Below are 219935 nucleotides of genomic sequence, written 5' to 3'. Positions count from 1 at the left end.
GTGCAGCATGGCCATCGGAAAAATCTCCAGATATGGCTTGAAAGAGCAGAATTTACCCCAGGTTTTGTGAACTAACCCAAAACTTGGAAACTTGTGACTATCGACCTGTTCAAAACAGTGAAAATAGGTCAAAAACAGCTGAAAGAGGGTAGATTTAGATTAGCTATAAGGAAGAGGTTCTTCCTTGTGAGGATGCTGAGGCACTGGCACAGTGTGACCAGGGAAGCTGTGGCTGCCCCATCCCTGGCAGTGCTCAAGACCAGGTTGGACACAGGGGCTTGGAGCAAGCTGCTCTAGTGGAAAGTGTCCCTCCTGCCCGTGGCAGGGATTGGAACTGGATGAGCTTTAAGGTCCCTTCCAACCCAAACCAGTCTGGGGTTATATTGAAGGGGGCTTCCACATGGCAAAAGGAGACTTGTCTAGCTTCCAAATCAGACAAAAAGAGACACCTATACACACAGCATACAGGGAAGCAGTGGGATTTCTTGCCACAAGATGTAGTACAAAACAGTACATTTCCATGCTTTCAAAGGGCAAGTAAACAAGTTCTTGGAAGCAAAAATCCTTCTAGGTATCCTAAGTACCAAACCACACTGTGCCTGGGTTTCAGTCCCACAGACAGGGATGTGGCAGCTCGGTGCTGAAGTGACACCTGCGGAAGTGTTTCTAGGAACAGGAATCTGCTTTCTGTGGTACCCGCTCCTACTTGCACTTGGACCTTTGCAAATCAGGCTTTGGGTTCACTCCCACTGAAAAAGGGAATTTGTGTTGTCTTTAGGCTTTAAGCCTGAATTTGTCCTGAGGGAACAGTAGCAGAAAAAACAACCATTTATTTTTAATAGACACCAGTGCTGTTACTTAGGTTTGGTGAGCTTAAAGGATTGAGAGGTGAATGAGATCATCAAGGAAGTCATTTCTTTCTTTGCTTCTTCTTTTCCTTCATTTAAGAAGAGAAAAAGATCCCACACAGGAACACAAGACCCATGCTATGGGTTGGGAAAGCTTCCCCTCAGCCCTGCAGACCTCATTCATCTTCTCTGCTGTCCCTTCCCCAAGGCACAAACTTCCCTCTTCAAGGGGACAGGCACCTTTTGTGCACCCTCATCACAACATGAAGCAGGTGATGGCAGAGCCGCCTGCAATCCCCACATTCCTCTCTTCCCAAAGGATGGAGAAGCCCGTCTCTCAGCACAGGAGACGTCAGGATTTATCTACAGTGACAGCCCCCCGGTCATGCAGCAGCAGGGAGTGGGGCCCCCCATCTTGGACACCTCGGGGTCACCACAGGCCAGCCACAGCACCTCCACTTGGCTGTGACCTTGCGGGAGCCCTTGCAAATCACATCTGGAATGTGTTTCGGCTTCAAGAGCAATAAACGCAAACACTGAACACAACAGGGTCGAGGCAACATTGTTTGAAAGGAAAGGTAATGCTTTGACCCTGCTTTGGCCCATGACATGCCTGGTTATTCCACCAAGAAGTGCGGAAGTGGGGCTGGGGATGGGTAAAGGATAATAAGCTATTTTGCCATAAAATAAAACAATTCATTTCAAGCTCCAGTGGCACCCCAGAATGGGAAATGGGAGAGGGGCTTTTTACAAGGGCCTGTAGGGACAGGACAAGGGGGAATGGCTTTAACCTGCCAGAGGGGAGACTGAGATTAGATGTAAGGAAGAAGTTCTTCCCTGTGAGGGTGCTGAGGCGCTGGCACAGGGTGCCCAGAGAAGCTGTGGCTGCCCCATCCCTGGCACTGTTCAAGGCCAGGGTGGACACAGGGGCTTGGAACAAGCTGCTCTAGTGGAAGGTGTCCCTGCCCGTGGCAGGGGGTTGGAACTGGCTGAGCTTTAAGGTGATTCTGTGTGACTTGACAGAGGTTACAGGGAGAACACAGTGCACCACAAGCAAACAGCTCCACGTTTTCACTGCAGCAGTTTCAGACAGCCTCTCACTGGCTTTTCCTGCCTGATCTTTGAGTTTAAAATGCATAAAAAGGAGCCTGAGCACCCTCTCACTGAATAACTGGCTTACAGAAAGCTGCTGCTTTTTCTCCGAAAGGACTGAGGAAGAGGGGCCTTCAATATCTTCTTTGTGCAATTTGATTTTGCAGCTTCCAGCCCAAGATAGCATTTCCTGACCTGTGAGGATATGCTGCCCTCTTCCAGCCTTGGACACTGCAGCTCAGCAGTGCCATTGAGACACATCTCCATACATCTGCAGGATTAACAGAAAGAATCAGTAATCCTCCACTTCCACAGGTTTAGTTTCTCTTAGCGGTTAGGTAACGGGTTAGACAGAATCCATTAAAAGCATTAGGGACTAGGATTGTGTTCGAGCAGGCTCTTCCTGCAGTCCTGCATCCAGCTCTGGGGCAACAACACAAGGATGTGAGGCTGTTGAAGTGAGTCCAGACAAGGCCACAGAGACGCTGTGAGGGCTGGAGCAGCTCTGCTCTGGAGCCAGGCTGAGAGAGCTGGGCTGGGTCAGCCTGGAAAAGAGAAGGCTCCTGAAGGGGAGACCTTAGAGCAGCTCCAGTGCCTGAAGGGGCTACAGGAAACCTGGAGAGGGGCCTGGGACAAGGGCCTGTAGGGACAGGCCAAGGGGAATGGCTTTAAACTGCCAGAGGGGAGACTGAGATGAGCTCTTAGGCAGAAGCTCTTCCCTGTGAGGGTGCTGAGGCACTGGCACAGGGTGCCCAGAGAAGCTGTGGCTGCCCCATCCCTGGCAGTGTTCAAGGCCAGGTTGGACACAGGGGCTTGGAGCAAGCTGCTCTAGTGGAAGGTGTCCCTGCCCGTGGCAGGGGTTGGGACTGGATGAGCTTTGAGGTCTCTTTGAATACAAATCAGTCTGGGATTATATGGCTCTTGACCTCACATCCCACATCTGCCCTCTCTCCCGCCCAGTTTGGAATGCTGAGCCCCTTCACCACCACACAATAGTCCCCAGCACCTCTCCTTATCTGTCCCATCATTCGCATCTAAAGGATCCTGGAAAGAGCAGTATCTTTTATTAAAATACCATCACCTCAGAGCCTCCACCAGGAATTTGAATGTTTTGGGATGGACAACAGAGATGAGTGAGCAGGAGAGAGCACCAGGAGCCTGCTGTATGCATCTATGAGCTGCAAGCCTGTTTCACCCCTTTGCACAAGGGGGATGGATGAGGACTTTACAGCCCCAGTGTGACTCCAGGTTGTCTCACCTGCTGCTCTCACAGGTGCATTTGTGCCGGGACATCCCCTCCAGCAATTCCTGCTCTTATCAGCTGCTGAGGATTAGAGGGACCTTGGAACAGAAACTTCAAGGAAAAAGGGGGAATTACATTTCAAAGAAAGTGCCTTGAAAGAAACCTTTGAAGGACCCTATTCAAAGGTTCCTGACTTGATACAACCATTTTAAAAAGACATAAATTCCTGTTTGGATTTGGGATTGGCTCTCACCCCAGCAGGACAGAAAAGCTGCTTTCTTTGTAGGAACACAGTCCCAGCACAACACAGGAGATGAGATCCACCTGATAACATCTTCTATTACTTTCAACCTAAAAAATCCAAAGGTAATATATTAAAGTAAGACCTACTCTCACATATGCATGAGGAACTTCTGTGAAGAGACACGAACTCGCTCCCTGAAGCTTTTAGGTAGTCTAAAGAGAGCTGAATGTTTGCAGGGCTGTATATCAGGTATCCCAGTGAAAAACCACGGTCAACATTTACATCTCTTACTGCTGGAACATATCCACCCCAGGATTAAGCCATGGTCGTCACTTCCCAGCCAGCACAGCAGCTAAATCAGATGGCCATGCTGAACTGAAGCCCAAACAAGACCAAACCTTGGGCACAGCTTATCTCTTTGGTGGGTCCAGTCCTTACTTATCCCCACTAAGCACACTTCTGGCAGTAGCATCACTACATGAGAGTCACCAGGCCTGACAGAACCAAGGTGCCTTTGGTGCTGGTGAATTGTTATGAATGGGTCACATCAGCTCACAAGCACAAAAATACTCTGTCTGTCTAATTTCCTGATGTGCTGTTTCCTGGTGGGGTTCTTCTGATGTTTGGAATATTATTTCTCTTGGAAGAGAAACGTTTTATTTCTAGATGTACCAAGGAAATAGCTGATCTTATCTACTCTATTCTAGGTGACATCTTGAGTGATGCACAATTACGCAAGCCTTGGTTCAGCACAGCCCTTAGCCCCTGTGTGGCACAAAGTGTGTTTAATGGGATTCAGCAGGATGTATTTTTAAGGATATACTCAACCCATTTGCTGACACGGGGTCAGGGCTCTTACCACTGCCCCTCTCAGCCCCTTCTTCCTCTTTTGCATCATGACTCCAGTATCTGAACCTGCATGGGGAGACCTTCCTTCTCCCTTCACACTTTCCCCAGCAGCAACCCCTCATCCTGGCTGTGACCTCTGCTTGTTCCTGCAGTTCCTGTAGGCAAACACAGGAGTGCCCTAAGGATGCTGGGCAGTGACCTCATGGGGAGCAGAGGTCTGCACATAGAAGAGTCCGAGGTCCCTGCTCCAACCTTCAGAGCCAAGATAGCTGCACAAGGATGCTCAGTGCTTGAATGCTGGTAGCAAACTCCCCTTCAGGTGCTGGGCCGTGTTGGCAGCACCAAGGAGGAGCAGATGGTGAGAGGTTCAGGCTCTCCCCTGCAGTATCAGCATCTCTCGCAGGGCTGCACTAGAGAACCAGGCAGAAAGCCAGGAAATCTTGAGTTATGCTCTTGATGCTGCCATTAATTTCTTCTATGGCCTTGGGCAACTTGTATCACCTGCCAGTTTGGGATTTTCCTCAGATAAAGTAGGGAAAATAGTTAACATTGTAGATTTATAGAGCTTAAAGCTCTACAAAGAAGAGTCTGGTCTGGCTTCTCTATATCAAAAAAAGCTTTAATTTCACTCAGTTGTGCCTGAATCGAGGCCAATTGCTTATGTCTGACCAATACATATCTCTCCATCTCATACAGAAGAACAACTTTTTTTCATCTAAGACATCAAGAGATGGCGCAAAGCCAGCACTTCCCTTGGTATTTTCCCCCCTGTGATTAATTCCCATCCCTACTGAGCATTCAAGTTTCATTTCCCATTCGAATTTGGGGGGATTCTTCTTTCAGCCACTACTTCTAACAGGGTTTTTTTTTCCCTGCCAAATGAAAGTGTTTGCAGGATTCTGTATTTCTCCCCACGGCTTATCCACACTCGTTGGTGGGCTAAGGGTAATAATGGCAAAGATGATTAAAATCTGCCCAGTGCTTTGAAATACTAAGCTCATCTCTAAGGCCAATTACCCTGCTCAGTGTCAGAGGTACCACCAACGAGTACTTGACTTCAGCCTTTCAGGCGGCTCGCAGCTGCCAGAGAAAACCAAGAGTGGAAAAGTACTATCCCTTCACAAAACCAGATGTTGCAGCTCCTATTTGTCTTCTGCCAAGACAAAGGAGATGCACTAAATTGATCTTTTGTAAAGGATTTTGTTTTGCTTCCAAGATTAATATCACAACAAACTGGGAGGCAGCACCATTCCTCAGGGTGCAATGTTATATTGCAGAACTGAGCCTAAATACCCATGCTGAGTATAATTTAGTTAGCCTGAAACTATGTCTGCAGAGGGGGAGATAAACTTTTTCCATCCAGTAGCATGTTATCTAAATAACTGCTCTATCTCAGAATACAAAGGCTGCCAGGCAATAGCTTCTAGGCTTGATGCTGCTCCCCATGGAATGCCAGTTGTGGTCCTCAGAGCCCTTGCTGGTGGCCTTCATGGAGCTGCTTGGTCACATGGAAAGAAAGAAGGACTAAAGGGATGGGAATAGCGACCTGGGCCATCCTGTGAGACATTAGGAGGGCTCTGACTGGAGCCAGAAAACCTCATCTCCCCTTGTGCAACTGTGTAAAGGACATCCAGCCAGGGCTCCAGCTTATGGGGCAAGTGACTTCTTAGCGCCTTTGTCAGCAAGGATGCTCTCTTTATCCACAGACCAGAAACACTGCAGTTGATATGCTGGCTTTCACCCAGGAGGCATGATGTCTGCCTGTCACCGTAATGACAGGCACCGTGGCATCCTCCTGCAGTACTTTTTGCCCCTTACACAAAGTGACAACCCCTTTCCCAATCACACTGGTCCCAGACGTGTTCTTCCTTTGCTGATGTGGACCATTACGTGTCTTCACCAGCCACTGCTGTGTTTCTCCTCAGCAGTACTTGCACACTTCAGCAAAAGGACTAAAGATCCCTCTTTTACAACCTGCTCAGGATGAACCCCCTGGATAATTTAAACACACTGATTCAGAGCTCCTTTAAACAACAAATTGCTCCTGATTTTTTTACACAGCATATCTAATTAACAGATTGACACAAGCACAATCATCATGATGATGCTCTCTTTCCACACTTCTTCATCCACCTCAATAGCTGCAAATAAATCCCATGTACTTGTTTCACCAACCCCCAGATTTGTGTTATGGCAATCTGTGACCAAAGTCTACACGCACCCCCCAGGGTATAATAGATCAACACAAATGACTGGACAAAACTGGGCTTTTAGGATTTTTTTTCTCTGCACTGTGGGAAACCTTTTACAAGGGTGGAAAACACGTGTAATGTACTACCTCAAGACAACAGCAATTCTCACCGGTGCGTGGAAGTGCTCCTGAAGCAAGCCGACCCCTTTTCTGCTAGGGCTAGTCCACCCAAGGAAGTTTTGCAAGCCTCATTATGTCAGCTCAGAGCGTGAAAAGACAAACACATCATCCCTACAAGAGAGAGAGCTACGCTAACAGAAAGCCCTGGTGTGGATGCTGCAGTATATCTAATTTCGTTTGGGTAGCTCTGATAAACTGCACCAGCAAAAGAAACCTTTTGGCTCGAGTAACTGTTTCCAGCGTAGGTTGCTGGTCCAGTGCTATCTGTGTGTCAGCACATTCCTCCTGCTGGAGAGGAGAGACTAGCGCTGAATTCTCTGAAGTCTTTACCTGGGATAGAGGAAGGCTAAAGAAGGATCAGAGCATTCAATATCTAAAAGGACACCGAGACACAGTGTGGTGAGGGGGGAAGCATTGGCAGAGGCTGGCCCGTCACCCAGCGCATTCCTGACTGACGCGCGTCCTCTGAGCTGCAAAGTGAGTTTCTTGCTGGAGACGATCCCCATCCTCTGTGATGACATGCAGTCACTCCTGGGCTCCTGGGCACATCGGTGGCAAGCTTCTGCTTTGTGTGGGGGCTTAGAATTGGACTTCAAGGGCTTTGGTCCTGCCTGTTGTGGGCAGAACGGGCTGTAAGATGGCTCCCCAAGGTCATAGCTACACAAGGCTCTGGGAATGTGAGGGCAGAAAGTGTTTCTTCTAACCTACACTCAAATATGGGTTGAGGATGAAAGGAGGATGGATCAAGGAGGGGCTGGTCTGTGCTCCCAAGGAACAAGTCATAGGACAACGGCCTCAAGCTGTGCCAGGGGAGGTTTAGACTGGGTGTTAGGAACAATTCCTTCCCCAAAGGGTGCTCAGGCATTGGAACAGGGTGCCCAGGGCAGTGCTGGAGTCACCGTCCCTGCAAGTGTTCACACACTGTGTAGATGAGGCCCTCAGTGCCATGGGTTAGTGGTGGCCTTGGTAGTCGTGAGGTGAGGGTTGGACTTGATGATCTTAAAGGTCTTTTCCAGCCTGGTTGATTCTATGGTTCTATTTGGAGACTGCAGACAAGGTGCACTGGACATGCCGAGTACGTGCAATTCATCTTTGCCTCCCGCTGCTACTGAGATTAATGTTTGCCTAATGTGAGCCTGATGTCTGTTCACAGGCTGGCTTCCACTACAATAATCATGTGGCTGATACAACACAGCCAGAGTCACCTTACAGGGAAGGCTGCTCTGAATGAACCCCATGCCAGCTATACACCACCACTCGCTGCAAATGGGCACCTGATGGGGCAAGATGAATTCCTCTCCCCTGCCCTCTTCTGCAGCCTTGTGTAAATAACCTGTAAGTACCCTCAGCTAGGACAGTTTGAGACCCTTTCCATCCTTTCTGGTCTGACTATTTAGCTCCTCTCCAACATATGAACTCTGCCCAAGGAGGTTGTGAATGCTCCATCTCTGGCAGTGTTCAAGGCGAGGTTGGACGAAGCCTTGGGTGAGATGGTTTAGTGTGAGGTGTCCCTGCCCATCCATGGCAGGGGGGTTAGAACTGAATGATCTTAAGGTCCTTTCCAACCCTAACTATTCCATGATTCTATGATATTATAATGGGGGATTCCAGAGCTCTGTTTAACAGGGCTTCAAGGCTGTGGCCAGGGCCCCTTCCTTTGCATCCTCTGGAGCAGCAAGTCCCACCTTTTCCTTCTTGCAGAGCTGCATTGGCTCATTGCCCTCACTAATCCTGGAGGGGGGGGGGGGTGTTGTTTGTTGGGCTTTTCTTCCTTAATCAAGCCACAGAAACTAGCTTGCATGAGGCTTTGTGTTTCAGCCCAGCGAATTCCACCAGCAAGGTGTAAAAGTCATTAAGGCGCCAGGCTTCAGCTTTCTGATGCTGCAATCAATGGGCTGTCCCCAGGCAGCCACCTGCACAATGAAAGCACAGCGAGCACGGGGAGGAGAGGGGGAAATCTAAACCCCATGGCTTTTAGAAAGCCACATCATTTCTCGCTCCGGCTCCCCGGGGGCCAACAGATAAACAGCACTGCCCCAAGGAATTTCCTTCCTCCGAAGGTGGGAACTGCCCGGGAGCAGCCTCGGCCTCCCATCCTCCGATGACATCAGCTTCCTCGGGTGGGGGGAGAGGGCACTTCAAAGGAGGATGAGGGGAAAAAGCCCTCCTGTGAGAAGGGAGAAGGTTCTGCAGGCTGTATGGCAGAGCCCCCTTGTCAGGGCTCACCCCAGCACGCCCCAGGGAGACAATGCAAACGGGAAGGAAAGCGCTAGCGCAGCAGGGGCAGCCACGCAAAGGCGGCTTTGCCTTCCAGTTACTCCAGTAAATGGTCCCAACACAGCCCCATCTCTGAGCTAACCCACGGGCCTGCCTTGCCAAGAAGGACACCAATCTCTCGGAGCTCGTGCCTCTGGGCTGAGCTCACTGTGAACTCTCAGATGCCAAGTCCAGGTTAACCTTCAACGCATCTAATGATGCTACATGCGCTTCCTTCTCCCTACAGCTTCCTCTACCTTTACATCTTGAAGAACTGTTAACATCTTCCCAGTCCCCTGCCCTATCTGAAGTTTTGTTGAAATTTGGCCAAGACCTTCCTGGGGGAAGAGGAAAGAGAAGGGCCTGGCAGGCAGACACGGTGACACTTATGTTCACATAAGCTTCATTTCCTTAGGAAACCAAGCTAAAAATAATAGTCCAAAATGTTGGGCAATTGCCTTCAACTCAACATCTCTCCCTAGACAGGAAGCAAGGAAGGAATTAGCAGACTGGAGGTTATATTTCAGGGTTTGTCTACATGATTTGAAGCCTAGAAATGAGAAATGAAATGAAGAAGATATATTAGGTCATCTTGCCCCTCCTTGGGGGAACAAACCTACAGCTGTTTCCCTTAGCATATATTTTAGTGAAGTGTGTAGCCTGGTTTCAAATGATCCAAATGATGGAGCTTCCATCAGTTTTCAACAGGGAGCCATTCCTTTCCTTACAGAGCTTTCCTTTTCTTTCTTGCTTTTAAACCAATTTCAGCTTTTTCATGTGTTGACCATTTTCCACCTCACTGTTTCAAACACACCTCTAAATTGTTTTATATACTCACTAGAGTAGGAAGGTACATGTAAGTACCTAAGCATGCCACCTACATACTTCAAAGAGCATCCCCAGGTTCATTTCATGCTTTTGGCTGACTGAGAGGCTCTTATTTGATACAGATTAATGGTTTTAGCTGTGTTTTTCCTAGGAGAAAAGAAAATGGGTTTGATTAATAAATTCCAGGGGTATTTTTCATTCTGAGTTTTTCAGACTTCCCACCCTGGCCCTGTCTCAGCTTGAATTTGAAAGGCCCAACCCACCCAAGATATCTTCTAGAGGGTTTTGACACTCTCCTTGACTTTTCTATTTTAGTTTTCTGGTCTATAATTCAAATATTTGAAAGGGAAAGGGCTTACTTTAATACGACATTATTCCAAGAAATAGCTCTCTTTTCTTAACACACAGTTTCCCCTATCATACAATAAATTGCTGCTTTTCAGCAGAGTGAGCCCTATAGCTCTGGTGACATTGATCTCAAGCCACGGGGGAAGGTCGCTGTCTGTGTGCCGGTTATCAAGGCTCTCTGGAATCACAGAACCCCAGACTGGTTTAAGTTGAAGGGACCTTAAAGCTCATCCAGTTCCAACCCCTGCCACAGGCAGGGACCCCTTCCACTAGAGCAGCTTGCTCCAAGCCCCTGTGTCCAACCTGGCCTTGAACACTGCCAGGGACGGGGCAGCCACAGCTTCTCTGGGCACCCTGTGCCAGCGCCTCAGCACCCTCACAGGGAAGAACTTGTGCCTAAGAGCTCATCTCAGTCTCCCCTCTTTCAGTTTAAATCCATTTCCCTTTGTCCTGTCCCTACAGGCCCTTGTAAAAAGTCCTCTCCAGCTTCCTTGCAGGCCCCTTTATGCACTTGAAGACTGTACTTGAAGGGCATTAACATTCAGGGAAACCATATTTCCCAGTGAACAGCATGCTCCAGACCCAATTATTAACCACTGAGGTTTAGGCAGAGGAGATACCACTTTGCTGCTCGCAGCAGCCTCCTCCACAATAAACCACAGCGCAGTGTGCCCAAGCCTTCATTTCTCCCCAGCAGTGCCCATAGCTCACATGGTCAGAAGAAACCCAGTAATGGTCCAAGAGCACCATCTGCTGCCCCCCCACCCCTGCCAGACCGAGCAGGCAGCAGGCAGGACCCCACACAGGCCAGGTTGGGCAATGCCTAAGGCCTGGAGGGCATTAGGACCTACCTGGGGGAATTAGGATGCAGACACATCACTTGTCTAGCTGCAGGACAGGAAGTTGAATTAACTTCTTCTATCTAAGCTATGTCTGAATCCGGCAGTACAAATCCAACCACTGACCCAGCACAAGACTGAGGAGGTACCCAGGGATGAATTAGTGCTGTCATGTATACTGACAGAGAAACGTATTTCATTTTGCTACTCTGCAGCTATATAACATGAAAAAACATCGCGAGGCATAATCAGCTTCAGCTTCTCCACCCTGAGCACAAACACACAGAGGCTTTGACCAAAACCCTCCTCTTTAACATGCCTCTTCCACGTTCAGAAGCTGAGGACGTGAAGATGTGCGAGTAAACAGAGTTTTCTTGGCACTGCACTTGTCAGGGGCCAGTTTCAGAGAATTCTATGAAAACAAGATTCCCCATCCCAAAATCATCTGACTCAGAAGCGGGGTTGGTTTCTGGTATGCTCACACCTCCCTGGTGGATAGCAGCACATCCACGGCTGCCAGCAAACACAGTGAGGAAATGTGCACGTATTTGGGATTCATCCCTGTTCGACTCCTGGATTCCTCCTGCACCTCCCAGCCTCACAAGAAACACCACTGGCATTTCAGTGCCTCAACCCCTGCTTACAAATGCCCCTTTTCACTGGGAACTGCTGGGAAGACAAAGATAGGCTGGCTCTATAGATGGGATAGTGACCCACATTCCCTGATTTATGGATCTTGAGGCCTCAGGAACCCCGCAGTGCAGAAGTCCCATGAGTTCACAGTCTGTCCCAAAATGAACTCCACTTCTGTCCTGAGCCTCCTGCTTCACCCAGCCTAATGCCACACAGAGTTTCCATAAAACCAAGAAGTAGATTCAAGGCCGTATTAGGCATAGTTAGAGGACACTAAATGGAGGTTCCAAGAAGTCTGAGCCCTTTCCTGAGCACTGATGGCTGTGTCTGAATCAGCCTCACTCTCTGCCATTCTCTGCTGAGTCACTTTATCCCGAAGCACGGGCTGCAAATGGAGAGCAAGGAGGTGGAGGAAGGAGTGAGGGAGCATAGCCAGGAGAGGGTGTGTGGCAGGAGCAGAGGGCACCAGGCTGGACTCCATCCCAGCTCTTCTGACGTTTGTATTACTGGTGGGAAAAGTAGTCTGAAAACAGATTTGTGAGGGTCAGGCTCAGGACAGACAAGGACCATGGTACCCAAACCCCAAGCAGGATAGCTGGGGGGGCAGCAGTGTTATACCAAACTGAGAGGAAGAGTGTTTTGGAGCAGGCTCATGCCAGACTATGCATGTGTTCATGTGTGCACATGTGGATGAGCATCGTGTGTGCATGCAAATGCTTTTGTTTGGACAAGGCATTTTGGCAAAATCAACAAAAACTAATTGTAAAGGAACTGCCTTTATATTCACTTCCCAAAACAGCTGCTTTCCAAGTGGTATCAGGAGGAACTCAAAGCATCACTACCTGGTGCTACATGACCTGGTAATTTCAGTGCTATACCTAATAGCAGCCTTCCAGTATCTGAAGGGGGCCTATAGGGATGCTGGGGAGGGACTCTTCATTAGGGACTGTAGTGATAGGACAAGGGGTAACGGGTTAAAACTTAAACAGGGGAAGTTTAGATTGGATATAAGGGGGAAGCTTTTTACTGTTAGGGTGGTGAGGCACTGGAATGGGTTGCCCAGGGAGGTTGTGAATGCTCCATCCCTGGCAGTGTTCAAGGCCAGGTTGGACGAGGCCTTGGGTGATAGGGTTTAGTGTGAGGTGTGCCTGCCCATGCAGGGGGGTGGCACTAGATGATCTTAAGGTCCTTTCCAACCCTAACTATTCTATGATTCTATTCTATGATTCTATACCTTCCGCTCCATCACAGCGCTTTCCAGTGAGGTGCTGAGGCTCTGTTTGTCCACTCACCCAGGTCTCAGCACCTCTTTTCAGAAGCACTATACAAATTCAGAAGTTGCCTGAAATAACAAATAACAGTGACAGGTACAGAAAGAACAACCCTGAAGTTCTTGGGTTAGCATTTCCTCCTCCAGAGAGGTTTTTGTTCCCTCGTGTCTGCAGGACAGAACATTCCAGTGATGTTTCAGCACTGATGGGCCCTCGAGCCTCAGCCAGCAGAAGAGTCAGCTTTCTGGCAGAAACCCCTGCCTAGCTCCTGGAACGGAGCAAGGACAAGAAGAAAAGAAGCAATACTTTGTTTACCATATCATGACATCACCATCATCACTGGAGAAAAATGCAACTTCATCTTTCTTCCCTAGGACAGTCCCTATGACCTGAATCATTAGCACTGCTGGATACCGCAGCGGTGTCCTTCCCGCTCCACACAGAGCTCTGGGTCTATGGTGCAGGCATCAAGCACACGCAGACCTGTTTGACCTCATGGCCACCAACTTCAACAGGGTGCAGATGCAACTCAGAAAGCTCCCAACGCTGAATTCCCTGTGTCAGTGATGTTTTTCTTCTCAGGTTGGGCCTGATTGAGCATGCAGAGGTGCTGACTGCCTTGTGCCAAGTTGTACCATCACCCACGACAATGCATGGGCTCTGTGGAGACATGGAAGGATTTCTGTCACTGAAGTCTTTGCTTCAGTGTGACCAGCAGGTCAAGGGAGGGGATTCTCTCCCTCTACTCTGCTCTGGGGAGACACACCACCACCACCACCACCACCACCCGCCCGCAGTTCTGTGTCCAGCTCTGGGGCCACGGAGATGCTGCGAGGGCTGGAGCAGCTCTGCTCTGGAGCCAGGCTGAGAGAGCTGGGCTGGGTCAGCCTGGAGAAGAGAAGGCTCCTGAAGGGGAGACCTTAGAGCAGCTCCAGTGCCTGAAGGGGCTACAGGAAACCTGGAGAGGGGCTTTGGACAAGGGCCTGTAGGGACAGGACAAGGGGAATGGCTTTAACCTGCCAGAGGGGAGACTGAGATGAGCTCTTAGGCAGAAGCTCTTCCCTGTGAGGGTGCTGAGGCGCTGGCACAGGGTGCCCAGAGAAGCTGTGGCTGCCCCATCCCTGGTAGTGTTCAAGGCCAGGTTGGACACAGGGGCTTGGAGCAAGCTGCTCTAGTGGAAGGTGTCGCTGCCTGTGGCAGGGGTTGGAACTGGGTGAGCTTCAAGGTCCCTTCCAACCTAAACCAGCCTGGGATTCTGTGATCACACTGCGTTAATCATTATGACTGGCATATAGAGCAGGGAAGAACATAGCCAGGCCTTTAAAGAAAGTAAGACATTTCCTCCAGAGGAAACAGTCACGTTAACTGGCATCTGTCACTAGTGTTCCACAGAGGAGTTGTGGCTCTGGAAAAACCTGCCTCCAAGGAAACATCTGGCTTAATTCAAACATGAAGTCCTTTTTCTGGATGGTTTCATCCCCCTCCTCTTTTCTCTTCTTTCTACCCCCATGCCCTCTGTTACTGTTAACTTGTAAATGCTCTGCTATTTTCTATACATCTGTGTCTCTTCTTTGGTTTGTGAGCAGTTGATTCCATGGACAGGTAAAGCCAGGATACTCCAGTACATCACGTTTCAGCTTTTTCATTTCTTCTGGTTTTGCTCCCATGGCCTCCCGCCAGATCAGGTCCATCAAAACCAGCTTTATGCTTCATGTCAAAGAGCCTGCTTAAAAGGAAAAGGGTGGGTTTTCTATCAGAAAGAGGGGCCACAGCTCTATTCCAGGGGTGAAAACCACCTGAAAGTGTGTAGAACTGACTGACAACCAAAAAGCAGGAAAAACACAGTGGTATATGGCAGCGGAGCCAACTGAGACCTCCCTACAGTGAAGCCCTCCTCCACCTAACTGGGACTGAGATTGAGCTGTCAGAAAGCTCCAGTAAATCTTCGTACTCACATAAGAGCAGAGCCAGGGGAGTGCTTTACTGCCCTGCCATGGAATGGAAAATCAGAGCTCTAGAATCCTTGCAAAGGGATCATCTCAGGAGGGGAAATGGCACGGATCAACTGAAATGTTCCTTCTGGATTTAATGCTACAGACAACAGCAAAGCGAGATAACACTGTAAAAAAAACCCATTTAGAGCTTCTGTTTTCCATTTCTGCAACTACTTGGAAACGTTTTCAGGACTGGAAGATTTACTGAAGTACATGCAAACATGCATGTACATCATACATGCAAACCCAGACAGGTTGCTGCAGGTCACCAGTTTCTGATTGCAAAAACCCAGTCAGAAAGTTCCTGGACCAGACATTTTACAACTGTAAGAAAATGCCAAATTGGAGCATATAGAAAAAATCCCGTCAGATTCCCACCAGAATAAAAATGACAGTGTTAAATCATTAATTCATTAAGACACTGCTCCTGTGGAAGCCAGAGATCACTCCTTACAAGGCACTGGTAGGAGCCGAGACAAAACAGTGTTCAGTGGGAACAGCACCCTGTGCAAAGATGCCCCATCCCTAAGGCTCATGTGTCATCTTCAAATGGAATTAAGATCATTTACTGACAGAGGGGAGATCTAGATTAGACATAAGGAAGAAGTTCTTCCCTGTGAGGGTGCTCACAGGGTGCCCAGAGAAGCTGTGGCTGCCCCATCCCTGGCAGTGTTCAAGGCCAGGTTGGACACAGGGGCTTGGAGCAAGCTGCTCTAGTGGAAGGTGTCCCTGCCTGTGGCAGGGGTTGGAACTGGATGAGCTTTAAGGTCCCTTCCAACACAAAGCAGTCTGGGATTCTAGGATTTTCTCAGCATCCTTTTTTTCTGGGGCAGAAAACCTCTGTTCCCAACCTGCTATGCTGAGCTTCGTCCTGAAGTGAGCAGAGCACCCAGTGCTGGAAAGACCTGAGGGATCTCAGCACTCATTGCTCACACTCTCCATGTCCACAGCCTTGCACCGGTGCCAAACAGGCAAAATAACAGGGGGGTTGGAACTGGATGATCTTAAGGCCCTTTCCAACCCTAACTATTCTATGATTCTACAAAAATAACCTGAGACTGTGCATGCAGACAGGCAGAATAATGCAGAAACACCACCTGAAAAGGCTGTTCCTTTGTGTGAATTTAAGGGGAATTCATTCCCTCCGAAGGCTAGTAACTCATTTGAATGCTGACTCCAGAGATGACATTATGGGCCTGTCCTTCACTATTGCTTCATGCGCTTGGCCTCAACAGTTTCTTTAATTGAATCTGACTTAGATGGGAGTCCACCAGCACTTCATTTTGATTGAATTTTTATGATTCAATTTAGCATTTAGTTTCAGCTGCAAACTGATTTTATTGTAGCTGTTGCTAGTGGAAAATGTATCCACCTATTACTAACAGTACATAAATTCCGATGCTGTCTTAAGAACCATTCTCACACGTATGAGAGCTAACATTTCATATTTAATATGCCTACTTGTTGATAAGGCTTGCTGCGTGACTGGGTGCTGTGACCTTGCCAGAGGAAGTATTGTTTCAATGCACCACAAAGGCAAAGAAAGGCAACATTTCCATGTAACACATGGTATCTCTGGGGCGCATCCTTACAGCATTGATGGCTCCACCACACGCTGTGCACTTGCTGCAGCAGGAGTGTTGATTTGAGAAGATATTCCTTCATCAAGGAGCTGGTATTCACATGTCTTCAGGGCTTTTTCTTGTATGAATAAAGGGGTCTGTTTCATAGATCTGATTTCGCTTCCCATGTATATTATAGATACAGAAATAGCACTGTACACTAGAAGTGGCTGCACTGCATTATATGCTAGTTAAGGCAGTCAGAAGATGTGTATTTCCAGAAGAGCTGAGTATTCAAGCTGTGGTACCATCACATCCACTGTAGTTTCAATACAAAATAAACTGAAGCCAGAGAGACTGTGAATGTACCTTGGAGGAAGCTTTCCAGGCAGTGAGGATAGTACAGGAGTGCATCCGACAGCCTGGGTAGGCTGCAGCGTCTCCATCACCAGCTGAGAGACAGGAATGATGTGGGTAGAGCTGCTCCACCTCCACAGGTGAGAACTATGAGGGTGCTGAGGCGCTGGCACAGGGTGCCCAGAGAAGCTGTGGCTGCCCCATCCCTGGCAGTGTTCAAGGCCAGGTTGGACACAGGGGCTTGGAGCAAGCTGCTCTAGTGGAAGGTGTCCCTGCCCGTGGCAGGGGCTGGAACTGGATGAGCTTTAAGGTCCCTTCCAACCCAAACCAGTCTGGGATTATATGATTCTATGAAAGAAGAGGTGACTTCTTAGGAGGCATTTTCCAGCCCAGTGATTTTACGCTTTACACACAGGACTTGAGTTTTGGGATCTACCTGCAGGAAGTTTGAGTTATCAGGCACGTCTACGTGGCTGTATACCAACAGGAACCACTGCATGAGCTGCTTTACCCAAGGTACCATCCAGTTTTCCAAGCTGTATTACACTCTGCACTGCTGTGGTTAGACTGGCATCTACCACTGAACTGCCTGGTTTCCAATCAAATTCACTGCCATAGAAACCAAGGAGACCAGTTCAGATTCAAATGCCCACAGGGCAGATCCCTTTTGAGCACAAATGAATTTAGAAGAAATTTAGATGTAATTAATTCTTCATTTCTTCTGATCTAAGAGTTTTGTAACATCTGAAACCTTTATCAGCATTGACAATGGTATAAATACCATCCTGCCAGCTCCTAGGGTGCTAGCAAACAAGCTTTCATCAACCAAATGAACTCTTACAGACAGAGCAAGATATAAACACCCATATGTAAAGCACATTCTCTGGACCGGGTCCACCACTAGCAAAACCCTCCTGCTTCCCTGGGACCAGCAATACAAACTCCCTTTATATGTCTTAAGTGTCCACAGTACAAACAATAACACATTAGTATGCTCTTGACACCGCTGTCAAAATAATCAGCTATTTATTAACATTCTACAAGGCATTATTTTTATAAGGAATCCATCAAGCATTAATGTCAGAAAAATAATAGATATCCCCTGCCCCGGAAAACAGCATCTCCCTTTTACTTAAGACAACATCTGGTCCAGATAAGAGCTGCCAAGTGCTAGAGCTAAAAGGCACAGTGATTGCTGTTGCTTGGTGCTTGCTCTGAGTATTTCTGTGAACAACATATTTGAGCTGCGTGGTACCACTGCCAACTCTTCCCTGGGATCCCAGCAGGACAACACGTTCCCTTTCTGCTCTTACTGGGTAAAGGGAATAAAGGCTGAACGCAACGCTCACTCTCACCAGTCAAACCTGCACTGAATATAAAAGGATATTAAAAACAGCCTCCCCCTCTCTCTTTCTGAGGTGAAAACCTCCCCATCTTTACACAGGGAGACTTTTGCTGCCTTTTGTTCTTGTGGTTGAAGCCAATTTAAAGATACCAAGGAACCTCTTGAGAAAACCAAGAGAGGAAGCTTGAATGCAAAGTGAACTTCCAAACAAAAAGCTATTTTTAGCATTGGGGGGAAACTCTTAGCATTGGACAAACAATACAAGGAAGTTTCAGACACTGACTGCTAGGGAGAGCTAATATCCCCTTGTTGCTGCCCCACCTAGTCTGGATACAGGAATGCTGCTGCATTCTCAGGCTTCTCACCACCCCCAAATTATTCACCTTCCCCTTTGCATGGTGCAAAAGTTCAGGGCTGAGGCCAAGTCCCCCCTTGGTTGGTTTCATACACTACATCACCCTGCCACCGGCACGGGTGACCTGAGCTCACAGCATGGCCCTGAATAGATCGTGGGCTCCATGGCGTTGGTAGGAACGGGTGGTGGGACTTCCATTTGCAGTACCACCAGATGTTGTAGTAAAGCACAGCTGGAAGCAGGCACAGGGCTGAGAACAAATAGCAAAGGAAGAGTCTTGCGTGCCCGAGGCCTAGAATTAGGACAGAAGCAGAAGGAATGATGTGAATGGCTTTGAGACAACCCCAAAAAGACCCTCCTAAACACAGAGCAAAATATCTAGCTGTGCTTCTGCCCTTCATATGTTGCTGGACCCCAGAAATTCCCTCCAGTAAGTCAGTGGAGTCACACTGGTGCTCAGCAGCTGGGGATCTTGCTGGATTTGGGACTCTTTACAAAGGAATGTAGTGACAGGACAAGGGGGAATGGCTTTAGACTGACAGAGGGAAGATTTACATTAGACATTAGGAAGAAGCTCTTTACTATGAGGGTGCTGAGGCGCTGGCACAGGGTGCCCAGAGAAGCTGTGACTGCCCCATCCCTGGCAGTGTTCAAGGCCAGCTTGGATGAGGCTTGGAGCAAGCTGCTCTAGTGGAAGGTGTCCCTGCCTGTGGCAGGGGTTGGAACTGGGTGAGCTTTAAGGTCCCTTCCATCCCAAACCATCCCAAGAGTCTATGGTTCTATGATGCTCTGGCAGTCCCCATTGACTCCCCTTTGGTGCCCAGCAATTCAGCTTTCCAGCCCCCAGAAAAACCAGGATTTTTCCAACAATTATCAATATGCAGGGTTTCGGGGTGGGAAGCTCTCACACAGGAGTTTTTCTCACCTATTCACTTCTTGCTCTGGCTACATTCCTGTTCACTCATTTATACCTAGAATGAGCAGTAGCATCAAAGTAGTCAAGAACAGTTCGTCTTCTGAGATCAGCAAAATGAGACTACACATGAAGAACACCACTTCCCTTGAAACCTCCCCCAGATCTTTGTGTTGCTCAGAGACATGAGCCAGCATTCAGGGAACAGAAGATTCTGGGAAAGCAACTTCAGGGAACAGACACATTTCTGCTTTTGCTGTGAACTTACAAACACTAAAAGCAAGGCTTTGGCAGACAGGGTCAATCATAAACTAGATGCAAAGTGGAAGTGTACAGATAATAGAAGCTATACAAGATTGCTCAAGTCTTTATCTGGCCCTGCTGCCTATATATACTCATGAGAGGCCAGCCAGGGTCATTTTGTAGATCTGATTGCCCAGGGGAGAGAAGGATATTGATTACACTGCAATAAGCTGAGCCTCAGTCAGCAATGAGCCCTTCCAGGGACAAAGTCCAACTCTGTATTGGCTGCATCAGCAGTGGCATAACCAGCAGGTTGGGGAAATGGTTCTTCCCCTTTATTCAGCATTTGTGAGCCCAAGTCTGGATGCTGCATCCAACTTTGGGCTCCTTAGGACATAACACTGACTAAAGAGAGCGAGCCAGTGAGATGGTCTGGGGGCCAAAGCACATGGCGTGAGAGGATGGACCTGGGCTTGTCCAGGCAGTGATGGGGAACACCAGTACATGGTGGGTGGTAACAGAGGAGATGAAGCCTGGCCTCTCAAAGATGCATAGCAAAAGGACAAGTTGCAGTGAGGGAGATTCACATCAGTGACAAGGAAAAAGAATTTTGCCCTGAGAGTGGTGAAACACTTGAACAATAACTCAGAAATGTTACTTCCACACAGAGACCTTATGAATTAGTTAGGGAAAGGCCTCTATACCCAGCAAGCACTCAACTCTTCGACCTGCCTGGGGACTAAAATATGCAGGTACCTGAAGGCCTTTGTCTGGTCTGCTCCAGAAGACCTGCTCCTGTTTGCAAATGGCACTCATGCCACTGAACCACTTCGCTTTCAAAGAAAGTCACCTTTGATTTTAGGTTCTGAGCCTCTGCTACAGGCTCTTTTAAATCACTTTGTTCTACAGATACTTTGTCCTTATCTTGCTAAATACCCTTTGGGTGAAAAGACAGGGATTGTTGTGTTACTTCTTTCTAAATGATTTCCACATGGTTTTTAGTGGGGTGGGGGGCACTCACTGCAAAAAAGCTCCCATACAAAGAATAGGAGGAATTTATTTGTGATGTAGCTCTTGGTTCCAACGCAGGGCTGCTCTGTATCTGCAAAGGGTTAAGGATTAGCTGATGGAAAACATTTGAGAGGCTCTGATAACAGAGCATAGGCAAACAGTGGGATCAGGCTCACAACGGCTGGTTACACATTGCAAATCACCAGCTTTAGCACAGGCAGTACCAGCCTCATACCCTGCAGAGTGTTTCTGCTTCTGGGCTGCACTGACTCCTGCAATAACTCACCTGTCACTCCCAACAGTGCTTTGGGATCTCTTTCTTCCACCCACCAGCCGACAGGTCTGTAGACATGCACCCCAATGTGCCCCAACCCTCTGCCCACTGATACCATACAATGGGGAACATGCTGTGTCAGGCTTTAATAGGCTCTGCACTGACTCTGAAACACTTGGCTGCAGATTTGTTCAGCCTTTTGAGATGAGAGATTGCTTGATAGGGCAGTGAGTGAGCTCCATGGGGAGTGGTGCATGATAACAGCCAAGCACAAAGATGCTGCAGCGTGAATACTGAAATACACTGTGAAAGACAAGGCATTTGCTGTTTTCTGCCCAAGTCCATGGGTTTGTGATGCAGCAGTGGCTTGAGACACAGAAGCGTTCCCCATGTGACACCAAAGACTTCTACTTGCACAGCCAGGACCAGCCTCAGGCCTGGGGGAGCCCAGATGTGGGCACAGCTGGCACCCACATTAGGAAAGTCTTTTGAAGTGGCTGGGGAATTGACCACAGTCTTCCACTCTGTCCTATGCTTAAATACTGACACTGCACCTCACTCCTCTCTGTTCCTAAAAGAAGCAACAGTGCCACAACCATGATTAAATGCAGTCATTAAACACTGCTGGGAATATGGTGAAAACTGGCGCTCCTATGTACACACACTTCACCTCTGGGATTAAACTGCCTGGTTCCCTTCCACTAACATCCAAAACTTACTTTTCCCATCTTCATCCAAAGATGAGCACAGTTACTGGTAAAATGCAACCTAATGGCACTGACATCAGTGGGGAAATCCTGGTTCCAACCTCACTGTGCTGCTTCACAGGGGTTCACTAAGTTAAAGATTCAACCCAAGAGCCCCTCTTAACACAGAACTGACACCTAATATCCCATGACACTATTTGCTTCTTAACCCAAAGAGTATCTCCAGAGCTCTCAACATACAGAAGGTTGTGGCTGCCCCATCCCTGGCAGTGTTCAAAGCCAGGTTGGATGGGGCTTGGAGCAAGCTGCTCTAGTGGAAGGTGCCCCTGCCTGTGACAGGGGCTTGGAACTGGATGAGCTTTAGGGTCCCTTCCAACCCAAACCAGTCTGGGATTCTATGATTCTAAAGTGACGAGGTGGCAGCATCCCAGGGTAAGGAAGCAGGAATTGTTAGTGTGGATCATGTCCACGGCCTGTCTAGCCCTATATCCTGTCTGAGACGGTGGCCAGCCCCAGCTGCGTCAGAGGAAGGTGTGAGGGACCCGTGTGAGGCAGATGTCATGCCTCACTGCAGCCTGCCCGGCTTAGGAAAAGATGAAAACAAATGAGTTTATAACCTTTTGTCAGCCTGTCCCAAGGATGTAACTTCACAAATATTTAGGTCAAACGGGGCACACCCTGTGCTGCACAGACAGGGAAAAGAAGAAAACCCAGTGCTTCAACCCTTGGATGCCATACTCTGTGTGCTAGATAAGATAAACAAGTGACAGCCACTTGGTATCGCTGCGGACGCTGCTCTGCTGGCTCAGCCCTGGAGCTGAAGTGGCTTGGGACACAAGCGAAGGGAGTACTGCAGTCTCAGTGCAAGCCATCATTTTCCACATGACAGTCACAAAAGCTGTAATCAAAGAAGTGTGAAGCTCACCCAAACTCTGCTGGTTTTTAAAGACTCAACACAGTTTATACAAGGGATTCACCAATTGCAGATCTTTCCTTGCCACATGGAATTGCACCCAACTTAGTCATCACAGAATCATAGAATCATAGAATAGTTAGGGTTGGAAAGGACCTTCAGATCATCAAGTTCCAACGCCCCTGCCATGGGTAGGGACACCTCACACTAAACCCTATCACCCAAGGCCTCGTCCAACCTGGTCTTGAACACTGCCAGGGATGGAGCATTCACAACCTCCCTGGGCAACCTATTCCAGTGCAACCTATTTCACCCTAAGAGGAAAGAACTTCTTCCTTACATCCAATCTAAACTTCCCCTGTTTAAGTTTTAATCCATTACCCCTTGTCCTATCACTACAGTCCCTGATGAAGAGTCCCTCCCCAGCATCCCTATAGCCCCCCTTCAGATACTGGGAGGCTGCTATGAGGTCTCAGCTCACAAAAAGTCATGAAGTCCCCTCAAACGTGTTGTAAATGCAAAGACCAGCTTACAGGTGCCTGTGGCTCCTGTCTTCTCCCAGTCTGCTCCTCCTTAGTGGGGACTGGAGGTAGTGACTTCTGCCAGGTCCCCAGCCACAGACTGGTTCTTATTGTCACAAGAGGTTTTCTCAGGTATCACAAAAAGCATCAGTAAGGTTCCTAATCAGACTGGGACTGTTTCCTCATGGCCAAGCCTGCTTCAGATGAACCTTCTCGTTTCTGTCTTGGCAGTGCCTGTGGCTCTCATCCTGCTTGTGGAAATGGGTCTCCACTGCCCATTCCAGTGCAACACGATGGAGGGTGGGTATCACTGGCCCAGAGGGATTTTGTCCGCTGAGGGCAAGGATTCAGCCCTGATCTAAGTACTGGGCAGCACAGAAACCTACCAACCCTGCAGTGTTGTCCTGTTGGCAAGTCAGGATGGGGGCACAAGGAGATGAAAACTACTGCTCAGAGCAAGGGGAGAGAGAAATGTATTCTGTGGCTTGGCACAGATGGGTCCCCCATGTCCTTGGTACCCCAGGGTGGCATCACTGATGGCAGAGCTCTGTGACAGGGCAAAGGCCAGCTCAGAAGCACCGCTGAGAGCAGGCAGCATTGCCCACAGCTCTTTTCCTCCATCAGCTGTTAATCATTTGCCTTGACTGTGTTAATTCACGAGTTTCTTTCCCCCAGCCCTGCTCCCCATTGTTTCCGAGCAGGGCATTGTCATGAGGCCAGTTCTATATTTACAACAGGATGTCAGCCTGCGCTTACGGTCGTCGTCTTTGAACTGGATACTTTTACCTTGCACGCTGGCAACGATGCAGTTCCACAGAAAGGTAGAAAAATAAACAAGTGTTTATTTAAGACATGCTTGGTTGTATCCAAGTGCACAAGTGGCACTTCTTCCTATGGGCTCTTCCACACTCCCGGCCAGGAGAGCACAGGTTTTTTTTCAAGGCATAAACAAAGGATTATTTCCTAAGAAGATTGAGGGTTTCCTTTAGAGGGAAACAAAGAAAAAGCAAGGAGGAAGGAATCTGCAGAATAGCCCTTAGGAAGTTACAACTCTGGAGGCCCTTTAGTCCCCCAGCAGCAAAATGTACTTAAATATAGCATGGCCTGCCCAGAGCACAGCCTGAGATATGCCATGCACCCAGCAGAGAAGCAGCTCTGCCTCCAAAGACAGAGGGTGCCAGGCTTCAGACACATGCCCCTTACCAGCATCTGCAACCAGGCCTAAGAGCTGCACCCTTGACTTGATTTGGCTGCTTCAAAAGGTTTGATTCTGGTTTACTATGGTTTAATTTCCACACACAGCCTTACTTGTTGTTTGAGCAGCAAAGCAGCCTGCAGCCTTTGCCAGAAGAGGAATGCAAAAGCCCTTCTCCACTGAATGATGCCACCAGCCAGCTCCAAACCAGACTTGGGACTTGAAGCACCCACTCTGTCTGCTCCTCACCCAAAGGCCATCAGGTTTTCTCTGACCTCTTCACAATCAGGACACAATCCCAGGAGACCTTATTCTCCATGAAATGCTTCCTCAAGGCTGCTCTCACTAGGTTCCTTATGTATAAGTTTTATGTTATTTCTTGGAGCTGACATGTTATCCCTGTGTGAATCCCCCCCATTCCTTGCTGAGTTCATAAGCCTTAGTGTTCAACTACAGCAGGTTATCAAGTGGGTGAGAAACTCCCTTTGCTCCTCAAAATAACAAGCTTTTGAGGCAGAACTAACACATTTCAAAGCCCAAGTGCTATTCACGCCTCATAGGAGATATGACTGCATCACACCCCCATTTTCCCAACGGATGAGGAGTGTGGTGGACTACATTTCCTATGACATGCTGTGGTCTCCCCAGCCAGTGAAACAGGCGATGCACCAGTGACATGAATGACTGGGAGTTCACTCAGGAAGTGTGGCCACTCTTCCACCCCTGACAGTGTTCAAGGCCAGGTTGGACAGAGCCTTGGGCAACATGGTTTAGTGTGAGGTATCCCTGCCCATGGCAGGGGGTTGGAACTGGATGATCTTAAGGTCCTTTCCAACCCAAACTGTTCTATGATTCTATGTGCAGTCAGGACTAGATGACCCATGAATGGGAATCTCAGGACACAAATATTTCACCTTGGTCAAGAGGACAGTCATAGTTTTTGTTGGGGTCATTCCACTTTCTGTATAAAATTTACTTCTTTCTCTTCATCTCCCTGGAAAGTAAATCACTTTGTGATGGAGGAATAAGCCAAAACTCAGTCTTTTGACCAGAATCATGGAATAGTTAGGGTTGAAAAGGACCTTAAGATCATTCAGTTCCAACCCCCTGCCATGGGCAGGGACACCTCACATTAAACCATGTCATCCAAGGCTCTGTCCAACCTGAAGCTGAACAGTGCCAGGGGTGGAGCATTCACAGCTTCCTTGGGCAACCCGTTCCAGTGCCTCAGCACCCTCATAGTAAAGAACTTCTTCCTTGTATCCAACCTGAACTTCCCCTGTTTAATGCAGATAAGAGTGCTTTGTGCAATGTTAGTTTGGAGCCATCCCCTGTCAGCACAGCCTCCACTGGATGCTGTACCTGCTCTGGAACTATACAAACACTTTGTTCTCCAGGACACCCTGACCTGTCTCCCACATACTTTTTCCCGAGCACTAGTGAGTAGCTATTAATTGCATTCAGCTGTAATGAGAAGTCTGAAATAGTTCAGGCTCTCTGGCACGAGACTTCTGTTGTAACAACAGGCTTCCACTGTGGATTTATCTGCCATGGATCCCGCTTCCCATGCAGCACAGGGTAACGGCAGCAGGATGAACCCTAGAATGCAATAATATAAGCAGGAAGGGCTGTAATTTGAGGCCCTTCCCACATCAAGTAAGTAAAACAATCTCCTCTTTCAGAATGCAACATAATTCTTGCATAAGGGTCCTTTAAAATAATATACAGCACTGCTGAACGGGAGCCGTGGGGGGACTCCCTCTGATCCCCTGCTCGCTCTCAGATTCAGCTGATAGTTTCTCTCTGACTGCTCTAATTCACCCTGAGGAGCTCAGAGTTTTCCTTTCAAAGGCTGCACATACCACTGCGTGTTTCCTGAGCCGTCTGCAAGAATAAAGGTACTGACATACAACATGCGAGTTCACCCCTTGCTTCCAAGTCATCGGCGTCCTGGTACCTCAGTTGCCCCTCCATGGATGGAAGCAGGTTCTGCTCGTGCTGCATTTCCCACTCGGAAGGACTCTCTGGTGGACTCTGCAGATAGCAAAGCTGGAATAAGCTGTAGCTGTATCAGGTGAGCTTCAAGAAATGATATAGCACATTTGGACAGAAATGATGATTTCCTCTTTTCACTGTGCAGGATTCATATTTGGGATCCAAAGCTAACTCTGGAAAGGGCAGAAAGCCAGTTCATAGCATTGTTATGTCAGACCAGCTCTTATCCCTGGATTCAGGGCAAGTACACATGCTTTATGGAAGGAAACAGTACTCCCACCCCTCACTGCTGTTTGCTCCCCATTTCCTTCTGTCTTAAGACCTGGCCATTTCTAAGGCATGCTGCAGAACCTGGGAGGTAACAGGAGACTTGAAGGCCATGAAAAAAACCTGGTGAATAATGAAACAATCTGGCTCTAAAGACACACCAGGGAACAGCTCGATGTATTTTGCAATTACATTCCCAGTGCAAGATCTAATACCAGTGCCCTGCTTCTAATTTTAGAAGGCAGCTTTCGCAGTGCATGAAGCCTTTGTTACCTCTGGGCCTGGTCTTCAGAGAGATACATTACAGAAAACCCTCTTTGGATTATATGTCACTAGAGCTGTCGAAATCTCCATTACAACCACTGGGAGACCTAGGCCAGTGACAGTGAGAAAAACCTGTCTTTGTTTGCTGCTAAATATTGTTAGTCTACTTCAATAGCCAGAGATGTCACAGGTCGTGACAGGATAAGGAAGAACCAAGGCTTTGTGAACAGTAGCAGAGTGTCTGAGCAAAACCTCACCACGTTAACCCTGTGCAGCACGGCTTGGGGAAGGGACTGCTCTAGGCACAGCAATAGGATAGAGGTGGTTTGACTGCCCACAGTGGAGCTACTTCACATGCCATAAGCTGGGATGTCTTTACAACATGCTCTCCAGCACCTCCAGCCCAACGTTAGCACAAGTTTGCATACGCCAGGACCCACCATCCTCAGCTCTAATACCCATCACTGAAGGGGCCTCTGGAAAATGACCTGTATTGCAGAGACCATAGAATCATGGAACCAGCAAGGTTGGAAAAGGCCTTTAAGCTCATCAAGTCCAACCCTTACCCCAGCACTGCCAAGGCCACCACTAACCCATGGCACTGAGGGCCGCATCTACATGATTTATGAACATTTGCAGGGATGGTGACCCTGGGCAGCCTGTTCCAATGCCTGAGCACCCTTTGGGGAAGGAATTGTTCCTCAGCTCCATCTAACCCTCCCCTGGTGCAGCTTGAGGCTGTTTCCTCTTGTCCCATCCCTTGTTTCTTGGGAGCAGAGCCCAGCCCCCTCCTGGCTCCATCCTCCTGTCAGGCAGTTGTAGGGAGCAATAAGGTCCCCCCTGAGCCTTCTCTTCTCCAGACTAAACCCACCCAGGTCGCTCAGCCGTTCCCCACCACACTTGTGCCCTTCACCAATCACCAGATCAGAAGACTGCAGAAACACCTATCTCAACCACTTCTCTTCAATGAGGACTAGAACATCCTAATTTGTGGTGGAGTCCAAGCAGCCCCAGCAGTGAAACTGTGTAACAGAAACAGAGTAGATGAAAAAGCACCAGCAGTTCTACAGGGCAATATTTCCTAGCTGCACACCAAGTTTGGGCAGTGGGAACAATACAAGCTGTGCACAAGTCAGTCACTATGGGCGCTGCTATTTGAGCAAGTGCTCCTGAGAATTTATGGCTAATGAAGAACATGACATTATTAACACACTTTGTCCCCAGCCAAGTGCAGATGTGCGCTTGCATAAACCTTTCCTTATCATTATTAAAAGTGATGTGCTGCAGTCTGTCACTGCTCAATAAACAATTCCACATCCAAGATCTCAAATGCTCATATCTCTGATGATCTGGACTTTCCATACAGGGTGTCAGGCGCAATAACAAGTATCTGACCACAGCCCCTTTGGGCTGCTGCGTTTCCAAGAAGGGGCAAATGTTGATGACTCCTGCGTGTTATCTTGCCTACATAGCTAAGAGTCATCCAAGGTCTAAAGGAGCCAGTGGAAAACCTCCCGCTGGCTCCACTGGGCCTTGCATCTGACCGTTAGCTATTCAAGAATGTCAGCCAAAGGTATGCCCTTAGCATAGAAGGGCCTAAACCATAAAATCACAGGTTGGTTTGGGTTGGAAGGGACCTTAAAGCTCCTCCAGTTCCAACCCCTGCCACGGGCAGGGACACCTTCCACTAGAGAAGCTTGCTCCAAGCCCCTGTGTCCAACCTGGCCTTGAACACTGCCAGGGATGGGGCAGCCACAGCTTCTCTGGACACCCTGTGCCAGCACCTCAGCACCCTCACAGGGAAGACCTTCTGCCTAAGAGCTCATCTCAATCTTTCCCATGTCAGTTTAAAGCCGTTCCCCCTTGCCCTGTCACTACATGCCCTTGTAAAAAGTCCCTCTCCAGCTTCCTCGTAGGCCTGCTTCCTTTCCATTCTGCAAAAGAAGAGCTGCAGGGGTGCTGGTGCATTGCCTTTACAGCCATTATTCCTATTTAAAGTTGCTTTTGTTTTGGTTTGGTTCACATTTCTTCAAACCCTTGTTTTCCCCATCCTTCATGCTCAGCTGGGCAGCAGACTGGCTTTTCTAGGATGCTGCAGTGAACGCTTCCTATTCAGAGGCAAGGAGGGGCTGGAGAATACATCTGGCCTAGACTGGGGTGATTTTCCTCCTGCAGATGCACACACAAAGTGGGAATTGGGAAAAGAAAAGGTAGCCTTCCTCAGGGCATGTCCTGCCCAGCCAGGGACCCACCTGATCCCTGGAGAGCATTAGGAAATCCTCAGCATTTTGCTCCCTCGTGATCTGCCTTAAACAGCCTCTGGACAACAAAGAAGAGCCAGAACACAGTTAACTTGAGCTACACCCTAAGCCTCACGGTACCAAAGGTTTGCACAGGCAGAGGAGGCAGTTGCCAGGGGCTGGCAATAGAACCAGATCTCCATCATCCCTCTGCCAGGGCTTAAACTGACTGGAGGGTGGGCAGATGGAGCCACAATGCACTTCCATGCACCGTCAATGTGCTCTGAGCTCAAGGAGACATCTCACCCAAGGCACACATCCATAGGTGCAGGATGACAGTGTTCAAGGCCAGGCTGGACAGAGCCTTGGGCGACATGGTCTAGTGTGAGGTGTCCCTGCCCATGGCAGGGGGTTGGAACTTGATGATCTTAAGGTCCTTTCCAACCCTAACCATTCTATGGTTCTATGATCTCCAGAATGAGGGACAAACTCAGTTGTTACGGGGCTTGGATCTCCTTCTACCCTTTCCTTGGTAGACAAAGGACTTACGCTGTACACAGGCTCTGGAAGCCTCTTGTGGATGATTTCACAGAATCAATCTGGAGAAAGCTGGAGCTCTATTGGAAAAATACCTCTTTGCTGGAAGTTTATTCAGCTGTAACTCTGAAAGTTATGTAAGGAAATTAGATAAAAATAGAGGGCTGGATTAAAATAGCACTAAAAGAAATGTTCATCTTACTAGAGCACTCTGAGACCACTGTCTTTTCTGCTTCTGTACCTACTGGCACAGGAAAGCAGCCTTTGCTCTGAACTGACCTCTGGCTGAATGCCATGGCTTTTACACTGCCACAGAAAAGAGTTACCTAGGATGGTAACAGTCTGGTTTCACATCCATTTGTGGCAACACTGATGGCCGCAGTTCCCAGGGAGCAGTCCTCATGCTTTACTACAGAGCAACACCAAGGCATAAACCCAGGTCCTGACAAGTGAGTCAGCACTGAGCTGTCAAACCAAGCTGAAACCTCCAGGAAGCACAATGTTCTCTCTGCATACTTTTTGTACCACTCAGTGTCTTACATAAACTCCCAATGGGTAGAACCCTAGCAAGGGTTTGGAGGGATGTATTTATTACAGCAGTAACTCTAGCATTTAGACTTTCTGACAGCTGCTGTGGACAAATATGCAATAAAAATCAAAGCCAATTCAAAGGCAATATTCAGAGGTGGGAGGCTGCGTAAGCATTTGGGTTCTGGGCCATGTCATGCTTTGTTTAGCATTCAGGTGGTATGGAGGACTGCAGCATCCCTTTTCCATACTCAAATCAAGCTCAGATCAATTTGGCTTCATTTTCCAAGCTTGGCTGTGTAAAGTTAAGAGCTCTGTCTCCCATTATCTGAGCAATTGGCTGCCATAGCCTGAAACATGACTGGCCCAGCTTGTAAGAACAATCTGAGCATCATCAGCTGCTCCAGCTCACACCTTCCCTCCTGCTGCTGCGAGTGTGACATCCTCTGTCAGAGACACAGGCCAACAGCTGAGGACAGTAAAAGCTCAGATCACTGCCAGGCTTGTCTGTCAGAGCCTTTGGGTACCCACACAATGTGCCTATTCATGTTAGGTAGAAATAAAAAGAGCCTGTGCTGCAGAGGTCCTGAGCTGGCTACCATTCACTCCTGGAATCACAGGAAAATGTAGGTCAGGAGAGACCCCTGGAGGTCATCTCACCCAATCCATCCCTGGAAGCAGGGACAACCTGGCATTGTCTCAGATAAGCTCATGATGATACACTATTCCAAACATCAGTTAGGCCTTACACAAGGACGGGAGAAAGACCTACGACTGCTTTATGGCCACAGGCTCCCTCTGCAAATTGCCCCTCTGATGCCTAAAGAAGAGGTGGCAGCAAAACTGTATGTGGTCGAAGCTTTCAGACGAGGTCAGGGGTATTCACCAGCAAGCAACCTGCCCACAGTGTCAAGAGCTAAAAGGAACCCCACACTACAAGGAGCTTTATTGATTTCAGAGTGCAGCATCCGCTGTAGTTACATGTGATTGACTCACTTAGCAAGCTTACATCGAACCACAGATGTGTACAGTACTCAGAAGGGAATTCAAATGGTTTCTCCCTCCAAAGAGCTAAAATTGTGGTACTTCTTCTGCCAGCAGACTTGTTCTCAAGGCAATCACCTGTCCACAACTGCGCACTACTATGAGTCTATGATTCTTGCCTGCCTATGCTGTATCTGTCCAGTTTGAAAGAATTTAGTACTCCCCTAAAGACATTCTGGGTCTCACCCTCCCACCCCTTCCAAAAGCACCATACTTGAGCCTGGGTTTCATGCCCATCTTGGCAGTTTCTTCTATAAAACCAAGCAATGTGCAAAGTGGGCAAATCTGAGTTGAAGAATGAGCCCCAGTCCACAGAATGGTTTGAGTTGGAAGGGACCTTAAAGCTCATCCAGTTCCAAGCCCCTGCCACTGGCAGGGAAACCTTCCACTAGAGCAGCTTGCTCCAAGCTCCATCCAAGCTGGCCTTGAAGGTTTCACCTAAACATATACCCTAAAAACAAACATAAATTCAAGCTCTGCATGTGGAATGTGGCTGAAGAACAAATGCCCACGTCCACAGAGGAGTATGGAATAACGATGACTCCACTGCCCACAAGATCCCAAGACTAATTATGGTTGGTAAAGCAGATATTCCTGCTGGGCAGGCATTCAGGGAAGAACTACCTTGAGGATTTCAGGAACTCAGCCTGTTACAGCAAATTCCCACTGAAGTTTATGAGTGGCTTTTGAGGGTCTGTGTTGTCTGTGGAGTAAAAAGAACCCATACACAGAAGGTCTGGGTACTTTGTTAAGTAACAGGAGGTTTGTACCATACAGCCACCAAGATGAGCAATCCAACCCATTGCTTTTATTCCAGCCCTTCTTTCACTAACAGCAAGCACGTCAGTGTCATCAGGCAAGCTATGCCAGAATTCAGGCTAATTGCTTCTCTGGAGACAACATGCTGGTTTCAGAACCTGCCAGGACAAATGCGCTGCAGTTGGTCAGCTCTGGAAGCATTTTATTATCTTTGACAGAAAATGGCATTTTTATCTGTAATCTTCTGTTCCACCACGTCCCAACAACCTGTGCAGGCAGGAGGAATTTGTACAAGATCTCTTACAGCTCTGAGCTGCTTTGCCAGTTTTCAGGACTTCTGCTGAGTTGCCTGAAAGAAAAATATACACAAGCAGAAAAGGATCCGTCAAGTAGAATGGGGAGGAAATTGCATCCTGGAGGAGAGAAGGCTTTGAGTGATGTTGTCTTCACAGGCTGCTGTGAAGCCAGGAAATTCATGACCCCTTTCAAGCCCACACTTGCCCCACCTACGCTATCAGACCGTATTATAGTTACGTTCACTTTTCCCCTTCACCTGGTTCTTCCCACAATGCTTGTCAGCTCTCCCTGCCGTCCTTGCCTCCACTTGGATTCCCAGTGTGGAATCCAATGTTTTACCTTTACAATGCATATTTAGCAGAATCAAATGATACCAAAAAAAATCTGGAACCACTAAGGCAGCTGACTCATGTGTTAGGATTTCAAAATCCTCTGCAATGTAAAGAACAAAGGTCCTTGCTGAAATATTCACAGTGGTGGGTCTTCTGGGACCTACTTTATTTCAGAAGCTTGTGGTCGAACTGGATTCATCTGTGGGTAAGGACAAGATAAGCGCAGCAGGTGTATTCTCTGTCTCCAGCATCCTGGATCCTCTCCAAGCTGATTTCTACCCTCCCCATTCCAACAGAACATTGTTCACCAGGGTCACTGATGATGTTTTCTTGGCCAGCTCTCTCTTCTCTCCCCTTCCACTTCTTCCTCTATATTTATGGCACCCTTACATCTTGTCTCAGTTTTCACGATGTCCTCCAACATTTCTCTCCTGAGTGTGCTTTCCATATTGAGCAAACTAAAAGACTCTCCCACTGGTAATTTGATTCAAATCAAAGTTGGGGGAGTGTTAGTTTGTAATTTTCTATTTTGAACCAAACTGGCCTAGGAACTCCTAGAATACTTCTAGAAGTATTCTGGATTATCAGAAGACAACAGAATGGTCAACAGGCCCACGTTCTACGTGTGGTTAAACTGAGGTATAGAATACAGCAGCACTGCAGGCACAGTTCAGACCTTCATACTTGATGTCCTTTGCCCAACTCCAGGGAGCCACCGGGTTGAGCCAGACTATTGGTCAAAAGGAAAGTCCTTCAGAAAGTGAGCCTACACATACATTCACACACAAGAATGCAGGTTTACCACTCACTGCAGGTTCCAGAGCCTCATCTTTGATCAGAGAAAAGCCTAGCAGGTAGCAGCTGGGTGGATAATCTTAAGGGGATTCCCAACTATCCCCAAAACTGCAAGGTATGATTGTAAAGAAGCTAGATAACAAAGGAATGAGGTGCAAACAGCATGGATTCACCTGTGGCAAGAACTGAAGGACAGCGGTTGACCACTTCTGATTAGAAAACACCACACACCCAGCTAACCAACATGCTGATGGTCACAGAAACACAGAAAAGCCCAGGTTGGAAGGGACCTTGGAAGATCATCTGGTCCAACCTTTGGTGGGAAGGGGAGCCTAGATGAGATTATCTAGCACCCTGTCCAATCCCATCCTGAAAGCTTCCGATGATGGGACTCTACCACATCCCTGGGAAGGCTTGATTGATCATCCTAGTGATAGTTCTCACTGTAAAAAATTACTTTCTTCTATGAAGATGATGGGATCACCCTGCCAAGAAGGAAGGCTTTTCCCCCTCCCTCTGATTTATTACTGACAATCTGAACAACTTGAGGGATTGTCTCATTTTTCTGCTGCTTTCTCCTACTGTTTATTCATGGTTGCGGAGCAAGATACACCCAGGAGCAGATATCAAGTGCAGTATGAAGAAGGTCAGCTCTGGTCACAGTTGGATGCAGTCTTTTCCTTAGTCACAAAGTACGGCACTTGGAATATCCTGTGGGATGAAGACAATGCCTGCTGCAGCATTTCTGCCCTGATTTTCAGGAAGAGGGCCAGGCAAGCACCACAATTAGTCACACGTTCCAAATGTAGTCCCCATTCTTAGTTCCAGCCTCTTGCCTGTCTTTATGCTAAGAATGAGGCCATGATCTCCACCCCAGAGAGACACTTTGCCTCAGAGTCACACATTATCAATCAGACTACTACTAGTAATGAGGAAAGATGCTTTCCTTCCTTCCACCTTCCATTTGGACCTTCGCCTTCCCAGTGGAATCATTTCACCGGGTAAAGGAGAACACAAATAGACAGAAACATGTCAATACGTGCATTGAAGAGGAATTAAAAATAAAACATAAGGAAATATCTGAAAGGACATGGGAATTTGCTGGAAACCAAAGGCAAGAGGAAGAGAAGCAGCTCTCAGGCATTTACTGCTGCACATGGAGTTAGTTTTGGATAGCTCCTTCTCCTTGTCCCGCTCACCCTCTCCCTTGGGGAGGGGAAGGTAGCAAAGGCATCATTACAAAATTAATCACCTTGAAAAGGGTAGAACCCCAAGATTTTGAAATCACTGCAAGAGGCAGAAGCGTCTGTGGGGGAAAGTTCAAACAGCTTCTTCTGCTTGATGACTGCTGGAAACAATATGGCAATCATTAGTTTCGCTCTCTCCGGTTCAGGGTAGTCCATTTAATTTACACATGATGAACAACAGACACGCACACAGGTCCAATAGCAATATTAAGGTTGCCTCTCTTGCCAAGAATTGTGCCACTAAAAAGCACATGTGCAAACCCATGTGGGCCTGGAAAGGGTTAATGGGCTGCCAGGGCTTATGCTTCTCCAAGAGAGGTAAGAGGAGGAACAGTGGCTCAGGCGGAGAACACACTGTGTGACTGTCCACGGGTACAGAGGATGGACAGCCGTCTCTTCTCCACTGAGCCAACTGCACTCACTATGGGTTTGGCAAAAGCCTCCTGGAATGCATTTGAAAGGCCAGCATCAAACCTGACTGTGGGGGTTTGATCCTGAGATGATGCTGAGGCACCTTGTTCTGGCTGAAGATGTGCTCGCTGAAGAGGTTCCATGAGTCCTGCCTGGTTTTGGGGGTAAACCTGGAAGCCTCACAAGAATGCTTAGCTTAGGCCTCAGTCTCTTGTGTATTGCCGAATCACTCCAGGAAAACTGGGTCATTTTTCACCCTTATGTGGGAATATCTCTGCTGACAGCCAACACCACCTTAGCTCACGTTGGACAGGGTAGATTTCCAAAACAACAGCTCCCTTTCTACATGGACCACCAAATACTTGGGATGCTCAGCAGGGTTTTCAAGCAGGAAACTCACTTCCAGAAGTGAGTACTCTGTATTATCACTAAAAAGAAACATGTCATCCAGGCATAGAGTCTCCTGTTCTCTGGCCTCAGACAGATCACTACGAAACCAGGAGCTGCTGCCTGACCTGAATTCTTTTACATCTTCCCCATGCTATATGCTTGTTCTCCGCATAAACAGTCCATGCCACTGAATCCTTGATGTCATGCTGACCTGGAGCTCTGCACCATAAAAGCAAGTTGATTTTAACCAGAAACCACAGCATAATGTAGGAGAATACTTTCCACTCTGGCTTTGGCATTGTCTGCTTGGTGACCTTGAGCAGGTAGTGTTATCTTTCTTCGTCTGCTTATTAAACAGAGATACTGGTACTGACCACTCTTGTAAAGTACTTCGACGTCTACCAGTGATAAAAAGCCAGGTGCTGACATTATTGTGCAGCAAGGATTTACTCTCATCTGCTTTAAATCTCTCCCTCCCTCGTTTTCATTGAATAACCCCTTTGTTCCTGTGTTATGAAACACTGTAAGTCGACCCACAACTGCTCACAGAAGTGAAAACGGATGGACACAGCCTGATGGAGAGCCCCTCCTGCAGAGCAGGACTTCCAGGGGTGAAACCCTGGCTCCATTGACCTCTATGGGAGTGCTGCCAACGGGGTGACTACTTTATTGCTGATTCACAGTAAATGATAGCAAGAAAAGCATTTCATAACTGGTTTTAATCTGCTGCTTGACAGTTCAGTCATCCCAAAAGTCACTATGAATAAGGATTACTGTACCCATTCCACGAATGGACCCCTCATGTAAAACTCAGCCCAGTGACCAATTCCTTCACTGTAGGGGGGGGGATTTTGTTGTTTTTCTGGTGAAGTGACCACCATCCGTGGCCAAACAACACACTCAAACCCAGTAACCTTTCAGAGGAATGACAGATGATGTCTGCTGCTCATTCCATGTGTTTTTTTGTGCCCAGTAAGGTCCCTGAGGAGAGGAAGAAGGTGCCAAAACTGAAATAAGAAAGATAACATTGGTAAATGTCAGAGCTCCCTGGTGAGTGCAGAGGTCTCAAAGACTTGAGAATGCTGAACAGATGAGTCACTGGGCAGGGTTTGCCACACGTCCTGTTTTTGACAGATGAGACACTAACTTACTGTAGTGTAAGTTAGTGTACGAGGATCCTACAGTTTTATGGTATTATAGTAGCATCTAGAGGCCTTAATAGCGAAGGCGATGGCTTTTGGGACTCTGTGGGGTAGAAACTACCATGTAGGATGAGGGAATTGGATTTAATGGATAACTTTAAGGCCAAATCTTTGTATAAATATTTTGGGTCTGGTTTACAGGTGCAGAAGGGCATCTTCCTCACTGAAAAGACAGACTGTGTCACAGTTAGACATATATACCAGTTCTTCATAGAAGACCTATGCATCGAGTTTCTTACTGCTACATCTCCTGTCATTTGGATCCACACTCTATACCTGTTCTGAGCTTAACTGGACAATGCAGAGATTTTGCCTTAGTCCCATGGAGAGATTTCAGAATTCTTTCCAACCGGATCAGTCCAAAAGCAAAATATTTGTGTGTTTCTGGCACTGGAAAAGATGTCACAGTAAAAGCTAAACATCGCTTCCATCTATTCTGTATTTGAGATGTTGAAATCACAGCCTGACTTTCCCATCTTTCCCTCTGTATTTTCAGCCAAAGCCACTGGCTGAACACAAAAGTACATGGGCAGCCTTAAACCCCACACTATTTTTAGTAGAGTTCATTATTCAACAAATAAAGCAAGCCACACAGCTCTAATGTACTGGTGCTTGTGATGACATTTTCCACATCCTGCTCCAGATCTTCATGTCACTTGTCCCACCACAAGCTAGTACAACATAGCCTACAGCAGGAGGAAGAGTTTAGAGTCTGCTACTGTCTGCAAACTGAAGCAGACCTGGAGTGAAATCCTGACCTCAGACAATAGCAGCTTTGCCCAGCATAAGCAGGACCAGTTTATTAGCCCAGGATTTCTAACTCAGGCATTAGAGGCTTGTATATTTGACAGTTTTAATCCAGCAGCCCTTAGCTCACTACCATCAAGTGGGGATGTGATTACATGGGTAGACAGGATAAAGCTGGAGCACTCACAGCATTTCTGCTCCACTTCTGCTTCCAAATGTGAAGCTGTCGCTCAACCACCCCTATCCAGCCAAGTAATTGTTCTTCTGGGGCACAAAGTCCTGCGGCTAACATGCCCCCACGGTCTCCCATTTAACATACTGCTGAAGGAACACAGATTTGTCCACTGCCCCCCTTCCCCTTCCGATCCAGTTGAAATAACAAATATTTTACTCATGATTTATTGGATTTCAGTTTGTTGAAAAGATCCTCCAAACAAATGAAGTTTTAATGGCAACAAACACCAGCCACAGAGCAGTAGAAAATATAAACAGCAGCGGAGACCGTTAAACAAAACCCAGTTCGGATGCAGCTTGACACAGTGCTCAGCAACCTTCACCTCCTGAGGCCAGGGCCCGAGACAGAGGGTCACAGCAAGTCTGGAAATGTCACAGATCTGAGGCCTTTGAATGCTGAGGGATGCAAAAACGAGTTTTGAAGTGGCTAATCCAGGCTTTGGGCTACTGAGGACCACAGGTGAGACTTCGATGAAGGGATTCCTTTCTACAGAGGCAGCCTCCACTCTGGTCAATGCTGTTAAGATCCCTCAACTACTTCTAGTAGAAAGACTTTTTCTGACTCATTTTGACTGTATAAGAGTAGAAAGTGAGTACCTGTGCAGATACATGTGTATGATTGAGGCTGGGACAGGTAGAGATCAGGCAGACATCATCATGGAAGTGAAGTGGTCAGGAGCCAGTAGCCTCTTCAGTGAGCACATCTTCAGCCAGAAGAAGATGCCTGAGAATGAAATGTCGCTAAAAACATGCTCTAGTTACAGACATCCCACCTTATTGTGGGGAATGGATTTACATCTACTAACAGACCATCTAGAAAAGAAGTTATTTGGTTCAACGTACTACAAGGGAATAAAGAACATTTGACATACGAGGAAATCCTGGTTGTTGCCATTGCACACTTATCCCCAGATTTAACCTGAATTCCTTTATCCTTTCTCCAGATACTGATGCTGGGGCAGGAAATTATCCTACCAAAGAAGTCCTTGTCAGGACTCATTTGAGCCAACAGTGGCTTTCTTCAACCTGAGCAGGTTTCTAGACCAAAGCAAAGACTGAATCTCAAATCTTCTATTTTGATGGTTCAGCACCAGCCAGCAGCACACTGTGGGCCACCAGCCAACCCTTCTGTACTCACCAAGCTGACAAGAGAGGTGAATACCCACAGCACACCCAGATAGACCTACTGTGAAGGGTCTCAGGCTGGTTCCCCTTCCAGTGGATTGTGCCACACTGAAAACCTTCAGAGAAACTCCTGGAACCATGGAAGCTTAGGCAGGCCATATAAGAGACTGGAGGCTCCTGCCTGAGAGATAAAATACTCTCTTCTTTCACAGCAATCACATTAAAATTTAAGTAGAAGAGGACTAAGAAGAGCTTTCCAACAGCACAACTCCCTTTTGTCAAGGCCAGACCAAGGATGTTTTCTGCTGCACAATTCCTAGGATCTTATCTATCCATAGTTTTCTTATCTCATAGATGCTACCTAAAACAGCCTTGATGAGTGCACAGCCAAGGACTGCCACCTTCTAGTCAAACAGGGGAAGCATGGCCAAGTAATATGTTCCAGAGACTGGAAATCAGGATGTTTTGATTTGAGATGAAGTACAAAACATGTGTGAGTGACCAAAGACACCCTGCCTGAGCCTTTCAGGAAATAAGGGATTTAAGACTTTTTACCAGAAGAGCACAAGTTTATTGTCAATAAATGGTTGTTTACTGTCTACACAAGAGCTGTGGCTACTACTTTATTCAAACATTCCTATTTTGTCTACTTAATCCATTCCAAACCAGTGCAAACAAATTCCCTTTCATCAGTTGTGGATGCTTCAGAAAAGGCCCTGACTATCTACATGGAATCCAAACTGCACCTTGATATTCCAGCATGTTCAGGGCTTCTACATGCAATTCCAGCTTGGCATGTGCATTGACCTGAGCACACACCTCTTCCCTGTTCCCTTCCCAGCTCCAAAGGCAATCAGCAGGCATCACAGAGGACTTTGGTGAGGCCAGGACATGAAGCTTACCTTCTAGAAGCATGGACAGTGTAGCTCCTACAGCCTTCACGCTTGAGCTCATCTCTGGAGGACCCAAGTTAAGCCCTGGAGTACCAGCAGGTTCAGATATATGGCAAGTATCTGTCACTGAGTTTCATTTATAAAGAACAACCATAGATCCCACAACAATCTACAGCAAAAAGCTCATTCTACCCCAACCTGTGGGCTCACTAGGATGAATCCTAGAATCAACTAAGTTGGAAAAGACCTTTAAGATCCTCAAGTCCAACTTGCAAACCACATACCAAATACTCACAATCAGCTTTAGAGAACTACCAAGTCACCACTATAAGCGCCATGCTGCCTCGTGTACTGAAACACACCATACTTGAACTGCAGCAGACCATAATTGTCCCAGGAATGAGCAATGTCAGGAACACAAAGTGGCCAATGTGGATTTGCAAGAGCTTGTTGCAGGGTAAAACCCATCTGTTTGGTTGAATCCTGAGCGTTTTCATTTCTTTTTTTCACCGAGGATCGGGACAGGGTTCAAGGCAAGGAGAAGGCAGCAAGCGAGGAGGTTGAGGTAAATCTAAATACATTCACTGAGGAGGATACAGGCATTACCAGAAAGACCTCGAGGTTCTGAAGCAAGCAATCCCACAGTGCTAAAGAGCCTAATCCGAAGCCCATTGAATCAGGGTCTTTCCACTGACTTTGTCCTTTGTGACTGCATGACAAGGCAAGCTTTTCCCATAGCAGACTGTCTGCCACAAAATCTTTTCGTTTCTCTGCACATTTTTCCACTGTTCTTAATAAAGCCATTTTCTTACATTATGTTAATATTTAACACACAAGAAAAAAAGAGAAAACCCTTCATAAATACACAATCAACCCTGAGGTCATTTTCCTAAAATAATTTTTTAAATAAACTGCTCTGTACAAACTTCACTCACTTCAAAATGTGCTTTGAAACTGAAGACTGTGGAAAAGTTAAAGAAGTGATTGCTGATAAATAGTTCCATATGATTTATTGAATATAATATCCTTCCCCCTACAACAGAACGCTTTTTCAGATCTAAGGGTATGGACTTGCTGCCTGCGAAGAGATGTGTGCTAAGGTTTAATAAGATATTTGTATGCTGAAGAACTTCCTTCAGTTCTCCAACACCCTAAACCTATTCAGCATCAGCAGTACTCTCTTAAATCATAGACTTATAGGATAGTTAGGGTTGGAAAGGACCCGAAGATCATCCAGTTCCAACCTCCCCGCCATGGGCAGGGACACTTCATACTAAACCAAATACAAGTACCCTTTAGGATGAAACCAGACTGAATTGGTGTATAGAAGTGACTTCTAGGAAGTACTTGAAATGTCCCTCCTTGCTGTCCCAGCAGGAAGGATGCTCACTTTTAGTTAGGCTGTAGCAACACCCAAAGGTTTGTCAGCTGCTCTGCTAAATTCCACAGACATTTTCCTGCGTCCTGAAGGAGAATGGAAGCTGTCACTGCCTCACAGCAGCATCAAATATATATGATGGCAATGTAACAGCAGACGGAGAGCTTTTGATGGCGGGATTATAGACTGCCTCTTGACAGCGCCCCTGAGAAAGCAGACAACCTCCCCTTGTTCACAAGAGGTCATGTAAGGCACTGCACTACATTGCACCTTATTGGGCCTTAGAAATATGCTACCTGGAAAGACTCAAGTGTGTAAAACAAACCCAGAACCAGGACCTTTTCAGAGTTCCTGCACAGTTCTATTGCACCAGTTACATTACACAGCACTCACAAGACTCCCTAGGTAAATGAAAGCAACCTCTGGTTTAACACATGCACAGACACTTCACACAAGTTGTACAGGATTACTGCCTTCTGCCAGAAATTATCCAGGTTTAAAAAGCCACAGGCACATCCATATGCAAAAGTTTCAGATGCAGCATCCTCTCTCTTCTGCTAGAGCAGAGTGACTTTGTGCATAGAAAACTGCCTTCAAGTGAAGCAGGAGCTCATACTTTGTGACTGCCTTATGGCTAATAATGGGCTGATCATGCCCATATGATCCTATGAAGACAAGCTGAGAGAGCTGGGCTTGTTCAGCCTGGGGAAGAGAAGGCTCCTTAAGGGGAGACCTTAAGGAGCAGCTTTTATGCAGCTCCCAGTGCATAAAAGGACTACAAGAAACCTGGAGAGGGGCTTTGGACAAGGGCCTGTAGGGAGAGGCCAAGGGGAATGGCTTTAACCTGCCAGAGGGGAGACTGAGATGAGCTCTTAGGCAGAAGCTCTTCCCTGTGAGGGTGCTGAGGCGCTGGCACAGGGTGCCCAGAGAAGCTGTGGCTGCCCAATCCCTGGCAGTGTTCAAGGCCAGGCTGGACACAGGGGCTTGGAGCACCCTGCTCTAGTGGAAGGTGTCCCTGCCCGTGGCAGGGGGGTTGTAACTGGATGAGCTTTAAGATCCTTTCCATCACAAACCAGTCTGGGATTCTATGATGTACTGGCATATAAGGACTCCAAACTGGCTTTACCTAGGACACACTTAGGCCTGATGTCTACAGATGCAAAGCAGCTTCAGGCCAGAAGCCACATTGGTAGGGTGAAATCATGTGTGCGCTAATCCACCCTTTTACAAAGCACTAGATCTGGCCAGGATCCCCAGCCCTCTCAGGCAGAAAGCAGGCAGGAACAGGCAGTTCTATCTGTATCAATTTGTCAGATGTGAACTCAGATGCCTTCAGAGTGCTTGGAAGGATGTACACGGCGCTCCCTTCCAAAACCTGTAGCAAGGAAATGGCTGGGCTGAGCTCTCTGAGCTCTAAACAGGAAACAGGTTCTTCACTCTCAAGTGGCTCAATGAAAAATATCATCCAGAAGTGGCTGTAATGCCTCTCTTTGCAGCTGCAGTGTGCCAGGAGTTCAGGTGAGAACACACAACAGCCCTCGATGCAGAATACTGACACTGAGCAGTATGGGGGCAACTGAGCTTCAGGGTCCCCTTGATCAGCAGGGCTGATACCCGACTTCTAGGATCTTGCCACAGGGATGAAATACTGGCCCTTTAGGAGGGTATAGAAGGAAAAGCGAGAGGGCAGGGGAAAATCCTGTAAATGTTCACCCTAAAACCTCCAGAACTATGACCAGCATGAAAACGCGTTCTGTAAGAAGAAAAGATAACAATATATTTGGATGGGGAACTAAACCACTTTCATAGCATCACAGAATGGTTGGGGTTGGAAAAGACCTTAAAGCTCATCCAGTTCCAGCCCCCTGCCACAGGCAAGGACGTCTCCCGCTAGACCAGGTCGCTCCAAGCCTCTTCTCATTGTGCCACACATCTCTGTCCCCAGTAGACTATTTTCCCACCCTACACTCCTTCAGCTGGAAATGGAGCTGAGCAGGACATGGACAGTACTCACAGAGGTGAGGGAGAAGCCAGCTGAATACAAACACATGTTTGGTGTTGTTCTGTTTGTTGTAGGGAAGAAAGGTTGCCTGTGGGTGGGCCGTGAGCCCCCCACTCACACAATGTGGAAACAATAAATCATGGGCAGCCCTGAAGAGACACCTGTATTTTTAATGTGAAAAGACCTCTGGAAAACCCTCCAGTTTTAACCTCCATCTTAATCTCAACCCAGCACAGGTTTCCTGGGAAGGCTCTCACCCCATTAACCTCTCCCTAGGTAGGGCAGCCAGTGGGTCTGTGAGATGACTGGCTGAACCACTCAAGTCTGGTCTTGCTTGGATGTAGTTTTAGTCCTGACTCTGCGTACCCTTTGTCTCTTGTCTGTTACACCACTAGCTCTCGCTTTGGCTAGCCCAAATTCCCATCACGACTCACTACAGGCAAGGAATGTCACATCTTTCAGCACATTAGTTCTGCTTCACTGACTACAATAGGCTTCCTTAGAGGCAACTGCTGTCTCACCCCTCCTTGGCACTTTTTACCTGCTTGTCTCTGCTTTCCACATTACTCTTTCCTCCCAAGATTTCCCCGTGGGGATTCTGGAAGTCCTTGTTACCCAGCACTCAGCACAGAGCAGGGACAAGAGGAAGACAGTGGAGTCCATTGATTCCATCGTGGCCAAACACATACACTTCAGTGGTTTCTGTAATTCCTCAGCCATTCCTCATCCTCTGGAAAGAGGTCACCATGTTGATTTATAAACTTAGGAACCAAATGCCTCTTGCAGACCTGGTGGGTAAACATGCCTCCCCCAGTAGCCTTGTACAGCTACATATGGCAAGCAGAGCTTCACAAAGGCTTTTGTCCGCATTTCCCATCACTTAGACTCTATGAAGACAAATGACTAAACCCCAGCTATGGACAAGGTTACCTTACCAGTGACCCCCAGCCTCTGGCCATGCTTCAGTAGGCCCTAGAGATCTCGGAGTGTCCATTCCCAGCCACACACAGATACTCTCCCCTGCCAGGCTTTCTGCCTTGGTAAACATTTCAGTCCTTTTCCCTGGGAAACGGGGGCTGCGGAGCATGGAATTAGCTGCACTAGTCTCAAGGGCATCCCCAGAGGGATGATATTAACCTGAAATCAGACATTTCTCACTTTTTCTATATGCTGTAGGTTTTACTTAAGCCTACCTGCCATTCCCAAGGAGGTGAACGGCATCCTACTGCCTCCATCACCAAGTATGTTATGCCCTATGTGCAGACAATCAGGGACAGGCAGCATCCTTCCTATGCACTTTTACCCTGAATAAGAACAGCCTTTTGCTTGTCTTTCCTTTCTGCTTGCCTTGGTAGAAGTCTGCTGTTGGTTACTGCTAGCAGATACCAACTGTCCTCTCTGCTGTCTTCATGAATGTGCAATATGTGCTGCTATGTTTGCAATTATGACCGTTTAAATGAAATCTTAATGGCAAGAAAACAAGTATTTGTAAGTCATATTTACACTACCTAGACTGAGTAATGAGAATTCATATTGTGTCAGATATCAGGGGGTTTGTTGTTGAGCAGCTCTTGAGCACAGTAATTGAATTTATAGAAAAGAAATACACTGCAGTCTCTCTTTTCATTCTGTTTTAGCATCAAAAATCAACAAGCCAAGCTCTGCCTCAGCTACAAAACAGTTAAAGAGTAACAGTGGGAACCACGCTCTTCTCAAAGGGATATTTATTTGGTTTTAAAGAACTCATTCTTCATGCAAAGAAAATGAAGGTTGGAAGCAGAAGAGAAACATCTGCCTCCTCCAAAGCTATGAGAAATTGGGTTGCACATTCTTAACCTTCCTCCTGTCCTTCTGGCTAAAAATCAACTACTTTTCTTCTAAGGTAACATATCTGGGCGACCAGGCAACTAGCACATAAAAAACACTCTTCAGAGCTAAACACAAATAGATTAACTACAAAGAAAGGGTGCAATATATTCACTGATGAGAAGTGCTTTCAGTTCCTAAAGTGATGTCTTTCTGGTTGGAAGATCTGAACCCTTCTGGACTTGAAGACGTGAGGAAGGTACAGGATGGTTGCAGCAGATATTTAATTGCTTTAGGTTCTGGAGCAGAAAAAAACTTCTTTAGAACACTTTTGACACCATTTGCCCTCACTATGAAGGTGTTGGTTCCTTTGAGAGTGATATTTATCTTAGCAAAAGATGTAAACCCAAAGATTTCAGGTTTTCATCCATTTCTGCTAGGACTCAGGGTGGACACATCACCCACAGCACCAGAAACACAGGTTTGAGCCTTACTCTGGGTCCTTTGGGCTGAAGTGTTCAGTTAGATATGACAAGAACCATGGAGGAAACTGGGTATGACCTCATATATGGGTTAGTAAATTCTATGGCCCTGGCAACTTTGGCAGGGGAGAAGGGGAATAAAGGATAATGCAAAACTACGCAAGTGTCAAAAATCCTAGCATGTCCACAATGTATCACCAAACCAATTCAAACTGAAGGGATTCTTTCATTTAATCAAACTGCTTTTCTATTCTTATCAACTGCCTTCCCTATCTATTTAAGGGCAGTTTTCTTGCCTGGCTGAATACAACTGTAAAAACATGAGACTAAAGCACTTAAAGACACCACATCATGATCTGGAGAACAGGTAGCTTTACAGAGTCCAGAAGGGAATAGCTGAAAGCTAAAATGTTTGGTTTGTTCTGCAGGAGTGGGGCATAATGAAACCAGATGGAAACAATTTGGATGGCAAGCTTCTTTTCTACAGCTCGACATCTCCCTAACCTCAGCATTCACCTTGAGTACAAATTGCCCCAGCAACTTGCAGCCCAGGATTAAGAAACTATTGCTTATTTAAATACAGATTTGCTGGGGATATCCACAGGAAATTTGAGGAGCTGCTTACTGAATGCAGCCCATTGTTTGCATTACAGTAGCACTTAGAAGACTCCAGCAACCCAAGCACAGTGTGCATGGTGCTGTGCAAACCTTGGTGGTACCCTCCCAGGCAAAAAATTGCCTTCATCTTCTAGTATGACTACTTGGCTTTAGATGTTCCTGTTAGATGTTCCAGCCCCATGCAGCTAATACAGAAACAGAAAGGGTTCTCATCAGCTCTAGTATGTGGGCAGCTGTGGGTGAAGAGGTGAATGGCTGGTCCAAGGTGACAAGGGCAATCTCTAGGAGAGCCAAGAGTAAATCCACATATCAGGCACCAAAGGCTGTGTCACAACCAAACCCAGTTTTTCTCTCTGATCTTGCTTCTCTTTTGCTCACATAAATATCTGCATGGCTAGAATGAAACCACATTGCATTCCACCCCCCCAGGAAAAACAAGTACTTAAAATATTTCTGGAGTTTCCCCCCTTTTCAAGGAGTTTGTGTGGGGAATGTATTTTATTTTCCTTGGCAACGAAGAAAAGAAGGAGCAGGCCCAGGTGGAGCCAGGCTCCCTGAAAGCCCTTCATTCTTGAGCCCTGGCATCACTGCAGGACAGCACAGACACAGCCACAGCAGAATGAGACCCGAGCTCAGGTGATGGGAATAGGTCAGTAGCAGTGTGAAGGTTCTTGTGAGTGAGCCACCTGAGCATTTTCATGGGAGAGTTGTCTAATCCATGCCAACTGTTAACAGAGACCCACATCTGATTACAGTACAAGCACACACTGAATGTCCTTAGGAGGATCAGCACAGAGGATGAACATCATTAACCCAGGCCTCTCTGTCCATTCCAGGAGCAATGAGAACTCCCTTTGCTCCCAGAAGCAACATTCACTCCCTTTAAAACCCATCCAGGGTCATCTCTGGCTTTGCCAGAGGAATTTCACCTGCTTGTGCCAGCTTGTGCTCGGCTCCAATGAAAGTACCAGAACATGCTCCATCCACATGAAACAGCCCAAGGTGGAAAGAACATCCCCACTTTGCTCCAAGCACCTCTCTTGGGATGATGCCTGGTTGCTTGTTCAGGTGTAACTACAAGAGCAGCTTTGCGCTTGCCTGCCTGCCTGCCTGTGAGGGTGCAAAAGGGGGAGAGAGAAAGCAAGTATGTGTATGTCTTCAATATGTTTGCCCATTTTGAGCCTTTATTCCTAACACATGTTTCTTCTTTTATGCAAAACATGTCTCTTCTGTTTTCTGTCTCCTTGACTTCATTTTAAAATGCAGTATTTTTATGGCACGAAGAGATAAAGATATGAGGAGGGGAGGGAAAGTGGGACAAAAAGCAATTAAGTCTGGTGGCTGGTTATTGTAATGCACTAGGAAACAACCAAAACCATTCCCTTTGAAAAAGGGGCCACTTCTGCTGCTGATATGCACAGGGTTTTCACAGCTCCCATTAACATGACTGGAAACTCTCCAGGTAAAACTCTTGCCTCGGTCAAAGATTAGACTATCATGTCTGAGATGAATGGAAGCCTTTCAAAGGAAGAAGGAAGAACCAGCATCACTGCTGGATCACTCCAGCCTTGTCAGCCATTTATTTAATCCATATTTGCACTCTGAAGTTCTTGTACGAATACACAAAGGTTCATAACTGAGGCAATAAACTGCTGTAATGGGCTTTACAGAGTACATCTATACTGAACTCCTGAGCAGCAAGAAGTACAGGGAGAGCCCCAAAGCTCTGCTCTGGAGTAAAGGGGTCACACGGTTTGGGCTCTATAAAACATGCTTTGGGATTGCAGGGAGTTCACATCTGCCCATTGATTCAAACCCTGGGGTAAATACTGTGGTACAACACTTCCAGGATGCTCCTGTCTTCTGCTGTCCCACACTTCTCATACTGTAGAAGTCTCCACAACCTGAATTAAAGCAGTTTTGTCGGACATAGACAAGTCCCACTCCACGATCTTTATGTGAACCCTGGATTATACAGACCTCAACCTGGAAACTGAGATCAGCCTTTTCAGAAGAGCACTGTAGGTCGGCAGCGTGCGATACCGTACGCATCCGCAGGACAAATCCTTCTTGCCAACAGCAGGCAGCTCCCACTGAGAACATGCACCTGCATCCACGAGCACTTTTAACTCCACTCAGGTACAGCCCAAGGCCTGCCCAGATGTTGGCAAACCTTTCAAAAGTGCTGATCCATCCTGGCTCCATCCATGCACGGCTCTTCAGCTGCTCCTGCAGACCGGCTTTGCTGTCAGTGCTTCCGAAAGCAGCTGAACCAACTCACCCTGAGCCAGAGGGTCTGCCAGACCTCTCACTGTGGGTTGTCTCCCACAAACCTTGCCTGACCTCAGCGCTAGGGATGGGGGGTATGGCTCCCTGCACGCCTTAGGCTATGAGCACATTCCAAGCGGCTTGGTCCTGCTGATGGAAGTTAACGTGAGCTGCTCCAAGCTGGGACTACTTTTCCATACTAATCTAGTCATAATGTTAAAACAAACTGTTTCCGGACTGCAATTATTGCACCTCATCGAGAAATTGTGCAATGGTGAAATTAAGAAAATGCTCGAGTGCAGTTAATTACTAACAGATACCTTGAAACTTTGTGGTTAGGAAACTGTTTGCCGTCCCTGAAGCATGTGCCCCGCCATTCAGTTCCACTCTGAGGCATTTTCAGAATCTGCTGATCCATAAAACGTTACCACTGGAGAAGGTTTGTTTTGGCAGAGGTCTCCGTTTTGTCCAGCAAACTAATGGTGTCCGTTAACACACCATTACATACATCGTTAACATAGTTGGCAACTGGGATTTCCCCTCAAGAAGAAAGAAATCAAGTGTAAATCAGAATTATCGGCCGCCTGGCAGTATCCATCATCACACACAAGGCACTTGTTCTAATGCCTTACCCACAAAAAACGTTCCCTGTGAATGCAGTCGGGGTTGTCCTTGCACATGGCACCTTACTAGGAAACCACGGGTCAAGCCACCACACAGGGAGTTTGTACACTTGGTTCCTAGCAGGAATGCAGAGCCACAGCGAAACACCTTGCATTAGGCTGACAACAATGGACTGACTGATGAGTAAGAGATAGGGATTACTCATGGATATGACCATGGAGTGATCCTCACCCTTAACATGCAGTTCTTGCAAACAGCCACTGAAACCTATTTCTTTTCCTCTGTAGATGTCTTGGGAAAACAAGGAATGAAAAATAAAAGCCTTATTTATAACCTCATGGTGCTGAGTGCGCACTCCTCTTCACACTTTTGCACGCTCTTTCCTGTTTAATTCCAGGTCCCATTTGGCTGTACAGGTATAGATCAGGATGTCTTTGCTTAGACCATATCATAGAATCACAGAATCACAGAATGGTTTGTGTTGGAAGGGACCTTAAAGCTCATCCAGTTCCAACCCCTGCCATGCGCAGGGACACCTTCCACTAGAGCAGGTTGCTCCAAGCCCCTGTGTCCAACCTGGCCTTGAACACTGCCAGGGATGGGGCAGCCACAGCTTCTCTGGGCACCCTGTGCCAGCGCCTCAGCACCCTCACAGGGAAGAGCTTCTGCCTAAGATCTAACCTAAATCTCCCTTCTTTCAGTTTAAGGCCATTCCCCCTTGTCCTGGTGCTATGTGCCCTTGTAAAAAGATTTACTTACAAGCTCATTTGGGGTGCATCTGAGGAAACTTTGCAGAGGGGTTTCTTTTCATAGTGGAGCTCAGCACCAGGTTTTTGAAGGAGCTCAGCTCCACACTGAGACACCCAAGTTTCTAACTGGGCTTCCAGCAGAGCTCAGAGTTTGGCAGTAAGAGGGCTGAGAGGTGACAGAGCAAACTACTCCTTTAAGTGTGTATGCAGGAGGGTTTTGTCCCTGCTCCTAGAACTGGGACTCGTGGGTGAGGTTTCACTCCTTGAGCTGACACATCTAATCAGGCAACTAAGATTTTCTCACATCCAGAATCACTCTCAAACCTATAGGTTGAACATTTAAATAACACAGCCGTGATAAAATAATAATACCAACAATCCTGCCAGCAGATGTGACTGCCAAGCAACATTTATCTACTTCACGGTTTATGACATACATTTGATAGAAAACACTTGCAGCAAGAGAGATTGGCATTACAGCCAAGGGAAAAAAATTCATCTGTGCAGCAAACTGGGGGTGGGAATCTCAAGTGCTGTGATTTTTCAGGAATGGGACAGAGTAACAACCATCACAGGCCTCTAAGAGCTGACATGGCTTTGGGGCAGAGATGGTCTGGCTACCCCTAGTATCCTGCTTGCTAGGATGCTGTGATTTCCACTCTCTAACACAAAACGATCCTGAAGTGCACAAGTCACTGCTCATCCTTTACTCAACAGAAGGGATGGATCAGCATTAGGTGATCACAGTACACTCCTGACAGCCCCTGGCCTTCACAGAGCAGCCTGAACTCACCAACTCCATTGCCTTTGAGTTTGCTAAAGAGAGAGAAGCTTCCAACAGAGTTCATGCTTCCCACATCACACCTCGCCTTGCAGTGTAATGGTAGGAAGTTGGAGGTAGTATTCAGTTATAAAAACAAAACGAAAGGACCAGGGAATTTGCACTGGAAAGATAAAACCTCTTCCACAACCACAGCTTGGGAGCCTCATGACAGTAAAGAATATGTTTATATTCTGCGTTTGCATTTACACTTCATCCCTGATTCCTTCCCAATACTCCCACCCCGTATTGCTCATATAAAAAGAGATGTACTAGAGACTGCAGCTACAGTCTGTAGTATTTTCAGGCCTTGATGGCAGTCTGCAGTCTATTTTCCAGGCTCATAAATCTTGGGAGAAGTGTTTCATTATTCTGTTCAGGCAGTGTGGAATATCTGAGCCACGGATCCTCATGGATGTTTCCTTTCTGGGCCATTCCATAGACAGGCAACATTTTGCGTTTCAGAAGTGCCCTTAAATTCTTTCACCAGCCCATTCCTCTTCAAACAAGTTGGAACTGAAAATTCCTCTTTCAAGTCCTGTAGGATAAATTGCAACCTCAACATTCCAGCCTGAAAGGAGCATTTTTCCTCTTCTCTTCAAACATTTTGCCTTCTAGGTAGAAGAGGACAAAAGCCATGACCTTCATCAGCGAATTCAAGACACCAGAAGCCAAAGTAAACAGCTTTTACAGTGTTTATAGGGCTTAGGAGCAAAGTACACAGCCTTCTTCAACAAAAAGCAGCTCTGTTGCTGGTCCCTTTACTACAAGCTAATGTAGCAACAGGTCAAAGTTGTGAAGTTCGCGTATGGAACCACATTAGTGTTGTATTTGGTAGCCCTGGGCTCAGGACCACCTCACCTAGGCACCTGAATTTGTGAGTTCCTTTACTACTTTTATATATGTGCAAAGAATATTAAACCAGCTTTGTTATTAAGCCATCTGGAAAATGTAAGCTGCTTTTTAGGAGTGACTACACGAATTCAAGCATCTGTCCCAACACAATACGTTTCCAAGCTACTCTTGCTTAGCAAACAAAGGATATAAGAGAAATACCTCCTAGAAATAAGCTGTTGTTTCTGACCTAAAAATCACAGGGATAGTGGGTTTGGTCAAAGAAGACCAAGAAGTTGGTGCCAAAACCATACTCCTCACTGCAATGCAGTACATACTCTCAGGACCAGCTCTGCAAGATAAACGGTGTTGAGATAACAGTCCTCTTTCTTGCATCACTGTCACAGAAAAGCATTTCAGCCTGGGAGGAAAGTGTTCCCAGTCAGATCTCCTGATCTCACACTACAAAGCAAAAAGGCCCAAAACTGGGAAGCACAAGCAGTGCTTGTTTGTTCAAAGGCAAGGGAGGCAGGAGAACTCTCTTTTATGTTCTTGCTACAGCGTTTCTGTCAGCAGAAGTAGGAGAAAGCAGAGTAAAACAATTAGGAATAAATAAATGAAGATCTGCCATCCTTTTCCATCTGCCTTTTTAGAGCAGGGCAGACCTATACTGAAAGATGAAGTCTGTGACCTAGAGTGATGAACGAAAACATAACTGATAATTCAAACCTGCCATGGGGCAAGTTTAAAGGGAGGGTTGCCCCAAATGGTTTCATTATGTTCCAAAGCTACTGCCAGGAACATGGGTATTTTTTTTCCCTGTGTTTGCTGGTTCCTCTGCATTTAAAACATCTCTGTATGTTTGTTTTTCTTCCAGTCTTTTGTGGTTGCTTTGTAAACATCTGGGCTGGTTTTCAGCCCTTTGTACAAGAAGCGTGTGTGTGTGTGTGTCTGTTAGTTTTGCCAATGGTTCTTATGTAATGTTTGTGGGGATGAAGGAATTGGTTAAAACAGCTCCTTTGAAAGGCCATCCCAGCCCAAAACTATGATGGGAATATATCTCATGAAATGTCCTCTTCCCCCTTCTGTACCAGACCATCAATTTCCCTGACGAGGTTAAAAACAGAGCCTTCTCTTTCAGTGGTCATCACTCAAGATGACATTTACTTCTTGCAATCCCAAGTCTCTGCTGAGTTTCACAGTGCTTGTATGTCACCAAAGGACACCTATGCACTTCCAGCCTGAATGAATTGCCTCATTTTAGGGCACAGAGGAATACATTTCCCAGGAATGAGACCCATACATTTCTTCTCTCATATGCAACACCTAAAACAATGTTAACCCCCTCCCAGTAGTGCAGCTCAGCAGCTAGGAAATAAATTGCTCAACAGCATTTGCCTGCACTGGATGTGATGGGTTATTGGACAGTTAAGACCCTAATTCTTTTAAGCCCCTCTGAAAACCTCTGCAGTTAACATTTTATATTGCTTCAAGTTAACTCTCCCCCAGTAAGTGAAGAGCTTTGGAGCTTTTAAGACCAAAGGAAACACTTTGTCTGTCAAGCTCTACTTTACTGTACAATCCAGACCATAAATCTTTACGAGCATTTCCTGCGGTAAACTCAAGGGTTTTGGTTGGTCTCTCACAGGTTTTCAACATCGGGGTTGATTTGGACCTCTCTTGTTGGTGCCGAGCTCCAGCCCATCGTGCCCTGCACCCAACTCCTCTTCCAGCCTGAGGTGAGATCCTACCTCAGTCTTGTGGGAGCTCACAGGGAGATGGAGTTTTAGGAGGGTCCCTCAACCCATTTCCCTTGTACCCTAAATGGAAAGAGGAGAGGAGAGGAGAGGAGAGGAGAGGAGAGGAGAGGAGAGGAGAGGAGAGGAGAGGAGAGGAGAGGAGAGGAGAGGAGAGGTAAAGGGAGGAGGCTTTGTGGGAGAAGAGCGATGGACATGGAGTTAAAAAGCTCTGCAGAAGGGGAGTTGAACAGGCTGACAGAAGAAAGGTCAGTCTTATGGTGCTACGTGGCTTATGCATTAACATTTCTTAACTGGCTCTGTTCCTTTGGAAGAAATAATCTTATTTCACAGGCCTTCATGATTATAGGGTTTCCCCTTCCCCCATTCAAAAATACCCCCACAAAGCTCAATCTTCTTAATTTGCTTGGTCACAAATGGGAACAAGCTGCACTTTCTAAATAAATACTTCATGGTCTTTTTTCCCCCTTCTCAACAACAGAGTTCATGTAGCAGATTATCTGAACCAAATGGGTTTACAGTTCCCTACTTCCCCAGTTCCTCACCAGTAAGAAGACCACAGCAGCGACAGACCACATGTCAATACCAGCAGTGTAGCTGAAGGAAAACATGGGGTTTACTCCACGTTGACTTTGGGTCAGTGTACCCACATTTATTTACCACTAGACCACCAGATACTGCCCTGCTTCTCAGAAGCCACGCATACTTTCATTGTGCACCCACATCCCAAGCATTAGCCAGACAGGTAGAGGTTTAAGAAGAAGAATAGATTTCTACCTGGCCTGAGCTTAGAGGACAAGTGTGGATATGGGGCTCTGAGACAAATCCATGGTTATCCAAGCACAGCCACCATTCAAACAGCTCAGTGTTCTACATCTTTGCTTGCTGCCTATGGATGTGGTTGCAAGTTGTGGTTGTCTAAATACATAGGGGAAAGAAGAAGTGAAAATCAAAAGGGAGAAAATATTCTGTCACCAAGAAGATGCTATTCTGACTGTTACTGTAATTAAAGGTGGCAGATACATGTGTAATGATGAGGAAAGACAAGATGGAGCACTACAGTCCCGACCTGGAACTTCCTGCGCTCATACAACATCTCAAGCTTTGTCCTAGGTCACCACACAATGCAGGGGGAGGGATCTGTTCTGGTTCTTTACCCCATTTTTCCCCTTCTATACCCCCAAAAACTGAGAAAAAGAAATATCCAATCACTCACTCATGATTTGGAATTAATATTCATTACAGTTCTAATGAAAGAAAGATGCTCTTTCTACTTAAAACATGTCTACCCACCCACTGGAAACTCCAAACACAGCATGCCATGGTCTTGAATGGGCTGAAGATCCTGGAGGATTGATTTGTCCCTCTGACACTGACTCTTAGCATGTATACCCAGTATAAACTGGATGAACCCTTCTCTCTCTGCATAGGAAAGTGCCTTTCGTTTCCCTCCACAGCACATGTTTGTGTGCTATGGGGTCTCTAGGAAACAGGGTCTCTAGGAAAATAAGGCTGCAACCAAGATCCTAGCCAAGAAACAAGAGATGCCCATAAAAGACTATGTAACTTAGGTATCATAGCTATGCCTGTCTGTGTGTGTGAATTCAAGCCTCGTGTCTTCTATCCACCGTGTTAGAATTCATTAAAGACTTTCAGGGTCACTGGAAGAAAGCAAAGGAAGTAGAGTCAAAACTTGGGCTCTTTCTCAACTGTCTTTGACTTAATACAGGTGAAAAAGTAACACTTTTAGACTGGCAGACATTCCCTTGAGTGGAGAATAAAACCACATCAGCTATCAAAAGGGAAATAAACACACACTGGCAAAGACCACACAAGTCCAAGACAGCAAAAATTACAAGGAACCTCCTAACCCTTCTCCCCAGTGCCCTGTCTTGTTCATACCACAGATGCCAGCAGATGTGAGTGACAAACACACCATTGTAACTCTCTGGTGACAGAGATTCTCACAGTGCTTTGGAAAACCTTGGATGACAAACAGCCCATCAGTGACCCCTGCAGAACTCCAACCCCAGGTAGCAGAAGGTTAGAAAAACATCCCTTCACAATCACTGGATGAGACTGAGCTGATAAACAACCACTAATCCCTGCAGCAGCTGGCACAGCAGCTCATCAGTTTCCATAGTGAAGGTACATTACAGGTCTAGAACCATGCGCTGGTGTGATGATGGCTTGATCTGCTCTTCTGCTGATCACAAACTCACATATCACTGATAACAAGAAAAAGGAAGGAAGGAAGAACAAACTTGGAAGGGATTAAACCTACAGCAACCAAGAAAGACATTAAAATGAACACGGAAATACACTACAGGTGAGTAAGGGGCTGTTACAACAAAGAACTGAATTTTGGGGAGCGACAGTCACAACTGCGAAGCAATGGTCTTGCTTACCACAGAATCATAGAATCATAGAATAGTTTGGGTTGGAAAGGACCTTCAGATCATCCAGTTCCAACCCCCTGCCATGGGCAGGGACACCTCACACTAAACCATCTCACCCAAGGCTCTGTCCAACCTGGCCTTGAACAGTGCCAGGGATGGAGCATTCACAACTTCCCTGGGCAACCCATTCCAGTGCCTCACCAACCTCACAGGAAAGAACTTCTTCCTTATATCAAACCTAAACTTCCCCTGTTTAACCCGTTACCCCTTGTCCTGTCACTACAGTCCCTAATGAAGAGTCCCTCCCCAGCATCCCTATAGGCCCCCTTCAGATACTGGAAGGCTGCTATGAGGTCTCCACGCAGCCTTCTCTTCTCCAGGCTGAACAGCCCCAACTTCCTCAGCCTGCCTTCATACGGGAGGTGCTCCAGTCCCCTGATCATCCTCGTGGCCCTTCTCTGGACTTGTTCCAACAGTTCCATGTCCTTTTTATGTTGAGGACACCAGAACTGCACACAATGCTCCAGGTGAGGCCTCACAAGAGCAGAGTAGAGGGGCAGGATCACCTCCTTCGACCTGCTGGTCACGCTCCTTTTGATGCAGCCCAGGATACGGTTGGCTTTCTGGGCTGCAAGCACACACTGCTGGCTCGTGTTCATTTTCTCATCAACCAACACAGGGGGTCAAAACTCAGCAGTATGATGTGAAAGAATCATGAAGAGGTAGAACTCAGTGAGGTAACAATAGGAATAGCAGCGAACACCATGAGCTCTCTGAGCTGAAATGGTAATTCTGCTCCCATATGTTCAAATTTCTTTAAATATATACTATATATCATGTACTGTATATATAATATATAGTAACTAGGCCAGGCTCTTCCTTGAGGAGTGAAAACTTTATAAGCAGAAAGCATGCTTGAATCATTTCACAAGAACAAGTGCACCCCTCTACTCCAAACAACATCCTCAGGGAAGTCCAACCTATGGAGTCTCTGCTTCTGCTTGCCTCAAGTTAAGATCTGTTTCCATAGACACATCAAACCCAGCCCAGCACCATCTGCAAGAGAAAAATTCCAGCTCTCCTGTCTGTACATAAATCCAAACTCAGACAAAGTCTGGAGGAACCATAGATTTCACTTTCTTTCATGTCTGAAGATTTCCAGTGTAGAACAAACACGAGATGCTCTGAGTCTGGAGTGTGTCTACACCTCCAGAAATGAGCAGAAAACATGTCTGGGGGAATGGGATCTGTATGTTTGCCAGTGGGAGAAATACAAAATTCCAAAAGGTGATGTTTTTAAGGTTGCTTTTAGGCTGAAACCTGCATTTTAATCATTTACTGCAGCAACAAATCACAGAGTTTTGTTTGTTAGTTTTTTAGAAGAAGGCTTTCATTGGATCTTTTGCACATAGACTCTGTTCCCCCAAAAGAGACTGGTTTATTGAGAGCCAAGTGACATTGAACCAGAAGTCTGGATTAAGACAAGAGGTCTGACAATAGCTTGCCAAAGATGATCACATTAGCACTGTTCTATCACACAGACAGTGCAGACCCCTGGTAAGACCTCAAATGTTTGTGAAGAGACCCAGCACCTGCAGTTAACTAACACAGAGCCATGCTTATGGACACAACTTCTCCTGGTAGAGACACCAGGTCTCTGCTAATCCTCCCACTTCCACTGTGGCTTTCTGAGTCATTCCTGATGTACATGGGTGCATCTTTGGCCAACTGTTATAAAGAACACAACCGTACTGAATCTGGCCAGAGGTAACTGAATAAAACATGACTTCAGCCAGAGTCCCTCTTGGTTTTGCACTGTCAAGCAGCCAAGGCTACAGCTTGTAGTTGGATGAGGTACATAGCTGAGATAAACAACCACTGGTGACATTTTAGGCCAGCTGAGGTAATAATTGCACACTGACCTCCATTACTATCTGAGATGAGTGGAAAATATTGGCTCAATTGGCAATAAGTTTCCACGAGCTGACTTAAGATAACAGCCCATGCCCTGCTTTTTCTGTGTTTTCATTCAGTTTTGAATAGCTTTTTGCTGCAGAAAACCTTTACACCCTGTAGCACACACATTGCTCCAAGCCATCCAAGCCAGAACTTGGGTTGGGAATGCTCTGACCTTGATATAGGACAGATACAGCAGCTGTAGATTAGCATGATTTTTTTTCCATGCCAAAACTCCTTCTTCATGTGTGCTCTCAAGAGAGGAAGTCACTGATAAGCAATGTTTACATGCAGTGCAAAGCCCTTCAGTGTGAGGGCACAGCCAGTGATTGGCACCATTGTCTGATCCAGCAGGGACAAGCTCCAGAGATGTTGGGCTAAACCATTCCAAGATAATTTGGCAGGAAGGGTGCAATGTGCTCTTTGACACAGCAGAAAGCCCAGCAATGCAGGCTCCCTGTGGATACCTGCCCTAGCATCCAGCTGGGGCAAAGTGATCAACCACAGACAGTGCCCTCAACCCACCAGACAGAAGGTGGAAGAGGCTGTGGGATGAAGCTGCAGGTGGAGAGCTCAGCTCGCAAACAAGTGAGGTGCACACACAGAGGGCGAGAAGGGAAGGTCTGTTTCCCTCCCAGGAAACAGATGTGGTGTATCTTTGGAAACCAAATGAAGCCAGGGATGGCCATGCATGCCATGGTCTGATCTTCATTGACAGCCTCTTTTCTTCAAACTGGGTACCAGTCAGTTTTGCCTACACCAGCCTCCCCAGCAGTCAGGATGTCCCCTTGCCCTAAATAGCAAGCAGGGTTGACCAGAAGCAATATGCAAACTCTGTCGGTGTTCACCTGCTGCATGTATTTAGGTCTGCAAGCCAGGCCTGGCAGTGAAAGAGTAAATCTAAGGTCATTCAGATGAAGGAAGCCAGAGGGAGAAAACAGCAGCATTTATCAACAGGGCTGCAAAAAGTTACTCCAGACACTGTGAGTAGTCTGGTACAAAGAGATCCTTGAGGTGAAAGAATCAAGGCAAAGAATGACTCAAACCTGGACCAAAGGGTTGTTCAGATCCCCAGGTGGCCCTTCAGATACTAAACAGGGATGGGATTTGCCTACAGGTTTATGGATTAGATAAGAGTTTCACATGCATCCATTTCACATGCATCATTTTACATGCACATCCATTTCATGGATATGCTCAGGGATTACCTAACCATTCGCTCATACCTGGTCTGCATAAGGCATTTCTGCTACAGTGGTAGCCCAAAGCAGATTCCGTGCCTGCCTGTTCTACATTCTTTCAAGGATGGATGGGAATATTTCCTGCAGGTCTGGGCTTTCTTCTCATTTTGAAATCTCAGAAGCAGAAACGTGAGTTTCTTTGGCAAAGTTTCGCTGCTTGCCTTGCTGGAGATGGAGTAACCACAGCAAATGAATCAGGAGCAAGATGAGTAAGTACATATCTATCCGGTCAACAGCCATCTTACAAAGCTGTTGGGGGGCAAAGCAGTACCTTCTCCTGTACTGAATCAGGACATCACAACTACAAAGTGTTCCAAGTTAAACATGTCCAAAACCTGTTTGACTCATGTTTCACATTTAATTCTAGATCTCTCAAAAAGTTTACAAAAGCAAAGCTTGCCTGGACTAAACAACTGAATTGCATAAGGCACGTGGCATTAGCTCAGGCTTCTCTGGCCAGCTCTCTAAATGAAGTGTTTGGAAATAAGAGAAACACACAGATTTGGGATTGGAATGGATAAGAAATTTGGTTTCTTGTTTTATAAGAGAGTCCTGTGTAAATCTAAAGGAGCCTGCAAAGCTTCAACAAGACATGCATTAAAAGCAGCAGCAGCTCTGTCCACATATAATAGAATTATTAAAAGCAAGGCAAAAAGAGAAAGATTCAGCACACTGCTGGAGAGCTGCCCAAAAGCCCACAGTTGTGATGTAGTGTTTGGACTCAAATTGTGTTAACAGGGCAATATAAATCTGCAGAGAGTAAGACAAAGTCTAAAGAGAGCAGACCTAAGCCAAGAAGGCCCAGAAACTGGCCACAGATTCAAGTGGTAGGTAGTTCAAAAGGGAAGTATTTGAAAAGCTAATTCTATATAGTAAAAAGCTGGCTGCACTCACAGTTTCTTTTGAAGGTCACACATCCATTATGGTACCCAGGGAGCAAAATCTGAATGATCAAGAGAATGCCATAGCAAAGTGCACTATAAAGGCTTCATTTCCCTCACAGGTTCTACAATGGGCAGTTGAGTTATTGGCAGCAATGATGTTATTTCTAATGTAAATATTTCACTTTCAGCACAGCTGAACTGGGAGGGATTATAACAAGTAATGAATGAACCTCTAAATACTTCTCCAAGCCAAAAAACCCCAGTGATGGCATGCAGAGCTGAATCCTTCCAATCATCCAGCAAGAGATGGAGAGGATTTTGCATGACTCTCAGTAATTATTGCTTCCAAAACTGCCAGCGATGCCTTTTCCCACCCCTCTGTGGTCAAGGCAATTATTCTTCCAGGTTCTCACTCTTGGCCCACACCTCCATTGTCAAGTCAATGGAAGAATGACAACATCCACCAGCTGCCTGGATAACATCCAGCCTGGATTATTACAATGAGCTTGCATGAGAAACAGGATTAGAAAAGCAGAGAGGGTCTACTGATAAAGCTGCCCCATTTGTTTTGGTTCAAGATACTAAGGTTGTTCAGTAAACAGCTGGGGTACGTGGGAGACTTCCCCGCGTCCTGAACAACTCCATGGCATTAGATTAGCTTCTGCTTTATTGCAAAATGGGAGAGCTGGGGATGATAGCTAGGTCAGTTTAAGTGAAGGCTTTCTAGGTTTAGGTATTATTTTCTCCTTGGTGTATGAAGAATTATTCCTAAAGATCACCTACAACATGGTGGGGAAGAGTAGTTCTTTGTGCAGGATCTCACTCTTTAATTTACAGCATATCATAAATGTTCTCATTCCTTGTAATAACATACACCAGCATCCATATCCTCTTAAAATATGATCCAACCAGATGGGTTTCCATATTTACAAGTCTAGCAATGAAATATTGCTTATATCACATCCATTTTGGTAAAAAGCTCTCTGGAACAGCCTTCCAAAAAGACCACCCTGTGCTGCAGACACAGGATATCATACTGTGCACACTGACTTTGGCTTGATGAGTTTATGAATGGAACTGTAGAACACGACCGTTCATCCTGCAGTATGCAGAGAAGGGACACAATGACCAAGGAGGTTCCCCTGAGTGCTGTGTGGCTACCTGGCTGCTGAGTTCATACAGGATCACATCTAAAACAGGAACCGATACTGTTGTGCTTGGTGTGCATCTGTGGAAAAGGACACACTAAAACAGCTTTGAAATAGAAGGGCCACTTCAGGCACCTTGGGAAGGTGACAAATGACACAGCAGCAGACAACACAGTCTCTTATACCGCTGTCATAATATGACCATCCCCCTGGCCTATGTTTAAAACCTTTGTAGGCTCACTGATATCACACCAAGGCAGATCCTGAACTCAGGAACTTCTCTTTTCTGTCTTGATTCCCTCTTCTCATTAGGCCGCAAGCCCTTAGCTAAACAAATTCCAGGGGGCAAAATTTGGGGCATCAAATGTGAAAGAAAGAAGCAATATAAGAGAAGTCAGTTTTGAAGAAAACCAAAGGTTGTGCTTGGCTGACCAAAACCCCTGGGCTCACAGTACAGGGCATCTTGGTGAGACGGCAGAGCTATTTCCTACTGTCTTCCAAAGCAAGGTGTCATGATCAGTCCTGTGACTCATGCTGCTTTTGTTCCCACACAAAAAAGCACTTTAATGCTTGGCTTTAGCCTTGTTTTTGGACATGAGGCTGGTGAAAAACTGAAGCAGTGATTACAAACTGTTCCCTGTTCTTGGAGCAATAACGACTGCAAAAGAAAACACAACCCCGAGTGCCAAGCAAAATGGCTAAGGTTAATACTATTTGTCATTACAAGTGCAGAAAGAATACTAGCTGCCAGAAGCTCTGTACAAGGATGTGAAATCCATATTTCTTGTCCTTTTTGCTGTTTTGACAACTAGAAATAATATTTCTCAATTGCTAAATCAACCTAAAAAATTACAGCAATTCAGCCTTAAAAAGATTCACGGCCTGCAATGACCAGCACAGAGGCAGGGATCTGTGTGCAGCTCCACACACCAACTTTGACCATTCCTGTGGATCCTGAGCCAGGTCCTGACCTCATCCAGATCTATATAAATCCACAGCCGTTTCGGTGGGGCTGTGAGGATGTGAAGTCAGGATTTGGCTGGTTACATTGGCTGAGCTGCGGGCACTTGCCAAACAACTTTGTAATGGATCGTGTAAACACCAGGATTGCTCACAACAATTATGTAACCTGCACTTAATGCTGCTTCATAGAAACACTTACAAAAGGCGATGGTCTCCATGGCTCTCCCACTCCACACGTGTGCCATCACAGAGCTCCATCCCTCCTAAAGGCAGAGGGTGTTGTTCCTGAAATTACAAAGGAAAACTGAGTCCTTGCACAAAGGGCAGTGAAAAAGTTCAGCCAACCAACAAGTCCAGAGTGAAGCAGCTCTCCTGATCACACACTCTCAGTTCTCGTCCTTTACCACCTCTTCATCTTACGTCTACTTGGCCCTCCTGGTCAGCATGGAGTAGCAGCTTTTGAGAAGAGTGCTTGGCTTCAGACTCTCTAGAGTTACCTCTACTCAGCCCATGTCAGCAAGGGAGAAAACTTTACATGTAAAGCAGAGACAAACGGACTCCTTAGGCCACCCAGCACACAGGCTGGCAGGAAGTGAATGCAATGAGAATGAGGATACTCCTTGAGTGTTCTCAGCTCTCAACAACCACCTTTGTTCATCCACTCTATCGGCAAACTTCTAGCTATCTAATCATTACATACCTGCTAATTATGTTTCTTCCCTCCCTTCTACACGTCCTTATCACTATACCAGATCCTACTCCAGTCTTCTTCACCCCCAGTTTATATCCCAAAAAGTAGTGAGTGGTGACAAATAACTATAAGAAAGGCCCAAATTCAGGAAAACAAGTATTTTACTCTGAAAGCAAAGTGCCCGCAATGCTCAAAGTTTAGTCTGATCCCTCATCCGTTTGCATACTTCAAGAAACACAACCATGGTGTAATAAACTAAGAGATTTATTTCTAATATGAAACCCATATTTAGTACTGGTTTGGCAGTGGTAGGAAGGAAACCACAGGCAGCTGGCATGGATTAAGTGCTAGCTGCTTGATCAACCTGGAGTTGTCAGAACTCTCAACTTCCTTATTGCATCTCAGGCTATCCAGAGCTAAATACTAGAGAAGGATGCCTTTGGCTGTGCAGGGCTTTGCTCTTCACATCTTAGCTGTGCAGATACCAGCAAGGGATATATGTCTGCACACATAAAATTGCTATGAAAAATGAGAACTGCCTGCAGCTTCTCCAACACTGTCACTGTCAGCTCCTTGGTAACAACTTCAGATACATCAGAGGACATTTGTTAATCCTTTTAAACTCAAATATTACAAACACAGTAGCTCACTGCTACCTAAAATAGCTTCACTATTGGAAACTTCCACCGTTTCAATGTAGAGTTCTGAGTCTTTTTCCTCTGAGACTGTTTACTAACATTAAACCATCCTCTGAGGGAAACACAAAGAACTCAGGTTCATGATGCTGCCACTGAATGAATGTGGTGCTTAGCACGGTGCAAACCTTGAATTAGATAGTCCAGATTCCCAAATTCACTTCCAATAACTCACTGAAACCTTTGAGCTTTAAAACCTTTATTTGCTAGTAAAACACTGGCACCCATGTTTCCACAAAGCTAACATGCGAGGCGCTTGAACACAGGCCAGCTAAATTCATTTTGGAATTTGAAATAATATCCATGAGGATTTTTTCCCATTTGCTCAGTTCTCACTGACATGCCATCTGACTGCAAGTACACATGAGGACTCTTTAAAACGCCTTGCAATTACTCATTTATGAAGTGTGGGACAGAACAGGGAAAACTGAGATGATTGCCTTAAAAATGTCAGTGCAGGTGTGTTGACAATCTTCATTCTCGACCACGTATTCCAGGCACAGGCTTTTGCTAACCCCCACTCCATGAAGAATTGCTTCCTCAGCCTTGGAAACTCCAAGCACTCAAGAGTCAGGACACTTTATACTTCCACAAGTCCCAAGGAAATCATTCAGTTTACAGACCAACCAAACCCAGTAATCACCATACTCTTAATTCTTGCCTTTTATTTTATATGGCTCAGAGGGCTTCTATTTTTAAGCATTTTCCTGCAGCTTTGAGAACAACAAACTTTTAATTCCAAAAGCACCACAGAAGTACTAGATTCCAGGACAAAAAAAACCTCCAGAAGCAGTAAGGAGACCCAACCCTTACTGAGGTGCATCCATCACATTTCATAGCATCATCAGGACTTTGTGTGCCTTTCTCCATTGAAGTGAGGAAGCAGATTTATATGGACAAAGTCACCTCTGACAGCAGGTAGCCACAGGGTAAACACGATTAAACACAATCCATCTGAAGAGATACAGGAGGTTCCTAACAGGGCACACTTGTCATGGGAGAAACATTTCAGAGAACAGGCTTATATTTAGCAAGTAATCTTTGATTTCACAGCTCTAAATACAATTATATGCCAGACTTTTGTCAGCCAAACTCCTATTAAACCCCAGATACTAATAGCATCATATGCCAAATAGCCCTTCACACACCCTTGGGAAGCAAGTGCCACTAAACAGTTTGCCTTTCCTGGCAACATTACAAGTGATTCCCATTAGAACGGAGCTGCTTTGGGTTCATCTACTGCAGCTCAAGTCCACTGAAGGCCACTGAGGAATTGTCCATTCAGTACTAGTTTTGCACAGGAGTCTACAGAAGGACCTGGAATAGGAGGAAACTCTTCACTATGAAGGTGTTGAGTCCCTGGCACAGGGTGCCCAGAGAAGCTGTGGCTGCCCCATCCCTGGCAGTGCTCAAGGCCAGGTTGGACACAGGGGCTTGGAGCAACCTGCCCTAGTGGAAGGTGTCCCTGCCTATGGCAGGAGCTGGAACTGGATGAGCTTTAAGGTCCCTTCCAACCCAAACCAGTCTGGGATTCTATGATTCTATGACCATGAATTGAACATACAACAACAGTTACAACCTAACCCAGCCCTGGATAGGCACAGGAGGAAATAATCAGCAAACCACATCAGTCAGGGATTCAGTGCCTTTAACAGTGTCAGCCCCAGCAGGTCCTTGCACGCTCAGCCTGACTTCTATGAGTGGAGAAGGCTTCATCCTCCACCAGCTGCCAAGACAGATGTAGGTAGCCAAAAGAGTCTGTGGGCATCCGTTGTTCAGGTGTGTTTCCAACAATAAAGTCACTGCACCAATTCTCTTGCAAATACTTCAGCCTCTGGCTCACTTCCCACATGCACACCCCTCAGATGTCACTAAATTAGAAGTGAAAAATACAACTTGGAGAGCACATTTAACATAAGTAAAGAGATTAAGGAGTTTATCTGTCAACGCCAGAGGCCAGATGTTTTTAAATTAAGAGAAAAAACAGGAGATTGAGAGAGATGTTAATTATAAGCTCTTTCCTTCCCTTTAAAATGCTTTAAAATATTTGTTAAAATACATAACTTTCCTGTAGGTTTTGGAGAGGGTTTAAAAAAATACCAGTCGAGATTTCAGACTAAACTTCAGCGTCTACGCAGGCCTGAGGAGGCTCAAGTCTGCTTCTCACTGCACATACTGCCAGTTTCCTTGCACATGCAGCACTCAGAGGGGAGCTACTTCACAGCAGTTGCTGTGTATGACTTCACCAGGACCAGAGCTCAGCATCAGAAAGATACTGAATTCCACTGCTTTTCATCCTTGACCCTCAATTTCCAGCCCTAATACCGTTCTCTAGGAGCACTGAAATCGTGGATCTACAGCAGGCTCCCATGATACCAATCTAACTCCTACCAGGATGAAAATAGAATTCAATGAGAAAGTTTGAAACAAAATCTAGAAAGGGGGTGGGACTTCCTTAAAAACAAACATATCCTAACAGTAGTTAAATTCAAAGTGAGGCTTAATACAGAATTACACCCATTATAAAGAAAGGGAGCCAACCCCTTCTCTTTTACCCATCTTTCACATGGAGGACATCTATTTTAATGTTCCTAGAGGCTGCACCACGAGCTCCTGGGATCTATATGATCAGTTTGTGCTGAGTTCTTGCTGCCAGTTTCTCCAAGAGAAAATCATAGACTCACAGAATGGTTTGGGTTGGAAAGGACCTTAAGATCACCTAGTTCCAACCCCCTGCCATGGGCAGGGACACCTCACACTAAACCATGTCACCCCAGGCTCTGTCCAACCTGGACTTGAACACTGCCAGGGATGGAGCATTCACAACTTCCCTGGGCAACCCATTCCAGTGCCTCACCACCCTTACAGTGAAGAACTTCTTCCTTATATCCAAGCTAAACTTCCCCTGTTTAAGTTTTAACCCATTACCCCTTGTCCTATCACTACAGTCCCTAATGAAGAGTCCATCCCCAGCATCCTTGCAGGCCCCCTTCAGATATTGGAAGGCTGTATTTATCATATCATTCTATGATTCTGTGATCTGGGCATTAAGCCCCAAATTTGGGATGTGTAAAGAGAAGGAAAAGCTGTCTCACAATACCATTCTGCAGAGATAAAAACAATTATACAGAAGACAAAGACGTGATCCCTGACCCACATTACTTATAAACCCATGTCTAGAAAAAACTATGGATTTTCTTATAGGATTTTCAAAAGTGTTCCAGATTTCTACTTACATGAGTCAAGCCTGGCACCCAGTCAAGAGGTAGCTGGATATTTTCAAACCCTGGAGCATTGAACGCTGTTGATGATGGGGTACCTGAAAACTGCATCTGTTGCAGGGTTCATTGGGGCAACACTGCAATGAGGTTTCATAAGCAGAGTGGTTCTACTGCCTGCAGCCCTCCTAAGGGTTCATTTCATCCAAATCGGGGATCTTTATTAACTATGATCTCACCACATCTCTCTCTACCAAAGGATGAAAAATGCTCACCTGAACTGGGGACATATTTCGTCATGAATTTAATACAAATCCTGTTGCCTCTATTAGCTGCTATAGAAACACACTCCATTTTAATGTTTTGGGGGCTCGAATTGGTGCTGCCCTGTCCTAGTTTTATTGAACTCCTAAAAGTGTTTCCTAAAAATACTCTATTATTGTATCTTTAAAAATAAAAATTTTTCAAAGCTATCCAAATTCTTGGAAAACTTAACTCTATTTTTGGGTCCTTTCCTCTTCCTTTTAGCCCTCCTTCCCGGTCTTTTCCACAAACCAGGAACCTTCACCCCTCTTCTTGGCCATGCACGAGACTCTGTGGCACCAGCAGCACATACAAATGCTTAAGGTTCTCGAACAAGTGATGGGAGCTGACTATAGAGAGCCCCAAATCAGGCAATTCAATAGCACCTACCTTGGAAGAAGGGTCTGTAAAAATCTACTTACAGCCGAGGACCTCTGCAGACAGATGTGCTCTGCAAGGGTGCTCACACAGTAACAACTACTCACCTTCTAGAGTATTTATGTGTCACCAGACATATGGACCATGCTGCAAACTGACACACATGAAGCCAGTGACTCCCACTAGCTGATGGGAACACTTCTCTATGAGCCTTGAGCAATTCATAGGTCTTTAGGAATTCAGGACTCATTCTCTCATAGGAAAGTTCCATTAGTAAAGACAACCATTCCTCTTCTTACTGCCAATGGTATCCCAGAGTCATTCTGAAACATCCCTCATTTGTCTCTTAGCAAAGTACCTTTAACTGGGCCAAACTCCATCTTCCTTTTTTCCATAAAGGCAGCTGACGTCTTGAGTTCATATGAGGCGCACTGTGCTTCCTCTGCCATACACCTAAGTTTTAACTTCTCTATTTTATATTTATGTAACAGCAAAAAAAATGTGTATGCCATATGTCTGTGCTGGTTTGGGGAACAGCAACCAAGCTCTGTTGAAACCAGTGGAGTTCAACTGGCATACATGACTGTGAATGAAGCTGCAGAGCACCCTGGGCATACGGACTCACAGTGAAGAGTCAGAACTGGGCAACTAAACTGCTTTATGAGGAGTTTGGATGGAGTACAAACCTCCCTTTGTGTGCTCTCAGGCCTGATAAATCTTTAGGGAGTGAGGCAGTCTTTCACACATGTACAGCTGAAAGAAAACTCAGTTTTTAAATCTACAGTTGTTACAAAACACGGTGATCCTTCTCGCAATCCCCAAGCATGTCCATATGCTACACCCATTTCAAACTGAAGTGAAAGAAGATCTTTGTGCAACTGCCACATCTCAGCCTCACTTACTCTGCTTCCAAACCGGGACAACTTAAAGCCATCTCAACACGGGACACTGCTATGGCATTGTCAGAATGGAGAGTCACTTTAGCTTTTACGTATCGGGTCTGTTATAGCTCAAAGGATCAGCTATAGCCTGAGAAGACCCCAGTGACTACTTCGGATATGGAATACATCCTGACTTCTATGCACACTCCAGACATGAAGGACAGCAGTGCAGGACCATGTCTATAATGCCCAATCGAAGGGAAAATCCCTGTTCTTCTCAGGAGCTGAAGACACAACGGGAAATGGGAGGATCTTTGAGAATGATGCCTCAAGTTCAAGTCAAATCAGTACATTGGCTCCTGCCTTTCCTAGCCAGATGGATTAAAACAAACCAAACGTAATAGAACAAAAAAAAGGGGAACAATGTCCCCCGGACAAAGAACATCCTGTGAACTGGAACCACAGCACATCTGGGGGCCTCATGTTGCTGCTGAGTAATGCATGACCTGGGGACACTGTCATTTTGTGCTTAACAAGTCTCCAGAGGGAAAAGCTGACATTTGAAAGAGACAAAAAAGCTTCTTCATGTGATGCCAATGCACCCTCTCCTGTTTTACTGGGAAGTGGGAGCATGTGAGCAACACAGACATGAGCTCATGTAGCTTCACTGATGTGAGCCACAGCCTCTCAGTTTTGATGCCAACGTCAAAAGCCACGTGCCAACAAACGTGGCAGCTCACAGGACCTTTTCTTTTCTATCTCTGTTCTGCCCAGATTTCCATCAATTCTGGATGGAAATAATCAGTCAAGGTAGAGGGACAATTGCAGAAGCTTCACAGTCATTGCTTGGGAAGGCATCTGCTTAGTTCATTTCTGAATCAATGATTTCCCTATAAGCCATTCTTTACAATCCACTCAGCAAACAGGTAACATACATGCAGATCTGGAACTGGAAAACTACAGTGTCAGGAAGATTTGCTTGAGGTTTCACAGACCAACTGTTTGCCATTGTGTTAGTGATATAGACTTACAACTGAGGTGTGGAGATTCCCAGTCTTACGAGCAGTTCACGGCCCTTGATGCTGGGCATGGAAAAGGGCATGAGGGAATATGACCAGCTGGTTAACCAGCTTCCTTGTGAGAGTGTAGTACATGCAGTGAGATGATGGCATAGCTTTGATTGAGAAGCTTCTGGGGTTTGACCCCCCAGTATTGCAAATAACAGACTAGCATAAGTTGTCTGAGGCTTAAAGCAGAACAAAATGCACTCACAATAGAAGCAGGCACCCTGAGACTGTGTGGGGATGATCCATTAATGCTGGAATCCCTTCACATCTCCCTTTAAATCATCTTGAGTATCTTTGGGCATGCTCTAGGTCACCAAAATGCTTCTTTCCACCTCTGCATGGTGGAAAACTTCCAACCATACGTTTAGACCTGGACTTTATCAGAGTTACAATCTGTGGCATCCACATACAGTGGATTACTATACTGAGCCCTTCATGAAGGCTGCCTTTGCAGGCTACAAGAGGAACTGAGCCTTCTGGAGCACAGCAAAGTCCTTAAGACCAGCTGAAGTTGTTTTCTGGCCCTGTCAGTTCCAAATGAAGTACTGGTAAGAAGAGGTTTCACTTTTTAGAAGGAAACATGTTCTCAACATGGTTCTTATAAATTAAACCACATCACTCTTTCATGACAAAGGAACTTCACGCATGATTGATGAAATATCCTAAACACTCTTACAGAGGGAAGTGTAATCATGGGAAGATCATAAGCAACATGCACCAGAACAAGGCCTGACAAACAGCATGGTGCAATGAAAATAGGCATTTAGAGCTTGATGGAACTTGAGGAATATTTGCTTACTGTATATTTATTTTAATTGGAAATAAAGAAACTCAGTGATGAGTCTTTAGGAGCTGGTACAGACATTTTTAAGTGTCACGAGACATGGCAGGCTAATTATTACTTGGTGTAAAGCATTACACCAAGTTTGGGTTCAACTTAAAGAGGGGAGATTTAGGTTGCATACAAGGAAGAAGCTCTTCCCTGTGAGGGTGCTGAGGAGCTGGCACAGGGTGCCCAGAGAAGCTGTGGCTGCCCCATCCCTGGCAGTATTCAAGGCCAGGTTGGACACAGGGGCTTGGAGCAAGCTGCTCTAGTGGAAGGTGTCCCTGCCCGTGGCAGGGGTTGGGACTGGATGAGCTTTAAGGTCCCTTCCAACTCAAACCATTCCATGATTCTATGATGCTATTAGAGCTCCATGGGTCTGAGTGTAGATACTGGCTGAGGAAACAAGCCATGCTTTGGTTACAAACCCCACTCTGAGGAGACACTCATGTTTCAGCAGTGCTATGCAGACTCCCTCCAGCTCACTGAGAAGCCGGCTGCCAGCCCCTGTGTCACAGTCGAAGCTGTGAGGTGGTTTGTTCCATGTGAGGGTGGGAGGCTGCCAATCTTAAAAAGATCATTTTTGTTATTTGCAAACACAAAAATTGCTTTAGGCTAGCTGGACAAGCCAAAGCCTTGATCAAAATCACGTCCCGTTCATGGGGACAAAACATATGTTCACTTCATCCCAAAAAGAAACAAGGGGGAATGGGGGAGAAAGGGGAGGGAATCTTTTTATCTTGGTTTAGCATGAAATACCATGCATGGCTGCCAGTTGTTTATCAGCTTTTCCAGATCAACAATATGTTCTTTCTTAAGGCCTTTCATTAAAGAGCTTGCTGTCAATCTAACTTCCATTAAATAACCAAAACCAAATGGGGAACAGTTTTAGGGTCTGGGCCTGTCACATGACACTGCTGTTTAAAGAGCTTTTTTGGTCATCACCCTACAGCAAGAGTGTTCTGAGAACCTAATTCATAAATATTCACTGCTTTCTGCTTTGGGATACTTCCCACATTCATCCCTTTTTTTGGCTTGGCCTGTGACAGAGGAAGGAGCAGGCTTGCTGCTTGGGTCACCTTCACTCCTCCATTGGCTAGTTCTGCTGTCAGTCCTCTCTTTGTATGGTTGGTCCCTTCTTTGCGCTGTATGCCCTAAGTGAAATAAAAACTCAAAGAAGCATAGCAGGAGGGAACTTCGAGTCAGGTAAAGAAAACCTGATACCAGCAGAAGAAGGATCAGGGAGAGAGATCAGGGATGCCTCTTCCGGCACTGGAGTTGAGGGAAACAGCTAAGCAAAGAAAAACAAGGTGTCCTTATCTTCTACAAAACACATCCATCCTTCAGCTTCAAAAGATCTTCTGTGAACAAATACCATAAAGGAGAAGATACTTGTTTGCCTAGGAAGAAGGGTGAATCAAAACAGGGTTTTAACAACTCTCTTCTCTGTTTCAGTGAGGGGAAAACCTGCAAATACAAACACACAGGATGTATCCCAGTTGGGGGTAGGAGAGAGAAGCACACTGGATATCAGCTTGTGTAACTATAATTACAGGGACTCTGTCAATCATTAAGGCAAAGTAACTGGCATTCCTTCCTGCCGAGATGAATTCTCACACGCACTGTGGCAGGCCTTTCCAGATGGATGAGCCCTAAATTGCCACAGGCAAAGGAAACCATCCATGCAGTTAAACTAATGCTAAGATGGAGCAGGATAAGGCTGAGAAGGATTGGCATTTGGAATGACAACAGCAGCGAGAACAAAAAGGAGAAAGTCATCCGTCATCTCTGTTCCTCTCCTAACAGCATCTTCCAGGTGGTCCCAAGCTTTAGGCATTTTATAATTTAAGGGTCACTGGTATGTATTCTTTTATACTACCCATCCTTCTGGCTGTGGCCTCACCTGATAACAGCTACAGATAACAAGGGCAAAGAACCTTTAGATACTGACAACACCTGCTTTGCACAGGATGGAGTTAGAGCTCCAAGTGGGGTTGCCTTTGGGCATTGTCAGGAGGTTTTCTTCCTATGCCCACTCCCACTGTCTTGAGCTATGCTGGATGGGAACATCAGAGGCCACTGCACTGTGCCAGGCACATCTCTTCACCAAACCTGCCCCAGTGCATCCTGACTGGCCAGCATTCTAGCAACATTTCACATATTTAAACCATTATATACCTTCTATATGAGGTTTGAATTTCTCCATCGTTCCCTCAGGTCCATACCTTTTAGATGGCACAATATCTGCAATACCTCCAACTAGAAGCTGCCAATGCCCAACTAATCTTGAGAGAAATAACCCCACTGAATTTATAGCAAGTGAGGAAGTTAGTCCATGTTTTGAGTTCCTTCTATCTTTAATACCAGAGCTATGGCTTTTTTGCCCTTACAGCTGTCTGTCAGCAGCACTGAGGGCCACCCCATGAATACTAATGCTTCTTGAGAGAACTTTAAACATATTACTTAAAAATAAGGAAATATTTAGAGTCAGTGCAATTCAAATGCATTCACATAAAGTAAGGATAATGGAGTCAGGTTTTAAAAAGGAAGATTTACCATATGCCTTAGAAAAGTGGATGGAAGGCAAAAGACCTGCAGTTCTTACTGTGCACTACTCACTTCCTGCAACGCATCCCTGTGTTTCCATGCCCAAGGATTTGCTAGCAGAGAGAATAGTTTTCCTTTGGCCTTCTCCAACCCTGAACTTGGCTCTCAGTCTACTGGTGAATATGTGAGCATCACAACTTCTGCTTAGGCCAGAGGCTGTAGCCAAGTGAAACCACAGGACAGTTCAGTCCACCTAAAGTCATCACATTCAACTACTTCTCTAGCAAGTGGTCAGACACAAATTAGCAGACACCAGCATGGAGGGGAAGTGTGAGCAATGTCCATGAGGTTCGGGGTGAATGGGCACTTCATAACTCTCATTTCTAATCTAATGTACAATCGATATACTGGAGTTAGTAACTAAGATGTTTTCAGCCATAGCAATAATCATAGAATCATAGAATAGTTAGGGTTGGAAATAACCTTAAGATCATCAAGTTCCAACCCCCCTGCCATGGACAGGGACACCTCACACTAAGCCATGTCACCCAAGGCTCTGTCCAACCTGGCCTTGAACACTGCCAGGGGTGGAGCATTCACAACCTCCCTGGGCAACCCATTCCAGTGCCTCACCACCCTCACAGTAAAGAATTTCTTCCTCAATCTAAACTTCCCCTGTTTAAGTTTTAACCCATTACCCCTTGTCCCTGTCACTACAGTCCCTAATGAATAGCCCTTCTCCCAGCATCCTTACAGGCCCCCTTCAGATACTCCAAGTCCTTTACCATGAAGTGCAGACATAATCTTTAGTTTTCATCAAGGAACCTAAGAGAAGGATAGAATAAACTGATGTTTTGATGCTCTCCCTCTCTCGCTGTACAAGGCTTTAAAAGTATGTGAAAAGGATTAGCAATAAAACTGTGGAGCAAGGTCAGCAAAAGATGCCTGGGTTAGCAACGTTTCTTACCCTAGAAACAGTCTGAAATGCACAACAGACATTATCTCATCCATTCATGAATGAGAAACACTGTGAGGACAGTCCTTTAGAGGCCCTTTTAAGCCTCATTACTGTGGTTCCTGTACCTTTGCTGTCCTCACCACATTAAGGTATTCAGGTCTCAGCCTGCAGAGAGTGATGGTGTTAAGCACAATTGAAGACTACTTGTGCCCTTTCTCCCTTCCAAGTTGATTGATGCTATTTTCTGACTTACTCCAGACAATTACTATTCTGATAGACAAGTGATTAAGCCCCACAAAAATGCTATATCATAGCTAACATTCTGGCCTTCAGTCCCGCAACAGTGCCCCTCCACGCTGAGGTTCTGGACAGATCATCAGCCTTATCTTTGAGCTTCCTGCCTTATGTCACAACCCTACTGTTATTTAAACACAGTTTTGTATTTAATTTAATTTCCTTGGTTTTGTTTAGCTTTGATAAAGGAAAGGAAATCTTTTCTAATCGGTTCAAAACAAGCCCATTGACTCAAGACCAAGTTCAATGAGCTATCAGGGCCAACAGGATACTAATGGCTAATGCAAAAGTCTGAGAAAGAGTCATGGGAACAAAAGGCATTGGAGGGAGAACAGCTTGTCCTTTAAATGTGTAAAGAGGAAGCGGGATGCAGAGAAAAGCTCTGAGCTGAAAAGCCATTGCAAGAGGGACTGTGACAGAGAATAAAGGGACAGGGTGAGCTCAGAGCAAGAGAGCAAGGTAATGGACTGACCCTTATGTGCGTATATGTATGCGCATGTACATATATGTGCATGTACATCTAGGGGGGTTGGAATTGGATGATCTTAAGGTCCTTTCCAACCCTAACTATTCTATGATTATATACATACATACATACAAATGATAATAACCTTTTCTGCCAAGCAAGGATACTAGGAAGGAAGAGTGATCTATAAACACAAAACATCAAGGAACTGAAACCGAAGTATTTCTGGAGTTGGGAAATGTCTACGTAGCAGCTCCCAGAAGATGTCATCACACATGTTTTCAGAACATCAACTCATCACTTAACATTGACTTACCTACGTGTCAGTGTGGAATAAAAAGTTTTAAGACATTGAAAACGTAAAGGGGTTGGCTCTATTGAACTAGGTCAACATCTAGAGTCGGAGCCTGGCAGAGAATCATGAAAACCTTTGGTCCTGAGAACCGGCTGTGTGACAGAGCCCCATCCACAAGTCTTTCCACAAGCTTCAAAGGACTTTGGCCCCTATCCCAGAACAGCTATGCAGGCTAGCTAAGGACAGGAGTACTCCTACAAGTGAACAGCATAAAGAGTAAATCCAAGTCATAAAAATATTGTGCTAGCAGTTGAGAAGGGCAGAATACAAAAGTAAGCAAAGAAACAGATTAAGGCCAAACAGATCAGAATTATCCAAGTCTCATGTATGTGCAGGGACATTTTATCTAAGAATTCACATGAAAACCAAAACTGCAGCCATCAGAACCCTTCCAGTAATCCCTGTTCAGACCTCCAGCCAAACTGCTTTCTCCCACAGCTGTGAGTCCAACAGCTCTAACTCTTTAAAATCCTCCCAAGTATCCAAGTATATTGGCCCCGGTTTGCAAATCTCCACTGATGCATAATAATTGGGTCAGATCTTCCCTCCAACTTACTCCATGCAAAATCCTCAGTGCACTTTTACTGCATCGTATCTGCTAGTACAGAAACACTGCTATGACATCCAGCTTTTAATGCAGTGCTAGCTCCTTATTTACTAGCTCTACAGACCCAAAAAAACCCTGGCTCTTTTCATCATTTGCTAAGAAGTGTCAAGGGCATTTTTCCTCCATTGCTACTAATTCACATGAAGGGCCCTTGGTCATGCTCATAATAGCTGTGTCTTTGATCAGCACCCAGGTCAAATACCATGAGAACAGCCTTCCAAGAAATGCTTGGCTGTTCTGTCTTTCATCATGCTAAAGGTAGGCTCTGCCAACAAAATGGCTAGGGATTTCATTACCTTTACTATATGAGGTTCTTTATAGACTTCAAGCTCATCTTTATTAACTCTTCTCCACACATTTTCCCTTACATTCTCCAAAAAAATATCTATTTCAGGGCTTTGTTCAAGTTATTTAGTGATCATTTTTCCAGCTAAGGAGAGGTCCAACAGCTTGGATCTCTGCAGCTTGGTTTCTCTCACTAATTTAGACTTAAGAGTTACCTGCAAGAGAAAGTAACGTCATTCTTGCTTTTAACAAGCCTTAGTTTCCTCTGAGGTGTTCAAAGCATTTAACATCAACAGAATCCAGTGTATTTATTAACTCCCACAAAAGCTTTCCCCAGATGATCTTAAGCTAACAACTGGGGTTTATTTCCTTCAAATTTAAGCACTGTTTGGAGTTTGTTTCTTTATTTGCAACACCTTCTGCTCTCCAACTCTCTTTTGAGCCATATTTCTTCTCTCTCATCATAGTTAACTCGCCGGCATGGCCAGAAAGGAAATGTAAACCACTTAAATTCACACCATTCTGAGAATTTCACAGTCAGTGTATTAATCTCTACATAGTCGCATTAAAAGCATCAGGAACGGTACTTAAGCATCTCTCTAGCTCAATCCTTCACTGAGGTCAAGCTGAGCAGAATGTGTAACCTTTGCCATTTCAACCAGTTACATTTACACCTTTCTAATACATTTTTTCAAGCTATCCAGATGCTTTTTCTGCTGCAAGTTAATTTGTGACAAATACAGAAGCTTTCTTAAACCTCCCTAGAAGCTACAGAGCAAACAGACAGACCTACACACACAGATACGTATCTCCTGGTCACAGGTCATACATTAGGCAGAAGTTCTTCCCTGTGAGGGTGCTGAGGCACTGGCACAGGGTGCCCAGAGAAGCTGTGGCTGCCCCATCCCTGGCAGTGTTCAAGGCCAGGTTGGACACAGGTTCTTGGAGCAAGCTGCTCTAGTGGAAGGTGTCCCTGCCTGTGGCAGGGGATTGGAAGTGGGTGAGCTTTAAGGTCCCTTCAAACCCAAACCATCCTGTGATTCACTGATTCCTGCCCTCCCTTGAGCACCCAATGAATCAAATCTCTCCCCTCTGTGAAAAATATTCCTTTCTTTATAAAGGAGATTGGACATAGGCTGTACAGAGAAGAGAAAATGCTGCAACATTTCTTCCATTCTGGTTTCTCCCTTCTTCAGAACTGGGCATATTCACTTGGAATTCATTCCAGCTTCCAAACCCCATCAGTTTATAAAGTGTTTGACTTCGTGTAGGCCCTCCTGTTTTCAATAATGCTGCAGGAACACTATCAGCCCCTGGTGCTTTATTGCTCCTGAGCATTGTAATTGTCTCTCAAAGCTCCTCAAAATGTGGTATTTCTCCAAAACAGCTGAGCTGTCTGGATTACAGCCAGGATCTCTTTTTTCTCCACATCAGCTATTAAAGAGATCACAGTATTTTTCTCTGTCTTTTTATAGTTACATTATAATTTTCACTTTTGTCCTTAATCATGCTCACTCATTCCTCCACACATGTAAATGGATTCACATTATTAATACTTTTCTTCTGTCATCTCTACCATGTTTTACTATCTGGTGCATCACTTAATTCGTCCTTCAGCTTTATTGTAACTCTCAGTTTAGAGCTCAGAGAGCTCAGCCCAGCCATTTCCTTGCTACAGGCTACGGAAGAAGCACCATCTACATCCTCCCAAGCTCCTCACTGTGATCAAAACAGCCTCTGTGTTATCCTTCTATTCTGAAAAAAAGGAGCTGTTCACTGACAGCTCCAAAAAGAGAACTTCTGAACACTGTCACTCACTACAAAGACTTCTCCTACTTCATGCTCTTTAGTATTCACAACTGAGTATGTTTCTGGAGAAAACTCTGCACTATGGGTTTGTGCAATGCTAGGATACTATGATTCTATGGTACTATGGGGGTCCAGTCCTTTGACTTAATGTTCCTTTCCTCTACTAGACAAATAAATTGGAGATACTCATTTTTCAGACAATCAAGGCTATGTATGAAACTTACTCATTTCATATCATTTGGAGACTTTCTGGACACATCAACTCAGAAGTTCCACACTTCCGAATTCCAGTCCTCTCTCCATAGAACTGACTGTTTGGGGGGTGGTTTGTTTGAGGGGGGGTTTCAGTATTTAACTAAGCTTTATTTGTCCTTTATCCTTCAGAATATATGACTTATGAAACACTCCTGCCCCATCTCTCCTACCACACTTGTTCTTGCACTCATAGGAGCATCAGGAAAGTACCTGGATATGAGATCTCTAATGTATCTTGAAGGATTTTGATGCTAAGTGTTTATGAAAGCCAACATAGATACAGTCTGAAATGCAACACGTTTGATCCAACATTCACAACACTTTGGAATACAAAACAGTCTGAAGCAAGTAAGTGACAAGCTTGATACGATGGTATTTGCACATCATTCTCCTTAGATGTCAGAAATACACTAAGATTCCTTTGTTCTGCCCAAGTGAAAAAGGCACAGCTCTGTGTCAGTATCCCAGAAGGAAAGGAGGGGTGATGTTTCAGACCACTTTACACATGAATCCGGGTTTAGAAACAACATTACAATGAACAACTGGTGCTTGCCTATACCATTGTGCTCAGCTGAATGGAAGCAGACCAGTTCATTTCAGTATCATAATAGATCCTTTAATGCTCATTGCTGAAGTAGTTGTTTCTGTTTCAAAGCATAAATTCCTACAGAATCAGAGAAAAAAGTTCTATCTTGGCATTGAGAAGTTCAAAACATCAGTTTTCAACCTGTTGAGTTTCTTAGTATGATGATGTTTTGACCAATGAAAACCATATAAAATCCTACAGTTGAATTCCTTTTCTTTATAGGGTTATTGGGCTTTTTGCTGTTCTCGTGCTTCAAATGAGACAGCTTCTGTGAACTTTGTCTGGAAAGAGACCCCGTGTGCTTACACATTTAGGGAGTCCAGATACTGATACTGTAATAGAAGGTATTAATATCTTTGCTCCCTAGGCCTGTAACTAGAAGATCTGAAGGTCCTTTCCAACCCTAACCATTCTATGCTTCTGTGATTAGATCAACAGCTATGTACAGGTGCGATTACTTAAGTAGGGAAAAGGCAGTATCTAAGATGTTCAAAATGCTTTTAGCACTAAATGCATCTACACAGAGAGACACTCACAAACTGGTTTGAATCCCTTCTGTTTAGAGCTGGTGGCACCTCCCAGTTCACGAGGTTTAAGGCAGTACTCACTGCAAGAGGGAAAGGCATTCAGAATCTCCAGGCTCCTTTAAACCTGAAGTTCTCTGAGATTTGTTGAGTTGTTGTGGAAAAGCCCAAGGCGAAGGATTTTCAGTTATGCATTCTACCTAAAAGAGATTTGGCAAAGCCCCTTGAATACTTCCTTTCATTTCCTCAAGATACCAGTACAGTATTATCCCACCCCCTCATATAAGAACACCAGGAATGGCAGCGGGTGCAATCCCTCTCCCTCTCCCCAAAAGGCAGCATGGGATACCACCAAGGCCAAGGGTTACTTCGCAAGTGATCTCATCGGCATGAACTCTGCTGACACTTTCCCTGCCAAAAGCAATTCTCTGCAAAGGGACTTCCTGGATAGATAAGGGTAAAGAAGCCTACTGCGTATGTTGTTATTCCAAAGCCTAACGGGTGAAACACATGGATGTTGAGCAACTCCTGGAGACCAGCTCCGTGCATGAGCGCATTGCTTCAGAATCAGCACCTTGAGCTTTGTAGGCAAGAAATTCAGGTTCTTTTTCCTTTAAAATCCATTTCTTTGGAATCTGAGGAGAGCTTTTATGAAGAGGCTTGAGCAAGACAGGCCATGATGAACTAATGATTAAGTTTACAGTGTTGGTACAGTCTTTCCTATATATTTTTAAGAGTGCCTGAGCAGGACTGTATAATGAAACATTGCCTTATAAAAGTGTCATTCAGCTGCTCTGTATCTGCAGTTGTGATCAGTGTCAAGTCCTTGACAAAGACAGAACGCAAGTGCTATCATACTTTGTGCACACAGCCAGTACTCTAGTAATGGTTTTTATTTAGGAGAGAAGAATGAGGAACAAAAGAGGCTCTCAGAAACGTTGCAGTAATTCCTTGAAAATAGGAGTCATCTTCTTCTAGAAAGCTCCTAAACAACTTTTTCATAAGAACTGCAGGGTCTGTTAAAGGTTTAACAGGACTTCAGACAGCAATTACAAATGCCTATAAAGCTTCACTGTCTGCCTAGATTTGAGGGATCCCAGCACACTTCTTGCTCTCTTCAAGGTTTCATCCACAAACTTGCTGAGGATGGCTTTGTCCTTCCCAAAGCCCCCTCTCTGTTAAGCCAGCCAGTCTCCATTTGCTTCTGCAAGCATCATTTTCCTATTAGAAATGATGTTTTTATTACTCTCCTATCATGCTGAGTAGTGGGGGATATTACTTCTCCAACAGCTGGAGTGCAAGGCCTCTTACCCTATGGGGATTTGGCAGTTACCAGTTGCAAACTAAGTGGAGCAGCAAGCAAGCTCTGCAAAGAGGATGTCTTTACTGTCAGCTAATAGCACACAGATCACTCCATTGCTGCACAACCAAAACCAGGCCACTATTTTACTTTCTAAGAGACAATAGGTCTCTTTCTCCCCCTCCTCCTCCAAAACAGGCCAGGCACAATAGCTCCAAAATGAAAACCTTTTGTGTGCACATATGATTGGATTTCGAGCTGCACGGAGTACAAGGCTGAGTTTTTCAGCTCCTAGCAGCAGCTGCCAGTGTTTCTGACAGCCTGTGCATGGATGGGAGGACTGAACATCCTCCTCGTGTTATCTGCTATGGGGTTTATTTGTAAAGCAAAACTGTCAAAAGACTGTTTCAGGAATTGCTGTCAGCCCTCCTGGTAACCCCAATGCATTTTTCCTTATGGAAGGAAGTTCAGAAAGCAGAGCCACCACTTGGCTTTAGAAAACCTATTCTGCTTAAGCAGAAGCTTGGAAAGCGTAAGGAAAACTCTGGAGATAGAATAAGGAAAAGAAAAACCGAACACAAAGCCTCTCAGAAACAATAGAAACTCTTCTCAGACTCATATAAGAAACATTGGTACTCAGAAAAGAATGAAACTCATACAACCTATTTCTCTTCCTCTCATCTTTTCCCCTTCCTCAGTCCTTTTGTAAGAGAGAAGCTCCTGAAATCCACCTTTTATACATTCCCTGGGTGTGGTTACAGCCAAGCACAAGTAATCACTAATTCAGCCTCAGGTATCTGGCTATAGAAGTGGCTCTGCAGGGCTTAATTTACGTTATTTTGTCCTCTTTTGATGTTTTTGGTAAGTAGTAGCTAGAAAAGAAGTAAAATACAGTGATTTTGTTTTGCTGCTGCTCATTTCTGATGAAGTTTTTCAGTTGTACCACATCTTCATAAGGATTTTTCAAACTGAAGCTTTGCTGTAGATTGTTCTGGGAAGAGTGTCCTGAAGAGCTACTAGATGTCTACATTCAGATGAGCCACCCTGTGAACAAACAAGTTTCTGTCTCATAGGAAAGAGGTTAGCCCAGGGAAGGTACTGTAACTGCAGAGAGCTTTTTCTTCCTAGAGGACTGCTAGTTCTCTGTATGTTGTACTATTGGAGAGGTGTGTGGGTTCCTCGCTTGTCTCACTTCATCAAACTCCTTGAATGTATGGAGGCACCCTGCTTCTTTCTTCATTAGTTAAACACCTGTACTAAACCTCAATGTGCTCCTGCAGGCACAGCTAATGTGGTGATTGTTGCCTTACCCTGAAGAAGCTCCACTAACTTAGAGAAGCCCTAATGTGGCTCTTTAGCCACCTCTCAGGCTTGACCAAAGCAGTCTCTGGCTTCTCTGCAGATGATGCAACTAAACCCAGGAAGCTGGAGACAGGATCTCAGGAGGTAACAGTAAGCTTTAAAGTACAAGGCCCAAACTTCCAGGTAGCTGCACAAACGGCTCTGAAAATCCATGCTTTTGTTGGAAGAAATACTGGATGTCTTGAAGGAGAGATCTCAGAGCTGTGACATCTTTTAGTCATCCGTGATTGTCATGTTCTCAATCGTAGAAGATCTTAGAGATCCGGAACGTGGTCTCTCAGCCTCTTGTAGCAAGATGTGACGTTTCACCTTTAAACTTCCACGTGCTGTCACTTGCTGCTAGGAAAGCCATTAGTCCTGACACTTGACTCCCAGCCAGAACAGAGCAGGGACTCCACTGCTTCACTTCTCTGTGATGCCACAAGCATGGGACAGGCATGATTTTGGTTTCTGGCACAGGAATCCTTTATCAAAGACTAGATATTTGCCTTACAGGTTGCTGACCACTGAATCTCAGGGCTGTTGCACAGCCATATTGACAAAGGCTGAACTGGAGTCTGGCAGGATTCCATACTTTCTTGGCTACAAAAATCCTTTCCAGAAAAACTAAGGCCATACTTATACCATGGAATAGGGCTCTGTATTCTGCTCTGAGATAAGGCTGACCCAGGCTGATAATGGAGTGCACCTCTAGAAAGCAGGCAACGATATACTTTTTGGCACCACACTTAAGGTTTGCTCCTCCTTATAAACCTATTACCTCAAGTGTAAAAAAGTGAAACAGAACTGATTGATTCTGGGGAAAGGAAGAAGATGGGGGTTTGGTTCTAGGTTTGTCCTGCTTGGAGAAGAGGAAGAGAGAATCCAAACCCAGGGTGTTGCTCTACCTCATCTTTCACAGTGAGAACAGAATCTGAATGTCTTTTGGATCACAGCACTGGAGTCAAACACTCTCCTTGTCAAGTCCCAGGGCTGCAGCAGCTTTTAGCTCAGGCCTGTCTCTAGCAGTCACTCCCAGTGTTTGCAAGCAAGGGAACAGAGCTGCTGCTATTCGCCACATGCTGTCACAGTCTAAGCCAGGGGCCTCCTGCCTTGTGATTGCTGATTTCAGTCCATTTCTCTGATTTACAGTTTCCTGATTTGCAGGTTGTTAAAATACTTGTAAAAAACATTGGTCTGGAAAATGTTCCTAAATAATTATGTTGATGACTAAAAATCAGCCTGAAAGGGCTTTAATTCATAGCAGCTTATACAATAACAGAGATTTAGGGAGAGCTTTTATTCTCAACTCGTATTTTTAATGTTTCATTCATGTTCATATCCTGTACTACAGACCCCAAAGCGAGTTTATATGGCTAAACTCTAATTCTACAGTCGGGAACTAGTTCATTCTCTGGAAAAACATTCTTAGGCAAATAAATTCTTCTATCTGAAGTTCAGTGTTGTGTTTATGTTCTGGAGGGCTTGTGAGGAATTAGAGTCCTTTCCTCTCTGGATGGGGACTGTAGTAATTGAAGAGTTATTGTTAAAATAAGGAGTCTAAGCATCAGTGAGACACAGGTCAAGAGGTGCCCTGTTTACTTGCTGCAAGTAAAGATCACAACTAAGTCTGTGCTATGGAATTTGTGCAGTACAGCCCTAAACAACTTGGATCTGCAAATAAGCCAGACATATCTAAGACTATTTTGGTTGTTATCTTTGGTGTTGAGAGGAGAGAGATCTGTTGTCATTAGCCCAGGCTAATGTTTAAGCCTGCAATAGTGTCATCTCAAGTTTCTTATTTAACCAGTCCCAGCTGTGTCAAATCCTGCCTGCAACAGAACTAGAAGCTGGAATTAACCATTGAGCCTCCCAAAGCATATGACTGATTGACTCTATTATAAGGTCTGGTTAGGACCATTTTGACATCTTCTGCTGGAAAATGTCTTAGTTAAAACACTTTCAGAAATGCTTCTGTTACTTAATGCCAAGACACCTCAGAATGTCCCAATCTGGCTGGGATGGAAGATGGACTTTACCACTGCCCAGGGGAGTAAGTTTAGTCTATTGTGAGCTGCTTCTGGCTTTGTAATGACTCTCAGCAGGGGAAAAGCTTGAGATTCAGTGTTTTTTAAAGACTAAGAGAAACGTTATCTGCTCAGCTCTGTTTGCAAGTCTTATGTTATTTAAAGGCCTCAGCTTGCAGTAAAAGAAGTGAACACAAGTCTCTGACTGCATTCAACAAGCAGGGTGGAGCAGTTTCTGCGTTAATGTAATGTGGAAGTACAGGAGTTTTCCTGTCATATGCAGGCCTGCTGTTACTGACACATCTCCATGCAGCACTGCACGCCAAGGCATGGGTGTTTGTATGCTCCCATCAATGGAACCCCACACTGCCCCGACGTGCCAGAGGCTCAGGTGGGAATTTACACATCTACAGGAAAACAGAACTTCTGGAGGTCTTGGTAATATGGAATTCCTAAAACTTCGGATCTTGCTTAGCAGCACAATGCATTAACAGAAGCCCTGGTTAGTTAGTGCAGGTGTCTGCTTGGTCTGCCAAGAGGCAGGCATGAGGGAGGGGAGCTGTTTTCAGCTGGAAGTAATTACCTTGATGAGTGAAGTAACCAGAGCTTTAAAAACACTGTCTCCTGGTCCACTGGAAAGTTAGATATGCCCAACATCTGTATTTGTCAGGACAGATCTAAAGGAGATGACCTACCAGCTGCTCTGATGTGGTAGAGTCTTCTTTGAGGAATAGCATATCCTCCTCATCCTGCTGTCAGGAAACATTTGCTTTACTTCATTCTTCTATTCTCATCACACCCCCTTGTGCACAGCAAGGATGTGCTGAGATACTGTGATAGCTTCTTGAAGACCGCTGGGATAAGATGATGCTGTAAAGTGATCTTCAGCAGGAAGGTAATCTGCATGTAATATACCCCTGAGCTGTGACTGCCCTGGCCCTTCTGAAAGCTGTTTTGAAACTACAAATCCACCATATGCTCTTGGGAGGTTTTATGGGGTCTACTACTGCAGTTATCTGCAAATAAAAGCAGGGTCTGGGTTAACTGCAAAAGACTCCACAACCTTTTAGCATGCTGCATGTGCAGAACCACATGCCAGCCTTCCTTGACGGGAGAACAGTTGAATGATCCAATGCATTACACTAGATCTAAACAGAGGCAGAATTCAGGGGTTATAGACTTCTTATGCTACAAGTGATCTGGGGCAAGTACAGCAGTAAGTAAACCCAGTTGCAAGCAATCAGCTTGGAAAATGGTACATTGAAGGAATGTCCTGCGGTACAGTATTAAATTACTGAGGGAAAAGAGAGAATTTATCTACTAGAGGAACTGATGAAGCAAAGAAGAAACAATGTCTTGATGTAAAGCTTTCATCCAACTTTGGGCATGTAAAACAGCAGAATGGTGGAAGGTGATCTGGTTCCATGAAGGAAGAAAGCAGGATCTTAAGAATTGCCACATTATGGCTACAAAGGTTATGATGGGCAGAAAGGAAGAGAAGAGCAACAGCTTAAAAGTAACCCAAGGTGAATTTGGAAAGTAAACGTGCATATTTCTGAGGAACAGACATGTAACGTGATGCTGTAGTATTTGTAATGCCAAATAAGCTGATGTGCTTGAACACCCTGAGATCAGCAAGTTTTACCCTCTAATTTAGCAACTTCCACAGCTGCAAGTAGTTTCATTTTTAGTTATCTCCCTGTGTGCAAGGGAGAATACAGAACTAGCCAGTTTTAGCACAAAGGTGTGGGTCTTTCCACTGAGGTAGAGAAGTCTACTCTGCTCTACCAGAACTTGTGCTACTTATATCCCTAAGGGATCCCTTAAGGAACTACCAAGGATGCAGCATAGACTTGAGGTTGAGAGTTTTTAAAAGCCATTTCCACTTTGTTATTAACATGTGTGAATATTGGATTTTATTATTTCCTCTGATTTTATGACTATTGCAGATTATTCGAAAGCAAACTGAGAAAGTCATTTATTGCCTGGGTTTGTTTTGGTTTTTAAACCTGTAACACTTTAAAGCATCATGAGGAGTTCTGGATCACACTCAAACCGAGGAGAATGATTAATGAGTTAGAAGAATTAGCCTGCAAGGCTGAACACAGCCATAAATGGAGGGGTAGGAGTCCATGTGGAGCTGTAAGGTCAGTTACGGTTCTGAGAACCCAGTGAAATTGTGCTGTAACTACTGACACACACCTCAAAGGTCTGCCAGCTTTGCTAAGGCTTCCTGCCCTCTCCAGATGACCAACTAGACTGATGATCTCCTGATAGCAGGTTTTCTTGGTGAACTTCCACATCTTCCTGATACTTTGGGTCTTACTAGAAAACAGATGTTCCTGGAGCACTTCATAATCTCACTTTGAACACTGACAGGAACCAGAAACTGGAGAACACAGAAATAAGAAACACTTTTTTTTCCCTATTATTATTGCACCTGATCATTATTGAGCCTTGATACTCGGGACTAAGATTTGGGCAAGGATCCAGATTGGCTCTTCCCCATGAAATCCATTCTCCTGTCCCTATATGCACATTAAGGTGAGCATTAAGTCTAGTGTTTCAGTCTTAAATCTCAATTCCCTTGCTTGGGTTTCTGAGCCAAACGTTTGCTAGGGGAGAGATATGAAGAGCTGCTGAGTTGCCTTCTTCCAGGATACCTGTTTCTACTGAATCTGTGGTGAAATTAGATATTATACTGAGTGGGTCTAGATAGTTTGTCCAAGACACCAGCTAACTAAGAAACAATGCAGCCCCAATTTGACCAAGTAGATGGTTTTTGTTTAGCACTCGTAACCTGAAATCATCGCCCATGCCACCTGCATTTCAGATACTATTTTTTTCAGCACACAAACTAGGTCTAGTTAAGTGTTTTGGAGGAGTTCCTTCAAAGGATGTCTGAAATGTGAGAGGGATACCGAAGACAGCTCAGGAGAAGTCTGTACTGAAATGATGCACTTCAGGCTGTAAGTCTAGGCTGTATCTATAGGGATCTAAACACACTCTTTTTCCTGTCATGCCTTCCTTCTCTAAACAAACCTCTTCAGCTTTTCCACCCAGAGACAACTACATTTGACTGCTTACAGGATGCTTTACAACTTAAAGTGCATCCTTTGTGTTGTAAAGGTTTTCCAGTATAGCAGGCTGCTGTGCAAGCTTTTAATGGCTTCAAGAATCATTTCACCAATAAAAAAGGGTGTTTTGTACACAAATCATCATAAGTTGAGACAATTGTCACTTGAGTGACTGGGAACCTCTCATTCAGTCAAACAGACAGCACCTGATAAGGTTAGTACATATTGTTAAAATAGACTACTATCAGCTGTATGTGTATTAGACATAACCATATTCTGGACCTCTGGGCTCCCTGAAAGAACTCTTGTATCTTGGCTACTGATATGAACTGAATATGGGCTCCTAGGCTGGCCACCAATAATAGAGGTTGAACTTGGGGCCTCTGGAAGGGAAAGCAGCAAGCCCTGAGGTAAACAGCCAAGACCCATGGCAGGAGGTTGGAACTAGATGATCTTTAAGGTCCCTTCCAACCCAAACCATTCTATTCCATGATTCTACTGCCCTGCTGAAAACAGCGCCTCACAGATTGGATGCAGGTGACATTTACTGCTGCTTCTGGGGTGGCTGGGCTGGAGTTTCTCACTTTCCCACCTCCCAGATTTAGGCCAGAACTGCTGGTGGGGATGATGGGGGGACAAACCATCCCAGGAACCTGGTCCACATGAGAAATATTCTGTTTTCCCAGCAGATAACACACCTATTTGTATTGGCACACCTGAGGGGCAGCCTGTGCTGCTGCCATGGACAGTGCTCTTTGCCTAGGGGCCTTAGAGTCACCAGTCAGTGGGTGGCAGTAAAATCCTGAGATAAAAAGTGCTTCCATTGTGTCAGCCTGCTCCTGCAGCGGGAATCCTGCACAAACCATGGCAGTGCTCTGTGCCAAACGTTCTGTAGGAATAAAAGGCAAAATAAGTGACTTAAGTGATGCTACTGGCTTGCTTCAAATTATTCCAAATTAAGTCATTTTTGAACTTAAAACCTTTGGTTTAAAATAAACCAGAGAGTCATCAGGGAAGAAAAACCTGAGTGCCATGAAAACTGAGCTGTGAGTTCATGGATATGATTCATTTTCCCTTTTTCTTTCCATCCGTTCAGGGGCCAGCCAAATCCATCTCTTACCTGGCCTTTCTTTACCCTGAAACTCAGAGTAATGGGAGGAACAGAGTTGATGATGTGATGGGATGTTTGTAGAAGGCTCTGCTGTGGGTATCCTGTGAATTGTTCCTGACCTTCCTCAGCTGGTATGTTGTTTCTTTGGGTACAGACAGGTATATCGTACTGATACAGGACCTGGGCCTAAACAATATGTCTGGATGGTATTAACAGGAGGTTTGGACAAAATCATGTCTCTCCGTTTCTTCTAAGCCAGGGATGGAGAGATCTCTCGCATGCACACCCCCCACATACACATAAGCCCTCCAGAGCATTGCACGAACATCTGAAAGCCCTGTGATTCCAATTGTGATTGTTGATGCTCACTTTCACCACGTTTAAATTTGCTCCAAACTGTCTACTCCTAAGAACGTCACTCTTCACAATGTGTGTATGGATATTAATCTCCCCAAATGGAATTTAAATGGCAGGGTGGACCCTTCAAGCTAATGTAAGGGAGGTGATGCCCCGTCTGGTTTTAATTAGAGCTAGCTTTCTTAATGAGGTAATGTTCTGTTGTGCTGGGTTATCTCCTAGAAGACGGGGCAGCAGGCGAGCTGTTGGGGAGGGACACTTGAACAACATCACAGGCAGGCTGTTTAATGTTAGCACTGTCATTCATCACCCGGGCTCTTTGGAGAGCCTGACAGCCGGAGCACGTCCTGTGGGGACTCCATCAGCCTCTGGCGTGCTGCTTAATGCAATTTAGCCAGATGTATCAAAGAGGCAGGCGAGACCCTGCTATTTGGACAGCATTTATAGCATCCTGGGCAAATAGTCAGGAAATGTTCAATAATGTGCCTTGCACAAGTGTGGCAAGAAGCAGATTCTTAGGATGATGGGTTGCCAAGAGAAATCCTGGCAGTGCCTCATTCCAGCTTTTAGTCACATGCTGGTTTTGTTGTTATTGTTTGAGGGCTTATATTTTTGTCTCAGTTTGAGGTTTCCAAAGACCAGATTGAAGGTGACTTGAATACACCCATCTGGTTCCTGATCTAGTGGATGAATGTGCACAGCAGAACCCCTGGTCTGCTCATGCAGAGCACGGGTCCGGGCATGGGGCCTGCTGGCTGCTGCATCACCTTCCCAGCACCCGGAGCAGTGCAGAGCTGACAGCTGCTGCAGCCACAAATGCTCTGCTCTTGATGCAAAAGGGATCTGTGGTGTTTGGGCAATCAGAGAGCAAACACCACTTCAGACAGGGAATTTACTGGGAATTCTGGCTACAGAATGGGATCCAGCCTGGTATGCTGGCAGCTCTGTTATGGAATTCAAGAGGGGCTCTGCAGAGTATAGTTCAAGTATACCTGTTTGATACTTAAGTAATGTTAATTCCGAAGTTTTGCAATCTAGACCTTTTCCTGACAACTTGAGGATACCACAGACCTTATCTGGTTCTCCCCTTGGAATACTGGCTGTGTGAAATCTCTCCATCAATTACACAGAAGGAGAATTTCTCACTCTGAAAACCAGAGCCTGCATCAGGGAAGGCAGATACCCTGGGGAAAATGGGGTTCTGCTCTTCCTACTCAGCATCCTGCTCCCCAGCCTGGTTGCCACAAGCTACCACAGAAATCCTAGCCAGAAGCCATGTGGGTGCTGAAAGCAGACGTGTTCTGTGGCACTGGTGTTTTGCTGTTTTAGTCTAAAACCTCCCTGCCAGCAATGGGAGGAAAGCATAGGGTTAAAGCACTGCCCTGTGGGCTGCTGGCAAATGGATGGGTAGTCTCTAGAGGGGAAAAAGCCCCAATGAGCCTGGAAAGGGAATAGTTGTGATGTGTATTTTCAGCCTAAAGACCAAAGGGGCCTGTGTGGGGGACAGATACCCAGCCCAGGCACCTCCCCATGTCCTGGGGTGTCAACTTCACCTGTGAATTCAGCTTTGGCTCAGGGCTGGTGCATAAAGATGGAAAATCCATCTGGGCCTTGCAGCCTTGGAAAGCTCTTTGATGATGTTTCCAGCAACAGCAATGTAGCATGTGTGGGACCTTGCATCCTGTTGCTAATAAGTCTGCTTTTACACCACTCTGCTACACTTACTAACTTTCATTTACATATTTTTCCAATAATCTTTTTAACATGTGACTAGGTGACCATAAATCCTGGAGACAGTGAGCAGTGCAGGGTATGTTGGAAGAACAAGTGCTTGGGGCTCAATTTAACCCTTCAGTTACCACTAGAAAGGCCAGGTCCTGAGCAGCCGTGTCCTGCTGTTAGCCCAACAGAGACAGGTTGGCAAGGAAGGGTAAATGAATCATAGAATCATAGAATCCCAGGCTGGTTTGGATTGGAAGGGACCTTGAAGCTCATCCAGTTCCAACCCCCTGCCACGGGCAGGGATACCTTCCATTAGAGCAGCTTGCTCCAAGCCCCTGTGTCCAACCTGGCCTTGAACACTGCCAGGGATGGGGCAGCCACATGCTTTGAAGGGAACAGATTTTCTTCTAGTGGTATCCCAAAACAAATACAAATTTTGGTACTGCTGCCAAGTCCCAGAATGCAAATTAATGCAGATTGAGGCATTTTAAATGTTTTGCTAACAAGTATATGCCACAGTTCTGCATTGATATTACGAAACCCCATCTCTGGATTTAGTGACTAAATCAAATGGCTTTCCCTGTTTCAGGACATATGATGAAGCAAAGGAAATCTGGGATGGTTTGTGAAGGCAGGAATGAATGGGGACAGCTGGTTAGTGGATGTGAAACAGCATCTCCTGCTGCACACAAGTGCTCAGCAATATTCAGAGCCATATATTCCTATAACAAAACAGAATTACTGGGGGCCATGCAATGGGAGGGTACTGACACTGAATGTCTTGGTTTGAGTTCTCCCCCTGCTACCATGGGGTTTCAGACTTCTCACTGAGAGAAACAGTGACAACTAGAAAGATTGTTCAATGTTTTTTTTTATGTATATATACACATAGTTGCTTCCAATTACCAGGAATAGCTGTTTCCTCTATTGAGCCAGCTGTGTAGATGGCTGAACAATCTGTCTGTTCAAACATATTTCAGTCAACTTTCTCTAGCTGATTTGGCATGAATTTTTCTCTCTACAACTGGATCTCCTCCAGTAACAACTTAGACATCCTTTTGACTTTAGGTCATGGCTGTATGACACTGAAGAATGCCTTTCATTTGTCTCTTTCCAAGTAATGATGGCAATACCAAAGGACTAGCATGCCTCTGGTTCGAGAAGGGGCAGTTTAATTGTTTGTGTCACACATCCATGTGTCAGCTGGTTTTACCCCACAAATCAGGGTGGATTATCTCAAGAACAGGGTTTTGGACTGGCACTCAAGGGTTAAAGTCCTAACACATGTCCTGGATAATATCACCTATTTCTGCATCTTATTGTATGGAAGTAACTTCTCACCTCAATACTATATCCTGTTAGGACTGTAGAGCTCAGAGTAGGGATGAGTACTGGGGGAAAGAAACCTCAATCCCAGGCAACCAAGCATAATAAGATCTTCCAGCAGCAGCAGGGGTGAGCAGAAGGGAACAGAGCTGCCATCAGGAAGCTGAGGTCCACTCTGCTTTTCCCAGTGGAAACCAGACTGTGGCCACAAGCACTATGAAACGCTCTCGGCAGGTTACAGCATATGCATTTTCCATGTGTAAATGTATCCTGCTCTCACTAAAGCTTCAGCTTGGAATGACAACCATTTGCAAATGTTTCACATGCCCCAGCTGAGAGGCTAGAAGAAAATGTGGCCTTGATTAGCCACTGTTAATCCATTTCCCTCTCAATTAAATCTTCTTGTTCCAAATACAGTGTGAGACCTCTCAGTTTGTAATGTACCAAACCTTATGTTGCTGCTCTGCGTGAGGAAACCAGACCCTGGGCTCCAAGGCTGTCATCCTAAGGCCTTTCACAGCAGCAGAATGCTATTTTCCCAAGATCAGCACTTTTTTGCAGCCGTTTCCGTGATGACTTAGGGCAGATGACTTAGGACAGCCTGTTGGGACTGAGTTTGATAAGGGCCCCTGATCTTAGTAATACAGCTAAAGCTCCAAAAGCTGGATTTCAGCACTATCTAATCACACTGGGCTCCTTTGCCAGTCCCTTATGCTTCCAAGATTTTGGTGGTATAATGACATCTTCAGATCTATCTTTACTGTATTTCCAAATTTCCAATGCAATTCCATGTCTCAGAGCCTCTAATACTATTTTAATTGCCAGTTCACTGCTTGAGGGGCACCTTCCTTCATAACTCCTGCTTTGCTTGTGATGATGAGATCTCTTGCAGATGCAGTTCATCAGAAAGATCACAATCACTCTAGAAACACCTGCATTGTCTGGCTTCTATTACTAGGAATTCCTACTGCTGACAAGCTTGGGGAGGAGAGGATGGGGAAAACTCAAGATCCCTTTGCACAGCTGGAATATAAATGAGAAATTTTCTTCCCATTTACTTTAGTTCTGTAGATGATTTAGCTGCTATTGGTCAAGATTACCACCAAATAAAATTCAGAATCTACTAGCTTGTGGTGTTTGGTGTAACACACTCGTAAAACAAATCTGTGCCTCCACCACTGGAACAGGTCATACTTTTTGCTATGATATGGGCAGAACTGGAAGTAGTGTTCATTGCCGGGGCTCAGCACTCAAGAGCAGCAAGGATCCTGTATTTGGACTCCATACTGCATAAGGAAGACAAAAAATAATACAGTTATTCTAATGCCCTGCATGCTCTTCCCACTTATGATTTAAGGACGATCCCATTCCTGGCAGTGTTCAAGCCCAGGCTGGACAGGGCTTGGAGCAACCTGATCTAGTGGAAGGTGTCCCTGCCCGTGGCAGGGGGCTGGAATTGGATGAGCTTTTAAGTCCCTTCCAACCCAAAGCATTTTGTGAGTGTATGATTGCAAAAGACTGAGTCCATCAGATGTAATAAATAGGTACCATAGGAAGCAAAAAACTCTGAAGTATGAAGGAAGCAGAACAAAGATATATAATTGACTGCAGGGTAAAAATATTTTCTTAAGCCTGAGGCAAGTTCTTTGAGTCATATTCCTATTACTACCTCTGCTTTCTGGTGCCATCACATTCCCCTGCTCTCTGTTTGGTAAGTGTGGTCACATTGTGTCCAAGAAAACACTGTTTTCAACAAAGCCCAACAGTGTAAAGGTGACACACTGTTTCACAGCCCCAAGGTTCAGATAATAAAAGAGCCTGAACACTGGCAAAACAAGAAATAAAGTTACATCCCTTACAGGAAACTGAAAGACATGTTTATCCTTTTTCCACATTCACATTTTTTGTTACGTTTAAGAAGCTGGCAAGTGCTGCTTCTGCTGTGATCTACTAGCACAGGAAAAACATGGAACGTCTCACTATGGCCAGGTCTAAATCCTCAGTCCACACAGTATGAAATGCTTCCAATCCACAACATCCTGTCTTTCTGTCACTGGATAATAACCCAAACCCAATATATGCTCAAAGAAATGATATAGTGGGGGGTAGTCTGTCCCACTGCTTCTGCAGGAGTTACAGGAAAGAGCCTCTGAAAGCAAAAGCAGAGAATGTGGCCCCTTAACTGACTCCTAACAATGTTTTCTTTTACCTTCTCCAGGTTCTTAGCTTACCTACCTTCTCAGACCCAGAAGCCATCAGAGACTGAGCTAAATAAAGGTATTTGTCATGCATATCCATGTAACTTCCACTCATTTAAGTAGCCTGGAATTGGTCACAGACAACTACGGAAATGAATGGCCTTATCAGAGAAGATGCTCCATTAATAGGAAGATGACACTTTATATTTTGAGTAGAAGAAATATTTAGGGCCAGATCCAGCAAACCACTTAGGTACCTCCAGTGCAAGCTGGAGGGATTTCAGGTTTCAGAATCAAAGAAGACACAAACCCCATGTGCAAGAAGACAGCAGTGAAATATGCGCAGAGATTTAAGAACTGGAACCACTGGAAAACAAGAAAACATTCTGTGGCTAGAGTATGTCCTCTAGTATCTGTCCTCTGGCTCCAGCAGCTTCAGTGGAAATGCTGGAGAATCCCCTTCTCTCGTTGCAAATTATCTTCCAGTATGAAATGGAAAGAGGTGGATCGGAAGCTCTCTGGGCTAAATAAGCTCTAAAGGGCTCCTTAGCTTTCCCGCTTCACCAAGTGTTGTAACTCAAGGTCTGTTATCAAGAAGGCTGTCACTGCTGTGACCACACCTGGATGGAAACACAAACATACTTCCCTTGCAGCCCCTCACAGCCCTCTCAGCAACATATCTGATGGCAGTGCTGGGTTTGGGTGCCTAACTCCTTTCACTGCACAACTCAGGACCTAACACACTTCAGAAACGGTGACCGTGTTGCTCACTACATTGGTAAGTGTTCAGTTGCCACCAATAACCGCTCATCCACTCACAGCCAAGCTCCATTTCTACTTCCCAGAGCACTGTCACAGCTGTATTACTACAGAGTGTCTAAACATGGGCTGCAGGAACAGAAGGACTTTGCCTAGTAGGAGATGGGAGGTCACTGAGGTAATAGCCATTGCTGACTTCAGTGTACTTAAGTCAAACTTAACCTGTGGTTAAATATACAAGTCCTTTGCCCTTTAAGGCTTAAAATAAATTTGTCTTAAACTACTGCATTGGCTTACATTACAAGATAAATTATGAAAAGTAAGTCAGCCTCAAAGCATAGTTGTGCTGCTCCGGGCATGAACCATTTCACTTGCACTCTGTTTTCCAGACCACCTATCTCCCTCACCAGGAGGATGAAGAGAAAATAATCATGGGGTCTTGAGCCTATTTAGACAACTGGCCAGCTCCTTGCAAAGGGCTCTTTCTCAGTTAGAATAGAGAAGATCCACCACAGAGACAAAACAAAGCCTGCTGAAGGCTGAACGTGGCAATGATGCAATGCTATGATGTTACGGACACAAAGGACTGGGTTCACTGGTTTAAGCAGGGACACAGCGTGTGGTCAGGATCAACACCCGTCATTTTCCTATCTCATCCTCTTTTTCTCTCACCTTGCCTTCTTTTTCATCATTACTACATTTATCTAAGTATAACTTCTGTCATTTCTTCCCTGTGAGGGTGCTGAGGTGCTGGCACAGGGTGCCCAGAGAAGCTGTGGCTGCTCCATCCCTGGCAGTGTTCAGGGCCACATTGGATGGGGCTTGGAGCAACCTGCTCTAGTGGAAGGTGTCTCTGCCTATGGCAGGGGTTGGAACTGGATGAGCTTTAAGGCCCTTCCAGCACAAACCATTCCAGGATTCTATGAAGTGCTGAACATGCACACAGCATTACCTACTACAACTCCTGCCATACCAATCACTTGCCAGTGATAATCCCAGTGCCCTTTATGAGATCTGTAAACCATTATAGTTGAAATCAATATGAATCCATCCATATAAGCTCTTGAACTTTACAACCAAGCAACAGTGACATGCACACCCTGAATCTTATCTAATAGCATGATCTAAGCTGACTCATATTAAAAGACTGCTGCTACATTATGTTGTATGTAAGCCCTGAAAAGAGGGAACTAGTAAACTATAAAGACACCTCTGTAGAGGCATTATTGCACTGTTATTGAATAGTGCCTTTCAACAGCAAGTCCATCATCAGTTCCCTTCCACTTACTTAAATGCAGAAACACAATGTTCCTAATTCCTATGCCCAAACATGGCCCAGTTTTATGACAGCTCTGCAGAAGTGATCCACTCCTCTTGATCTCACCAGCAAACATTTATTGCTGCTGCCTCTGTTGGTCAATACAGGCAACTCTCTGAACAGGGACGGACTGCACCTCACTTCCATATAATATGTACCCTGCTTTGGGCTTGTGCCTAGACTTGAACTGTGAAAAAAGGAAAATTAACAAAGAATTTATGATCTCATGAACCTTGAGAGCAGAGGCCCTTGAGCATCCTGTGAATGACAGCAGCACTCTTAAGCCTGGATCCCAGCCTGCGTTTTCAATCCAAGAGGACAGAGCGATGTTTGGAATTACATAGCGAGGAATCTAAACTAAACCAGGTGTCTTCCCCCTTTTGCCAAAAAGAGAGCTTGACACATACTAGCTTATAAATAGATGGTTCTGCCAGATCAAACAATGATATATTACACTGACCACTCAAACAGCCCAACAATGAAGCAATTTTCACGAGGATGCGATCCTTTTTTTCCTTACTTTTTAAAATTGGAAACAATAAACAGATTGGTTTGTATTATCCTGAAAAATGTGCTAAAGGGGAAGGTCTGGGAAGAAAAATCTGACGAGTCAGAGGTCACAAAAGTTTCAGTTCAAACTTGTTCATATTAGAGTGAAGTAAATTATTGCTGAAAACTTCTTTCAGAGTTCCTTTTTGATTGGGTCTTCAGTTTAAGATAAGCAAACGCTTTAAATGTGAGCTCTTTCCATTGTTTGGGAGCACTAAACAGTGGGCTGAAGAGAAAAGCAGAGACCACGGGTCATTCCCAGGTGGAGAAGAAATGCTATACAGTGTTTTCTTCCAACCACAGAATACCCTTTAGCTGACTGCGACTGCGTACATCATCTGTCCGTGCACAGGCACCTAAACAGCGCCATACAAGGTTTTTCTTTCTTGTCCAGGTATAACCCAGCTGGCACTTGGGAAAATCAGATTGGTCAGTGCAATGCTGACATGGCTGACACACAGCACAACCTGACAGCAGTCAGATACTCTGGGAGCTTAAGTATTTTCTGGGATTTATTTCCCTTTCCTGGAAGTATTTGCCATTTAATTCTCATTCTGTGCTCTCAAAACTAAGACTGTTCTGATCATGATGAGCAGTGCCTCAGGACAAAGAAGATTTTGAGTGGAGATGTGATGTAGCTGCATCTAAGCACAGGACCAAAGGGTGCCTTGCATCTCTGTGTCTGCAGCACAACTACTCAGTGCAAATAATTCATCAAGAAACCGCTTTTTCCCAATAGGCCCTGGAGAGATTCCTGAACATGGTGATAAGGAGGTGACCAGGGAACCAGCCATGCTCAAATATCTCCAGTTCACCTAAATCTCCTCCCCACATTTAATGTCTTTGGGACCCTTCCAGTCATGTCTTTCCCTTCTGACAGTCTTCCAGCTCCCTGGGACTTTCTGGCCCTTGTCAGGATCTTCCTCTGTCTCCTCCTCCTCCAAGGACACTCATCCCATCCTGCTTCCGCTGGGAGGCTCCTGGTAGAAGCCACTGGAGGTGGTGCGTGGCTCAGCCTGTCAGCAGGACATGCTGCTGTCAGCTGCGCCTCTGCCTGGCTCAGAGACCCACTGGATCCTTTAAGACAAGGATTTATCCAACACAGCAGCCTCAGCTCTTCCCCAGTGGCCATTTTGAGCAGAGAGGCCTGTCTCTAACACACAGCACACACTTTTCCAGGCTCCACCACAGCATCAGGCTTAATGAAACACTCAATTATCAGACCTCAAACCTCAGGATTTCCAAGCAAGACAAATGGATGTCCTGCATCAGGGCTTGGCTGTGTAATCCTTCCTCTGCCAAACTCTTGCTCCTGGGGACAAGTAGAGCTAACAGGCTGAGAAACAAGGAGGCTTCATAAAGCATGTCTACTGATAGGAATGGGGCCATGCTGGTAACTTGTTCTGCCAGCGTAAGAAAAGCCTGGTTAAAGGATCCAAATAGCTCCTTGGCATCTGAGAAGCAAGAAACTAAGTCAGAGGCTGGACACCTAAGCATTAGCCCAAGAGTTAAGAATAGGAAATACTGAAATCATTGCACTCATTGACTGAAGTAGTCTCACCCAAAACAGAGATATAGCTGGAACAGAAGAGTTTGGGATGACTAGACACAAGCAAAGGATGCAGATGAGGAGATACCACTGCAACTGTGGCTCTTGTCCCTATTTTCACTTGCAGAACAGTCCACCAGCAGCTCTCTCCCAGCACTGAGGCATGGGACCAGACAGGCAGCACTCTAAATTCTTAGTTGCCAGAAAAAGTTGCATATTCTGGGCTGCAGAACAAGCACTTCAAACCGTGGTGACAGTATGCAGGTTCACAGTGTCCATGTCACACAGAAGCACAGTGGGGTGTGCAGTGCTGACCATTGGCTTTGTACTGAGCATGATTCACTCAGATGCACATGGCTTCTCCCTCCCAGCCTGCCAGCCACAAACACTCCTCAGCTTTCTTTTCCATGACAAACATGCAGAACAAGAGCAAGAGAGCTTAGGGCTGTCACCACTGTCTGTATAAACCTCTTTGGGAGCTGGGAATGTGTGAGGTGGAAGGTTTTCAGCCCTGAGCTGCTGTTATCTGAAATGGATCGGATGGTGCTCTGAGGGTTTTTATCAAATCTGTTAAAACCAGTAACACACAACAGTTCTGGTTAGAAAAACTCTTTCAGGGTGGAGTGAACAACAAGAAACCATTGCTGGAGAGTATCTGGTGTTGATCACAAGGAGAATAAGTACTGTTTGCCCAGAGAAAATAAGATTTTTCCACTAACCTCTTCTTCTGCTTTCTCAGCAAATTTTTCTGTTTTCTCTAGTCTGCAGCCCTTCTCTAGCCAGTGAATTCAATATCTTGTGAGATCGAGAGAGAACAAAGTGAGCATTAGACAGACAAACAAGGAAGGGGTCAATTACTGTATTAAAATCCCCAAGTGCATTGTTTTAGCACAAATTTCACATTTGCTTGAGCATGCTTTTAAGTGATTCCTTATTTTATACCTTATAAATAGGCACCAGATGCCAGAGAGAATGATCGAAATTGCAGTGAAACTCGAGATCAGATAAGTTTTGCCCTGACCTAAACCAACTTAAGAAATCTCATGCATGTTTTTCCCCCCAGAGATTTAGCAACAACAACAACAAAGCCTTTCTATTCTGTCACCTTAAGAAGCTGATAAGGAGAAGCGTGTGCAGAAGTTGCCAAATCTCAAAGACTTTGTCACTCCCGGTTACTCCCCTCATCGAGGCACTAAAGGACTGGAATTATTCTTGTCTTAAAATCAGGAGTTGGCTTTCTTTTCCCAAATTCAAACATCCAACAGCTGTAAAAATGGCATCCAAATCAAGTGCTGACTCTGCCAGTTTTGCAGTGCTCCTGCTCACATCCATCTGCCTCCTCCTGCCACGCTGCAGCACATCAGCGGCACGGTGAGGAGGTCGGGCAGATATTGGCTTGCAATCCATGTGTGCGGGCCAGTAGCCAAGTGATTCCACTTGACAAGCTGGCCACAGACCCACCTTTCATGTCAAATCATGGGGAGAATTAGGAAACTCTGTGAATTAAGTAATTCTACAACTGATGTTCTTGAAACCTTTTTTTCAGTTTTAATTAGAAACACTTTTATTTCTCTCCTTTTCAAGCCCTGCTGGAACGAGTTAGTTGGGTCAAAGAACAGCAAGTTCTATACACGTAAGATCACGTTCAGTTACTGACTCTATTTATGAACGATCTGGCTGCCTGCAGTGTGGCTAAAGTATTCTTTTACCACCATGTGAACTGAAGAGACTGTAAGTCTTTCATCAGACACTGCTTTCTAAGAAACAGTCCTTTTAGATATGACCTGGTACCTCACATTAACTTCAGGCTCTCCCAAAGAGTATTCCTAACTATATTTTTAACAATTTGGGATAATGGAACTAATCTACTCTGCCAGAGCACCTTCATTAAGCTCAAGGAGCTAGAAGGTTTAATCACCTCTGTCATGCTGTAAAGCAAAGAGCCACTGGTTTCTCCTCTCTAGAATGTCATAGCAGTTTCTTTATCCCACACCTTGGACTGATAACATGTTCTTTTCTGAGTTTTCCACTTGTGTGATGGGAACTGTGCACCTCTTCATAGCCCATTACTTATAAACTTTGAACTGAACCTGCCAGCCCCTGCTGCCTTTTCATCCCAGAGCTAGTTACTGCTAGCACAGAGAGCTAATGCTCAGATGGGCCGGTGCCTTCAGCCACCCTGAATGTACCTCCATTCAGGACACTCTGCTGGGTGAGCTTGCCATGGATTTTACCAGGATCTCACCTAACTAGGCTTTGTGTGAGATAAAGACATGTTCCACCTACTGGAAGATTTAGTAGGCACTCCAATGTCCAGCACTGGAGGCAGGGAGACCCAGTCCTTTCTCCGCATAGGAATTCCAGACACCTCTGATCTCGGGCTTCTGGAAACACCAGGGATTGCTCAGAAGCCACCGCAGCTTCTGCAACATCATAAATGTGATTTTATTTGCTCAGGTGTCACTTCAGACTTAGTACCTTCCTTATATGAATAAATGATACAAACAGATATGAAAGACCAGGTTGGATAGGCCTTGGAACAACCTGGTCTGATCAAAGCAGGGCTGGAACTAGATGAGCTTTAAGGTCCATTCCAACACAAACCACTCTGTGATTCTAGGAAAGAAATGGATGTTTCCATCATTCGTGTATGAATGTTTTCCACAGGCAGAGGGTGCCTGCCAGGTTTTCAGAAGTTGGAACAGTTTGGCTGGTCGTAAAGACATCTTCCAACTACAACCCACCTTAAAGGACCGGAGCCACCAGTGGTTGAGTAAGCATCCACCTAACCCTCACAGACATAAAGAAAAGCTGAAGCTTGCATTTGGTTACTCTAAGCTGAGAGAACCAGCAGCGAACGACCATGAGTCTTGTTCCCTTAGGACAATGGGATATAGCTTATCTCCATCAGTCAGGAAAACAGAAAGAAGAAATGGTATATGGGCATCCAATTTAGGAATTCAGTATTGGCCTATGAACGCCATGACAGGGATCTCTCTTCTCTGTTAGGGAAAATGGCAATTGAAAAGAAGCAGCAAAGAGATGTTAGGAAAAAATGGGAATTGCTGTATCACAAAGCTCTGACACAGAAAGGTGTGATTGCAGTGTAACAAACTACCACACACCAGCTTCTCTCAGTCCACATGCCCACTCAGATCCCTGGGGCTTTTTCTTTTATCTAATATGGGGAAGCTTTCTCACAGATCACAACACTAAATCTAATTTATTTATTGTGGATTGTGACAGGGTCAGGATACACCAACAGCAAGTTATTACTGGGCAGCTGACAGATGCTTGCTTGTGTGTCAAACCCTTTAGATCAGAAGCTGAGCTGAGGCCTGCTCCTTTTTAAGTCAACAGAACTTCTCTGAGATCTTTCACTATGTCCCAGCTAACACTGCTCCTTATGACAACCTTTAACTATGAAACACCAGCACTTGGCTAAGTTAGACTCCTGGCTTTATACTGATTTCAAGATAACACAGACCTGTTTCACACTTTGCCATACACTTGGATAGTGTAGAAGTATAGGGAGTAAGTTTGGAAAGTCACTTGTGTGATCTCTCACGAAGATTCCGAGGCACTATTCAATAATCCAGCTTTTGGAAATGTTTGCATGCTGCCTACAGGACACACTTTATCCTTTTGCTATAAATAGGAAAAGTTGTTTGCATCAAAGCTGGATAGGTTGGAAACTTTCCTCTTTCTACACATAATACATAACAGAACAACTTCCGGAGCTGAAGTTGCTGAAAGCCAAACCCTGTCAGTGGGAGCTTTGCCATTTGTTACAGTAAAACCCCAGTGTGGCCTTATGAGAACAGAATACACTTTATAACTGCAAGTTAAATTCAGTGTTGTTGCATACAAGATTCTCTCTCCAACTGTCAGCACAGGCAAATCATGCCCTCTGCTGCACCTCTCTATTTGTATTCTATATGGAAGTCCTTCAGGCCATGCTGCCTTTCTGGCTGGGTGGTGGGCTGTTTGTCAGCAAGTGGAAGTGATGAATTTACCACTTGATCTCAACAGGTGTTTGAATTCCACCCCTTCTTAAAAAGACTTTATTCTCCTGCTTAGATTTTGGAGAGCACCTCACAAGATCATAGCATCATGGAATGGTTTGGGTTGGAAAGGACCTCAAGATCATCCAGTTCCAACCCCGCTGTCATGGGCAGAAATGCCCCACACTAGACCATGTCACCCAAGGTTCTGTCCAACCTGACCTGATCAAATTCTTCCACACCTTTGATGGCTATTAATGATTTGCACCATCAAAAGATGAGTTTAACACACAAAGTGTCCTTGGATGACCCACTGGGAAGAGCTCATCACTATATATACAGCTCTTAACCCAACACTATATCTCTGCTACGTAGAATTTGGCATTTCGCTCCATTGCGTACAAACCTTTGGATTCTCTGGAACTGACCATTTAACTTCAGAGTTCAGGCTCACTTGCTGCTGACTTAAGTCTCACTGAGTCACCCATGTGTTTACTTATAGAACTTATGTCCCATATCCTGTTTTATGGGATGTTTATAAACACTCTTGGGATGCTCATTGCATCTCCACGACTAAGACAAAACATCTTAAGTTGAAGTCTTACCTGGGGTGACACACTGAGATTTGGGAGCTGGAAGCCACGTCATAACAGATCTGCAGATGCACTTTAAACTACTTGATGTCCAAAATATTGCAGACCAATTGCCATTTACCCAGTTATGGTAAGGATTTTGCTACCTTCTTAACCTCCACCATACCACAACTGGAAACTTTCCTCTTTCTACATATAATACATAACAGAATAACCAAGTTGATCCACCTGAAGTCACTTCCTATCTATCTGCAGCCACAGCACAACAATCACTGCTGCCACATCTTGCTATGATTGGATTACCCAAAACTATAACCCTGATGCAAATCAGCTACTGCAAATAAAATTCATTCTGTGGTTAGCCACAGCACCCCACTGGCATTTATAACTAAGGCCACTGCAGATATTAGCAAGTAGGCAGGTTCCTATGGCAGCCGGCTGATGAAGGGCAGCAGAAGAGTCTTTGCTCCCTGTGGCTTAATTTGCCTGTGTGGAGCCCTGGAAAGCCAGGCTGGCTGGGAAAAGCTAGGATAAAGGCATACTGTCAGGGCATTTTGAAAGAGGAGGGGGGAAAGGGGGTCTGAAAGCCAGAGGCAAGGAAGCTGCAGCACTCAGATGAGTGAATGAAACCTGGACAAAAGTAACCACCCAGAACAGTTGCTAATACTCCAACACACATCAGAGACAAGCATTCCAACATGAAATGCTGCTCACAAAAATATGCAAACGAGCTGACTAATGAAAACAAGGGGTTTGAAACCTGATGGTGGCGGCAGGGAAGGAGAGGTTGTATATCTTGTTCTTCCTGCCCAGACCTGCAGATGCAGCTGGATTCTGACTCGCAGCATCATCACTTTTCCAGTCTGGGCCTCCTCAACCTGCCAGCAGCCCCTTGCAGTGACCTGCCAAACCTTTGCTATCCAAACTTTTCTTCCTTTGAACAGCCTGATAAGGGGCCAATCTGTGCAGTAGCTTCTCACTCTGCCCGGAAGGGAGAACACAATGAGGCCTACAAAGTCAATTGCACTTGTTACCTGAGGCAGCATTTGAACTCTTCCTGAGAGGCTGGAATGCCCCCTTCCACTTAACAGAACAAAGGGCAGCCAACCTGCAGGGGTTTAAATCTGAAAGTTAAACATGAACGTGATTAATGTGTGGCTTTGAATTTCATGTATTATTGAACTGTATACATTACTCCAGGCTCGGAGGTTTTTCCCCTTTTACACAGCAACACAAATGTATGTTCTGTTTGGGAGGGGTGCAGAGTAGAGAACACCAGGCAAAAGTATTTCCATATGTATTCCCCAAATTCTCTGCCTGAAGGACTTGAGCAAGCCGGGATTTATACAGTATTCCACTGACCCTGAAAAGACCAACTTGAAACAGATTTAGGGAAGATGCACTGGAGCTCATTGCAGTTGAAATGCTGGATCCTTATTTGACAGCCTCCAGGAATCCTTCCAGATCCACCCTTTCCTGTGAATCTGCTAAAGCTCCAGAAGATTATCAGAGTTCAGCTAACGTGCAGGATGCTGGGTTTGAGGAGATGGGTTGCTCCTGGTAAGAGTCATAAAAATTATCATCTCTTGTAACCAGCGCTCTGACTCAAAAGAATGAGTCCTTGATACCATTTAAGTCCTAATCCTCTGATAGGAGCCAGAAAGCTGGACCACACCACTCCTGTAGGATCCTGCTGGCTTCAGCGAATTCTGCATGACCAGACGAGTATCCTGGCTTTTACTACTGAAGAAACCTTCAACAGTTAATTAACCCCATTCATTACATACAAGAGGCAACTGTAAAGTGCACCTGCACACCTCCAGTCAGGACTTCTTCATTCTCTGTATGGCTTTGGGCACATCTTCTGACTTTACCTCCACATACACAAGACTAACAAAGGTGATGAGAAATACTCAAGAAATTTATTTTAGGGAATATAGGGGGGCTTAATTAGAGGGTTCCCCTGGAGAAATCTTAAGAGTGCAAAATATATATATTATATGACATGTGTACGTAACAAAGAAGGAAGAACCCCTGTGAGGGTGCTGAGGCGCTGGCACAGGGCCCAGAGAAGCTGTGGCTGCTCCATCCCTGGCAGTGCTCAAGGCCAGGTTGGATGGGGCTTGGAGTAACCTGCTCTAGTGGAAGGTGTCCCTGCCCAAGGCAAGGGGTTGAAACTGGATGAGCTTTAAGGTCCCTTCCAACCCAAGCCATTCTATGGTTCTATGATTCTATGGAATGGCTGGTATCTGATACGTGCTACCTGCTTTTCTGTAGCAATGGATCTCCTCCTGCAAGTCCTATGCATTTTCACTCATCCATCAGCCTTCTGCTGTGCAAGGTGGAGTTCTCATTCCATTAGTGATTCTGTATAAACTGAACATGTCTGCATAAATGATGAAACTACACAGCTCAGTGCCCTGACACTGAACTCTATGTTACAATATTGATCTCCTGAGAAGCACCTTCAGCTTTGCCTCCAAGACAAGATGCTGATTTCCCTCCCACTATCTAACTCTGTCAGTTAGCACTGAATACATGCAGTGTAATCACAGGCCCCAGGGTGATGAGTTTATTGAGAATATCCTTCAATATCCAGCCAGACCTGCAGAGAGCTGTGTGCATTTTCATAAGCCCACTGGGAGGAAAGATCTGCATTTATATCATACACCAGCACTTAGCATGCTACAGTGAATTCTACAAGGACCACTACTGAAAGTCCACTGAGCTAGCCTCTTGTGGCTGGGCAGGCATAAACTAGGAGAAATGAGAGATGATATAAAGAGTTCCCCTTTTCCAAAACTCAAATCTAGATGACTGCTCATAATTTTCCATGTTAATTTGCATCTGGAACTTCATTTGCTTGTGGAATGGAGCATGGCTATCACAGAAAGAGAGCTCTGTCTCCAGAAATAGTTTATGGCTCAGAAGGATGACTGACCTTTGTTCCGGACAGGAAGATGAACTCTGTTGGTTTTGGACACCTTTGAATCCTTGTCTCCTATGCTTTAGTCATTACTAGCGCTATGAATAAGGATATGAATATAGGTTTATCCTAAAAGCACTAATAAACTCCCTGTCTTGCCAAGCTTACTACAGAGTAATGCTTCTTTAAATCTGTACTTCCAATCAAAAGGTCCAGACAGTGGATATGGGAATTGTAGCAGTGACTCTTAGACCTGATATATATGTCCAGTACTAATTCTGCTGGAGTCTTTCTGAAATATATGACCACTTAGGACCTTTTAGGAGCAGGGAAACCCAGATTATCATCTCATTGATCCATGGCCTAAGATCAGCCCTGCAGCTTCCTCCTCAGCCTGAAATCTGGCAGATGCTGAGCACTTGCATGGAGCTTACAGAATCCAACTGAAGCTCCAATCTCTTAACCGCAATGCCTAAACCTGCTGTATCTCCAGCTCACCCAGGGGATGCAAACCAGACAAAGCATGACAATTTCTGTCAAGTGGGTTAAACATGGTGCTTATCCTACTATACAATTTATGCTTGGTCCAGAAGGACAAGCTTTGGGCAAGGAACTGAAGAAAAATGCTCTCTGAGATGTGTGATCCTCACTCTGTCCATCAAGCACGTATCAATGTACAAAACTGTAAAATACAGTTTGGTTCAGCCCCAGAAGCCAAAAAATCTCTCCAGCTCCTCTGCAAAACGATGCTTGCAACCCTTACATACTGCTCCTGAGCACAGTTTGATGGAGACCTCTGTATCACTTTGGCTGTTGTCTGTCAGCAAAAAGGCCTGACCTGCATCTGAACTCATTCCAGGGATGTTTCAGTACATCTGCAGTTTCCCAGTGAGCCCGAGTCCTTGGTTAGGCCATCACCGTCCTGTGCAAGCTGAACCAACTCTCCCATTTTTAATTTGGCACGGCTGGTATCCTAATTAAACATAAGAGGAAAAACTAGGAAGACTGACAAGCCCCATCGTGTGGCCTCTCTTTCTGCATGCCCATGTGGCTCCATTCTTGGAGGCTGACCCAGGGCACAGCTCTGCTCTTCTGCATATAATTTCTAATAGAAGTGGGGGTTTTTTTTGTCTTTCTGTAGATTTATTCAGATTCCAAACTTCAAATTTAGCAGAAGTGTCATGGACCATTTGCAGGATGGGAAGATCTGGTGGGTCCAATCAGTGTGGGTGTCACAAACAATTACCCACTGCAGAATGATCCCAATTAGTGAACACGCTGCTAAGAGGCCACCTCCCCAAGGAGGATGATTGCCTGTGACAGGGGGGGTTCAGGAGGTCTGCTGGCAAACTGCAGCTCAAGCCTTTGTGGGCTGGCTTCTGGCAAATTCCTTGTTAACCCTACAAAAGAATCTACACATGAATAATTAGAGATGTATTGGAAGAGAAATTTAAAGTACATTTAGCTTTGTCACCCAAAGCCTTTCTAATGAGACCTACTTCTCATCTGGAACAGAATGGAAACTCTATTCCCTGTCTTGGCTTGGATGAGGCACTCTGGGGTTTGATGCTTCGCTCTGGGCTTTTAGAACTAAATAAAGATTTCACTCCCTTCCACCTTCTCCTTTTTCTCTCCTTTTCTGCTGGTGCAAAACTCTTCAAGAATCGCCTGAAGGACCAAGCTCAGTGAGTGTTTACTCACTGCTTAACCCGTGCTTACCACATGCTGCCCTTTCTGCTGTATGCCCCTGTCTAAAAAGAACAACCTTTAACAATCCCAGAGCTATTTTTAAGAAATGAAACAACAAAGACAGGAGGAAATGGAGATATAAAACTAAGCCATTTGTCTTAAAGGAAGCTTTTGACCACCCAGTTCTCTCCCAAAATGGATGGGGGAGTGATTAGGCACTCTTCTTCACCCTGATTTATCAGATCAAAAGAGAGCAAGCACAGATTTGGTGTAACCCAGGAATAATGCCACCACATGTAACGAAGCTGCAGAAAGACTTAAGAGAGGAAGAACAGAACTCTGCTTTCCACCATGTGAACTCAGCTCCTGCAGTTAACACAAGATAGGCCAGAAGACAACTGGCTGTAGCTAAAATTCCATAGTAAATGCCATATTCCATTTCCTTTCCAGCGTGTCAAGTCCTCCCATACTGCTCAGTAAAACTCCCACACCTCTGTAATCTTGGCAGGCTCCTGTACAACCTTTCTCCTTCTCCTCTGACCTGGGGTAAGCAGACTCTCTTCTTTAATATGTTGGGGGAAGTAGATTCTTTTAACTTATCCGCCTTACCATGGAGCTATGCTGCTCTCCCCAGCTTGCAGTCTGGCCCAGTAACCTGACATCAGTTACCTTGTTGTTGGTCTATCACACAAGCATACTGCTCACTTTGCTTTCTCTCACATAAAGGCTTTCAGGGTTCCTCCTTCCTAAAGAATTTTGCTTCAGATGTTTTTCTCAGATAGAAAAACTTCGTTTCCTCCTCTTAAGTTTCATTGCTTTCATTATTTTTATCTCACCAAAATGAACAAACTTCCTGGTTTCTGCTTCATGGAGAAAGTACTCAGCAATATCTGCAAAACATCACACCTAAAACCATCATGAAAACGTTCTTTACTGCTCTGCTGATGCACAGGAGGAGCCCTCTGTAAAAAGGATGAATCCAAAGCTTTCATCAGTCCCATCAGCTGAAAATCTGCATGGTCAGAGCCATGGCTCGTTTGTCATTTCTACTAATCCACATGACTGAGTTCCTACCCAAAACAAGCCAAACAACTTTGGAGGGAGGGCAGGATCTTGTAAGACCCTGTATCAAATGCTCTACCAGGCTCCAACTGCAATATATCTAACACAATCCCTTTGTCCAATAATTTGCCTGTGCATGATTGAGGATGAAATTGCCCAACTCTACCCTCCCTGCCTTTCCCTCAAGCACAATACCCTGTGGTTTGGAGCAATTTAAAACTTAGCTCAAGAATTTGTCTCACTTTTCTCCCATCTTGGTGGTCTGCACTAAATTCCAACTCTTTCTCCTTTGCTTTCTTATTCCTTCCTTCCTGGCATCCTGCATCCACAGTTTCACCATTCTTTTGGTTCACCTTCAAATTGCAAAGCCAAAATGTGAAAGAAGATCTCCAGTATGACAAACTGTTTACACAGATCTTAATGGTGACACTCTTCCTTTCCTACCCACCTCCCTCTTCCCAAAGGAGGTTAAGAAAGACTGAATTCCTGTCTCAGCTGAAAAGACTGCTCAGCCCTCTGGGAAACTGCAAGAGGTATGGGCACTTGTGAGCTTGGGAGAAAAATCAGGCTGGCTTTCTCCCAGGGGAAAAGGCTTTGCACATCAAGCTGAAGACAAAGAATCTGGCCCTGCTTTAAAGAGGAGGGACATAGTTCTATTTCGAGCAGGGACATTGTGTGAGTAACTCCCAAAGCCAAAGGATTTTGCCCTCAGATATGCAAGGGCAGAAACTGGGAGCCTCTATGCCAGCTGATGGAACAAGCACCCTCCAGCTGTAAGAAAATAGCTCTGAACACTGGAATAAAGCTGGAGCCACTGGAAGTGCCCTTGCAGCCACAAATAGACTTATGACCCGAAATTCAACCAGGAATTATCATTGTAACCACTGCTGATGCCAGAGACATTCATTCCCTGCCTATCCATCCTGTTTGGCTTCCAGATCCCAGCGGCCCTCCTCAGGACAGCCACACATCTATGTGAAAGCACTTGGCTTCTGTGGATGCCATGAATTTTCTGCGTTCCCTACTAGACACACTGGCCAAGTAAGTCTTGATTTAGCTACAGTAATCTCTGCTGCCCGTTCCCACAGACAGAACTGTTTATTTTATAGACTATGATCTCAAATGGGTGGTAATAAACTGCGTCAGAACATGGGCACTGACCGATCTGCTGCCCAGCAAACGTGTATAAACTCAGCCAACTCCATAACTGCAGCAAGATCCAAGCCTGCCCAGGTCACCCCAGGCTGCCAAGCTAGCTGCCTTGGGCTGGTGTATCACAGGCAGAGAAAGCCTGGCCTGTCAATGTGATGATGATCAGGTAATTGCACCCTTGGAAGGACAGCAGGCCCTAAGTGCTTTCACTGCAGATCCAATATAAGCTACACAACCAAATGGGAGACATTTCACAGTGGGATGTTCCTGAGCTATGAAGGAGCAGCAGCTCTTTGGCCTAAGAGGGAAGTAGCCTATACACATAGCTGGAGCTGCTCAAGGCACTTCTTCACAGGGAAAGTGCACTGACAAACTGACATACTGCATAGATCAACTTGAGAAATTGGAATGTTCTGGCAGAGCCTGCTTTCTGGCCAGAGGACTCAGATGAACGTCTCATTTGCACTTGAAGTGGTTTACTGTCAATGACAACCACACACATATACGTGGTCAGGTTTTACAGCAGTGCTGATGGCACTTCCAGAGCTGACAGATTCACAAAGCCTCAAGTGAAGATAGCCATCAATTCAGCATGTGGTCACTGTGCCTCCTGCAGCAGCAGCTCCCTGACCACACCATCCTGAGACTTTTGGGACTCTGCTGTGGGACCATGGCCTCATTTCTGTCCACTCGGCCAGGACACAGTTTTCTCTGGTTTCATGAGCCTACATCCAGAGGGCATGGACAAGCATAAAGCCTGCCACTACCAAGGAGAGCTGCCAGCGTGGTTTGAATCACCAGAGAGAGCTTGTACTGGACCAGCATGCTCTCTCGTATGGCTGCAGGGTTTTGGATCCATTACTAACAGCCCTCAAGACAGTTTTATGGCATCATCAGGGTGAGGACTTTGCTTGAACTCCTTTAGTTTAAGCCTTGATTTAAGCTAATACATAATTCATAATGGGGATGATAACAGATGGCAACTTGTTAAGCCACAGGAACTCAATCAGTTGTGATCACATGACAACACCCTAAATAATTTAAGTCATATACTGCAAGAGCTCTTTTTCCCCACGTTACAGAGAGGCACCAATGCCACACTGTGGGAGTCATCTCGCAAAGCAGTTGTCACTGAGTCCCCTTGTTTGCAAAGGGAGAAACTGAGGCACAAGAGCCAGTGACTGCCATGTGCTTGCTCCATGAAAGCATGTCACTGGTGTCCTCCTGCGCCTCTGCACCAGATCCTAGCTGTGAGGCCCTGGTCTCTCCTTCTGCACATGCAAACATATAGTGCATGTTGACAAAGAGATTTCCAAGATGTAAATTCATGTAAAAGGGGTGAGGGCTGCCTGTCCTCCACAGTATAGTTGCTAACTCCAAGCAGAGCCTCCAGAGAAGTTTATCACCAGACCAGACCTATTAGCACCTATATGATTCAACCAGGATAAAGGAGTGCTTCAATCCATAAGGAAATTCGATGAAATCAGTGGATTTGAAAACTAGAATCATAACCCAGCCTTCCAGTGGCAAAAGCCCATCCTTGCTCCTGGTTTACCCTGCTATACCAGATAGGTTTCAGGGAGAGGGTAGGGAAGTGTATTCAGACCAATTCTGACCCCAATTTTCATACTCAGTAATGCAGCCAAATTGCCAACAGGAAACAAGAATCTTCCTAAAAATTGGAGCAGTCCAAGCTATTGTACCCTGAAACATTAAACCCAACTCGAGAATTCCTAATACTGGGTCAAAAAAGTCAGAGCTATATGTGATGCAAAAGCGATGACCCAACACAAATTCACTTGTTTACCCTTTGCTGCTGCAGGCTCTATATTAGATCAGGACTTTGCTGTTTCCCTGAAGCAAAAGTCACAGGATAAAGCCATCTCATCTGCTCTGGATAACTCATCACAAGTGCAAGCACATCCACTTCTGCCACAAATCCCATTTGCTCTTGGGTATGACATGGCAATGAAATGTCAACCCCCATCTTCACGTCAGGGTATCTCTTTCTTCTTCAGCTACTTGAGGAAACTACCTTTCCAACACATTGCCTAAACCGCGGTGACATAAAGACCCTTCAGTGTCTCTATGAGAACAAGGAGGCCCTGGCAAACTCCTCAGCCACTTCAGGAAGCAATGTGGGATGGAGGGGAGCAGTGAGTTTTCTCTGAGGTTTCAGCACCTTCCTTTTCTTTCTGCCAATTCCAGGCTGCCACATGCACACGAAACCTGGGGCTCTGCAGGAAAGTTTAAATCCCAGTGAGCAAAATTCATTCTTGCAACCATGAGTGAACAGTTCCAGACAAAGCTCAGAGTTGCTCCTCTCTTCCCGCATCCCATGGCTGTCTATACGAGAGCCAGCACAGCCAAGCTGCTCTCCCTGGGGTGAGATGCCAGAAGGAACTTCTCCCCACAGTGGTGGGCACTGTGGCTCTGCCTCACCTCGAGCCCAGGCACAGTGATCAGCCCTGAGGAGAGGCCCTTTCCACACATAGGTTGCTCAGCTTGCTGTCCTCAGGAGCAAACCTGCAGGAACCCACATCACTCACATGCCCACCTGCTCAGGCTCCTTACGTAATGCCTCTTCCCATCTGAAAAAGCAATCTGACAACTTCTCTTTATTTATTTCAAGCAAGTAATGACATGTCTTTCTTATTGCACAAACCATCAAGGCACCAGCTTCAAAAGCAATGAACCTTACACTTCATGCTTATTACAAGGAATGGAATCAAATTATAGGACTTTTTTTAACACAGGGAACTGGAGTGGTCTGAACTCAGACTGAACTTCATCTTCTAAACAGGCCCAAACCCAAATCTCTATTCCAAGTGCTTCCAAACTTCAGGGCAGGTTGTGTCTGGCTTATGTCTCTTGGTCGCAAGTATGCCAAGCCCTGCAGCTCCATGGAGGTCCTTGACACGCTCCCAGCAAACTGATGTATTGGCTACCTGCCTCTGGGGAGGAGACACAGCACAAAACCCAAGATTCTGCAACATGGTGACCTTGGGTGATAAAACTGCCCGAGGAAAATGAGGAGCCGGGATTGTAGGGAGCAGCTCTAAAGAAAAACAGTGACAGAGCAAGGAGTGCCAAGGACAACGAGCTCAGCAGAGGGAGGCTGAGCCTGGGAAGGTGGGATGGTCAAGCTCAGGCACACCAGGCCGGGAGCTGGTCTATAGGCTATCCAACAGTGTCCCCTGGTGGCAGCAGCTAAAGGCCCGCCAGCCGAGTAACAGCCACGTCTATCCTCTAATTACATGACTAAGTGGATAAATAACAGTTGCTAAATCATTTTGATCTTGCCTGTAGCTATACGGTCAGGGCATGGTTTTGGTCAAGCTGAAGCGTGAGAACTGCAGAACAAATTGTGTACATGAAGGCACACGCTCCAGCTCTGGACTTGCCCCTGGCTACCTAAGGGCTTGCCCAGGCTGGTCACCAGCACCTCGACCTGCACACGCTGATCACTGAGCAAGGAGGCTGCCACATGTGCAGCTGGCCAGCAGGAACCCGGGGCTGTCTTCAAAACCTGGCTTCCTGCATTGGAAAAAATCCTTTGGCTGTTTTTCCAGCTTTCCCTTTGCGTTTTGGTTTGAAAGGAAATTCGGATTCAAAGGCCCGACCTCAGAAAGGTGTAAATCACTATAACAACACCAAGTGGAGATTTGGAGTGAACTCGGGGTTGGAGAATGCCTTTCCCTGAGCTAGCCCAGCCAGACAGTGCCATCACTGAGCAGGTTCCAGGAGCAGTGAGCCACAGAAAGAAGATGGGGGTGTGGGAACTGAGGCAGGAACTTTCTACTTTCAGATGGCTGGTTTCTCACCAGGAGTAAGGAAATCACAACACAGCCAGCAAGACCACTAATACGTGTGAGCATTCACTGAGGGCAGCCTCCCAAAACAAGATGTCACAAAAGTCAGAAGTCACAGAAGCATCACATACACCTCCCTGAAAGCAGGGATGCAGGAGCAGAGGCAGGGAAGATGTAGTGAGAGAGAAGCCATTTCTTCCCATGAGGGCAAATCCATGACGAATTTATTTCATGGCAAGGCTCCCCTTCCTGGCACCCCAGCTCCTCCCACCATCATCTGACTGCTGGTGGTTCACAGGCTTGAGGAAACCCATGGGCTGTGCCAAAGGAAAGGGCAAGCTCAAGAATGGGCATGGGGTTCTCTCCTACTCAGCAAACCCATGCCTGAGCAGCATAGAGAAATCGTCTTTGGGATGTGCCTGATCATCTCACCAGCATTATGGGGGCAAATGTCAGCCAAGTTCAGACAGCCAACACATGCTTTCCCACCTAGTGCTGTAGTTTAGCTATCACAGGAGAAGAAAAACTGGTCAGGTAACCAGCTCCATGTCAACCCAACATCTTCTGCACTTACTGGCCCCCAGGATTCAGAAACCCAACTCAGGCACCTCAGCCCTGCCTGGTAAGCACTAGGAGTAAAAAGATATATTTCTTGGTGTGAAAACTGACAAAGGCAAGACAGAGCAGAGATGTGATTTGGATGCCACTTCCTCTGAACACTAAGTGCTATCAGGCTTTACATCTGGAGGTATGAATGCTCTTCAAGGGCAAGCACCCCCCGCTATGGGGTACTATGGATCAGAAGGGACTTTTTCCCTTTTAAAAGCACAGGTTTCCCTTTTAGAAGAGCAGGCACCCTGTGCTCCAGGACAGTGGGTTTCTAAAACAGAAACGTCTCCTCAGGATCTCAGCAAAAGCAACCTGAGAGCAGAGCCCAGAGCCTGAGGCTTTCTCCTATAACACTACCGCACTCACCCCACCTGCTTCCTAGCGAGAGTGCTCCAAGCCCTCCATCAGCCTGCCCAGGCCTTCCCTGGCAGCTTGTGGTTTCAGGCAGTCCCTGGGAGGTGTGTACCCACTCTCCTTCAGTGCAGAAACCAAACTCTCCCACTCCCTGGGTCGGTGTTTAAACTTTGACTTTGCCTTGGGCTTGACTCACAATGTGGGCACAGCCTCCAGGGTCTTCCCAACTGTGGGGAGCCAGAGAGTGACTGTGCAGGGCAGACATTACTGGTGTAGGACCAAAGCTATACGCACACAGGGCAATTTGCAACCCACACGGGAGGTGCACAGTGAAAGGAGGTGACTCCTCAAGTCAGAATCATAGAATCCCAGACTGGTTTAGGTTGGAAGGGACCTTAAAGCTCATCCAGTTCCAGCCCCCTGCCATGGGCAGGGACACCTTCCACTAGAGCAGCTTGCTCCAAGCCCCTGTTGAACACTGCCAGGGATGGGGCAGCCACAGCTTCTCTGGGCACCCTGTGCCAGCGCCTCAGCACCCTCACAGGGAAGAACTTCTTCCTTACAAGCAATATAAATCTCCTTTCAGTTTAAAGCCATTATCCCTTGTCCTGTCCCTACAGGCCCTTGTCTCAAGTCCCTCTCCAGATTTCTTGCCAGCCTCTTTAGGCACTAGGAGCTGCTGTAAGGTCTCCCAGAGCCTTCTCTTTCTCCAGGCTGAACAAGCCCAGCTCTCAGCCTGTCTCCATAGGTAAGACAGGTGAGACATTTGGGACCACACTATCTTTTCATTCGTTGGGATTTTTTTAGAACTAGCTCTTTGGCTCCATGTGCAATTAGATGAAAGGGGAGATACCCATCAACTCATGCAGCCCTGGGACACTCACTGTTCTGGGAGGCTTTGACACAAGCACTGCCTATTTCCATGTACTACCAAGAGTAGGTGCAGTGAGTACACACACTTGCAAGTCACACATCAGGTTTTCTTGCTGACAAGAAGTATCTTGATAAAAGACAAAACAAAAGAACAAAATCACTTGGAATACTGTGTGCAGTTCTGGTGTCATCAACATAAAAAGGACATGGAACTGTTGGAACAAGTCCAGAGGAGGGCCACGAGGATGATCAGGGCACTGGAGCACCTCCTGTATGAAGACAGGCTGAGAAAGTTGCAGCTGTTCAGTCTGGAGAAGAGAAGGCTGCATGGAGACCTCAGAGCAGCCTTCCAGTATCTGAAGGGGGCCTATAGGGATGCTGGGGAGGGACTCTTCATTAGGGACTGCAGTGATAGGACAAGGGGTAATGGGTTAAAACTTAAACAAGGGAAGTTTAGACTGGATATAAGGAAGAACTGCTTTACTGTGAGGGTGGTGAGGCACTGGAATGGGTTGCCCAAGGAAGCTGTGAATGCTCCATCCCTGGCAGTGTTCAAGGCCAGGTTGGACAGAGCCTTGGGTGACATGGTTTAGTGTGAAGTGTCCCTGCCCATGGCAGGGGGTTGGAATTGGATGTTCTTAAGGTCCTTTCCAGCCCTAACTATTCTATGATCCTGTGAAAACCACTCTGAAAACCAGTTAATTTTTCCTAACTCCCCTCCTCCCACATCCTGCTGTAACACAAAATTTCAGTAATCCAAAAAGGAAATAGAGCAAATTAATGAGATTCTCCTGGCCATATAAAAGGTTGAACACAGTATCAGACACTGCCAGAACAAAATAGCCCACACAAGGGCTGGGGGACAAGCACAACATGTAGTAGAAATGTGCCCATGTGAAACAATCATAATCCACTTGTTAAAATTCCTGTGTTGAGCAGTCCAGTACTCAGCTCCACACTAAATCACTCCAGCAGCAGCCAGGGACACACTCTGAGCCTCAGTAACACTGTTGGGATCAAGTCAGAGATGCCTCTTTCAAACAAGTCTGTTTCCAGACTGTTCCCACAACTCTGTTATATCTGAAAGTATATATTCTCTAAAATGTTTCTGTCATAATTATGATTATCCAGCATTTACATAAAACTCTCATTTATAAGAAAAAGCAGATTAACATTTTCCACCGTGTGTTCAAGAATCACTCAAGCAGATTTCTGCAGTTTGCACATCACTGTCTTCCATGCAATGATAAAATCACTCAGAAGTTCTTTTTCCCACAGGTGATTTCATGCAGCGCTGAAGCCCCACCTAAACCCTCTCATGAGGTCCACAGCACACATCAAATTCTCCCTCAAGGCACCAGCAATCGCCCCTCGGCCACCCAGACCCCCAGGAAGGGCAGATTCCTCAGCCCAGACGACGAATCCACTTGCAGGACCATGAGAGGGCAGTGTGTCCTGCAGGTAACAGCCAGCACTCTAGGAGCAGAGGGAAAAAAGCAAGTCTAATTGCAACCACACTGCAGTAGCTTCATTACTTACAGCAGTTACTTGAGTCCTTTGATCAGCCTTAACGAAGCTGGAAACTGAGGTACAGGCCTCAAGGGCAAGTAATTTCTCTCAGCTCACAAAAACTGGGAGTCTGGCAGAAGAATCACGTTCTCACTGAGAACAGACTGAGAAGGTTGCCTGTTCATCAGCAAATCCGCATGTGGAAAGGTAAAAGACAATTAGATACACTAGAAATCCAGCTGTATTAATCTTGCTGTTCAAGAAACTGCATGCTTTAAAAAGTGAGGTAATTTGTACTTTACAGGAGAGGAATAATGAAAGCAAGTTGCTGTAGCTACTTTAGAAGAATATTTGAGAAGCACGGAGACTAACTCCCGTGTGCCTGGGACTGAACTGCTCCAGGAAAAGAGCCATTCCTTCCCTGCACATCAGGCTGAATCCGCTCCAGACAGGAAGAGTAGAAGCAAGTGAACACTGAGGCTGAATGCAGCCCAGTGTATGTGCTGTGTACCGGGAGGTAAAGACAGAAGAGGGGGCTGTGCAGCAGGAAAAGTGTCTCTCTGCATCCTGAAGATGGGAGATCACACTGTAAGAGGCAGAGCTACTGGGGAAACTGACGTTTCTCAGCTCCTGAGCTGAGAACAGCTCATCAACACATTTCACAGGATGGCAAATGCCAGAAAGCAGCTTTCATGGCAGCCCCTGCCATGACAATGGCAGCAGCAAAAACATTACAATTTTCTCCAGTGTGTCTCTATTTCCAGCATTCATCATACTAATAGGGATAATTAAAACATGGAAGAAGCCCCAGGACACTGACAATTAGTGACCATAGGCCAGGCCTGAAATAGAATCAAGGCTCAGTAGTTACAAGTCTGTGAAACAGGCTGAGCAAGTCGCAAGAACTGAGCACACAACTGGCACCTTTGGTTCCTCATTCTTCCCACAAGCCTGGACCACATCTCAAAGGTTTTCCACACCAGGCTGTGGCCTTCTCCTGCCCACACAACAGCCTGAGCTTTTAACTCACCAGTTTCACACAGATCACAGTGTGAGAGAGGTTTTAAGGCATAAATAAAACAAGCCCAACCCAGCCACTGGAAGGAATGTGATTCCTCAATATTAAACCACGTTAGGATCAGCATCCTGTGGTCAAAGACTCCCAGTGTTAGGGAGATATGGGCTGGACACCATTAGGAGACCAACACCCAGACAGGCACAGCCTTCCCTGTACTGCATGACCTAGTGCAGCAAACGTGTCCTCCACCCCTCCACACCAGCCAAGGCCCACCCTGGAGTCTACAGAGGAAACAAGTTGGATCACTGACCTACAGCACCACAGCAGGAGCTGACTGCTCTGCAGGCTCCAAGATGGTATGTGTTTGTTACACTGGAGTTTCTGTCCCGATCCTACAAGTCAGGAAGGTTTTGCTGGGTCATCTGATAAGCACCATTTCCAGCAGAACCTGCTCAGGTACTGATACTGGTCTTGCCTCCACCACTACTAGGAATTTAGCACAGAATCCCAGAATGTTTTGGGTTGAAGGGACCTTAAAGCTCGCCCAGTTCCAGCCCCCTGCCACGGGCAGGGACACCTTCCACTAGAGCAGGTTGCTCCAAGCCCCTGTGTCCAACCTGGCCTTGAACACTGCCCAGGAATGGTGCAGCCACAGCTTCTCTGGGCACCCTGTGCCAGCACCTTAGCACCCTCACAGGGAAGAATTTCTTCCTAAAATCTCATCTCAATCTACCCTCTTTCAGTTTAAAACCATTCCCACTTGTCCCACCACTACATGCCCTTGCAAAAAGTCCCTCTTCAGATAAGGTCCCCTTTAGATATAGGAAGACTGCCACTTACACTGCTGTTTAGCCAATTTTAAGCAAATAGGTTTTAAATTACTATGTTGTCTCTGCTTTTGACCATATCACTGTAAAAACAAAAACCTGTAAAACACACGGTTTTCATTCCTGCTACACACAGAGCACCTTTCTTTCCACTGGGGTCTTTCTGGCTTTGACAGAATCAACCTGAAATTAAACAAAATCCAGCCTGGCCAGCAAAAGGGGACTTCCTGCTGGAGGTCAAGATTCATCACTGCTCAGTAGCACTAGGATTTACAGACCAGTCTGAGCCCACAGCACCAGGTGCTGGATGGATGGCAGTATAGCCCCTGCAGCAGCCAGACAAATGCAACAGGGAGAAGGAAGGGGAGAATTAACTATATCATTATACCTCCAGGTAGTGCCTGATGAAAATTGCCATCTCATAGTAATTTCCACTATGATTATTTGAGGATTGAGGGGAACAAGAGTTTATTTCATGCTTTCTAGAAAAAGCATGGATGCACTTGTGAGAGCAGTGCAGAGGCAGCAGACTGCCGCATTTGTGGAGTGGTGATGGCCTTGCACAATGTAATGCAGCATTAAGAAACAAGGGAAGTTGCTGCTGCAGTATGGTAACAGATCAAAGGCTGGGAACACCAGAGGAGTGAAAGGAGTAGCTGATAACAGTGTAACAGAGCTGCTACATGGGTGCGACTCAGCCCTGAAGCACCTTGCTGGTGAAAATAGAGAGCCTTCAAATGAGTCACTGACAGATCAAATGCAACAAAGGGACAACAGGGCTCTGTGTGCCAGCAGGCAGATGAGGCAGGAGAAATCTGAGGCTTTAGGCTTTCACAGCCTTGAAGGACCTCTTGATATCTCTGGAAAGCTGAGCCTTGTGTTTGAACCAAATATAATCCTGTGCTTCCTCCTCCCCTGTAGTCCCACCTGCAGATCCCTAGGCACAGTACTAAGACCTTCCTCAGGCGCACCAAAGCTGCTGTCTCCCTCCCATCCAGCACTGGCTTTCAGTTTCAGCCTGCACTTAACAATCTACATGAAACAAAAGAATCTGACTGAGAAATCAAGAAATCCTGGGCAAATACACCTGAAGCAATAGTAGTAGTAAAAAAAACCACTTTTTTAGTCAGGATAGTGGTTTTCACCTCTCCTACCTCCAAACTTCTGCATAGGGCTTCTGGTGCGAATCAGCTACTGTGCCCTACCTAGTACAAAACCCTGGCAGCAAGAACATGACCTTGGGTTTCCACAGCACTGAGGGCAAACAAGGTGGTGCTTTGATCAGGAGGTAGAGGTGCCTCTTAAGACCAGGACAGTTATAGACTAGTCTTTAATAAAAACCAGAGGTTCGTGCTGATCTCAGCCCAGCACCACACAGGCTGGGCTCCCACTGCATTGCTGTGGAACAGTGAAATAAAAGGCACCAGATCTGTAAAATGTTTTCCATTTGGTTCTCTCCCTCAGCAGTCTCTTTCTTATCTGTTCTTTTATTTTTTTTCTCTAATTAGAGCTTAAAAATCCCCCAGCTTCACAGACTTGTTTCTCAAGCTTTAACACATAATTTAGACAATGAGAAACTGAAGAAGCAGGTCTTGCTTTAGAGGTCAAAACCCAATTCAAAAGGAATCTGCGCAGTGCAAAAAAAGCCAGCCAGAAGTTCCCTGTTGCTCTATCACACTGCACCACATTTCATCCCACACCAGGGAAACGCCAACTGCTTTTGTTCCTGGATATCAGATACATACACACACACTCTACAGAAAACAGCCTTCACCCTCAGAGTACTGCGTGTTACTAAAAGCACTGCCACCACACTGCACTGCCCTCAGTTAGACTGATGTAGTCTGTAAACTGGGCATATCCCAAGAGCACTGGATTCACTGTACTGTTTCCCACCTGCCAAAACAGTCTCCATGTTGTTCCCCCCATGGTCTCTTGCTTGTTTGAACTGAACTCATGCACCTATTGACAGCTCTACTGATAAGACTGCAGTCTATAAATGTTGGATTGGTATCCCCACAGCCGTGACACTCCAACACCGTGTCACACACAACATCTCCCCTCCTTAATGCAGTGTGTTAACATCAGCGGCTCTGTATCACAGCATCAGAGGGTTCTCTGAGAAGGGATCAGCAAGCGAGGCTGGGACAAGTTCAGGACAAAATAAAAGCATCTAAAGATTACCCTGTAAAACTGTGTGGTGCCTGACAGACTTGTTAAAGTGCAACAAGAACACCAGAAGTTTCTATTTCAGATTGTTTCACTCCTAAAAATGTCACTGCAAGAGCATGTCCCTGCACAAACTGAGCTTTGCAGTCAAGTTTCCTAAGCTAACTTGGCTGAAGGAAGCATTCACGTGCTTGCCCCTGGGTGGGTCTCAGGGTGCTGAATATCCTGTTTGTGTTGTTTCTCCCCTTCACCAGCAGTTCAGCCACTCCAGCTCCAGAAATAATTCTGTCAGTGCAGTTCATCTGATAGTGAACTCACATGTCAACACATCAGTCATCCAAAATGACAGTGAAGAACTGTAATCAACATAGGAAGAGAAATGATCTTTAAGAGAAGTGATTTTACCTACAACCACACACATTTAAAATGGATTAGTCATAACTGCAGGTTTTTTCAGGGCTCTGTTCCAAAACTGATTCAATTGAATGGCTTCACCCTGCATTTCTGCATCTTGGTGCTTTCAGCTTGTTCTGAAGTTCAGCCCTAGCTTTCATTTGCCACAGCTTGTTTCAGGAAGAATGAACAACTTCCTTACAATTGTTTCATTTCCCAGGCCAGAGCTGAGGAGATGTGTTGTGAGACCCACGAAACGGTCCGAGTTGAAGAGCTGAAAACAAACCCATACAGTGAAGCAGAGGGGGCAGATCTGCTCAGCCCCTGGAGTCAGCTGCTCTCTCTTTTCAGTCCTGTTTCCCTTAACATACTGTTCCACTCTTTTCACACTCGCATCATGCTGTTCCATTCAAGGGAAACAGCATGAAACTTCATTTTTGTATTCAGGAGACTAGGGGGTACTCAGCTCCTGCCACAGAAAAAAACAGTCGTGGTTCAGCTCCTGTTCCTTTTGGGCACAAGAATAACAACAGGGACAGACTTTCTGGAGGAGGCACATCAACGCCATGAGAGCTGTTCACCTTTCTTCTTTCCCTTTCAGCCCCACTACAGTTTGAAGCAGTTGTAAAAATCAATGTTGAGGAGCTAATGATACTCCTCCATCCTCCTAGAAGGCTAGTTAGATACTCATCTCATAAGCACTGAATTAGAGCTAAATATTATAATTATGACTACTAGTGTACATGAATCCCAGCGTGAAACTAAGGTAAACTGCCTCTTTGCAAATCACTGCTGACAGCAGGCTTTGCTTTGGCGGTTACCCCAGCACAAATCTCCTTTATAGGAAGCCAAAAACTGTGAAGGCAGCAAAAAACGCCTAGCATAGACAAAGTCTAAAGGTCTATTGCATAAATCTGTTTAGTTGGTGCTTGTGAATACTCACACACTTCTTGTGCCTGCTAAAATCTTTGTTTGGTGTGAAGCTGCACAGCTACCTGAGGAGTTGAATGCATCAGTACATCTACTTAGTTATCAGGCCATTGCAGCTGTGCTTTTCAGGTGGGTTACATAGTTCTTCACACACAAATACTTTCAACCCCTCTGCTAAAGGCAACCAGACACCATCCATCAATATGCACAGGTAAGAAACATAATTTTCAGTAATTCAGGGGGATATGCACTTTCTTAAAACCCACCTATTACATTTAGCTATCAATAAATCAGAAGCAGGAAACTGGAAGAGACTGGGTGGGACAAGGAATAAAAGGAAGGAAGGAAGGAAAGATAAAGTCATTCCAGAAAACCTAAATTAATTCTTCCCAATACTGTACAAAACCTGGATTCTGTGACATCTCAGATACTCTTTCTTCAGGTAGTAAAGAATTCCTTTGTCCCAACAGCCTGCTATACCAAAAGAAGTGCCTTGCCCATCCAAACCATAAGATTAGGGAAACTTTCATAAACTTGTTCCTCTGTGCTTGGCATGTTTAGGTGGGCAGGGACCTGAGATCCAACTATATCAGGTGCCTAATCCCAAACCATTGACATCAGTGAGAGTGCTCTTGCTTCCAAATGAAGGAGCAGGGTTTCATATAGGCTCACACCCACTCCTCTTTCATTCAGCAACTGCGAAGGAGTTTATTCTAGCTACTGCAACACCAGTTTTCACACAACTCCTTCTGTGTTTATGTACCATATAGTGGTGGAGCCCTGTCACTAAATTTTGCCCTGATTTCCCTTATTTAGTTATTATTTATAAAAGATTTATGAACAGTAACTTTTATCTCCTACTAACCTTTCCTTGACAGTATATACCTACGGCACTTCTAACAAAAAAAGGGAAAGATATGATAAAGATACTCCTTGAGTAAAAAACATAAATTAAAGATTGGTGGCAACATAAGAAATTACATTCTCTTCAATCAAAGTCTCAGGGTATATATGTAACAATTATGGCTGCAAAGTTACAGCCAAGGAGGAAACAAAATCAGGGTGGCAAAGGATGTTTTCCAATTACATCTGAGATTATGGTTGGAATTCCCCAACAGCTGTAAACAACAAGGGAAACCTTCAAGTTCAACAAGCCACAGAGTCAGCTCTTAGTTTGGCTGCATCTGTATGTTCCACTAGAATAATACAGCTGTTTCTTTTTGAGAGAAAATGCTGTTATTTGCTGTTTAAATAGTGAGAGCACTATAAACACAGGTCTGGCTTTAAAACAGGCTTACGAAGAGAAGCATGAAAGCATTTTCAGCTAAAAAGACAAATTAACTGAACAGTCCTACTGTAACATCCCTGCAAAAGCATCACTGCAATCTTCCATCAAGCCCTATTTTTAGGCTAACTGACACCACCACGGTCAACCCAAAGAGCCAGGTTTGATGTCCCAGCATGACCACTTACCAAAACAGTTGTTTCTGTTCCAAAATGTCTTTTCTGTAACACGAGGGTTTCTCGTGTCCAGACATGTGTCAGGATACATATATGATGGGTTCTGTACAAAGTCACTACTTTCCATGAAGTGACACCATCAAGTAACTAGTGAACCCAGGACTATGTGTCATATCAAACTGGCAATCACACAGCACAAACTCCAACAGCAGATCTTGAGGATCATTGTTCTCCACTTTCTGTCCTTCCCTTATGCCTCCTGGTGCCTCATAAGGAAAGACTCACTCACTGCTTTTCTTGTTCTCTGTTAGCCAAGTTTGATGTGCTCCTCCCTGCAACTTTTCTTGAAGTGACAATGCAGGAAAAACATTTGGAAACTGGGACTTCCAGGCTGAATAGCTCATGGAAAAGGTGCACTTCCATTCCTCCACTAAGCTGGAACATACAATCTTGTCCTTTAAGCAGTCTCAAGAGAGATGCTGTAAGTGAAGTTGGCACAGACTAATTTTAGGACCAGTACCCCGTCAGTTATGCTGAGCTGTTGTGTCCAAGTGTCACCCTTAAATATTGGCAAAGTCAAATTCCCTTCAAACTTCCTTCAGAACAGCTGGACTATAAAGCACAGGTGACTCAATGTTATAGCACTCTCTTCTTTCTTAGCCACCTGGGATTGCAATCAGTTCCTCCATTACTTTTGGTATGTTTTCATTACTTAGCTCAGCTCAAATTTACAGGAGCACTTCCTTGAAATAAAGCTGAAAGCAATAATGACATCTAATAAAATATCTTACTTTATCCTACAAACTTTTCTTCCATTAGCAAGGAAAAATGATGCCAACTGACTTCATCAGGCTGTGAGGATTAAACCATTATTTATGATATGCTACAAAAATGAGAAAGTGTAATTTCAATGTCGGTCACGTGAGTAAGCAGTGAGTCAATATTCAGCACGTTAACTGAATGCATTTGAAGGGCTGGAATTTTGCTGAAGCCAAGCTTGAGCCATAACAAATTCTTGTTTCTTTTATAACTGGAGATCAGCATGAATGAAAGGCCTTCCGTAGATCCAGAAGCAGAAGTTCAGAGTCAGATGTGCATTACATCCATTCCACTGAATGCCAGCCTACCAAAAAAAAAAAACAGAAAAAGAGAGATGAATGAGTGAGATGAAGGAACTGTGATTACTTTGGGGGTTATTATATAAGGAATATGAGACCACCAGTGGTATACTACAATCTGAAAGTTAACCCAAAACCCTGCCAGTCCAAAGCGATCCATCAGTTTTCTCTCTTTCCACAGAAAAATTCAGGAGCAGAGACAGAGAGACACTGAGCTCTGATAGTTAATGTAGGTTAGACACCTAAATACTATTGGGGTCGCCTACGCTTGAGTGTTTCCTTTATGCTGAATGTGATTTGTATCTAAGACTTCAGACAGCTCTTTCTAGACTCCTAACCCCAGTGCTTTTAGTGTTGTCAGCCACTGTTAACACAAAATAATTTATCAGAAAACATGAACCTCTGAAGACAAATGCATCCATGCAAATACGAGTCCTGACCTTGACAAATCTTGACATGTCTCCTCCTTCCTCCTCTTCTCTGGACATAGAAAACACATTGTTAAAATGAGGTGCTAAATTTTGCCAGGGAGTCTGACAGAGATCCAGATATACCAAATCTCGTGCAGTACCAGAATTCACTAAGTGTATTTAAGAAATACACAACTTATATTCTGCATTGGGCACTACCAATAAGGTTTTTTTATTTTTATATCTGGTTGCAGTCCATTTTGTATGGATTTACAATCATAGAATCCCAGAGTGGTTTGGGTTGGAAAGGACCTTAAAGCTCATCCAGTTCCAACCCCTGCCACATCCAGGGACACCTTCCACTAGAGCAGCTTGCTCCAAGCCCCTGTGTCCAACCTGGCCTTGAACACTGACAGGGATGGGGCAGCCACAGCTTCTCTGGGCACCCTGTGCCAGCACCTCAGCACCCTCATAATGAAAACTTTCATTCCAATATCTCATCTCAATCTTACCTCTGGCAGGTTAAAGTCATTCCCCTTGTCCTGTCCCTACAGGCCCTTGCCAAAAGCCCCTCTCCAGGTTTCTTGTAGCCCCTTTAGGCACTGGAGCTGCTCTAAGGTCTCCCCTTCAGGAGCCTTCTCTTCTCCAGGCTGACCCAGCCCAGCTCTCTCAGCCTGGATTCAGAGCAGAGCTGCTCCAGCCCTCACAGCATCTTCATGGCTTCCTCTGGAGATCTGCATCTCGACTGTATTGTACATTTAAAAGTCACATTTCTACAAATAAACAACCTGGAAGCAGGCAGTGACAACAGCCCTCGGACTGCAGCCAGACCTCAGCTTCTTATTACACCCCTGTGAGCTCCATTCGGACCAGCCCCACAGGCTACCACTCACCTCCTCCATCCCCAGCCCAGGCAGCTGGAGCCTTAAGCAGCAGCCAGCCCTTCGTTTCTCGTTAAAACCCACCCTCATCACCTCAGACGACACCTGCTCACCGCCTGCCCACAGACACCTCCGGCTACGCCAGCCCCTGCCTTCCCGCCTTCCCGCCTTCCCTCCTTGCCCGGCCTCCCCTCACCAACCCCTCCTCCCGCCCTTCAAGGGCCTGTCGTGATTCGCCGTGAAAACCAGTCACCGCCCCGCCGGCCGTGCCCCTGCGGGGATCATTCCCTAGTAAAGACCGCAATGAAAGGAGGAACTACCGGCAGCGGGCAGGAGGCCGGCCGCCGTTCCCTCTGGCCGGGCTCCGCCGCACAGGCCCGGGCCGACCACTGAGGCACCACCACAGAACCGCAGCGAGGGTCCGGTTCCCCTGGCAACACCGCCCCCCTTCACGTGACCCTGGTTGCTATGGCGACGGCCGCTACACCCCCCCCTCCCGCTCCCTTTGCCAGTCCATTCATGCCCTCGCTGCGCCTCCCGCCCCGCCCCTGTCACGTGACGCGGGCCCGGCGTGCGCTCCCCCAGCCGGGCTTCGCCGCCGCTTCCGGGGCTGAGGGCGGGGCGGAGGGGGCGCGCTCGGGGGGGGGGGGCCCGGCCGCGGCGGCGGCTGAGGGGAGAGGCGCGGAGCTCCCGTCAACATGGCGGCGCGCGGGGCGGGCAGCGCCTGAGCCCGGCTACCCTCGGTTCGCGGCCCCGGCCCGCTCCCCCGGCCCGGCGCGGCCATGGAGAGCGAGGAGGAGCAGCACATGACCACGCTGCTCTGCATGGGCTTCTCGGACGCGGCCGCCATCCGCAAGGCCCTGCGCTTGGCCAAGAACGACATCAACGAGGCCGTGGCTCTGCTCACCAACGAGCGGCCCGGCCTCCACTACGGCGGCTATGAGCCCATGGAGAGCGGGCAGGGCCCGCCGGGCGGGCACGGCTCCCCCGCCGGCGGGCAGGGTCCCCGCGGCGGCGACGGCGACAGCGGCGGCGGCGGTGGAGGCGGCTTCGACCCGCCGCCCGCTTACCACGAAGTGGTGGAGACCGAGGTGAGCTGCGGCCTGCCCCGGGGCCGGCCTCCTGTCAGCCCTGGGGGAGCCCCCCCGGGAGCCTGCCTGCCTTAGGGGGGGGCTGCGGGCACTTGTGGGTCCCTGGGGTGTCCCCTCCGAGCGCTCCTTGCGACCGCTGCAAGGTGAAGAGCACCCGGGCTTTTCTTTGGCATCCCAGGAATGTGTGGCTACCGTCAGGATCACGGTTTCCCCCCCCCTCCCCTTCTCTTGTGCCGTCTTGCATAATCCGAGTGACTAATGACTGTCTAATTTTTTGGGACTGTTTGCACAGTCTGGGTGTTACTTTATGTACCGCTTTATTTGGGTAAGCTGAGTATAAATTCTGCAGTAGGGGTGAAGCCAGTTCAGATATTGCCAAAATGAGGTCTTTAACTCATAAATTGTAGTTCTGTTCTCAGCACAGTAGAAAGATGTGAAGTAGACAGAAATGCTGCAGAACGCTAGCGTTTCCTAGTTTTTCTCCTTTCTCCTTGTCTGCCTTTCTCTAGTCTCTCTTCCATCCTCTCGCAGAACTCTGACCTGCTCAGCCAGCAGACAAGACTCTCGGTGCTTTCCCTGCTGCCTGGAGCAGTGTTGGAGCGCTTAGCTGTAAAGCCTTTTCCTCCTCTAGGCCTTTTCCAAAACTTCCCAGAGTGCTCATATGGAAAGAGTTAATTAATAGTGTGCAGTCTATGGAGCTCATGGGGATGAGAACACAGGAGTGGCCCTGCCGTGCTGTACCAAAGGGCCACCTTGCATAGGCTCTGTCTCAAGAAGCGGTCAGTAATAGCAAATGCCTAAGCACGTGTCTTATAACCAGGGAGACTCATGTACCCTTCCAGGCTTCAGTGAACAGTATCCTGATGATTTCCTGTGCCAGAAATGTCATCTTTCTGTGTACATCTGTGCATGTATCTGCAAACATGGATATGAAGAATACATGCACGTATCTTCTGCATAGCTACACATGCACAGATCATCCCTAGCCTCATTGTATTGAAATCCGGTCTTGCAGAATAAAGATCCATGATCCTGTTTACTGAATTAACTGGGTTAGTCTCTTAGCTCATAGAAGCTGATGGTGTGTGCTTGTGGAGTAAGGTGATCTGCGGGATGGCATGTGTGTTGTGCAGAAGTGGGATCGCTGTTTAACTTCAGTGATAGAAGCAATGGGGAGCTAGTTTCTAACCTTTCCAGGGAAGGGTTGGGAGTGAGTGAGAGTTCTGCTTGTTTGCTTTCAGATCTCTGTACCCACCAAGAGGGTGGATTTTCCTATCAGATCTTATGATTGGGACTATCTGGCTTGTCAGTGTGTATTTCAAGAGAAGCTGTCAGTGTAAACTTCAGAGAAGCGCTTTCTTCTCCCCTCTTCTTCCTATTGCAAATGACACTTTGACAGCTCTGACTAAGAGGAATGTTTTTTCCCCCTATTATTTCAGCTTGTATGTCTGATAAAATTTAGGCTTTATAGTTTCCTTTGCCACTCATGTTCTTTTCTGCTTTGACTCATGTTCTCGTTAACCCATGGGAGGGAAACCAAAACATCTCAGTAGAGGCAAATGACTGCACAAAGTTGGCATTTCAGAAGGATTGAGTGTTGAACGCCAGGTTGGATGGGGCTTTAAGCAGCCTGGTCTCGTGGAAGGTGTCCCTGCCCATGGCAGGAGGTTGGAACTGGATGAGCTTTAAGGCCCCTTCCAACCCAAACTGTTCTGGGATTCTATGATTCTGTCTTGCTACATGAAGCTATATAAATTCAGGCCTCGATTTAGTGATTGGATTCAGTGCATATGAGCATCTGTCAACTCCTGCACATGTATGCAGAACACTGTTTTTGTAGGAGTTATACCTGTAAAAATCTTAAGACCTGGGGTTGCTTCCTGGGCTTTTTTTGGCTTAATATTGCAGTACAAGACAGCAGCTTTTGAAGTCTAAAAGGGAGAAAAAATATATATTCTTGGGGGTTTTATTCTGCAAATAAATCTAGAACTAATTTAATAAACTACAGCTATTATTGAGGTGGTTAAACAGTAAGTAGTTTTCCATTCCACAGAAGCTTATGGCAGATGAAGTGGTACAGAAAGCACAAATAGCTGTATTATTCATTGTAGTCACACACATTATGTTGAAACATATTGTACCCCGTACTAGCCTGTGAGAATTGAGATGTTATTTCTGGTTTTCTCCCTCTCAGTATCATCTCTCTTTTTTTTCTAACAGCTCTTAGAGTGTGTATTCCTCCTTCTCAACATAGTACCAGTTTTAACTTCTAGTCTGTGGGGAGATGTGTTAGATTTTGGTTTGGGGTTTGGATTTTATGTATGAGCAACCCACATGAATGTGAGCCCTGCCCGTGGCAGGGGGTTGGAACTGGATGGTCCCTTCCAACCCAAACCAGTCTGGGATTCTATGATATTAATCAAAATAACATAACTATTAGAAATTATTAGACTATTTTCCCCTAAATAATTTTGCCAGTCTGTTAATTTTCTTCATGAACCGAAGTTAGGATCACATTTAAGTTAAAAATAACAAGAAAGCTTTAGTCATTCTCAAGACGTGTAACAGGTCTGAACTTTGTGTTTACATTCTTTTTTTGACTGAGTACAGTTTACCATGCATGTAAGAATAGATTGATGAATGATTAAACACTTCACATTTTCTCTAATCAGTAATGAATCCATTATGTCTGCTTATGTTTATTTGGTTTCTATTATATAATGTTAGAATCTGTTCTGTTCAGTAAGCGTGTTGATCAAAGAAAGGCTTGTCTGTTGGTTTCCTTTGAGAACAGCACAGCGACTAGATGCATATCATACTAGTAAAACCATGTTTTCTTTAGATAGTGCAGTAAGATCAGTGTGAATTCTCTTTTCAGTGATCCAGACTACTGGTCTTCAGGGGTGTCTGGGAGTGTTGCAGAAGCCTGAATTTGGAGTAACTGGCCCAGAAGCAAGAGAGTTTCTATGACCTGGCCTGACACACAGTGTGCTTTCTCTGTGAGACTTGAGATGAGCACATCCAGAAATTGCTTTTCATGAGGGCTAAAACTTCAGTTTCAGCAAGCTGATGTCTTCAAAAGAGCATGTAATTGATGCAGTTGTAAGTTAATAGCTGTGCTATGCCTCTGGTCTTGGTGCTGGCATGACCATGCTTAACTCGCTCAAAGGAAATGGCCAGGCAAACTTGGAAACACAAAGGGGGCTTCACATTCGTGTGAAATACCAGCAAGTTCAGCTTTAGGTTTACAGTAGGTTTGAAGTTTTACCCTCCATAGTGCCGAACCGCTTTGACAGGCTGAGATCACCTGCTCTGACAAAAGGCACCTTTGCTTGGTTGACATAACTTCCGTGTTTATGTCTGTCAGCCGAGGTGAATCCGGTACATGCATTTTGGCAAGAATCTGGGGTTTTTGTGTTTTCCTTGGGCAACATAGAGACTTTTACGGTGTGATTCTTTGACGAGTGGGGGCTGTGGAAGGGTGGTGTGTGCTCATCTTTTCCTGTGACTGACAGATAAGCTGCTTTATGAACTGCTGCTAATTCCTTATAATTTAAGACTATAAATGAATGTGATGACAGTGTCTGTCAGTGTGTCCGTGAATTGCCATGAGTGCCACAAGTGCTGGCTTTCACCAGTTGGGCAGGAATGGGATGGAGAAGAGCAGGCTAAATGAATGTGGGGATTGTGACCAGAGAACTTAGAATTGGAGTAAGGGGTAGGAACCCACTTATGCTAAAATATTGAACATATAACAGTGGTTTATATACCCTTTACTGAAATAATCTTGATGGGTTTTTAAACAGCTTCTGAGAGTCATTACTGTGACCTTTTGAGTAAATTGTGATGTATGGATTGTATTACCGTCCAGCTATTCCTGTCTCCTTTAGCATATGCTGTTTTGATTTGGTTTTTTTTAAGATAAACTAGCTCAAAAGGCTCTTATACACCGGATTTTACAAGATAAAGCTTATAATAAAACTTGTTCAAGATTGCTTTTGAGGTGCTGTTTTGATTTGAAGAGAAGGGGGTTTTGTAAAAGAAACAGTCCAGCAACTGTAGTAAGTAACAGTGCCAGGAACATTCTCACTAGTCATGCTGCAGAACTACTGTGCTCAAAACCCTTCCTCTCCTCATTATTAGAGCTGGTTCTGCCACAGATGTGCTGCATCATGGTGGGTGTGCAACAACCTCTGGTTTACCTTTTAGTGTGTAAAACAGGGATAATGGTGTGTGCCTTATTACAAATACCACGGACTTGTGAAGTTCTTTGATCCTTGAATGAAAGGAGTGGTATTCATTTAAAGACAAAAATGTATTTAGCCTTAAAGCAAATGAGGTGGGTTTCACAGTACAATGTTATAAATTGAAAGCCAGCCTCCTGTTTTGTAAGTAGTGTTGAGCTTTGCAAAAGTAAATATTCCTGGCATTCTCATGTGGAAGTTTTACAGTGTGGCTTGTCTAGGAATTGGCCTTGTGAAACAATTAAGCAATCAAATAAAGCTCTGTGGTGGATTCTGGCATTGAATCCCTGGCTGGATGCCATCAGAATGTCAAGTGGAATGAGTATTTTAACACTGCTGGTTTTCAAGCATCACTGTTTTCAAAAATCAGTGGTCCTGGTGTGGAACCTCTTTTTAGAGTCTGGTTATCTCAATGCTTTCTTGGATTTTGAAAGAAAATACCCTGGGTTTCATTATTGGTGTAACACAGGCTAATAAAGATGCTACAGGAAGTTAGGGAAAATAGGGGTAATACTGAGAGGTGCAGTGGGTTAAGTTTAACTGTAAGCTTTGTTTCAAATAACTTATCAGATAATGTGATAGAGTGTTCTTCAGGTTGAGACAAGTACTCTGCCTTTACTCTGTAATTACAGGTTCATCAGTGAAGGTGATGCCTTTGGGGTCAGTGGAGGTAGGAGACAACTCTGTATAGGCAGCATTCAGCTGGGCAGGAAGTGTCTTTGGTACAATGTTCTCTGGAGGCATTTTCTGGTCATCTTCCCAGTTTACAGTGCTATTCTGTGGCAGCTGTTTAATAAGGAAGTGAAATACTGAGGAAGAATGAGAATAAAAACAAATTAGCCAGTGTTAGAAGTTAATTCCAGCAAATCATTTGGATTGCTTTTGGATTAAGGAACAGTAGCTCTTTGTATGAGGAGGGCAAAGATGCAAAGGAAGTGCCTGATTCTTTTGTAAGCTCTTATTTGGAAAAACCCATGTATTTGTTCAGCCATAGGAATGCTCTTTGGTGTGTATGTTTCAGTTATGCTTCATGGGCCAATTTAATATTAATTAAAATAAAGCCAATGTGCTCAGTGTTTCTTGCCACTTGATCTTCCTGCTCACCGCTTCACAGCAGCTCTGGCTTCGGATGCCCAGCAGAGCAGTCTGGAGAAGCATGTAAAGGTTTTTCATCTTAATTAATCACAATTTTGTAATTACACGTTGTAGAAGTTGATTTCAAACTCACTGTCAGCTGCTTTGTCAGTTCTGGTTTCTGTCTCTCTGTAAATCAGTATCTATAGAACAGATGTATAGATGAGTGCTCAGCGGTGTTATTGAATTAATCATCCCTTCCAGAGCCTGACCTTTGGTCACTAAAATGTTATAATAACTACTTTATTGTTTCTGCAGCACTTCTCTATTAATGCCTGTACTTTGGCAGAGGGAGCTGGAAGTATTGACTTAATTTGAAGTACTAAATGCTAAGCATTTGTGATTCATTGTTTTATTGTATTAAAGCACAATGTTTATCTGATACCACACAAGATTATTTTGAGTTACTTGGAAATAAGCACAGGGATTTGTGCTTAGAAAAACTCAAGGGTTGGAAGGAGTTGTAGTATCAGAGTCTGGCTGTTTGTAGTTAATGCTGATGGATTAGGTTTTTTAAATATATCCATAGACAATACTGAAAACACATGGAGATAAGTATGTTTTCGTTGGTTCCTTATGAATGGCATTCTTAACAGTGCTTTCCATGACCTCTCCCTCACCTACAGCTCATTATCAACTTTTAAAATACGTTGCCAGAAGTGGTTGTAACAAATCTGTCTCCAATTTTACTGGCTGCAATGGTAATAGTACTATAAACAAGGGAAGATATTCCTTTTTTAAGTTAAATGGATCTTTTAATTCAGATCTGATTTTTGCAAAGCCTCAGTTACTTTGTGCTGCTATAATGCTTAGTACTGTATTTGTCTCAGAGCAACTAGGCAAGTGCACAGGGGAATATTGCTTAGTAACATCACACCATCACCCTGGAAGCCTGGGACACCAGTGCACACAATGGCTGTAGAAAATCCCTAGTTAATTTCTAGCTTTGCTGAGTTAGTTTTTGATTCTCAAATTCAAACTGTGTTCTTATTCCCAGTCTTACACAGTTCTTAGTTGTGAGAGATGAGGGAAGGGGGGGCAGGAAAAGGGAGCCATGAGGTTTTTGTGGTTGATAATATAATCTCTCACAGCTACTGAGACCTCTCACAGCCATGCATTCTCCATAGTGCACTTACACTACTCTCAGTTAAGGTCTGTGTCCAGAACTCTCCATTGAGACAATTTGCTGAATAAATCAGTTTTTTTTAGGACATCTTTATGGTCAGGTGAGTGTCAAAATCAGCTTCAGTTAGGTGGAATCTGTACCATAGGATTTATTTTCCCTTAGTGATAGACTGGTACCATCCCTTTATATTAACATGATGAAATACTGGTATTTTTCTTATGACAAGACTGCATTTGCTTGTGTGAAGTAGTGCATTGTAAAACTTTGAGCTGAATAGTTTAGTTTCTGTGCAAAAAGAATAAACCATCCATATATTTCCCCAATAAGCTTACTTTTTCTTAGCAGACCAGAAATAACAAAAAGCATTGCTATCTATCACTGTACTTGGAAATGCTGCATACAGATCTTTTCCTGTAGGTGAGAATGCAAGGGCAAGATGCTGTATCTGTTTAGCACTTAAAACACTTAAACTGTTACTGTACTTTACAAATAAATGTCTCTTTGACTGTAAAGTGTTTAGGAAATCACAGTGGGTTTCTGATTGCCAAATAACAAACATAATACAGAAATTCCATGTATGACACCATTTTCTGAGGCTTACTGATGCTGTCATGCTTGTAACAGAATACCAAGCTTGCTCTTTGCAGTGTGGGTTGAGTGAGTTTGATCTGATGGCAAGAACAGGCAACTGGGAAATACTCTTCAATTTTGTTCCCACACTGCCACTTAACATGAGTTTAGAGTTCTTTAAGCTCCTGGAGTACCAGTTTAAACAAAGCACATAGGTTACAGGTATGAAAATGTACCAGTTTTTCCTCACCGTTCTTAATGTCTTAAAGTATAAGTGCAAGGTGGTAGCTTTGATTTATTTGAAAGCCTTTTAATTCTTACCCTGTGATGTAGTTGTAGGTAAGAGAGTATCCTCCTAGGAGTTAAAAGACTTGGTAGCAAGGCGTGAAAGTAGAAGCTGCTTTAATCAGCAGTGTGCAGATGGAGGGTCTGTCAAGTCATGACTTCAGGATTCTCCAACAAATTGATGGACATAATAGATCAGAGAGCAGAGAAATGCTCTGCCAGTTTGTATGGGTATTTGATGTATTTCCCTTACCTTGCCTCCACCTGAGCATCTTGCGGTCCTTTGCAGACACCAGTGAATGGTTCATCAGCATGCTGTGGCAGAGGGAAGCATCTCTACTAACATTTCACAGCTGGGGAAGCTGAAGCATTAAGAAGTTCATTTTCTCCTTATTGCTCAGTATGTCTGGGCTAAAAACTGAAAGGTGCCCCTAGAATTTTTGGCTTCTATTTCTGTCTTTCAGCTTTTTTTTTTTTTTAATTACTGCTTTTCAGAGCACTTAAATTTGGTCCTGGTACAGGTATGGAGTAACAAAATACAGTTGTGGGTTTTTTTCCTAACAATACAGTGAAGCATCAAAAATCTGTTTTCTTGCCTAAAAAATGGTAGTCAGTTTGTGAAAATCACTTATGAGAGGCATGAGGGAGAAGGGAACTGCTTGGGTCTGTCTCTTAGAAAGTCTGATTCCATTGCTTATTGAAGGAAACACGACATTGGGGTTTCTGTTTTGCAAGTTATACTGCATTCAAGAGCAGACAATGGGACTTAGCTCTGGTGATAATAAAGCCTGCTGGTAGCCTTCTATCAAAATCAAATTCACAAATTTAAATGATAATTTGACTGTAATTTCATTGCTAAGACTGCCAGTTAGCATCAAAACACTCTCTTAAATTGCTTGTTATTTAGTGTCAAGTGCCTGCTATGGTAAAAGTCAGTGGCTTTAGTTAAACAGTCTGACAGGTTCGTTAGTGAATACTGCAGGAATACATTTGGAAGCTTTGAATTGTGACCTTTTTGGCAATTAAAGTTAATTTATATTTCTCTTTTTGTGTAAGGGCTAATCTTTGTTCTGTGTTAGTCCTCCGTGGAAGGTTTTGTACTACAGATTTAAGCAATGCTTTATTGGTCAGATATCTAACCATTTTTGTTTCTTTGGCCTTGCACAAAACTGTGGGAGGTGCCAGGTCCCCAGCGTGAGAATCTTGACTCAGTGCTTGAGACTTCATGGGAGGACAGGACTCGTGAGTGCCTGTGTGTATGTTTAGACATAAGCGCTTTCACACCTTGAAAATAAGCCAAAAAAGTCAAGTGGCAGGATCTTCAGGGCTTTTGTACTATAAGAAATACATCAGAAGGCATGGGAAATGATGTTAAAGGTTTGCCAGCAAATGTTTTTTGATCTCAAGACTTCAGCTGCAGAAGGGAGAATAGTCACAGGATGCGTGATGTGCACCATGATTCCCTGTTTCAGAACACAGTGGATTCTTACAGACTTCTAGGCAGTTGATCTTTAGATGACCCATTGGCTGCCAGGAATAGGTTGGTTTTTTTGCTTTTCACTGTTCTCTTGTTGAAGAGTATCCCTACAGATCCTTAACATGTCAGTCCAGTATTGAGGGTGTTCAGCCAGAATTGCATAGTCAATGATTTAGGTCATCATCTGCTGGCAGACACCATTCTGAGGTCATCTATTTGAGGAGAGGGAGGTAATTTCTAAATATATATAAAAAAACAACCAAACCAGACCTGTAATTCCCCAAATAAGAGATAGAAAACCACTTTTGGGGAGGCTGTTGAGATTTATTTTCATGCACAGCATACTCTTCATTGAAAGCTTTTGTTTCACCTGTGTCAGTAGAGTCTGTAGTGACAATTCCTGGCTCCTCAGTTGCAAAGTGTGAATTGTGGCTATGTATTCAGAGCTGTGCTGCATTTGTGAATGTCAACAGAGCAAGCAGGATCATCAGCCTGTGTTGGTTAGTGAACCAACATGAAATTATGCAAGAGCTGAGCTGATATTGCACCTTGCTACAGCAAGTGCTTGAAAGAGCACTACACAGATCGATTTCAGAGTTGGATGGTGAACAGTTTGGGGTTTATCTTATACAGAAGGATGAAAGGGCAGCTCTTCAAAGAGGCTCATGCTAGATATATTGTAAGAAACAAAACTCAGTCTGCAGTAATGTAATCTGAACATTGCAGTAGTCTTTAAGAAAATCAGGGTATTAAATGTATTAATGGTTTGTAGGGGAAGTTGAGTTTTAAACTGTTTGGCTATTTATTTGAGACTGCATTAGGCTTCACAGTAGCTGTGAAGCTACTTGTATGTGATACCTTCTAAAATTAAGAAATAATTAAACTTCATAGTTGCTGGGGAGGGTTTTTAGTAGCTGAACACAGAGAAGCAAGAAGACTTGTCGCCTATAAGTAGCAGAATGTGCCAAAGATGTGCTCCTTCAATGCAAATAGCTCATATTGCTGTTAGAGCAGTATTCAGGTATCTCACACGTTATTTCTTGTGTAGTAAAACCTCTCTTCATTACATTGTTTGTAGACTCAATGCAGCAGTAGGCCAGATGTGTCCTTAGCACAGTTCATGATGATGCCCCTATTTCTGGAACCTGAATATACAGTGAAGAGCATGCCTCATTTCACTCTTTCCTCATGAGTTTCAGTACTACAGCCACTGGCAATCACTTGTGTGGAAAGAGATAAAGAGCAACAGTGTTTAGATGCAGCTGGGGAAGCAGAGCAACAGGTTAAGTTTTTCAGCAACAGTTGAAGGTCTGCACTGATATTAGACTGCACCTCTTAGAATATATCCATTGCTATTACTGGTTAGTAATGTTATTACTTAACGGGGAAGCTTTCCTCCAGGAATGGAGCAAACATAGCTCAGCTACTGTAATCATTTGTTGAAACGTTGCTGTCCTTTACTGCAGGTCTAAGGAGAACCAAAATTGCTGAACATCTTGTAATTGGGGTTTATATTATATTCAGTCTACCTTCGTAAGTCTCATCATTGTATCCTACACTGTCACTGTAAGGGCTTTCTTTATAACTGCATATCTAATTTCTGCAGGAAATGGTTTTGTGTTCCGGATGGGTGCTCTTTACAAAAGCTGTAAATATAACTACTGTTTAGTTAATCAAAACAACAGGATAGTTCCTCGAAAACTTTTGCTTTTAAGCACTTTCAGTGCTTTTTCATTTAAACCATCAAATATTTCTTCTCCAGAACTTCAGAGTGTTTAAACAGGGCACGATTTGCTAAGCCTGAATGACATTAGGCTTCTATGCACAGTACTGGATCAGCTGACTGCAGTTTCAGAAGCTGATACTCAGGTCTGTTAAAGTACAACTTCCCATAATGACAGACTTAGGACAGAATGTTTAGCAGAGGATTGGGAAAGGTGGCACGTTACTTCCCAAGCACTGACCTGTTGTTTATTTTCCTGAGCACTATTTTGTGTTCCATTGCTATAAATTTTACTGCTGCTCTCCAGAACCTGTTAGTAAGTCCAGCCACTGTGTGCTATCGTCACCCGCACCACTGAACTTTAAAGGGTAAGCTCTATGCAATTGCTGCTTCCTTGGTTTAATATTTTTGAACCATTATGAAAGTGAATGTGACACATTTACTTTTCAATAAACAGGTCTGATCCTACAAAGAGCAAGTGCGGTGAGAGAGCTGGAAGCACACTTGTCTGCATACACCAATTTCATTCTTTGTATATCATGTTCTCCTGAGTTCAGTCCTTTCTTTTTGCTTTACTCCTTTCTGTTTGTTCTATTCACTTTCTTGATACTGCCTGTTTGGGTTTTTTTTTCACTCTTGAGCATTATTTCCTGCTTGTCCTTCCTCCCTACATAGAATCAAAGAATGGTTTGGGTTAGAAAGGACCATAAGAACATCCAGTTCCACCCCCACTGCTGTGGCCAGAGATGCCTCACACTAAACCATGTCACCCAAGGTTCTGTCCAACCTGGCCTTGAACACTGCCAGGGATGGAGCATTTACTACTTCTCTGAGCAACCCATTCCAGTGCCTCACCACCCTAACAGTAAAGAACTTCTTCCTTACATCCAATCTAAACTTCCCCTGTTTAAGTTTTAACCTGTTACCCCTTGTCCTATCACTACAGTCCCTAATGAAGAGTCCCTCCCCAGCATCCCTATAGGCCCCCTTCAGATACTGGAAGGCTGCTCTGAGGTCTCTGCACAGCTTCACTTCTCCAGGCTGAAGAGCCCTGACTTTCTCATCCTATCCTCATACGGGAGGTGCTCCAGCCCTTGATCACCCTCGTGGCCTCCTCTGGACTTGCTCCAGCACGTCCCTGGCTTCTCTCTCAGGGCAGTCTTGCTACCATCACTGTGCTTCTGTTTTTTAACTGTGTCTCTGACAGTTGTTCCTGGTTGCTGCCAGGCCTGATCCAGCCGTTCTGTCCTTTCTCCTGCTTGAGTTGTCAGCTCTTGTGAAGGCAGGCAAAACGAGGCCATGTGAACCGTTCGACACCTTGGGTAGCAAGCGTCTGCGTGAGGTTAAAAAATAAACAAAAGGAAATAAATGGATAACTTGTCTGCTCTTTTCAGCTGAGGCAGTTACCTTATGTGGCACTGAGCAAAGAACATGGGGCTAATTCTGGCTTCTGCCTGTACGCAGAAATAGCTGCTGTTCAGTGGCGCTAGCAAAGAAACCAGCAAAGCTTAGCTGCAGGCATCTGCTTGCTTTTTCCCCTCTGCCTTCCAAAGCGTTTTCCAGTAACGTAGTTTGACTTAGGGGAAGGACAATTGGAGTTTCCTTGTTAGAAAACTGTATTTGAGATGTAAATTATTCTTTCAGTAATCAGGTAGTAAAAAGAATCTTGATGTACTGGATTCTGACTTATGTTTCTTAATGCGATGGGGTGAGAGGGTGATGAAATTGTCTTCCTTTAGAACAAGCTATTCCATATTCTACAGCAGTTGTTGAACAGAGGATTAATATGCAGATCTCCGAAGATCAAGGCTTGTACTCTAGAGTCTCACAGGGACTGGAAGTACTTATCACTGGGCTCTAGGATCTGATATGCTGAGGATCAAGATTTGCCACCTAAATAGAAACTGGTTAGCAATTAGTTATGTAAACACAGTAGCTATCACCTACATTAAATACATAAAGGTATGAAATCCCTTTAATTAACATTGAAATCTTTAGTTCTCCTTTGAAAAACACAAGCAGCCTCAGGGCTGTTGCAAATTTGGCATGCTTGTTAAAAGCACAGTTGCTTTTGCTGAAGCAACTACATCCTTTAAAGCATCTAGGATAGAGAGAGTGATTAAATTGTTTCACTTGAACTTCCTTTTTGTTCACAGAAAAATGATGAAAATGGGAATTGCTCTGGTGAAGGTATTGAGTTTCCAACAACAAACTTGTATGAACTGGAGAGCAGAGTTCTAACAGATCACTGGTCCATACCCTATAAGCGGGAGGAGTCTCTAGGCAAGTGCCTGATTGCATCCACCTACCTGGCAAGACTAGGTAAGTCCTCTTCCTACACGTGTAGACTATCTGTTCAAAGGATTTCACAGACAGCATAGGGAGCAGTTATGTCTTTCATATTAATCCCACAGTTGTTTACTTGGCACCCTGCAGAATGATCACATCTCTGTGGTTAACAGTGAACTGTTCTACCCAATGAACATTGGTTTCTTTTTCTCTAAAGTGATTTGTTTGCTTAGGCTTTTGAAAGAAGTGGAGCACATGTTTCTTTATGTTCTAATGATTGTAGGAATTACTGTTTTCCAGAGCTGAATTACTGTCTCTTTTTCCCTTTGTGCTGGTTATTTTCCAGTCGTAAAAACAAGCTGTCATCTAAATCCGTGCTGTACCACGCTTGTGTAACTGGTTGTTTTTCCCTAGTGAAATGCTTATACTGCATTAGACCTGAATGTGGCTTCTCTGTATTCAGTACTTTGGCTGGAGTTACGAGTGTTAGTTATGGAGGCATCATGCCCAACAACTGGTATATAATGACTGCAAGATAGTTTTTCCATCATGCCTGATAGCAGGCTAAAGGGATGTTATAATCTATTGGAAGAATGGAAGTTGCTAGGTAGTTCTGGTTTGCTTCTTTGGTTCTCATATGTGTCAAAAGGCTGTGCTTAGATTTTGGTTTGGCTGGAGACTGTGAAGCATCAGCAATGATCTGAAATTAGTACAAATTGTAAACTTGGGAGAAGTACATCTGGTACTGATGCTTGACATTGTAAAAGGTATAACATCACAAAACTTGTTTCTAAAGGGCAAGTTCTTTTAAGTCACGCTTTTTTGTGGCTGATAAAGTCAGTTATGAATGAACAATAGCATATTTATTGCTGCTGGGTTTGGTTGGTGTTCCTAAAAACTTGCAATGAACTCCTTAAGGTGATCTTTAATATATGTGTGTGTGTATGTATATATATATTATACTTTTAAAAAGCATTCTCCTTTCTGTAAAGGTCTTTCTGATTCTGATGAGAATTGCAAGAGATTTATGGACAGATGCATGCCTGAAGCATTTAAAAAGGTAAATAGATACAGTAGACCAATTCAGTGTTTCTTTGCATTGTTCATGGCTGAAATAGTGGCTTGTAATCAAGATATCAGAAACTATGGTAAGTAGTGAGTATGTTCTTAGATTAAAATCATGCTCAAATTACTTTCCTAGACAGCAATCACAGAGAGTTCCAGTTCTGCACATAGCTTGTGTTGGCTTTTCGTTTGTTTTGTCCTTTTTAAAATTAGGAGCTCTACAGTAATTTGCAGAGCCTAAAGACAGATTTAAATACCCTTGGATACATTAGAGGCAAGTCGGAATCAGATTTCCTTTAACTTTGTTCTTTCTGCTCCTTCTTTGGAGGGTTGCCAGATTCTTTCTTACCTCCTTTCACCTTCTGTTTAGAATTTGTCTTTCCCCTCAGTGCTTAATGCCTGATGTGCCCCTGTGGCTTTTCTTCTCTGCCTTGCTGTGAATTTTCTCTGCAGAGCCCCCTGAACTAATTTACTTTGCACTATTCCATTCACTTTGGATACTGCCATAATTTCTTGCCCAATTTTTAGACCATATATATAGAAACATATGTACACCTTTATAAACCTACTCAGTCATAATCTTAAAATGCTGAAAATATGTTTAAGGAAGATAGGAATTTAAGGGAAAAATTCTTTTCCTATTTGCCTGTTAGAATAATAACCTTACATACAATGCTTTTAACTCACTTTTTTGCATATTAACTAAACTACACTGAAATATAGATTGTTCCTCCAGAAGGATTGTAGAAATCCAAGTTCAGAATGTGCTGAATTACAGTTTGCTGAAAAACTTGCAAGAAACTCTACTAATGGTACAAAGAGTAATTGTATCTGAAGTATTAAGCTTTTTAACTGCTTATATTCTGACACAGCTAGCAGGAATTAAATTAACTTTGCAGCTGGAAGCTTAATGTCCTTTATAAACAACCACATTAGACCAGCCATAAAGAGCATGTTGCAGTAAGTGTGAAGGCAGCATTAAATACCTCTCTCTTCATGGTACATGTTCTTTGTTTTCCAATAGAAACTGCTCAGAAAGTGTGACTTGGTAAATGGTTATTATAGCTGAATCAGTGCAGCTTTGTGGCACGTCTCCTTGAAGATTTAATAGTTGCATGTTCAATCTGCAAACAAATTACTTTCATATTAGTTGTTCTTTGCAAAGGTTACAGTCTTTACTAGCGCGTGGAAATGGAAAACAGTTTGACACATTTTATTTTCTGTCATAAACTGTGATTTAAGGTGTTCTTCAAGGAAATCACAGATTTTATTAACTCTTAAGCCATTAGAGCTTCTGAAAACCACACCAGACTGTGAGTAGTACACGCTAAGGAAACATTTGCTCTGAAAACAGTCTCTGGGGTTGGGGGCTGATAAATTTCTTCTGTTTTGTGATTGTGCTCAAACTTCAAAAAATGACTTCTTTTTTATTTTCTTCTTAGTTGTTGACATCCAGTGCTGTTCACAAATGGGGAACAGAAATCCATGAAGGAATATACAACATGCTTATGCTGCTAGTGGACCTGGTTGCAGAAAGAGTAAAACAAGATCCTATTCCTGTGGGCCTTCTCGGTGTACTTACAATGGTATTTGGCTCTCTGATGCCATTTCCACTATTTGGATATTTATCATTTATGCTGCCGATGCTTTTTCTAACAATTTAACTTTTAGTGTATTGTCTTACAACCTGCAGCCATTGCTTGCTGCAGATTTTTAACATCCAGTATGCAATTTATAAAGGGGTGAGTGCTGTTCAAAACTCTTAAACCAACGCTATTGAAAAGAAAAATAACATCTACTGTCATAGAATCATAGAATGGTTTGAGTTGGAAAGGACCTTAAGATCATCCAGTTCCATCCCTCCCTGCCATGGGCAGGGGCACCTCACACTACACCATGTCACCCAAGGCTCTGTCCAGCCTGGCCTTGAACACCACCAGGGATGGGGCATTTACATGTTCTTTGGGCAACCCATTCCAGTGCCTCACCACAGTCACAGTAAAGAACTTCTTCCTTATATCCAACCTAAACTTCCCCTGTTTTAAGTTTAAACCCATTCCCACTTGTCACTAGAGTCCCTAATGAAGAGTGACTCCCCAGCATCCTTGTAGGCCCCCTTCAGATACTGGAAGTGCTGTCACTCTGTCACTTCACTGTTTGTTTTTAAAACTGGTACTGTGAGTTCATCTCCCCCTTTTACAGATCCCTGGCTCATGTGTATTGAATATTTTCCATAGAGTGGAAGCTTCAGGATGCTTTACACAGTCAGAACCAAGAGGCAGGATCAGGGGTTTCCTGTTAAACTTCATTGTTTTGCTAGATCTTTAACTGTCAGTCAGGAGAATACGCAACTGCAGAAGTCAGATAGTATCAAGATATTCTTTGAGACTGGCATAAGCCATGCTGTTCATTGCCATGGGCTTTTCTTTCAAGGCATTTAACCCCGACAATGAATATCATTTCAAGAACCGTATGAAGGTGTGCCAGAGAAACTGGGCGGAAGTCTTTGGGGAGGGAAACATGCATGCTGTCTCACCCATATCCACTTTTCAGAAGGTAAGTATGGCCATGACCTGTTTTTAAGTTAGATGTGTTTGTTTCAGGAAAGGTTGTTTGATTAGTTGGTATTTATAACATAAGAAAGCTTAAATGTGTCACCAAGAATTATAGCAAGTAGATCTTCAGATTATGTTGGTCTGTAGCAATGTATTTGTCCTCTTAAATGGTCCCAGTTCTCTCTTAGAGGCTGGATTTAGAAATTGGTGTACTTTCATGTCTAAAGTAGCACAACAATCAGATGGGTAGATCCGTTGTATCAAAGAACTGACATCTGTTTGGCTGTTGAGTGTGAAATGACCAGGGTAACTCAAAAGTGTACAGTTCTAGCAGAGAATTTGTGCTTTTCTGACAAGCAAGGATAGGATATCCTCAAGTCAGACACACTATCGAGGTGGCAGTTCTTGAGGTTTGCACTGTCTTGTCGCAGTTGTTCCAGATGGGTGGGTGCTAAAAAAGCATCAGTGGAGTTGAACTCTCCTTCAGGAAACAAGTTTGTGTCCATAGAAAGAAAATTCTACCACTGCTGCTCTGGGAAAGGTCCTTTAGTAATGCTCCACGCTGCTAATGTGCTATAAATACAGTTGATGTGAGTCAGCAGCCACAGTGTGTACTGTTGCCACAGCATGTGGTCAGTGATGTCAAGCAGAGTCCAAAAAAGGATGATGCTAATGAGAACTAGCCAGAGCTGCAGCTACACACTTGGTAAAGGAGCTGTTTCAAACACATTGCTGGTTTCTTTGAAATCATAGTGCATGTATTTGAGGTGTTAGTGGGCTGAATACATCTGTCCAAATCTCTGTTTCAGAAGACAAATGTGTAGCGTTGATGTTTCACCTACTAATTTGTTAATGTTTTAATTGTTCAAGGAACCTCATGGCTGGCTGGTGGATCTGGTAAACAGGGTAGGTAAATGTAAAGTGAGACCTGTAATTTGTCACTTGAATTCAGTGCTCTTTCAGAGGTAATTTCTTCTCCCCCCAGTTTGTTTTTTCACTCTTCACTTTTCTGACAACCACGAAAAGAAAAGTTTTTTTTATCCTTTCTACATATAGAGAAGGAGCCTTGCTAAATACATCTTGTTGAGTTGCTGCTTTCTCCCTTGAGCACCTCACCTAACACAATAGCTGTGACTAGAGGAAGTTGAGAGCTCAGCTTAGGTTGCAGTGCTGTTTCCAAGTCAAACATGCCAGGCCAGTTGCTGTATGTGGTCTGGCTTTCTTCCCTATGTCCATTTTTAACCAAAACAGAGTTTCTAGCTTGTTGTTTGAACTGGTACTGGGTATAACTGCATTGCATTCCCTAGTGTGCTTCTAATTCCCATGGGAACATAAAGCTTGTGTTGAATGTAATGCTTCACAGTAAAGAATACTTGCTGGCATCCCAGGAACTGTCAATCCCATATTTCCTGTAATAGCTGATTTTAAAGATAAGATACTGTTGTTCACTGACATAATACTGGTGATTTTATTTCAGTTTGCAGAGTTGGGTGGATTTTCAGCAATTCAGTCCAAACTGAATTCAGAAGATATTGAACTTGGGGTAAGTTAATCTGCTGTCACAAGACGTCTTCCTTTCCATTACACATTCATGTAGAATTAGAAATGTGCCTTTTGGCAGTGCTCTTACCTTTGGTTTGGTACCAGAGCAACACTCCCACAGAGCCCTGGAGAACTGCTGTCAGACTGGAAGTTAAATGACGTGGTGCATAAGAATCCTGACACAAGAGCTTTTGAGATACCACAGAAAAGAGGAGGGGTTAGTGTACCTCTGGCTAACAGTCAGCCTTCTAGTTGGACATCAGTCAATCTAGTTTTGTTGTACATTCACCAGCTTGTCCCTGGTTTTCTGTTTAATTCAGCTGTAGCTGCATTTAGCTTCAAGTGAATTGACTTCTATCATTTATTATAGAAATCATTGTTAAAGGAAAAAAATCCTTAGGAAGACAGACACTGTCTAATCCTGAGCAACTGTTCAAGAGCTGTGTCTAAAAACTGACTGGCTCAGCAGAGCTAAACTGTTTTTGGTGACAAAGCCTAACTGGTTCATTTTTTAGCTTTCTAACCTATATTCAAGAGACTTCAGAATCTTTCAAGCTTTGAAGAGCAAGGAGCTTAAGGGAAAAGATGTCATTTAGAATTTTGTCCCACAGTATAAAATCAGTCTGCTTTCAGTCAAGTACCATTTGGTGATAATTCAACTTCTTTTCTTGGGATACTGATATTTGCTGCTTTATAAAGAGATATATTTATATATATATTTATACATGAGCCTGACAGCAGAATAAGGCAACTCTATTTAAGTCCCAATCCTGCAATAGGAACTTTGACTTTGTTGACCCATTAATAACTGCTTGCTTAGGGAGGAAGTCTTGGGTCAGCATCACTCAATTCAGGCCTTTGATTGCAGTGGTGCACACTCCATTTCACAACTCTTGATCCAGTGTGAGAAGAAGCAAATTTTGGTGTTATTTATTGACAAACAAATGCCTTTATATGTTTAATTTCTTGGTGATAAATATCACTTGAAAATCATGCATGGAAGAGATCTTGACATGTATCTGACACATTTACAAAAGCTTTCTCCCACTTAATGTTTTTGGGAAAGAAATCTGCTGTATGGCTTTAACCTTAAGGCTTGGATTCACACTTCTTATTGCTGTAGAGAGCAACCAAAATGTGATGTGTCCTTTTCAATCTGTTTATTTCTGTGACTGAAACAGGATCAGACAGAGCAGACTGAACAGAATGGTGAGAGGACCAAGATTAGTGAAAACTGGGAAGGCATTTTTTATTTCAGGCACAGATATACAATACATACTGCATGCCATAGAGTAAATCTGTTTCCTGAGCCATGTGTTGTTGTAAAGGATTTGCCCACCAAAATGAATTTGTAGCAAATGACTGGAAACTGTTGTCTGAGATAAATGATACTTATTGACCTTAATTTGCCTTTTGTTATGGATCACTGTCTCTGAAAAGGTCTCCTATATGTGCACCTAAATACTTGTCGTAATTTTTTTTCAGGCAATCTCTGCATTAGTTCAGCCATTTGGAGTTTGTGCAGAATACCTCAACTCTTCTGTAGTACAGGTAAAATGTCTTTGTTATGAGTTATCAGAGGACTGAAAATCAGTTTACAACTGTTTTGGTGTGAAACTGATGACTAATTCCAAAAGCCTTCAAGTCGCATTGCATGAAGTGCAAGAACCATTTTGAGCATCATGAGGATGACGGATAGAGGATGCCTATAGTGTTCAGATTCATTTTCTAAGCACAGTGATCTGTAGTCATGTATCTACATCTGCAACAGTGAGAAGCTTTGCCTCTGCCATTAGTAAAACTTCATCAGTGTAAAGCACATGGGAAAAGAATTTAGCCTGATGGATGAATTTTGGGTTTAGTTTTAATTTTCTGGCTGAGATCAAGCACATGGATATGAGAGTTTACACTGGGAAACTGGTAATACAGGGGATTGGAGCAATCCCAGGCACAGCTACAGGTTGAGCAGAGAAGAGATTCAGAGCAGCCCTGCGGAGAAGGACTTGGGGGCGTTGGTCGATGAGAAAATGAACATGAGCCGGCTTCAGTGCGCGCTTGCAGCCCAGAAAGCAACCGTATCCTGGGCCGCATCAAAAGGAGCCTGACCAGCAGGTCGAAGGAGGTGATCCTGCCCCTCTACTCTGCTCTTGTGAGGCCTCACCTGGAGCATTGTGTGCAGTTCTGGTGTCCTCAACATAAAAAGGACATGGAACTGTTGGAACAAGTCCAGAGAAGGGCCATGAGGATGATCAGGGGACTGGAGCACCTCCCATATGAAGACAGGCTGAGAAAGTTGGGGCTGTTCAGCCTGGAGAAGAGAAGGCTGCATGGAGACCTCAGAGCAGCCTTCCAGAATCTGAAGGGGGCCTATAGGGATGCTGGGGAGGGACTCTTCATTAGCGACTGTAGTGACAGGACAAGGGGTAACAGGTTAAAACTTAAACAGGGGAAGTTTAGGTTGGATATAAGGAGGAAATTCTTTCCTGTTAGGCTGGTGAGGCACTGGAATGGGTTGCCCAAGGAGGTTGTGAATGCTCCATCCCTGGCAGTGTTCAAGGCCAGGTTGGACGAGGCCTTGGGTGACATGGTTTAGTGTGAGGTGTCCCTGCCCACAGCAGGGGGGGTGGAACTGGATGATCTTAAGGTCCTTTCCAACCCTAACTATTCTATGATTCTATGAAAAAGTCACCATGATATATTTGAACATGCAGATGTACTCCAGGCTTCACACCTGTGCTCACTAACAAAAAGTACTGATTTAATAAGTGACTGAAAGGCTTTATTTGAAGGGGAGGTAGTTTAGAAGCCACTGGGAGTCAGAGAGGCATGTGCCTCTAATATACCTTTAGAAAGGTTGATCTGTCCACCTTTTTTTGCAAACCCATATTACAGTGGTCTGAAATGGCTTCTTAATTGCTTCTTTTTCTGGACATAGCCAGGTTTTATGTATGTTGTAGGTGTTGCTTTCTGTCTAAGATAATTGTCAGCTTTCAGCTAAGTATTTCATTTTGCTGAAGCCAGATCTTTTGAGTATTGTGATTGATTGCAGGAAACACAAAATGATTGTCATGCCTTTTCTCACATTCTTTAGCCCATGCTGGATCCCGTCATTCATAAAATGATTAAGTATGTGCAGAATGTAGAAGAGAAGGACTTGAAAGACAAGGTAATGTTTTATACATTTAATATTTAAGAAGAACTTACTGTGTGTCTTGGCAATGTAGACTAGAACAATAGCTTTATTTTCGTAAGCAGAAATACCGCCTGTTCTGAATTCTGAATGGCACAGAACAAAAGACATCTACCCAATTCCATTCAGTTCCCTTTTCCATAAATACCTCATGTTACAACCCTTAAAGTATTTTACCTCTGTTACTATCAAATATGTTTTGTTGGTCCACTTCTGCAGCAAGCTATCCAGCTCAGTTCTGTAACGGATTGAAAGTGCTTATTATCTTGCAGTCTGTTGTATGCACACAAGTTATAAGACTTTGAGTGTTACATTAGCTGTTTGCTTCTGAGAATTCAGCAACTGCTGATATTTTATGTCCATGTAACTTGTGACTACTTCCTGTGTTACCCTGAATTTGGCATTCAGGTCTATTAAGTTTTTAAGTGCTGACTTTTTACTTAGACTTAAATTGTTAATTGTAAATTGTAAAGTCTGCATAGTGGTGTAACTACATAGGAGCAATCTAGCATACCAGATCTGCAGCAAGAAAGTCCAGTTCAACCAAAGCTTTTGTTGTCTTTACGTTTCTAGCGTACAAGTTATACTTTCAGATGTACATGGTACTGCATTTCATAGATTTAATGGTCTGCATGGGGTCATTAAACCTCCTCTTTGTCAATCATTGAAGTCTGAAACAGAATAGCAAAAATAGCACTGCCTCTATTTATCCTTTTTGTGTTTTGTTTTAAATAGAGACTAGTCAGTATCCCTGAGCTCTTGTCTGGTATCAAACTGCTGTGTATGCGCTTCCAACCCGATTTGGTAACGGCGGTGGATGACTTACGGCTGGACATTCTGTTGCGCATGCTAAAATCTCCTCACTTCAGTGCAAAAATGAATTCCCTCAAAGAAGTAGGTTTGCTTTTTTTTTTTTGGGGGGTGGGTTAAGAAGCCATTGAAACCACAACCCTAAAAAATGAAATGGTACATGAACACTGTGGGAGCACCTAGGAGCTGGGGTTTATGGACCAGAGCTCTTTGTGCTAAAATCTTGTATCAAAGTAGAAGAAAACAGTTTCTTTTTGATGGCAGTTGTGGTTTAAGTGTAGTGTTGTTCATTCATCTCTTCCTTCAAGAATTTGTATAATTTAATTGTCCCCCAAAAAATGCATTGGTTTAGTGTGCAGCCATTGTAAGGTGTTTTAGAGTCCCTCTTTTGTGCTTTCATTTATGGGAAAATTGAGACGTTGAACCTCATTGCTGTTTGATTCTTAGTCATAAATGCTGTGTATCCTTGGTGAAGTCCTAAAAGTGCAGCTTTTGAAGGCTTTAGCAGAAAGGTACTCTTTCTCCCTGGAGTGAGGACCCTGCATTGTATAAAAAAATAGGACACTGATTTGAGTGTAAGATGCAGAAGCCTGAAATAACCTACTTCTGGTATATCTGTAGAATTATACCTTGCAGAAATATACCTTTTCTGTGTCAGAATGTGAATAAGGATCTGCTGCATCAGAGGCTGATGACAAGGAGGTGTTTCTGGATAGCAGATTGTCTTTAAACAGCTTATTAGAAAACAAAACCAAACACACACACACACACACAAGGTAAAAAATCCAAACCACACAATAAGACACCAACCAACCAAAAAAGCTCAAACACCTGTGCTCAAAATATGTCAGGATTCCCACTTAAGCTTCACAGTGAGCCTTTTGAATAGATTTCCTTGTGTGCATATGGAACACCTATGGGAATCATTGTTAGAATCTCCCATTTTACAATTTTTAGGTAACAAAATTAATAGAAGACAGCACTGTATCCAAGTCGGTGAAGAATGCAATAGATACAGACCGGTTACTAAACTGGCTGGTAGAAAACTCTGTCCTGTCCATTGCTCTAGAAGGTAAGCACTTTCATGAAGACTTTCAGCCTGAGCTTTGAGTGTATTTAACAATTTCATCTGTCCCTTTCAGTGCATCTTAATTAACAAAGGAGTTGAAGGTTTTTGTCATCTTCAAATTGGAGTAAGGAAAACCCTGCAAATTCTGCTCCTATCATCTAGTTCTCTGTTTGACCTCTGCAGATGTCTTCTGCTGTACCTGGGTTTTTTGTTCTCAGTTTATCTTTATATATTGTTAGGCTCTAGGAAATAGAAAAAGAGGGCTTTTTTTTCCAAGTAGTAATGTCCTGTAGGTGTGAACTGCTATAGATGTATGAAGTGAGGCAAAATAAAAATAGAAGGAGCCTTGTTCTTTTTCTTTGGACTGATAAATTTCTTTGTAACAGTAGAGGGAGAATTTTCCAGTGAAGGTAGAGCTTTGTTCTTCTCCCTTTTAAAATAACTTGTTTATTTTTAGGCTTTTAATGGCTCTAATACTGTTTTAAATCTATTAACTTAGTTACCTCTCTTTGTTTCATAGGTAATATAGACCAAGCACAATACTGTGATCGTATAAAGGGAATTATTGAACTGCTGGGCAGTAAATTATCTCTAGATGAGCTCACAAAAATCTGGAGAATTCAGGTGAGCAACCAAGACTAGGCAGGTGTTTTTAGACTGTCTTACAAAAGCAAACATTCTAATGGTGGGATTTTTTTAGCTGATAATATATGCATCTACTGCGAAGTGGAGGTGTTGAGATGTTAACAGTACAATTAATGCAAAGGCTTTCTTCTGCTTCTTCCTTTACCATTTAAAATCAAGTGTTCTGACAATTTCTTGTAATACAGCTGTTAAATCTTACAATGAAGTTCAGTTCTTTGCAACAAGTGTTAAAGGGCTGTGAAAACACTTGACTTGGAATAAGATGTTTTAAGCCTGAAACAGGTGATAGAGTGTTTGTCTAGACCAAAGACCGTGCCTAAGGATGTTAATTTGTATGACTGGAGGTATGCATTTGAATGCAACTCACAGTGTGCCTTTAAAGAGTAGGCTCACGAATTCCTGTTTAACTCCCTGTACATACATAGAATTGACTGACAAGTCATCTTTTCATATTCACTTTATGTGTATTCAACTTACTGCTGTATAGGAAAGGTGGTTTGACTGCTTAATGCAAACACCACATGGAAATTTTGACCAGAGCCATAATGTGCTGCAGGAAATGGGTTTCTCCTCTGTGCAAATGTTGAAGTTTTAAACTAAACTCACTTGACTCTGTCAGGTCTGTGGTATATGCAGGCATGGCAGCAAGTTTTGCAAGCTTGGTAGAGCTGAAGTATAATTCTAGCTCACTTTTGTTCTTCTGGCTGTTGTTACCATGGTGCTCCCATCAGTGTGGGAGGAGATTTTGTATTGCTTGCTTTTGAGTAAAGCCTTAAAAGAGTGTCGGAGATGGAGCACCCCACACATGAACTTAACCAAGAAATAAAAATGGTCATATCTGTGTTCCTGGCACCATACCTTACAGTGGTATGTGCCACTGCAGCATCTTGAAGCTGGTATAATAATGGCAGATTAACTTGATCTTTTCTGCTTTAGAATTACTTCCAAAGACCTCTATGTCAGTGAAATGGGGAGCAGAGACACTTTTACCTTGTGTTTCTGACATGTCATAACCCGTTACTCTTTGTCATTAGTGAATAGCAGGGTAATGCTTACATGAAGATTTTTTCTTGATCTCATTTGGGGTAAAGACTCCCTTTCTTGTGTTTTCCATCTTTTCAGTCAGGACAATCCTCCACTGTGATAGAAAACATACATACCATTATTGCTGCAGCTGCTGTGAAGTTTAGCTCTGATCAGCTCAACCATTTATTTGTTCTAATCCAAAAGGTAAGTTTTCACATGAATTTTTTCAATTCCCTCCTTAGGGAATTCAGTTCCCTTAGCAAAGGAATTGATAAGATGTACTTTTGCGTCCAGCCTACCAAATACCTTCAATATATGCAAATACCTTCAATACATGTATATTTTCTATATAAATATAAAATTGGCTGTAAAAAAAAAATAACACTTTTAATACTGAGGTTTTTTGTGTGTTAACCTAAGTCTGATCTGCTACTGTATTGCTCATTGACTTAGATTTTAAGTACGTTGTTGTCAGGGTTTAATCCCAGCTGGCAGCTAAATACCATGCAGCTGCTTGCTCACCACCCTGTGGAGAGATGGGAAAGAGAACTGGAAAAAGGTAAAACCCATGGGATGAGATGAGAACAGTTTAATAGGTAAAATATAACCATTTAATAATAGTAATGAAAAGGGAGACAACAGAGAGAGAAATAAAACCCAAGACAGACAAGTGATGCACAACACAATTACTCACCTCCCATTGACCAATGCCCAGCCAGTCCCTGAGCAGCGATCAGCTCCTCCCAGCCAACTCCCCCTGGTTTATATATTGAGCATAATGTTCTATGGGATAGAATATCCCTTTGGCTCATTCAGGTCAGCTGTCCTGGCTGTGCTCCCTCCTGGCCTTTTGTGCTCCTCCTCACTGGCAGAACATGAGAGACTGAAAAGGTCTTGACTTACAGTAAGCACTACTGAGCAACAACTAAAACATTGGTTTGTTATCGGCTTTGTTCTCAAACTGAAGCCAAAACACAGCTACTAGGAAGAAAATTAACTCTGTCCCAGCCAAAACCAGGACACATATAGGCAGTGCTAAGGTATTTAAAGTGAGGTTTTATTATTATATTTAATCTCACATAGTTTATATTTGAAAAAAGAAATCATTGGGCAAATAAATACTGTAGCGCCCAGTAACAAAACTAAGGAAATATGCCTGGTGGAAACATTCTTGGTTGTCTTTTGGTTTTCCTGCAAATTATCCTTTTTGTGAGACAGCACACAAACAGTGCTTGCTGCTTTAATAGTGGATATTATTTCTTTGCTATACAGAGCTGGGAAACAGAGAGTGATAGAGTGCGGCAGAAGCTGTTGAGCCTGATAGGACGCATCGGTCGAGAAGCACGGGTGGAGACGACCACTGGAAAGGCATGTGAATGTTCTTTGTTTGGGGTTTTTCTTTATTAAACATCAGGTTGGTGGACTCTGTACTTCCTAGGTCCTGACTAGGCTTGCACTTCTTCCTCTAGGTGCTGGAGGTGCTTTGGGAGCTGGCTCATCTTCCAACATTACCATGTAGTCTTATTCAGCAAGCTTTGGAGGAACATCTGACAATCCTCAGTGATGCTTACGCAGTGAAAGAGGCAATCAAAAGAAGCTACATCATCAAATGCATAGAGGATATTAAGAGGGTTGGTTTATTATTTATCTTTTCCAAACTGAAATGTTACCTAGTCTTGATGTTGCCCTTCCTTTCAAGATGCTCAAATTGCGTGTCCCATCTGTAAGTTCTTACCTTGGGGAGTCCACAAGAGGGGTAGGCTTTGTGTGAGCCCGTTTGTTGACCATGAGACTCAAAGTAAGTCTCTTGCCTTTGTTTTAAGCAAATTTTCAGCACAAGGAGTGATCAGTTTATGGGAAACTACCAGGATGGGCCCAAGGTTAGAATTTGCAAATGGAACCACTCTAAAGGTATGTCAGTATTTTAACTGTCCCTTTCATGTGAAAACCTAGATTAGTTCTCTTTGAGCATGTGTTCTGGCATGACCATTAAGTCTCAAAATACAAATTGATACTTAAATCCTAAGAGTTTTGTATTTTAATAAATACTTTAATAAAATACTTAAACTCTTTTCAGCTAACATAAAGAAGCCATTCCCGCAGCTACCTGTGCTAAGATATTTCCTGGCAGCAGCAGCAGAGATGTGCATGGCTTAAAAGGCTGCATATATTCTCTCCTGCACTGCAGGCAGTTTTTCTTGAGGTCTGCAGGAATGCACTCCTGTCTTTTTTTAGTCTGAAGACTACTGTAAATAAAGAAAAAGGCTTGTTCTTTTTTCATCATTTTTTTCACCATGATAAATCAGGTTTTGTCTGTGTTGCAGCGTATGTAGAGGATTTTGGTTGTTCCGGAAGCAAAGTTTGTTGCTTCTTGATATTGATCACAGTTTTTTGTGTGTTTGTGCTTATGAATATGGATTTTGAACTTTGGGTTCTCAATGTCTGTGAAACTTGCAGTTTTTTGTTTTGGATCTTCTCTTGTGCTTTCCTATTCTTGCATTCTTTTTAATTACATTCTGGCAAGGGCCTTTATAGAGGTGCTGTGGTGGGAAACACTAAGGGTAAGCTGTAATTGTAAGCTAGAAGGGATTGGGGTAACCATACAGAAGACTTCTAAAACTACATCCTTTTTTTTTTATTGCCCTTTATTAGGGGAAATGAAGGCATAAACTGGGAGGGAATGTAATATTAAGTCAGCATTCTCAAATACATGAGGGAGTCTTCAGTAGAGACCTCTCTGCTATGGGCAGGTTACTTTAATCTCCCCGAGTGTGTAGGTGGTAGTGGTTGTTGTCAGTATTTAAACCAGACATCACTTCTCTGAATAAGCAACCTCAGTACTGGTTTGTGTGGTCAAACTTTACAGAAAATGAAGCCTCCCAGAAAAGTGATGAGCAGTTCTAACAATGAGGTAGGAGGGTAATTCTTTGCAGGATCTCTTTCAAAATGCAGCTTAAGTATCCTTTGCTTCCTATCAGAGGCTCCTTGCAGCACCAATCAGAAGTTTCTTCTTGTCTCTCAACCCTCAGTAGTATTTCAGATTGTTTTTTCTGTTGTCCTTGTTTTAGCAATAAGTAACATCATTTGACTGGATTTACCCTTCTATGCCCTAACAGGCCTGCTTCATCTCCTGTAATTAAGGAAGGTGGTGGTTATCTCTCCCTGGTGCAATTTTTTGTCTGCTTAATTTGCATGTTCCCTAGCAAGGAGGTGGTACTTTGGGCTTAATAATAAGGACAGCAAAATGGCATATATGTGTCAAAGGATTTCTTGTAGAAAATGAAGAAGGGCACCTTGAGTGTGTTCGGAAAGGGACCAGGAAAAAGTAACTGAAGCTTTCAGAGCTGGTAGATGTTGTTTTGAAACAGTAGTATTAATAGACATCATTAGGCTTCTAGGAGTCTTAAGAGGAAGGTTACTGTTGTTGAGCATGTACACATGTGTAATTGTTTTTACCTTTCCTACTATTAGTCATCCCAGCACAATAATCCTCAGTTTGTGTGGGTGGTGCCAGCATTACGTCAGCTCCATGAAATCACACGTTCATTTATTAAGCAAACTTACCAAAAGCAAGACAAGGTAAGAATATGATGCTGAGATGATTTTTGAAGCCTTTGTTATGTCTGTGTGGCTTTGCTTCTGTAGAATGTGGAAGTGGAATTTAGAAATGAGGGAAGGGGGAGAAAAATCAACAGGTTAAAACATACTTTGATAAGTAGAGTTTAGTGATGTAGCATAAACTGTTCGAGTAGAGATGCCCTATGGTGTGCCATCCATTTGTTTGTGAATGTATGCATATGTATAAATCTGTTTGCTGCGTCAGGACTAATTCATTGTATTCTCAGCTTCCTGTAGAATAATTAACATGCTGTTAAGAAATGAACAGTGGCTAATGTTTAGACCAGCTGCTTTGTAATTGAATTGACATTGACTATTAGAAAAGGGACTAAAGTACCAGCAAGTCACATGTGCTACACAGTGGCTGAGCAGAGGAGTGGGACTTTGTTTGCCATCTGCAGCACATGTGTTTCAGCACATCCTGAAAACACTAATGTAAGGGGGCTTTGGATGCTTGGATGGGATACAGCTGACTGGTGAGGGGGGGAACATTATTCCTTCCAATAAGACATGTGCCTGTTTACCTATTTTCTTTAAAACCTCTCAATGTTATGTTTTGATTTGTGGTTTTTTTTCTTTTTTTTGCCAAGAGCATTATTCAAGATTTAAAGAAAAACTTTGAAATAGTGAAGCTGGTGACAGGAAGCTTAATATCATGCCACCGTTTGGCTGCATCTGTGGCAGGTCCGGGAGGGCTTGTTGGAGCAACGTTAGTGGATGGTCGATACACTTACCGGGAGGTACTGAACCCTGGGTTTCTTACTTCCTTATATTTTGAAACCATGATGCAGTCTGTCACTGACCAAGTTGTGTAAGATTAGGTGATGTTTCATTTTGGAATTCACTGGTATATATGTTATCTCTGAGTAATTACACTGGTTTTTAGTTACAGTTCTGATACTTATTATTGGGGCTTGATGTAACCTTGTTATATTATAGAACAAGGGTGGGCAAACATGACAGTCCAAATTTCTTAGCAAAGTCTTTAACTGGTCAAGAGCTGGATCTCCTCACCCCAGGACTTTCTGTCTCCAAGCTTGTGCAGCTTCCACTTTCTAGTTCAACTACCCTTCTAGAGACTATACCCTTGAATTTGGTGTGAAGCTCTTGAAACAGATTTGTTAGTTAGGAAATGGAAGCCACATGATACTAGCTTGTTGTTAGCTGTGATTTAGTAACTAGTATCAAATAACGTCAATATCAGGAAATTAATAGCAAATCCAAGGGGATTTATGCCCCTTTTTAGAAAGGTAATAAAAAAGAAGTAATGCTTAAAATTGTATAAAACAGAAATAAAGCTGCAGCAGCAATTTCTGTTTTCCAGGCTTTGCAAAGCGTACTGTTGTTTGACAGCTAAGTTTGCTAAAGAGAATGCTCAGAGTTCTTGTTTCAGGGGAAAAAAAGTCTTAAGCTTGAGTTTTTGTTTCTTCTTCCTCAGTATTTGGAAGCACATCTAAAATTTTTGGCATTTTTTCTGCAAGAAGCCACCCTTTACTTGGGCTGGAATCGTGCCAGGGAGATCTGGGAGTGCCTTGTAACTGGCCAGGATGTTTGTGAGTTAGATCGAGAGGTAAGAAATACTTGAGAAGTTGGTATCTGTGGTTGCAGACTGGATCTTAATGGGTCAGGAGTAACACGTGTGTTTGTTGAGACATGCCAGACATAAGCAGTAAGCACTAATAATGCATTTTATATTCTTTATGAAAGCTAATGGAGCCACTGTTACATGTTCACCTATGACTAGAATGCTTTTTTAACATTCAGTTTGACTGAGGGAGGAACGCTGGCCAGGAGACTAGTTGCAGGTTTATGGATACTGATTTGAAAAGGGGTATGTGTAATTTTGCAATCCTAAGAGATATTCAGCATTGTTTGGGTGAAAGATGACTATGATTGTAGTGATAGGACAAGAGGTAATGGGTTCAAACTTTAACAGGGGAAGTTCAGGTTAGGTATAAGGAAGAAGTCTGTAACGGTGGTGAGGCACTGGAATGGGTTGCCCAAGGAAGCTGTGAATGCTCCATCCCTGGCAGTGTTTGAGGCCAGGTTGGACAGAGCCTTGGGTGACATGGTTTAGTGTGAGGTGTGCCTGCCCATGGCAGGGGGGTTGGAACTGGACGATCTTAAGGTCCTTTCTGCCCCAAACCATTCTGTGAAGTACCCTAACACTTCAATACAGCCTGTGTAACGTGAGGTTACTGAGAGATTAGATTTTGAACCTCTTGCTCTGGATAAAATTTCTGTAAGATAAGTTACTGTAATAGCTGGTACAGTTTGCCAATGCTGTACAGAGCTAAAGTACTTGCCATGACAATGGGGTAAAAATACATCCGCCTTTCTTTCACAGATGTGCTTTGAGTGGTTTACAAAAGGACAGCATGATCTAGAGAGTGATGTACAGCAACAGCTCTTCAAAGAGAAAATTCTTAAACTGGAGTCGTATGAAATTACTATGAATGGTAAGAAAATGGCTTCTGTCAACAGATTCGGTTTTGAAATACATATCACAAATTTGCTTTCTGATCCTTTACGTTAAATACATAACCAGTTCTGTAATTCAGAATAAAAAAGGGGCCTTTTTCTCTCATTTTGAGTTCTAATGGCTGCAGGGGAAAAGGTCATCTCCTGTATTTGATAGCTTTGTTTTTTTCAGAAAAGCATAGGAGCTGAGCCTGACCTGAATAAAAACCTTTCACCTTTTTTCACTTTCAGGTTTTAGTTTATTTAAGACTTTCTTTGAAAATGTGAACCTGTGTGACCATCGACTGAAGAGGCAAGGAACTCAGTTGGTGAGTGTTCTGGCAAGTTCGTTCTTGTATGCTACCTGGGGCATCTTGGGGATGGGAGGAAGTGAGACAAAGATTCTTTAGCAGCTGTTTGACATGGTCATGTTTGTATTAGTGTTCAGGTCATCATTCTAGTATTGACACTGTGAAATTCTGAAGCTTTAAATTCCACAATGATGACAGTTAAAATTCAGCAATTGATAGCTGGAAGCTGGTGTGTAGCTTCTAAAACTTTGCAGGAGGAATGGGTGGATATTAATACCTTTATATTAATAATCAGGAATTCTAATACACATTTTTTTACTTGTCCCTAGTAGGGAAATATTCCTTTCTCTCCTTTATTTAGTCTTTTTCATTATTATTTTTCTTCTTTACAAGAGATTTAGGCTTAGAATCATGGAATGGTTTGGGTTGGAAAGGACTTTATCTAGTTCCAACCCCCTGCCATGGGCAGGGACATCTCACCCTAGACCATGTTGCCCAAGGCTCTGTCCAGCCTGGCCTTGAACACTGCCAGGGATGGAATATATACCACTTTTCTGGGCAACCTTATATCCAACTATCTATCATATTCAAATTCTGACCTACAGTAATTTTTAACTCTACAATCTTTAAATGTTTCCATTAAATTAATGGTTGGATGTTAAGTAGTTTTCCATAGCATTTTAGATCTTTATCACAGAAACCTAACCTGAAATGCATAATTTTTTGCCAAGTATCATAGTAGGTTTTGTGATGGTTTATTATGTGGTTAGTTACCATGTTGACCTTTGTGAAACAAATTCCATTCCCAATTAAATTTCTGCATGCGTTTGAGGTCTTTTATTTTTTAGTTGGCTTGACAGAGTAGTCTTTGGAACTTGTTTATCCACCTGCAATCAAACGATTTTTTTTCTAGTGTAAGTATACAAATATGCAGCTATTGATTTCCCTTCACACTGTGCCAGAGCTTGGCAGCATGTTGGAAAAGAAGATTCTAAAGATTCAGTCAAAAGATGCTTTTCTGACAGATGGAAGACTTGTTTTGTTCCTGTGGTTCAACTCACCGTTGTGTGAGAAATCCACTTGTGTTTTATTGTTGTTCTTTGCATAGAGTGTGGAAAAACTGGAATTAATAGGAATGGATTTCATTTGGAAAATTGCAATGGAGTCACCTGATGAAGAAATTGCCAATGAAGCTATTCAATTGATAATAAATTACAGCTATATCAATCTAACTCCTAGATTGAAAAAGGTAGGCATGTATTTGTACAGAAAGTGCTTTGATGTTCATAGAGTCTTGATACTCTGCATGCTAAAGTGTGTGATTTGTTGGATTCTGTCTGTTTAATTCCCATGATCTTGGTTTTAACATCTAATTCATTTGTATGTTTTCTCTTTAGGATTCAGTATCACTGCACAAGAAATTCATTGCTGATTGCTACACACGATTAGAGGTAAAGGACACATTTTAATTGCTCTTGTACCTGCATCCTTTTTCAATTTTGTGTTTTAGAGTAATTGACTATGATAACTACTTAAACAAAAACATTATTTCTGCAGATACTTCTTGTTCTCTTAGCTCTGCAGGACATGCTTATCGTCCATGTAAACCAGCATTTACACTCTGCTTTGTATTCTAGGCAGCCAGCTCTGCACTTGGAGGTCCAACGTTAACACATGCTGTTACAAGAGCTACAAAAATGCTTACAGCAACTGCTATGCCTACGGTAGCAACATCAGTTCAGTCTCCTTACAGGTAGGTGTGCCTTTAAAAGAATAAATACAGCAGTAGACATTTGCTTCCAGCTGCTTCCCACATGATTTTGAGCACTAATTAAAAGTCTCAGTATTGGTGGTTGTATATTCTGGTGGTTTCTCAGCTGAATATTCCATTTATAGTGCAGTTTAAGTTCCAAAGAGACTTTGAAAAAACAGTTTTTAACAGAAATAATAAAAAAAAAGCCAACACTTCCCCCTTCAATCTGCCAAAACCCAAACCACAAAACCCCTCATAAACTATTACCAACCAGCCTATTAGTCATATAGTATTTCTGGGGCAGAAGGGTTTGGTTTTATTTGGGTTGTTTTAAGTGGGAAATAAAAGGATGGGTTTTCCTCCTCTAGCTCTAATGAATACCTAAATGTGTGTAGCTTAAGTAGATGAGCACAGGGTGGGACCTTAAGAAATACAAAGCTTCTTCTGAAGCTGGCTACATTTCAAGCCAGGATAACACCAGCTTCTTGGCCTGTTTTCTTAGTTTCAACTGAATTAACTCCAATTTTCAGGAGTTATATTTGGAAAGAGCTAGTTCATGGTAGTTATCTGTGGTGCTGAAAATGAATTTCTGAGACAGGTTATGCTTGTTTTCAATGTTTGTCTCTAGGTCAACTAAACTTGTAATAATTGAGAGGCTGCTGCTGCTGGCAGAGCGTTATGTGATAACAATAGAGGTAAGATACAGCATTTTTTACTAGGCAAGGCTAAAAACATAATTTCTAGCATTAAAAACAATAAAAGTTACTTAAGCCTATGCATCTCTGGTAACTTTGCTACATACCATCACAGAAATGTCTTTGTTTTCAAGGGTGATATTTATTGTCAACCTTTTCTTCCTGTAGGACCTTTACTCTGTTCCCCGAACTATTCTACCTCATGGTGCTTCTTTCCATGGACATCTTTTAACACTTAATGTTACGTATGAGTCTACCAAAGATACCTTCACCATAGAGGTATGTGTGCACAGGTTACATGTGTGTTACGTGTGCAGTGTGAATCGTGTAGCTACTCTTGGGGTTTTGAGTGCCTGGATTAAGCAGAGTAAGCTGGTTTGAGGGACTTGATCATCTTGAAAACTCTTTGAAAATGTTAAAAGTCTGTATAATGCTACTGTAACAGAAGTGTCTGTAGACTGTATGTATTTTAATCATCACGTTGGGTTGGGAAAAAGAGTTTGTTTGCTTGCTGTCAGTGATGGGCACTTCTACTGCTGTCCTACCCTGTCAGCCTCTGTTGTGGACAGTACCTTTACCACCCTATGCAGAGGAGCAGGAAGACTTTAGTGGAAGATTTTTTTTTCTCTTGGAATTTAGTGCTTGAGCAGACTTCCTGAGCTAGTGCTGTTTCATTTTCCAGGCACATAGCAATGAAACTGTAGGGAGCGTCAGGTGGAAGATAGCAAAGATGTTGAATTCGCCTGTGGATAATATACAGATATTTGCCAATGACAGCCTGGTATGTTAACTACAAACAATTCTCATTCTTTATGAAATTGAGTTTCTTTTCCAGAACTAAATGATAAATGTTTTCTTGCAGCTAACTGTAAACAAAGATCAGAAACTACTCCACCAACTGGGCTTCTCTGATGAGCAAGTCCTTACAGTAAAAACGTCAGGAAGCGGGACTCCATCAGGGAGCTCTGCAGATTCCTCAGCCAGTTCCAGCAATACCAGCAGTGTGTTTAGTTCATCCTATGCAATGGAACAGGTACAGTGTAATAGCCTGAAACCTTCCCTCGCATTTTTCCCGAAGGGAGGGTAGCTGGGGAAGACACAGCTAGGGTGGAAGACTTAGAGACTTAGCTGTTCGTATCAGCTTCAGTACCCAGTCCTCAGTAGTCTGGTTTTGCCTTCAAACTGCAATTGAAACAAAGCATTGAAATACACATTTGCCTTGTGCATGCAGATTGGATTTTGTAATGTATTTTCTCACCTTTTGTAGCCTGTTTGGTGTTGTTAATTTCTGCAGGGTCTTTTAAACAGTCAAGACCCGTATGATTGAACTTTGAGATTGTATATTTGTCTAGGGGAGAGATTTCCACTATTGATAAAGCTGCACTATGAAATTAAACTAAGAAGGATCAACTAGCATGTTTGGACCATTCCTGGTCTGCTTTGTATGTCAACCCTAATAGCTGACTTAGGAATTGGTTGTTAGAAGGGAAATGGGGTAATGTAAAAATGAAATGTTTCTCAGTCTAGAAAGCAGCTGGGATTTCTAAAGGCCAGGTTGGCGTCTGGGTTAATTGCTTGAGTGAAGAGCTCTCTTAAAATTACTTGCAAGAGAGTGGAGAGAAAAAAACCTTTGTATTTCTTCTTAATTCTCAGGAGAAATCCCTCCCTGGAGTAGTCATGGCTCTCGTGTGTAATGTGTTTGACATGCTTTACCAGCTTGCCAATCTAGAAGAGCCAAGGTAAGCAAACTAAATGCTTATTAAATATTGAAGCAATGCTCACGCTGCAAAGTTGTAATAGCTACTTACTTTGCAGTGTGTAGGCATCCACCAGGCCACAGTGTGGCTGAGCCCTGTTTTGCACAAGTAACTTCTGATAACTTTTCAGGATAACATTACGAGTGAGGAAACTCCTGCTCTTGATTCCCACTGACCCAGCTATTCAGGAGGCTCTTGATCAGCTTGATTCCCTGGGAAGGAAGGTATGGATTAAACAATAATTGATCGTGGTGATTTAAAAAGGAATTTGCCACCAGGTCTCTTAAATTCCCTGTCAGATTATAATCTGTGAAGGGTTTGAAACTCTGCTGTAAAATAATGCTCATGTTAAGGATTATTGATTTATTTCCAAGCAGTTGGAGGCAACAGTGTTATTACAGAGATCATAGGAAATGTATTGCCAGTTACAACAAAACGCAGTATCTCAAAATACCTCTTCTGTGGCTCTTTCCTCCTAGAAAACACTCCTATCAGAATCAAGTTCTCAGTCTTCAAAATCACCATCCTTGTCTTCAAAACACCAACATCAGCCCAGTGCTAGTTCAATACTAGAAAGTCTTTTCAGATCTTTTGCTCCAGGCATGTCCACCTTCAGAGTGCTCTATAATTTAGAGGTAAGAAAACAAATCTATTTCTTTCTCCTTGTGTTTCTGAGCACTAAAATTGAAGCAGTTCTAAGTTTCTTGTGCAGGAGTCTGCCAACCAAGGTCATTGTGCAGAATGTGCAAATGTCATGTCATAGTCTGCTTCTATGTATGTGACAAGTTCTGCACCAAAGAAAGAGGTAAGGAATTTCCCTTTAGAGACTTTACTGTGAAGCCAGGCCCCTCTTCTTGTGGAAGGAGTGTTCTAAAGTAAGTGGAGAGGAGCAAAGAAGCATCAAAGTCTTTACAGTTTAGGTAAAATCCCTGCTTGAATCTCCAGAAACTCTGGATATGGGATTTTTAGTATATATTAAAAAAAAAGCTGTGTGTTTTAAAAATTAATGGGAGCTGCTTAATTTAATTGATTTTGCTTGATTTAATTTGAAAGAAAAAGAACGCTAACTTGCTTTCCATACAAGTCTATCATAATCTGTAGAGACTCAGGAGGAGTATTTTTGAGAAGCATTTAACTCTGAAGAATTTTCAGTATCCAGATGTGCAGGGCTTTTACCCAGAAACTTCTGGCCTGTTCTAGCTGTGCCTGTAAAGTGAGTGGAATACATGCTATTTTTTAACATTAAGTATTCTCCTGAGTAAGTTCTTCAGCCAAAACACTGGATTGGACCCTGTTAAAAGGCTCTTTCCAGCGGTTCAGTGCATGGTTTTTAAAGTGTATGAGAGTTCAGCTGGTGGTGTTATAGCAGTGTAGTGTGCACACTCTAGGAAGCTGGACAGTTTGTAGCTCTACTCAAAGGTCCCACTGTTTATAAGGACCCATAACAAACAGGGTTTGAACAACTTGAAGTTGGAGGGCCAGTTGCCAGCAGCTTCAAAAACAATGGACAAAGTTATTCTCTTTCATTCCTGGTGTGTGCCAAGGTTGTTGTAGGGATTCTCTTGTAGTTGCTTTCCTTTGGTTCTCTGCAAGCTAATGTTAGGTCTTCATCTTCCTACTCTGTCATCACACTGCAGCATTAGGATTCCCCTTTTGCTGTGCAGCTGGAAAAAAAGATACTTGATGATGCCTTTGAAATATATTGGCAAGTCCTGCAACTGAAAGCAAATGGTTTAGCATGTCACAGCAAGGGTATCTTGTTGAACTGGCAGGTTATATTATAGTGTGACGAGGCGGTTATCTGCTGCTGCTATGCCAGAGCAAATAATAAAAGCAAGTAATAAATTGCTTTTCTGGCAAAGGATGAGAAGTAGAAAATTGGATTAGGTGTGCAGATCATAGGAGTGGACTTATTCATCCATCAAGTCCGTTTAAGCCAATTGGAAGATGATTCCTGTGAGGAAAAGGAGGATGTGCTTTTCTTATCCCCTCTGCTGGTGATCTATTGGAAATATGGGAACCAGTTTGAACTGCTCTCTGAAAAAGTGTGCACAGGAAATTTGCAGAGCACATGAAAGAGATGAAAATTAAATGGTGCAGATGTTCAGGGTTGCAGCATACAGTGCTGTGATAAGATTTCGTGTGTGGAACTCTGTAAGCCATTCTTCTGACCTGTGAACCTGGAAAAGATGTGTTTTGTTTTCCTACATGCAGCACTGTTGGCTGTACATGCCAAAGAGTTCTCAAGAAAGTAACTAAGTTCTGGGGATCTTCTGGGGGTTTGGGAGGGACTGAGGAGTTGTTTGGGTAATGTTTTAAGGGGTTTTGATGTAAAATGAAGTGAAACTGATAATAATTGTACATGAAATGTGGCCCACAGAGACCACAGACTTCCTTATGGCCATGTTTCTGCATGTAATTGCATTGTGTGAAGTTTAGTGCTAACTTAAACGAGGAGGGATGATACAGTGGTGATAAGGTCCATAGAATACCTGAACCATGTTTTACCAAAGAAAAAACAAACAGTAAGAGCAGTTTTCAGAGCACTGAGTAAGCCATCTGTAGGGTGTTCTGTGGGGTACTGTCAAGTGAAAGCCTAGGAAGCATTTGGGCTCCTAAGGAGCTTCAGGCCTGACTGAGACTGAAGGTGTTTCATGGACTAGATTATGCACTTCATGCTTTCCCTTAATGAGTAAACTGCAAGGAGAAAAACAGTGCCATTTGATACAGAGTAAATATCTGTAATAGTCATAGTTCTCCTGAATATTTCAATGTGATTTCTCTTTACTGACTACAGCTTCACATAAGTGCATTGTTAATCGCTTCATTTGTAGTGGATTTTTTCCTGTTACGCTTTTAACCTTCAGCAGATTAAGAATACTGAAGGGGGGGAGTGTATGTATGCTTATTTATTCATTTATTCTAGGTACTGAGCTCCAAGCTGATGCCAACTGCAGATGATGAAATGGCAAGAAACTGTGCCAAGTCTTTCTGTGAAAACTTCCTCAGAGCAGGAGGGTTGAGGTTAGATGGCAAAATCTTGACTCAATTTCTGACACTTCATTTAGTTACCAGTTCCATGTGGTTTCTGCTTTCCACACTGTAGCACACGAGTATGCCTGTAGGCTTCTTCAGAGAAAAAGAAATTCACCCAAAGCTGATAGTTTTCATTATTCAGTGTCTGTAAAGCTACTGCATAGTACATGTTGTTAAACCCCAGAATAAAGTTAGGCTTCACAGGTAAGCTTGTGAAGTGTAGCTTTTAATAAAGTAGTTGATGTTTGGACAGTTAGCATTTAAGTGCTTCGGTTCAACTTTGCAAGTGTGTACATTGTACTATGACCTGCAGAGATCCTAGTGGACATTTTAAGCGGTCAAAGCATAGACACTGCAGTAGGAACCAGATTAAATTTTACAGTCTTCAAAATTCAGACCCTTCAGATAACAGTTGAGGCACACTGTGAGTGGTTTGGAATACCTACAGTACTGCTTGCGCTTATGTCAGATTTATCAGGTGTTTGTTGCTTTCCTTCCTGGCATCCCATAGATCCTGAAGCTTTTTCCAGCAGGAACAAAAAGCTTCTATCTGTAGATAGACGCTTGCAGCCCAGAAAGCCAACCGTATCCTGGGCTGCATCAAAAGGAGCATGACCAGCAGGTTGAAGGAGGTGATCCTGCCCCTCTACTCTGCTCTTGTGAGACCTCACCTGGAGCATTGTGTGCAGTTCTGGTGTCCTCAACATAAAAATGACACGGAACTGTTGGAACAAGTCCAGAGAAGGGCCACGAGGATGATCAGGGGACTGGAGCACCTCCTGTATGAAGACAGGCTGAGAAAGTTGGGGCTGTTCAGCCTGGAGAAGAGAAGGCTGCGTGGAGACCTCAGAGCAGCCTTCCAGTATCTGAAGGGGGGCTACAGGGATGCTGGGGAGGGACTCTTCATTAGTGACTGTAGTGACAGGACAAGGGGTAATGGGTTAAAATTTAAACGGGGGAAGTTTAGATTGGATATAAGGATGAAGCTCTTTACTGTGAGGTTGGTGAGGCACTGGAATGGATTGCCCAAGGAAGCTGTGAATGCTCCATCCCTGGCGGTGTTCAAGGCCAGGTTGGCCAGAGCCTTGGGTGACATGGTTTAGTGTGAGGTGTCCCTGCCCATGGCAAGGGGGGTTGGAACTGGATGATCTTAAGGTCCTTTCCAACCCTAACTATTCTATGATTCTATGTAAGAGGGGAAAATGGGGATGTTAGCCTCCAAAGATGCCTAATTGGAAGTTCTGACTGGCACCCAGCTGACTGAATAGGAGGAGGGGAGGGCAGAGAGAAATTAATTGCAGCTCTCTCCTAATGTAAAATACTTCTAAATGGAGTCTGTTTTATTGATTTGTTTTTAAGTTTGGTGGTGAATGTGATGCAGAGAGATTCCATCCCATCAGAAGTAGACTATGAAACAAGACAGGGAGTCTATTCCATCTGCCTGCAACTTGCAAGGTATGTAATTGCTTTTCATTAGCGAAAGTGCTGCTTTCTTGGCTTTTAAAGTGCAGCTTGTAATATTTAAGATTAATTGGTACTTTGAGTTCTGTTTCATTCACTTGCTGTGGACATTCCAAAACAAGCCTGACGTTTTTGCTCTGTGAATGTAGGTTCTTGCTTGTTGGCCAGACAATGCCTACCTTACTGGATGAGGATTTCATTAAAGATGGGGTAGAAGCATTGTCCTCACGCCCCTTCCGTAATGTCAGCCGACAAGCAAGTAGGCAGATGTCCATTTGTGGAACACCTGAGAAGTCATCCTACCGACAGCTCTCTGTGTCTGATAGATCCTCCATTAGGGTAGAAGAAATCATACCAGCAGCAAGAGTTGCCATACAAGTAAGGAAGTGTTTGATGATTTATGGTCATGTAGCAGTGTCATCTCCAGTGACAGCTCTATAACTCTTGGATTTTTCATCAAAACTCCACCTTTTACACAGGTTCTTTCCCAGGCTCCATTTAAAACCTTCTGAAAATCCTGACTATCAGTCTCTTACCCCAGTCCTGGATCCAGAATTTAACATAGGAATCAGGAATCATTTTGGCAGTACAAAGGGAAGCAATACCCCAGAAGTGGATCTACACATAAATCTTACTTGTGATTTATTTTTAGTCATGCTTAACTCTAAGGTCTTAGTAATTTTCTGTGAATAGGAAGAAAGTTCCTGTTTGAATTTGTGGTTTATAGTCCATGTTTCTTTGAATTCCAAATTTCGGGCAAGTTTTTTGTTTTGAATAACAAAGTTAATTTTTAATGAGCTTGATGGTACCCCGGGGGAGAAATGAAATTCTTACTTTCAATACCTTAGGAAAATGCTATTTTCTCCTTTATAGGCATGTATAGAAACTCATAGTTCATGTAAAGAACATGCTATGTTAGGTTCTTGGGCAGCGCTTCCCAGATGAATCTATGTGATTGTTCCCAGATGGATCTATGTGATTGAAATCAGCATGCCTAACTCCAGATAGGTGAAAAGGATACCTACCCTAGTGAATAACTTTAACAACTTCCTATTAAGGCAGCAATACTAATCTCTCCTTGCAAACAAAAAGACTCTTGTGTCCTTGAGCCTGCTTAGAAAAGAGGGAGGAAAACAAATCCAAATTTGACATGATTCAGAAGATACATTCCTCTTATCCTTGTGATTCATAAAGGCTATTGAATATTGATTGTAGAAATAACTGCTGTTTCTTGTTCCTTCAGACTATGGAGGTGAACGATTTCACTTCCACAGTGGCTTGCTTCATGAGGCTCTCTTGGGCTGCAGCTGCAGGACGACTGGATCTTGTGGGTAGTAGTCAGCCAATAAAAGAGAGCAACAGTTTATTTCCGGCTGGGATTCGAAATAGACTTAGCAGCTCAGGTAAGTTAACTGTGTCTCTAAACCAACCTAAAGAGAGCATTTGGCTTATGTTTAATTGAAGCTGAATTTGTTGGAGTTGGACTTGGTGATTCTCTTGGGTCCCTTCCGATTCAGGGTATTATATGGTTGAATAACACAAATCTGAACAAAATGCTGTACATTCATACTGCATTTGGAGGAGTTTTTGAAATTGCAGAGAACTGACCAGAAGCTGAGAACATCTGAAGAATGTAATGGAATACAGCACTTATTCATCTCTTAATGCAGGAAGTAATTGCAGTTCAGGAAGTGAAGGAGAGCCGACTGCACTGCATGCTGGTATCTGTGTGCGACAGCAGTCCGTATCCACCAAAGATGCACTGATTGCTGGAGAAGCCTTGTCCCTCTTAGTAACCTGCCTTCAGCTACGCAGTCAGCAGCTAGGTATGAAATAGAATTGGATTACTCGCTATTTGGAATATAAGTCAAGGGGGGAGGCTTTTGAAGACAGACAAGTACAAAAAAATCATGAGAAACTTCTGGCTTTGTAAGCTGAGACAGGTTAAAAACACAAAACCTCATTAAAAAACACAGGAATTTCTTTACAGGACTGAAGGATAAGTGGCATAGAGCAAAGCATGTTTTGGGAAAGCTGACTTAACTGCCAGTATGTAAATATTTGCACTGGCTTTGAAGTATGTAATTGCTGCTGTTTGCATAGCTAATGCTTAGTACTTGAACCTTTGTGGACAGGAATTGTAGATACTGGTGGTGGTGAAAGGTGAAGGAAAGTGCTGTTCTAACATGGTGCCAGAGGGAAGAGATGGGGAAATACCCAAATAGCCATTACTGCTTTTCAGTGTCAATGGGGGTGATGTCCTCTGGGTGCCATAGTGTATTAATGTAAGACTGTATCTGGCTTATTTTTAATTATTTAAATATTTTAAGTTATTTAATTTTTTTCTGTTCCAGGATCTTTTTACAATTTGCCTTGTGTTGCTGATTTCATCATTGACATACTGCTGGGATCACCAAGTGCTGAGGTGAGGGTCTGAAAGCTTCTTGTTACGCTTCTGAAATGTTTAAACTTTGATCATTTAGTGTGGCCTGAAGATGAAATTGTTCATAACAGGCACTGGCAAAGGTTTCTGTATTTGAATGAATAAGCTTTGTATAACTGTTAGTATTTTCAGTATCTAGTGATGTGTTGATAGAAAATGCTGAAGTACTACATTCCTTAGGCTTGTTTAATCTATGGGGTACCCAGGACTGTGCTGTCTTAAAAATACTCTCAATTTAGTAAGGCAAATTCTGTAAAACTTTAGGAAAAGTTCCAAGTAACTTTTCATCCCAGTAGATTTGGGTATGTTTTAATGGACTTCTCTAAACTTCTGAAAAGTTCTTCCAAATGCTGGAACCCTCTTAAAATTCATTCTTTCTGATGTAAGATTATTCTGAATGTTTTAAAATCTAGAGATTTCAAGTCATGCTTACTTTATTTCATTGGATCTCATCTATTTTACATGAAGTCTTTGCATCTTTTTGTCCTTATCGGAATTTATCATCTGTGTTTAATAAAGCATCAGAGCTTTTAGCTCAGGGATGAAAGGAGGTTCCTAAATCCCTATAGAGAAGCCCTGGCTGCAAAGCTCATAGTCTGGTTTACACAAGCTTTTCAATGTCTCTACCAAAACATAAGTGTATTTTTTGCAACCTTTGAGCAGCTGCTGATGTTTGACACTGTTTCAGATTCGTCGTGTTGCCTGTGACCAATTGTACACCCTTAGTCAGACAGATACATCAGCTCACCCAGATGTACAAAAGCCAAACCAGTTTCTCCTGAGTGTTGTTCTTGGTGCCCAGCTGCCTCTTTGGTCACCAACCAGCATCATGAGAGGAATCAACCAGAGGTAAGCCAAATGCTTGTTTATTGAGGAAGCAAATCAGTCAACTTTTTAAGTAAGGAATGCTCTGGGAACTCTGAGGCACAAGGGATTAAGGTTTTGCAAGTCTGCTGAAAGTAGACATCCCTTCACACCCCACATAGTTTTGGAAGAATGTAAATTGAAGGGAAGTAAAGATGAATTCTCAAGGTACAACTCTTCCTTGATGAATTCTTACAGTTCAGCTTATTTGGCTTACCAAATTAAACTGGCCTGCTCTTTCTCAGGTGTGGTCATGGCAGTCAGAACCTGGCTGGAGTAGAATCATAGCGTCATAGAATAGTTAGGATTGGAAAGGACCTTAAGATCATCTAGTTCCAATCCCTCTGCCATGGGCAGGGACACCTCGCACTAAACCATGTCACCAAAGACTCTGTCCAGCCTGGTCTTGAACACTGCCAGGGATGGAGCATTCACAACCTCCCTGGGCAACCCATTCCAGTGCCTCACCACCCTAACAGGAAAGAATTTCCTCCTTATATCCAATCTAAACTTCCCCTGTTTAATTTTGAACCATTACCCCTTGTCCTATCACTACAGTCCCTAATGAAGAGTCCCTCCCTAGCACCCTTACATCCTTCCTGAGACATAGTGGCAATGGGATGTATGACAGTAACACTGAATTTATTTGATAATATTCATAGGTCCAGATCAGAAACCAGTCCTAAAGGATCTGGTATTTTCAGTGGTGTCTGGACTCATGACTTCACCTGTTTTCTTCTTCTTTATGTTACCCATTGCACCTTTAAAGCCTGTAGGTGTCAGTCCTGTTAACTTGTCCCTGACCAGCCAAAGGTTGCGGAATTTAGCAGTAATTTTAAACAGCAGTTTCTGAAGGAATCTGAATGGAGGAGTAACTGAGAAGTTAAAACCTGTTTTATCATCATAAGATAATTAACTAAAATTGTTAAGAGGTAAAGGAAGAAATCAGGATTAAATGTTATTCTTCACATTCAGAAGTAGCTGTTGGGAAGGAACTGTTTTAAAGCTGCAGCATAAAGCATATGCAGAAGCATGCCTAGATAGCTGTGATAGTCTGGATTAGATGGACAGAGCACACAGGCCTTAAAGGCAACTGCTTAGAAAGAAGTTTCTACTTTTAAATTAAGCCTTTCTTCTGTTTGTACCTGTTTCAGACTTCTGTCCCAGTGTACAGAATATTTTGACCTGAGATGTCAGTTACTGGATGACCTCACATGTAAGTATATACAGGCACACGTGTCATTCTAATGGCAGCTTCCAAACTTGTCTTCTTTCTGTAGACAAGATATAGAATTGCCTTTGCAGAGGGATAACGACACCCCGAACTCAATGTGACCTGCCAGTGTGCTGGGTGCCCTGTGTTAATGCCTGTCATGGACTGTTCTTGCATTGAGATACAACAAGGCAGCTCAGTCCTTTTGGAAAGTGAACTGAGTTCCTTTGTGGAAGTTACACTTTGTACACAGTGTGGGGCAAACGAGACCATTACCAAACTGCTTGAAATTCTTTGTATTCTGCATTTAAAGAGCTGTTGATTTTTTCTTTTCTCTTCCTCTTGCAGCATCAGAAATGGAACAGCTAAAGATAAGCCCAGCTGCCATGTTAGAAGATGAGATCACCTGGCTAGACAACTTCGAACCCAACCGCACAGCTGAGTGTGAGACCAGTGAAGCTGATAACATCCTGTTAGCAGGACACTTGAGGCTCATCAAGACTCTTCTTTCACTCTGTGGGGCAGAAAAGGAAATGGTTGGTAAGTATTCCTTTTTAATCTAAAGTGACTAGTGTGAATTCTGCATCAGCACTAACTGATGACTATAGTAGACAGTGTTGTGTGAAGACGTAACACGTCAGTAGAAATGATGCAGAGCTTTAAGGAGTAGTTTTGGCAGTACCTTTTTTGTACCTTTGACATCTGATGAAATATTTGGATCTTTCTGTTGTTGATACGGTGCTATTAAGTGATTTTGCTGTTACAGAACACCTTTTGACATTTGCAGTGATAATACAAGTATTTAACAGTATGTGTGGGTTACTGTGTTACAGGTTCATCTTTGATTAAGCCATTGTTGGATGATTTCCTCTTCCGAGCATCCAGGATCATTCTCAATAGCCATTCTCCAGCAGGCAGTGCTGCTATCAGCCAGCAAGACTTCCATCCAAAGTAAAAACTGTTTGGTTTTTCTTTATGTTGGATTTTGTTCTCACGAATGCAAATATTGCCCTGGGGCTACAGATGCTAGGATTTAATACCAGTGTTGGAGTGTTTCTCTAGTTCCCTACATTTCCTACATAAGTGTACAAATAGCATTTTAATAAGTTTTGTGTGACCCAAAATCTTTGCTTTTCTGTACTACCAGAGTCTGTGTACTGTTAAGACATCAGTGATGAACTGCAAGCACAACTGAGCACTAGCTTCAAAGAGTACTCCTTTAGCTCATCCTCACTTGGGAAGTTGCCTAAATTGGAGCATGAGCAGGAAATTAACTGTCCAAGCCCCTTGTAAATGAGAATCTCAGAAGTTCCACTGTTTTCTTTTTCCCTTCAAAAGAAATGTGTTCTGCAAAAAGCTAATGCCAAGCAAGTCTCCTTGCACCTGACATAGCTGATAATAGTCCAGAATAAATCAAATGGGGGTGGGAAGAAGAGTGGGCTTTCTCTTTCCTGTCACACTTGCCTTCTGTTATTGCCATACAGTATCTGAAGGGGTGGGTAAATTAGCTCATGTGCAGTTTTGTGCAGCTGCAGCTGGGTTGCTTGCATTACACTGACTAGTTGGTGTTCAAGTTGGATCAGGCATATTCACACTGCCTTTCCACGTACCCTGAAGAAGATTCCAGTGGAGCATTTAGCAACCCCTGAACTGAATGGGACTTGCTACACCTTAGTGTTTTGCTCCAGCTTTGCTCCATTGCAGTTAATCTCAAGCATGCTCTTTTGTTTGCTTAGAGTAAATAAAGCCTTTTCTTTGGCTCTAAGAAGAAAGGGCTAGAATGTTTGATGCACAAAAAAGAGCTAAGTAGACCTGTTTTGTGCCGCTTGAAGTGCAGGTTAGGTCTGAGGTCATCTCTTTTAGCAAGTTGTCTGGTCTAGCTCTTTCAAAGCTTGTATCCCTGTAAATATGTCATTATGTCTGTATCAGTGTTACAGTGATAGAGAGTATCTGTCTGTCTCCTTCAATGTACAACCAGTTCTGTGTCTTTAGGGCATCTACTCTTCCTTGCTACTGAATGTAAACAAGTGTCTCCATGTCAGTAAGGGAGGCTTATTTAAAGGAATGTTCCTAGTGCTGCTCTTGTGATTTGATTCTTCCCCATTCCCCTTCCCCAAGAAAGAAAAAATAGCACTCTGCAGTCTCTCAGGAGTGTTCTATCATTTGAAGTGTTCCTTTTGAACATTAATTGTCACTTGTTCTGAGTAATGTGGCTTTCTGGAATTAGAAATAATTGAGTCATCTACAAAATAGATCTCAAATGTGGTTTTCTTTTTAGGTGCAGCACAGCAGATAGTCGATTAGCTGCTTATGAAGTGTTAGTAATGCTGGCTGATAGCTCACCTTCCAATCTCCAGCTTATTACAAAAGAGCTGCTTTCTATGCATCACCAGTGTGACCCTGCACTTACCAAGGAGTTTGATGTAAGCAAGAAGCCTTTTTTCATGTGTGTTAGCATGGGTTGGAGTACTGTGTATGATCCACTTAACTAGTGCATTCATGACGTTTCCATGGTCTTCAGTTTAAGATGACAAAACACAGATTAGATTAAATGCAGACCCATGTGATCTTCCTCTGAAGCAGTGAGTCTGGTTTAAGCTATTTTTAAGAGTTTTGTGCAAATGTTAAATAATTAAAACACCAAATATAGTGTGCAGTCTTTCAGAATTTATATTCCTGGTTTTCCATTAAACTGCTCTTAACAGCTTATGTGATGGTGATTATAAAAGCTATAGTATGTTGTTGGAGTCTCTTGCTTTTTATAACTTACTGCAACAAAAACTGTTTGTCATTCTAGTATCTTCCACCAGTGGATAGTCGTTCCATTTCAGGATTTGTGGGCCTGAAGAATGGTGGTGCTACTTGTTACATGAATGCCGTTTTCCAGCAGCTATATATGCAGCCAGGTCTTCCAGAGGTAATTGGTTCAACAGCCATTAAAGTCCTTGTTTTGGAGTGAATGTCACCTGAACTGCAAGTTCAATTTAGCACCATTTATAAATGATTTGTTTAAATAAACCCAAAACTGTGTATGTATGTGTGCATAAATATATACACATGATAAAGACATCAATTACAAGTTGTTGTTCTGTGTCATAACTTAAAGTAACAATTTTGCCAAGAACCAGCTTCATAAGGTTATTTATTTCCTCCCAGGCTTTCCTTTCCATAGATGATGATACAGACAATCCAGATGACAATGTGTTCTATCAAGTTCAATCTCTTTTTGGTCATTTGATGGAAAGCAAGCTACAGTATTATGTACCTGAGAACTTCTGGAAGGTATGATGTCTTCTTCTTTAGGTTATGTAGCATTCCACATGAGTTATTTATTCATCCTTTTCTCACTGTAGGATATCTAGGTATGAGGTCAGTTCTACTTCAAAAAGTCAAAACATTTAATAATAACTTTCTTCAAAAAAATCACTTTTTTCAGTGATATGTATATGGAGGAACCACCTTTTCATATATATACTTATACTTCATATAGATTTTCAAGATGTGGAATAAGGAACTATACGTTAGAGAGCAACAGGATGCTTATGAGTTCTTCACCAGTCTTATAGATCAAATGGATGAGTACCTCAAGGTAAAATCCTCAGGGATTTCTTTCCTTGTTTATATGCATCTCCTTAGTACTTTTCCTCTCTTTCTCCGTTGTCCTTCAGAAAAGAAGGCAGAGAGCCATTTAACTAGTATCCATAGTATTCAGAAGTTTAAAATTCCTATTGCTTTCTTGGTCTTTCCCTGCAATACATCCAACTGACATCTAACTTTACATCTCCGACAGAAAATAGGAAGAGACCAAATATTTAAGAATACTTTTCAAGGGATCTTTTCTGATCAGAAGATCTGCAAGGACTGTCCTCACAGGTAACATTAAATTCAGTGCATTAGTTACAAAGTAATGTGTTCCTATAACTATTAAAATAAGTAGGCCAAAATAGCATCTTGTTGGTAGCTATGGGGCAAATGCAGTATTCTTTCCTAAGCATAAGTCTTGTTAATTTGAGTTCTGCTCTGTCAATGCCTTGACTGTTTTTCTGCTTGAATTTAGGTATGAGCGCGAGGAAGCCTTCATGGCTCTCAACCTAGGTGTGACTTCATGTCAAAGTCTGGAAATATCATTGGATCAGTTTGTTAGAGGAGAGGTTCTGGAAGGAAGCAATGCATACTACTGTGAAAAGTGCAAAGAAAAGGTATTAGTTCTTTGTGTATGTGAAAGAAGATTCAGCTGTAGCATGGTATTTTCTTCAGCATAGAACCCATGCTTAGGCCCTGCTTACTCTTTCATGTTGAAGACATAATGAGAACGTTAACTGCATGCAGACAGCTTTCTTTCTTCCCTGTAACTCATGTTGTGGACTGAACACTGAGGGGGATTGCATGGTGGTAAAATGTTCTGTAACATACCAGCCCACTGCACAAACTGTAATACCTGGACTCATATTTTGCCTTTATTATTTGCCTTATTATTACAGTCATCCTATGGTCACCCTACCTCTGTTGGCTGTGTTGAACATTCATTCCAGATGGCTGGAATGGTGCATCTGTAAAAGAGCACTTCAGAATGTTTGAGCTGTATATATAGATAGAGGTGATATCTTCTTTTCTTTTTAAGAGAACTACAGTGAAGCGCACGTGCATTAAGGTCTTACCTAGCCTGTTGGTGATTCACCTGATGAGATTTGGCTTTGACTGGGAGAGTGGACGTTCTATTAAATATGATGAGCAAATAAGGGTAAGAAAACATTTCTTATGGCACACCCCTGCTGCTTTGTGGAGTGGACTCTCACTCTTCCTGTTCATTCTTTTCTTTTGCCCACATTTTGATACAGGGATTTTGAGTACACTTAAAACATGATCATGCTGCAGAAAACAAGTAGTTTTCCTTAGAGATTTCCTTCTCTGCAGCATTCTTGGGGTCCTTTCATAAATCAAGATCAAAAACCTCCATAAACCATAAATACATTTAGTTTCTGTGTCATAACAATGAAAAGTTGAAGTACCCTGTTTTTCTTTGAAGTTCCCAGTTTGGGAAATAGTAATACAATTCTCTTGAGGTTCCACTAAGCATGTACCTGATGTGATCTCTGAGTTAATCTGAAATAATCTCTTTCAACAGTTTCCCTGGATGCTGAACATGGAACCTTACACTGTGTCAGGGATGGCTCGCCAGGACTCGTCCTCGGAAGTGGGAGACAATGGTAGAAACACAGATCAAGGAGGCGGAGGCTCCCCAAGGAAGAAAGTTGCCCCTACAGAAAACTATGAGCTTGTTGGTGTGATTGTTCACAGTGGCCAGGCACATGCAGGGCACTACTACTCCTTTATAAAGGACAGGAGGTAATGAACAAGAAGATTTGCTTGGGGGTGTTGAAAGTGGTCTAAAGACTACTTGTTTTGGGAAGGTATAGTGAGCCATTCAGAGCTGTATGGGAATCACTCTTCCCTTTCTTAATACTGAGTACCATGAGTGTTGCTAGCACAATGATATGGGACACCATATTCTAAAAGTCTCAGCAATTCTCATGTACCTTGTATTGCAGTTTGAGGGCTTCCTGTGACACATAGTTGCAGGTGATGTGCTTCTATTTTTAATCACACTTATTTGTTTAATGCAACTTTGATATTGATTGAACTAAGCTTTCTATTAACTGTTAAAGCAGATGTGGGTTCAGGTTTGTCAGTTCTGGGGTATCCAAGGTGGTTTGGTTTTTTACTAGACAATCAAGTGACTTTGTTTCTGTGTTTCTGTTCTGTTTGGATCACAGGGGCTGTGGAAAAGGAAAGTGGTATAAATTTAATGACACCGTTGTTGAAGAATTTGATTTAACTGATGAAACCCTGGAGTATGAATGTTTTGGTGGAGAGTATAGACCTAAAGTCTATGATCAATGTAAGCAGTACTACAAACTGATTTACAGTAGCTTTATGTTTCATACAGGTTCTCAATAGAGGTAGAGCTCAGTTCATTGTATCTACTTTGAGTTGCTTTGTCTAATAGTCTTTATGAAGTAGTTTTTGTTCCCCAAGTCTTCTCTTTACTGAAGGCCATAACAGCTTGTATACAGCTTAATATTGATTGAACCATGTTCACTGTTGTTCAGCACTTTGTAGACTTGGTGGCAGAGGAGATTCAGAAGTAAAATGGTACTTTGTGTCTAAAAAAACCCAAAAAGGCTTTCTTTTAGATTAGTGAAAATGATGGTGCATAGAACATAGTGTGGCATCATATAGCTAAACTTCTCAGTGCTTTAAGGAATTAATTCCAAATACTTCTCCACCAGTATTAATTTGTTTCATAATTCTGACAATTATCTTCAAAAAATACATCTGCTTTTTGCAAAAAATACTTTTTAATTCAGGTTTCTGTTATTTGTTAACATAGACTGGTGTTTTGATCTGACAAACAGCCTTGTAGTGCCACAATATACACTACTTGCACACCCAGTTTCACTTCCCCATAGGAATGAAAAAGGTACTAAGCCTTCAAAGGCCTTCACTGAATGCCTTTTCTCCCACCAGCTAACCCATACCCCGATGTGCGTCGGCGCTACTGGAATGCCTATATGCTCTTTTACCAGAGAGTGTCTGACCAGAACTCTCCAGTCTTACCAAAGAAAAGCCGAGTGAGTGTTGTGCGTCAGGAAGCTGAGGACCTCTCATTGTAAGTTCTTCTTGTGTCTGTGAAGGTTTCTCTTATATCTAGCCTAAGAAATTGAGAGTTCCTGTTCAACAAAGGAGTATACTGACCCTTCTGTTGTTTTGGTTTTTAAGCTGCTTAATGAATAGCCTTTTTTTGCCTTTGTAATTTCCTTTTCCATGCTGCTGTCGCTACTGCAGTGAAGACATTCAAGCTGACAGCCTCAAGAAGTGTTTAGACTCATCTATATTTGCCTTAAGGTTACACTGGCTGTACTGGCACTTTAAACTTGAACTGTAGGTTTGCTATAGGATTTTATTATTCACTCTGAGCTTGTCTATATTTCAGATCTGCTCCATCTTCACCAGAAATCTCACCCCAGTCATCACCTCGACCCCATAGGCCCAACAGTGACCGCCTCTCCATCTTGACCAAGCTGGTTCGAAAAGGAGAGAAAAAAGGGCTTTTTGTAGAGAAAATGCCTGTGCGGATATATCAGGTAGATATATCAGTTGCAAGTGGCAACTGAATCCTGCTGCTAGGAAATTTAAGCACAATAGTAAGAGGAGCACAGGAACTTAGAAGGTGGCCTTGAAGTAATTCCATTGCAAGCAAAGCTAGGAAAGAATTCAGGTTTTCACATAGTTATTAATAAGCTGCTCAGTGGTACGTTATTGTTAAGTTTTGCAGTCCCTTCTTATAAAACTGAGCCATCATTCTTTGCTTTGAAGAAACTACAGGCAAATTATTCAAACATGAGATATAGCAGCAGTCAGCATGCAAGCAGGGAGAGATAAGAGCAGAGAAGATGCTTCATTTGAAGTACACTTGAGCAGTAATGGAGTTGATGGCAAATTACAGTCATCCTCAGGTTCTTGAGTTAACAAGAATGTAGAAAGTGGAGGAGAAGGAAGAGAAACAAAAACCAGCTTCAGTTCTGTTCATGTCTGTTAGTTTGTATAATACTGAATATGATCTCAAAGGGGAAAGCACAGATATTGAAGGCAACTTTGCAAGTCAGGACTGAAAATAGAGGTTTGATGGCATTGGCAAAGCAGCGAGAGAACAGTAGAGCCTGAGTATTCTCTGTCATAAGAGGAGCATCTCGGTCAGCAGGCCTGCAGCTCTGGTCCATACAGGAGAGGGGACAGTCTTGCATATACTTGGCTTTCAGAACCACACACAATCCTGCTGATCCACACATACACAAGAGAGCCTACATCTCATACACAGTCACAATAAACTGCTGGCTATGTATAGCACTCCAGTAGGGCTGTATCAGGCATTAATGAGAGGTATTCTTGTATCTAGCATTGTGTTATTACAGTAAACAGAACTTGGCTCAGATTTATTGAGAGTCCTTCAGCAAAGTCTCTTTTGAAAAATGACAAATATTAATATCATTTGAATATATTATTGTGGATGCAGCTTGTAATTACACCATGGCTCCTTGCTCTGCACATGTAAATTTGCTAAGTAAGCCTTTCAGGTTTGAAGGATGTTCTCGGCTCTTTCATTAAAAGCCAGCAAAAAATGGAACTTATCAGCAACTTCTTGCTTTTTCTTTTCCCTTAATGGCCAAATGCTTATTAAGGCGCTCATCTGTTCTCTTATGTTTTGTAGTATCCTTGGATGTACAAATCTTGTAAGTCTCCTATATGTAATTTCCCCTCCACCGAAGCAGTGATTCAGAACATGAACAGGATAGGTCTGACACTGGTTTTTAAACACCACACGTATTTACATAAAATATGGAATTTTAGTTAGAGAAATGTACTTTGGCAGCATTTTAGGCTTTTTTGTCTTCTTTTACAGATGGTGAGAGATGAAAACTTGAAATTTATGAAAAATAGAGATGTATACAGTAGTGACTACTTCAGTTTTGTGCTGTCATTAGCTTCACTGAATGCTGTAAGTACCTAGATTTTCATCTTAAGAGTATTCAGAATGTGTTGGGTAAAAGGGCCACAGCAGCTATCTGGGTCACAACCAGAAAAACTGGAAGAGAAAGATTGACGTGGTTTTGCTTTTCCAGCTGAACAATTCATTATCTCCAGTAATTCTTCATGCTGCTAGCAGCATCTGTCTCAAAGCAGACTCCAGCCTCCTGTTCTAATAGTGGGAGAAGCATTGTGCCATAGGAAAACTTACCAAATAACATGCACCTTTTTTGATGATGCAGACTGAGCTCTAGAGACAGAAATTCCTCACTGTATGGAAAATCCAAAAGTTGGTGTTAGTCACCTCAAAGTTGATAGACTTGCATAGGAAATACCATTTGCTAATTAAGTTCTTCTAGGTGGAGTAATAAATAAACCTGCATTTATTAACTTTATTAAATCCACAGATCTAGTGGGTCTTACAGCAAGCTTATTTCTGTTTTAGCATATTTGTTAACTAGCACAGTCAGCACTGGAGACTGTTTTTAGCACAGAAAAATGCTTTGGTTTGTTTCTCCAAATGAAGTCAATTACTTCAGTAGAGCACGTTGATGTGTGTGAGAGACAGTGTTTGTGCTGCAGGCATACTTCTGCTAAAGTAAACTTGACATTTCTTTCAGACTAAGGTAAAGCATCCTTATTATCCGTGCATGGCAAAGGTGAGCTTACAGCTGGCAGTCCAGTTCCTCTTCCAAACCTATCTCCGAACCAAGAAGAAACTCAGGTAAGCTCTTGTTCTTGTACTGTAATAACAGACTATGAGGTTTTTATGCTTCTTGTACCTGCAGCATCTTGAAATACTGAGGGTAGCATAAGCATTTACAGAAGTCACAATACATTTGCTCAGGTAAGTTATGAACGCTCCATCCCTGGCAGTGTTCAAGGTCAGGTTGGACAGAGCCTTGAGCAGCCTGGTCTAGTGGGAGGTGTCCCTGCCCATGGGAGGGGGTTGGAACTGGGTGATTTTAAGGTCCTCTCCAACCCAAACCATTCTAGGATTCTATGCTTCTGTGATTTCTGCATTGCATTGGAATCCCATCACGAAGAAGTCCGAGAGAGGAAAGAGGGTCATGTATAACCTGACAGTTTGCTCACTCTCCCAGCTGTCTGTTCTTTTGGTGGTAGTGGATTGGGCATGGAAAGGCTTTAATGGATTTAAAGGCAGCAAGCTGTTCCCAAATACTTCCCTAAATGTTTTTGTCTTAAGCCATCAAATGCACGTTCAAGTAACGTAAAAATCCTTCCAATCTGGCAATCAAGAAACATGGCTTCAGTTTTGGAGGGCTTTTTTCCTTTCATTTCTGACAGTTATCCCTCTTTTGTTCAAGGGCTGATACAGAAGAATGGATTGCCACCATAGATGCACTGCTCTCCAAAAGCATTGATGCTTGTCAGTGGTTAGTTGAATATTTCGTTGGGCCAGAGGGCCGGGAGCTTGTAAAGTAAGTACTGTTAGTTCTGTCTTCTGTGGTTTGTCTCATGTATGGATAAAGCTTCCTTATAACATGATCTGGCCTATACTGACATATTCCCACAGAGTTGTCTGTGTGCATTCTTTAAATGTCACTCTAAATAATTACTTAGGGGTTTATTTCTACTGTTTTCTCTGGTTGTGCAGCTTTCCAAGTAACTGAAAACCTAATAAAATAGTGCAGCATTATGTGGAGGAGGATGCAGATGTTTTATTCAGTGGAGTGTGTTTATGTCTAGTATAGTTTATGTCTAGTCACTCCTGGAAGTGATAGGAAAGAACATGGTGAAAGTGTTCGGGGTAAGTTAAATACTTACCTGACAAAGCTCAGATAAACTGGAAGTAGTTTTGTCTCACCAAGCCCAAGATCAGCTAATAGGTGTCTTGAAAACACTGAAGACAAATTGTTGAAGATCTGATATACTTAGAGGTGTGCCAATGTAAAGAAAATTCTATCATAGAAGTTGCACTGAAAGACAGGGTCCTGTGATAGCCTTTTTGTTACTTGGATAAATAAATACGAAGGAATATTATAGACCTCACTAGTGACAAGCAGGAGGGCAGGAAAATTACTTGAGGCTTATCCACAGAAGTACAATACAAGACATATATGGGCTGTAATCCTTTTTAAAATGACAAACAAGGCATTTAATCGTAGTAACCGTGTGTACACGTTGATTCCAGTTCTCTTTGCAGCTTCGCCTTTTATCTTCCAGAACTTTCCTCCTGGAATGCAGTGTGAGGGAGGTGCGAGTTGCTGTAGCCACTATCCTTGAAAAAACCCTCGACAGTGCCTTGCTTTATCAGGAGAAGGTCAGTGTCACCTCATCACCAGTGATGCTGCTGGTTGTCTCTACCTCATGGCTCTTGCTGTGTTTGCAGACAGTGCTGCGTGATTCGTAAATGCCATGGTGAAAGGCTCTTGTCTTGACCATGCTTTCTTGATCTTCATTTCTTGAATAGGTTAATGCTTGTCTATTCCTGTCCTAGGTGGTAACATGCTGCTGTCATTCTCAGAATTTAAGTTCAAAGTATTACTTAAGCAATTCTGCCTGATTTCAGCTTGTCTTATAAACTGGTATCACACATTCTTGTGATAGTTTGGAAAAGGTGTTTTCTCAAGATTTATTATCTTGCTGATTCCAGAAATCAGCTTGATTTTTAACCAGTTCTCCTTCCTCCCTTAGAAGCCTATAGCAGCAGAAAAACTGAGTTATCTCATAAGTAAGATTGTTTTTAAAGGTTTAATTTTCTATTAGAAAATCTTGGCAAGTAAGTTTGGGAAGTGCAGTTTTGTTCCATCTTGCTGATCTTAATATTCTAGGGAAGCCATCATTTGTAGATGTCATTTGTAGAGTGTTAGAGATTTACCTATTTCCCTTGGGATTCCTGAACCAAATCATTTGTATGATGAGAGCTCAAGTGTTACCTGTGTTCTGGTGTGTGCCTATGGGTTGTCAGTGAGGGCTTGGACAACTCTTTACATTCGAATTAATCATTTCTTTTCCACAGTTAAAAACTCTGCATCAATTACTGGAGGTGCTACTTGCTCTGCTGGATAAAGATGTACCTGAAAACTGTAAAAACTGTGCTCAGTACTTTTTGCTATTCAATAACTTTGTACAGAAGGTAAGAAACCATTCATTTTCATGCTATTTTAATTTTAAAGGGCAAGAGCAAAGCAGTTAGTCATCCATATTCGTAGAAGGTTTAAGCAGCCCAGTGAAACTCTTCCAGAATTTTAGTATTCTCTTTTTATTCTTTTTTGAAAAGGAAATGGCTTTAAACACTAGATTAGAATAAAATCACACAAAAATATACCAGCAGTGTACTAATTCAAGATGTCCTTTCCAGGATCTGCATAGAAATTGAAATCTAGTGTTAATGGGTTTTGTCCTATAGGAGGCAGAACAACCAAGTAGACAGGACTGTTTACCCCAGTATGGCTTCTCTCTATTCCCCTGTTCTTTTTCCTTTTTAATGTAACATTTATTTTGCATATACTGATTCTTATGCACTTTATGCAATGTGCTCTATATAATGAGACAGCTTTTCAAAGGTGTGACTTACTGATCTGTATGATAATCTATTTCATTTCTTAGAGTGGAAAATGCAGTGTTTAGCCCATGCAATTTACTCTAGTTCCCCAGAGCCCTAATTCTCAAGCTACACAGGAATGTAACTGCTTCTTATTGTCCATACAGCAGGGTATAAGGGCTAGCAGTCTTCTTCTCAGACACTCTGCTTTGAGGCACATGATCAACTTCCTCCTTGGCCCCAACCGGCAGAGTAATCAGGTAAAGTTTATGTAGCATGTGTTGTGCTGTGGTTTGTCATTTCCATGGTTTTATGATGCTTAAATTAGGGATAAATGCTTTCCAGGTGGTAGGATAGGCTAATCCTTGGATTATTCTGCAAACTTCATGCAAGTGTTAGTCTGCCTATGCGTAGTTAGCATGGAAATAGCCATTTTGGCAGAAGTGAGCATCATGTTTCTGATAACAAAATTTTCACCAGCTTCCAAGTATTAGAACATGGTGATGGACCGTTAAGGATGTTGCTTTGCTTTAGCTTAGCAGAACTAAACCAGCTGATAAAGAGTTAACGAAACGTCTCTTTTGTCTTAACCAGAATCGCAGGTGGAGTTCAGCACAAGCACGTGAGTTTGGATATCTTCACAATACTGTAGCACTTCTTGTTTTGCACTCTGACGTCTCCTCACAAAGAAATGTTGGTAAGAACTATGATTTTTGCCTTCTGGTGGCTTTGCATTTCAGTTCCTTTGACTGGGAATAAGTTAGTGAGGAAAATAGAATAACCTTGAATGTAAGGCAGTAATGGTTAGCATGTGTTTAATTACTATTCATTTTGCTGTAAATGTACCAAGAGGCTGTGGCAAACAGATAGTATTACAGGCACTTGGGGAGGGAGGCTTGTGGAAATCCTGATAATGACATTATTGTGCCATCTCCCCTCCCCTGTATGCCTAAAAGCTCTTTCCTCAGTCTGAGCTGATGAATAGCAAAACATGAAATACTCTCCTAGGTATCTCTCCAGAGGCAGAAATTTCCAGATAAAGATAATAAAGGAATAAGTTGAGATCTTCAGTTTCCTGAAGGAGGAATTTCAAGTTGACTTTTTGAAAGAATAAGTTAATTTCTCTGTAGGGTTAAAAGTTTCTATAGTTGATGGAAAGTCAAATATCATAAAGTAAAAGAAGAATGATAAAACATTCTGAATCTGAATGTGCAACAGTGATAGGGAGTAAAACTAAAGCTCAAAGTACTGATAGTAAATAGGAACGTTTTGCTTTGACCTTCTTGCAGTTCATTTGGTAATGTCACTGAAGTAAATGACACTTCAGGTGTGTTAGAGATTACTTGGAACAGTATCATACGAGCTGTAAGGTGGTTGAGGTGAATGTTATTAGAGACCATAATGATGGCAGATGAGCAGCAGTGTCTTTTTAAGGTGTGTAGAACAAACTGATTTATTAGTGGATTGTTTTTGTATTTGCTATTATAGCTCCTGGTCTCTTTAAGCAGCGTCCACCTCTAAGCATCACCACTTCAGGTCCGCTTTTGACTCTCCATGAAGAAGTGGAAGCCTTGTTATTCCTGTCTGAGGGAAAACCCTACTTAATGGAGGTATCTGTTCTAAATTCTGCCCAGCTTGAACCTAAAAGTTGGTCTGATGTGATTTCTTTGAAGTATCCTTACATGAAAACACTGAGTATTAAAAAGCAGCCAGTGGGAGAGTGTGGTTATTATTTTGAGCCTAAACAAGAAGGCATTTCTGGTTTCTTCTTGACACCTTCTTATTCTAATACATCCCTAAGCTTAAGGGTCTGGTTTGAGAGTTTACAAAGACAGCAAAGGCAGCTGAACACATTTTGCAAGTGCCCATGCCCTCAGTTACCATCTCAGCCTGAGGAACTAACTTGAATTGCTCTGACCTACTGGGTCATGCTTGACCCAGGCCCTTGGAGGTGAGCAGCAGGAGCTGAATAGAGTGTTCTGAGGGCAGAGCTTCAGCTCACTGCACTATGTGGTGCTAGGAGAAGAAGCTGCATCCTTCCTGAAAAAGACTAACATTCTATTACAAACTTACTTAAAAATAATTATATGGCTGTGTCTGAAATTGTTTGCACTTTTCCCTTAGGTGATGTATGCGTTACGAGAGCTAACTGGATCTCTGTCAGTTCTCATTGAGATGGTGGTGTATTGCTGCTTCTGTAATGAACACTTTTCCTTTACTGTGCTACACTTCATCAAGGTAGGGAAATAATCAAGATAAGCTTTTTGCTTATCCATTTTTGCTCGGCACATTCCAAGTATTTCTTCTAGGCTTTCATCATACTGTGTCTTGTGGGTTATAATGACACTGGAATCAATATAGTTTGTTGGACTGGGGAGAGTGTTGGTGGATTTGGGGGTTCTTAGGTTTTTGTTGCTTAAAACAACAAATTTCTGTAAAATCTGTAAAGCTGTCTTTTAATTCTTTGTGTCATCAACATACTTTGCAATATAAGTAACTTTATATATTTTACATACAGACTCAGCTAGAAACTGCTCCACCTCATGAACTGAAAAACATATTCCAGTTACTCCATGAGATACTGGTAGGTGAAGGGGAAAGACTTGTACAGAACAGGTATTGTATCAGTGCATAATGAAAAGAGGCAGGACTGCCTTGGTCATTTCAGCATCCACATATCTCTTAATCCTTCCACTTGGAGTTTTTAGTACTTTTAAATTAATATCTTGATAATTCAGTGATAAATGAAACTTCACAAGTCTTTCTTGATTTTTTTCATATTGAGGTTGTTAAAACCATTCCATAGAATGAATACAGGGATCACACACAACTTACTTTGATCTTTTCTTTTCTAACAGGTTATTGAAGACCCATTACAAGTAGAGCGCATCAAATTTGCCTTTGAAACTGAAAATGGATTAATAGGCAAGTAAGACAGTGGGTGAACACTCCTGTCTCCTACTGACCTTGTGGTGATGACGGTTCATACCATCTCCTAGTTTCTAATCCTTCTGAACTGTTTTACTTCTCAGAGAAAACAGCTCCACACGTTTGAGTTAGCCACCACCACTCTAAGAAAATCCAAAATAAGCATTAGAATAGTGTAATAATGGCAAAGTGCAAAGGAATTTAACTAGGAAAAATGAATTCTCTCCAGCAACAGCAGTTAGTGAACCCAGAGAGAAATGGTACTTACGTACTTAAAAGAGGTCAGCAACAGAACTAAGTCTTCTGAGTAAGAAACAGGTCAAGGTATATACATAAGGGGTAGGGGAAAGTAGCTTGGATTAACATACCAGAGTAGCTTTTTGAATCCTGTAACCCTTAAAATTTAGTTTTTATTTTCTACATATCTCAAGAAATTACCAGTCTTTTTTGTTTTGTCAGCATCCTCATTACTATAAAAAGAAACTAGTTCAGCATGGAAGGATGATAATACTACTAAATGCAGGACAGACTCATAATCTAACAAGTGGCTCCAGTTTTTGCTGCTCATACAAAGTATTGTCTGTCTGTTTGATGCAGCAAATTACTGAAGTTACTAAAGCATTCAAAAGCAACAGAAAAGTCCCAGAAGTGATGAGATCTTATTTCATGTGAATCTGGAGAGAAGGCTTTTGTGTGCAAGAGAAAGGTGGGGTGGCCACATGGTGCTCAAAGAGCACCTCTGATGAAGTAGTGCAGCATGAACACCTTTCTCAGAGCTGTTTGGATGAGGAGCTGCTTCAGATTGTGGCTTTCACCTGATTTTGGATTCTGTTTCACTGAGAAGGAATATTTAGCTTTGTTCTTTATTTCTTTCTTATACTGCTATAGTCTTCTGTTTAATAGTTTCTATGTATGACTGATAGAATATGCAGCAATGTAAGACTATAGCTAAGTGGTTATTTTGTTTCTAGATAAACTGGTCCCACTTGGACCAATTCTGTTCTGTAACTTGGGCAATGCATGACCATTATTTCCTCTGCAGAGGAAAGGTGTCGTTATTCAATTGGGTTTTATGGTGAAGGCTTCAAGAACTGACATGAGTTTTGGGTGTGGAAGTTGCACTTGCACCTAGCAGTTTCCTTGCAACAGCAATGAACAGCATCCAGTCTCCCTGCACTCACAGTGGACTGTAACCTATCCATCACATTGGCTACTTTTACTTCCAGAAATGAAATCAGCAAATAATAGTTTCCTGTGGTCCTCACCAGGGTATTTGTGCATAATTTGCAGTACAGCAGTGCTGTCATCTTAACTGCCTGCTGTGCTTCAGCAGTAATTGAACTGGCAATTGGCAGTTCCCTAGCAATTATTTGCCCACTTTGGAGGTTTCACTACAATGTTCTTCCCCGAGTGCTATGGGCAGAGCAACTTTTGCGTGGCAAATGTGATTGTGACAACTTGGTGCAAACCTTTGTGCTTTTCCTCACACAATTCTGTTGAAAGATGTGGGAATTCATGGTATAGAAAACTTCCTGGAAGGAATGGCCTGGGGTTTTGCTGGAGTCTCGATGGAAGAGTTTCATGGCTTTTGAATGCTGCTATCCTTGTTTGTGTGAGGAAGCTGTAAACATTCTTCTAGCTATGCAAATTATGATCCAGGTGGAAGCTGGTGATCTGGTCCATTTATGTGGGTTTCAGACAGTATTTTTTTCCCTTCAGATAGATGTAACCATAGTGATTATCTAATATAGAATGGATTATAGGGAAAGAACTGCATCAGGAGAGAACTGTTTAAAATTCAGGTACTGCATTTGAAAGAATTACTGCATTCTCACTTTGATCTATTTTTAATCCAATAGAGTTGTGGAAGTACTCAAAACTGGCAGCAATACAGCAGTGTTTAACACAGATACTCATGCTAACATCTGTAAAGTAACTTCTGCCACCCAAGTTAAAATTCTGGCTTCATCTTTATGTTTTCAGCCTGGCTGGTACACAGGAATCTGAATTGTGGTTTCTAATCTGTGTGTTTCTTCTCTTCCCACAGCCTTGATGCACCACAGCAACCACATAGACAGCAGCCGTTGTTACCAGTGTGTCAAGTTCCTTGTTACTTTGGCTCAGAAGTGAGTAATATGAGTTTTGCAATTTAACCTCATCCCTACCTTAGCCCCCTCTGTGACTATTCAGGCTGCTACTCTTTCAGCTTTTTATCAGCTTTATCTTGTGTTACTGTGATATAAGTGATGCTCAAAGGTCGTGATAGTACATGTGTCAGTATGAAGTGGAATCTGTACTGATTAGTACCTGAGATGGATTTCTCTATAACAAGTGATAATTGCTGTTCATAAAGGCAAAGGTCAGGTACACCCTGTAGAGTAGGAGCCTAGCATTAAGGCCAAGATAAATGTAAGGTAACTGTCCCATACTTTGAAATATCAAGATTCCTAAATTCTCTGTTTAGAACTTGGCTTATGCCCCAGGAATGCATAGTTCTGAAATACGTGAATCTTTGTAGCATACTACTTAGTGTAAACTTTACTGGGCATTATTGCTCTTGCTAACTCAACAACAGGGCTGTGCAGTTCAAGACAGAATTTGCAGTGATAACAGTGCATCCAGAGGGCAGCAGCACAAAGACAAAGAAGTCTTTGCATTTCTTTTTAGGTTTGCCAGAATGCCTTGTTCATGACTAATGAATACCATTTCCATTTCCAAGGTGCCCTACAGCAAAAGATTACTTCAAGGAGAATTCCCACCATTGGAGTTGGGCTGTGCAGTGGCTACAGAAGAAGGTAATTTGGCTGTAACTTTACAGAGAAACTGTCTCTTGTTTGCAATGAGAATTAGGAAATCTCCATCCTCTATATGATTCTGAGATGACTCTAAAGGCAATGTACAAGCCCCTTCATTATTTATAAGGACAGTTTGGATGCAATTAAATCTGATGGCAAGTAAGAACGTCAGTAAGCCCCCACGTGTTTCAGGCATAAATGCATGTATAGTGAACAAAACCGAGTATGAATGGTTGTAATGATCATTCCTTACCATGTGGGGAAGCTTTCAATGCCACTGTATTCATGCTGGAAGGTTTCACTTCAAAAAGCAGTTTTCCTTTGCCTGTGTTGATGCAAGAGAATGCGTAAATGAGTGGATTCCTTATGGAATCATCACAGCTTTGCACAAAACAGCTGTTGACACATACAGCTTTTTCCTCCCACACGTGTAGGTTTTGTTCTTGGCCAACATGTCTCTAATAGGTACCCAAGGACTCTTTGGAAACATAAAACTCAGATGTGTCTGCAGTCAGGCAGGGCCATGCTTGGTCTCGCAGCACTGCATGTACAACACGATAACATCCCAGCTTCAGGCTGATTTGTGTCCTGACAGCTGCCAGCAGGCAGATGTCGGATACATGAACACCTACTGCACTGAACACGGGAAGCAGAATTAGTGGCATGCTTGCAGTGCAGCTGGCACAACCTGTTGTCACTCTTGAAACACAGTGGCTGGATAGTCCCATTTTTACTTCGTACTGGCTCATATAAACCCTGAATCCACCAGTGCTCAGCTGACACCCAGTAACTTGCACACATGTACAGTCACCAAATAAAGGAGGTGGTTGCTAGTTTTCTGCTGAGGGGCAATAGCCTCTCTGACCATTCTGGTTGCGTTAAAAGTGCATGCTTGTTCTTGCCCCAGATCTCCATCTCATTGCTAATGGGTTCAGGAAGCTTGCTCCAGACTTCTTAGTTCTCCTACCATCACAAGTGGATGAGGCTTTACACATGTAGAACTCATACAGCAATTTTGTGGTTTTCTTGCCTTTTTATGCAGATGTCTGAACATTATTGGGCTCCACAGAGTAACGTATCCAATGAAACATCAACGGCAAAAACCTTCCAGCGCACTATTTCAGCACAGGTATGTGTCACTCTTGAGGAGATGATGTTAAACTTGGTTTATTTCCTTTTTTGCTTTTCAGTCAGTATCTTTGGTTTTGGCAACTTTAGCGTATTCCAGTGCACTTAAGACCATTTTTCCTTTGGAAGGCCAGACCCTGGGCTTATTCCTGGAAAAACTAACTGCTGAATGATGTTAGTCAATACCTCCCAATAACCTGTGGTGACTCAGCCATCTCATACAGCAGCTGTATTGTTTCAGAATCAACTTTAAGAACAAAATATATTATGAAATGAAGGTATGACCATGGCTCATTACACTCTTTTGGACTTTTTCCAACCCAGGACACCCTGGCCTATGCCACAGCCTTGCTAAACGAGAAAGATCAGTCTGGAAGCAGTAATGGGTCAGAAAGTAGTCCAGCCAACGAGAACGGGGAGAGGCATCTGCAGCAGGTAACAATCAAATGAGGGCATGTTTATCTTCTGTTGCATTGCTTTGTTAGACAGCTTGATCCTGGGGATTGGGTCAGAACCATCACTGAATGCAGACACAGTAACTACGTACCTTAGAAAGTAACGTGCCATATCTTTCTCTCCCCATCCCTTGTGTGTATTGAAAGGGCTCAGAGTCTCCTATGATGATTGGTGAGCCTAAAAGTGACCTTGACGATGTTGACCCATAGAGGATACCTATGAACACAAGAACAGCTCCACTCAAAACATTTAATGCCTGGTACCTACTGAAACTGGAGTCCCGTTGCTTATGCCATTAGAACAGTCTGGAAGAGATGTGGCTTTGTAGGATCGGAGGCAATGCTGGAGGAGGTGGTTTCCCTGAAAGCTAAAAGCATTCTTTAGCCACGAAGGCTTCAGATCAATAAATGCTCTAGAAAACTGCATCTTCGCCTGCAGTAGCTTTATGACAGTCCAGACACCGAAAACAGTTGGTCAAGAAGATTTTCTCAAATACACAAACGCTAGTGGTTGAATTTTTATGTGAACATTAAATGAGTGAATGTAAAACTGTTGCTTTTCTGTAATGCTGCAAAACAAAATCCTTCTTTTGGTTTTTATACAGGAAAACAAGAAAAAAGAACAAAAACAAACAGGTTGCCCTTACGTATGGAGGGCAGATTTTTAATCTTTCTGATGATACTGAATAGGAATATTCCAATTTCTGTGAAGATGTGTGATGACTTACATTTCATTGTAAAATATTAGTTGAAGAATGGGTTTACATAAGGACTTCTCTATTTAATATGTCTCCCTGCTAATTTGTAAAGCTCATGATGAGAAGGCTCAGCAAGATTGCTCTGTAAGGAGAGTGATCCGAACAGAATGGCTTGGTCAAGGAGCTCTGGAATGGGTCATGTTTTCTGGTACCCTTCCAAAACCACAGGCGATTGGGAAGGGCCATAAAAGCAAAGCTTTGTGCTGTAGGCATACAAGTCTTTATTATTAAAGGTCAATTTAAAGAAGAAGAAAAAAGTTAATGAGTACTTCAAAAGAAAAAAAAAAGCACTTTAAGATGGAATTCTGTTGCAGTTTTACTCATTAAATTTTTTTTACGCTATGGAGACATATTGAATAAAACACAGTCTGGGTCATGGATCTGCAATCACTTGCTTGTGCTTTGAAATTACTGAGGAAGTTGGTATTGGTTGTATATGATGAATAATTCCTGGAGTGAGTTGGAGACACTGTTGTGCAGGTTTTATAGCAATTTTAACACGGGGAAAGAATGATTTGGCTTTCTTTGTATATTTTTCACTTGACCAGGCAACGTTTAAAATACCACAGCTCTTTTCGTTTGCTCAGAAACAACTGGAAACCAGTTGGGATGATTTGAGCACAGTTTTGTTTTCCATGTCAAGTGCAGTTCAGTGATTTCTGGCTCTGGATGTAAGCTTCTTTCTGTGCCATACAGCTCTTCATCTGTTGTACATTTTGCGTTTGTTGCATTTTCTGCACTGCTTTTTGCCTTTATTTATGGATTCTGCCTTACTTTAAAAGAAAAATTCTAGGAACAAACATGCACAGAAATGGGGGACATCTTAAGGAGTGCCTGGGTACCTCCAGAAGAGAGAAATTTGCCAAGTTAAAGGCACAACCAGCCAAAAAGTGCCTTTTTCTTTTCCTTTTTACATACCGCTGCTGAAACCAGCAGCAGCAGACAGCTTTTCACTCCTGTGCACTAATATTGAAATTAACCAGTCATTTCACTGTTGGAAGTAACCATTGGATCTGATTCCAGCTGTACAGCTTTATAACTTATTGCGGGTCAAGGGAGCCGTTGTCATCAACTGCACGTGCAAAAGAAGGAAGGGTGGCATTGTAGTGAACCTCTCACTTTCTTTTTCCCAACCACGTCTTCATAGACACGTGGCAGAGTTAGCGTTTTATAAATGTTTCTGATCATGTGCTGGGACATTTTAAATGTGATGTTTTCGCTTAATTTTGGGTAACTCATTTCTCAACAGATAACCCCTTCTTCCTTCCCTCCCTACCCCTAATACTGTGTTAATGGGTCATCACGAGAAGTGAGTACGCAGCAGTGATGGAAGAAGCTGGTCACGTTCCTAAGGGTTGGCACCACTTGGCACTTCAGGTTCCTGTTATTTCCTATGGAAACAACGTCCTCGATTCACCACGGGCCCCAGGGAAGCATTGCTAAGAGAATTGCATCGGGATGGCTCATCACCACTGTATACTTGAAACCAATACAAACTTTTTCATGGCTCTGCTCACGCTTGTACAAAGTCAATGGTTATAATTTGCAATAAGATGATACTTGGTCCATTATTTTTTGTTTCCAGCTGCTGTCATTTGAACCTGCTGAAGATTATTTTTTGGAAAATAGAGTTCAACAAAACTAGTTTTTGTGTAAATTGTGATGCATTTCTATGTTGTAATTTTTACTGCCAATCTTTTTGGATGAAAATGTTTTTATACAGCTTACACAATGTTCAGTGAAGAGCAGCCACAGCCCGCCTGTGAGCATTTGGGAGATACTGTCCAATTCATACATGCAGACATTTGGCACTGGAAAAAAATAGGCAGTCTTGATGAACAGTCTTGGGATTCCTGGTCAATGGAATAAAGTTATTCCTTTCACAGAAAACTAGTGTAATCTTTAGACTGCGCACACACTGCTACGCTGTTGTCTTGGTGATCCTCTTATCTTGAAACCTCTTAAGCCAGTCCGGCAGGTGATAAGCTCTGAGAGGTTGCTGTGATTCCCATTTTGGTTCCTGTCCAGAGTAAATCAAAGCAGCTGAGTGGCCTCCCGGAGCCTATATCCTTATGCCATAGCATGTTCACGTGCCCTGTCGGATTTGTATCTCTGTGCAGTTTCTTCTCCTGACCTTCTTAGCAGAGTGATTTACCCACACTTGCTGTCATGGATTAGACTGGCTTTTATGTGTCAGATACTAAGATTTGCAGGTGAGCTGGGCTTGAATTAATGCTGCCTCTTGTGAGGTGCCGAACACTGGACACACAGCTGTGCTACAGTGTCCTGCTCACCTATGCTGCCTTCATAAGCAGAACTAGGAGCTCAGACAGAGCTGACTTCAAGGCTCTGCCTTTGACTTCCACCCTAAGGACAAGGACTTCTGTGTTTCAAGCACAACCCAGCCTGTGCTCTCCAGTCATGGGAGCATAGACTGGGTATTGCATGCTGTGCTGACAGGACTATCTGCAGCATCCCTGGGCTTAGGGCTGCCTTCTGACTGGAAAGGCTTTTCTGCCTACCCCTATACCCAATACTAAGCAAGGACTGATCTCCTAATACTGTTTCCTTCCATCAGGCTTATGAATGCTTGAGCTAAGCTGCAAAAGCTCTGCCTGGCTTACTGTATGTGGAATGTGCTCACAGCTTGTGCTGGGAGCAGGCAGCAGCATCCTCCCCTCTCGCAGGGACGTCAGCAGAGGTGAAATACCTGATGTGTGTTTTGAGAGGTTTAAGCACTAGTAAGTCTGCTGAGAAATTACCAGCTGTGTCAATGCTCCTCAGGAGCTCTTGTAACATCCCTTATTCTTTTCCACCTCTTTGTGCGGAGCTCAGATTATAGCTGATGAAATTATGGGCTGTAATTATATGCATATTATATAATTACATGATTAGATTAGGGCTGGGCTCTTGCCATCGTGAGGTAACAAGCTAGAAATCATTGCAACCTTTCAAAGAGCGGTGCTTCCTACTGGGTCTCTGTCTCCTCCTGCCAGACGAAGCTGGAGTAATGATCTGTAAGGGTGTTTTTGATAGGGGACAAATGCCCACCCCCGAATAGCCATAGTTTGACAGGTTAACCTGGTGCTTTAGTTTTACATCTCTCCTTAGGTAACACCACACTAATTACATATTGCAGTACCAGGAGGCTGCTAGTCACTGAAAACAAAGTGAGCCCAGCTTCTGCTACTTCTGAGCCTGTGTCTGCTGCTGTGCATCCCTCAGAGCTTCTCTGCGTTATCTTCTTCATGGGGCTTTGATGCTTGTCAAGAGTGAAGCCCAGTGTTAAGCAACAGCAACAAGAAGCACAAGGGCACGTTCCCGAAAGCTGGGTCATGGTTTGTTTCCATAACTGGAAGCTCTTCCCACTGTTCTCTTCTTGCATGTGCATGGGGCAACACGGCTCAGCCCCTGGGCTCTGCTCCAGTCCTAGAGCCAGCAGGAGGCTGCCCACGCTGTCTGCACTGACCTCTGAGGGGGCCATTGGTCACCCAGGGGCACTTTATACCCCAGGCAGGGATCAGGGCTCGTTTTGGGGGAGCAGCATCCCTGCCTGGTGGTGGGTGTCATCTCCCCCTTGCACACTGCTTCCCCATGGGGTGTACATGAAGCCACACAACGGATCGGATCTACTGAGCACTGGTCTGTGAGTTTTATTTTAAAAAGACGTTTATAAAATGTTTATTTATAAAATTCCAAATAAATATTGAAGGTACAAACGTAAAAACCACGCTACAACGGGAGCTTTTTGTTCTTGCTTGTCTTTTAAAGGAATTACAGCCGCTTCTGGGTGTCTCGGGAAGACCTGAAAGGGAAACTGTGGAAGCAAAGCAGAACACCAACAGATCATTGCCTTAAGAACAAAAAACCCCACTACCAAAGCAGTAGCTGACTGTAGCAATGCAGATTAAAATCTAATCAAACAAGCAGGCTGGTTGAACTAGAGCCCTTACACTTGACTAAAAAGCAATCGATTCTCCTAGGTAGATGGGTGAGCAATTACAAAACTGTCCCAAAATAGCTAAACTATGATTGTCCAGGTGCAAAGCGGCATTGACTGACATGTAATGAGCAACTAAGGAGGAAAGAAAGGAGCAGTCCTCACCACGGGATTGCTGTTTTAAAGCTAGAGGGGTTTGTCATGCTGGGTGATAATGCAAACAGCTTTGAGATGGCTCATACAGTTGGGGTGTTCATAGACCTGGGAAGGATGCTGGGATCACTCCTGGGATGCAGCAGGCCTGCGAAGGGGCTGCTTGGAGACCTCTTACAAAGCCAGCCTGGGCCTCAGCCCTGCTATGCAAGAGGGTGATGAGCTTGTACCCCACCATCACAGCAGCCCAAGCCCGGAGGTTGCCAGCAGCTCAGCCTTGGGGAGGCTCTGAGATGGGCACTGATGGTCCAGCCCTGCCCTGCTGGGCACGTGTCTCCAGCTCAGCCCATCCCTACTGCCGGCTGCGGCAGCAAATGGCAATGACCACAGCGGTGCTGGTGCCAGGGACACCGGCTGCCACGCAGGCATCATCCACGCCGTAGGCTCCCATGGTGCCCGGGCTCTGGGAATGGGCATTGCAGCCCGTCAGCGTCCAGCCGGCATCGCAGGACACAGTCACCTAATGGGGGAGAAAAGGTCATCTCCATGGTCAGCAAAGGGACAGGGTCTGCCCGTCCCTCGTGGTCCTCAGGGTGATGTAGCCAGTGTCACACAGAGCAATCCCAGCTGAGGTTGTCCCAGTACAGGTCAGCAACTGGGCACACCGATTGGGGTGCCAAAGCCAACCCAAACCCCATTAGGGCAGCAAAAGGACAAGCAGAGATGAGGACACCATTAGAGAGGAGCATGCACCATCCTTCAACAGGGGAGACACAGGGTAGGTATAAGGAAGTTCTTCCCTGTGAGGGTGTTGAGGCGCTGGAACAGGGTGCCCAGAGAAGCTGTGGCTGCCCCATCCCTGGCAGTGTTCAAGGCCAGGTTGGACACAGGGGCTTGGAGCAAGCTGCTCTAGTGGAAGGTGTCCCTGCATGTGGCAGGGGTTGGAGCTGGATGAGCTTTAAGGTCCCTTCCAACCCAAACCATTCCAAGGTTCCATGATTCTATCCCTACCTTCTCCACAGCATCCAGGGATGTGTGCTCCTTCACCCGGCACTCAAGGCTGGCAGCAGGGCAGCACAAGGCATGCGCCATCACCTCCGTCCTGCTGGTGCAGTGCCTGGGCTCCCTCTCCAGCCCTGCAACGGGTCTGCCACTGTCACCCAGTGCTGCAATGGGTGAGTGGAAACTGCACCCTGTGAGAGGAGAGGGGCAGTTGGCACAGGGTGCCCGTGCCAGCATCCCAGTGCTGCATCACCAAAGGATGTTCCCTGATCCTTCCCCACCTCCATGCAGCACACATCCCCCTTCCCCATCATCCCAAGCACTCAGAGCCACCCAGGTCCCAACGCTCTTCAGGAAGAACCCCCTTGGCCATCAGGCTGTAGGCTCGAGGCTCTGTAACCCGCTGTGTTACCGGTCAGCACGTGGTCCCTCGGGGAGCAGCCGGCCCCTTCAGCCACCCTGGAGCTGGCGTTGATTTGGCACTTGTCCCTAGGCCATGTGCAGCACCGGGCGATGGCATAGACACCCTGGCCCCGGAAAGCATTGTGTGCCACGCACTGCTTCTGCCTGTCCTTCTCCTATGGCAGGGGCAGCACGGCATCACCGGGGTGCTCCTGGCCTGAGGACACCCCTCTGAGGCCAGCAGGCACCCCAGGGCCATGCCGAGTCCCCACACGCTCTGCTCACCTCCATGTGCTCGCCCAGCCTCCTGCCGCTGCGGGAGAAGCTGGAGCAGCTGAGCATCTCCTCGGTGCCGGTGCAGCGAGCCACGGCCGTGGCGTGCCGGGTGAGCCCCGAGCGCGCTGACCACACCGAGCGGCAGTACAGCTGCTCCCCTGCAGTGGGAACATGGGGGGCAGTGCACCCACAGCAGCACCCAGCACCCAGCCACGCTGCCAGGTCTACCCCTGCCCTCTGCATGGAGCTGCGCTTGGGCTCAGCCATCCCCGGCACAGCTCAGTGAGGAAAGTGCCTTGCCATAGAACCACAGAATGGTTTGGGTTGGAAAGGACCTTAAGGTCATTCAGTTCCAGCCCCCTGCCATGGGCAGGGACACCTTGCATTAAACCATATTGCTTTCACCCAGGTGCTTCTTTTCCTGCCGAGCACCCAGCAGGCAGTGAGGTCTTTACCTGCACCCAGACGGGTGGGCAGCCCAGCCACGCTGTTGGGTGTCTGGAGCTGCTGCTCCTCAGGGAACCAGGCCACATCCATGACGTTCTTGGTGGCGAAGTGCAGGAGGCGCTGCCGGAGCTCGGCGAGGCTCAGCTGGGGCTCGGCGCTGAGCAGCATGGCAGCAATGCCTGTGGAGAGCCCGGGGGTCACAGTGAGCACAAGGGGCCACAATACCTCTGAGCAGCACAACTCAAAAGGGACAGGAGAAGGAATCGCTGCAACCCATTACCCGCACTCATGGGATGCAGGAGCTCTGAGCAGGTTGTAGCACCCATCCTGCCAACCCCAAGGCACTATAACACTCAAAGGTGTCCCCAGCACAGGCAGGGGCATGCACCCAGGACCAGCAAGTGGAGGGCCAGCCCTGCTGCCACCCTGCAGCCCAGCTCACCCGCCACGTGCGCAGCCGCCTGTGACGTCCCACTCTGCGCCGTGAAGCACGTGCTGCAGTCGCTGGAGGCACCAATGATGTCGTCCCCTGGTGCAAAGAGGTCCACGCAGCGGCCAAAGTTGGTGCCCAGGGTGCCGATGGAGGCGGGTTGGTCCTCGCTGTTGGTAGCACCAACCGTGATGACCTGCGAGGGCAGTGACAGAGGGAGATGTGGACAGGATGGGGCTTGGAGCAACCTGCTCTAGTGGAAGGTGTCCTTGCCTATGGCAAGGGGTTGGAGCTGGATGAGCTTTAAGGTCCCATCCAACCCCAGCCAACTTGGACAAGCCCAGGGACCCCCACAGCCCGTACCTCTGGCTCGGATGCTGGTGAGTACAGGCAGGCATCATCCTTGTAGTTACCGGCAGCCGCAATCAGCACCACCCCGATCCGCGCCATCCGCCGGCAGCCGGCATTGAGCACGCGGCTGTAGGCACCGGCGAAGGGCAGCACCACCACCAGCGGTGCATAGGGCTGAGCCTCCATCGCTGCCTTGATGAACTCCAGGCCTGGAAGGGACAAGAAGAGGGATGGGAACCATCACAGGATGGGGATGAGGCGGAGGGAGCGCGCCCGTGACTCACCGATGAGGGTCCCGCTGACCGTGCCCTTCCCCTGGCAGTTCAGCACACGGAGGCTGCGGATGTTGGCACCCGTGGCCACGCCGGCGTCGCGCCCGCCCAGTACCCCGGCCATGTGTGTCCCGTGGCTGTCACACTTGCCGGCCTGGGGCAGGCAACACGGCTTTAACACCTCTGCTCATCGCATCAAAGCAGGTTTGCAACCCCACAGCGTCCTCCCCAGCCCCATCCCACCCCTTGTGCTTTGCGCCAGCTAAACCCCGCTGAAGAATAAATCCTTACGGACAGGGATGCAGGGAGCCGTCCCCAGGGCTGTGCTCCCACTGGGCTCCTTAATGCAAGCAGTGATAAAGCCATGCAACGCAGCACTAGCATCCACTGCAGGGCACAGGCCCTGGACCCGGGTGTGGAGTGGACCTCAGTTCCCTCTTACAAAGACACCCTGACATGCACCCATACACTCCAAAACTGCTTTCCCCAGGCTCAGCCACACTCCAAACTGAGGTCCCAACATCCCCCAGGACCACAGCTCCCGCTCCTGCATGTCCTGCCCAGCATTTTGCCACAAGCCAAGTGTCTCTCTTGTCCTGGGAAGCCCCACAAGCCCGACCAGGATTTAGTGGGTGCAGGGGAATGCTCTTGCCGGGCTGTGGCACGTCGGTGCTCACCTGCCGATGGAAGCGGGTGCCATCCTCCTCGGGGACGTTCTCAAAGTCAGTCACCAGCACCCTGCCCTCGATCTCCCGGTGGCTGCTCTGCACACTGGTGTCCAGCAGGTAAATCTCCACCAGGTCACCTTTATCTACCAGGGACACAGCCCAGGATGGGGACAGGAAGGAAACCACCACCATGGTCAGCCCAGTCCCAGTTGGGATGCTCCTATATCCCCATGGTTCTCCTCCTCATGCCCCAGCGCTTACTGGGAGGGCTGTAGGCACTCGAGCCGGGCTGCGGCGGCACGATCCTGCCCAGGTTCCAGGGGATGCTCTGTGCAAAGACGCATGCATCCTCCTCGACGTACTCCACATGCGGCAGCTTCAGCGCCTGCGGGAGGAGACCCAGCGCCCGGCGCTGTGTGACCACACTCCTATACCCCCCTACACTGGAGCTTCCTTCCACCCGCCCCGCCGCCCCACGCACCATGTCCAGCACGTCGCTGCTCATCTTCACCAGGAAGGCGGGCAGGAGGTGGAAGACGTGCAGCAGCTCGCTCAGGTACCCTCGCCGAGCCGCCCGCGCCTGCAGCCTCCTCGCCGTGCCCCGCACATCGGCCCCTCCGCTGCCGGCCCGCAGCACCACCACGTACCGCCCGGGCAGCCGCCAAGCCGCCTGCGGGGACGCAGCGCTTCGGTCTGGGCTCACACACACACACACACACACACACCCCCGTACCCGCTTCCCCCCCTCCCACCTCCCCTCCTTTCCGCCGCCGTCGCGGTGTCACCTTAGCGGCGCGGTGGAAAGCGGCGGGTCCCGGCGGGGCGGCCCCGACGGCCGCTGCCTCCTCCTCGGCGTCCCCCAGCTCCCGCACCAGCTCCTCCGCCAGCTCCGCCGCCGCCCGCGCCAGCAGCAGCGCCAGCAGCAGCGCCAGCGCCCGCGGGGCCATGCCCGCAGCCCGGCCCGACGCCCGCAGAGCCGCGGAACCCCGCGGTCCCAGCGCGGCCGCCGCTTTACCCGGCGCGGCTCGGCTCGGCTCGGCTCGGCGCGGCGGGGCGGGGATCACGCCACCACCGCCGGCCCCATCGGCCCACCCGTGCGGGTTAACCATTAACGGGAACGGGGCGAGGGCTCTTTACCCGGGGGTGAGGGGTCCCCCGGGGCCGCAGTGCCCCGAAGGGAGCTCAGCGCAGGCACCCAGGGGCTATTTTGAGCAGGCTTTCATGTGCCTCTCGCTGGGTTACTTCAGAGGTAAATTTCCATGGAAGCCTCTAATCCCGTTTGGGCATTTTTTACACACTCGTCACGCAGAGCAAGCACCGGGGGTGAGGTTGGTGCTTTCCCATGGCTCTTCACCACTGCTTTCCAGCCCTCCCCTCCCGCAGCGCCGGGCTCCCATGGGGCCCCGCTATCCCTGGTGACCTTCAGCAAAGCCCTTCCCCTTCCCTGCTTTCGAGGGAAATGGGGGTTTAGTGGGGTTTATTAGCTGTCTGTAAGCTCCTCGGAGGTTATGTGTTTTATATGGATGTATACGCTTTATATGGATGTACGTGTTTTATATGGATGCATATAAATGTAAATGGTTTATATGGATGTATATGCTTTACATGGATATATACGTTTTACAACGATGTGCATGGTTTATATGCGTTTATATGTTTTATATGGGTCTGTATGGCTTTAAACTGATGATGGAGGACAGATTTAGGTTAGATCTAAGGCAGAAGCTCTTCCCTGTGAGGGTGCTCAGGCACCGGCACAGGGTGCCCAGAGAAGCTGTGACTGCCCCATCCCTGGCAGTGTTCAAGGCCAGGTTGGACACAGGGGCTTGGAGCAAGCTGCTCGAGTGGAAGGTGTCCCTGCCCATGGCAGGGGTTGGAACTGGATGAGCTTTAAGGTCCCTTCCAGCACAAACCAATTCAATGGTTCTATGACGCTTCAGGGCAGCTTCACACTGGAGAGCCCCATTTCGAAGGGGACAGTCCCCTGCTCCCTCCAAAGTCGCTCACTTTCTTTTTGCACAGGGAACAAGCCATTTCCAAGGCATGGATGGAGAGAGCCCAGGAGGCGGGTGAAGGTGGCAAAGCCCCCCCGAGCCCTGCACATACCCTCACATGCTGAGCAACCTGGGGAGGTCTTGCCATGAATACCCAGCCCCAGTGCCTGTGCAGGGGGTGTGAGGGATGTGCAGCCCCGCAGCCCTCTGGAAGGAGGGGATATCTGAACAAATACTGTATTTTTAATGAAGATATATTCAGAAATAGCCCCAAACTTGCCCCTTGTAGAGAAGAGATCTGATTGATTGCCATGCTGGCACATGGGGTCACTACTCGAGGCAATTCCTGCTGCTGCAGAGCAGCGGTACCCTCCGGCTGTGCCTGCGTCCTGTTGAAGGGGGAGGAAGAAGAGAGCAGGAAAGGTAACAGAGGAGACCCCAACAAGGGCAAAGAGGCCCCTAAATCCCCTGCTGCCCTCCAACACCAGGGGGGCTTGGAGCGGTCCTCCACAGAAGTCAGGGTGATGCTGGGATGGGAAGCCCCAGAGGCAAAATGTGCAGCCCTGAGGGTTTAGGACAATTCAGTACAATTTTGTTCTTTGAGATAACACTCCAGAGCCCTAAACTCGAATACTTTTGCACCAGCCGGGAATCGAACCCGGGTCGCAAGAATGGGAATCTTGCATGATACCACTACACCACTGGTGCGCTGCGAGGCTGATGCCCTCGTCTCGGCTGAGCAGCATCAATGGCGACAGCAGCAAGCAGTGGCAGCGGGATCCCTTCTTTTTCCCGTCCCGTCCCCATCCTGTCCCCGTCCCGTCCCCATCCCGTTCCCATCCCTTCCACATCCCGTTCCCCTCCAGTCCCCCAGTGAGGTCTCCGCGACAGCAGCGGTCCTGGGGGATGCGTGGCCCGTCCCTGCCCGTGTCGTGACCGTGACCCTCATAGGGCTGCAGCGGGCGGGCGGCGGGGCCCTGCGCTTCTCGGAGCTCTAATGCCATGCAGGAATGTCCCGCTTCTCACAATGTTTAACCTCCATCCGAGCTGAGCACTTCGGCTCCGGCAACCTCTGCACGGCGGTCATCCCACCCTTAGGCACGGCAGGGATGCTTCACGGGGGATGCGGGGACCCAAATCCAGGGGGCTCTGGGGGGGTGGAGATGCTCTGGTCCCCATCCCAGCCCTCTCCCCTGCTCCTTCCCAATTAAAAGCTTTGGAAAAATGAAGTTTCTTTGGCCATAAGCGGTAGAGTCCAGGACAGGAGATAGGCAGAAGCTCTATACACAGCTCCCACCCTCGAGTCAGAGCAGCATCCTGCCCCAGGCACCCTCCAGACCTCCATGAGCATCCCTGCAGCCGTCATGCTCCCCCCCCCCCATGCCGGGAAGGACAGGCAGGAGCCGAGCAAGTGTAAACAATTGGGTAACGCTTCCTCTCGGGCAGCTGCTCCCAGTCCAGCCGGCAATGTTTCGCAAACACCTTCGCTCCCCACCCTCCTGTTGCCCATAAACACCAGAGAGCGTGGGGTGCTGCCTGCCCTTTTCCCCTTGGCACTGCGGTGACGTGGAGGGGAGCTGCAGGAGCACCAGGAAGAAGCGAGGCTCCAGGCAGAGCCATGTCTTGCAATGCCCTGGGTTGTCCCCACCCCCCCAGTGCAGGAAAGGATGGGGAGCGTTGTTTCCACAGCTCCCATCCTCCATTCCCCTCAGGTGCCGGGGGATAGCTTTGCCCCTGCCTTTGGGCTCATCAACCCACATAAATTTGCCGAATCATAGAACCAGCTAGGTTGGAAAAGACCTTTAAGATCATCAAGTCCAACCCTCACTTCAGGACTACCAAGGTCACCACTAACCCATGGCACTGAGGGCCTCATCTCCGTGGTGTGTGAACACTTGCAGGGACGGTGACTGCAGCCCTGCCCTGGGCAGCCTGTTCCAATGCCTGAGCACCCTTTGGGGAAGGAATTGTTCCTAACACCCAGTCTAAACCTCCCCTGGTGCAGCTTGAGGCCGTTTCCTCTTGTCCCATCCCTTGTTCCTTGGGAGCAGAACCCAGCCCCTCCTGGCTCCATCCTCCTGTCAGGCAGTTGTAGGGAGCAATAATGTCCCCACTGAACCTTCTCTTCCCCAGACTAAACTCACCCAGGTTCCTCAGCCCTTCCCCATCACACTTGAGCTCCAGGCCCTGCACCAGCTCCATGGCCCTTCCTTGGCCCGCTCAATGTCTCTCTTATAGTGAGAGGCCCAGAACTGAACACAGGATTCAAGGCACTGAAGCACTGCTCTACCAGCACACGCGTGCTCCCAAACCTCCTGGGGCTGCAGCATCCACCCCAGCTCTCCCAGAGCAGGGCGAGGGACTCAGCATCCCTGCACTGTTGGACCCGCTGGTGCTTTGATCCGAGCGCAGATGCTCTGCAGAGGCTCAGCCAGGCAGATCCCCACGGCCCCCAGCAGCAGAAGGCAGGCAGAGGTCACAGCTCTCACTGCTGACTGTGTGCTGCTAGCAGCCTGCCCCCCCATCACCCTTTCCCAGCGTGAAGGCTGCTGCTGCAGGGGTCTCAGGATCTGATTTTAGTTCCAGGAGGCTTTAATGGGTGGGGAAAAGTCTTTTTGGACATCTCTGCCTCACAAAGCCTGCCTGGGGTGAGGACACCTTTACCCACCTGCACACCCATCACAAAGCTGATGCTTTCCCTTCCCAAGCACATTATTTAGCCCAGATCCTGCCCAGCCCAGCGTTCACCTGTCCACCCAATGGGTTCCAGAAGGATGTGGCCATGCTCCCCTTGGGTTCTGACGGATGGCATCCTCCCAAGCATCTGGGTGGGCACAAGGGGTGCAGCACGGCACAGGGGTCCGTGGGCTCCTCCACGCTGCAGGTACTGTTCTTTTGGGGGACAACCCAAGCCCCTTTCTTCCAGGCTGTGACATCTGTGTCCCCTCCATGAGCTGAGTCCATGCCAAGCATCCGTTCCCTCCAGGAAATCAGTTTTCAGGCTCAAAAAGGCAGTCGTTATCCTTGAGCAGAGCATCCGGCCCCTCCGGCAGCCCATAATAGAGGTCATCCTCCTCTGTGGTGCCTTTATGGGGGTGCTGTGCCCCCGCCGGGGTGCAGCCGGAGCGGGTGGATGGCAGGGTCCGGCCCCGTGGCACGGGGCTGCTGGGCACGGAGCCCTCCAGCGACGGCGTGTCCATGTCCTCCAGGAGGGATGCCAGCGGCGCGGGCCCCAGCGCCGGCCGGGATGGGCTGCGGGAGCATGGGGATGAGGGGTTGCACTAAACACAGCTGGAGACGGGGGCTGCTGGACCAGCAGCACGGTCCCAGCATCACCAGTCCCCTTAATGGGTGGCTGGGGCCCTATCTCAGCCCCCAGTGCCTGCCTTTATGGGGATAACCTGCCTGCAGGTTGCTCCTTCTCCCCATGGGATGAAGCAGTGATTCCCCTTGCGTGCTGCGCCAGGGAGAAAGCAGAGCCTCCCATCCCACCTGTAGCTGCACTTTGGTAGAGGAGGTGCCCAAGTCTTACATCCCAGTGCTGAATGGTGGCCCCCATTGCCTGCAAAGCACTTTTGGGACTTCCCAACCCAATGCATGAGCATCAGATGTGGCGTCTGATCTGAAGGATATGTACTGAGCATCTCATTTCTGTCTATGTCTGACCAGGAATTTGGGATTTATTCCAGTGAGAGGCATTGTTTGTATTTATATTTATAAACTGAAATAAAAGCAAAATGCAATCTACAACCAAAAGCAATTCAGATTTCCTTCCAGTAAACAACCTGGTGCTGAGGCTCCCCATGGGCTGAGGGCTGGAATTCCAAGGGGGTCAGGGCTGTGCAAGCAGCAAAGACCCCTCTTCCTCCTCTCCCTCCCTCCATACCAGAGGTCCAACCCCCCCCCCAGTTTCACCCCACATCCCGATCCCACGAGCATCACATACCAGCTGCTGGGCGCTGCTTCCAGCTGAGGGGACAGCTCTTTGGGGGGGTCCCCAGTGCCCCCCAGCTCCTGGTGCACCTCTGCTCTGGCCTGCAGGGCTGGCTGGGAGCAGGCGTGGGCTCTGTGCTGGGCAGGGGGGAGCAGGGCCGAGCCCACCCCCTGCCTCTGGACCTGCTCATAGGAGGGCAGGCTTTTCTCATAGGCATCGCTGACCTCTTGCTTGGTGCCGGGTGCGAGCGAGCTGTGGGGTGAAGGAGGGACGGGGGGTGATGAGCAGGACATGGACCCCTATGGAGATGCTCAGGGACATGAACTCAAGACACCATCAAGTGCTCCAGGGGCCACCGAGGCCACATCACAGCAGCAGAGCCCGTGAGTCCTTGCAGGTGGTACCCACAAGAACACATCCGGATGCTTTGAAGCCCTCAGCATCACTCAGGCTCCAGCCCTGGGGTGGGGGGGGTTCATTCATCCCTTGCCTCCCGCACCCAGGCCCCTGCTTGTCATCCTTTGCTGCAATAGGTGTAGCTGTCCCCAGTGCCAGTGAGCTCGGACACTGCCCTTGTCCCCGAAGGCACACAGATAGCGGTGTGTACCGATGGTAAACCGCCGCCAACGGGAAACCCGGGGCAGGGTGCTGGGACCTACCGGGTGTCCTTGTCCAGCAGCACGATGGGTTTGTGCTCCAGGAACCGCTCAGCCTCGAGGTCCACAGGGATGAATGTTATCTGGGGAGGGGAAAGAAATGCATTCCCCTACGATGGGTATCGAGGGGGCCCTCGGCCCTTGTTAGCACTGAAAGGGACCGTGTCCCTTCAGGACAGTGTCCCTTCACCTGGAATTTGCTCTTTTCCCAGCACACTTGCTTGGAAATGGATTTTTTTTTTTTGCAGGAAATCAATGAGGATTGAATGAACCCAGCACGGCCCCGCTCTCAGCACCTTGTCTCCAGGGGGTCATGTGTGTCCCTGAGCCATGGGGGGTCCCGGGGCCCATACGGGACAGCACCAAGGGTGCCCTGTCCTTGAGCCCTGAGCACGGTGACAAAGCCACATCTGCCTCCTCACTGGAGCTGAGCTTGGCTTTGGGGGGAGCTGGGGTCAGCTTCACCCTGGTCCATGGGGACCCAGACGGTCTCAGGGGTTCCATTTGGTGCTGGGTTCCCCTGTGCCACCCCACACTTTGGGGTACGGCCATGGGCCACCCGGCAGCTCCCAGGTGAGTGCCACAGCCTCTCCTTGGGAAAAGCCTTTCCTGCCAGCCCTGTGTCCCAGGGCAGGGATGCTTGGCTGCTCTGCTGTGCCCTCTGCCAAGGAGACACAGAGGTGAGGGTGTGCTCGGGGGCCAGGACCCTCTGGCACCCATGACCACCACAGCCCCTTCTTTGGGAGCCCACCAAGACCCTGATCCCCATGGGGGGAGCAGCATTTTGGGGGTTGCATGGGAGAGATGAATACGAGATGATTTCCTTGGGCTTGTTCCTCACTGACTGCTTGGCACTGAAGCCCCCAGGCTTGGGGAGGTGCAGGGGTACAGGGGGTGAGGGAGGGGGGCCGCATCCTGCAGGCATCAGCAGGGAGGCGTAGCAGGGCACAAGCCTCCAACACCAACCCTTTCCCTTCTGGATCACTCAGATTTCCCCTGGGATCTGCCTCTATCCCAGCCAATGGATGGAAAAAACAAAGCGCAACCCAAGGCTACAAACCCAAACCCAGGTGAGCCCTCGAGCCCCCCACCCCGATGGCACAGAGACAGGATGGACCCTACCTTCGGGTAGCACTGGCACATGCTCCAGGTGATGCCCACAGCCACGAGCAGCACGCCCAGGGCGCAGAAGGTGATGTAGATCTGGGGCTTCTCCACGCTCATGATGAACATCCCCGTCATGACCAGGAAGAATCCCAGGATGATGAACCCGTAGCGAAAGGTCTTCTCCTCGGCCATGGGCTCCGGGTGGGAGAAGCAGGCGAGGAGAGATGCTGGGAAGCCCGTTCGGCTGCGGGTGCTGAGCACCCCTCCGGGGGCAGGGGGGTGGGGGGGGAAGGCAAGGAGAGGTTTCCTGCTCCGGAGGCTGCGGCTCGGCTGCGGGCTGAGCCCGGTCCTGCCCAGGGCTGAGCCAGCCGGTTCTTAACGGGTTTGTAATGAATGCAAACACGGAGCCGCCGTTCACACTCCAGTGGAGCCGCCCGGCACGTGTCCGGGTAACCTTCCCTGCGGGAACAACGCGGATGGACCCCGAGCCTCGGGAAGGGATGGGGAGGGAGAGGGGGGCATGGAGGGTGCCTGGGCACAATGGGACTTTCCCAGCTCTGGGGGCTGGAGCTGGGCTCGGGCATAAATCAGAGCTGGCAGAGCCCCAGGTAATGGGAGCTGGCAGGGCCCCAAATAAAGGGATGCAGCACGTATTCCAGGGCTGCGGGGCTGCGGCAGGGAAGGAGGGAGCGCGCCGGGGTCTGGACGGAGGCTGGTGGGTTGGGACAGGGTGCTGGGGAGCCAGCAGTGGGGCTGTGAAGGGGAGGCTAAAGCCAGGGAAGGATGGAATGGGGTTGGTCCACGTGCCCTGCGTTTGCTTAAGATGGAGCTGGAGCGTTGAAAGGTGTCCCCTTCACACCACACATCCAACAGCAGACAGCGGTGGTGGATTTAATCCCCCTTCAGTTTGATCCCTTGCTTGCTGCCCACACGGGAGCACATGTACCCGGCTTCTGAAAAGCAATCTATTGTATCCTAAAGAATGTTTTGTGCTGGCTGCAGCAGCTCATTACTCTGGTGGGATGGAGCAACCAGCAGCAGCAGCCCCCGGGGCAGTTGTCCATCCACAGAATCCCAGACTGGTTTGGGTTGGAAGGGACCTTAAAGCTCATCCAGTTCCAACCCCTGCCACGGGCAGGGACACCTTCCACTAGAGCAGCTTGTTCCAAGCCCCTGTGTCCAACCTGGCCTTGAGCACTGCCAGGGATGGGGCAGCCACAGCTTTTCTGGCACCCTGTGCCGGCGCCTCAGCACCCTCACAGGGAAGAGCTTCTGCCTTAAGAGCTCATCTCAATCTCCCATTTCACTTTTAGCCCATTGCCCTTGTCCTATCCCTCTTATATGTATTTTAATCACCAAAATAAGGAGAAATAACGTTTCCTCTGGGCAATGTTGCACACCCGGCCGTGGCAAGCAGGGAGGGGGCTGTGCCCTGTGCTCAGGGTGTCTTCATGGGATGCTGCCTGGAATACCAAGCGCGCTTGGATGCTCTGAAAACGCACACGAGCCACTGAACATCTCCAAACCAAATGAAGCGATGCATGGGAAGTCAGCGTGCAGGGAAAGCAAGGTGGAAGGGATGGATACGGCTGGAAGGGGCATTGCAAAGGCGCAGGAGCAAACGGGGCAGCACGGGGCTGCTTTTTCTCTGCCAGACTCCTTGTGTCTTGCTGCGGGTCTTGCTCTTGCTCTGGGCGGGCAGCCCCAGGGAGGCTCAGAGCAGGGAGGGCAAAGCATGTGCAACCAGCAGTGGTTTTATTACAAACACCAAGGCTTTCAAACATGCCCGTGACACCCCCCCCCCCCCGCTCCCAACGCATTCCCAAGGGACCCGCAATCCCGACGGCCCGCGAAGCCGCAGACCCTTTCCCCTCCTCACCCACAAGCAAAGGAAGGGGCTGGGTTTGAAGCCCCCAGCTCAGACCCCCCGCACGCTGATGTTTTCATAGCTGGGGGGAGGCGTTGCCTGCGGCTCCCCCGGGTCCTGGGTCTCCAGCCAGGACGGGCTGGGGCGGAACAAGGCGCTGTCGGAGGAGCTGCGCCGGCGGCCGCACTGCCAGCCCTCGTCCTCCTCCAGGTAGCGGTACAGGGGCGGAGTGAGCTCCTCCTCCTCCTTCCTCCCCGGCGGGTGGATGTAGGCTGCGGTGTCGTGGGCAGGTCTGCAGGTCAGAGCCTCCTCATAGGTGGGGATGGCGCTGGCGTCCCAGGAGCTGCAAGGGAAGAAACACAGCAGTGCACCAGGTCAGTTGGAGCATCCCAGTGCTTGTCCAGAGCATCCTTGTGCTCCATCAAGCAGGGACAGCCTCATCAGCCGGAGTACCTTGGCACCCATCAACTGGAGTACCTTGGCACCCATCAACTGGAGCATCCCAGCACCCATAAACTGGAGTAATTCAGAGCCCTGTCAACAAGAACATCCCCATGTCCCATCAACTGGAGCATCCTGGTGCTCATTAACCAGAGTATCCCGGAGCACTATCAATCAGAGCATCTCTGTGTCCCATCAACACACAGCCTCTCAGCCGTCATCCTCCCCCATCTGCTGGAGCATCCCTGAGCATGATAGGCACATGTGTTTTGGGGATGGCACATGGGCAGGTTTTGCATGCCCAGGGTCAAGGCAAGCCCATGTCAGCCAATTCCCAGCACCAGAAGGGAAGGGAAACATGCAGGAGGAAGGGACCATCCATCAGACCTTGTGACAAGGTCACATCACCCCGTTCCCACTGTGTTTATAACCCCTGACCCAACAAGAGGAAGGGCAGCCTGGCAAGGCAGCCTTGAAGAGCTGCCTCCTCCAGCATTAAGGGCTACAGCTGCAGGTGTGATGACCACAAAGCAGCAGAGGTGAAGGCTTTGGGGACATCTGCCCCCCCCTCCAGTTGTGCACTGCACTGGGCAGGAGAGCATCCTCATCACCTGCCCAACCCCAAAGCCACCCCCAAAGCACAGAGGCTGCCAAAGGAGCACTTTGGCACCAGGCATCCCGATTCAATGTGGTCCCACTCACCAGAGCCCTCCATGCACGGCCTGGAGCCACTTCAGCAGCACTTTGCTGAGCAAACACAGCTTGTGTACAGGGAAAGCCTCCACCAACCTTTGCCCTGTGCCAGGTCCTGCTCAGCACCCTGGGTGCAGCCCCAAAGGCGAGGAGGCTCTGAAAGCAACCCAGCATCCTCTTGCTTTCACACATAGAAACCCAGTGCTGTGCGCTCAGGGAGGCTGTGGGTATTGGAGAGGCACAGCTGGTCCAAAGGGAAAGCTGTGATGCTCCACTGGGATGCCTCCATCCCGAACTGGCAGTCCCATATCCCACACCTACCGCTCCAAGCATCCGCACCATGGCCTCAGCTCACAGAGGAATGCTGCCTTGGCAATGCGGAGAGGAGGGTTTCTCCCAGCACAGGATGCTTTGCTGAGTGAGTGCCAGCACAGCTGGGGCTGGAGGAGCTGCCACAGCTCCAGCAGTGCCAGGAAGCTGCCTTCCCATTGGGATGGGAGCTGGGAGCTCTGGGAAGCGAACATTCCTCATGGGAGGCCCAGCAAAGCCCACCATGGGAGGAGGAAACCTCCCCAGACTATCAGCCCGGCTCAGGCTCTCACCCCCGGATGCTCCGATGGGCATTGAAACCCCTGGAGAACCAGGAACGTGCTTCCCACTCCCAATGAATTTTTATGGATTCATGTTCTTGAGAGTTTCTTTTTGTGCTGCTTTTCCCCAGAGCCCGATTCATGCCGGAGCCAAGATCTCTGCTGTGACCCCGTAGGGCAGCACTGGGAAGGGCCGGCTGGCTCCGCTTCCACAGCAGCCTCTGGAAAAGAAACCCTTCTGATCAGAAAGCTTTTACATGGAGAAGTGGGAATAAAGGTCAGGCTCACGGAGGGGGAGTCTGGGGACACAACATGCAGTGAGGGGTCTTTCCACAGCCCAAAAGAGGCTTTGTAGAAGGACTCTTTGCCTGTGCTCCCAGTTTAATGCCAATCCAAGGATTATTGTCCTGCTCCTTTTGCCTTTTAACTCCCTTTTAACATAGACTTTGCTTCCATTAAGGGTGCCATAAACCCCCTTGTCCTCACAGAGCACTGCAGAACTGTGGTGCTGGGGAAGGTTTCAAAGCTGAAGGTCTGGATAACACAAATCCCTCCCCCCAAATCCGGACCTTCCTCCAGAAAAGCAATGTAGTTTTCTGCTTGGTGGCTCTGCTAAGGAGATGCTGCCTCGGCTGGTGATGGCCCTGCAGGGCAAAGAGAGCCATCTGCAGCTGAGCTGGATGCGGGAGCAGCCAGTGTGGGCATGGAGAGTGCCTGCAGGGAGGGGAGGACCATAGAATCATCGAATAGTTGGGGTTGGAAGGGACCTTCAAAGCTCACCTGTTCCAACCCCCTGCAATGAGCAGGGATATCTTCAACTGGATGAAGAACTGCATCCAGCCTGGCCTTGAACACTGCCAGGGATGGTGCATTCACCGCCTCTCTGGGCAACCAGTGCCAGTGCTTCACCACCCTCATTGTAAAGAACGTCCAGCCTAAATCTCCCCTCTTTCAGTTTAAAACCATCACCCCAAGAGCATCTGCTTATGGAGCAGGAGCAGAGCCCAGAATGGGGCAGCACAGTGGCATTACTGCTCATCTGAGCTCATGAGCAGGCTTTGGTACATGGCAGCGCTGGGTCAAACCCACCCTCACCTTCTTCCCCCCACCACCACTATGCAGGGACCCACCTGCAGTTCCACTTCTCCGGGGGCTCCGCGGTGAAGTACTGCAGGTCCCTGGGGAAATGGTACTGGTAGCGCCGGGACACCACCCTGGCGTTGGCTTTCACGGACCAGAGCAGCCCGAAGAGGAGCAGGATGCCGCCGATGCCGCAGCAGAAGAAGCTGATGGAGCGGAGCAAGGCGCTGGAGGAGGAGGAGCTGGGCACGGCCTCGGCCTCCCGGGGAGGCAGGAGGTGAGCGCCGGTGCTGGCTGATGATCCCACTTCCCCATCGCTCCACCAGGCGAAGCACAGCGTCCCCGTCACCAGCAGCACGGCCCCGGTGATGGTCATGCCATAGCGGAATGAGGCGGCTGCCATCCTTGGGAAGGAGGGTTTAGCACTGGGGAAGAGGGAGGCAAGGCATGAGAGAGCCCGAGTCCTGTGAGACAAGAAAGGGGTTGAGAGGGATAAGGTCATAGAAGAGCTGCTAGAGGAGAAAACGACGGAGTTAGGACCTCTCTGTGGGTTGCAGACACTTGGCCAGCACGTATTGGCCATCAGAAAAGGCATTTCCCCATCTCAATGGGAAGCCCTTGTGCGGAGAGAAGTCGGATGCCAGTCTGGATGCATAAACTTCCCAACATCCTCATTTTCAATGACAAGGCAACGCTCCACAGAGGCAGGATGGAAGCCCCAGCCAGGGGAGCTATGGAGGCAGCTCCAGGGACTTGCATAGCTCTTGCCCTTAGGTTCTATTCCAGACTTCCTCCGGAGCTTGGAGGAACGCCAGCAGGGTTTCTGATCAAAGCAAGGCTTATGGAAGAGGTTAAGGAGAGGGACATAAATTTAAGATGTGATGGCTCCCGCATTATCCGTGCACATGGCTTCTCCTCTGAAACCGGGGGTAAATCAGCGCTGTGGTGACAGGAGGTGTCTGGCATCCCTGCTCCAAAGCCCACAGCCCCAAGGGGACTTGGGGCTTTCTCAGGGAAAAGAGCCAAGCACATCTCTGAAAGCCACAGGGCTGCCATTTCAGGAGGGAAAAACCCCCTCACGTGCTGACAAGCAGAGGGACCTCACTTAGGGATGGCTCCTGAGACACCCAGTGAGCAGGGACCCCAGTGAGCATTCCCATCACTGATGTGGCCTGCTATAGCTGCACTCCCTGCCACAGCCAAGCTCAGGGCAAGGATGGGAGCAGGAATCCATCCATACCTCCGTTAAAAGTCAGGAATGTGCTGGATGCAAGCTAAACCCTTGGAGAGGGTATGACTTACCACTGAAGTAGGTGTTTGTGCTGTGCTGATTGGGGTGGCTGAGGCAGCAGAGCACTGAGATCTATGAGGCTCTTAGTAACCCACTTTGGGACACCCCAGAAGCAGGGAGGCTTATTCTGAAGGTGGGATAAACACCCTGATGCTGTCAAGGCTGCTCAATCTTCATCTAAGTTTGCCTTTGTACACAAAGTCTCGCTCCTGTGGGTCAGCTCCAACACACACCTTCTCAGCTCCCCAGCACTATCGATCCCATAGGTGTCATCACCACCTTCATTATCCCTAGCAGGGTGGTTTGGGGTTGGTTTGACAAGCAAAGAGATGAGGCCATGCCACGTGTTCCTGCTGGTTGGCACTGCTCAGCTCTGATCTCTGTGGGGCTCTCACTCCCCTTTGCCTTCAGCAGCAAACAACAAGCATCCCGGCTTGGGGATCCTCAGCTCCCAGCTAACCAGATGGAAAAGAGGACCAACCACGTCCCCTCTGGCCCTGCTCACCGCCCAGCAACAAGGTGCAGGTTCAGCTCCCACCTCTTGATGGACAAAAAGCTTTGGATCATGTGGGAATCAAGCACCAGCATCCCCTTAGAGATCCAGTCCTGAATGACTCCTCTGCGAGGGTTTAGAGCTGTGGGAGTGCCAGTGGAGAGGATGCACACCAGGGCACAGCCAGGATGGAGATAGGGCTCAAGCACAAAGGTGAATAGAAAGCTGAAGAATCCATGCTCCATCACCTCCTCTGCCTTCATCACTGCCTGCATGTCAGTGAAATGAGGATAACCTGGTGGCTTCGGTTTCCATTCCTCCAGGCAGGGCTCTCCTCCTGCAGCAGGGACTTAAACTGCACCCTGAGATCTGGAAGCACCCATCTGGAGCGGGCAGGGAGCAGAGCCCAGCACACACTTGCTGTGATCAAGGACATGTGGAATTACATTATTTCAAACCATTATTTATCAGATGGGCCCACGAAATGGAAAGGACAAATTACTTTGTAGTGAAAGACACACCAGCTGATCTAATCTACCTTTAATGAAGGAATCCCATGAGAAGTGGGATTTAGGAAACCCGCAGGAAGGCTGCAGGACTGGGAGCCCTGTGTCCTCCCAGTCCTCTGGAATGCTCGTCCTGTGGTCATGATCCCAAATTGATGCCCAGCCAGTGGTCCCCAGCAACATCCACAGGGACCCACAGGGAAGGAGGTGGTGTTCCTGGGCTGGGAGGAGGCAGAGCTTCCCCTCATGAGGAGGGGGCATGTTTAGATGCTCCCTCCTGAATGGCTGGGGCTTGGCTGAGCTGAGACAGAGAAGAGACTGTCAGAGATGCTGTTAGGTGCTGTCAGGGATCAGCATGCTCCAACTCACCTCCTGATGTGAGCAGCACACAGCAGACAAGCTGGGCTTACACCGCCTTGCAGCTGTAGATGCTGAGGAGAGTGCAAGGACTCACCTGACCCATGAATCCCACTCCTTTTGAGAGCATCACATCTTCCTGGCAGGTTTTCAGCCAATGTTCATATAATCCCAGACTGGTTTGGGTTGGAAGGGACCTTAAAGCCCACCCAGTTCCAACCCCCTGCCATGGGCAGGGACACCTTCCACTAGAGCAGGTTGCTCAAGGCCCTGTAAGCCACAATCCAAAATACCCCTACAGCACATCTCTCGCTCCAGCTGCATGGGGACAACAGGTCAACCCAAACCGAAAGCCAGGATTGGAGCAGCACCAAGAGCTGGAATGGTTTGGGGTCAGCTTGGCGAGCTTTGGGAGATGCTGCGATTCTCTGTGTGAGCTTTGGAAGCTGCTGCCTGAGCACAGGGAATTCTGCATCCCCGGCGCTGCGCACATCTGGGAGCGGTGGCAGTGAGGGGGAGGCGGATGTGGAGGGAAGGCGGGGAGCTCTGGGAGTGACGGATTGACAGCTCCAGAGAATAAACTCCTCTCTCTTGACAAGCCCAGAGCCGCGGGGAGCAGCGCTGAACGCTCCCCCAGCCTACTCGTGTTCCCACCATGCGTGTGCAGAGGTGGCTCCTCCGTGCAGGGTGATACTGCCCCTTGCCAGGGCTGGCACAGCTCTCCTGAGCCTCTTTCCAAGAGCCACCACGTTTTCCTTAGCACAGCAACCTTCGGGAGAACGGGGCAAAAGAGCAGGAAGCGAGATGTGAGACCAGGACAGGACCCGAGTTCCTGCTCCCTGAGCCTGCCCCTGGCTCCACTGCGGGACACTCAGCATCCCAGTGAGGTTTCCAAGGAGCGGCTGCTCCTCCAAAGACAGCTCCCAAACGCCCGTCTCTACCTGCTGAGCCACTCCAACGTTTTGTTCTCTCCTGTCTCCTCCTTTGACCTGCTTTGGAATAGCCTTTCCAAGGAAATAGACTTGTATGTTGCATGTACAAACAACTACGAATGTTAATAGTTTACATAGTTCTACTAAGATGCTGAGAATAGCATCCCCCATATAAAGTTATGCAGATGGTGATTCATAGGGTCTACTAAGCATTACTCAGAAAAACACTCTTCTCCAGCTACAAGAGAAAACGAAAAGAGTTTTGAATCTCCCCCAGTGCCACCAGGACAAAACCCACCTCCATAGCCCATGTCCCTCCACGGCGCTGACAGCCTGTCCTGCCGCACGCCATGTGGATGAAGACATTAAATGTGCCAAAAGGAACACCAGGGAGAGACACAGTGAAGCATGAGGCTGTCATTAGGGAGATTCCTCCCTGCCTCTACCTGAATTTGGTGGTATTATTATTATTACTATTATTATTATTACTATTATTATTATTACTACTACTCCTATATTACTATTATCAATTAGGGGATTGGTACCCATCCAGACCACAGTAATAACGATGCTTCCAGAGGAGCATCCGAGACGCGCTGTGCCACCACCCCCCAAAGGCAGGCTCTGATGGAGGGGACCCCTCGCAGGACAAAGCGCATGTACCCCCGCCGTGCTCCATGAGGACCAGTCCCCGCCTCTCCCGCCCCGACGGCGGCGATGTGAACCCCGCGTCCCCTCTCGAGCCGTGCCCATCACCCGGTGGCACCCCCGGGCCGGGGGCTGCGCTGCCCCCGCCGCCTTCCTCCCGTCGGGCAAGGCCATCGCGGGGTGCCCGTGTCCGTGTCCCGCCACCCGCGGACCCGCCGCCGCCGCCGTACTCACCCGCCGCCTCCAGCCCCGCTCCGGCCGAGCGGCGGCTCCCGCGGAGCCCGGCCCGCGGGGCGGGCGGGGCCGGGGGCGGTGCGGGGCGGGAGGGGGGATGCGCCCATCGGTCCCGTCGGGGCGGCGGCCCCGCGTTGCTCCCGGCTCCTCGGAGCGCGGTCCCGGTCCCGGTCCCGGTCCTGGGGGAACACAAAAGCAGTGAATAGAGAGGAAGGAGAAGTCAAAAGCATCTCCCCCCCTTCCCCGCCCCGCAGGCAGCGTGCGGCTGCCGGCGGCTTGTGCAGGAGGCGGCTTCCCGGTGCGAGTGCCGGGAGCGGGTCTGTGAGCACGGCTGGGTGGACTCAGGTCGGGGCTCCACAGGGTCGGGCAGCGCAGAGCCAGGTCACTCGGGGCCCAGGGGACAAGGGACCTGGAGAGACCGATGTCAGGCTCAGAGCCCATGAGAGGTACCCCATGCATGGCACACTTGTACCCTGTGGATGCCACCACCACTGCCCTGTGGTCATCGCTACCCCATGGGTGGGACGCTGCTGCTCTGTGCCCATGCTGCAGCACACTGGGAAGGAATTCTTTATTGTGAAGTTCTTCCCTGTGAGGGTGCTGAGGCGCTGGCACAGGGTGCCCAGAGAAGCTGTGGCTGCCCCATCCCTGGCAGTGTTCAAGGCCAGGTTGGACACAGGGGCTTGGAGCAACCTGCTCCAGTGGAAGGTGTCCCTGCCCAAGGCAGGGGTTGGAACTGGATGAGCTTTAAGGTCCCTTCCAACACAAACCATTCTGTGGTTCTATGATCTCTGCCACACACTTGTTTTGTGACCACTTCAGTTCTCCTCACCTCTCTGTCAAACACCAATATTGCTCCTTTCCCTGTTCCAGCTGGATCTTTTCACCCTGCAGCGTTCATGAGAGGACCTGGATATCAAACAACCTGAGAACGCTCTGATCTGCGGTTCAGGGTGGTTCGTGTGACCGGCATCTGGATTCAGGCACACTTCCTCATCACAGACCTGTTTGATCAACAGTCACGCCACGCTGTGCTACTGCTGTGCACCCTCACTGCTCTGTTGCAGTGTTCTCAAGCTACAGCTGAGCATCACAGACAAAGCAGCTGAATGCTGGGCTGCTGCTCCTCCTGCGCTGCTTGCAGCTCCTCACCTTGCTGGCTCCAAAACAGCTCAGGATTTACCTACACGGGCTTGCGGGGACTCATGCAAAGCCTCATCATGGAATTCATGCTTCATGTGTGCTCAGCAGCCACCCAGCACAGCTGAGGGGCAGCCCCTTCTACCTGCAGACACTGTGTGGGTTTACAAGTGGAAAACTGAGGCATGAGGAGGGCTGGTTCGCATGCAGCAGGTTTGAGCCTCCGTCACAGACAGCATGGGGTAGGGGTCCCCAGGGCTACCCTCACCCCACTCAGCCCCAGCATGGCTTCACCCCACTGGGCTGGCATGCAGCAATCCCTAACAATATATCCAAACACTATGATCCTTACTCCTTGGCAGGATGGAATTTGTCCCCAGAGATCCCAGGGGTGAACATCTGCATTCCTCTGTTCCAGATACGTCATTGCAGGGCACTCACATTACCATCCACGAGTGATGCAGGCAGTGATGTGAATCACCAGTTCCCCTATTAAGGGACAATGAGACATCTTCTTCTGCTCATTACCTGTTCTGATATTATACTTGACTGAAATTTGCTTGTTAAATGGCTCCTGAAGCACTTATAGGTGGTGCTAGCCTGTGTGTGCTCATCCTAGCACAGGGCTGCAGAGAGTGAGGTGGCTCCATGCCAATGCATTGGATCCTCCAGACCCATAACTATGTGCAACCTTCTCCTCAGAGCAGTGGCCTTCAGGTGGCCACAAACCCATGGCAGATATCTCACATCAAGCCAAAGGCTGTAAGTGCTGAGTGGTGCCAGCACCTCTGCTTAGCAGCACCTTTCCAAAGAGCATTATCCCCCTCTGGGGACTTTCCTGCTGGTGCACAAGGAGCAACAAACCACAGGGCACAGGGAAATGAAGTCAGAACATCTGTGCAGTGCATGTGAAACATCCCATGCACAGTGAAACTGCAGCAAGGAAAACCAGAAGATATAAAAGACAGTTACAGCCCCTGCAAGAACAGGAACAAAGGAGGAACGTGCAAAGAGATTGTTCCAGTAATTGCCTCCCCCAGGTAAGGATGCTGCCTGATCAACGCTGCTGGCACGGAGAAGAGTTGCTTTTTGATTCACTGTTCACCCCATTTTGCTGCTGCAGCAAATCACATCTAAATAGTGTATTTCACTGTATAATCAGGCTGAATAAGTCAGCTTTCTCCATACCTGTGTGTGTGTGTGTGTGTGCATGTGCTTTCTGCCCCATCACAACGAGATGGTTTATAGCAGAGCACCAAGAGCGAATCTGGGTGCACCAGGGCACCGTGAGGAGCGCAGGCTCCCTTCCAGGGCTCTCATACCTGTGATGGGAGTGCCGGCACACTGGGACAGCTCACAGGTCTCCATCGGTGATGTTGGTATCCAGGCCACCCTCCCATGCCCCACTGCCGCCAGCAAGCGCTCAGCAGGGTGCTGCCACCACGATGGAGCCACTAAGAGCCACTGATGAGGCTTTAGGGGACACATCTCTGCAGGCAGAAGGGGCCCACGTTGTCTAGATCCATAGAGAACCCATTCCCAAGGGGCCAGCACAGTTTGGATTTCCCCTTAACACAGGCCATTGGGCAGAGCAGAAGTGTGTGCAGCCTGCTAAGGGGCTGCAGCACATCTGGGATGTGCAGATGGGAAGGAGTTCCTGCACCCGGCAGTGCAAAGCAAGGGGAAAACCTGCTGTTTATCTGTGCCTTCATTTGCATCTCCTTAAAATGCTTAATTAGTTGTGTTAGTTGACATACTGGCTCAGGCACTCCTGCCTAATCCAGGCAGTAAATCCAGGCTTTGGAAACATTTGTCCTACATCTTCAAGTGATGCAATGTTCACCAGAGGGCTTATTTGGGGTTGAACCTGCAGCTGGCCATTGGTGGTTCGGCTGCATGGGGTTTGGGACTCTTCATCCTTGCTCTCCAGCAGGAAAAGCCTTGTGTTTGGATGTGAGAAGGGATCATCCCCATGACCGCAAGTGGTGTTTGCTTGGTTTGGCCAGACTCACCACAAAGTACTCTTCCTGTACTATGGTTTTGCCCTGAGCCTTTACTAACTCCAGAGGGACATTCTGTGCATAATATATCTTATTACTTAGCTCCAGTGGCTTTTAGTGTATTCGAATGGTAACAGATGAGCAAGAGGTGTGTAAACTACATTCAGCTCAGTCACTTCTTTAATACCAGTTTCCAAAGTGGTTTCTGCACTGGCTATAGCCATCATCTAATAAACCTCTGGAACCAAACCCTCTGCTTTAAAGCTTAAGTGTGTGCGTAAGTGTCCTAAACAGCAGTTTGCAAAGCTGCACCATGCCGAGGAGCATGGCTGTGGTGGAAAGTCCTGGGAATGGAGAAGTCCACAGAGAGTGGACTCATCCACAGGTAGCTTTATGGAGGAGCAGTGATTTCAAACCCCTTCTGCTCTTCATTCAGGACTTGTGTTAGTACAGGAGCTTCAGACTGATGTGACACCTCCCGTTGAGGCTGTCACGCAGATAAAGGGCAGGATAAAGCTGTGAGTTTCCTATAGGAGAAGTTTCTGTGTTGCAAGTGGAAGCAGGAAGAGCTTAATAGGATCTTTGCACCAGAATCTGCAAAGGATTTGCAACTGGCCTATGAAGGAGCATGGAATGAAGGAGTTAAAACCTGGTCCTCCGCTCAGTCTTCAGTAGGCACAACTCTTGCTCTCCTGGAGGTTTTAGGCTCAGGGAGGCCCCATGTGCTGTGCATGTCTCAGATGTGAGCTCCTCTCTCGGGGAAGAGGCCCGGCTGCTGTGCTAACACATGTGTACCCCACCACCCGGCGCAGATGTTTTACGTGCTGCAGATGTTGCTGCTCTGCTCGAGCACGAGCTGCCGCTTGGCTCGCCGTGAAGGAACGTTGATTTTCAGCCCTGCAGGCTCCCCAGTCAAGCTTGATGCTGGTCAGGAGTGCATCCATCACACCTGAGCAGAGCGAGCGAGCCAAGATGTGCACTGGCTGCTGAAACACAGCTTCAATCCATGCATTGAATATCTATGGCTGAAGCTCTTTGTGTATCCATGATTCCAAATGCTGGCATTCAAAAAGCTTATAACCAAAGACAAAACTGGCTAAATTTGCTTTCCAGTGAACCCAGCATTACACATAGGATGAACTACCCTGACATCCCTGAGCTCCTGTGCAGTCTTCATGTCTCTGCGGCACTCAGCTAGTACAGTGGTCTCCAGGGAGTAGATAATGGGTTGGTTTGGGGCTTTTTTTTCAGCACAGAAATGCAAAAGAGAAGCTTAAAAGCAGCATTAATGATGATTTCTAGGAAAAGGATGGAGCAGCCATCTAGCTCGCATCTGGAGCTCATGTGTGGAGCCATAAAGAAGCCCAAGTGTCCAACACACCACGACTCAGATGCTCCAGCTGGTTTCCTCTCCCAGTGCCCCTGTATTATCTCACTGGCTTGGCATCGGGCTGCCCACAAGCACTTGGTTACATCAGTGTGCTGTGCTGGGAGGTTGCTGATGGGTATTAAGCTGCCAGCAAACCTTGCAAACCTTCTGTTGGAAAAATGAGGAGATACACAAGGTGTGGCTGAGAGGAAAGGGAGCACCTTTGGTTATCCCAAGGGATATATAGCTGGGAAAAAACGAACACACTTTCAGGCACAAAAGCCCTTTGCAGGTCAGAATATCTGGGGCAGCATCTGGTCTCTGAGGGTTACAGGTGGTGGGAAAGGTGCTGTGTTACTTGACCAGCTTAGGAGAAGATGTTGTTTAGCTTGGCTCTCTTTAGTTCATGCCACGGGGTCTCTATTTCAAACAGCAAAC

At 45.5% G+C, this 219935-nt stretch overlaps 4 protein-coding genes, 1 long non-coding RNA gene and 1 other non-coding gene across 9 annotated transcripts; 1 reads left to right on the top strand and 5 right to left on the bottom strand.

Moving 5' to 3' along the window:
* Nucleotides 1-61621: 61621 nt before the first annotated feature.
* On the bottom strand, nt 61622-124951 carry LOC134165910 (uncharacterized). The gene is made up of 3 exons (XR_009965686.1): nt 124815-124951; nt 122442-123328; nt 61622-61733 (listed from the first exon to the last, which is right to left on the bottom strand). It is a non-coding gene; the product is annotated as an uncharacterized LOC134165910 (long non-coding RNA).
* A 279-nt stretch (nt 124952-125230) lies between these two features.
* USP24 (ubiquitin specific peptidase 24) lies at nt 125231-192114 on the top strand. 2 transcript variants are annotated; one of them, XM_062623099.1, is made up of 68 exons: nt 125231-125705; nt 138421-138586; nt 139546-139613; nt 141061-141204; nt 142052-142174; nt 143044-143079; nt 143651-143716; nt 145201-145266; nt 146807-146881; nt 147641-147799; nt 148673-148787; nt 149305-149408; nt 150552-150659; nt 151728-151823; nt 151925-152086; nt 153322-153366; nt 153927-154034; nt 154664-154813; nt 155512-155643; nt 156421-156532; nt 156786-156862; nt 157953-158093; nt 158242-158295; nt 158482-158597; nt 159226-159292; nt 159461-159571; nt 159975-160073; nt 160155-160325; nt 160946-161031; nt 161180-161273; nt 161529-161684; nt 163976-164073; nt 165445-165540; nt 165696-165924; nt 166790-166949; nt 167217-167372; nt 167901-167971; nt 168678-168838; nt 170008-170069; nt 170415-170606; nt 170900-171017; nt 172345-172489; nt 172864-172983; nt 173223-173348; nt 173557-173655; nt 173857-173939; nt 174124-174265; nt 174688-174807; nt 175192-175412; nt 175841-175965; nt 176595-176736; nt 177061-177211; nt 178528-178623; nt 179273-179376; nt 179981-180094; nt 180840-180936; nt 181636-181752; nt 182328-182420; nt 182755-182857; nt 183649-183770; nt 184285-184398; nt 184679-184744; nt 185019-185085; nt 187136-187214; nt 187808-187883; nt 188926-189012; nt 189336-189446; nt 189614-192114. In XM_062623099.1, the coding sequence occupies exons 1-68, from the start codon at nt 125397-125399 to the stop codon at nt 189674-189676; spliced, it is 7842 nt and encodes a 2613-aa protein (XP_062479083.1). In that variant the 5' UTR covers nt 125231-125396; the 3' UTR covers nt 189677-192114. The 2 variants fall into 2 exon arrangements, with proteins under 2 accessions (XP_062479083.1, XP_062479084.1); XM_062623100.1 differs by lacking the exon at nt 153322-153366 and having other exon boundaries at nt 125232-125705.
* Nucleotides 192115-193854: 1740 nt separating this feature from the next.
* PCSK9 (proprotein convertase subtilisin/kexin type 9) lies at nt 193855-199431 on the bottom strand. Of its 2 annotated transcripts, none has more exons than XM_062623103.1 (12): nt 199408-199431; nt 198647-198835; nt 198427-198550; nt 198175-198308; nt 197510-197651; nt 197238-197434; nt 196887-197070; nt 196453-196623; nt 196007-196155; nt 195732-195897; nt 195329-195510; nt 193855-194837 (listed from the first exon to the last, which is right to left on the bottom strand). In XM_062623103.1, the coding sequence occupies exons 2-12, from the start codon at nt 198668-198670 to the stop codon at nt 194670-194672; spliced, it is 1641 nt and encodes a 546-aa protein (XP_062479087.1). In that variant the 5' UTR covers nt 198671-198835; nt 199408-199431; the 3' UTR covers nt 193855-194669. The 2 variants fall into 2 exon arrangements, with proteins under 2 accessions (XP_062479087.1, XP_062479086.1); XM_062623102.1 differs by lacking the exon at nt 199408-199431 and adding an exon at nt 198951-199170.
* Nucleotides 199432-200796: 1365 nt separating this feature from the next.
* On the bottom strand, nt 200797-200867 carry TRNAG-CCC (transfer RNA glycine (anticodon CCC)). The gene has a single exon. It is a non-coding gene; the product is annotated as a tRNA-Gly (tRNA).
* A 1980-nt stretch (nt 200868-202847) lies between these two features.
* BSND (barttin CLCNK type accessory subunit beta) lies at nt 202848-206310 on the bottom strand. Its single transcript, XM_062623098.1, has 4 exons — nt 205872-206310; nt 204753-204832; nt 204106-204345; nt 202848-203411 (listed from the first exon to the last, which is right to left on the bottom strand). The coding sequence occupies exons 1-4, from the start codon at nt 206046-206048 to the stop codon at nt 203150-203152; spliced, it is 759 nt and encodes a 252-aa protein (XP_062479082.1). The 5' UTR covers nt 206049-206310; the 3' UTR covers nt 202848-203149.
* A 1284-nt stretch (nt 206311-207594) lies between these two features.
* TMEM61 (transmembrane protein 61) lies at nt 207595-215110 on the bottom strand. Of its 2 annotated transcripts, none has more exons than XM_062623096.1 (3): nt 214989-215110; nt 210578-210991; nt 207595-208066 (listed from the first exon to the last, which is right to left on the bottom strand). In XM_062623096.1, the coding sequence occupies exons 1-3, from the start codon at nt 215093-215095 to the stop codon at nt 207775-207777; spliced, it is 813 nt and encodes a 270-aa protein (XP_062479080.1). In that variant the 5' UTR covers nt 215096-215110; the 3' UTR covers nt 207595-207774. The 2 variants fall into 2 exon arrangements, with proteins under 2 accessions (XP_062479080.1, XP_062479081.1); XM_062623097.1 differs by lacking the exon at nt 214989-215110 and adding an exon at nt 214967-214971.
* Nucleotides 215111-219935: the final 4825 nt, after the last annotated feature.

Source organism: Pezoporus occidentalis, unplaced genomic scaffold (assembly GCF_034315485.1).
Source record: "Pezoporus occidentalis ecotype Australia unplaced genomic scaffold, CSIRO_AGI_Poc_V1 ctg25, whole genome shotgun sequence".
Lineage (NCBI taxonomy): Eukaryota > Metazoa > Chordata > Aves > Psittaciformes > Psittacidae > Pezoporus > Pezoporus occidentalis.
This window is presented reverse-complemented; position numbering and strand designations above follow the sequence as displayed.

Coding starts and splice junctions, on each gene's coding strand:
- BSND (XM_062623098.1), bottom strand. CDS start 206,048: ATGGCCGAGGAGAAGACCTTTCGCTACGGGTTCATCATCCTGGGATTC. Junction 204,346..204,752: donor CTGCTGGACAAGGACACCCG/GTAGGTCCCAGC, acceptor TTCACCCCACAG/CTCGCTCGCACCCGGCACCA. Junction 203,412..204,105: donor GAAGCAGCGCCCAGCAGCTG/GTATGTGATGCT, acceptor ATGCTCCCGCAG/CCCATCCCGGCCGGCGCTGG.
- PCSK9 (XM_062623102.1), bottom strand. CDS start 199,112: ATGGCCCCGCGGGCGCTGGCGCTGCTGCTGGCGCTGCTGCTGGCGCGG. Junction 197,071..197,237: donor CACCAGCATCCGAGCCAGAG/GTACGGGCTGTG, acceptor CTGCCCTCGCAG/GTCATCACGGTTGGTGCTAC. Junction 196,156..196,452: donor GCCCACCCGTCTGGGTGCAG/GTAAAGACCTCA, acceptor TTCCCACTGCAG/GGGAGCAGCTGTACTGCCGC.
- USP24 (XM_062623099.1), top strand. CDS start 125,397: ATGGAGAGCGAGGAGGAGCAGCACATGACCACGCTGCTCTGCATGGGC. Junction 125,706..138,420: donor ACGAAGTGGTGGAGACCGAG/GTGAGCTGCGGC, acceptor TTTTGTTCACAG/AAAAATGATGAAAATGGGAA. Junction 179,377..179,980: donor CGAACCAAGAAGAAACTCAG/GTAAGCTCTTGT, acceptor CTTTTGTTCAAG/GGCTGATACAGAAGAATGGA.
- TMEM61 (XM_062623096.1), bottom strand. CDS start 215,095: ATGGGCGCATCCCCCCTCCCGCCCCGCACCGCCCCCGGCCCCGCCCGC. Junction 210,992..214,988: donor AGCGGGGCTGGAGGCGGCGG/GTGAGTACGGCG, acceptor CTTGTCTCACAG/GACTCGGGCTCTCTCATGCC. Junction 208,067..210,577: donor CCGGAGAAGTGGAACTGCAG/GTGGGTCCCTGC, acceptor CTTCCCTTGCAG/CTCCTGGGACGCCAGCGCCA.